At 34.9% G+C, this 243,793-nt stretch overlaps 5 protein-coding genes across 6 annotated transcripts; 2 read left to right on the forward strand and 3 right to left on the reverse strand.

Moving 5' to 3' along the window:
• Nucleotides 1-15,283: 15,283 nt before the first annotated feature.
• MED7 (mediator complex subunit 7) lies at nucleotides 15,284-21,637 on the reverse strand. Its single transcript, XM_089240539.1, has 2 exons — nucleotides 21,314-21,637; nucleotides 15,284-16,371 (listed from the first exon to the last, which is right to left on the reverse strand). The coding sequence occupies exon 2, from the start codon at nucleotides 16,271-16,273 to the stop codon at nucleotides 15,617-15,619; it is 657 nt and encodes a 218-aa protein (XP_089096665.1). The 5' UTR covers nucleotides 16,274-16,371; nucleotides 21,314-21,637; the 3' UTR covers nucleotides 15,284-15,616.
• Nucleotides 21,638-21,721: 84 nt separating this feature from the next.
• On the forward strand, nucleotides 21,722-49,946 carry LOC149078441 (putative polypeptide N-acetylgalactosaminyltransferase 10). Its single transcript, XM_089240540.1, has 10 exons — nucleotides 21,722-22,009; nucleotides 25,695-25,921; nucleotides 27,314-27,480; nucleotides 27,875-28,063; nucleotides 34,648-34,825; nucleotides 35,170-35,398; nucleotides 35,941-36,162; nucleotides 39,358-39,468; nucleotides 43,208-43,351; nucleotides 46,110-49,946. The coding sequence occupies exons 1-10, from the start codon at nucleotides 21,848-21,850 to the stop codon at nucleotides 46,260-46,262; spliced, it is 1,782 nt and encodes a 593-aa protein (XP_089096666.1). The 5' UTR covers nucleotides 21,722-21,847; the 3' UTR covers nucleotides 46,263-49,946.
• A 9,227-nt stretch (nucleotides 49,947-59,173) lies between these two features.
• Nucleotides 59,174-97,237, reverse strand: Etf-QO (electron transfer flavoprotein-ubiquinone oxidoreductase). The gene is made up of 13 exons (XM_089240541.1): nucleotides 97,186-97,237; nucleotides 85,710-85,808; nucleotides 83,817-83,969; nucleotides 83,388-83,464; nucleotides 83,189-83,270; nucleotides 81,001-81,119; nucleotides 79,182-79,259; nucleotides 69,375-69,587; nucleotides 68,490-68,708; nucleotides 63,083-63,251; nucleotides 62,175-62,357; nucleotides 61,707-61,928; nucleotides 59,174-59,423 (listed from the first exon to the last, which is right to left on the reverse strand). The coding sequence occupies exons 1-13, from the start codon at nucleotides 97,220-97,222 to the stop codon at nucleotides 59,260-59,262; spliced, it is 1,815 nt and encodes a 604-aa protein (XP_089096667.1). The 5' UTR covers nucleotides 97,223-97,237; the 3' UTR covers nucleotides 59,174-59,259.
• A 477-nt stretch (nucleotides 97,238-97,714) lies between these two features.
• FANCI (Fanconi anemia complementation group I) lies at nucleotides 97,715-102,915 on the forward strand. The gene has a single exon (XM_089240545.1). The coding sequence runs from the start codon at nucleotides 97,849-97,851 to the stop codon at nucleotides 101,830-101,832; it is 3,984 nt and encodes a 1,327-aa protein (XP_089096671.1). The 5' UTR covers nucleotides 97,715-97,848; the 3' UTR covers nucleotides 101,833-102,915.
• A 9,842-nt stretch (nucleotides 102,916-112,757) lies between these two features.
• Nucleotides 112,758-240,037, reverse strand: Ubr3 (Ubr3 ubiquitin ligase). Of its 2 annotated transcripts, none has more exons than XM_089240544.1 (36): nucleotides 239,658-240,037; nucleotides 233,500-233,713; nucleotides 231,264-231,400; nucleotides 229,343-229,495; nucleotides 228,727-228,900; nucleotides 227,412-227,539; nucleotides 222,304-222,532; nucleotides 219,029-219,208; nucleotides 218,749-218,882; nucleotides 217,538-217,630; nucleotides 214,652-214,807; nucleotides 213,354-213,535; nucleotides 198,776-198,909; nucleotides 194,344-194,492; nucleotides 193,762-193,928; nucleotides 190,177-190,324; nucleotides 189,953-190,048; nucleotides 183,172-183,409; nucleotides 182,876-182,986; nucleotides 178,561-179,239; nucleotides 170,397-170,485; nucleotides 169,739-169,885; nucleotides 168,853-168,995; nucleotides 166,096-166,206; nucleotides 165,492-165,692; nucleotides 148,749-148,882; nucleotides 145,944-146,008; nucleotides 139,295-139,400; nucleotides 136,468-136,565; nucleotides 136,238-136,356; nucleotides 135,916-136,023; nucleotides 127,573-127,698; nucleotides 126,873-127,058; nucleotides 125,916-126,125; nucleotides 124,025-124,164; nucleotides 112,758-119,025 (listed from the first exon to the last, which is right to left on the reverse strand). In XM_089240544.1, exons 1-36 carry the CDS (start codon nucleotides 239,863-239,865, stop codon nucleotides 118,908-118,910), a joined length of 5,811 nt encoding a protein of 1,936 aa, XP_089096670.1. In that variant the 5' UTR covers nucleotides 239,866-240,037; the 3' UTR covers nucleotides 112,758-118,907. The 2 variants fall into 2 exon arrangements, with proteins under 2 accessions (XP_089096670.1, XP_089096669.1); XM_089240543.1 differs by having other exon boundaries at nucleotides 136,223-136,356; nucleotides 239,658-240,036.
• Between the last annotated feature and the right edge of the window lie 3,756 nt (nucleotides 240,038-243,793).

Below are 243,793 nucleotides of genomic sequence, written 5' to 3' on the forward strand. Positions count from 1 at the left end.
TTACTAGGGAAACAACGTAAGTATACCCAAAATGAGAAACGAACAACAGCTAGACGCGTTTCGGAACTGTATGAAGTTCCTTCTTTCAGTAGCAAAGGAAAATTAAAAGATAAGCATTCCTTATAGCGGGAGTTACACGCTGTTCAAGACAGAGTCGAAAAATGATGTTTATCCTAAATATTTATATTTTTCTTTGCTACTGAAGGAACTTTATACAGTTCCAAAACGCGTCTAGCTGTTCGCTTCTCATTTTGGGTAAAGTTACGTTGCTTCCCTAGTATATTACTGCAATAAAATAAATTTTCGACAATTATTTACAATGATACTAAATTCTAATGTTTCTTATACAATCCCCAAAGCAGAATATGCCGAAATCTGCGAAGTACGCGCAGAAGAATTAGTGCTACTTCCAGGGAAGCCGGAACATATTTGCTCGAGTTGCTAAAGCAATACCAATCATTTTTATGGTATTGCTCAGCAATACCAATCATTTAGAGCCTGAAAGTTCAGGCAAAATGCCCTTTTTTTGTCTATTTTCAAACTTTTTTTGGTAAAAATTCCTTTTTTGACATAATGTCATATGTGCCATAAATGCCTATTTCAACATAGTTTCTAGTTTGTTAGCGAATTTCAGAGGCCATAATCTGTAAAACTTGGGTATTTTGGGTATTAAAAACTTCACAAAAAAATCGTTATTTTTAAAATTTTCCAACTTTCAGTATAAATTATTATCAGAAAGTCCCATTAGGTACCGCTAGCGCTGGACTAGAGGGTGCGCCAATTTCACCCTTTAACCTCTCCTTCAACATTGTAAAGGGGGCATAAAAGTTCCTGTGCTTGTCCCGGCCGACAATGCATCTAGTTGCGGCCCTGTATAAAACTGTCGTTCATAAATTTTTCAAGTTTGAAATAATTTCACAGCAAGATCTTAAGTGCAGTGTTTTTCTGTCAGATTTTAGCAACACCTTTCAAAGTTGAGAAATACCTCAGGTATGCGTGATCATATATTCTGTTTTCATGGGCGCGTTAGCCCAGGTTGATAAGATACTCGCCTGAAGCACCAAAGGATGTTTAGAGGTGTCGCGAGTTCGATACCCGCTTCGTCCTTGTCAGAAAACTTTCCTGACACAGGGGTACAACAAAAATGGTGGCATGACAGCAGAAAAAATTGCTACCACAGGGAGTCCCCCATCGAGGGGTTAGCGCACCAACCTCTCGATGAGTATAAAAAACAAGCCTGCTGTTCGAAATTGGCAATAAATTGAAGGCCCCTGTCTAATTAGCCCTCGTGTGCAGAAAATGACCTTAGTGAGACAAAAATGATCAAATGATATTCTGTTTTGAACATTGTCCCGTAACTCAGTGGTTCTCCGCATTTTGTTACCAGCGGCCCAGTCTTGCCCAATTCATGGTTCATTTGCAGCTCCCAAGAATAGTTTGGTAGAAACTTTTACTTATAAAAGAGCCACTTCGAAAAATAAAAAAATAAGCATGCAAATCATTATCTCCAGCTTGTCGCGACGCTCCTGACCAAGGACGGAACTGGAGGGGGGGGGGGAACAGAGGGGACAACTGCCCCGGGCGGCAAAGTTTAAGGGGTGGAAAATTTCAGGGGGAAACAAAGAACACTATTTAAACATTATCGAATTTTAAAATGGCGGCAAAAATCCTAGTTACAGCCTTGCCCCTGACCATGGCCCCCACAAGGGGTGGACTGACAAGGCCCCAGCCTTGGGGTCCGGGACGATTTTTACCTTTTTTGTTTTTTCACGCTGTAAATTCATCATAAGGGGGGCCCGTGAAAATCTGATCGGGGGCCCGCATAAAATCCTGGCCTGGGGGCCCAGCTCCAGGATGTGGGGGCCATGCCCCTGACAAAATAGCTACGCCCCAGGATCCACGGCGCACACTTTGAGGAAACACTGCCGTAATTCATAGTTATTGTTCCACTCGTTTTCATCTCAGCAGAATATAGTTTAGGGGGAGGGTAAGACAAAAATTGATGGAAGAAATTCACGTAAAAAAAAATTCAAACACTCTTAAAAGCACTTGAAAATGATTATAATGTTTTCAAGGACTGCTCCGATTTTTTAAGGACTTTTAAAGACTTGAAAATGAACTTTTTCCCAAGGATTTTCTAAGGGGATACGAACTCTGTCCCTATACGCCAAAGCTTGACAAATTCCAGACTCCAGGCCATCATGGCGACTAGAAAATCGATATTGGCACCAAACATTCTCTACATGTGATTGCTAGATTGGAAAATTACAGGATGACAAAAAGAATTTCCTATTTCACTGCAGTGTGCCTTTCGACATGAGAAGGAGGTGGGTAACACTCCAGTTTTCCAAACTTTTTCTTCCATCCCCACCTTCTGAAAAAAAATTTCTCTCATCGCCCCCCAAGGGGCGATATTGCCCACTTTGGGAAACACTGATCTAACTGATCATAATAATATATTCATAACAATAACTTCAATAATAATATTCTGTTCTCATTTTTCTAATCGCCATCACCGAATAATATTACCCCAACTACTTGACTTGTCTGAGCAATAATTTCATGCTCGGCTCTCTTTTCATAGTTCCATATTTTCACCTTCCGTAATTTTGTAATTTTCGAACTCCGGATAATCCACCCTCGGATAATCGAGGTCCTACTGTACTTTGGATTTCGATAACAATTCTTGTTCCAAACAATGTTTGTCATAAAAGCTTTTGGCATCAGGAATATCTGTATAAGCCTTTAACGTACTCGCGAAATGCCCCCAAAATTAGAGAAACTGTTAATGAGCTATAGTACTTACCAAGAGATACTGTCTGATACAAGTTGAGCCTTGTATCCGACTTTGAAAGTTGAGTCTTTTTCAGAAATTATTGTTGGGCTTACAAAATTTCTTGCGGAGGATTAAATGGCGTCAGCCCCTAGGTTCCGGGGCCTATCCTGTACAGAGTGTAATTTTTTCTTATCTTGGTTTCAATATTATTTACCTTCCGATTCTCACCACCACCACACATAGGAGCTGGAACCTATTGGATGAGGACATTTGAGCCCCCCCCCCCCCACAATAAATTTTGAAATTTAATAATTTCCGAAAAAACAATGCAATGTGCCTTCTCTCTCCTGCGTACTCACCTAGTCCTGTATATACGGGACAACCAGCATCTTTCAGTCCCCAATGTTCTTTGTGCCAGTGCCTTTTGAACCACACATCTTTGGGCTTCCTTTCATGTTGGTATCATGCCCCCCCCCTTCCCTTGGTCACAGTGAACAAAAGAAGATACACTTTTGAGTTTTTCCAGGCAAACAAGAAAAGAAAGTTCCTATTAATTCCTATTTTTTTATCTAATTTACCTAATTTACCTAATAGTTCCTATTAGAGCAATTAATTTTTTACTATTGGGAATTGGGAAGCCACAGGCTCACCATATTTCACCAAAAAAATACTGGAAATACAGGTCATACATAAGGAAAATCACTGAATTGCTAATTATAGCTAAAAACTGCTGAAAAATTGTAAATTGTCCCCACTCAAAGAAAGTTCTTTGAGTCAGTCGTGCCTTTGGCTGTAAAAGCACGGCAGACTAGACATTCATTGTTTAGTGGGCTATGGTAAAAGGGGGAAGGAGTGAAACTGGGGGAACTGGGCGGCAAGAAAGAAATGAGAGAGAATTATTTTGGCATGAACAAGAAAGCCAAAGACCATCGGGAGTATTTAAAAGAAATAAATTTTTGAGCAGATTGTTTCCATTATCTAATTCATAATTAGGACAATTTTTGGTTAAAATTTTTTTTTTTGGTCATAACAAAATGAGGAAACCATTCACACGAATTTTTGGGGGGAGGCCGAGCCGGCTCTTCAAAAAGATTGGGGGGGGGGGGCTCGGGCCCATGGGCCAGATACAAGTTTACGCCTATGGCTGGGAATGCTGCCAGTGTATACTGATATATGTATATTACCAGCAGAGAGAATCGAGACTCGAGAATCGAATCGTGTTCATACTCAACTGCGATGTAAATAGTAAAGTTTTACCAATAGTAATTTTAATAGTGATAAATTTATATAATAAAGTACATTAAGTCAACATGTACAATATAGTGAATCCTTACACTATGTTTATGGTGACCCTTGTTTGAAAACGCACGAAGAAAATGTTCTTCATGGAGTTTTCCATACTTAAAGTCTTCCATTGCTAACCGGAACGGGGTCTAGGTCAATTTGTCGCGCTCAACTTGTCGCGGGACAATTCGTCGCATTCAATTTGTCGCAGCGTCAATTCGTTGTGCTACAAACTCGTCGCTGTACAAATTTCAAATTTGTACAGCAAAATGATATTTGTCGCCGACTCATTTCGTCGCGGTAAAAATTTGTCGCAGGCTCATTTCGTCTTGGTACAAATTTGTCGTGTTTGTTGCATTGGTTGATGGCTGTCTTCCTGGGGAGAACGACGCGAGTAATTCGAAACTTGCGAGCACGGGGCAAGGTGGGCCACCACTATAAATCTTTGCTAACTTTTCCGACAAAACTCTGCCTCTTTTGAGGGAACGGAAGTAAGGTGCTTTGCATCAGTCCGGGGTTGTGAGCGGTTCTATCTACCTATCTACAAATTTGTCGCAGATTCATTTAGTCCTGTATTGTCAATCCACCGCGACAAATTTGAATTGCTTTAAAATTCATATGTTTGTTGTGATCTTATAAATAGGGTAGTTGCTTTAGGCGTAAAAAATTGAACTAATTTTTTTTTCTCATTTATTGGAAATGTTCCCCCTTCCCATCTGTTTTACTTTAATTTTTAACAAATGAAGGAAAGTATTCATTGAAGTCATCGAGGGACATTGGAACGTTCACCAAGATAATAAATTGGGATCCAATAATTTTTTTTAATTTAATTTTTACCATATAAGCCGCATTTTTGTCGGGATTTCCATTTATCGCAGTTAGAGGCGTTGAAGAGCTCACCCAAATAATAAATTGAGATCAAATAAATTTTTAAATTCTAATTTCCACCGTAGAAGCCGCATTTCCCACTTTTTGTCGGGATTTCCATTTCTCGCAGTGAGGAGCATTGGGAGCTCACCCAAATAATAAATTGGGATCAAATAAATTTTGAAAATTTAGTTCCCATCGTATAGGCCGCGCTTCCAGCTTTCTGTAGGGATTTCTTGCAGGAGGGGCGTTGGGATGTGCACATCGAGATAATAAATTTCGATCAATGTGGCCCCCCTAGCACGATTTCCGTAATTCACTATTAAATTTATCCATGCAGAGAATATATCTTTAAGGAATTTTTTATGACAATGTATATCTAAGTTTTATGTGTGACATCTGCGAAAAGTATTGTTTTCAAATTATTTTTTTGCAATGCAATGTACATTTCGAATCACTTTGTATTATCACACCGAAATAATATCACTGGTAAACAAGGTTTTTGTTTCTTGAACGCTGAGTACTGTTCCTTACGTATTTTTCTATGCTGATTCTGAATCCGTCATCAGAAATCGTCCATCAGGCACCAGTTTTCCGCAATTGCATTTTCCATTGTTGGGGGTTAGCCTAGCAACAACTAGCCTTAATACTCTATACTTAGAAGATCAACATTTTTAGCCTAATAATGGGTATTATGAATATTAAAACTTACCTCATCTGACTAAATACTATGGAATAGTACATCAAGATTTTTTTGAGATACCTCTGATCATGTGCTAGCCATGGGGTTAAGGGAATTACGAGTCCCTTTCACCCTTTCTAGTGAATTCCTGACCAAACTGTCCAAGCTTTGCTCCTCGACCAAAGCAATTTGAGCACCTTTTTTTCGAAGGAAGACGACTTAGTCTATTGCAATGATGTCGATGCTCTGTACATTGCATTGGGGCATCAGTATAATCTCCTAGAGTGGAGGTTATCCATAGATTCCTTTAAAACCAGCTTGAAAGCAGTACTTTTGCACAATGGTAACGAAAACCCCTCCATTCGCATCGCTTACGGCGTCCACATGAAGGACACATATGAAAACATGAAAGTTTTATTACGGATGGTTCAGTATGAAAGACATTCCTGGCACTTTTGCGGAGATTTGAAAGTCATTGCCCTTGTACTCGGTCTTCAACTAGGATATACCAAATTTTGCGGTTTCTTGTGCTTGTGGGACAGCAGAGATAGACAAAACCATTATGTAAAAAAACAATGGACACCAAGAAGACAGCTCGTTCCGGGAACCAAAAATGTCATCAGTCAGCCCCTATTGGATCCCCAGAAAGTCTACCTGCCAGCTCTACACATTACACTGGGATTGATGAAAAATTTTCTTAAAGGAATGAATATATATACAGAAATGGCGACGGTTTTAGCTTTCTAAAGAACAAAATTTCCACGGGTCAGTGACACTAAAATCAAGGAAGGCATAATCGTTACCCCTGAAATTCGAGAATTAATGAACGATGCTGAGTTCAATGCCACCCTAAATGAGCAAGAAACACCAGCATGGGAGTCATTCAAGAAAGTAGTCCAGAACTTTCTTGGAAATAACAAGACGGACAAATATAAGGAACTTGTGGAGGAATTACTTCAGAACTATAAAGCTCTTGGTTGCACTATGTCACTGAAGATACATTTACTTCATTCACATTTGGATTTTTTTCCCGTAACCCAGGTGACGGCAGCGATGAGCACGGTGAGCGATTCCATCAGGACATATCCATCGCGTTATCAAGGCAAGTGGAGCCCAAACATGCTGGCCGATTACTGTGTGTGTGTGTTGGACATTAAAAAAAGATATTCCTGCTGCAAAATTCAGAAGAAAATCATGTAAAAATACCTTTTGAACGGCCATTAATATTAGAATTTAAGCTATTTGAAGTTATAAGCAAATGCGAAAAATATACGCTTTTTAAAATTTTAAACGCGTGTTACTCAAAAACTGTGCCTGACACACTAATTCTGAAAGCAGGTTCGGAATCAGTGGGGAAAATACTATAAGAATGATCCTATTTGATCAAAGAAACACGAAAAAAATTAAATTTTGTTTACCAGTGTATTCAAACACTCCGACCATAGGCACCAGAGACTGGAAGCTGATGCCATTTGACCCCCCCCCCCAACTCCAATAACTCATGAATATACAATGCAATGCACCATTTCGTCTCCTGAGTACGGGTTTGAGTCCCTTATAAACGGAATGAATGGCGACTTTTAGCCCTCCCCCCCCCCTCCTCAATGTTTCCTTCATGTCGGCACCAAGGATGCCGGAAGTTTTGGAACTTGTGGGTTCTTGTCTTGATCTTGAAATAGGAAATTTTGATTTCTGAATCATTTCTCTGGGTGCTGATACCATAAAGTACTCATTCCATAAAGTACCCTGGGCACCAACAGCATCTCTGTCTCTGACACCACTGCAAATGTCAATCGATTTTTGATTTTTTTTTCAACTCTAAAGTAACAACTCTCGAGTAAAAAGAATGAAATCAGACTTTTAATTAGCCCATTGTGTGTAACTTCATGTACATGAATGACACTCATACGGCTCCAGTCAACGATTAGTAAAAATTTCTTCTTACAATACAAGTGAATTAACATTAACAGACAATGTAAGATTATGTTCAGAGGTACATTTTAAAAACAATTCGTATCGTACATATAAAAATACTCCACAATATCTAAACCTTTATTTATTTTCAGTGCTATGAGTACCATTTTATTTAAACACTTATATAACGTGAATATCGCAGTAAAAACCCGATGATGATTTATAGAATAATAAGTGATGGTATTTTGAACTACCATAATTTTTTTCCTTTTTTTTAAAGATACGTAGAAGATTTCAATTTATTGCAATTTAAATTGAATTCAAACAATTTAATTTTAAAAAGTACTACATTATTTTTTGTCATCCGTATCTGTATCTGTATCTCTACTTTAAGATACAACAAAAAACTCGAATAAGGAAAATTAATAATAGGCTAATTCATTCAATTGCAAAAAATTTTTTTCTAATTTCGGAACATGAATTATGGGGGAAAAACTTTTAAACACACACGCAAACCAACATATCATTTCCACGCTTGTCCGGAAAATTCACCGCTAGGAAAATTCACCGACAACAGTTCGATACGAGTCAGTTAGCGTGGGAGTGAGCGATTGAGTTACTGAGTCAGTGACCGAGGAGTGAGTATGTGAGTGAGTGAGTGGGTGACCTAGTGAGTAGGTGAGTGAGTGAGTGATTAAGTGATTGAGCAAGTGACCTAGTGAGTAAGTGAGTGAGGGAGTGAGTGAATTAGTTTTAACCTAGTATTGTCACAAATGATTAAAAAATCTGATTGTTCTATGTTATATTGCATATACAGGGTGATTATAAAAAACTATCCCGACATATGGGCCCCTAACTATCATACCATTCACAGAAACTGAATGAAATTTTGGCATAAGGTATTTTGAGGTATGCGCTCAAGAATGATATGGAAAACAACAGTGTCACTCTAACAGTTACGGTTACAGTGAGAAAATATCAAATGGCAACACCAAGTTTTTTGTATTGGAATGTGATCTCCATTGTGAAAAACCCTAAATAGCGTTCGAACGGCAACTGTAGCATGAAAATCACCGGCGGTAGATAGGCTAAAAGTGAGGACAACCAATAAGGACAGAGAAGCAGCATAAAATAAAGCATTTTATTGTGTTTTCCACACGACCTTGTGGAGGACTAATCAGGCTGGGATCTCAGCCGAAGAAACGGTGTGACGAATGGAACGAACATTAATGCTCTGGTGCACGGCAAAGTCCTTTTTCCTTGCCTAGCTCCGGGGATTTTCGTGCTACAGGTGCCATTCCAACGCTATTTAGTGTTTTTCAGTATGGTGATCGCATTCCAATACAAAAAACTTGGTGTTGCCATTTGATATTTTCGAAATTTTCTCACTGTAACCGTAACTGTTAAGAGTGACACTGTTGTTTTCCATATCATTCTTGAGCGCATACCTCAAAATACCTTATGCCAAAATTTCATTCAGTTTCTGTGAATGGTATGATAGTTAGGGGCCCATATGTCGGGATAGTTTTTTTATAATCACCCCGTATTACAATATCGACCTAATGACATATTTATAGCTTCAGCGGTTTTGGCTCGGCGAGGATGAATCAGTCAGGACATGTTATTTTATATACCATGTTATTTTAGTATAGGTGTAGATACGCACTAATAAGACGGGATTTCTGAAAGTTCATCACCCATGGGGATCATGAGGTGTTAAAGTAGTTTAGGGGGAATCACTGCTGAGTAAATCTGAGATTGCAGAATCCACACCAATGAAGTCGCTGGTAACAGCTAGTTCATCATGAAAAAATAATCCATTGCTTACTGATGATCAACAATGTTTTTTATAATATCAAAGTGATAGCAGGAGATGATTTTAAGCATTTTAAGGGAGTTAGTTAACCTTCACTGGGTCACTCATCCACTCACTCACTCACTGGGTCACTCATCCACTCACTCACTCACTGGGTCACTCATCCACTCACTCACTCACTGGGTCACTCATCCACTCAGTAGCTCACTCACTCACGGATTCAGTAGCTCACTCGCTCACTCAATTACTCACTCAGTAACTCAATCGCTCACTCCCTCGCTTTCTTACTCTCATCGAACTGTTGTCGGTGAGAATTGTTAGTCGGTGAATTTTCCTAGGAGTGAATTTTCCGGCGGTGAATTTTGCTCGCGGTGAATTTTGCTCGCGGTGAATTTTGCTCGCGGTGAATTGCATGGCGGTGAATTTTCCGGTGGTGCATCTTCCTAGCGGTGAATTTTCCTAGTGGTGAATTGCAAGGCGGTGAATTGTTGTCGGTGAATTTTCCGGCGGTGAATTTTCCGTAAACCATTTCCACGTTCGGTTTTGCAATATTCCACGTTTTTGCCAACAGAAATATGTAGACCAAGCACACCAACCTTGTACCAAAAGCTTAGACGCTAATTAAAACCATGTGAAAATATTCAAACAAGCCAGCCAAAGATATACGACTGATTATAAACATAAGATTAGTGGTTATATTATATCTATGCGACTGACCCAGTCATTTTTCTTATTGGTGATTATATTGCCTTTGTCGGTGCTCATCCTGTGGGCATTATGAAAACTTCATCGAATCGTCATTCATAAGCACTGTTCATTTCTACCCTCCATCTACGCCCAACTCCCTAAGCGGGAAGTGCGGCTTATACGATGGAAATTAAATATTAATTTAATTATTAATAAATTAAATATTTCAGGTTCTTATGGAGATACCGTAATGGTAAATGTTGGTGACTCTCGAGACCATAGGGCAGATAGAAATTTACCGTTAACCTTCAAATAAACAGAAATTGTTTAATAACATGTATATAAAAATTAATTTTCTTTCGATATTTTAATTTTTTGTACAAAAATATTTTCCTAATTTTTTAAAATGGTGTAGCAGTAGTAGGTAGGGGCTCGGGGATCCATGATGCAGCCACCTCGTTGGGCAATTTGCCTGTTGTGGCGTTGTATTTGGTCTAATGAAATATTCTTAATGGTACCTTATTCGGTGCGCCAAAAACGAAAAAAAACCTTTCGATAGTTATTGGGCACCTGAACTAACATTTTACCTATTAATAAATCCCTACAAAGCCACTTTAATGATCTCTAAATGTTTCACGGTTCCTTCAATTGCTCTGTAAATGTTTCCGGGCCGCTTAAGTGCTCTGGAACTGTGCCACAAGACACTCAAGGGATCACTAAATGTGCCACGGATCGTTTAAGTGTTCTGTAACTGTGTCGGATTACTTAGGTTATCTTTGAATGTGAAAGTGATCCGAAAAAGTGTGCTGTAAATGTGCCGCTTAGTTCATTTTTACAAAATTAGGTTTGGGGAAAGCCACATCAGATAAACTTCAGGGCCACATTTCGTCTGTGGGTGACGGTTAATCATATATGGCTTAAAGGGTGGGTCGCAATGAATTTTTTAAAGAGAAATTTTTTGAGTTCTTACCCTTCAAATAGCATTGAAATTAACAGAAATCGATTATAACAACATATAAAGGTATTCTCTTTGGAAATTTTAATTTTTTTTTCGACCGGGGGGAGGCGCACGAGCCCCCATGCCCCCTCGTACGTTTCTGATCCCACCAATATGCGTTAGGAGGTAGGGGGCAGTGATGAAATTTTGCTGACGGGGGTTAGAGTTTTGCTGACAAGGGAGGGGGGGGGGGTAAAAATGGCTAAAAATTTGCTTATGAAATCCATTCATTTTACAAAAATGAAATGTTAAAACACAGTATCGCTAAATTCTGAGCCATATTCGGTCTCCCTCGCCTATTCCTCTCCTGAACTACAAATGGAAATTATCTACATTTTTCTAAGAAACAGAAGTGTCTCATTACCATTTCTATTGTAAATAAAATGCTATACGGGCTTTACTAAATTTTGAATGCTAAATACCCAAGCCAGACCCCGACCTCTTCCAGAACCAGATAGATATAATAAGCATTTTTCCAAGTAGTAAAAGAATTCCGTAACAAAGTGGGAGGGGGATCAGTAAGACAACTCCCTCTCATTCAAAAGACAGAACTTGCACTTGGCCAAATTCTTTCCGTTTCAAGTTTTCATCAATAAATAGACAAAATATTCCGTTTCCACGTTAGACAGTTTCCATGATTAAAAAAGCATTAATTATCCGCAAGACTAATGTCACGAAAAATATCGATAGCGTAATTTGTTGACAACCCCTCAAGTTAACAAAGCCATGAGGAAAAGAAAGATCATTCTATTGGTTGAGAACATTCCGGCAAAAGTCTGCCCCCCCCTCATGAAGCACCTCTCTTTGAGAACAACGAGTGATGCTGGAATCTTCTATTTCTCGAACGTTCGACGAATCTGTAAAAATGATGCGATCAAGAGATCAGTGAGAGTCAGTGTTGTTGGACTTAGTGTTGTCAAGCTGAGTGCGAGATTCTTATTTATCCATCGCGTTCTGTCTGCTTGTAAATACGTGTAAAGTAGCTATTTTCTATGAATAAATCTGTGACGTCCTGAAAACTGCTTCATCTCCTCTGATCATTTCAATGACTTGTGCGCGAGACATTATATCCAGAACACCATTTTCATATTCCTGTCAAGACAGGTTTATCTCATACAATGTCAGTCTTAGACAGGTTTATCTCATACAATGTCAGTCTTAGACATGTTTCACTGTATTATATTTATCCCCTTATCCTTCTGAAGACGGCACCCATAGTGTGTCAACATGCATTGCGTATAATTTCATATTTTTTTTTATATTTCCCTCTTTTTGTAGTTCTTTTGTGTTCATACCAGGCGCGCTGTCAAGACAGGTTTATCTCATACAATGTCAGTCTTAGACAGGTTTCACTGTATTATATTTATCCCCTTATCCTTCTGAAGACGGCACCCATAGTGTGTCAACATGCATTGCGTATAATTTCATATTTTTTTTTATATTTCCCTCTTTTTGTAGTTCTTTTGTGTTCATACCAGGCGCAAAGGATTATTTACTCTTCCATGTTTATATCTTTGTGAATAAGCTACTTTCACGAAAATGCATAAAAACATTAAAAATAATGAGTGAAATATTCTGTGAAAGTTACAAATCATTTGCATCTTTTAATGATGATCGATCAAAAACATTTTTTTCTATTAAATTTTTTGCCGGTCCCCTAAAAACATTCATAACCTAATCTGCACTAGGAATTGTTGCATTTTTGAAAAAGATATTTTTTTCCTCCCTGCTAAATTTGTGAAGCAATCAAGAGGCTCTAATGTTTTCATCGCAGAGAGTAAACATTGAATGGTAGCCTTTTCACATGTTTTCAGCCTCACCAGTTGTTTACAGGTCTTTACCAGTGAGTTTTCAATTTTGACTTGGTAGAATAGGAGTTTTTTTGATAGTCTACAAAAGTGTCTCGCCCTGCCAATTCATTCCAAACGTAAGTAAAAATTACTTGTTTTACTTGATACAGCATACAATCTTGTCAGAGTCACTTTTAATCATGCAATTTTTTTTAGAGGTCATTCAGATGCCATGATGCATTGATACCAAGTTGGGATGCTGCAGTTATCAAAATTATGGTAATACACTGCAGTCAGAGTCCGAAGAAGATGAAGAATTGATGTAGCACGAGGAGAAGCCGCTAGCCCACTGCACTTGACGTCGAAGGAGCAATTCGTTTCAAGTATCTCTACAATGAATCAGATTGGGGAGACTCATCAAAGGAAAAACCGCCAGAGGAATGACAGTCACAGCAGCGATAAATCTGATTGTGCACACTTTCTTTACATGGCACATCAAAATCAAAACCAGAGCATGATGCAGAACCTACTGAAGAGCTTGCACGGGGAATCAGTCGCTTCTGGTGTTCCCCTTCTTCCCCGTGAAGATGGACATGATTCAAACGTAGAAAAACATGATTTTTCCACTGGTTTCAACTCAGTTACCAAAGCTGCTCTGTTTCCAGGGTAACTCTGCAAACATTGTTTATTTATTTTTTTAACATATAAATGTTCACTAAAGTTGTCCTGTTCCCAGATTATAGGTCTAGAGATCAAGACCAATGAAATTGACTAAAAACGTTTTAAAGCATTTCCATATATTATCAGTTGACAAAGCAGTTGAAAGGGGGAAAAAATATGGCGAAGTTGTCCCAGTTGACAGTATGTTAAACATTATGTTTACATGCTCAAAATTACAGACAGCATGACATCATAGATTAAAACTGTCAGGTAATCATAAAAAAGTGGCCACTATGACTTCTATTTTATATGGAGTGTGTGCATATTCATCTTACACTTGACATCTTTATACATTTAAACAATTCCAGGGTTGGCAAGTTTTCGCCATAGTGGAAAAACCACCCTGGCAAAAATAGTTTTTTCCATATTTTTTCCAATGGCAAAAATTAAAAGAATTCGAAATCTGAATGTTTACTTTACTTTCATGAAGTTAGTTCTGAGAATCTTAATGTAAAGATGAAATATTTAAAACTATTTTTTTTTACCTCTGGAATCGGCTGTTTTCCATTTGTTTAGACAAAAGGGCTAGATATAAATACAAATAAAACCCATTTTTGCCAGGCAAGTTGCTTGTAAACAAGTTCTTAATAAAGAACACATTTTTTCTTAATGAAGCCCAACAATATGAATAGTATCACAGAAGTAAGAGTAGAAAATTCCTTCTCATTTCATTAGTTTTAATAAATGGCAGTGAGGTTAGTACCACGAAGTTGCATACCTAAGTATTAGATAGGTATTACTACTTGGTATTATACGCCAAGGATTATAAAAAGTGATGGCAAAATGTGGGAAGTTTAGTCATATGCACTGTACTAAAGCTATTATAACCAGGATGAAAGCACATAAAAGAGTAACACAATTATAAACCTTGTATTCTGGGGTTTTTTTTTTTTTTTTTTTTTTGTAGTACTATGATCTTTTCTCTATTTGCTCAAGTTTATAATTGTAAAAATCAAAATTTAATTAGAATTTTGCTTAAAAAGTTTTCAGGTTTATTGGACGACGTGAAGTGCAGTTTTTGTCTTTCGACGTTTCGTTTGCACAAGTGGCGAACATTTTGAAGAAATAATTATGTAACAGCGGGCAAAAGGCTACTAGTTACACCTTCTCTCTGCTTGAGTCACACTGCCTCGTCGGGATTGGTCTGTTGAGAAAGTCTGTTTTCCCCATTAGCCGAAGTTGTTCCTAAGGGCTCTGGATAAAATGCTTGGGTTTAGCATCATCATTTTTATCTCATTTATAAATGGGTTGTTTTAATCTAAATTTAAGTTTGCCCCTTCATATAAGTTCAACAGACTTTGAATAGGTTTCACACTAAAAGACAACTGAGAATGAAAAGAGGTTTTTTTGGCTAATAGCATTTCTTCATTATCGTTGTTAAGAGAAATGAGCTTGTTAAAAATCAGTTTTGCTGGAAATACACACCACTTGCATGAAAAGCTCCCATAATTGAAACTATTAATATTATACAAGTCAATCAACAATATTAATAGAAATATGGAAAAAGATAAATTGTGGAAAACTGCATCCATCAAAATTACAGGTCTAATGATTAATATTTACACAACATTCATAATGTATTATGAATGTTCCTCTTACTTTTTTTTTCACTTTTACCTGGTTTTTTTTCACTTTTTGCCACTTTCCTGGCAAAATTTTTGCCCGCAAAAACCCAACCCTAAACAATTCCAATTTCATCAAAACAAATGATCAAACCCAAAAATGTCACAAAATTAAAATGACAAGCACTAGGTTTGTACTCTGTTGGTATTTATTACTATGTCGTCACATTCCATTGTTTCCACTTTCGTAGAGGAGGGGAAAGGCATAGGCTTTATCAACGAGTTATTCTCTCACGCATTTTATTAAAGAAAAATCTCAATTGCTAATTAATACTTAAATTATTGTTTGAGTAAGGCAAATCGCATTTTATATCCAAAAAAACACACGCACATGTTAACCATTCGAATATCTACAAATATGTACAACATTCCATTTTCTAGGCAGTGAAACATTATTGTATCAAATACGTGTACAAAAATATATGAAACAGCAATCTGCTCAGGCAATAATTATTATATTCTCACATGGCATCGATTATCTCACACATCACTTTATCAGGTAGATAACAGTATTTGTCTTCGTCAGTGGGCTGCTTCTCTTCCTCAGCAGTATCAACGGATTCTGTCGGGGCGAGAAGCCTGCAGTCTGTTTCAGCAGAATCAGGTGGACTCGCGAGTGTAGTTCTCAGCACCTCCATCACTTTCTCAAGCTGTTTCTGAAAGCGATCCGTCGTTTCGATTCGTTGCCTCTTTTGTACTTCTAGCATCACTCGCAGCGTTTCCCTAGCTTGGTGAGGTCTGAATTCGTTGATGAGGTGATGGATATGAATGAACAGGAGGTTGATATCATCTTTTTTCTCTTCCCTTTTAGGCGTATCCGGGCAATGGATCAGTATGTCTAACAAATCGAGAAAGTTCACTAAGATGGAATGGTTGAGTTTTTTCAATTCCCGCTTGTGGTCATAATTCTGCGGATAAAGTCTCCGTATGTTTTGGCTCTCCAGAGGTCTGATGATTTGGTCATCTGAATGAAACGGTACACCAAACATGGTGTATGAATCCGTGATGGGTTTCGGTGGAGATGGAGCTCTCCCCTTTTGGATGTTTTCGTCACTGAATAAGTTGACATACTGCAGTGGTGGAAGGGGCAATGAACTCACGTGAGAAACTTCGGACATATTGCCCTGCTTACCAAAATTATTTTTTCTCAACTAACCAAAGTCATAACTATACCAATGATATAGATCACGAACTTGTTCATCACCAATAAGGTTGACTGCAATGAGAAGAAAAACAAAAACTTGAGTAATTTCAGATAAAAAATAATCTTGATAAAATGAAACTTCATATAATGCAATCTTACACACGGTTTTCTACAGAGTACACAAAAGCATAGTTAGGCCAATGAACAGATTTTAAAGTGAACAGAAGAAGTTAACCCTCGCCAAAAACAAAGCTTGACAAATCCAAGATGCAGAGCTGACTAAACAATTAGAACTGATACTGAAAATTTTCAATATGCTGAATTGGAATCTGAAAACAACGCAACAAAAAATCTACCAAATTCATGTCAGCGAGTCTACTAACATTCGTTTCCTTCAAATGAAGCACAACTCTGGTCTATTACCATGGGCAATTTACTACCAACCAAAATGTGCTGGAGATGTGTGCATGTATAATGTTGTGTGTGAATTTTTGGAGGCACCATCTATATTTCAAAATTGTGAGTGAAAAGTCAATTGCCATGGACAATTTAATACTGACTCAGTTGCACCAGAAATGTGAATGCGTGTATAGAGTTGTGCATAGGGTTACCAGACGGCCTCCTTTAGGAAAATATGTCCTGTGTTTTAATACCATTTCGTCCTACGTTTTAGAAAATTTTCCCTTTTATCCTTCTTTTTCAGGTTTCCAGAATTCTTGTTTTCCACCTGAACAGATTTTTTTTAAACTCTAAATCATATATATCTCTTGTCTCCCGCACCCCCCACACACACATTTTTACACACTTTGACCAATCACTGTTGGAATTCCAAGAATACAAGAACCAAAGTTGCTTCCAAGAAGGTCAGACACTATTTCAACAACAGCTCAGCTTGCTACTCCAGGATAATATGAAAAGACAGTCCGAAAACCAGCTTCTGGAACAAAACCCCAACAACCATTTTAACCATTTTAAAAGAATACCATTATTTGCTCACCAACAAGTGCCATCTGAAATGCGGGGGGGGGGGGGGGGGGTAGCTCTGCCATTTAGAAATAAAGAAAATAGGATGCAAACAACACTTAGTAACGATTCATATAATAATTTATAAATTGCCTCTGGCAAAAAAAGCAACACATATGGGGGGGGGGGCACCCTTCTGAAGCTAGAGCTTGTACAAGACGATGAAAGCTTTCACAAATAAAATGCTAATAAATTTTATAAAAGACAATGTTAGCCAAATAGCCAAAGAAAATCCCTCGCCATGCTGCAGGCAAAGTAATAAAACTGACCAAACGGAAGTAACAATTCAAGTGAAGGGAGGTCTTATTTGTTTTTTGCTTTTTTACGACAGTTCCATTTTAGTTGGGAAAAACTATTGAAGTGGTATTTTTTGCCATTATAGCAGTGCCATCTGTAGTGAAAATGGTGTTACCAAGTATAAGCATGTGCAGGCATCATCCTTTTTTAATTCTCCAACCTGGTAACCCTAGTTGTGTGTGAATTTTTAAGGCTACCATATATATTTCAAAATTATAAAGCGAAAAGATTATCAACGTGGCTAATTTAGCACCAATTGTGTTATGTCGAAAGTGTGAGTACACGTGTAGTTTTGTGTGAATTTTTGGTACTGCAATTTATATTTCAAAATTATGAGTGAGAGTCTACTAACATTTAATGCGGGCTACAGAGCTTTAAAACAAGCTCAAGGGAAGAACAAAATACGTTTGAAATATCAAATTAATCTATACTGGATCTGTAAAATTAATACAAATCGCAACTAAATCATCTACATTCACATAGGAATGCATTCCAACCTCGTCTGGGGGGGGCACTCTACATCCCCAGCCCGTCATGACTATTTAAAAATTCAAATAAATTTTCTTATTCTCTACAACTTGACCATATTGGACATTTACTCGCCTCTGATGAACATTACCTAGAGTAGCCTTTTGTTTAAATTTGGGCCTGCTTGCCATGAATATTCCTCCAGAAATCATTGATTCTTTGATTTTTTTACAACAAGAAGTTGTCGTCATTGACATCCCTCTTCTGCTTTCATTGTTGAAACTTATACAGTCAAATCCCGTTATAACAAAAATGGAGAAATCCCTTCGTTGAAACGAAATTTTGTTGTAAAGGAATTCCAGGTCTTTGCATTGTTCCTATGTAAACTTATCTAGAGGACTAAAGAGTGTTCATTAAAATGAGATTTTTACTATAACAGTATTCGTTAAAACGAGACTTGACTATGCATGAAAAATGTTATGAAAGAACTTGATAAATTGCTAAACGTTTGCTCATTCATTATTTGTTTTCTTCTTTTTTTAAATTCAGCAATTAAAATGTTTTTGGTATAAGGGATTCAACTTGCACATGTGCAGACAGCCAAACAAAGTAAACCTTTAGAGCGACTATGTACAACAAGGTTGCTTCACCTCAATATTCATTTTTTGGAAATGCTGTCTTTGAGTGACATCATTTTGTCATCTCAATAGAATAATAGAATTAAGAGAAATCTCCAATCCAAAACGAATACTTCTGAAGAAAAAAAAAACTTTTGTAGTTTTCAGGATTTACTGTTATTCTGTAGTCTATGGTGGAAACACATAGGAAACTACAGACATTCCGCAGTAGTTGATAAGGATGCATAACGTCAATAAATTTTGTTTCAGTTGCTACACTATTCCCCCATTCTGGAATCGCCACAGAATTTCTTGACCCATGCTTAAAGCTTGATTTACAGAAATAGTTATTGATAATCAGTTGCAGAACTGTTCCCTAAATTTTGCTAATCATTTGTATATTATTAAGGAAAATCTATATTTGTTAGAATTTGCTAGAAAAAAACTGTTCTGAATAGATCTGTTTCTAGAGGTTGAACAACACAGTTCTTATCAAGTGGCACACAATTTTGATGTATTCCAGCTGAACAGTGTTAAAACTTACAACTAAGCATTTAAGAATCAGCATTTTAAATTCAATATGGAGTCATTTCTGTGACGAGACTTTTTAAAGGGGAGATCGGCTCATATTCATGCCTCGAAGTTGGGAACCACGGAAAATCAACCCTACTGTCGCCACAGTGGTGGTAGGCTGAAGTTTGTTTTTTCGCAGGAACACGAACTGATATCTTCTTTAAAAAAAGTCTCACCACAGAGAGCAACAAGCCTACAATAATACAACTATTCAATCATTGCACTTCATTCATAGAAAATTTGTGGCAGATGGCAGCACCACGCATAAGAACCCCTGACAGATCAGCGAAGCACTAGAGCGACACAGCACACATTTTGAGAATTCCCTTGACTTTTTTCTGACAATAAATCGCCAAGGCCGACATAATACCTATGGGTAACCGAATTTTATTTCTAGATCGTTCTATCCAGATGGCACTAGTTACTATTTTCTCTCCGACATATCCGATTTAGTTCAATATTCATTCTGTTCATCTGTTCTGCAGGTGTTACTTGTTCTGTGGGGGTTTTCAAATGGGTTCCTCCTTTGTTCGACCTCATCTTTTGAAATTTTCACATTCCGTTTCGTCATTTTTTTTTCCAGCACGTCAATTGCTGTGGAACCTTCCCCCATCCGCATGTTAGGTTGTATCGTTCTATTTGTATTTATCATTTGTTGTTATGCATTGTCTTTACCCAAAGACTTTTATGACCTGATCAATTTATTATTGACTAAACAGACTTTTTTTGGTCTTTTTCACCAGTCAAGTGGTTACAACAGCAATTGCTGTCGCTGCCATACGTAATGGTGGTGCCTACGACGGCATTTGCCGGCGCACAGACTTTTCTGTCTTTTTCACATAGATATGACAAAATAATTTGTCATACATGTGCTGCCATCTGTACAGCCATCATTATACTTTATTATCTCATCACTATATGGAGTTAAACAATTGTATTTCAAGGTCTGAGATTATTATTACTATCATCTTTGTCATGGTTTGCAAAGCTGCATCCCCATCGCTTTTTTTCGATTTCTGATCCCCTTGCGAAGATGCATCTGTTTTATTACTCATATATCTTTTAGCAAAGGTTCAACTACTATGTTCCACATAAATCCATCAACAGCACATTTCTTTTAGTCACAGGACATTATGACCCCCCCCCCCCTTTTGGGGTGTCATATTACATCTCAACACATTCGAGCTATAAAAAAATATTTTAATATTTCAAACTTCGAAGAAAAGGGAAAAAGCGTGCGCATCTTCAAAAAAAAAAAGTGGGCACTGCGGGTAACGCTCGGAGAAATTAATTGAACAGTTGACTGGTTAAGATAGGATCTTTGGCAGGCCCCTTTAAGTGAATTAATAGTGTGAAAAGAAAAGAAAATAATGAGAATCGTTCCGGGCTACCATGCAGGAGCCCTATCAGCTCCCACCCTTGTGGGTGGGGGGGGGGGGGAATGAGATTGACCACCAAAGATTGTTCAAGCATGTGAGTATCCAGAAGAGTGACATAGAGGCGTATCAATGGGGGGGGGAAGAGGCTAAGCAGATTTGTGTAGCCCATATGCCTCAGAACAATGAAACCTATTCTAGCTGTTACAATAAACACAGTGCCGTCTTAAACCATGGGCCCACCCGAGCACAGCCCAGGGGATTCAAGAGTAAAGATAGAGCCTCACAAAAAAAATGTTCTGATAAAAAAAAAAATTTTTTTTGGAAGTAAGCTTGTAAATTTGTAAGCAAGAATTTTTAACTAGGTAGGGCGTCAGAAAATACACTTGGCCCGGGGGGTCAATGATGCTCTTAAGACGGCCCTGCATAAACATATGAATGGTAACAACTCATTTAGTGTTACTTAAATAAATGTAATTAAATTTTGTGTCATTATAATTCGATATTAAAAGTAATATAGCAGTAAACATTGATAAAACTACAACCAGTGGTTAGTGATATTGATAGCAACCACAATGTGTACCGGATAAACACGGCCCCGATATAACTTTACTAGATAATTAATGCTGAGAAAAATTGAACAATATGAAATGAACATACCGTTCAAGGTGACTTCTGTCTTTCTGAAAAAACAAACTCATAAGAATCGTACAGAAGCTGGTTACGAAAAATCTAAAAATCGCAGACGACATGTCCACCGCAAAGTTTACCTTTTCAGTACACAAAACGGAAATCGAAGTTGTGGTAAAGGCGAGTGAAGCGTTTTTATCTTCTAAGAAATTTAAAATATTTATATGGCAGATAATATTTTGAGACATTTTTTTTCTCATCGATTTAGTGTAATATTGAGTATAATTTTTCAATCATCTAAGAAAAACAACAATAATAATTTGAGTTTTTCCAGAAAAGAAAAAATCCCCTCCCCCCCCCGGTAGCACACTAATTTCAACTTGATTAAAAAAGTTTGGCTTATCAAACCAGATTTCTCAAGAACCCTTCTTTTACATTGAGAATAGACATTGGCAACACAAATTTTGTGTTGTGGCAACTGGTTGCTGAGATAGGGGGGCGAAATTGATGCTTTTTTTTTGTTTTCTAGTTTAGGAGCCAATTTACCGATTATTAATTATTATTATGTTGCGAAGAAATGGTCGGAAAATAGTGAAATATCTGTTAATTGCCTTTTCGCTTCTGGCATGTGGTTTGGTGTTGTTCAAATCGATTGTTACTGTTCAGAATATTGATTCAGATTATTTGAAAGGTAGCCTACCGAAATCGCCGGATAAGCTTAAAGAGGTATTAATTTTTTCTAACTTGTATTGAATTAGTCGATCCATCGGTAGGACAGTATATCCAGATTACACCCCCCCCCCAGTTATAACCCTGCGATATTTTAAGGGGCCCATGGGCAGAGGGCCTATTCCTCATAATTTCGCGCAAATATGAATTTTTCGGGCCTTATATATTTATATATATAGTGTTCTTTGACTCAGAAGAAGGAGGGCACGTGGGCTGCGCCTTAAATAAAAAAACAACTAATTTTAAGGCCCTGAAAATTTGTAGAGCCTGGGCAGTATATAGGAAATGCTGACGCCAGCACATTACAAGACAGCCCTTACTGTATGGTCTTGGGCACGTCCCCCATTTGCCAAGCGAGAAACAGGCCCTGGCTATGGGTGGAAAGCAAAAAGAATGCCATGGCAAGTTATTAAGGGGACCAAGGTGATCCTTGGAGGGAAAAATACTGATATGAACCATTGGAGGGACTTGTGGTGGCTGAAATACAGTTGAGACTCGCTCATTATAGTGACCATTCCATTAAAACGACAGCCAGGATAAGTCTCAAATGGTTGTATGTAACGAATATCTTGTATGTTTTCCTTTCTATACAACGCCCACCGTCTATAACATTCATTTTCGACAAAACAATGAGGGATCGTTATAATGAGCTTCAACAATACTTTGAAAATCCAACAAAACTGCCCTGTGTAAAGCATCAACAAGGAGGCGGATGTTTATCTAGACGGGAGTCCGAGATTTCCCAAAATTCTTTTTTATTAACCACCAACTTTTCAACCCAGGGCACAGGAAAGACTGCAGTGGAGAGGTTAATGCCATGGCTCTTTCAGGAGCCATGATAGGGGCCTGTCCAGCTGGAATTTGGATCAGTTTTTATATGCACCCTTCACTAATTCTGTCTTTGAAAAATGGACTATTCACAAAATATAAGTCAACGATACCATAAATTTGAAATTTAATTTCTCTTATACACAATTATGTATATCTAGATTGCTATACTTCCGAAAAAATTATGGATCATTTTCACAAAAACAGGACCCTATAAAAATGGGGACAGACCCCTTTGTATAGGCTGAAAAATACTAAAGAAATACTACTACTACTACTTCCCCTCCGCAGAATTTCTAAAGAATTGGTGCATGCGTGAATGTGTGTTCTAGGTACATATATGTGTGCCCTCCCCATGTAAACATTTCAGGGTAAATTCTCAGTAAGTAGCCTATATGGTATACTGTTCTGTGACTTTAGCTATTTGCCAGGGTTACAGGGAATGATGGAAACACCCAAAACATCTATATTTTAATGTCATTAGGGATGATGTTGGCAACATATCACTGTCTTGTGTGACGATCCACATGTCACACAACCAGGATCTTATCATGAGACAATACAACAAGAGTTGAGAATTTGAGAACTCAAAAAATTAATTTGAATTGACAGAATTAGTTTAAACATTTGAATCAATTTATAATTTTGATTGAAATATAACACCATCGCAAGTCGTCGAATTGCTAATCGTTTCTACTCCTGGAGATAGGTACACCCTCATCCAGTAGACAGTCAACCAATTCTTTCTGTCCTGTAGCCATATGATCTGGAAATGACTGGAGTGAACGTCAGGAAAGAGAGGCAACTACAGAGTTAGTTCATGGTTGGAGGTTCACTCACTGGCAGATGAACGAAGAAGTGTACAAGACTGACTGATCAAGACTGCGGATAAACTTGGAATGTGCTCAGACAATCTTGGTGTTGCCTTATATATACGATCAGCTGCTGATGAAACTATGAATCACTGTCTACCGCATCTCATTAGCATATTCTCAAGAGCAGTGTTTCTCAACCGCCAGGCTGCGGCCTGATACGGGGCCTCATTTATTTTCTCATTAATCGCGTGTATGACCAGGCCTTTTGTCCACAAAAAAGGAATCAACCCGGCCGTGGGTTTCTCAAGGTTGAGAACCACTGCTCTAGAGCTTCTCTGTCACCACGACACCATGTTGTTTAACTTTAACAACAAGAATGAGGTGGTTGTGTCCCAATGACGATGTGACTTCCGCCCAATAACCGCTGATCGATCTCGGATGATGTGACTTGGGATTACATGTGAATTTATTTATCAATGAAAAATATCAAATTTATTAGTGCAAAAGCACTTATTTGAATAGAGTGGTCCCTTTCTACTTACTGCAGGTCAGATGCATTACACTTGGTTTAATCAAAAACCCTGGGGACAAACCTGAACAACTTAGAATGTTTTTTGAGCTTTACTAATAGCTCAAAATTTCTTTCACAAAGATTCCTTGTTCCCCCCCCAAACCTTGTGTGCCCTCTTCAAATCAGTTCTGTTCACACTCTTGTTATTACATACTGTTTTTACTGCATACTAACTCTGTCATATATCGCCATATAGCAATTTCCAACCAGCGGAGTTGAGTGAGATATGAAGGTACCATATATATTGGTGATCACCCCAGGCTCAGTACATAAAGAACTTGTCTCTGATGTTCTCTTTGTCAGGATTCAAACCTGTGGACCAGGGTTTAAGCTGGATAAAAAATTCCTTTTGCGAAAATGGGGGGAAAAGCTTTAGCAAAATGCTACAATGCTAATAATTGATGGTTGGATGTCTACTCCTTGCGTACCTCCTGTACGCATTTTTGCGAAAGTGGCTACTACTTTTTTCACATTCTATGATTTTCTTTCACATTTTGCGAAAAATGCGACCATAGCTTAAACCCTGCTGTGGACCGTAATGGTAACCTTCTTAGTGGAATACGAGCATCTTACCACTACGCCACTCAGGTGCCTGGTATTACATACTGGATTTTATTCTCAAGAGAGGTCAATGGCATTCATTGTATTTAAATAATGGGTCAATGGAACACAAAAGGTTAAGTACCACTGCCATATAGAGCAATGATTCCCAACCTGTGGTACACATACCCAAAGTGGTTTTACAGAAAATGTTCAGTAATGGTCGGAAAACGAGTAAAGTAGTCAAAAAATATTGCTGCTTTACAGTCAAGTAGCTAACAGAAAATAAATTTTGTCTATACAGTTGGGTTTGAAACCCAGCAGGATCATCAAGACATGCTCTGCAATGAGCATGCAGCCAATTGAAAATATTCTGTGGTAAATTTCCCATTATTGTGTTTTCTGTGTAGAAAAACTATTATGGGAGTTCTTTCCTCAAAATTTCTTCCAGAGATTGTTGTGTACGTTTTTGGCTTATTCTGCTTTTTGATTGATCATTGATTTTGATCGTCTCTAATCTAATAGGCTGTTTCAGCAAAAGATAACGGTATTATGATAGCCATGAGCATGGTCTCATAGCAAGGGCGGGTGACAATGTTTCTAAGTCTGGGGATAGATTTTTGTATCTTTCAAACTATAAATTTACCAGAAAGCAGTGATCTCAAAGAGTGCTGTGGATGCTATAGAACCTATAGTACGACTCAACCAGAATTGATTCAGATATCAAAATCCCCTTCATTAAGCTCAAGATAAGATACTTGATGGCCGAGATGCAAGGAACTCTTTTTTCCATGCCAAATTATATAATTTCTGGTTTTTTTTTAGTTTCCTCAGTTATGTTAAAAATTTTGTATTGTTCTCGGATGTCAGTTTAATTATCACACCCCATTGTTAATTTTCTTGTATGTCATTTACTGTTTCTTTCAAGAATTCACTGAAGGTAGTTGTGAAAGATGGGAAAAAAGATTGGCACGATTATGCAGCTATAGCTGAAGATGCAAAAAGATCAGGACCTGGAGAACATGGAATGGCATATCGCCTACCGCCTGGGAATGACATAAAAAAAGAAGATTTGTATAAAGTGAATGGCTTCAATGCTTTGGCAAGCGATTTCATCGCCCTGAATCGATCAGTGAATGATATAAGGCATAAAGAGTAAGTTAGAAAAATAATATAAGTAGTGTCATCATTTACAGCTTCATAATTTCAAGGACAGTCAATTGATCTCTTAAACAATGTTTTTATAACAACTATGGTAAAACAAAACATTTGTTATCATTACAAATGGTGAATTTCAATGAAATAAAGGAGGTAGGTCTAAGTATTTTAATTGGGTAAAGGATTTCAAAAGAGTATAAAACGACTTGAAAAGTTGGGGGAAAAAATCAGGCACCAGAGCTAAATTTCCAAAGAGCCAAGCATGTTTTGTTTGTCCCGAGAAGTGTTCCAAGATAATTAATTTAATAATCTGGATTTTTTCCAGGATTCAATGACCCCTTTCCATGAAGGTGGACATGCTGAGTTGAACCCCTGCTTTAGGGATTAACAAATCCTGGGTGATTAAAAAATATGTACTGGCATTAAAAAATCTGTGTGATTATTAAATTGTAGTGAGGGGTTCTCAATCTTTCTTTACTTGTGGCCCCCCCTTGCCTTTATTATCACTTATCCGCAGCTGCCCAGAGCAGTTTAACGAAGAAGCTCTTTGAAAAACCTTATCGGGCTGCCACTCTGCGGAACCCCTGACAAAGGCTAGTGCAAAAAAAAGAGAGATTTTTCAGAACATTATGTATCATCTGGATATTGTTTATGCTATTTTTTGTTGAAATGCTAAAAAAAAAACTTCACTAAGGCAGGATGTGTTTTTCCCCACTCAGTTGTAGAACCTGTGCGATTCACCATTAATTGTACAGGATACCATGATGTTCAAATCTATTAAATCATTTCTAATTACAAAAGAACCAGTTTCTTCTCATTAGTCCGCCATAGTCCAGCCCCATTAGGGAAATTGCTGAAATTGTCTGACAGCGATATAGCATGGACTGTGTTCAGTTTGAAAAGAGAAAGTTTTCTCATGGATTGAAATTTTGCAGTAAATATCCTTGATATTAATGGTTAGACAAAGGTAGGAAAATTTATTGTTTGCACTAACGAGATAAAATGCTTTAACCCAAGACTCAGTAACAGGTGTTCACTATATTAAAATCTCTTCGCTTTTTCTTTTCTTCTAGAACTTATAGTTTGGAATTCCCAAGCCCAATGTTTTGCATTGCTCTGCAATGAGCCCTCAGCTGAGTGAAATTTTCTGCAGTAAAAATTCCCCATAAAAAAACAGTGTTTTTTATACTTTTTCTTAAAATTTTTCCAGATTGTTCTGCAGTGACAGATTGTTTTGCAGACATATGTCGCAGATTTCGGCATATTCTGCCTTCGGGGGGTTTGGAATATTATGATATTTTAAGATATTTAAAAAAATTTACCAGTCAAAGGATTTTTTGATAATATATATATCCAGGAACTAATAATTTATTACAATATTTTTCATAGTTGCCATAAGAAGAAATATTTGAGTAAACTACCAGTAGCGAGTGTGATTGTGCCTTTCCATAATGAACATTTGTCTACCTTGCTTCGTACGGCTATTAGTGTTTTGATCAGATCACCCCCGGAGCTAATAAAAGAGGTCATTTTAGTTGATGATTTCAGCAACAAAGGTTAGTTCTTTGCATTATATGTCTTGACTCTTCATGTTTTAAGCTTCCTTTTGCTTGAAGTCTGTTTGTTTTTTTTTCTGTCCCTCTCTCCCAACCAAATTTACTCAATTTAAATGCATTAAAACCCCTCTTAAGACATTTTTTTTTGTCCCGCATGTGTTTGCAAAAAAGATTGGTTTTCATATTGCATGAACACTAAAAATTTTGTAATGAGCCTCTTGTGCCCCTTCCTCCTGCTTGCACTTCAAGCTTCATAACAATGTGTAGTATGGTAATTGGAATGTATGAAGAAAGAGCATGTAATTAATTTTATATCATAAAAATAGCAATTATCTTGTGTATTTCTTTTTTTTTAAAAAACCTTAAAACAGTATATATCTTTTCATTCTCAAAGTGGAATTGAGGGGAGACTTGGATGAGTATGTAAAAGAGCATTTGCCAAAAGTCCGTGTAATTCGAGCTGTCAGACGGGAAGGTCTGATCCGAACAAGATTGATTGGAGCTAGGGCAGCCACTGGTGATGTTCTTATATTTTTGGACTCTCATTCTGAAGCTAATGTGAATTGGCTACCACCTTTATTAGGTAAGGTATGAAATGATATTTTAAGGAATTTTTCAATTTGCATTATTTTGTATGCAAATTATACACCACTCCCACTGGTGAAATAAATTAAGAGAATTTTCATATTTTATCGAATTTCATGAAAAGAACTGAACTGAATGTAAAACCACTGCTTCTAGACAAAAATGCAAATCTTGTATGTCAAATACGTAAGCGTACACGTGTGTGTAGGCGGAGCCAGTAGAGAAACAGGCTTTATAAGCGCAGACACATTTCGATTGCTAGCACACCTCGGCGAATTTCTTGGTGTTATTTTGCAGCAATCGGTTAATTTCAAATTGTAACAGTAAAAATTAGTAACCACCAACGTTTAGATGATGGAATGAGGTGGCAAATTGTGGGGAGGCTAGAAGCAGGCCAATCTCAAGTTCAGATTTGTAGAGAGTTCAATTTAACGCCCAGCGTCGCCGTAACTTATGGAAACTTCCAGGATACCGGATCCATCAAGAGAAAGCGTGGGCAAGGTCGTCCAAGAGCCATGATGGCCAGAGAAGATCGCCATTTGTCGATTATAGCGAGGCGTAACAGGAGTGCTACAGCTTCTCAGCTCTTTCGTGACTTGTATGCAGCCACAGGAACCTGTGCATCAAGGGTGACTGTTTCCAAAAGACTTCATGAGAGAGGGTTGTTTGCAAAAAGACCTACTGTTTGCGTCCCGCTCACTTCTACAGACAGGAGAATCTGTTTATCATGGTGCAGAGAGCATAGAGATTGGAGTATGGATCAATAGGCGACCGTTCTCTTCACTGATGAGTCCTGGTTCAGCCTAAGCACCGATTCTCACCGTACATTCATATGGAGAGTGTAACGTATTGTAATCGTTACCTCCCGGTTCTTTAATATTTTTCCCCCAGTAACCATTGAGTGGATGACAACAATGAAATAGACAAAGGTTTTGATTGAACTATAAACATTTATTCAGTTATATATTAAACTATTAATGTTACGTTTTATCAACAATTATCACAGTTAGGCTTTTCTCTCAATGTTACAATGAAACAATAAAAGGGATCGATCTCACCACCATGTCCAGGTTTTCACGTGTTAGTTCTCATCGTCCGATAGACACTCCCAGGTGTCTACCTCACAGTCAAAGACCCCCCGGTACCAGCTTCAGTAGGGGTTGATGTCTTCAAACACTCGTTGAGACCAGAGCTCAGCCGCTGCACATGGAACTGGAGGCGAAAGTTCACGGGTAGCCGGTCTGGCCACTAACCAATCCACTGGATCACGACGACGTTGAAACCTCACGTGAAGTCAAGCGATGAGACGGGTTAAGTGCCAAGGCACACTTCTACAATTATAACCTCATTGCATTTATGAGACGATCTAGCTCACACCATAACAGGGCGTGAAGCCTTAGTGATTAAGTAGCAGAATCGGTCATAAGTAAGGTAGTAAGCAGTGAAGCACATCTCTAACTGGCTGTTATATAGTAGCATTCCCATAATGCCTCACGAAAGAACCAATCACATCATTGAAGGTACAGCATTAGCTTGTATCTAATTTACATAATTTCATGAGAGAAAAGAAAATATTGTAAACATTATAATATTGAATCTGGCAAACAAACATAACAAATTGGAGATCTGGCCAGGATCCACAACTTTTAGGCGTATTGCACATTGTATAAACTCATGACATTATAAACCGTGAGGTGGTCCCCTAGGAACCACCGACGGCATGGAGGTAAAATATATTGTACATTTATATAACACTTTGCTGAACATTTATATTATATTGCACAATTAAAGTAGAGTTTGACGACTCGACGTGGCTCCCACCGACGAACTACGGGAACCCCCCCCCCCAGAGGGAAAGAGAAGGTAACTAGATGAGCTATTGGGATCTCTGACATGGATGTAAAGTGGAATTTGTATGGGACGTTGGCAGCCCGACCTCTGGCCCCGTTCTCGCTCGACGGCTAGGAGACCCCACTCCCCGACCGTCAGACTAAGCGAACTAACTGACCCGAACCGGAATGTCAGCGGAAGCCTCGGGTGGTTTCCGGTAACCAACGAACCCTGGGGCCTAAACAAGATTAATTGAACAACAGGATTATAAGAGATCCCACGTCGTCATGTTACAAGAGAACCAGGGACCCTCCAATGTCCGCGAAATCAACCATTATGGCGGAGGAGATTTAATGGTCTGGGCAGGCATCATGTTGGATGGCCGCAAACCTCTCCATGTCTTTGAAAGAGGCACTGTGACTGGTGTGAGGTATAGGGATGAGGTCTTGGAGCCCAATGTTCACCTTTTCAGGGGTGCAGTTGGCCGTGAGTTCATTTTAATGGACGATAACGCGAAGCCACATAGAGCTCTTCTGCTCGACGATTTTCTAGAGAGTGAGGATATTCGCCGGATGGATTGGCCAGCCAGATCTTCAGACCTTAACCCTATAGAGCATGTCTGGGACGCTCTGGGGAGGGCAACCCCCCCTCCGAGAACCATCCAGGGAATGAAAACAGCGTTGCTGAACGAGTGAGACCAATTGCCACAGGAAATGATGAACTGCCTTATTTCAAGTATGAAATCACGCTGCGAGACCTGTATATCTGTAAGAGGGGGCCATACCCCCTATTAACCCTTTTTTTTTTGTTTATTCTGCAACCGCTGTTTCATACCTTCCAACTCCAACGAGTGTTACGCACGATCATGCGTGTGTATTACAATTATTGAATGGTTATTTGTTTTGTATTCTATCAATGTATGTACATATCAAATTTTACCAAAATTGGTACAATAGTTCTAGAGATAATCGACCAAGTCTGCAAATTCTGTTAATTTCTTACACCAGTGTATTACAAAGGTACGACAGTAGGTTTTCCAACTTTGAGGCACGAATTCAAGCAGTCCCCCATTTGAATAAGTATCTGCACCAAGAGCAAGCAGACCTTTGATATGGTACTTCAGGGCTTGACAAATCGCAGACACCAGGTGCCATGATGCATACTTGCCAACTATTATGGAATGTCTGTAGTTTCTACAGATTCCTACCCTAAAATACGGAATTGTGGTAAATTGTGAAAACTACTAAAGTTTTTTTTCTCTCAAAACTATTTTTTTTTTATTGGAGATTTCTCTGAATTCTATTATCCTATCAATTACAAAATGATATAAGACAAAGACCACATCTCCAAAGATCGAATATCGAGTTGAGTTAGGAATGAAGTGAAGTAACCATGTTGTTGATAGTTGTTGTAAAGGTTTGCTTTGTTTGGCTGTATCCACACATTCGCAAGTTGAATCCCTGTAATACTGAAAACATTTTAATTGCTAAATTGAGGGGGGGGGAATGAATAAACAGAAGTTTAACATCATAACATTTTTCATGGATAAGTTTCTACAAAGAAAGCGAAAGAATGATGTTGACGAGGCAGTGACAGCATCCTGTTCCAAAAGCACTGAGACTTTTCATTGATTTCATGAGGAACATTCACAACAAACGAGCCCAAGCTTAAACAAAAGGCTACTTTGAATGTTCCTAAGAGCCAGATAAATGCCTGATATGGTCAAGATTATTCAAAATTGATTTGAATTTTTAAATTAGTCATAAGAAGGGGAAATTTTAAGGGGGGGGGGAAGGGTTCCTCCCTTCTCCCATAGGCGGACAGGAACATTTCCACTGCGGAGAGGCTTGGTCCTGAGATTGTCATGTATGCATAGTGACTATGAAATCTGTATTGACACCTGAAATTTTCTACATTTAATTTTTAAATCATTCTAAAAATGACAAAGTTTTGTGATTTATGTCATAAACACATCAAGTCCCCGAAAAGTGGGGTTGGCAAAAAAAAAGTTTTTTTAAATACCAAAAAACCAGTTTTTTGGTTTAAACACATTTTTTTTTTTTTTTTCTGTTAGCATTCACATAAAAAACAATAAAATTTCTAAAAAATCATTCAAACGTCTAATATTTAATTTAAATAAAATGTTCATTAATGTAATTAACACAATTCCAATATGTGTTAATCTGTAATAATTATCTATAAATATTTCTTACTAAAAACCAACTTTTGCAATTTAATTATTTTATAGCTCAACTCAATGAATTACTTTGTATTTGAAAATTGTTAATTTTATTATTAACCATATAATATGGAGGTGTTTTCTCCAGTTGCTTTCAGTATGCTTAATTGTGAAGGCTATTGTACAAAAACTGTGATGCAAACTAGGTGAATACAATGCGTTTAATGAAGCACAATTAATGTAGATTGATAGGCAATGGTTTATGATGTACAGGGTGATTATAACGAAAGTTCCGATTTCAAAACACTGTAAAATAAGAACCACTGGTTAGAATGACTTGAAAATTTGCATGAATATTCCTGAAGCAATAGAATTTTGTATGGCAAAGGGGGAAAAATACTTTAAAATGTAAAATAGAAGACGCTGTACTGTACTCATGCAGCACATGGGAAATTCGCTCAAAGAGTGGAACCGATAGCCATTCAGGGCAAAATGATAACTTAGTTAGCATCGCATGATTTCATATGAAGTCATTTAAACAAACAACTACAACTTAACGAGAAATGTTTAATATGTGGTCCATTGTGTTCTGGCTGTGAGGTGGAAGCACAAAAATGCTTGTTCAACAACGTACCAAAGTATGTCATGATAATGATGTACTTTCAATTCACCAAAGTTTGTAATCTGACCACTACACATAACATTTTGGGGTAGCCCCAAAGCCAAAAGTTGCAAGGATTGTAGTAGCATTCACCTGTGGTGAACATGGCAGCCAGGTATCGTGTTACCTTGTTATGGTCAAAATGGTTCTTCAGTAGCTGCTTCACTGGTGCTGCAATGTGCATCTTGATGAACATTGTGCTATCCATCAGGGCTGTACAAATCGGGAAAAAAAAGTTAGGTGCTAGCCAAATTCATTAGGAGCAAAGCATGTTTTTCTCCAAGAAAAACAACCCTGAGTTTTTGTTTTGTTTTTTTTACTTTTCCGGGACTTTATGACCCATTCTTATGTTGGAAGATATTATGAAATCAAAAAAAAAAGTCTCTTACTTACACTTAATTTTAGCAATGATGTATATAAAATTTTAGGTGCCAAAACCAATTTTCTAGTCGCCCTGGCATCTGGGATTTGTCCAGCCCTGCTATTCACATACTGATGCTGTTGAAGTGCTGAAATGATGTGGTTGCACAAAATAGGTTATACCGCTGGCCAAGTGTACAGCATTATCTACTTGTATATTTTGAAGGGTTTCTTTTTTTTCTTTCGCCAGAGAAAATTTCATTTCTTCAATGAGAATGCAATAGATCTATGCAAATTTTCAAGCCATTCTGACCCACAGTTCTTATTTGTGTTGTGGAATAATCACCCTGCATATAACTGATTATTTTTCATAAATCACTTACTGCTGTACATCCTAACCAAATGGTCACTTAGTCCATATATTCCAAGGAATTTCTAACTAAAAATTATTTGGATTGGGATCACCGGCCACTCCGCGAACTGGCCAATTTAGAGCTTTTGCTACTGTACCGTAAGTAGTGAGGTAACTAGAACCTTGATTAACAGAGTGATTAACACAGCGAGAAACATGAAAATTGGTGCCTGCATGAACGTGTTAATGAACAATGATGCTAATTAATCAATTTTTATAGTTATTTAGTATACCTTTATTAAAAACTTTTATTGTTCGCACAGTAAATTAATTTACTTCAAAAAGTATGAACTTTTAATCAATTAATTACTCACAAAGCTAGCATCGGAAATTGATAATTTCTTAATGGTTCATTAATTTATTAGATAATTGTCAATTGTAATTATTAAATACTTATAATTATCAACAAATTAATAGTTATAATTAATTTGACATTTAATTCCTGAAAAATAAGCATCAGGAACTAAGTTCATGATGATTAATTCATTCATTGAAAACGGGCTTTGATTTGACTTGGTAAAAGCCAAAATAAAAATGTTTACAAGCATGTTTTGGGCTTTTACCAACTCGCCTTGGTAAAACCTAGGTCTTACAGGAAAATCCTATGTTTCACCTAGTGACCTTAAAGACTGGTGCCTTCTGGCTTTTACCATAACATATACATTTAATGCCTAGGTGACTGGTTAAAGAACTGCAAATATTAACAAAAAAAAACTAAGTTGTGCTATTGTAGCTTGCATACAAATATTCAATCTGATATAGAAACTGTATACTGCATTATGTGCAATGAAAATACGGTGACTCCTAGTTATATTGTGCCTGTCAGGAGACGAAGAATGATGCACTGAAAGTGTGATACGATAAGAACGTGGTCTAGGTTCTAATGTTAGTTAAATTTTTAACAGACTATTCTAATCAAAGGCATGAAATTTACAAATGCATGGTATAAAAATAGATTGCTATATTACAACTTAATATTTTGTATGTGTTTTCAAGTATTGGCTCTAAAAAATGATTGAAATTTCTGAAATAATTTGGATTCTTGAATTTAAAAACTGCATAGCTTAAAAATGATTATTTGATCTTATGGTAAAACAAGTTTGCAAACTGTTGCTGAAATTGGGAACCATATTTTTATAGAACCTATTGCATTGAACAGAAAGACAGTTGTTTGTCCTTTCATTGATGTAATCGATTATGAAACATTTGAATACCGAGCTCAAGATGAAGGTGCCAGAGGTTCATTTGATTGGCAGATGTTTTATAAGCGCCTACCCCTGTTGCCGGAAGACAAAAAGAAACCTGCTGAACCCTTCAAGTAAGTAAGAGGTATGATTTTCTTTAATACATTTGTATAGTTTTACAGTGGGTGGATTTTAATAGTGGTTCAAATGTCTTGAAATTTTTCAACTATATTGTCCACCCTGGAAATAAAAAAAAAGTTCATGTTTAAGTGATTCATTAACTGACATCTGTAAATGACCATATCAAGTATTCAAAACATTTCCAAGATGATTGTAAAATTATTATAACTATGACACAAAGTTCTAAAAAAATCCTCAAAATTTGTTCATTTCTTTTATGCAGAAAATAAATTTTCACCATAAGAAATATGTTATAAATATATATGTATGTATAATATGCTATAATTTTTTTTTTCAGGAGCCCTGTCATGGCAGGAGGTTTATTTGCCATCGATCGATCCTTCTTTTGGGAGTTGGGAGGTTATGATGAAGGTCTTGACATCTGGGGTGGAGAACAATACGAGTTGTCTTTCAAAATATGGCAGTGCTGGGGTGAAATGGTTGATGCTCCTTGTTCTCGAATTGGTCACATTTATAGAAAGTTTGCACCATTTCCAAATCCCGGAATCGGAGATTTTGTTGGACGAGTAAGTTTGTAAAATAAATTAACAACTTTGCGTAAAGATTTTTCTGTAGCTTCACACCTATCATGGTGATTTGTTTTTTCACCAACAAGGTTAAGTTTTCAACAACAAAAAAAAACCCACCAATAAAGGCAGGATGCATGCAATCAAAATTAGACAAAACTTAGCCTGGAAATATAATCTTCATTTGGGGAAATTCTAACTTTTAGACACAGAAAAACTGCAGATTATTAGTAGAAAATTATGGTGTTATGTATTCAGGCACAATTTTCTGAGATTATGATCATCATAGATCACTTTAAAAAGCATATACGAGTAACTGCACACATTTTGAAAGAAGCCTGTCTGCATAATATATTATTTGAAGTTCACATATATTCTACATTAAGTACCTTTCAAAAAAAAAGGTGTGAAAAGCTCCATTAACAGTTGCCCTCATCGATAAATTACAAATTTCATCTCTCAAGTAAATTTGTTTAGCATTTTCATTCAAATATGATTTATGCATAAAAAAATTATCAAAAATTTGTCTATTTCTCTATTAGAATTATAGACGTGTTGCTGAGGTTTGGATGGATGAGTATAAAGAGTTCCTGTATTCAAGACGCCCTCATTATCGCTCCATTGACCCTGGTGATTTAAAAAAACAGAAAGATTTGAGGAAAAAGTTAAACTGTAGGCCATTCAAGTGGTTCATGGAAAAAGTTGCTTTTGACCAGCCACTGAAATATCCTGCAGTTGAGCCGCAGGATTATGCATGGGGAGAGGTAATGTATCAATTATTTTACATCTTAGTCATTCATTTTTTTAGATTTGTAAGTTCTTTGTTTTTTTTTAATTAATTAGCAGTAAAGCTCAATTTAGGATTATACACTGTTTTAAAAAGTCGGAATCTTGTTACAATACTACAGTAGGACCTCTCACACACACAAATCCAAATTTCTTTTCTGGAGGTTATTCTGGATTAGGGAATCTTCCTGATTATGGATGAACTTCTGTTCATTTCTCAGGTTTTCATACTTAAAGCAGTAATATACATTTTTGAACACTTTGATTCATATTTTCCATTGAAGAAAAATTAATGAAGCAATGCATATGCATATTGTAATAGATAATTTAATTAAAACCATAATTTATAACTTATAGACCATTACTAGTTATCCATATAAAAAAAATTGTTTACATTTTTTGTGGTGATTGCTCCGATCCAGAAAAAAAAATTTTTTTTTGTTTCTGAAGATCATAAACTGTAGCTTTCTGATTCCGTGTTCTCCACACAATATTTGTATTGGTGTTCCGCATTCTAGCTTTTTCAAAAGTTCAACTTTCTCATGTATTACATAAAGCGTCATGTTTCTTTTTGCAGCTTGTACATGCTATATCACTTGAAATTTTTAGCATGTTTGGAAATTCACGTAGATAATCACAGAAAATAATATGGTGCTGAACAAAGTCTAAAACACTAAAGGTCAACTGTGCAGTGCGAAGAAATTAAATTAAGAAAGAAAAGGGAGTTCTTTTGATCAAAGATGACTTTCTGACCAATCACATTCATTGAGATGCACAGTTGCCATCATTGTCTCCCAGAAGTCCGAAAATTGTAGTGGACACCAACAATATGTGAAACATAAGCAAAATAAAATGGCTAATAAATTAGAAAAAGCCAAAACGAAATTTGGGGAAAGAAAACATCAAATTTCCCCAGATGAAAAAAAAATTTCAGCCGAAGTGTCCATGATTTGGGAGGGCCCACTGCATATAATCAATAAGATTTCACTGTAAAGATGAGGAATTGAATTGCAATGGTAACCTTGATGTACGAGCAATCCATGTTACAAGCAGCAAAAAGATTAAAATGTTCTAACTTGTGAGTTTATGAATGCCTGGGAGCAAAAACAAATAAAAGCACAGCATGCCATGAACTAATTAAGTCAACAGCGATGTTATGTATGATATACTGTGTACTGCAAAAATCTTTTATGTAGTACATCCTTTTATTTTGTATAGAATACACTGTAATATGCCTGTGAGAAGTATTGATGATTCCGAGTTGTTCAGAAGGAAAATTTAATTTTAATTGGATTAAAGGTGTTTAATTAAATTCTAAGATAATTAGAATTGGGACACAGACACACATCGCCTCTGGTGTGCCAAGATAATAATAACAATAATGTGTAACCATTTAGTAACCACACTTCATACCAAAAAAGGAAAAATATACTATGGAGATGGGAGTATACCTTGGTATGGCGATGCCATCTAACTAGTGAAAAATGAACCGTGAACATTTGCTGAGGGCTTCGGCACACTACATGCCTTACTGACTATCATATGATTGCTAACATTTTTGTCAAATAGAGTATGGGGGAAGGTGGGGCACAGTGAACCGCTTTTGAAGTTTTTCCCCTGAAATTTATGAACTAATCTATTTGAAAAAAATCATGAATATCCCTTATCCTTCTATTAGTTATATTTACCTATGAATTTTACCAAAGCATGAATCTTGAGAATATTTGTATGAAACATTATTTTGTGTAAACTAAAAAATGTGTCCCACTGTGCCCCCGACGTGGGGTACAATGGACCATGTAATGGGCTGCAGTGGAAATAGATTAATTTCAATTTAACTGCAGGTTTGAAGTGTAAATTAATGTTCTAAAAATGAGTGCTGTGTTAAATGAAATGAATTTTAGTTAGAATCATTCGAGAAAACTACAAATGAGTACATTATCAAAAGTTGAAGCTCAGCAAGAGAATGTTGAAATGCATATGAGAGAGAAAACGTCATTCTAAAATGAATTGCCTTCCATTTGCATTTTTGTTCCTTAGTTTTGAGAAAATTAAATAACCTTAGTTTATATGTGTGTGGGTATATAGGAAGAATAATATTTTTGAATGCACAACTTCTAAATAAATTATTTCAATTTTTTCAACTCATCACATAAGAACACAATAAATGATTGAACTATTTCTTAAAGACATATAGGGGAAAATGTTGCATTTTACTGATTTTTATTTTAAATTAGCAAATTGAAATAATGTTTAAAGGTTTAAACTAGTGATTCAGAGTAATTACTATTTGACTATCAAACTATATTTTAATAAATAGTTCAAGGGTTTTTTTTAATTTCCAAATAACACAGCATTTTACTTATTGTGTATAACTTGTTCTTGAAGTAGCATTCATTTCAGAACAATTTTTTTAACAGTTTGCATTTTGTATCTGTTGCCAGGTTTTAATAATTGAAATAGATAATTTTTAAGAATAAATTGATATAATGCTTCAGGGTAGTAGCATAACATATAGTCCACTGTGCCCTGTTTTTGGGTGATCCACTGTACCCATTAGACTATCAGTAAGAAACCTTTCCAAGGTATTTTATTTACTATTAATACACACATTTCATATAGGTTCACTAGTAAATGAGTATCATACCTTTCAACTTTAATTAAGTTTTCTTGCATTCTTCCTGTCTTTGTTGTGAAGAAATCTCAGATATGAATGGAGAAATATTTTACTTTATGCAGCTAAAAACAGTTATGATATGCTTTAACCATATCTTTTTTTGGTTGTGAACCTTTATTACTTTATAGTCTAACATGAATAAAAATATCAAACTAAAAAAATGAAAACTAAATAAATTTTTTAGGGCTGGTCCACTGTGCCCCATCTTCCCCTATCAATGCTATATTAATTTTTATGGAAAAATATTTTTTGAGATACAAGTACTTCAAAATGCTTTAGAATTACTCCTGAAATATCTTTCAGAAATGAATTAATTTCTTAAGTCATCACTGTATTTATACTTTTTTATTGGTGTTTTATATAGGGTGAGAAGTGTAGTAGTTTATTTCTTAAATTTTACTGCATTTTTGCATAAAATATAATCATTGAAAAAGTAATATTTGAATAACAGTCCTCCTGTATTAATAACTTGTGCAATGTTTTATCTGTGCATTAGATTCGTAATGAGGCAACCAACTTGTGCATAGACACAAAATTCAAAGAACAGAATGAAAGATTTGGTTTGGACAAATGTGTTAAGGAGAATCCTACAGAGAATGGTGAACAGGTAGATAAAAATTTATTCTTTTTTTGTTTCTGTTGTTATGCTTGTTTATGCATATTTTAAGATTTTAAAAATTTTGTTAGTTTTTTACTTTAATATATTTCTTATATGGCAAAATTTCCTGTGACTAGAGGTTATTAAATTCTTTTTCAAAATGCTGAGTCTTTTCTATTCATTTCAGGGATGGATTAAATAAAATGCATCTGTGTGGCAAATAATAAATTTTTGATATTTTATTTTTTCATTCATATATTTTCGACTATGTTAAGATTTACACCTTTGTAAGGTGTGTTGTTAAAAAACCTGTTACATTGTGAGTGTTAGATTAGATGTTTTGAAATGGCGTATCCTATCTGTGGTACAATAGATCTTAATTTTAAACAAGTGTAAATTGATCACAGTACCGTAGATTGACTTTGGATTGTTTGCAATTAATATATTTTTGGCTTTACTAAAATTAATACAATATTTATATATTTTTCACAGAACAGGCACTCTGTTTAATTGAGGGATCTGATTCTTTGTGAAGAGTACCATTTCTCAACCTGTGGCTTTTGAAAAATGGAAAAACCAGACCAGTCCTGTCCATAATCCAGACTGGAAAAAGTAGCTCTAATGAAAATTAAATGAAAGAAAAATCATTCAATCCTATGTCACAAATATTTGTAGTATCATTCACATAGGCTTGGATGGAAGACTAGGCTCATATTCTTCAAATTAGTGATAAATCAAACTAACTGTTTCAGAAATTTTATTGGCCCTTGCTTCAGGAAGGTTGAGAAACTCTCTCTGGTTTAGATAAAGCATATTTTTTAGTGGCAACAAGATGCATGAGATAAATCCATTGATAATATGATTGATGGTCTTTCTTCCCATAATTCCACTTATTTCCTCTTTCATTTCAACTATCACTTTTGGCTCAGGAAGAATTCAGTTCATCAGCATCATATTTTGTATTCATCATGATATTTATTGTACATCATTGTAGTGTCACCACTTGATTTTATGAACCCCCAATTTATGAACTGGCACGTTCTTGTGAAATAATCTTTGGCCCCAAACAATATGATTACAGTATTAAATGAAGAACCGCATCTTTAACCCTAAATAACTAAACATTCATCTAATAGACTACCTAATAGATTAGTTACTGAGTAACACTGATTTAAGTTTAGTTATCTAAGGTTAAAAAAAGAGCAATGACTGTATCTCCACAGTCAGATATGTGTATGTATCCCCTACTTACAAAATTAAAATATTTAGATGCCTCATAACAATCTATAGAAGGCGAGATTGTTTGATTGCCTAAAAATCAGAGCTGGACAAATCTATTATCCGGCATGCCTGGGGCATCTAAAAATGCTGCTTGGGCATGTATTTTTTCGTCCACGTGCCTGACGCGGGCATGTAAAAAATAAAAAGAAATATGGGGAAAATCTTTTAGGGTTTATGGGAAATTTTGAGTTCAAACAAATGAGAAGTGATAATATATATATATATATGTACAGTAAAAGTCTGTTATAATGAGTATGGCTTAGAACAAGAATCTTGATATAACGAGTGATATGCGGGTGATTGTCAAAGAGCTACTGTTACAGAAAACATTCGCTTATATAACAAGAAGTTCGTTATAACAACAAATTTTCCAGTGATTGTGAGCTGTTGTTAAATGGACTTCTACTGCATTTCTCATTATTTGAATTCTTCAATAAGTATTTTCATCAATAGATGGCAACACATTTTGAATGTGTGGAGAAAATATTATGAAAAGGGAAATTTCTTTAGGCCACACTATAAAAGTTTTATAAAAGTTCTTTTGCAAACTTTACAAATGCAACCAATGAGATTATCGTTTGTATTTGCTGGAGTGTAACAGATATGCTCATTGTTTGCATGTTTCAAGGTCAGTATAATACCAGCCTGGGTGACCATTACTGATCAAAACTTGAGGGGGAAATTGTCAAAAAGTGGTATGTGTGGAAAATTTCTTAGTGTTGTAGAGAATATTGAGATTTCATCAAATAAAGGAATCATTAAAAAAAATTTTAATACCGTGAAATGCTCTTAATTTTTTCTATATTATCTGTTTATTTTTATCAATAGATAGCAGCACATTCATTTTGAATGTGTAGGAAAAATTTGCTCAAAAGGAAAACTAAGTACTTCTTTTTGGACATGTATTTCTTCAATTTTTTTTAGATTTGTCCAGCCCTACTAAAAATCCCTCCAGTTATAGCAGTACCAAGAGAATGGTGCCAGCAAATGGATATCCTCAACCATACATGAGGAATCCTGTCAAATACTTACAACATCTAAAGAAATAGTGGGGGAGGAATTAAAAAATGTATTTTCAGATAAAAATTCTTGAATTTATAGGGGGGTATGATGATACCGATAATTACCAGATTCCATGGTGCATCAATTCGGTTTTCAAAGTCGGTATGTCAATGCATGGTATAAGGATTCTGCTGCACTGACATAGATATATACAGTAAAACCTGTCTTTAACAGAACCTATATTATGCGGAAACCTGTCTTTAACAGAACCTGTATTATGCGGAAACCTGTCTTTAACAGAACCTGTATTATGCGGAAACCTGTCTTTAACAGAACCTGTATTATGCGGAAACCTGTCTTTAACAGGAAAAAATCGTGGTCCCGTGATTTCAATGTCAAAATACACATAAAAACCTGGATTAAACTGAACCTGTCTAACACGAAAATGGAAAGGAAAATTGTACTCTTTAACGGAAAATTTCACACAAATACTGTGAGTATTCATTGACCAATAGACCAAAGGATCTGGTCAAATGTTAAAGTGCTCCAACAAAATTTTTTATGCAATCCATGCTTGAAAATGGGAGTTGTACATCATCCACCCGTAGATTAGCAAAAATCTGTTTCTGTACGTTATGCTGTGGTTTCGATAAGCTATATGTAGCAAAGCAGTTGCTTTCTGAAATTGCAAAAAAAAACATTTCAGAAAAGCATTCTTTTCCCACGGGAGAAATCAGTGTGAGGGTTGAATTTCCAAATGATATGCAAGACACAAAATTGTATGCAAGCCGTGGCATTCCATGATCGCAATGTTGAAGCAGGGCCGGAATTGATCAGAGAAGCAAAAGGAGCAACTGTCCTGACGGCAAATTTTAGGTGGAAAGAAAAACACTGTTATAAAATAATCAAATTTTACAGTGGTAGGGGCTTAAAATCATGTTGCTCTTTTCCTCACAAAATGCCTAGTTATGGCCCTGATGCAATGGATCACATAAACATAGACCAGAATGTACAAACTGAATCTGACATGACAGATATTGACACCCTAATTGGAAAATTTTGATGAAGTTTAAAAGGATGTAAATGTCATTAAAAAATTCAGAAGAAAAACAATGTAGGACAGAATTTTATACAGATGCTGTTAAACCCTAAATACAGTATTTAGTAATTATAGAATAATTAATTATTTATTACATATATTTTTTAATTATATTTATTTTATTTCAATTACACACGAGATTGTTACACAATTTTACACATTATATCAATTGAACCTTTATTAAGTGGAAACCTGTGTTCAATGGAAAAAATCTCAGCCCACTTGCGATTCTGTTGAAGACAGGTTTTACTGTATTTCAAAGACTAAGAAATCATTTTTATGTTGGCTATATTTTTTTTCTAAAATTTTTAATCTTCATAAAAATTAATCAAATTTATTTTATATGAGTTGCTTTTATATTTCCAGCAATTTCAACTAACTTGGCATAAAGATATAAGACCACATAAAAGAGATGTGTGTTTCGATGTCTCCTCATCTGCAGACAAAGCTCCCGTTGTTCTTTGGAGCTGCCATGGTCTCCTTGGAAATCAGCAATGGAAATATAATGTCGTGAGTGCATGTGTTCACGTGTCATATATGTATTACTATATTTGTTTTTGTTACTTTTGTATTTGTAATTTGACATATACTTCCAAAATGGAACTTACCTGGGTACAATATAAAGTAAAGTGACAATATTGGGATATGAGAGTTATGCATTTTCGCAGGTGAAAAATAAGTTGTTGGATTCAAGTAAATGCAGTGGAACCTCACTACAATGATACTCAATATACTAACAAATCCATCTAAAACTATATTTTTAGCTCATGTTCGGAATTTCCTATAATCCAGTGTCAAACTTCCCTCAGTACAACAATATCCTTTACCGCAATAATTTTCTCTTTGACGATATCTTTTGAAGAGATTTCAAAACTGTTGAAATGATATTTTCTATTTGTCGCTCAAAATCTCCTACATGTTTTAAAAACCCATCACCAGATTTTGTTCTTCCAATCCAAAGGAGTCTGATGACATTGATGTTTTCTACCTTCTGATCACAGGAAACATGGATTATATTCTTGGAGTACACAAATCTTAAAGCAATAAACCTTTTTTTTTCATTCTTTTTCGCAGCGGATAAATATTTATAGGTGCATTTTTTAGTGGTACTGGTAACATTGCTTTAAAAGAGATGTTAACAGCAGCATAAATTTCGTGGCATAAGGCTGCCTCTCGATACAACAGTAATTCCTATATGACAGCTTCCGATACAACAATAATCCCTTTTTGTCTAGGATACTTTTTATTGGTCTATAGAGCATCGTTTTATCAGAATTTCAATTGCCATGAAGGAAAGTTTGATTTTTTTTTTTTGGGGTATATTTACATTATTAATATAATTAAACATTATTACATCTGAATCATTGATAGAATCATTTTAAAACAATATTTTTTCACTCAACACTTTTAAATAATTATAATAGTTGGTTCTTGGACAAGGAATTTTGAGTCTTTTCTGTGATAAGTCCCTCTGCTGAGAGCAGGCAGACCTTCAACATGATACTTATATAACATGAAAAGTCTGGCATCTGCTATTTTCACTTCAAAATATAGAAGGCAGATGGCGGCACCACTACAACACGAAACACATGTAACTGACAACTTAAGTATGTTAGAGCCACGCATGCTTCCACTCAGAGTGGGCATTCTGGTATGCAACAATTTGATAGACATTCCTCAGAGGATGTTTACAAGGTTCTCTTGATATGGTAGTCTATGGCTTTTTTTCTTATGGCTCTTTAACCTTTCAGACATTGCGAGCCAAATTAAAACTTTCCATGGAGCTTGCTGGTCACCAATTCATACCATGGCATTTCCGGTTATCAAACAGGGCTCCCCAAATTATTGAAAACTTTCATTTACTCTAAAACTATTTCTTTCATTAAATTTGAATTTATATTTATCTTGGAATAATTTCTTTAACAGATTTTGATATTTTTTATTATTTCGTTCATTAATTCCAAAATTTCTCCCGATAATTCTGTAAATTATATTTTCATCAGGGAGAATATTGTATGTATATACATATTGTATTTTTCTTTTCTCTCTTGTTCCTGAATAAATTATTATTAATTCTGAAATTTGTGGCAATAATTCTGAAATAATTTCTCTATTAAAAGAGAAAAATATTTCAGAAAAATATTTCTCTTTTAATATAAAATTATTTCTTTCACAAAAATTCTTAATTTTTTTCCAGAACTAGTATTACTCTCAATAATTCTGAAATTCTTTCCATAAGTAGTTCTGTAGATATTTTTTCATAAATTTTCATCAATTATGAGATTTTTTTTTCAATAATTCTAAAATTATTTCTTTCGTTTGAGGTGTTTCTTTCATTAAATTTGAATTGGATGCTGAATTTTGCATCTCGAAATATGAAATCATAGGTCTCAAAAAGTGTGTTGATTCCAAGTTCCCCGAATTCATTATTACTGCTCTTTCAATTCTACCAAATGCACAGCATTACTATTGAATCTAAAAAGTATCGCCGTTCTAAATACAGCAGTAAAGATTTCAGTGGCCAGAACTCTTGAATGATTTTTTTTTTTTTTGTAATTTAATAGCTTTTCAATCTTAAATACATATTTTCTCAAAATGGTCGGTGACCACAGCAAAAAGCTCAGAGGGCCATGGGTTGAAGATGGTCTATGGTAAGACAGCTCCAAAGAGTAGAGTCACATGAGTAGAAAAACATGAAGTAAATAAATGTGTAGGAATGCCCAAAAATCACAATAGAACTAAAGCTATTCCTAATAACTAAGCACTTGAGATAAATCACAGATTATTTTGATGCTTGTATACAGTTACAAGTCTATGAGACTATGAACGTGCAAAAGAAAAAAAATCTTTGTAAAATTATATAACACTTATCACAGAACTTTTCAAATGTGGAAGTGTCATCATAAAATGTAAAGAAATTTATCCTCCGAACATATTATTTAGTTCAGAGTGAAATATTATGTTCTCATTTGATATGATATGTCTATATCTCTATATATTCTCAAATGATATGATATGTCTATATCTCTATATATTCTCAAATGATATGATATGTCTATATCTCTATATATTCTCAAATGATATGTTCACGTTATTATTATTTACATTAAAAAAGTAGTAATAATGTGAAGAAAGAAAGTATCTGTCATTTTACAACTTGTTTTATGGTAGATTTTCTTGCATAGAAATTTGCCTTTTATGCATGAATTGATATAAAATTCCCTTTTATAACATAATTATATAAAGCTTATTTATTTAATATTTAAAGGAACTACTTCAGCTAAAACATGTGATAAGTCGGAATTGCTTGGACTGTGATAAAGACAGACAAGACATCTTCATGAGCTCTTGTGATTCATCTTTGGCGACACAAAGATGGCGATTTGAACATGTGAATTCCACTGGTCTTTATAAATTGTGATGACTCTTAAAAAAAATTATATTTCTTGTTCCAATTTTATACACTGTACTATTTTCCAAAAAGAAGTTGTTGGGGGAAGGGGAGGGCTTCTGGTGCCATATGATGGGAAAATGTATTCAGTAGTCTTTAATTCATTTCTCTGTATGTTGTGATGAACATTGTTGCCTAGTGGTTCAATCAAAACTTGTGATAAAAAAATCCTTGCTGGGCTAGGGTGATGACTGATTGTGCTCGTGTTTGTTGGTTCATGTTTTTTCATTAAGTTTGGTTTTGTTGTCAAATAGTTTTTTTAAACTTAGAAGTATCATTTTGAAAATACTTTTATTGTTTTTAATCATGTTTCTTTACATATAAACTATTGCAAGCTCTCGAAGAACTATATACTTTTTTCCATTTTTGGGTGTTATTATGCTTAATATGAATTAGAGTGGAACTTTGGTTAATGAGCTTAATTTGTTCTGCCAACGTGCTCGTTATTCGAATCAAACTTCCCAATAGGAAATAATGGAAACTCGGATAATTCGTTCCACAATTATTCATTCATATAAAAATGACTAATAAAAATGGCATTCAATCAATAATTAAACACAATAATAATTATACATAATGCAATAAAATATAATGTAAAGAACACCATAAACAATAACCATAAACATGATAATGTTTACAAATTAACTTACTTTAAACCATGAGAAGAAGAGGAGTACCATCGTTTAGGACGATTTACAGGCTCACTGTTGTTTGCAAACTTATTCTTTTTGGGTGACTTTCAAAAAAAAAAACCTTATCCAATGACACTTGCTTTTGCCTCTGTTTTAGGATTTCTGGGAAATGGTAAATTGCAGTGTTCATTGGAGAGATTCATTGCTCGCACACTGCTACAGCTTCATTTGGGTGGTTCTTTTCTACAGAGGTTTGCACTGATTCACACACTCTACACATCTCTCTAATCCAATTTTATGTGAGTGACTTCTCCTTGCTTCTCTCTTCCTTATCCGCGATACCGTCCATAAACTCTTGCTTGTGTGCAAAAGACATCCATCACTTCACCTACAGTTAACTTCTAGACATTTTTCACCACTAGTTCTTGAATGCTATCCTCATGCACCTCCAGCATGAGGAACATATAGTCTTCCCCAAGCACAAAATCTCGTCGACAAGTAGTGGCTCTTGTTTATGAGGTAGATCTCCCCCCCCCCCACCCCCAAAATCACATTGAATAATGCAGTCAACCCACAGTTTTTACCAAGTAGAACTTTAAAGTGCACATACGCATCGCTGCTATGCTACATCTAGTTTCGTATGGTAAATATTCACACTCGCACATATGTTGAATTTCCAACTCAGGCACACTTACCGGAGATAGTAGGGGAAAATATTACCCGAAATTCCATAACACATGTGTGGGCAAAAGCAAAAAACCATCGGCTTAGTTGTGATAACGTAAAAATAAATAGAAAAAGTGCGAAATTTTTGCTCATAATGGGAACCATTGCTCGTTAACCGAGTCAAAATTTGTTTACAATTTTTGCTCGTTATGCAAATTGCTCGTTAACAAAAGTTCCACTGTATTTATGTTTTTTTATGCATTCAATTTCTTTTCTAAGAAGTTACAGTGATTAGTTTGTGTTATGAAAAAAGTCTGATCGAAATAAGGAATCTTCTATGCAATTTTTCATTCAAATATGAAATAATTATGCAGCAGTACCTTGAGTTACGAAGGTAATTTGTCGCTGAAAATTGTGTGTCTGAAAGAAAACTTTCACCTATGAAAAAAATATAGATTGATTCATTCATTTCTCCACAGTATTAATACCCATATAAATGGGCACAATACTGCACTGTCATTTTTTTTGTGCAGTATAAAAATACTCTCCTTCAAAAAAAAAAATCAGTGCAAAATTGAAAATAGAACAAATCAGGAGCAGCTGTAGCAATTCATTCAAAAGTAGCAGAGAGTAGAATGGTTATTATTTAAATTTTAAAAAAAAAGCATTATAGCATTACATATACTGACTTGAAAATTGAAATAAAATTGCAGAAAAATCAGGTCATAATTACAAATGTAAAATGTCACCCACACACAGAATAGGAATATGACATCCTCTTCCACGAATGTAAACTGACATGGTAATGACAATATTTATGCTACCAGTCGTTCTTGATATGGTTGGAAGGCAGTTGGAAGGCAGTGATTTTATGACAGTGTGTTGGAGCTGTTGGGTAGTTGTTTGAGAAGATTCATTTGGAGAAGCTACAGAATATACCAAAAACTGTGAGGTATGTTGCAGAGAACAATCTCAGGAAGACTTTCTAGAAAAGCAGTGTAGAAAAACACTATTATGGAACTTACTGAAGAACATTCTCAGTCAGTTTAAGGCTCATTGCAGAATAAGGCCAAAACATTTTGGGTCTTGCTTGTTGCATCTGGCCATAACATGAATGGCAACACTGTGCCACCTCTGCCTGTTGTACCTGTCACTAAGTAGCAGTCATTGAAAGATATAAATGAATGCTCAAGGGCATCCCAATACTGATCTTCTATACTAATTGTTCTTCTGATTTGGAATTGGCTACATAAGGGAAATCACAGTATGGAGAACTGAGGAATTTTGAGCAACTTCTCCTATAAAGTGGCTGGATTCTAACCTGTATACTTCTTATCATTGCTGATCATCATTTAAACGCCTTCTTTGCGACATGGGAATGGAATGGCTATTATGGATTTTCACCTTGATGTCCTTAGTAGAAAGAAATGTCTGTTCTCACCACTATGTTTATTTGCGTACTTGGTAAGAAGCAAATGGCTATTTGCTTGTGTTTTAATATATGTATATTATGTTCAAAGTATATAGCTAATTTTAAACCATAATATTTGTGTTTATAATATGAGAATTTTTTATTTTTGCTTATTTTTTGGAGAAAGGGAGTGTAGTTTCTCTTATAAAGCAAAAACAGAGTAGGCTGATAATTGCTGTAGGTTTTGTTTAAAATAACATAACTTTCTGGTGTTGATTCAGCATTTTTCTTTCATTTGAGCAAATATTTTGTATTGGATTATACCTTTCCACACTCAAGACATTCGTAATTCAAGATACTACTGTATGTAATACATAAATGTACATAAATATGTTCAAGTTAAAATTTGAAGACTAATAATGGAGACAATCATCATAAACACTATTAGTATGAATCTGTTCAAGAAAATATATATGTGAGTGTGTGCATTGTGTGTGATATATTCTGATTATGCTGAAATATCAAACTGAAATGATCAAACTTTTTTTTGAATGAAGTCTTTATTCATAGAATCATATTGGCTCTCTATAAACTTTGAAGGAGTGTGATATATTGATGGTTATCTTTTGTCTTCAAGGATTATACCCTTTAAATTGTGAAGACTATTCGATGAAATTTTACAATTTTCATGAATTGAAGTGATTGGTAGCCACTGGCGATTTAGGTTTGAATTGTCTTTTGTCTATTTAAAAAATTGAAATTTTGTTACCACATTGCTACTGGAGACAGGGAAGGACGTTATTTATTTCTTAGTCACAGAAGAAATGGATGGGCAGAGACGGGTTTATTCCCCCCTCCTCTTTTTTATAACATAATTGAAATCTGGAAATATATAAAAATGTTCTTTTTTATGAATTCAATAAAGGAAATGAAGGACCATGGTGACAGATGGGATGAAACTGATTTTTAAATATGGAGTTTTTATTATTATCTACCAAAAATATGTAGGAACAATTGATTTTTTTTCTTGTTTCGCAGTATTCCATCCCCAATGTGTTATCTATTATAATGTGTTAACTAATCATTGTGTTCAGCTACAATGGTCCTTGTAATTTGATACTTACCTGTTGCTTAACTGGACAATATTTTCCATATAATTTCATGGAAGACTGTCAGATAGGATCCAACAGATCTAATCTAGCAGACATCATAGCATCCATGAGATTTTCCGAGCTGTCAAAAATTTGCTGTGGTTAAAAGAAAGTCATACTTTTGAGCTAGCTACCATATTACCTCATATTAGCGGGCATACCAGAAAAATCATGAGACACCAGCTTTTTTACTGTTGGAGTCTGTTTGATTATAGACTCCAACAGTGGGCAACATTATGGTTCATGCTGAGAAAAATGAAATTCGATAAGGATCATGTAATGCATTCAAAAGACTGATATCAATCCACACTGGCAGAAAATACAATCCCAACACCAAAAAGAAATGAAATTTATGCAAAGCAATTGTCTAGGTAACATATTTATTTGATTAAATTTTCAAGGTCACAGGTGAAAGAAAGCGTGAGAGGAGTAATTTCAAATGTGAAATGGTGGTACATTAATAACCACTGTATTAGCCACGATTGTGCTCAATGGGAGAAAGAACTGGTGATCTCGGGCCAAGGCAACATGTCGACACTGTAGAGCACGTTGGGTGATAGCAACGGTATAAGCAGCTATGGTGGTCGAGTGATCATAGTGACGGACTCGCATTGCAAGGACCCGGGTTGGAACCTCACCGTCGCCATAGTGGTAGTCGGCTGAAGTTGGTTTTCTGTGGTTCCCAACTTCAAGGCATGAATGCGAGCTGATCTCTTCTTTAAAAAGTCTCGCCACAGAGAGCAACAGAGCTACAAACTGTACAAATGTAATTCAATCATAACATATCACTCACTTCCTTTCTGAAATATAGATGGCAGCGGCCAAGAGCCTTATCTTGTTGGGAATCACCTCCCTTGAATACTGCTCATGAATGGCAGTACAACAGGTTCAATCACGTTTGACGTAAATTTTCTGTCAAGGTGCTCCTCCTATCATAGGAAATCACTCCCCAGACCATAACTCCTGGTGTAGGTCCAGTGTGTCTACGCTGCAGATAGCTTGGTTTCAAGCGCTTACCTGGCCTCCTCCTTACGACCTCCTTCAACGTACAACCATCACTGGCACCAAGACAGAAATGGCTCTCATCTGAGAACACAACAGATCTCCACTCCACTCTCCAATAAGCCGTAATTTGGCATGACTGATGTCGCAGATGGCAGTGATTTGGAGTTAGTGGAATGAACGCTCTGGGTCTTCTTGAGACAGTGCCTTCCTATGACTACTGCTTACCAACAATTATGCACAGTGGATACATCCTTGCCAAGTTTCTCTGCAATATCACTGGAAGAAACCACCTTCTTGTAGCCCTGTTACACGCCCTCGTTCAGACTCAGTAAGCTGATGATACTGCCTTCCTCATCTCCTTAAAGGCATTCTTGGCTCAACTAAAATCGATTTGTTACAGTTCGCTGTATTACTCTGGGGGGCAACAGAAGCTCTAATTTCTGTTGCAGATGCAGTACGATGTGCCACAGCCATGCTATGAATATGGCAGTCTTCCTTCTCAGTAGTGGCCTGTGTGCGGCTGGACTCTGGTCTTCTTAAGACAGTGCCTTCCTGTGACCACTGCTACCAACAATTATGCACAGTGGATACATCCCTGCCAAGTTTCTTCGCAATATCACAGGAAGAAACCACCTTCTTGTATCCCTATTACAGGCCCTCATTCAAACTTAGTAAGCTGATGATACTGCCTTCCTCATCTCCTTAAAGGCATTCTCAGATGTTCCAACTTTTGGAATCCAGAAATCCAGAGAGTCTCCCGAAGGGGTTCCCATCCCCCCCCCCAACCTAACTCAGACTTGATCAAACGAAATTCACAACAAAAAATTTTTTTGAAAACAATTTTTTCCCTCAACTAAAAAAAAGGGCCATTCCTCCCCCCCCCTTCCAAGGCAGGTTCAGCATTGTCCCTGAGCAGAATATAATTCCATGTCAAGTCTTTCCATGCAGAATAGAGAAATCACATCTACATATACTGTTCATAAAGCATAAGTTTTCTTTCGTGGATGCTATCAATGATAGATAATCTTGGGTATATGAACTCTTAAAAGCTTTATATTTAGCATTATATAGATTAAAGTTTTATATTTTCTTTCTGAAGACATTTAATCAGAGGAAACAATTAAAAACTCCAAAATAGAAAGCTGCTGACGAAAAAACGTATGTTTACTGCACGGCTTTTAATGAAATACAATAACGATTATACAGGAATTTTGGCAACCAAGGGCTTACCCCCGATAAACGCCACGTAAACAAAGGCACGTCTTTGCCATTTGCTTAAATGCGGTCACCAAGACTTTTTTTCTGTTGATCGATGGAAATGAGCACGATTGTCCTCTATGGGTGTTTTTCCTAACGACGACAGCAGTCATTGACGTCACAACAATGTGAAAGCTCGCGTGAAATCTGGATAAATTTTAACAAATCTAGAGAGCAAGGATGAAAAATCCGGAGTCTCCCGCCTAAATCCTGAGAGTTGGCAGGTCTGCATTCTTGACTCAAAAGTAGCTCACAATATCCCATCCAGGCGATAACACTCACAAAGTTTGCATCGTATATTTAAAGCAAACCTGAGTTGCATGATCATAGCGGCATTAGCACCACTCTTATTCGTCTAGTGCAAAGTTTGAATAGGCATCACCTTTCAGATGTGCAAACCCTCCCAAATTTCATCTATCACAACTCCTTGTTGTTAGGATTTTATTTTCTGAAAGTGTATATTAATTACTGAAATACACAAATTAGAATTAACAATAGTTTTCACTGTAGCAAATTCTTTTGCCCAGGAATTCCATAAAATTGAGAATTAAGCATATACTTATCGCTCTAGGCTCATTATCATCAGCCTAATGTGAAATACATACAGATACTGTGTTTTTCACTTTTTTTAACATGTTCAGAGATGGAAGAAATATGCTGTTACTTTTGTATTACAACATGTTTTGCACTACAATTCTTTAATTTTTTTACTCTGCTCATTCCAATTTAACACATATGATCAAAGAGTACAAAAATATTTTAGTCTACTAGTTTTTTCCATTTAGCTCATCAAATCTACGAGAACAAATATGCTTAGGATATCCGACATTTGCAGTAAACCCAGATTTATGGTAGCAAAAGCAAGATTGAAATTATCTCCAGCATAGTTTGTCAAACACAAAGGGTCCTAAAATGCAGACAATCCTCAAATCAGCCAATTCAATCAATTCTTTTAGTTTTGATATTTGACAATTTTCAAAAATTTGTGACTTAAATTTCCCGCATGCCAGAAAGTATGGGTGTTCCCAATATGCTGGTCTTCCTTGTTGTCTCCTGATATGCTGGCTAATATGGGGAAATACAGTATATGATAACTACTGTAACATTTTTTTTTTTTCTTTATGCTCCAACCAGGTGGACTTCTTTCCTCCATTGTCTTTTTTTTTGTGTATTCATTGTACTCCATTTAAATCTTTTAATTGGCAAGTATTGAGACATTTAGAGGGGAAAATGTTTTTGAGGGATCATATTGAGCAAATGAGGAATCCTGAATACTATTACATGGGGAAAAAAATGTATTGTCAATATTTAAAAAATATATAGTTTCACTTCAGGGAACATATTTATATGATTTACATAGATTTGAATAGTTTAAAAATGTCATTTAATGTTTGTCCACTTAATTTTCTACCATTGTTGAAGAATGCACAGTAATATGTGTCCCCCACACGTTATTTTCCTTCAAAGTGCAAAGGTAAAAAATTGTTCTTGCTTGGCTTGTCAAAGAATAGGAGATATGCATTCCTTTGGGCTATTCTGCTGGTAATTATAGAACCTTTATAAACAGCTTACAAGTAAAAATTGAATGTTTAGGAGTTGCTTAGAAGCATCGATGCCAAAATAAGCTCAAAATATCAAAAGGCTTTTCTTGAAAAAATTTAAGGGAAAAACACACACACACACACACACACACACACACGTTACTTTGAGATCAACAAAATAAAGGGTTCAACTTTGATGAAAAAAAAGGTAATCTCACACACTACAGATATTTTGATATTTTTTTATTTTTGAAAGGCAGAATTAAAAATAAACGTATGAATTGCAATACAGCTTAACAAAAAATAATAAAAAATGACATTAAACATTGTAGAAATATGTTACATCCATATTAAATATGGATGTAATATATTTCTACAATGTTTAATCTCATTTTTTATAAAATGTCAAGAGATTTTGTTATGGGCATCTTTTTCTCAGCCACCTTGTTGGACATTTTGCCAGTTGTGGCCTTGTATTTGTAATTAAATTGCTTGTGCAGTCTTGAAATTCAAGTATCGAGTTACAAGGTACCACTGTGTCCGGTTTCAATTGCTTACAGAGAGAGGAGATATTAGCTCTTGTATTGACTTCTCTACTTACTGGATATTGCTATTTATATGGGTTTTTTTTTTTTTCTCACCCCAGAAGTGAGCATGTTCACCATTTAGTTCTATTAATTATTCTAAAGCAAGTTGATAGTTACAGCAAAAACTGCTCAGAATTGAATACATTGCATCAAATATGTTTTCTGTTTCCCATTCAGCTGTGGAATATTACATATCAGTATTATATTTATTCCATTGAATATGGATTCATCTTTGCTGAATCATGATGGTGTGTATATAAAAAAAAATTAAATAAGAATTTTGTGTGACGACCTGTTTTTGTTTCTTCATCAGCATTCGATTTAGTGATGCTTTGTCTGCTAAACACTGATTATTCATGTGCTATGTTACATTTTGTTTATACAATGCCCATTTCAAAAGTACAGGCAATTTGGTTATACATAAAAAGAAGTGAACAAATTTGATCTAGTATTGCACAGGTATGCAATAACTATAACTAGTTCTTTGGGCAGGTAAATGAAAAACTTTGAATTGAATACAGTAGTATTCAGCTAAAGTTTGTTTTGTGTGATTCCCAGTTTCAAGGAATAAATGCAACTGTGTAAAAAATAGTACAAATATTTTAATCGTTATACTTCACTCACAATTCGAAATATACATCACAGCACTATATATTCACACACAACACAGATACAGATTTAGTTAGCTACATATACATAACTCTTTTGGTAGTGAATTTCTCATGGCAATAGACTTGAGTTGTACTCTGTTTAAAATAAAGATAAGTGGATACAGAGGAGGGGATTCCCCTCTCCTTCAGTAAAATATTGTTTTCTTGGCATAGGTTGGAAGGCAAGGTGAAAATCTCCCCCTCCCCTATACACACCCTCTGTAATCCTTCTTTCCTTCTCCCCCTTCAAGGAGCCTATATCTGCTTATGTGTGAGCGCAAAAATGAATATTCCCCCTCAATTGAGAGGTCTGCTCAGCAATTAGATTTGTGATAAAATTTGAGTGAATCAATTTAATCTCACATAATAAATTATATATATTGTAACTATATTTCCAGGCCAAGATTGCGGGATTTCTATAAACTTTGTAGAACCTGGAAGAAGTCTCGCTATCATTAGTTCACTGTAAAACACTTAAAACATTGTGGCAGCATAAAAAAGGTGGTAGGAGATTTTATGCTGAGAGTTTGCAGGGAAGGAAAAAAAACTTTTAACGATATACATTTTCGTATACAATTGATACATTTTTATTTCTTTTTTTTTTATGACCAATCCACCATTTCTTTTAAAATGACTATCACATTTGTTGAACTTTTATCATTTTCCTCTTTTTATTTTTTTTTTAAATATGATAAAACAGTATTGAAAAAATGGTTTAAATTCATGTTGATGTTTTTGCATATAATCTTTCACGTTCTAAGTCTGTCAAACTTCAAGGAAATTTTCATTGAAATACTTTGCTTTAAAATATTTTTCTTTATTACATGTCCATTCTTTTGTTGACAACTATTTCATTGCTTTAAGCCAGGTCTTTGGACCTTTTTTTGGCTGCAAGCACTATGACTATTGACATCATCGAAAAAGAGTACCCATATAGAAACTCTCATTCCCTAAACAAAATTTTTGAGGGAGTAAAATGTAATTTGTATAGGTTCCATCATTAATATCATATTCTCGCATTACTTATGCCTTGTGAATATGAAATTATGCATTAGCATTAGGCAGTCTGATGTTTAAGTGCTTGCAAGCAATATGTGAAGATGTTAAGCCATACACGCTCAACCCATGGACAGCATGCCTAATTTTGCCCTCAGAGTCCTCTGATTTGGCACGCAATGTTTCACACTTAATTTTAATAAAGATTAACCAAATTATTGTTCACACTAGTATCTTTTAGGTTTTTTTTAATATGCTGGTAATCAAACAGTGGGGCCTTCTACTGAATGAACTCTGCTGCCATACTTATCGCATTGCAGAGATCTCTTCCAGCCCAGCTTCGTGGCAAAGTCCATCACTCCCTTCCACTGTAACTTTCAGTATGTATTCGAATGGGGACTATGATTAAAATTGTGCCACAATCTAGCCTCGATAGGTTCTGAAAATTACGTTGGTTTTGATTCTAAAATTTTCAGTAAGCAATATAAAATGTAATCTTGGATGTAAAAAACATCCAAAATCATGAAAAATTTCATTTGATTGCGGCCCACAACTGTTTATGAAGCCCATGCAAGATCGCCAAATCACTGAAGTGTCCCGCATTCTCCAAGAGGTTGAGCATCCCTGCTTTAAGCCATCTTCATCCATTAAATTCACTTTTGCTCTTTCATAAGCTTCAAGATACAAGCAGAGGCTGATGAAATAGCGGTATGGTTTTTTTTCTTTGAGAAATTAATACAGTGGAAATTCTATATAATGATACCCTCCTGTAATGTGATAATCGCCTATATAACATTACTCTCTTGTCCCTTTTTTTCTTTTCCCCCATACACCAATTCGGGTTATATTGCCATAAGTGTCTATGAAATTCTTGTGTTTAAGTTAACAAAATACTGTCTCTAAATTTGATGAGAACTTATTTATATAAATATACATTAGAATCGATGAAAAAATATATGCACTTTTACTGCTGAAAAATGAGGTGTATATTAGATTCACATAAACATGGTATCATTATAATATCACATCTTATTAATGGAGATTTTCCCATTGAAAAATTTCAAAGAACAGAAAAGTGCATTTCTACAGTATTGCTAACTTATATTTGTGACATTAATTTTTATCGCTGCTTTGTTATTAAATCCCATTGCTTCTGGAAACTTTTTTCCCCATCATGTACATATATACTGTTGAAAACAAATATTTTCGAGAGAACGTTCTTCATGATGTAAATATTTGTACAAAATGTATTTTTGACTAACAACATTCCTCTGATGAAATGAAGCGATTCCGAAGTGATTTTGCACTATTTTCATAATATTGTACTCCTTAAAAACGTGTGATGTGTTTGAAAGAAAATGTTTTTCAAGTTTTCTTTTCTTAATGGAATAAAATTTCTCAATTTTTTGATTCCTCCGTATATATATATATATGTCTCACTGATGGTTTTATTTTTCTTAAGTTCTACTATTGAACATACAAACATCTTGTAAATTTTCCTTTGAAGAATTTTTAACTAAGTGGCGCATGGCAGAAAGTGCTACTTGCTTACATTTCGTTCCCCTCATGCCAGAAACATGAATGCGCAATGTCCATGGGAAAAAAATATTAGGGAAATGATGTTTGAATGCTTACTTTACCCATGTTACTCTATGGAAGTTATTTTCATAAAATATTTGGTAAGGTGTTTCAGGCACTACTTAGCAAAATAAGGTACCCAACATGGATGATAATAAGTAACTTAGAAAGTCAAGGTGTTTTAGATTTACATGCTGTTTGTTTATTTATTTATTCAGGTTGCAAAAGGGAAATCTATTTTACGAGTTTAAATTTTGGAAAATTTTTGTGTGCCACCCCCCCCCCCCCCAATTTATTTGCATGGTTCACAGTTTGGAAATCACTGGTTTACATGAAAGTTTGAGGTGTGCATGTTACGTATTCGACATGCTGTTAAATACCGTGAGAATCAGCAACTGCCCGAGTTTTTGTGTTTGAAATTAGTCTTGCACAGGTATGCCATCAGTGAAGATACTTTTTTTTTTGGATTGGAGAGTTAATAACTAACTTATGTAGGACAGTAGAACCCCTCTTTAATTCTGACTCCTCTGGACTTTCAAATTTTCCAGATTATGGATCTAGTTTTATTTCTAATTTTTCATGTTTAAAGCATTAATGTGCCTCTTTTCTTTTTGAGCATTTTGATTCATATTTTCCTTTGAAAGAAAATAAAGCAATCTATATGCATATAATTGATAATTTAATTTTGAACTATAATTTCTAAATTACATGTTTCTAGTAAAAATATATCCCTTTACTTGTTCTTTAAACATACTTTGCATAGGCATTGCATGGATCCTGAAAAAATATTTTTTTTTCTTCTGAAGATTGCAAATGATAGATTTTTCTGATTCCATATTCTTCACACAATATTTGTACTGGTTTTCTGCATTATAGCTCTCTCTCTTTTTCATAAGTTCAACTTCCTTATATATACTTGAAGTGTTATGCTGCCATTAGCAGCATAATCCTGCCACATCTATGACATGACGTTTTCGACAAGTTTGGAAGTTCACTTCTCTGATAATCACAGAAAAAAAGTTCTAAAACACTATAGGGTTAACTTTACAGCACGGAAAAATCAAATGAAAGAAAAGTTCTTTTGACCAAAGCTGACTGATCACATTCATTGAGACATGCAGGTGCCATCATTGTTTCCACTTTCCCAGAAGCCCGAAAACTGCATCAGACATTAGCAATACATCGGGAAAATGTGGTACAAGATAGGAAATGGGAGCGATGTGTAATAGAAGCCGAAACAGAATTCAGGTAAAGGAAGAACGTAAAAAATTCTCTGTGGAAGCATCCAGATTTTCTATTGTATAATGGTACAACTAATGAGTAACAACCCCCCCCCCCCCCAACACATAAAAATGTGGTTGAACTGTAGAGATATTTGTGGAGGCCATTAAGCAAAAAACTCAAACATAGAAAAATATAAATAATTTTATTTAAAATATTTTGATACTGAATGTCTTTTACAAAATATTACAGAAATATATTCCATTAAAATATCACATGCCATTATATGCTGGCCCGCCGCCACCTTCTGGACTAACCCAGTTGATATTTTGACTTGGATCTTTGATATCACAGGTTTTACAGTGAATACAGTTTTGAGCATTAATCTGTAGTCTCATTCCCTCTGCATTTTCATTTGGTACATATTCATAAACACCTATGAATGTGATAAATAATTTGATTTAGAAGTAGAATCGAAAATAAAATTAAAAATTATTCCCTTCTTTCAGTTAGAAAAAAAATGAGGTGGAGCTAGTTTTAACCCCTCTATAAAGAAGAAATGGTCAGGACTCATCTATGAAATCACAATCCTTTTCTGTTATGCTTATGGCTTTATTTTAATTACGTGCAGTAAAACATTGAATTATGAATACATAGGTGCCAAGCTTCCAATTTTTTAACCTTGATAAAATCTTCCGGCCGGAAACTGATTTCTTGTAGCTTTATAGAAAAGTTTGAAAATCCTCAAATTACTGCTTTACAAAAATGAAAAATCCCTTAAAGAAAATTTCTCAGTTCTTGTAATCCTAGGCTCACCATGTTTCTTTGATTAAAATATGGGGAATTGTTGCCAAAAATGAGTGAAGTTGCCAATTGCTAAATATATAGCAAAACAATAATGAAAATAAACATATTTATAACCATAATTATCATAATATAAATTATAAGTTGAAAAATAATTTTAATCCTTGATTTTAGTGAAGAATAAAAGTTCAAGTGGGTTTCATTGAAAATAAGAGAAAAAACGGGACACCATGAAAAAAGTCGAAGGGCCAAGTATTTATTTTTGGGGGTCAAATCCATATATTAATGAAAACCTTCCACAGTTTAGAAGCCCTTTTTTTGATTTGTGCCCCCATTCATTAAGATGTCAGGGCATCCCTAACTAGGGGAAAATATGGGAATATGTGTGTGTACTAGGAAAATGGGCTATGTGATCACCCTATATATATGCAGTCCCTTGAAAAATTCCCATTTTTCCCTTTTATTTGTATGAGATTTTTTTTTAGCAGCGAAATATTTCGTCACCTGACAAACTAGATTTTTCAAGTCTGGGAATTGGCACCCTTCTCAGACTTGATTTTAATTACATATGACAAAACTAAATTTTACGAATGCAGTGATAACTACGCTTAGATTTTTTTCCGTGATATTTCTACCTTGGCTAACAAGTATTCCAGTTGATATGGATACACCTGCTTATGTAACACTACAGTGTTGTCAGCTGAATTTTTGTGGGCAATCTGAATTACTATCATTAGAGCCTGATCCATTCATATCTGTCTCTGAATAACTTTTCATTCATGTCTGCCTTCCAAAAAGCTTTTGAACCATTTCATGTAAAATATATGATTTAAGCAAAAGGAAAAATGCATTAAAGAAGAGCCTAGACGTGAATTTTTTCATTGCACATGCCCTTTTGGTACAAAAGTCTTGGCATCAAAATGAATGGTCTGGACATTCTAGAAAATTACATTTTCTATCTGCATGTATGAGAAACAGAGCTAACCACATCAAATATGAGGATGCCTATGAACTTGACTGGTAAGAAAACAGTCCCAAGGTGACATCTTGAAAAAATTACCACTGATTCTACTCATTCAAATATGCACAAAAATAAACTTGTCATTTTTGTTGTTTATAGGGTCTAAGAATATTTCATCCCCAACATATCTCACGTCACTATAGTAAGCGCAGTTCCAGGGGGGAGGGGGGCGATCGCCCCGTCCAAGAGCTTAATAATATTAACAAAATTTATCTTTTCCAAAAAAATATGGGATGATCCGATGCAGCTACACAATAAGTCGCTTCTCTCACACATCATGGTGGATTCGCCTGCCTCTGCTCCAGTCACCCCTGAAGATGTCTGCCTCCACTCTATTTGCAGCTGAAGATGTCTTTCTTTGCTCTATTTGAAGCTGGAGATGTCTACCTTTGCTTCATTCGTAGCTGAAGATGGCTGCCTCCATTCCATTCATAGCTGAAAATGTCTGCCCTTACCCCATTTGAAGCTGAAAATATTTGCTTTGGCTTCATTCGTATCCTGAGATGTTTATCTAGGCTTCATCCACAGCTGAAGATGTTGAAGATGATTGCTTCTACTCTGTTCACAGCTGAAGACATCAGCCTTCACTCATGCATGGATCCAGAAGGGGGTGATGGGAACTACCACCCCTCTCAATATGTGGAAATTTTTTGTCCCATAAAATATACAGGACTATCAAACTAACTCTCCCAATTTCTCCCCCCCCCCCCCACCACATTATCCTGTATCCACACTTGCACTATAAGATAGACTAAACTTATATTGAAAATGAAAGTCACACCTCGTAGCCTTTGATTTTTCAACATCTATTTAGCAAAAAAAAAAATATGTTCAAAAATTTAATAACTTCTTAAACTTACTAATTTTTTTAAAGGGAAATCAAAAATATCATACCCGCTGGGCAGAACCTCTGCTCTGGTCCATCATAAATTGAAAGATTTTTTTCAACAGGCACAGAGTCATCCATGAGTGTTAGATGTGGTGGTTGATCTGCTTCATGATTTGTCCCAGTCAGAGCTACAGAAGACAGCAAATCAAACGTTACCAGATTATCAGGCTTCGGATATTCTATAGGTTTGCATTTGCTCGCTTCCTTTAACTTTGAATGGTCTGGACCTAAAGAATGTGATGCAAACCATAATTCTGATTTGATTTACATTTTGAAGAAACAATGTATAAAAATATCATGTAACAGAATCCAATAAAAATTGTTTAAAAATTTTCTATATGGCATATAGTCATGTAACAAATAATAACCACCCAATAACTCATTGATAATGACTGTCAAGATTACAAGGCGATATGAATAACACAATATTTGATCAAATTCAACATAACATAATTTGACCATCATAATCTCACCACCATGCTTGAATGTCCATGGCTCCTTTCCTCTGAATAAAAAGTAAAACACTCCTGTGTATGCCAAGGATCCGTACAAACCGAGGGGTGTATGAAACGAAGGACGAACATTTCGCACAGCCTTCAGCTCCTTCCACACTGAACTTGAACGTATTGCATCTTCGTATTCTTTAGGCTCAATACCTAGAACCATGAAAAAAGAATGGTAATTTCTGAGATCTTAAATGGGGTTCATATAGCCATTGTGTTCATAGGAAAAGTTTGAACACTACCAGATGTTGCTGCATAGCATGAAGAAACTTCAGCATTTCGTAGAAATATTATAATTTTTCAATGGTAACTATTCAGTAAAGACAATAATACTGTCTGAGTTTCCTTGCTACTTGCTGCTTCTAAATTTTCTCAGTGTAATAACTTTGTCTAATAAATTTGTCACTCGTTCTGCTCGTGTGCATAAATTTCAAAAGGGTGGGCTACTTTTCTTTCTGGTTGCTTTAACTCACAGCAAAAGACAAAGACAACATTAAAAAAGGGGAAAAAAATAAGATACTCATGCATCTGATAAATGACTTCACTAGCCATGTGTCATTGAAACTCGTTGTGCTAGATGGAATTGGCTGGCTGTTTACCAGCCCGCTACTTTACTTGCAAGAAAATAGCTAGTAAATTCGCCCAATGTAATTAAGCCTTAAGAATAATTAGATTTCAGAGGATATCAAGACTGAAATTTGATATTTATCCTATAAATTATCAATATTGAAGGACAGGACACACCCAGCTCCACATCTCAGAGATATCAAAGCATCGAGGGTATCTGGAAATATAAATTATCAGCAGGTATACATGCAAAATGACAAATACCATGGAAACAATACCATGAAAGTAAGTGACTTTAGCTATCAACTCACCAGATGTTTCAGATGTTTGTGTCTCAGATGTCACTGCTTTGAAAACACAGTCAGCTGCAATCATGCCACTCCTTAAAGCATTATGGGTTCCTTTAATTTTTGGGACATTCAAAAACCCTGGACTACAACCCACAAGGCAACCACCAGGGAAAGTAAGCTTCGGTATACTCTAAAAGGCAAAATAAAATAATTAAAAATTCAATCTCATAATATTAATAGAAAACCTTGATAGTTTAGAGCAGTCATTCTCAAAGTGTGTGTCATATCTCTTAAGCCTTGTTCACATGTGCAAATATTGTAGTAGCATTGGGAGTTCTAGCACCTGCTTAACGACTTTTTTGCTTTGCAAGGAAAGAAATGAAGAACAGTCATTCTTGAAAGAACGATTGATTTGAAATATAAAAAATTGTTTTTTCTATTTCCAATGTGATCAGGGCTTTAGGGGGCATCTGCAACTTTTATCAGGGGCCATGGCTCCACATCCTGCAGAAGTCCTCTATGGGGGGGGGGGGGGGGGCTGGGATTTTTTCTGGGTCCCTCCATAGTGAATTTATTTTTTATATTGCGATCCTCACATATTCCCAAGAGATCTGTACAAGGAATTTGTTAGTGATATCTATGCCTGAACCGGGATTCGAACCCAGACCTGCACAGTCAGAGGCTAGCTCCTTAACCACTGGACTACAAGGAAGAAAATTTAGAACATGCAAAAACAAAACAAAAAAAGATAAAAATTGTCCTGGGCTCCCAGGCTGATACTCTGTCAGCCCACTCTTTGGGGGGACATGTCAGGAACATTGCAGTGCACTGCCGCTATACTAATGTGTGCATTGTTGTACATGTTGACTAAGGAAAATGAGCTGCAAGTGATAAAAGTTTTAGAACCACTGGTTTAGAGGAAAAATTACACATAGGTACAAGGTAATAATTTTTATCCTGGATGCATCATAATGGGAGGGGGAATGATCAAAGTATAGCTTAACTTTGTGGCCAGGTCACTCCATCATAAAATAGAAAACTCTCTTCTGTCCACAATAGCACATCCCCTTGAAATTCATTATGCAATCCTAAGTGAGATTACGTTCTGTTACACAGCAGACTTTCTCTGTTCAGTCGAATTGACAGCTTTTCTCATGTTATATTTTTGTTCCTATTGGTGTTTCAGTTCTGTGTACAAGTTGCTGTCAAAGTCTGGGTACTTCATGAAAAGGCCAGCCACTTACATATTGGTCAGGCTTCAGACTAGGATGAGAAGTAGAGGGGAAACTCGCGCAAGTGGGCATAAAATAATTTTTCTGATATACAAGCCCCTGAAGGCCATAAAAATCATTGAATGCTAATGAAATTTGAGATATAAATGTTTCAGAGTATGCACTCAAGAATGAGTTGCGAAGCAAAAACCTAGATCTTGGGGTTACGGTAAAAAAAAAATTATAAAAATTCAAATGGCAACAATTTCATGCATTGCAAAGTGATTGAAATTTATTACACACACACATGCAACACAGCATAAATAGTATACACAAAAACAAAATACACATACAATACAAAAACATATATTACCATTTACGTATTAGCCCAAGGGATTACATAATCCGTCCAGGGCATATTGATACTATGTTACATATATTGGGGGTTGACAACAGACCAATGATGAATGCATCTTGATTAATTCAAGATATAATATATTATACTGTGCAGTATATTATACAGTAAAAGACCATAAATGGCATTAAAACGGTACTGCATTACCATAACGCCAGCACTAGATGCAGACAAAGAGACATGTAAACAAGTAAACAACCAATGCAGATCACATTTCTACCACCAAAAGTTCCCTACAGAAAGGTTAGCGCACCAAGCCCTTGGTGAAATATTTATTTGTATGCATCAGTATTTATCGTGCTACAGGTTTCAACACCATTCAGTTTTTTTGCTGCACTGATCACTTAGTAATGAATAAAAGTGTGTCACTATTTGAATTTTCTCGAATTTTGTTTCTGTGACCATAAGCACAAGAGCTAGTGTTACTGGTTTACGGAAGAGTAGATGACTTTGCTTAATAATACTCAAAAAATCGTCAATGAATAAGGCAAATACCAGGAAATACTGAAAGATTATAATATAATTGATTAATTATAAAAAATATCACCATTCCTGTAATCAACTTAAAAATACATGTGAATACATACTGTACATAAATCCTGTGATCGTCAACTGACTAATTTTATATGTTTAGACTTAAATATATATATGTATATTTTCTTTGTTCAGACTAAAAGTATCTAAAAATATATATATGACTTTATAAATTATTAACAATTATTACTGTAACAAGGCTGTTGCATAATTCAATTACTCTCTAATTTAACTTACATTGACTCACTGGAAGGACTATCAGTCCCTTAGGGTCACAGAGTGTGTATCATCATAATGTTACAGTTTGTGGAGTTTTATTGTTTTGTGTTTTTCTCAGTTTAATTGTATGTTTTATGTGTTGTGTTCAGTCCAATAAAAAAAAAAAGATTCCTAATGCATTTCGACACGCTATGGGTGTTGTCTTCAGAGGATAAGAGTATCACGCTGACCGAGTTTCCTACTTGGATTGAGTAGGCCTACCAAATCTTCAATCTCGGTTCAAGTCAAACGTCGCTGCAAGAATGAAACAAAGCGCCTGTGTGTGTCTTTTTGCAACAACCTGATCAGAGGATAAGAGTATCGCGCTGACAGAGTTTCCCACTTGGATTGAGTACCAAATCTTCAATCTCGGTTGCTTAGCAGAAGGGAAAAACAATACGTCTGTTCAAGTCAAACGTCATGGCAGGAATGAAGCAAAGCGCCTGCGTGTAAGTCTTATTGCAACAACTTGATTGGCTGCTTGCAAAATGGAGCTATCCGATTGGTCTATTCGAATTTTCGTTCGTAATGAATTTAGGCGATGTGATCAGTATTGATTTACTGTTGTTTACTAATTCATTTTTGAAGGCCCGGATGTATGTGCCTTCATGGAAGACTAAATCGGATGTGGATTTCACTTTGTGAAAAACTCTCACTTCCTGAAATTTAAATCTATGGCCCTCTTGCCAGCAGTGAGCGGTAATGGTCAATTTTTCACATTCTTGATTTTTAACATTGCGAGCATGTTCATTTAATCTAGTTTGTGTGGGTCTTCGTGTTTGTCTTATGTAGCCAAGCGAGCAATCACCACATAGAATATAATAAATGCCCCATTGTTTATTCTGTGGTATAGCATCTTTAGGGGGTTTGAAACAAAAGTTTTTAGCAGACACATCTATGGCTGTAAGGTTGAACTTTTTGAGAATCGGCTTGATCTTAAGTGAGACTATTGGATCACATATGGTACATATATAACTACACTTTCATTGAGTGGCTTCTCAGTAATATTTTCCAAAGTGGTTTCTCTTGCTGGTGTATCATTGGTGGTGATTTTCCTTTTATAGGAGATATGTTGATGATAATTTTGCGCTTTGGGATGGTTCCAAAGATGACTTGGAGCAATTGCTACTCATTATGAATGATATAGACCCTCATGTTCAATTCACAGCTGAATTTGAAACAAATAATGAACTGCCTTTCTTGGACGTACTAGTAACTAAACAAAAATCACACCTTTCCAAACTTCAGTCTATTGTAAGTCTTTAACTCACTACCACCTCATTTTAGATCTTGCCATCCCATGCAACAAAAACTCTCAGCGTTTCGTACTTATATCGCAAGAGCATTTAACATTTGCTCAGATCGAAACACATTCGACCACAAATTTGAAACCATCAAAGCAATTGCTAAAGACAGTGGGGTCAACACCAAGATTGTTGACGAAATGAGAAAATTCATGAAACCTACGAGAGAAACCACTTTGGAAAATATTACTGAGAAGCCACTCAATGAAAATGTAGTTATATATATACCATATGTGATCCAATAGTCTCACTTAAGATCAAGCCGATTCTCAAAAAGTTCAACCTTACAGCCATAGATGTGCCTACTAAAAACTTTTGTTTCAAACCCCCTAAAGATGCTATACCACAGAATAAACAATGGGGCATTTATTATATTCTATGTGGTGATTGCTCGCTTGGCTACATAGGACAAACACGAAGACCCACAAAAACTAGATTAAATGAACATGCTCGCAGTGTTAAAAATCAAGAATGTGAAAAATCGACCATTGCCGCTCACTGCTGGCAAGAGGGCCATAGATTTAAATTTCAGGAAGTGAGAGTTTTTCACAAAGTGAAATCCACATCCGATTTAGTCTTCCATGAAGGCACATACATCCGGGCCTTCAAAAATGAATTAGTAAATAACAGTAAATCAACACTGATCACATCGCCTAAATTCATTACGAACGAGAATTTGAAAAAAATTCGAATAGACCAATCGGATAGCTCCATTTCGCAAGCAGCCAATCAAGTTGTTGTAATAAGACTTACACGCAGGCGCTTTGCTTCATTCCTGCCATGACGTTTGACTTGAACAGACGTATTGTTTTTTCCTTCCGCTAAGCAACCGAGATTGAAGATTTGGTACTCAATCCAAGTGGGAAACTCCGTCAGCGCGATACTCTTATCCTCTGAAGACGACACCCATAGAGTCTCGAAATGCATTAGGAGTTTTTTAGTACTTCCTCGTATTTGACTTATTCATTGACGATTTTTTGAGTGTTATTGGTTTGTTTTTTTCTGCATCCTCGAGCACATATTTTGAAAAACACTTTTCTCAAATTTCATTTGTATTACTTGATTTTTGTGGCCACTAGAAGCTCATGTATCAGCAAAGATATTTTATGGCCAACCTGTATATTAGGAAAGCCTACAAACAGGAGCGAGGATAAAAAATGTGACTTTATCTGTGCCTTGGCTCTGGGAGAAGAACCCGAAAATTAAGTTTACGAGGAGCATGTGCAATGATGAGTGGTAATAATCCATCCTTTGTACAATTCTTGAAGAGAGTGAAAGAAATAATGGTGTTTTAAAGTTGCTGTTTTTTCTTTTTTTTTGACATTATAGATAAAGTTTCCTTATTTGCAACTTGTTATAAATATTTTTTGTAACTCTAACACTGATTCTTTGACAGTAACTAACAGATCACTCATAACGGCAAGATATTCAATATAAGCCATACTTGTTATATCAGACTTTCACTGTACAACAGTGGTATATGCAAAGAAGCATTTTTTTCCTTTTAGTTTGAGATTATGGGTTTTTTGCATCAAAACCTGAGTAGAAAATGAAGTAACAACCCCCACCTCACCCCAAGAAAAAACTATTACCTTCCCCTTTGAAACTCCGGCATGCACACATAGAACTTGTTTTCTTGAATCTTTCATTTTGAACAGATTGTCAAAATTTTGAGGAATGTTTTATTTAAATTCTGCTGACCTGACCTGGAAACCACCTTCATTGAGAGCTCTTGCGCCATAAGCGATCCGAGTTCCGCCTTGAAACAATGGTTTTACAGAAGGATGTAGCTTGAACCTTTGAAATTCCTTGAAAGGATTGAGGTAGGGGTTATCATAATCCAGAGCAACTACAAATCCAACAGCTATCAAAGGTGTTTCTTCATCAAGATGATACAAAAAAGAACCTCCATATGTTTTTCTATTCTGAAAAGTAAACCAACAAAATCGAAATTTATTAAAATGAAAAATTTTGTCAACAATATATTTATTTTTTGATTCGCTGTGGTATTTGAATTTTAAATCACAATCATAATCAGCCAAACACTTAGTAGGTAACGCTAAAACCATGTTGAGGCTCAATGACTGAAAATTTTCAAAAATTGTGGAAAGGGAAGAAAAACGTCATTTTCCAAATGTTGACTAACGGGAAATGGAGAAAGGGGAAGTTCCCATTTCTCAACCATAGAAGATGGTAAGCACAGTGAGAGTCCCATTATAACCTAACCACAATATAACAGGTATATAAAAATGGATTTCCATTAATTCACTAAAAAACAGGGAACAACACATGATGATGGTTGCAATATACCGAAAATATACTGGAACTAAGAATTTATCAATTTTTTGCATACAATGTGTGTGTGTGTGTGTGTTAGAGTAAAAGCATTAAAAAAATAAACATTTAATACGGAAGCCAGAATCATGCCAAGTGTATTTTGTCATGTTATGGAATAAGATTTCAGTGGCTTTCAAAAATGATGGCGGTACAACATAGAGAATTATTCGCCGTATTCCCTATTGCCACATTATCATTGTATCCAAACTGTATATGGTTTGCCAAAAATTAATAAGCAAAATAGAAATGATTACCAACGGCCAACCGATAGTATGCTCAACTGTCCCAGGCTTGTGTTTTGTAGAATCAATTTCCCAAAGTTCTTTCAAGCCTATTGCATATGTCTGTGGCTCGCATTTAGATCGAAGATTGAACTTTTTGTAGAGCTGTTTCGCTAAATGACCGTGGCAGCCTTCAGCAAAAATGGTGCATTTTGCGTGCAGCTCCATACCTCTCTCAAAAGAATCCTGCAAGTGGAACATATCACTAAAATAAATCAAGGACACAAAATACAATATGTGGTTATTTACATAAAGCATTACCCACATGACATAATAAATACTTTTTACTTGATTAAAAAAAACTTTATCCATCAAATATATTTTACATAATACCTCACGAGGAACCAGAAAAATGCACCAATTGCAGTCTCATAAACTGAAGAGCCAAAAAAACTGGTACAGACATGCGTATGCAAATAAAGAGATATGGAACCATTCAGAGTACGGCGCTGCTGTCGGCAACGCCTATATAACACAACAAGTGTCTGGCATAGTTGTTAGATCGGTTACTGCTGCCACAACGGCAGGTTATCGAGATTTAAGTGAGTTTGAACGCAGTGTTATAGTCGGCGCATGAGAGATGGGACATAGCATCTCCGAGGTAGCGATGAAATTTGGATTTTCACGTACTGCCATTTCACGAGTGTACCGTGAATATCGGGAATCCGGTAAAAAATTAAATCTCCGACATCGCTGCGGCCAGAAAAAGATCATGCAAGAACGGGACCAATGACGACTGACGAGAATCATTAAACGTGACAGACGTGCAACCCTTCCGCAAATTGCTGCAGATTTCAATGCTGGGCCATCAACAAGTGTCAGAGCCAAATTCAACGAAACATCATCGATATGGGCTTTTGGAGCCGAAGGCCCACTCGTGTACCCTTGATGACTGCACGACACAAAGCTTTACGCCTCGCCTGGGCTTGACAACACCGGCATTGGACTATTGAGGACTGGAAACACGCTGCCTGGTCTGACGAGTCTCGGTTCCAATTGCTTCGAGCTGATGGACGTGTACGGGTATGGAGACAACCTCATGAATCCATGGACCCTACATGTCAACAGGGGACTGTTCAAGCTGGTGGAGGCTCTGTGATGGTATGGGGCGTGTGCAGTTGGCGTGATATGGGACCCCTGATACGTCTAGATACGATTCTGACAGGGGACAGGTAAGTAAGCATCCTGTCTGATCACCTGCCCCCATTCATGTCCATAGTGCATTCTGACGGACTTGGACAATTTCAGTAGGACAATGCGACACCCCACACGTCCAGAATTGCTACAAAGTGGCTCCAGGAACACTCTTCTGACTTTAGACACTTCCGCTGGCCACCTAAATCTCCAGACATGAACATTATTGAACATATCTGGGATGCCTTGCAACGTGCTGTTCAGAAGAGATCTCCACCCCCTCTTACTCCTACGGATTTATGGACAGCCCTGCAGGATTCACGGTGTCAATTACCTCCAGCACTACTTCAGACATTAGTAGAGTTCATGCCGCGTCGTGTTGCGGCACTTCTGTGGGCTCGCTGGGGCCCTACACGATATTAGGCAGGTGTACCAGTTTTTTTGGCTCTTCAGTGTATATAGGAACCCCACATAAGGACAGATATAGTTTCATTAATAACGATTCAGTTATAGTTAGGCATTATCCTTGAATGTAATCCTCATCTGGGAAAGCCTAATGGATACCAGAAATTATTTTAATCAACAGGGACTAAAACTGTTTTGTGTATGTTTTTAGAGCCCCCCAGAAAAAAGTGCCATCCGAGTCAGAAAAAGTTTTACTCTATGGCATAGCTGCCAACTTTTGAAAATGAAAATTCTGGAGATTTTCGCGCAAACCCGTATTTTATGCTAAAACCACTCCCTAAGAAATACAATATGGATTTTTCCAAATAAAATAGGGATTTTCCAAACATTAAAGTTAAAGCGTAAGGAATAAAATCCCTACTCAAAAACTGAAGTCAAATTAAAATAGTGATTTTACACACATGGAAGTTAAACCCTTGGGAATAAAATTACTACTCAAAAAACAAGTGAAATTGGAGGCCAAAACTTCAATGATGTAAAAATAAATATTGTGTTCAATATTGTGTGCGCAAACCCGTATTTTATGCTAAAACCACTCCCTAAGAAATACAATATGGATTTTTCCAAATAAAATAGGGATTTTCCAAACATTAAAGTTAAAGCGTAAGGAATAAAATCCCTACTCAAAAACTGAAGTCAAATTAAAATAGTGATTTTACACACATGGAAGTTAAACCCTTGGGAATAAAATTACTACTCAAAAAACAAGTGAAATTGGAGGCCAAAACTTCAATGATGTAAAAATAAATATTGTGTTCAATCAGAGACGCTGTGAACAAATATTCTGCGCGAATGATCCCAAAATCATCGGAAGATGAAGGAAAACACCATCAATTTTTGAAGAACACTGACTTTTTGTGACACTTGCTTGATGTTTTTTTTTTCATTTCACGAGTGATGATGGCAGTCTTTCCACCATGACCGATGTTTGTGTCCGTAACACAACTTGTACAAAAAGGAAAAGTCGGCCCTCTTCTGGAACGTTTGATGAAAGGAAATTCATCGGGGAATAAGTATCTTTAAAATTGATTAAATATGTTTTTGCTTATCAGTATTCGTGCTTTGTTATATTGCACGTACGTAACTTCAACAAAAGAAATTTTGACCATATGTGCGTGACTATAATCTTCAATTATTATCCAGGACTATTGGCTGCTAAGCCATTTCCCTGCACGATAAGACAAACAACTTTCTTGTCACCATCAGAGGGTTTGTAAAACCTTTTTAAAAAGGGGAATTTCCCCATTTACGACGTGTGACGTCATTTCGAAAGGGAAAAAAAAGAGGCTTCATGCCCCACAAGAAATTCCTTAGGGATTGTTTTCATAAGCGGGGATTTTTTTTAATGAAGTAGGGAATTTTTAGGAACAATTAGGGATTTTTGTGATTTTCGTAAAAATTTGGGAGATTCAAGAAATTTTCAGGAGGTCGAGCGATGAAGCTAAAATTCGGGAGATTCCCGAAAAATTCGGGAGACTTGGTAGCTATGCTATGGTATACAAAATATTGAATAGTTTTGAAATATGGAGGGAAAAACTCTTCCAATTGTGTTTTAAAACCTAAAGAAACTGCCTTGAAGTCAACAAAATGATAAAATGATTTCCTGAGAACACATGACTAAAAACCAGATAGAGGTTCTGCTTAATTTTTTTGTTTTTAAACTTTTGCACAGTCTGAAAAGTTGCAAGTACAGTAGAACCTCAATTAACCATACTACGAAAATTTCAAGTTCAGCTCTTCCCTGTTCAAATGTTGTTGTCGGTTTTTTTTATTGGTTATGTATGATTTTGTGAAGGTTTGTGATGAAAACAAACATTTACATTTCTAGGAAACAGTTATTTTCCGGCTATTATAAGGTGAACTCAGAAAGAAAAGTCATCACGTCTCCGCCGGGACATGAGCAATACAGTTTCTGCTGTTTTGTAAAACTGTATTTCTTCATTCTTTTGCAGAACTGCCCTCCCCTATTCTCAGAGCTTAACTCCTATGATAACACCTTGAAATGGCACCCCCTCCACTATGCACAAATTGAACTGGAACACAGAACTAGACATTGTCATGGAGCAATTGGCAGTTGAAAATTTACAGCCAATTACAGGAAATAAGTTAGTCAGAATGTATTGTTTTTTTCTTCTGAAATTGAAAGATAAGAATGGTGTAACTTGGGATGGGGTCATGTGACCGCACCAACATGGCTTATCAGCTGGACCAGTGCTATTCCTAGTTTGTGTCATTCTTTTAGTACATTTTATAACTATGCTGAATGTCTGACAGAAAAAGGATAACCATGCTTTTTGGTTATCTATGATCACCTTCCCTAACATTAGACCAGATAATCAAGGTTGTACTGTATTTTCTGCCATCAATGAAACCCAGTATATTAGGAGTGTGACTATGATTCAATTAGTGTAATTTTTTATTAGATTTTTTTGCATGGATAATATGCCAAATAATATAATATGCCAATATCCCAAAATCATGGTCGGTCTGGCTCGCAAAAGAAAATAAAGATGCAATAATCTGTCCTAACCATAATATAATACCAATTTTAATTGAGACCCTTAATCACACTGTCGCTGTTAAAATTTCTTTAGACAACAAGCCTCTTACTCTGATCTCAGCCTACGTCCCACCCCATGGTGACCTAAAAGAAACACTCGCTGAAATTGCAATTATCCTCGACGCAATCAAACCAGAACGAGCACTGATCGGATCTGATTTAAATGGGCAAAATCCGCTATGGAACTATCTGAGGCTTAACGATAGAGGCAAAGAGATAGAGCAATTCGTTGGCGGACATGATATTTTTCTCCATCACTCAAACTCTGATCCAACATCATATGTTCACGACAACAAAAAAGGCCGGCCAGACGTAACTCTCTCAACAAATACGGAAATAGAGTAATATCTAAATAGAAGTATAATAGACTTCTCTCAGCCAGCTTTCATAAATACATTCGGATAGAGCTTAACATCTCTGCTAACGCTATCTCACTCACAAGGTTCAAAAGTAACTTTAGTCTTTCTAAACTTAATAAGCATCTCAGGGACATCTCCAAATTAATTACTTTAATTAATAACTGCCACATCTCAGAGAATCTTAACCCCCAAACTGAAGTGTTGGAAAATGTAATTTTCCAGGCTTGCCATAAATCTCTAAAAAAAAAACCACCCAAACTCAATATCAAAACCTCCTGGTGGACCCCCCCCCCCCCACCCCAAGTAAATGCAGTGCAAAAAACTCAAAGCCCTACAGCCTTAGAACACAAAAAGTCTCTCCAGATAAAAAACCCAGACTTTTTTAATAATTAAACGTGAAAGAGCAAATTTTTATAAACTAATGCGTAAATCAAAAAGAGAAACCTACAGAGACTTCTGTAACAAAGGTTCTAATCCTTATGGTAAACAATATAAAACAGTAAAATCCAAAAGCACCGTCCCCTCCCAGCTTTTCAAACTTTTTGGAGAAGATGCACAAGGAACCCAAAGAGATTTCGCTAATATAATTCTGGAAAAACTCTTTCCCACACCACTAAACACGTCCTCCGCACAGAGCATGAACACTACGACATCATCAAACAATGACCCTTCATTCAGTCTGGCCAAGGTGGATAAGATTATAAAACTTATCCCCATTAACAAAGCCCCCACTCCTGATAGTATTGATGGTTCGATAACCAAACATGTACGCAAACAATACCAAACTCTTTTCCACACGCTTTTCAACAAATGCCTCGAACTAGAAACATTCCCCAACATCTTTAAGATAGGGCAAGTAATACTCTTTCAAAAACCAGATATAATCTACTCATATCGCCCAATAACCTTTTTGCCGGTAGGAGGTAAATGTCTAGAAAAACTTTTGACTCAAAGACTCAACTTCAACTTGGAATCCCAAAACTATAACTCTAACCTTCAATTCGGCTTTAGGTCAGGCAATTGTATAGACAATGCCCTCAACCTAATACTCTCTAAAATTAACAAATTCAAGAGCAAAGAACAGGATGTTGCTTTTATAAGTATCAATATTAAAGGAGCGTTTAACAACCTGACCTATTCCTCAATCAACCGAGAACTGTCCAAAGCTCCTCTTTCTAACATTAAATCAATGTTTTTGGACCTCCTAGACAAAAGACATGTCTTAATCACAACTCCAGAAGGCCTGGCGGTTAAAAAACAGGACAACACAGGGTTCGTGTAGCAGGTCGGCTGTGTGGGATCTTGTGGCCAAAATCAAGCCTTAAAAATCCCCCTCCCGGAAGACGCCCATATCCAGGCCTTCACTGATGACTTTGCCTTTGTGATAGGGTCAGTTAATGTATCACAGCTAATGACAAAGTCAACTAAAACCCTTAACGATTTTTCGAATTGGCTTAATGAACATAACCTCAAAATCTCAACAGAAAAAAGTTTTTTAACAGAAATTTCTCTGTTTCACAAAAAATAAATATCCCCTAGGATTAAAATGAATGATAAAAATATTAAATGCGTAAACAATCTCAAATATTTAGGCGTAACCATCCAAAAAGACTTCGGCTGGGAGTCACATATCAATGAACGAAAATTAAAAGCGACTGGCTTCCATTTTAAACTAAAATAGCAGGCAAATCCTGGAGCATCTCACAAAGCATTAGGAACACCATCTACAAGACGGTAGTCGAGAAATTCATAGCCCATGATTCATAGCCCATACCAAGTGACAGCACGTCAGCTTGGTATAAGCATCCTACCAAAAAAAAAAAAAAAAAAACAGGCCCAACATAGCTCACAGAGGAAATTACTTTTAATGATAACTGGGGCACTACAACACAACAGCCACACTTCAGGTGGTCACGGGCAACTGCCCACTAAACCTAAAGCTCCAAATGGAAGCAGTCTACACAAAAATGCAGTTAGGGTTAGGAAAAACATTCAACCAGAACTTCTATACTTCGACCCCAATAACTTTGAAGCACGGGAGCACCACCCCTCCTGCTCAACTATCCCCAATAAAATTTCAATCGACGGCCACGATATAAAACTAGCAAACACCCATATATGCAGATGGCTCCAAAACCTATGAAGGCGTCAGGGCAGCTTATTGTGTATAAACAAACACTACAGAAAAGCAAACATGGCAAGCAGCGCTAGATAAAAACAATAGTAACTTTCAAGCAGAATTGATAGTGATAGAAGCAGATACACAATATACAACGGGAACAGAAAAACGAGTTTTAATAATAACTGATAGTCGTTCTTCCCTTTAAGCACTTCTAGATCCAACAAATAGAAACACAATAGTATGTGTATTGAGGTAGCATTTATTAGATAACCCAAAATTTTCCCTAGGTTAGACCAAGGCTTATGTAGGTAATATTGGGAACGAGAGAGCAGACTCTCTAGCCAAGGCTGACATCTATTGTGACAATAAATTTGATAACCCTTTCCCACTAACGCTCCTGAAGCGACAACTTAAACAAGCAACCCCCCAGAAATGGCAGCAAATTTGGGACCAAAGAACAACAGCTAGGAAAGTGCACGAAATTGTCCCCTGAGTCACATACAACACACTAAACTGAAATAGGGAGGTGACTACCTTCATAACAGGACACAGCCCATTCCCTATATATCTATACGAACGGAAATGCCGCCAAACAGACAAGTGTGCCTGCGGTATGGTGGGTACTCCAGTTCACTATGCCACAGAGTGTAAATTTACAAAGCATCTGCACATGTACAAATATTCCAAAAACAATAGAAAACAATGGTTCACTCAAATAATCAAAAACGCAGCAGCAATGATTACAAGCCTTGTCAAATATATACACACCAACGAAAAACAAAAAATCTGTCCACCAGATTTATAAAATAATTTTTTTTTTAAGTTTTGCAAAAATAAGGGAAAAACCGAAATAGATAAAAACAACAACACAAATCATATCCACATGACTGCCACTACTATTACATAGCTGCCAACTTTTGAAAATGAAAATTCGGGAGATTTTCGCGCAAACCCGTATTTTATGCTAAAACCACTCCCTAATAAATACAATAGGGATTTTCCAAACATAAAAGTTAAAACGTAGGGAATAAAATTCCTACGCAAAAAAGAAGTGAAATTGGAGGCCAAAACTTAATGATGTAAAAATAAATATTGTGTTCAATCAGAAACGCTGTGAACAAACATTCTGCGCGAATGACCCCAAAATCATCGGAAGATGAAGGAAAACACCGTCAATTTTTGAAGAACACTGACTTTTTGTGACACTTGCTTGTCTTTTTTTTCATTTCACATGAGTGATGATGTCACTCTTTCCACCATGACTGATGTTTATGTCCGTAACACAACTTGTACAAAAAGGAAAAGTCGGCCCTCTTCTGGAACGTTTGATGAAAGGAAATTCATCGGGGTATAAGTATCTTTAAAATTGATTAAATATGTTTTTGCTTATCAGTATTCATGCTTTGTTATATCGCACGTACGTAACTTCAACAAAAGAAATTTTGACCATATGCGCGTCACTATAATCTTATCCAATTATTATCCAGGACTATTGGCTGCTAAGCCATTTCCCTGCACGATAAGACAAACAACTTTCTTGTTACCATCAGAGGGTTTGTAAAACTTCCTTAAAAAAGGGAATTTCCCCATTTACGACGTATGACGTGATTTCGAAAGGGGAAAAAAAGAGGCTTCATGCCCCACAAGAAATTCCTTAGGGATTGTTTTCATAAGCGGGGATTTTTTTTAATGAAGTAGGAAATTTTTAGGGACAATTAGGGATTTTTGTGACTTTCATAAAAATTCGGGAGATTTAAGAACTTTTCGGGAGGTCGAGCGATGAAGCTAAAATTCGGGAGACTTGGCAGCTATGCTATTAAATAACCATTACATGTACAAGACACAGCATGTACTAACGGGACCTGAACAAGAATTTTTATGACATTCCCATAACAATCATGTAAATGTGATAACCACAAGTGTCCTTCATTCAGCTCTTCTAGCGACGGTGCTAGGCGGGTGGACACGAATGGTTTCATAATATATAACCATTACACATAGTTTTTATTTTATATATATATTTTTCCTTTAATAAATATAACTAGCCAGAGCGATTCAACCCACACAACAAGACTGAAGCTAATCCAGACAATCCCCCATTTAAACTAATCCCACTTTGCTCACCAAAATAGGTTTAGAGCTCGACGACTCAGCCTGGCAGTTATACATATGTATATGAATGTATGTGTATTTCTCTTTCTTCTATTCAAGTCTTCATGCATTTCATGTCCACATCACAAGTGTGTACTCATATTGTCATATTCATGTTGCTCACCGAATGAGGTGCTAAGCACGATGGCACGGGTAATTCCTAATTGTATATATTCCCCCACACAATATTTCTATTTTGTATATTTTCATCAAATCCACCGGAGCGAGTGAACTCAACCGAATAAAACTGATACTGGCTTCTAGTCCACAAGTTATCAAACCCATTTGCTTACCAATAAGGTGTTAAGCGAGATGACTCTCTCCGATAGATATTTTATATTTCGCAATAAGATTCACATATTTTTTTGTATCCTGTGTATATAATATGGTAAGTGTAAGATAACAGATGAGATGGCAGGGGAGGCCCTCCTCCAATTGCTTTTAAAATATACCTCCATCCTAATATGTGTACATTCATCCATCTTAAACGAAACCCCAGAACTTTTCTCCAACTCCCAACCCCATCTCGTGTGTAATCACCACAAAATTTTTTAATCGCGACAGTACCCAATTGTCCAGGTAAAATATGTTATAAAAATTTTGTATGTTATTTTCTTTTATTTTCGACACAAAATAAAGTGTTCCAGACTCTGCCACGAAGCTGGGCTGGAAGAGATCTCGGCAGCAGGATAAGTCCAGTGGCAAAGTTCTGGTGTTCATTCATTTATGCATGCATAATATGAATATATATATAGTATATAATCATTTCAAAAAGATATAATATATAAATACTTCTTTGTTTTTTAAATTCTATTATTTTGAAACATTTTTTTTACTCCCAGCGGTTTAATCATGTGTTCACCTTCCCCACCATTAGTCTGGATAATCAAGGTTCTATTGTACTACGATTTGCCAACATAGAATGGAACTTGAAATATTATTTGAAAACATATGTATAAAACTCATTTTTAAACAAATAAGTTAATAACCTTCGGTGATCCATCCTTCTTTATACCAACATCATTTGTTGCAATTCCTTTCACACTTCCATCTTCATGAAACAGAACCTATGATAATTTAAATACTTTAATTCAAAATAGTACATCACAATATAAACCAATGTCACAAAATGTTAATTCAATAATTGAATAATGTAATAATGCAAGTGATTCTGGCAAAGACCAATAAGTCAAAGTTATCACATGGCCCCAGAACCTTCAATGTTGTTTTAGTGCCAGGACGTTTTCGTTAAATCAAAGTTTTTCCTTCATATGAGTTGAATAAAACAAAATTTGTATAAACACTCTCATCAAAGAGGTGAATAAAGAAATACTTTTCTCCCACTTGAGTTTGCTATATGACCAATGAGAAAGAACTTTCAATAAATTAACTTTTAATTTTATAATTTTGGAATAAATGAAAGATATAATTATAGAATTGATCAAAATGCAGCATTTTGAAACAAATAATTTAAAAATTGGTAAAAAATAATAATAATTTATAAGCCAATGGGAAATAATTTCGGAATTTCTAACAGAAATTATTTCACAATTAATAAAAGAATAACTGCATAATTATTGAAAGAAATGATTTTAAGATACTGTATACTGAGAAGGAAATTTCAAAATTACCAAATAAATAATTTCAGAGAATCCCCAAAATAAGTAATTCCAAATTACAAAAATAAATAATTACAGAATTATTTAAGGTATTTCAGATTAAAAGCAGTAATTTATCAGAAATATTCAAAATTCGCCCCAAAGCAGAATGTTTCGCATTGTTCTGCGATAAGACCTTGGTGACTGGAAATATTCTGCAGTAAAAATTTATATAATAGTGTTTTCCACATTTTTCTAAAAATTCTTCCAGATTGTTCTGCAGTAGCACTGATTGTTCTGCACCATATGTCACAGATTTCGGCATATTCTGCTTTGGGGAGAATTGGTGAAAAAAATTGTTTCAGAACTAATCAAAATTGTTAATTTACAAAATAAATAATTTCAGAAAAAATAAAATTTTCAATTATTTTTGCCAATGTTCAACTCAGGCCTTACTGGCCCTTCTATTAGGAGATATAAATTACATGATAAAGTCCATGTAAATCTGTATTCGTCTTGCAATTGCATGTATCTCGGTATGAGTTGGTGGGCTCGGTTGGCTTCGTGGACAATTTCAATTCAGCCCACGGTGTCTGACATGTTGAAAAGTGAAAACCCCTGCTTCAAATGAAAGAGAAAATTCTCCCCCTTCTCACATCGAAAGTTATCAAGAAACTACTGAAGCAGCCTATTAAGCTCTTCTTCTATGGGTGATGATAGCAGTTTAAGGATAAAAAAGTATTTTCCTCCGCATAATCCACGGATTATCTGTTAAAAAAGGTTGAACATTAAAAAATGTGGATTATCTACTGCTGTGGCCAATCTGCAGAAAATGATGTTATCAGCCTGATGAATCTGAATTTGGAAGTTTTTGATTTCGAACTGTAGCCTAAATTTTGTTTCATGCATATATAAATAACACAATTTTTTTGTAAATAAATTTCATTAGTGTATCAATGACACAGTGTATCAGTGATTATTGAAACTCAAAGTTTTTATTTATTATTTTTAAATTGTGTGGATTATAAACCACCATGGATTATACGCAGAAAAATATGGTACTCCTTAGCAAAACTAAATGATTACACAGACATAGGACAACAAAAGGCTAGCAATATTAAGTGCTGTAGATGCACCACAGACAAAAATGCATCGTGAACAATCACAATTGAGCTCATCGAACCAAAATTTAAAGTATATGAAAACATACCTCACTTGCTGCACAGCCAGGATAGATTTCTACACCCAAATCTTCAGCATGCTGGCCGAGCCACCTTACTACATTTCCCAGTCTCACTATATAATTTCCGTGATTGTAAAGTGGTAAACCTAAGCACACATCAAGTACTCATGAAATAAACAATTATATCAATGATAAATCAAAAACTGAATAAAACTCAAATTATCCAACTAAGGGTGTCACATGCTGTACACGATTAATTAATTCTGCAAAATGATCGCGTAAAGCAGGGATCTTCAACAAATGACCCTTCTAGCTTTTTGCTGCAGCCCGCCCACCATTTTGGGGAAAAAACTTCACACAGAAAAAACATAGAAAAAGATTAAATAGCAACAAAAAAAAGTTAAAAGAACATTGGCGCTGGAATCTGTACACTGCTTTATTTAAAACTGTGTGATATTTCCAAATCTCATAGCAATGCTGTGCATTTGATGCATTAAAAGGGTCATCGTAACAAATTTGGGGACCAGGGGCCAAACAACTTTTTAAAATTTACGATTTTATATATTTCAAAAGGCAAAGTTTGGCATACAAAAGGCATACATAATTTAAAAAAATTAAAAAATGCTGAAAAACACCTTAGTTCAAGTATTACGTAAGAAACTTTTTAGCCATTTTTGACCTCCCCCCCCCCCCCTTGTCAGCAAAATTTTGTCATCAGCTCTGCCCCTCTGAATCCTAACACATATTGGTGGGATCAGAGACGTACACGGGCGGGGGGAGCATAAAGGGGCTCGTGCCCCCTCCCAAGATCAAAAATTTATTTTTTAATTGAAATTTCGGAAGAAAATACCTTTATATGTTATTATAATCAATTTCTGTTAATTTCAATGTTATTTGAAGGATATGAACGCAAAAAATTCATCTTTAATAAATTCATTGCGACCAGCCTCTAAGCCATATGACAAATTTCATAAAGACCCTTGGCGCGCAGACCAAATATGGTCCTGGGAGTTATCTAATACGGCCTGCCCTTCTCAAATCTAATTTTGTAAAAATGAACTAAGCAGCACATTTATAGATCGCTTGTGTCCCATGGTACAATTCCAGAGCATTTAAGCAGCCCGTGGCACATTTTCAGATCATTTAAATGACCCGGGACAGTTCCAGAACATTTAAGCGATCCGTAACACATTTAGAGATCCCTTGAGTGACATGTGATGTAGTTTTAGAGCACTTAAGTGGCCCCCCAGTGCGGCTCTAAATCACTCAAGTTACCCCCCAAGTTGTCGCCTGATGTCAATAAAAACGTTTTTTGGAAGTCGTAAAATGTCTCAAACATGACCTGATAAAATAGTCATTATGTCCATTTTGGAAACTTCAAAAATTCAAGAAAACTGACTAAAAAAACGGGTAAAACCAGGACATTTTTCAAAGTCAGCATGGAGAAAAAACAGAAAAATAGAACTGTCACGGAAAACATGGGACATATGGTCACCTCATGATAAGACTAATTTTTTAGTGATTTGAAAAATCGCCCTTCCCAACAGCAAGCTCTAGGTCACCTCATGCCGAGACTAATTTTTTAGTGATTTGAAAAATTGCCCTTCCTAACAACAAGCTCTAGATCCACCCCTGCATCTGCATCCTCAAATCTAACAGATTTCCTTATATCTTTTAATTTACAAGCTCTTTTTCAGATTTAAAATTGAACCCCTTGTCTCAATTTCTCAAGTTGAGATTGCTGAAGTTAACTTTTCAAAATCTTGTCATAGCAAAAATGCCTAAAGTAAGATCACATAAAGGGATGGGATATCTATTGAAATTTTTAATATATAGACAATTTACATAACTACAGTTCCATCTATTCTGATAGTTTCCTTACCAAAATCACAGGTGTACCAGCAAAATTATTTTGACCTCGATTTAAATAATATCTATATTATATATAGATAATATATATCTGCATTGGTTGGTTCCATCTATCACATAATTTTGTGGTGTAATGGTGTGATAATTTTATTACTTTGAAAGATACAATATTATTTAGTAATAAAATTTTTAGCCCATTAATCTGGCTTGAAAGCAAGATTGTGTATTGTAATAATAATGGTAAAAAAAAAATAAAACACAAAATTCTTTTAACGTCCATTCAAGAAAGTGATAATTGCACAAAACAGAACTTTTAAAGTCACTCAACAAAAGAAAATATATAGACCTTTGAAAATCGGAATCGGTATGCGCTGTTTCTCAGTCAGAAAGGCAAACTTGTCCGCTTTCACCGGAGTTTTCAAGGGATTCTGAAAATTCAGAAGGAAAGAATCTGCATCAAAAATCACAGAAAATATCGTAAATACACACCCAACAAATTAATAAAGCATATTTGCTTATTTATATCATTGATATGAACAAATTACCTCAGTTTCTCTCCAGTTTGGCAACAATTCATCAAGAGGACCAGGTTCTATACACGCCCCAGAGAGGGTATGCCCACCTTGATTGAAATTAATTAAATTGCAGATGTATATTATAATACGTATAGGGCAAATAATGGTTAATAAAGTATTTACTAATGATGCAAGCAAAAACACGTCTTCGTAGTTTGAACCAGTGATCTTCAATGGTCAGTCCGCGAGGATTTCCTACAGGTCTGCAAAACATTTCACCCAATCCACATAGCAGCTACATAATGCTAGATTTAATAAGTGAAATGTCATTTTTATTTTCCTCAGCCATCAGAAGGTTTGCAAATTAGTTATCCCACTTTTGTTAGCCAGTGAAATTGTTAAACTGTATTTACTGGTGCACAATTGAAAAAAGTTTGAACACTGGTTTAAACTACTTACCAATTTCAGATGCTTTCTCCACCAAGCACACCCTAATTTCTTTTTCGTTTTCAGCAGCCAACTGTCTCAACCTGATTGCGGCAGCCATGCCAGCAGGTCCACCACCAACGATGACCACATCCACTTCATCACTGACCCTTTCCATCGGAATATCTTCATAAAAGAACATTAGCATTTTTCAGTGGTTGATGAAAAAACAATTCTTTCTGATCTGAAGTATTTTTTATCATCACCAGGTGCACATGCATTTGCATATTTTGGTATTTTTTTTAGTATTAATGCATACAAATTCATAAAATTGGGAATTTTTTGAATAAGTGCATTTTTGTAAAACTGCAAAAAATATGCTATCACATTTTTATACCTTTTCGAATGAGTATTGCTCACAATGTATGCATAACATTGGTTTTTCCCCCACTCGTGAACAATGATCAGTAAGAATGTTTGTATCTTACAAAAAAGATTAGCAACATTTTGAGAGATTTTCTAGTGAATTACTAAAGATTTATGTAATCTGTGCTCAAGCCAGGAACCTACAGAGATCGGGTTGAAAATTAACAAAAAGTCCTTTAATTTAAGATGAAGCAATTACTCAATCACTTTATATCAATTATATATGTTACTGCCAAAGCCCAATGTTGGTCTGCCTAGTTGATCCAGCCAATGTTCAAAATTTGGGCTTTCGCCAGCCTCTACATGTCAATCCCTATACATCCATATAGGCCTATATGGATGACAAAGATATCAATATTCGGATTCCTTTATTTATTTCAGATTTATTATTTATTTATTTCTCTTATTTATTTTTGATCATTAGGGTTGCCATAGTGAATGATAACAATTATGGTTAGCTATGGCAAATTATAAATGGCCATAATTATCACACAAAAAATACGGCTATGCAGCGATGACCCTGAATCATAGGGATCAATGTATGTTTATATATAGGGGCTGGCCAAAGTCTGGTGAAAGCCTGAATTTCAGACATTGGCCAGGTCAACTGGGTTGGCCAGTCTGAGAAGTAGCCAACTTCAGGCTTTGGCAGTAACATATATATATAGTGAACATCAACCACTACTTATGGAAACCAACTCAACAATGTTTTTTGGGAAAGATTTTGGCACCAGCGTAACACTAATGCTATCAAAATTTAAATATCATAATTATGAGATTGAATTATTTAATATATAAGTATGTGGAAGTAGCTGATGATATGATGTTGAGTTGAAGTATGGCTGACTCAATTCTCAGTGAATTGTTTTTACTACAATGGGCCGTAACTGAAGGACAGGTGCTTTATCTGCTTGCCCCTTGTTATTTTTCTATTTTTGAGTCAGATGTTAAATCTCAAGTGAAAAACTTGTTGTTTTTGGCACTGTTTCTGTTTTTCTACTGATGTGCAAGTATACTTCATTTTGCTTTAGAGCAAAATTTTCTTCGAGCCACTATAGTACTAGCAACTAGAAGTTCCTAAATAAAAAAAGATATAGAAATCATTTGCATGAGATTTTCTTTTGTAAATGAATAAGCACTGAGAAATACAAAATATATATTTTACAAACATGGTTTTTTTTGGGGGGGGGGGGGCATTTAGTTTCTAAATGAAAATTTTCTGTTTTAGCACATATTTTGGAATTTTTCAACAGCTTTTTTGGGAATTCTCTAGTTTATATTTTAGGATTTTTAGTGCACATTTTGGCATTTTTTAGTGCACATTTTGGCATTTTTTAGTGCACATTTTGGCATTTTTTTAGTGCATATTTTGGCATTTTTAGTGCACATTTGAAACTTTTTAAGTGCATATAATCCGGGCTCAAGAATCATCACTCTTTAAAAATAAATATATATATAAATGTGTATAAGCACAGATGTAAACAAATTAAAATTTTATACCTTTCCATCTCTTATCGGTTTCTCGCGGTACAACTGTGTAATGTGATGTGATTCTTGGTGTAACCGTGCCATAACTTCGCTGCACAGCTGAAAATTTCCCTACAGTAAAACCAGACAAACTTATGAAATAACGTACCAATTCTTTCATTATCTATTAATATAATTATTATTTATTATCAGCAGGAATGTGTAAAAAAATCGGCAGACTCACTGGCATGAATGTTATCTCTGAGTTTACTAAATATATGATCGGTACAATACACTCTGCCTGCAAATTCACAGTTACCATGGAAATGGATTTACACATTTCAGAAGGAATTTCATTAAAACCTGATGGATCAAAACCATGAATGAAATTTTCAAGCAGTGTGGAAAGTCAATTTACCCCTCTGCCAATCCAAACATAGCAACCATCAAGCTATGTAAATTCACCACACAACTTCCCCCCCCCCCCCCCCGGATGGCTTTCAGGTCTCTAGTCCAAGGGAATCAGGTTCCTTAAAAAATTATTTACAAGGTTGTATCATGGATGGAGATATGGGGAGGGGGACGACATTTCCTCTCCCCGCCAGCATCAAGGTAGAGCCTACTGATCTAATGTATATGAGTATATATGAACTGACATCATCCTCACGTCCCCCAGTAATCATCATCATGCCCCCCCCCCCCAGACTTTCAAATCTATCTCCACCTATGGGTTGTATGTGCAGTTTAGTAATAGTAGTGAACCAAAGTGCACCATATTTCTCTGCTTTTATTGAGGAGTAGTCAGCTTTAAGATATAGGTCGGAGTCCTGTTGCAAGGTTTAATAGTGCATTGGCATTGATATACTTTATTGCAGTGTTTCTCAACCCTTTTCAGCTCATGGACTCATTTGGACCATATTTACTTCTCATGGCGTCCCACTGTCTATCCAGGCCCTCTTACTCTAATCTATGAATAAGACCCTTTCTATTAATCAAATCAAAACTAAATAAGATTGATCTCTGGAACCCTCAGCCAGGCACCGTCCCAGAAGGTAGGGGATCATCTCTTCTGAGAGCTGAATTATATGAGAAAATTAGGTCTGTAAAATAAGGGATGGTACAACGGACCTACTCCATAATTCAACCCCTCCAGACACATCACTCTAGGTCCAGCCTACTGTAGGCTAGTTCATTGAGTTTCCTTCTTGTGTTGTTATAGAGGGCCAATTTTGAATACATGACTTTGATACATGCGTTGGCATTAATTTACCAGTCTATCAGTTATGTGTGGTTTCGTAGAAGTAGTGCACTTGCTGTGTGTTGAGGTATTTTAGTGCACTGGTGAAGAGAAGAAAACTCCTCACATCTCTGAGCTAAGGTTATAATCATTTTCTACACACAAATAATACCTCCTCACCCCCATTAAGTTGCTTTAAGGATGATTTTTTTGCATCAAATCACTTTACCTTGGGGGCCGTTCAAGTATTACGTAAGAAAATTTTCTTGTCATCAGCTCTGCCCATAGGCGTAAACAAACTTCTATAGGGCCCATGGGCCCGAGCCCCCCCAACATTTTTGAAGACGCGGCTCAGCCCCCCCAAAAATTCGTATGAATATGGCTTATTCATTTTGCAATGATGAAAAATTTTTTTTTAACCAAAAGTTGTCCTAATTATGAATTAGTTAATGGAAACAATCTGCTCAAAATTTTAGTTCTTTTAAAAAATCTGGATGGTCTTTGGCTTTCTTGTTCCATGACAATACGTTTATCTCATTTCTTCCCTGCCGTTCAATCCCCAATTGCACCCTCCATCGGTTCCAATCCTTACTGCCAGAAGGCACGGCTGAGAGGAAGATTCTTTGAGGTGTTGAGGGGGCTCTTTCTTCTTTGCCTGTGGCAAAAACTGAGTGTCTCTTCTTTTGTTCACTGCGACCGGAGGACGGCCATGGCGCCAACATGAAAATAAGCCCAAAGATGCATGGTGGGGGGAGGGGGAAGGTTGAAAATTGGGAAGCAATGATATTGAAACCGAAATAAATTACACTCTATAAAGAATAGGTGCCAGAACCTAGAGGCTGAGGCCATTTGAGCCCCCCCCCCCGCAATAAATTTTGTAAGGGGACTGAGCCTCCCAGTAATTACTGAAAAAAACCATTGTGCAATGCATTCTCCCTCTCCTTCGTACACGCATGAGTTCCGTATATGCGGGAGGACCAATAACAGTTAGGCCCCCCCCCCCAATGTTTTTTTGAAAAATATTGGGGAAAAAAGCACATTCTAAATGCCCATTCATAACAGATCTTGAGGATCGATGCCGAAACATTTTTCGAGCCCCTTTACAACAAAATTTGATTGGGGGTGGGGGTAGAACATAGGCGTAAACTTGTATCCGGCCCGTGGGCCCGAGCCGAGCCCCCCCCCCCCCAACATTTTAGAAGAGCCGGCTCGGCCCCCCCAAAAATTCGCGTGGATATGTTTCTCACACTTGGCTCAGAAAAAACTTTTTGACAAAAAATTTCTTTAAATAGTAGAAATCCATCTGCTCGAAATTTTATTTTTTTACTTTTCTTCAGAATCTCAACGCACTTGTTCTGTGACAATAGTAGTCTTATCTCCCAATCAATCCAGCATCCATTCATCCTAAATTGCGTCCTCCCAGAGTGGTGCCTGAAGGCACCAGTGTAGATAACTTGGGGGGGGGGGGTCCTTTCTCTTGCTTGCACTGAAATGAAGCACATACGCAGGAAACAGAGGACGCACTGCATTGTTCTTCTGAAAACTATTGGGGGGGGGGGCTCAACCACCTTACAAAATTTTTTGGGCTCAAATATCCTCCACTCCTAGGTTCCGGTGCCTTTGAGGGGAATCAAATAAATAATAGTAAAATAAAATTAACACACAAAAAAAAAAGAAAATAAGAAATGAATGGAAAATTTCAAAGCCCCCTGAGCCGGGTACCATTGCATTCTAATACTAGGAATATGAAATTTCCTCCTTATAAATCAGGGATTCTCAAACTATCTACGTTAGCAGCACTCTTATATAGAAATTTTAAATACGGTATTTCAATAAATGTTGAAGAGAGGTTAAAAGGTGAAATTTGCGTCCCCCCTCTGGTCCGGCACCCTAGACATTTGACCCCTCCCCCCAGCCCTGTTTCCAGTACTCCAACACTTAGGTAGCCAGGGCCGGAACTAGGGAAAAGGCAGTTTTCACAGGCGGAATTCTTGTGGGGACTGCTAATTCTGGGGGGGGGGGGTGGAAGAACGAAAAATATCGTTTCGATCGTTTTTTTTAGTGGGGAGAGGGTGAAAAAATTACATACTCTTCCCTCCCTCCACGACTAAAATGATCCTGTCTCCGTTGGACCGGGCTTTTGGACAGATCTTTCGCGAGGACCCCGATTTTTCACAGGGAAGTGCTTGGACCTGTCGTAAGCGTAACTTGTATTAAGTCGTATGTTAAGTGCATTAAATCGTAACTTGTTTTAAGCCAATGGGATCGAGACTCCCCCACCCCCCTCTTATTAATTTTGGAGAGCTGGCTCAATCTTCCCCTCTTCCCCACAAAAAAATCGCATGGATACGTTTTCCACACCTAGACTCGGAATAATCACGTCACGTCAGTACAGTGAGTTTCGGCCTTACACGAAGCTGTGACATGTAAAAAAAAAAGTGGCGATTTTTCCACAAACACTTTTTTCCGGCCATTTTACAGGATGCGACCTCTATTTATCGGAAAATACTGTAATTTTTTCTATGTTCCATTGCAAATTAAATTGGGGAATTTTTCTAAAAAGGATGTAGTATTTCTTACTTATGTTATTCAAAAAATTGTGTTTATTTCAAAATGAAGAATTATTCTCAAGGTTTTAATAGGGTTCCTCCTTTCCCGATCAATTCTTTTTTACGGACGAATTTCTATTTGTCCAGCCGGTGACCGCAAAGAGGGGGTTTTAAATACCCTGTTTACGTTCGCAGCACTGTTAGAAATTTTAAATATCTTGCGGCATCACAGTCGATCTCAAGGAGGCATTTCGATGCTTCCCCCCCACCCCTTCCCGACAATAAAATGATCTTCACTCCTAGTTACAGCCCGTCCGTGGCATCTAGTGCCGTGTTTCCCGGGGGGGGGGGGGCACTCAGCGAGCTATAAGCACGGCCATGGACTCCCACATACTGGAGAAGGGCTTCTAGCCTGGGATCTTTGGCAGGCTTTTTATTCCATGTATTTTTTTTTTTTTTTCATGATCAAGGGGCCGCACCTTCTGCAGCTGACAAAGAGCATTTCAATAGGGTTCAGTTTCGGCTGCTTCAATGCAGGTTTACTGAATACAATCACCATTTCCTAATTAGAAGGACAGGGAGTGTATAGCGTGTCGCTTATGTGGGGAATATGTCACCTGGAGGCATCCGTCCATATGGGGACCCCCCTTCTGATCCTGAAAACTACATTCTTCTTGACGCCGCCGGTCAAGGCTTTAAAAGCTTTTGTGCTTAATGGATGGCCATCCGTGAAGGACGCCGACATAGATGATCCTAATTGGAATATAAAGAAATTACGGTGGTGAAGAAAAATCTAGACGAAGTTTGTGATTCTGCAAAATAAGAATATAAGAATAGCTGTGTTTGGAGCCACTTGAAGTAAACTCCTTGTTTTTCCACTGAACCCCCCCCCCCCCCACAAATGTTGAGATGGACAGTTCCACAGTATTTGATGGTTTGTGTGGACCACATTCGGTTGTGCACGTACAGTATAACCTTCTGTTAGTAAAACATGTTGTATTACAAGAAAACGGAAAAGTTCCTCGTGATTCCGCGCAGTTTCCTGACAGAAAAAGTAAGCAATATTAAATATAGCTACACATTTTTGATAAATCCATGCATTTTAAACATTTTCTTTAATGATAATTTATTCAGAATCTTCAAAAACAATCTAGATTTTGCAGCCCTCTAATACTTATAATCAATAAAGCGTAGTATAAAATATTTTTTTTCTGTTAGACATATCAATAAATTAATAAAACTTACCATGTTTTATTTTTTTCAATCATATTTAAAATTTATTTAAGAAAAATTTAAACTCCATTTGGCTTGCATACTTGTAAAAGTGACAATATTTGAATCGAGTTTTTAATAAGAAATTTATGCAACTAAAAAAATTATTATTTTTCTAATTTAAAACCTGATATATGACTCAATATATGAGAGTAAAATAAATCTTAAATAAGTGACATGTAATTTGATTTTGGGGGAAATATACACTGTATCATAAAATATAAATAAATACAGGGCTCGACAAAAATCATTAAAAAATTTAGGCACCAGCCAAATTTTGTAAGAGCCAAGCATGGTTTTTTCACGAGAAAAGTATCTTAAATAATCTTTTTTCAACCTTTCTGGGAATTGATGACCCCCTTCCCAGGGCCGCAACTAGATACTTTGTCATCTGGGGCAATTCGGAATTTTGGCGCCCCTTGCATGTAGAAGAAGCAGTTAAAGGGTGAATTCGACTCACATTCTGGTCCAGCGTCCGGAGCACCAGACCTACCTGCTTTCTCTAGTTGTGGCTCTGCTCCTTTCTATGTTGGAAGACAATTATGAAATCGGAAAATTTTGAGCCATCACTAGATTCTGATTTAGCAATCACATATACAAAATTTTAGGCGCGAATACAGATTTTCCAGTCACCATGGTGACCTGGCACTTGGGGTTTGTCCAACCTTGGAATAAATAAAGATGCATATACTGTTCTGAATATATTTTTTGTATATAGTCATTTTCATGACCCCGCCCAGGGGATTTCGGGATTCATGAGATCTGGGGGATCCTGGGAGGATATACACAGATTTACGGCATGACTAGATCTGAATAAATTGCCTATGGCGATAGACCGGAGTTGTGCTCGTTTCAATGAGAGAGAGAGAATGAAAGTATATTTTTACTTGGACCGTGATCAAACTAGAATGGGGCTCAAGGGCAAAGGCTACGCCCCCAACAATCAAATAAATTTTTGTTAATTAAATGCTTTTGGAAAATTGGCACCAACTCAAAAATTCTCTGGAAGAAATTCCGTGCCCCCCCCCCCCCCAATAGATTGGTTTTCTTGGGTACGCTCATGCTCAGGGGTAGTCCCATTCCAAGGGCGTAGCGAAGAGGAAGACTTGGGGGGTCTGGTCCCCTCGTCCGAAATGTGAGAAAATGACCGAAAAAAGGGGAAAAGATGACCAAATCTATTGTTCTATCACTTTGGTCCCCCCTGCCGAACGAAATTTCTGGCTACGCCCTTGTCACATTCACTTTGGTAACAATACATTAAATGATTGTTATACAGTCGAATATCCTGTTATAACGAAGTCCAAGAAACCGGAGAAAACACTTCGTTATAAAGAAATTTCAGATTGTTTGCATTGTTCCTATGTATACTTATTAGAGGGATTAGAAAACCATTCGTTAAAACGATATTTTCGCTGTAACGGTATTCGTTAAAACGGGATTCGCCTGTAATTAGAGCCCGAATTTTCCACTTAAAAAAAATGCCTAAATATGAACTAAAACTGAGAAAATATGTGCTAAAGAACAAATAACCAAGCAAAAAACGGAAATGCGTTTTTAAATGCATCTTTTCTATTTATCTCGGTGCATATTCATTTGCAAAAACATTCCCATGCAAATGATTTCTACATGTATTTTATTTAGGAATTTCTAGTTATTAGTACCGTAGCTGCTCACTAATAGAAAGAAAAAGTTGCTCGAAAAAGAAGCAAACTACACGTGCACACAAGTAACAAAACATGAATAATGTCAAAAATGGGCGGATTTTTCTCCTGAGATTTTACTTCTTTTTACTTGAAAAAAAAGAAATGACAAGCAAATAAAGCACCCGGGCTTCGGGTATGGTCCATTGCAGCTAGAAGGTCCTTGGAGTTGAACAACCAAACTATTTGAAAATGTCGAATTTCCGATTCGATAGACGATGTTGACTGATCCATAAATCCATGGAAGTGAGCATGAATGTAATAAGTTCAGACTTTTAATTGTTCAGTTGGTCATCTAAACCGCTTTGATGATACGAAATTCTATGGAAAACGTCTTATACTCTTAGAGAATCAACTGATTTGAGATCAAAAATCAATTTCACATGACTAGAGTTCCGTTCAATCGTTAATATTAGAACGAAATGATCTCAAAGACGTCCCAATGCAGATAAAGCAGCAATTTTCAATAATTTTATGTTCTTACAGAGCGAAACGTGAAAATTCGTTTATAATGAGAACTACGTTACAGCGAAAACTTTTCTTGTGGTTGTGAGCTGTTGTTATAACGAACTTTTATTGTATTTATGAGCAATATTAATTTGAAAAATTACAAAAATTTAATTAATCTTCCGCACAACTTGAAAATTTGCACTTATTCTGAAAATTCTTCAATTACATACATTTATACACATATTAATGCTAAAAAGAGGTTAATTTATATAAATGCTACAAACAGGACTAATCATAACAAATTTATAAATAGTGCAAAAAAAAAAAAAAATGAATAAATCAAAAATAAAAAGGTCAATTTCCCGTGACCTTTCATTAAATTAAGTTGTATAATAACCAAGAATGGCCACTGAAGCTGTGCTTTCCAAAGTGTGAAATATCGACCCCTGGGGAAAGGGGTCGATGCAATTGTCCAAAGGGTCGATAGAAGCTATGGGTTTAGTATAGGATCCTATGGGTGGGCTTGAGTTGGGAGAAATGAGAAAGAAATTTTTTTTAAAGAAGAGCTATGGAACACAAAAAGTTTGGGAAGCTTTTCACTGAAGCAGCGGTTCTCAACCGGTGCTCCGTGTACACTTCCCGGGGGCTCCGCACCCACTCGAAGAAAATAAATCAGTAAATTCGATAAATGAATATAAGAGGAGAGCGTACGGGGCTCCACTATAGAAATTTTACGCCGAATAGAGGCGGCCACTGATGCATATTTGTGTTTGAGTACAGGTGATCATTTGTGGAGATTTTACTGTATTTAGGAAAATGTAATGGAACCCTTTGTCTCCCTATTTATCTTTTTCCTTTATCTCCCTATTACGTTTCTGACCTTACTTATTTGTACGAGGTTTTGCTTCAGTTGCTATACATTTCTATACATTATCCCTGTATACAGGGCCTAATTTCTTCATGGGCAAATGAAGCCTTTATAACTTTGACCCCCGAAATTCAAACAACATACATTCACTGACCAATTAACATCTTTGACTCTTATCGCAAGAGCCTCCTAATTCCTGCTTTACCCAGGGCCCTGCCTGTATACACTTCAATTAATCGACGTTTTCACTTCGATTCGAACTCCCAAGTCTTTGGAAAACACCTTTTCTATCAATCGAATCACATAATTTTTCAATTGGTGAAAACGTGTCACTGAAATACAGTGTTTTACGGTTTTCAAAAACCCATCATGAAGAAACGTTGTAAGCGGAAAAACTAAGCGGGATCGACTGTAGTTTCTCATGCATATTTTTTACTGAAAAAGTAATAAAATTTAAGATGATTGACTGGTTCAATCAGGGCTGCAACTAGATGCTTGGTTACCCGGGGTAACCCCCCTTGTAATGTTGAAGGAGAGGTTTTAGAATGAAATTTACACCCCATCCGGTCTAGCGCCCGGGGCACGAGACCCGCCTGCTCCTCCCTAGTTGTGGCCCTGTGTTCAATGGCTTTTGACATGTACTGAAATAATTATTGAACGGGCTACGGTATGCTGATAGCCAGGGCTGTAACTGGGATTTTTGTCGCCCCCACATTCGATAATTTTGTAACGGTGTTCTCTGTCAAGTAAAGGACGTTTTATATAACGTTTAAATAACACTTTTTTTTTCGGTTAAATCTTGAAATGAATACCGTAAAATTGCTTGAGACTTATTGAATTGAAGAATTGCTTGAGCAACAGTAATGTTATGATAGTATTATAAGTATATTTCTTCTCAAGCATAAGATTTTGAATCAAAACGACAGATTTTCACAAATTTTTTTTTCGGAAACGTCTGTAAAAAAAAGGTGGGGGGGGGGGTAATTTTCGGAAAAAGTTCGTTTTGCAGTACTGCTTTCGCATTTATACGACGCGTCGTATAAACGAGGTTCCATTAGAGCCTGAGCCCCCCCAACATTTTCAATAAGTTTACGCCTATGGCTCTGCCCCTCTGAATCCAACTCATATTTTCATAAAGGGTGGTTGATGACGTAAGCATTATCCAACCCCACCCCTTGTCATCAAAAGTCAGCAAATCGAAACCACACCCCCCCCCCCATCAATGATGAACAAATACTTGAACGGCCCCTTGTGGGAGTGATCATTGTTTCTGTTGTCCCCAGCTCAGTTACAGCGCTGAAAGGTGGTTGGTAAGAGTTGGACACAAAGCACACGAAGGAAGAGAAGTAAACTTCTCCTTACGGGATTGATAGCTAATATAGGTCCGAATGGTTCCCAAACTATCTGATCACTAATGCTTCAGTTAGGCTCTTTGTGTGAAGTCATCCTTCATCCCTTTTTTTCCCAGAGAATCTGTGGAGTAAGGCAGGCAGAACCATCTCTTAAAATTTACAAGCCCAACTTAAAATAATTCATTCTCAAATCAATATTTTGCATACTAGTGTCAAGCATCTGATTGAAAAAAATTCATGCCTGGCCAAAATTTTTACATGGCCCCACACGCTAGGCCCTGTTGTGGACACAGTTTGGAAACTACTGAAAGGAATAATTCATTTTAGTCATCATGATCAGGTGACAAACCATCACTTAAAGGCCTGTTTCCGCACATTGAACAGTTTAGTAGTTAAATGAATTTTAAATTGTCAAGTACTTTAGAATGTATGCCACCATTAAGGCCTGTTTATACAGGTTTAGTAGGTAAGTTATTAAGTGATTTGCCAGTGTGTGTGGTTTCACATTATCTACTAAATACTTATAATTTCATTATTTAGGTTAGGACAGATTCAGGCCGTCATTCGGGGGACAACTTTAGAAAATACACTAGTATGTATACATACATTGAGTACATGTTCTTTGTCGTCGTCGTCGTCCCCCCCCCCCCCCCCACGGAAAAATTGAAATGATGGCCCTGGACAGATTTTAGAGAATTTGACAACTTAAAAATGTAAACTGCTGAATCACTTAAGCCAGATTTTACTACAATTAGGTTTTCTGCACCTGATGCAACATGAACACTCTCAGAGTGATATGTCGTCCACTTACTAATAGGAAAACCAGTATTACTGTTTTCCTTCAGATCGCAACATGCCTCACGGCAGCGCTTTACACCGTGCGTGATTGGCCGATTGCTCCTGGAGAAGTGAAAATATGTCATGTTTTTGGCTCATCTTCTGTTCACTTTTGTTTTCTTTCCCTTCCTTTCTGTCCCCCCCCCCTCTTTTTTATTATGCAAAAAGGCAAAAATATGTGGATATGCAAACAAACAGATGATGTGCCATGGTAGGAAAAAGAACATACATAGCGTGATAAAGTTACATGTTTCTACCAAAACGAAATGGTCCTATTCGGTTTACGCGCCACAGAAAAACCTGGCTTTAAAGAATGCAAAAAGACCTTAAGTGGTTTATATAGAAATGTCCTCTCAACTTGTTAATACAAGATTCATTGAAAGACTGGTTATTTGTGGAGATGAAGATTACAAGGAAGAAAATTCATCACTGCCCCCACGGGGACTCGAACCTCGGTCTCTCGCTTGCTGGATGAGTGCTCTGTCATCTAAGCTATGGAAGCAGATAGAATATTTCAACCTTGGAGAGTATATATATATATATATATATAATGAAAGGCACCGTACATAGACGGCGTTAACAATCAACTAATAGCTCATGAATGGCATAGGCCACATGCATATAGAAATATCCTCTCCACTTGCCAATACAAGATTCATTATTAAGCAGGCGAGAGACAGGGGTTTGAGTCCCCGGGGGGCAGTGATGAATTTTCTTCCTTGTAATCTTCATCTCCACAAATAACCAGTCTTTCAATGAATCTTGTACTTGAGTTGTTTACTTGTCAAGTAGACTGGTTGATAAATCCGTTCCTGCTTTTATGGTTAAGTAGGCCCTGTACACATGCGCCAGCGGCTTCGGCGACGTATAATCCAATGAGCATTGACTAATTGATCTCTTATGGTGGGAGAGTTTTTTTTTTTTTTTGAGTACTTGATGTGTGTGACTTGAAATTTAGTTAACTACTAAACTACTTCACGCGTGTAAGCAGGCCTTTAGGTGGAATTTTTTACATGTTTTTTATCAAGTGTTCAACCGAATAACACAAAATTTATAAAATGGACAAAGCATTATTTCTATACTACAATTCTGATATTAAAATAAAGCTTTATTTTTTTATAAAATATTTAAGATGCCTATAACATTAAAAATAAAAATTTCAAGCCGGAAAAAACTTTGAAAAAAAGCGAAATTTTTGAATAAAATCTTAATCAAACATATATGAGAGTTTACGATTTTTTTACCTAAAAGAGGCAGAACTTGTCTTTTGATCAAAAACATCTTGATAACGGGGAAAAATGTAAATAATGTAAGGTGTTGCCAAATTATGATAACAAAATTTCTTTTACATAATGGAAAATTCCATATTTTCATTTTGTTAATTTTTTGTTATCAGTAATCAAGATACAATATGTAGAGAATTGTATTTTATCACAATTATTTTTATAAAACTTTCCTATTTTTTCAAATATTTCTTGACGCACCTAATGTGACCATGCATCCCGTTATTATGGATCCGAATCATTTTTTTTTTTCAAGATGTTCAGTCATTTATTCTCCTAGTTAAAACGCTCATTGTGCCAAGTTCTATTAAGCTAGATCACTTTAAAATTATTTGGCCGTCAACTTGTTATTTTATGTCAATTGTGCATCAATGTGTCCCTTGGTTTTTTCACATATGGTCACCTTCATTCTGACTGGCTTTGAGTGGAAAGACCGAAGTAACTGATAATTACGTAAAATGTTTTTCTTTTTTCCCGCCTTTCGCCTCAATTTGATAACGTTTCGTAATGTATAAAGTACTTTAATTGAGGGCTTTACGGTGTGATGATTGTGGTAAGGTTTTAATTTTAAGGATATTTGAATATAAGTTTAAAAACAAATAACATCCATTTCTTGGAGTAGCAATGGAGGAATCTTCGGAGGAAGAAAAGAACATTGTCGAGTGCTTGAACAGTTGTAACATCACTCAGATATTCGATGTGGTCCGTCAAAAAGCTTCGACCGGTAGCAAAGACGTTGTGCCTCTATTGAAGGCGATGTTCAAAACGAGTCCACCAGTCAACGACCAGTGTCTCAACCGGCGGTTGGAAATATTCAAGTTTGTCATCAAGATCTTGGAAACAACCGAGTTCCCGGCTATGTATTTCACTAACATCATTACACTGTTGATGAACGAGATCGAAAGATTCCCAACGACCATGCTCATGAAGATTGCCAACTTCATTGCATTCGAATTGAGGGAGTGTCGCAGCTGCGATGGTAAATGGCTGGAAGTTCTCCCGAAGTTGCTGTCGGTGATATCCATGAGAGACACGATTGTGTATCAAGGTATTGATAGTTCGGGCTCGGAGCTGAAGCGCTTGGCCCTGAAATGGTTGTGTAACAATGCGTCTAATTCGAAAGCTGCTACGCAGTTGGCTTCGGCCCTGAGAGATGTCAAGCTGACGAAAGAAGAGTCTGAATTTGTAGTCGAAGAAATGTTGACCATCTTACCGGAACTGAAATACCAAGACATGCCTACATATGTCTATCAGCTTTTAAAATTCCACGTGAAGGATTTGCATCGAAAGATAATGCAGTGTATTGTGATGTATTTCGTGGCAGAGGATAAGCGTATACGGGAAGAATCTGAGAAAGACAGTCCTGCTGAGTTTGCCGATGCTGGTTCGCTGCACCAGGTTGAAGGATCTATCATACTTATGATTCAGTGTACTTGCAGATCTAACCATAGCCTAAGTAAAATTTTCATCTCTATGTTGAAAGAAATGCAGCCGATCCCAGAGGTAGCAATGTCGCCATTTGTGTTTGCCTGTGCTATGTCTCTGTCTCAGATTCATCAATTTCAAGATCAAATTCTCGATATCTTGAAAGGTGCTGTGCTGCAGTATTATCATCAACGGGAAAAGATTGAACAGTCGTTCTGGATCAGAGATGTTTTACCAGTTGAAGCCAACATAAATAAACTTGTCAAAGAAGCAATACAGAATAGTAAACAGGGGTGGGATCATGTTGGACTTGGTCTTGTTAGGTTTGGATTTGTATTATTAGATGCGTTTGGCCCAAAGCTAGTTTGTGGGAAACTGCCTACTGCAAAGAAACCTCACATACCAACAGCTTCTGAACGTGCCTGTGCATTAGGTAATCTGATCTTGCGACAAACGTTCAAATCGCATGTTCACATACGAGAAGAAATATTTGATGAAATTTTGAAAAGAATTGTGACAAATTCTGTGAGTCCCGTTACGCATTACATTGACGTGCTCTCCAGAACAGTGCAAGGTGATCCCCAACTGCTTCTACAAGCACTAGCCAAAGTGATCGGAATGATAGATTTTCTGCCGAGTATGCCATATCAAAATGCTGTGGGAATGCTTAAAGCACTATCTCTTCTGCTAAAAATCAATATGCCACTTAAGGATGCGTTGATGATCGTTCTACGGAAAGCTTTATTTCATCGAGATCTTGAGTCCAGAAAAATTGGTATCAGTGGTTATCTGGCGATTCTCAAGAAGCTCACAGCTGTTGGTAAAGTTACCCTGAGTGAAAGTCAGACATTCAGTAGTCAGTCTGGTTCATTATCGTCAAGCGAAAAGGGTAACCCCGGTAATCACATTGAAAGGTCTAGAGTCATGTGTCTTGAAATCATGAGCATTTTGCAACGAGTATTGATGCAACAACGAGAAGTCAAGCAGATGTTGTACGAAGGTCTCTATGATGTAGTAATTAATAATTCATCATTAGCTGATATTGTGTTGGAATTATTGTTGTCCCGATTTCTGAAGTTTTTTGAAGCAACAGATGAGTCAAAACCTCCCCTTGACCTCGCATCCTGTGTTGAAAGTTCTGAGAAGATCAGATTTGGAGGAGACGAACCAATAGCTCATCTAATAACTGCAATGCATTTAATATTATGGGAAGTGCGTAACGTTGAGGATGCTGATGATGATGAACTTGACGATGATGATTTTGATATCGAACATCAGCCTCAAAGGATGACCAAAAAAATTTTAGAAACTTTGGCGACCAAGATGGCTGAAGTTGAACTGAAATTGTATCATTTGGACAAATCACAAGATGAAGATTCCACTTCAGAAAAGAAAGATATTGGTTCTCTTTTACTGGCTGCTTATGATTCTCTAATTGAACACATTCTCACAAGAAATAAAAACTTCCATCTAAGTGACTGCGAGCTCGCTTTAGAACTTTATCAAAAACGTAGGAATGTGTCAAAAAACATACGAGACAATACTGAAAAGAAAAAAACAGCATCGAAGGCCAAAAGTGTTGGTAAAAGTATATCTGATTCACACTTCACTCTAAGATTCTTGGCAAAAATCGTCGAAGCCATTTTCTGTGACAGTAACGCCACACATAAAGAAGGGTTGGAAGTACTTCGGGCCAAGAATAGCTTTGTGAAATATATTTTAGAGTCGTTCAATGGCAAGCTAAGTTGGTACCTAGAGACTGGCAAACACGATGGTTTTTCAGAATGCATGCCGAAGATCAATGATTACCTCCATGGTGCTGCAAGAGTTTTTTTGAAAGTCTACAATCAGGGTCTTGGCACAAGTTTTACTGCATTAGATCAAAGTACAGTGATGTTTTACATAATTGACAATCTCCGATTGATATTCTCGTTGATGTTCTCGCAAGATAGTGATACTTATACCATATTTATCGAAGATCTTGCAAAGGGTTCACCATCTACTTTCAGCGATCCCGCTATTCGTGTGATGAAAAAGTTCGAAAAACTCCTTGTCAGGGTTCTATCTGATACATCTGACAACGAAAATCTGGAACAAGTTGTTCCACTTCTGTCTATAATATCCCATCTTGCTCTGGTCCCTTCAAATCGGGATCGGACAGAGGTTTATGATTTTATAAAGCAGTTGTGCTTGGAGCAGTCGTTCGAAGATATAACTATCACGAAAAAACTTTTTGCACTGTGTTTGAATTTGAGTCGGCAGCACAAAGACCATGTGAAATTCTTTCAGGAAATTGCTTCTGATTTACACAAGGAGTTGGGCGACAGTGACCCTTCTGTTGAGGTGTCTGGAAACGTGAATTATGCCATAGTGAATGCAAGAAGCACGATTGGATTGATATCCTTGCTACTGGGTGATATAGAGCAAGTTTTGGAGGAAGTTGAGTGGATGCTGGGCATAGTGAAAGGACAGACAACGTATGTTACCTCAGAGAAAAGAACCGATAGTCAGTGTGACAAGGCGACGATGGAAGACGAGTTATTCCAGTTGGTTTTCGATCTCATTAAAGTTATACATAGGATTCTGGAAACTGCGATTCCTCTCGGAAATTCTTCAGGCAATGTATTGAAAGTTGCATCGAGTGCTTACAAGTGCCTTACTGTTATTTGCAAATATTTCATCGCTCAGTATTCAGATAAAAACTCAAGCGGACTGCATCCGTCCTTCGAAAACATCGCCAAGTTTTCAGTTTCCCACTTCACTTCAAAAGTTTATTCCTTCATCACGTACCTACAGAGCATTGATGCTCCCAACGATGGCTCGAAGAAGAAAAAGAAGAAGCCAACTCTTATAGGAGATGTGAGACTCCCGCCACTGGTGTTCGCCATAGAAAAATTCGAACAGCACTTGATAATGTTGGCTAAAAAATCTAAGAAAAATCTCATGGCTAATGCGAAACACACAATATCGAGAGACTTCCGTATCGATCCTCGAGCTCTTGAAGAGCTGAAAGAACAGGAGAACGAAGAAAATAACGAAGATGAAGCCAATGAGTCAGCTAATGTATCCGGAGTCCAAAATGTGCCTTCAGCATCTAAAAACGTACGTGGACAGTTGAAAAAACGAAATCGCACAACTCAAAAGGGACCGGAAACCAAAAAGAAAAAGCCTGTAAAAGCTTGATTGTGTGATTGACTTTATCATATTCTTGTATGCTGACACTTCAGTGCCTGTCATGTTATTTGTACACATGTAATACGTATATAAACAAGACTCTATAGCGACTAAAAATTGTTGACACAGAAAATTTTTATATGTGATGAATCATGATAAAAATCAGTCTGGGGACAGAAACAATTTTCAAAATTTATAGCAATGTCTACTAACATAAAAAAGGAAGGAAGGAGGGGTCACTGATTCATGGCGAAGTTGGAAAAATGATAATTTTTGATAGGTTTTTCTGGGGGGGGGGGGGGAAATGTTTGGCTTTCGGCTAGACCAGTGTTTCTCAACTTGCGGACAGGATTTGATTCTAACCTAATGAAAAATGATTCAATTGTAATTTATGTTATTAATATCCATACAAGTTCAAGTAAAAATTGTACCTTCGTACTTAGGTTCACCGTACCTAATCAAGGAAAACATGGGGGGAAAATTTATATCCTATATATACGGGATATCACTGATTGTTGCCGCAAGATATAATTTATAACAAATTTACTAATTATTGTAAAAATGGAGGGGGGGGGGAGAAATAAAGGGCTGGTACAAATCACAGTTAATAAAAATGTATTTGTCAAAAAATGAATGGATGGCCATATTTCATTGAAAAAATAAGGGGAATTGGAATCTCTCATAATGTGTAAAATACAAGACATCACCAACTGTCATCAAAAACATCGCCATAGGGTCAGAGTTTTGGCTGGGGGGGGGGGGGAAGTTAAAAATGGCCAAAAATCTACAAACATATTTAAATGGCCCCCCTTAGTCTGGGAAGAATATGGAAATTGACAAAAAGTAATGATATCAATTATTTTTGCAATGAGATTTTAAAATGTATAATTCTAACCTGTAGCTAGCGATTTCTACTTGGAACCATTTCTTGACACTGTCCAAGTAACCCTATTTCTAGTTTATCAGTTCATTATTCATAAATTTCACTGTTCTAAGTGATTTTTCTGTCTAGCTAAAATTATTTTACTAATCTATACTATTTGACTATATATCAAATGTGAATTTCTCTTTATCTCGCGTGTGACAAAAAGTGATGGTTGCAACGTCCCTTATGGGAGTTGCTTGCCCGGTTCGAAATATCCAGCAATAAAGTGGCAAACGACAAGTGGAAAATAATTAGAAACAAACTTTCGCATGAAATATTATTATTTATTCAATTAATTATATGGGTTAGTTAATTTTAACAATGGATTAGTATGTCTTGGAGCCCTCTATTGGACGTTAGCAGTAAAGATACTGGCTCACCAATTGATGATCAACAACAGTCAACCTGTGCAGCGATCGGACATCCGATGTTGTTAGCTTTTCCGTAAATACCACAGGAGTTTTCTCAGTTGAGAACCGGAACACCTTGATCAGTTCCTGGAGACCTCTCGGTTGAGGGCCGGACCACCTTGATCAGCTCCAGGGGGCCTCTCGGTTAAGGGCCGAACCACCTTGACCAGCTCCAGGGGGCCTCTCGGTTAAGGGCCGAACCACCTTGATCAGCTCCGGGGGCCTCTCGGTTGAGGGCCGAACCACCTTGATCAGCTCCGGGGGCCTCTCGGTTGAGGGCCGGACCACCTCGATCAGCAATGAAGAACTTTGACTGTGAAGATTGTTTTATATTTTGATTCCGGACCTGCCGGAAAACGGATTCAAATAATGTAGATTATTGCATTTTAATAATTCAGCCTAAGGCCAATAGATACGGTAGTAAGACGGTGAACCGTCCTACTAGAGGGCTTCAGTTGAACAGAACAAGATTAGACGAACGCAATGTGAGAGACAAAGAGGGAGGAATTTATACTCCCCTTTTACAAGAAGTTTGGGACCACATGTCCTCGCATGGCCTTTTCGCCTCAACAAATTTATCGAATTTGCATATTCATGCGTCACTATTATAAACATTACAATTTAATTACATTGGAATCTGGCAACATGACATAATCCGGAGAGCTGATCAGACTCTCCCGATTATGTAAACATTACTAACATAACAATATGAAATGAATTGTTCCGACGGAGGTCTGCAGCCCCCCGCCGAAAATAAGTGAGTACAACACTATTTTCGTATCCGCACAACGAGACTTGCAACAACTCCCCCGGGAGGTTCTTCGATAAAAATAATTAAAACTGGGCTAAGCCTCGCCCAACTATACATATATTGGATCAAACCCCTCCACGAAAATAGCGGCATCGTCGTCATGAGGGAAATTAATTTATGTGGGACATCAGTAGCCCGACCTCTGGCCCGTTCTCGTTCGACAGCCGAAAGACCCCACCCGCCGACTGCCGAACTAATCGAACACTCTGGCCCTTACCGGTTCGCCAGTGGGTCCTCGGGTGGTTTCCGGTAACTGAGAGGTCCCTGGGGTCTAAAATAAGAAGGAATTTCCCACATAACGACAAGATCACCATTAACGTAGAGGGATCGGATCCCGATACGTTACATTCCCCCTCACCACGGAAGAATTTTTCCCAAAAAAAAAAATTCTATAGGTTAAAAAAAAGTTAATTTACAGAAATACATGCAAAAACTATGTTAACATATCACCTGGTATATTAAACTTCCCACTAAAGGAAAAGTTATCGACAGCCAAATCAGTATCCCGATCTTGTAAGTATCGCGAAATTTCAACACTGCTTCTGAATTTTGTCCCTTCGGGAGAGTAATAATAGACGTCAATACGAGGTTCTTTTTTCCTCTTAACGAGAACCCTCTGCCACCCTCTCTGAATCGGAACCAAAAACTTAGAGTAACCTACGGAAGATTTAATGAAATTCGTTTTCACCATCTTAGGAGTGGTGTCCTCCTCGGGATTTTGCCGGTTAAAGGACGTACTAGAGTTAGTGCAATTAGCACTATTTAAGGGCGTTTGTGAAACATGATGTCGACTCGGATTACTGGAAGTGTGTTGTACAAGGACCTCTCTACTCTCAGGTGACTGCGGAACAGCCTCAAGAATGATTTGGTCACTACTAACGAATTTTTTCAAGTCACAAGCATTGACTTTATAGACATTATCATTGGATAAATCCACTATCAGGTAGACAATAGGTGAAATTTTTTCCAGGACTCTACACGGGCCGTCCCATCGTGGTTTCAACTTCGCCATAACATTGCCTTGCGCACTAGAACGGAAATGCGTTCTCCTTAATACCAAATCATCCTGATTAAAGGTGTGCAATAATCTTTTTTTGTCATAATATCTTTTTTGTCTCCTTTGTTGTTTTTTGACATTTTCCTTAACTTGCTTAAGTAAGTTTTCGGGCAAACTCACCCTTTCCCAAACCGGTATGTCCATAGCCCAGTCAAATGGTAAAACTAATTCTCTACCAAGAAACAATTTAGCTGGCGACTGACCCGTAGTTTCCGAGGGAACCGACCTAATAGCAAGACCAAAAAAGGTTAAATTTTTGTCCCAGTCTTTATGTTTATCACCAACATAACAGGAGATCATCTGTTTAATTGTCTTATTAAATCTCTCGGTAAGGTTTGATTGAGGATGATAGGGGGTTGTGAACCTTTGCTTGACCTGGAGAACTTTACAAGTTTCCCTCATAAGGTTTGATATAAAACAAGAACCATTATCGGAAACTAATCTTTTTGGAAAGCCATATCTCATACAGTACTCATGAACAAACTTTTTAGCAACTGCACTTGTCGTAATTCGTCTTAGTGGAAATAACTCTACCCACTTTGTGAAATAATCGACGACGACTAACAGATGCACGTTCCCTCTGGAAGAAACGGGAAAGGGACCCATGGTGTCAATCCCAACCATTTCTCCTGGATGATCAACAGAGGTTGACACCATGCCTCCCCATCGCCTCGTATTGTCGAATTTGCATGTTTGGCATTTTTTACAGGACAGGACAAATTTTTTTATATCTTTACGCATACCGGGCCAGAACGCGCGTTGTCGGCATCGCTGAAGAGTTTTATTGACTCCCATGTGACCTGAAATGGGATGCATGTGCATTTCAGTCAAAAATTTCTCTCTACATGGTGGAGGAATTACTAGCAATTTTTTATTCCTGAATCTAAAAAACAATTTTTGATTTTCGAAAAGGTAATACTTTTCAATTTTTTCATCAATTTTTTGTCTTCCGACAGATTTATCATTAAAATACTGTATAATATCTTGGTAATTTTTTTTCTGTTGAACAATTAACTCAGGTAAATCCAAAAACGAGAACAAATATAATTTATTATCAATTTTTTCCTCGAAATCAGTTTCACCGGTGACAACAGCGGGCATTCTGGACAGGGCATCAGGGGCCTGCATGGTCGAACCTTTTCTATATTCAAACTTTAAAGGATATTCCTGTAGTAATTGAGCCCATCGGCTTAACCTCCCCTTCAATTGTTTAGCCTCAAAATACCAGGCGACTGCCCTGTGATCTGTTACTATAGTAACAGGTTCTCCTGAAAACCAGGCTCGAAATTTATTACACGCCCATATAACAGCGAGTCCCTCCTGTTCTGTTACCGAATAATTTTTTTCTGCTGAATTCAAGGTACGACTGGCATAGGCTAACGGCTTTTCCCCGTCAGGCTCAACTTGCTGCAAAATGGCTCCAAGCCCAATTCCTGAGGCATCTGTGTAAATTTTTAAGGCACAATCTTTTTTTCTTGTGGTTAGAACGGGGGCACAAGACAAGAGATGTTTCAATTTTTCGAACGCCTGTTGGTGTATTTTGTCCCATTTGAACCTTTGCCCTTTTTTTGTAAGGCCGTAAAGGGGGTTAGCGACATCACCAAAATGGGGAACAAATTGCCGGTACCACCCGCAGAGTCCCAGAAAACGTTGCACCTGTTTTACTGTTTTAGGCCTAGAAAAACTCAAAATGGCGTCGGTTTGGTCCTGTTTTACGTGCCATCCTTCTTTGGTCAAACAAAGACCTAGATATTCCAAATTTTTTTTATAGAGATTACATTTGTCTGGTTTAAGAGTTAAGCCTGCTTTTTCCAAACACGAAAATACTGTTTTCAAGTTTTGTAAATGTTCCTCAAAATTCGAACTGTAAACGACAATGTCGTCCAAATAAAAATCGGCACACTTACCGACTAAGTGGCCCAGGATTGTAGTCATCATGCGTTGGAACGTGGCCGGGGCATTGTTGAGTCCAAAGGGCATTACCTTAAATCGGTACATTCCAGAATCGGTTATGAATGCCGTTTTGTCCCGATCCTCTAGCCGCACTGGAACTTGCCAATACCCCGAGGCCAGATCGAACGTAGAGACGAATCGTGCGTCACCCACTCGTTGTAGAATTTGATCGATGAAAGGCAAAGGGTACCGATCGGGTGCCGTAATTTTATTCACCTTTTTATAGTCGACGACAAATCGCCAATCACCAGTTTTCTTTTTGATTAAAAAACACGGGGAAGCCCAGTTTGTGGAGGCAGGCTCAATGACGTCATCACAGAGCATCTGTTGCACCTGCTCTTCTACTAATTGTTTTTTCCATCGCGGGAGAGAAAAAGGGGATCGAAAAACCGGTTTTCCGTCAGTCACGATCTTATGCTCAGCAACGTGAGTTCTACCGGGAGTGTTTCTGAACAAATTCGGAAATTGTTTTAACAATTCAAACAACCTTTTTTTCTGATCGGAATCAAATTCCGATTTACTTACTAAATTTTGCATTTTTACCTGATCGACATCTCCTTTATACGACAACAATCCTCCTTTAAGTTCAAAGTTTTTGAAGTCAACTATAATTTCAGTTTTACTCAAAATATCACTGCCGATCAAGATCCCAAATGGGACCCTGGCGAGCACTATCAGATCTGTGTGCACGACACTGTTTCGTATCTCCACTTGGGCCCGAAGAATCCCCACAGGCTGACAGTACTCACCGGATGCCAACTGAAATCTATCACCGTGATAGGGTCTAACTTGATTAGTGGGTGAACCAACCTGCCGAGCCAGATCGAAACTGATCGCTGAACAATCGGCACCGGTATCAATTTTTGCTGTCAAAATCTTGTTGTTAACTCTCACAACTGGATTAAGAAAACTAAATTTTTTACTAGGGGTCTTTTTACCCATGGATACACTACCCCTTCTCATGTATCCCAGGTCTAGTTTCCCTGATTCCCATTTGATTTACAATTTTTTACAATATGGCCGATTTGACCACAACCAAAACAGGTAACTTGTCGAAAAAATTTATTTGTCTTGAAGGTTGTACTACATTTTGTGTAGGTCCCACATAATTTTTTCTAACTTCAGGTTGAAATTTCTCAACACAATTTTCACAAGATTCAAAATTTTTACGAGATTCAATTTGAACATTTTCACGCGTTGCAAGAAATTGATCTAACATTACAAATAATTGTTGCAAAGAATTAGGCTTCCTAACTTCCAAAAATGTTCTCACATTATAGGGTAATTGTGACATTATAAGTTCAATTTTGTCCGACTCCGGAACGGTTAAATCGAACGACTGAAAAAGATCTAACTTATGTAATACGAAATCAAGGTACGAGCCCGTCGAAAACTTTTCAGAGAATAAAGCACGAGCTAATTCAACCCTGGTATGATACCTTGAAAAGGTTTGTAATAACAAGCCCTTGAAACTTTCCCACGATTTATGGGGGCCCCATTTTTCCCATTCGTGCCTGCCTATCGTTTGCCACCAGGCCTGAGCACGACCTTCAAACGTGCTTACAACTAACTCGATCTTATTAGGAACACTGTAAAGATTAAAATACGATTCACATTTTAATAAAAAGCTTCTAACGTCTTCTCCACTACCTGAAAATATAAGACTACCAACACTGCGTTGGGTCAATGGAACCAAAGCATTTGCGGGATTTAAAGGTAATGCCGGGGGAAGTATTACATGCGTCTCGTTATAAGGATTTGACATTGTTGGATAAGTAAAGTTCATTTGTGAACCATTATTCGATTGTGAACCACTTGGTTCCGGTTCAATTTGTACACGAACATCATCACCTAAATTTCTAGGCGTACTATGATTATTAGGATTCATCTCTAAAATCAATGTTAAATATCAAAAAAATTTTTTTTTTTTTTTTAGCGAAAGTACTTTCCACCCGCGGTTTGCCACACTTACTGAGAACCGGTCGATCCCCCAAAATTGCAACGTCCCTTATGGGAGTTGCTTGCCCGGTTCGAAATATCCAGCAATAAAGTGGCAAACGACAAGTGGAAAATAATTAGAAACAAACTTTCGCATGAAATATTATTATTTATTCAATTAATTATATGGGTTAGTTAATTTTAACAATGGATTAGTATGTCTTGGAGCCCTCTATTGGACGTTAGCAGTAAAGATACTGGCTCACCAATTGATGATCAACAACAGTCAACCTGTGCAGCGATCGGACATCCGATGTTGTTAGCTTTTCCGTAAATACCACAGGAGTTTTCTCAGTTGAGAACCGGAACACCTTGATCAGTTCCTGGAGACCTCTCGGTTGAGGGCCGGACCACCTTGATCAGCTCCAGGGGGCCTCTCGGTTAAGGGCCGAACCACCTTGACCAGCTCCAGGGGGCCTCTCGGTTAAGGGCCGAACCACCTTGATCAGCTCCGGGGGCCTCTCGGTTGAGGGCCGAACCACCTTGATCAGCTCCGGGGGCCTCTCGGTTGAGGGCCGGACCACCTCGATCAGCAATGAAGAACTTTGACTGTGAAGATTGTTTTATATTTTGATTCCGGACCTGCCGGAAAACGGATTCTAATAATGTAGATTATTGCATTTTAATAATTCAGCCTAAGGCCAATAGATACGGTAGTAAGACGGTGAACCGTCCTACTAGAGGGCTTCAGTTGAACAGAACAAGATTAGACGAACGCAATGTGAGAGACAAAGAGGGAGGAATTTATACTCCCCTTTTACAAGAAGTTTGGGACCACATGTCCTCGCATGGCCTTTTCGCCTCAACAAATTTATCGAATTTGCATATTCATGCGTCACTATTATAAACATTACAATTTAATTACATTGGAATCTGGCAACATGACATAATCCGGAGAGCTGATCAGACTCTCCCGATTATGTAAACATTACTAACATAACAATATGAAATGAATTGTTCCGACGGAGGTCTGCAGCCCCCCGCCGAAAATAAGTGAGTACAACACTATTTTCGTATCCGCACAACGAGACTTGCAACAACTCCCCCGGGAGGTTCTTCGATAAAAATAATTAAAACTGGGCTAAGCCTCGCCCAACTATACATATATTGGATCAAACCCCTCCACGAAAATAGCGGCATCGTCGTCATGAGGGAAATTAATTTATGTGGGACATCAGTAGCCCGACCTCTGGCCCGTTCTCGTTCGACAGCCGAAAGACCCCACCCGCCGACTGCCGAACTAATCGAACACTCTGGCCCTTACCGGTTCGCCAGTGGGTCCTCGGGTGGTTTCCGGTAACTGAGAGGTCCCTGGGGTCTAAAATAAGAAGGAATTTCCCACATAACGACAAGATCACCATTAACGTAGAGGGATCGGATCCCGATACGTTACATGGTGATAGTTATCGGGTCGAAAAAATTTGTGTTTTTATCACAAAACAACATTAGATGAACTAGGAAGAATGGGGATGTAGTTTAGTGCCTCAGGTACTAAGCTAGTGTTACTACGTGTTAGAGAGACGGAATTGTGTCCATATTTTTGTGACAGTAGACCCACAAGAGTGAGTTAAAACATTCTTTTTTGTTTAGAGTTCAAGTAGCCAAAAATTTAGAAATATGGCCAACTTTGAGAAATGCCAATAAATGTAACGAAAGTCAAGGTACTATGCCAAGGAAAACCTCTTGCCATGCTCTGAGAAAAGCAATAAAACTGACCAGGCAGTAGAAACAATTCATTATAGATGGAGACATTGTTATTCATACTTTCCTTTAGCCGTTCGTAGTTGGGGGAAATATCGTGGTGGCAGGTTTTTTTTGTCAGTACAGTAGTGCCATAGGCGTATGCAGAATTTTCTGAACGGGGTTTTCAATTTTTCTTTTTCTCGGGGGGGGCGGGGGGGTTAAGTTTTTCCTGCAAAATAACACTATAATCTCAGTTTGAGAGAGGGGGTTAGAACCCCAACCCCCTTGCATACGCCAATGAGTAGTGCCAATCTGTTGTGAAAATCAAGTGGTTATATCAAGAGTGCATGCATCCTCTTTTCTCGGTATTCAAATCATCTGGTAACCGTAGAGTTTGGTTTTCTGTGGTTCCGAACTTCTGTGTGAATGTGAGCCAATCTCCCTGTTATAAAGTCTCACCACAGAGAGCAACAGGCCTACAATTATTGAATTATTACACTTCATTCAGTTTGAAAATTGATGGCAGCACTATAACAAGCATTACACAGAATCAAACTCCATGCTAGATTCACACGCATTTTCCAGCACGTGGCCCAGGTCTTCTTCAACCACCTGTTAAAATCTCCTCACCGGCACAGAGCGGCAGGCCATGATCTGGGTAAGAGGAGGTAACCCTAGAGGGGGGAACTAGTATTTTGGGGAGGCAAGGTGATGGAACAATAGATTTAACTGTTATTTCTTAAAAATCTGTCATTTTCTAATATTTTGGAGAGGACAGAGCCCTCCCTTCTGCTACACCATTGGCTCCAGGCCCCATACAAACTACACAGAAGATCAGATTAACTTTAATTGACTTAGGAGATTAAAACCGAAACAGGCAGATTTATATTGTAGACATCAAAGAGTATTTCCTTATGTATGTATTTATACTTTTTTATTTGTGCCTAATTATTTGTAGTGTAAAATGGGAATATGTATTTTGAAATGCAAAACATAAAAGGCAGTAGAGTATTCATGCCGTGAGGTGACTTGCGTACAGGGTTGTTGATTTTATTAACAAAAATATATTCTAACATACTAGCCATTACTCTATATTTTCTTAGTATATACAATTAAATTTTAATTTATAAAAACTATTTAAAAAAGTATTTGAAAACTAAATCATATCACATAAAAAAAAAATACTTGTGAAATATATCAGAACATTTTATTAAGGAAAAAAAGAAAAACCTTACATTTCTCTTGAACAGATATCTTATGTATATCGTATTGAATTATTTTACCCTAAATACTTCTATGGTGTTTGGTCAGAATATGATAACTCCAAAATCATTTGAAATATAAGCACTTTCATTGCCACTTAAAAATCAAAGATAAAGCATACACACAAATACAAATATCATGCATCAGCATGTTGTTTAGCCCCATGCTTGTATTTGTGCATTTATCTCACTTCTAATTAGTTATAATTAGCGAGACTTACTTTTAGATCGAGAAGCTGTTCGTTTGGAGATATCATGTTCTGACCAAACACCACAGAATTGTTCATTTTAAACTAGTTTTGATGCTTTTGTCAAGTCCTAATCTATTTCGCTATTTAGAATGAACTACAGCAGGCAGTTGATGCTAAATATTTACATCAGCTAAATCGGTATGACTATGGTATCTCTGATACTTAATATACATGTTAACAAATTATAATACTATAAATAATATTTAAAAATATAAAGTAATTTAACAAAAAGTTAAATCACTTTTTAAAGTTACATGAATAATTTTATTGGATTAAAACATTTTTTTTTTTGTGTCTGAAATAATTTGATTTAAATCTTGGATATACTCTGTACCCAAGTATCCCACCATTATCCTCACATTAACAAATACCTAAAAACTTCTTTCTGGTGCTGCAACTTTTATTTACAAAAAAGTTAATTTATAAGGGAGTTAATACAAAAAATCTCAAAAATTTAAACCCAAGTCACCCCCCCCCCCCAAGTTTACAGTGTAAGTGATTTCAAATAATTTTCTCCATCTTTTTCCGACGGCATAAATGACAGCTCTTTATAAATGGATAAAAGAAGACTGAGTTTAAAAAATTTATTCCATAATTGCTTAACTCTCTCAAATATTACAGAGCTCTTGTAAAAAGCTGAAAATTTACAATAGCAGTTTATACATAAAAATTTTGATAAAGAACTGAAAGCGATAACGTCTATTTACACATCATAAATAATACAGGTATCAACTTTAGAGATGGTTTCATTTTCCTTCAAGCATAATTCAACCTACAAAGACAGATTTTCAAACAGCGACAAAAGAAAACTGTGGATTTTATAATTCATGAAAATAGTTTCTTCAGAGCTACACACAAGACAACTGAATTAATTTTTTTTTCTCTTATAAATCAGATCCTGAAATTGTTTATATTATGGTTTTTTCAACAAATTTTGTAGAGAAAGATTCCCCCTGACACTTGTTTGATTCGATACTCTAATATCTTGCAAAAGATGTGTGATGGGTGAATCTGGTCATGTCATGTTAATATAAGATGTATGGAAAAACTGACTGCATGTAGAGATGCTGATTGTTTTGGGGAAAAAATGTCTGCCTCCACAGGGACTTGAACCCCAGTCTTTTGTATGCAGACGACTCATCTGGCATGAGACACCAGGGTTAGAGTCCCTGTAGAGGCAGAAATGAATTTTTCTGTATATATTGTATTAACAAATTTTATAATGTGGAAACACATGCTCATGTTTTTGTGTATATATAAAAGCTATGTTAAATGGCAACATACATCATGAGAGCACTATCAACAATAATATATGTAAACAGAGCTAACACACTTTCCCCAAAACAGAATAGTTTTTTTTTTTTTTTTTTTTGGCGTAATTTGAAACTTTATTTATATAATTGCATTAAAATATTCTTTTAAATATTCTATTCCTCTCGATTTTGTCTGCACGATTCTTTTGTGTTTAAATGTACTAAATAAACATTATGTGGGACTCGATCAAGCCCACGGGCAGAACGAAGGTGAGACAGTGTCGGGATCCCCGCCGGGCTAAGCTCGCGGCGGGACGCACCGACAGCCTGGGTCGCCCATAATTCGTTGGGGACCCGGTGCCAGAGCGTACACGTTGGGACCCGAAAGATGGTGAACTATGCCGGGCAGGTCAAAGCTAGAGGAAACTCTAGTGGAGGACCGCAGCAGTTCTGACGTGCAAATCGATCGTCGAACCTAGGTATAGGGGCGAAAGTCATATAGAATAATTTTAATATGAAATTGTATTTAAGGAGGAATTGGTCAAACAATATGGTCTTGGGCAGCAGTTTCTGTAATGTTGTCTGTCAGAGATTGTTAAGAATTTCATAGAACTTGTTTTAGAACAAAGCAAAAATTAAAGAGTACAGTGTGTCCATAAACTGTTAAGAAAAAGTTGGAGGGGTGATATTATCCATCCAAACGAACAATATTCGTGATGGAACCTATGGTCTCAGTCCACCCAGAGTGTCAGAAAAACATTAAGCAATATGTGTATGTTCAGTTTAAACAGTAAAAATAGAAAATAAAATTAAAAGTTACATAATCCTGGGAGATCAGCGAAAGAAGGGCACCCTCTCATAGATTCGTGGTATCATATATTGATCTTGTCAGCTACAACAAGTGCTGTAAACTGTACAAAAACACCCTTAGATGTCACTTTGAGTATCTCCTTTGCGTTGCAATTGTGCAATTTATGATTTTATGTTTCTTATTTACACTGTTGGAACTTCAATGTGTAAAATTTAGTTCATACTTTTCTAAGAATCTCAGTAGATTGCGGCCATACGTTCGATTGCAAATATTGTTCATCTTGAGATGGGTGTTATAACCCCTCCAATTTTTTCTAAACAGTTTATGAATGAATACCCTGTACAGCTAGTGGCTATGGCTCCAAGGGTTCTCAGATAAGTGCTGATTGAGAAGTCGAGGCCATAAGCAGCTTCTATCGATGAATGTAAGTACTGCTGTATTCTCTAAACCAGATTCCCAAGGTGGGCATTAACGCCCCCTTGGGGGAGATGGAAAATTCCAGCGGGGCGGTAGAAGCTATGGGTATAACATGGTATCTTATGAGTTAGATTGCGATGGGAGAAAAAATTTTCTGAAGAAGAGGGTGATGAGACAAAAAAAAAGGTTGGGAAACTATGCTCTAAACCAAGCAATGATTGTGATGCTTGGCTGTCCATTAATCATACTCCAAATGTATTTGCAGCTGTGACATCTCATTTTCCAAAACAGTTCTCTCTTAACAGTATTCATTGCATTTAACAACACATTTTTTTTTTTAAATTTATCTCAGAGGTTCTCTACAGGGTGTTCATATACTATTCAGAAAAAATTAAAGGGCTGACAGCACCCATCACGAGGAACAATATTTACAATGAAACTTATGGTTGCAATCCATTCAAAGTGTCAGAAAAAAGAAAAGAAAACAAACATTCAACAAGCACAAGTTGTTATTTCTTACATCATTTCTGCTCTGCCGGAGAAGCAGCACTTCTCCATGTTGGTAAAACCATTTGTTGGTACTTGTGGAGCTAAAAACATGTTTTTAGAAATATGACATCCATATTTCTTATGGGCATCTTTTGCTCAGCCACCTATTTGGGCATTTTGCCTGTTGTGGCCTTGTATTTGTGTATAAAAGAAAATGTAAAGGTATTAGTAATGCAGAACATAACCATCAATCATTCACCAGTGAACTGAGCAATGACACCCTTGGAACATCTTTCACTGATTTATATAGGATGTTTTACACCTTTGTTTTTGTCTTTTTTTTTTCCATGTTGGAGTTTCAACATAGGCAAAAATTAGAGGGTGATAGTACTCATCAATATGAACAATATTTACATGGAACCTATGGTCGCATATTGATGAGCACCATTGCCCTCTAATTTTTTTATAAACAGTTTATAGAAGCGGCGCAATAAAAATTGCAATTCAAAATTTTTCTCTACATAATTCAGTTATCCCATTTTTTATTTCCCAATCATTTTCTAAATTTACTTTCCTTAGGTCAGCAGCCTTGCCTTTGCAACGCATTTTTGGGATGGTTGAATCAGTAAAGCATTCTCATTCGGAGGGAATTGATGGTTTATTTTTTCTGAACTGGAATTTCTTGGGAGAATTTTTTTGAGTAGGCAATAACATTGCCTAACATCTAATACTTTCCACTTTGACATTCCATTTATTATGAAAAAGTTTCTTTCATCAACCTTTAAATTAGAACCACACACATATGCTTGCATATTAGATTTCATAAAAACCAATATTTTAAGATATGATCAAATTTTAATGCTCCAAATAACACTGTTTGACATGCATTTTTTGTTTTCAGCCTTAAAATATTTTTTTTTTTAATTTGGAAGCATTTGTTGGTATTTGTGGAGCTAAAAACATGTTTTTAGAAATATGACATCCATATTTCTTATGGGCATCTTTTGCTCAGCCACCTATTTGGGCATTTTGCCTGTTGTGGCCTTGTATTTGTGTATAAAAGAAAATGTAAAGGTATTAGTAATGCAGAAATGTCCAGTTAAATATGTTTATTTGAAACTTTTGATTGAGAACAACAAACTGTAAAAAATGAAGCAGACAGTTGAACCAGACTCTAATGAATCAGCAGGAACCAAACTTTTTACTTGTTGAAAACAAGGAAAATCAGGGTTGAGATTAACACAAACACATAAACAGAGAATTCTAAAAAAATTCTTTGAATTGAGAATTTGTTAAATCAGGATCCAACTGTATTTCAATAGTCAGTCTGACTCCTAGGTTAAATCTTAATGTGAACTTTTACCTTTTTCAGTGCAGCATTTATCACCAAAATTCTTTTTCTTTGAAGATTATGGAAAAATGTTTTCCTTTCTACCACAACATTTAAAAAAATAAAATTTTATAAACTATGCAGAATTCTTTTTTTGATAATGATAAATTGCTAATAAATAGAAAATTATCAAATTCCTATATTAAAGACAATAAAATATAACCGATACAATTTCTCTTGTCGAATCAAATAATAATTCTTTCAAAAACAGCAATTATGTAACTACATAATATCCACATTAATCTGCTAAACTTTTAATTATTTTACACTTGCAAAATAAAATTGAAAGAGAATTAAGAGATGCAGTGGGACCTCCAAAATTTCATGCATGTGTGTTATGGACACTCCTCCTTAATGGACACCTTGCATTGACAGACATATTTTTGGACACCAGTAGTGTGGAATGAAGCTACAATGTATTTAGGCATGCACCAGGAAGCAACATTATTTTTCTTTCCTCAAATTATTTTTCCCATTTATTTGTTTTTTTTTCTAGAACACAATTTCTCATATTTTTTGCCAATTCACAAATTTTTTCTTGATTCCCCCCCCCCCTCCCCTCTCAAATTGTTTCTCATATTTATTGTATTTTTTTTTGCCAGTTTGCAAACTACTTTCCCTATTCATTTATTTTTGCCATTCCTTAAATTATTTATATTTATTCTACTCCCCCTTTCTCTGCCAGTCCGCAAAATTGTCAATAACTTTCATTGGTCCACTGCTGTAAAAACATTGAAGAACACTGATACAAACTATTATGAACGTCATGAAATTGAAAATTCACAAGTAATAAATTATTGCAACTAATAAAAGGTTAAAAAAACAAAAACCTCAGAGAATTTTTCAAAATAATTTTTGTTGTGTATGCAATGGACATCAAGGTTTGATTTAGCAGCTGTGTATTCCTGTTCTGGGTGAATTTGTTTTATGCATGAATTAAAACTCGAATTTTGTAATTTTTATACTGTAGAGCAGTGGTTTCTAATTGCGCTCTTTTTGCAGAAAGATGGGGAAAGTGGGTATCTTCAGTATATTCAGGTTCTATAAGTGGTGGTTGGTTAGAGCATTAACCCTTTAAGCAGCAATGACGAGATATATCTCCTCTATAAAAGCCTCTTACTTCAGCATTGACAAGCTGATATTTTATAAAAATTATTTTCTCAATGGAAAACTTCTCCCTATTCCCTTTAGTTTGCACCTACTGAAAATCGGAAGGAAATCTACTTAATTAAGAGATATGACATTTTGCAAGGGGATTTAGTGATTCCTAATTGCCGCTTAAAGGGTCAAGTGGTCATTGACCTGGAATATTTAGAAATCACTGCCTTAACAATACTTAAACTTTACATTAACAACATCTGATAAGGGTGATAAATTCAGAATTTTTTTATAATACCCCTAGCTGATTTTGAGGGAATTTAGCACCATCCTTAAATGCCACAATACACTTTTTTTGGTAGTCTGATTTATTAGTAGCTCTGAAAAATAAATAACATTTGTTCTGCTGATGAAACACCTACTAGTAATTAATTTATTCTGTTTATATTCATAAGATGTGGGCTCATCTCTCTAATATGTCCTTCTATGCAATAACTCCCCAATAATAGACCTTATTTGGCATTAAATTCATCCAATCCATTGTAGAATAAAAACTGAACACCGGTAGAATTTGTCATTCAACGAAAGATAGTATTTTTTCCTAAAATGGAAGTGATAGATACATTTAATGCCATAATAAAATCAAATTCATACAAACAATCAAATCAAAGTTGTTGAAACCGAAAAGGCATGAAAGTTATCCGTGCAAATCTAAAAATAACCTTTGTACACTCATGATTACATATCCACAAGTTTCAGTTCATTAAAAATCAAATGAGTAAAAAACAAGGTGGCGTGATAGGATATTTGAGCATTAAGAAAAATATTTTTCAAGTCCTAAAGAAAAAACTTAAAGCTCTTGAATCAACCAACAGATCTACTTACAAATTTATAACTTAATAATAATTTTGATAAATGCATCAACAATGCTGAATATTTTAACAATTCATAATTTGATGAGTATAAATTGGCAGAGTAAATTGAATGCGTAACTGCTGCTGCACATCAAAAACCATCTTCTCTGCTTAATAAAAACCAAAGAAAAAAAATATTCTTACATGATAATAATCATTGCCACAAAAAAAAGGTCTCTAATACCAACAGAATAAAAACAAAATTCATTCGGAAATTATTATTGATATATATATTATATTTACATATATATCACTATATAATTTTTTTTTACAACTTTTTTTTACACGCACTCACAAAACAGTTTTGTTTCTTCGAAGTTCGCTGAAAACCATTAGAACATTAGTTAATGTGAGACCAGTCGTTATAAATTATCTTTATGCCACACCCATCGCTTGTTAGTGTGGTTGAAACTGTGACTTAGCCATTGGCACTGCAAAAGGTTGTACCTATCTTCACTCAGATAAAGAGGCTTGCCGCGCCTGAAAATTAGAAAAGAAAAGATATGTATCAAACAAGAACGAAATAAGGTATGGTAAAGTCTCTAAGCCAGATGTGACTTGAAAGAGCAATTTTAAAAATGGTGGACCCTCCCCACACACACATGCGCGCGCAGGCTTACTATGTCTAACAGGTTAACCAATAATTTGCATATAGTTCCCAATTTCAAGGCCTGGATGTGAGCCGATCTCATTAAAAAGTTTCACCACAGAAAGCAATCAGCCCTACAACATTTAAAAGTGCACGCACGATATGACAAGTAAGAAAACATATATACCCACCAAGTTGTCTGCTTTCAAATTCAGAAGACCGATAGACGGCAGCACTATCTGAACACATATTCCACATGTACTCATTCATTGGAAATTCCACAGAGGAATATGGATAAGGTGCATGAGTGGTTAAATAGTAGTAGTAATTTCCATATTTAAATGCTCAAAGAGTGGGACCCCATGGTGGATATTTAAAGTAATAATATTATAATATTTATTATTAGAGGGGAGTGGGACTCCAGATTGGGGTCTCCAATGGGGAAGTTGACAGGTTTCATATTGGGAGCCCTGGATGAATATCATTGTTTTTGTAGCTTTAGTAGTACAAGTTTGCTATGAATCCATGTATCAGGCCCATAAAAAAATCTGCATACTGGCTTCCCGCTCCTTGGTTGGGGGCCCTTGGATTTTAGTCGTTGGTAAAATGAATACGAATTAAAAATTTTTGTGGTCCTCATGGGGCAGGGGTACAACAGGGCTCCAGCCTGGGTACCCTCATGGGGGAAGTTGAATCATTTTAGAAGTGTGCTTGATGATGAATCTCATTGGTTTTTTGTTGCTTGTAAGATTGTAAAATTCGTCAGTAAGCTGGTGCTTTCACATGTCCCTTTTTATATCACTGACGAAGTGGGACGAAATAAGCAAGATGATGTGAAGAGAAAAAGGGTGTTGCTACCTAAGGGTGCAGGAAGGCTCTGCCCCCCCCCCCCCCAAGTATAGCTATGTTCATAAACTTTTCCCTGATATTTAATTTATAATAAAAAAATTTTGACTCATTCACAAATGTAGATCATGTGAAGCTGTCGTGACTTGTAGAAGAAAAAAAAATGGACAAGTTTCCTTAAAAATACATTTTGTGGCTTTTTTGAAGCAAAAAAAACAAAACAATGTATATGAAAGGATTTGAATGAAAGATGAAGTCGTTAGTTATTTTGTAGCTTATGAGCATTTTTGTTTTTAGTCTAGTGGTGCAATTTTTTTTCGAGGGGGGGGGGGTGACTCCTTATAAACTCCTTACTTTTTATTTTGAAAATTTTGTATGAACCCTGCTACAGTCAATGTTCGTTATTATGACCCCCATCATTCTACAGAAAACGGATGTTATATCAAACATTTGGAAAAAAAAATTAGCTTCCTAAAAAGCATATTTGAATGGAATAAAAAATTATAGCCTATTATGAATTGTATAAATTTTGAATAATAAAATTGTAATAATTTAAATTACATGCTCTCACTTATTTAGAGTTCTCCAAAATTAAGTTCAAACACAATTTTGGCAAATGAAAAAACACTCTGATTTTGTTCATTTCTTTGCAAAAAACATTAGGGGCAGAGCTGAGTGGATGTTGGACTGGATTAAATAGTCTTTGTAGGTGTCTATACTGGATGCAAAATAACATGGGTATGAACAGCAAAAAGTTAGGACTTATCTTACTGGTCGTTATACAAATGCCACAACATACAAAATGCCCAACAAGGTGGCTTAAAAAAGATTACCATAAAAATATGGTCGTCAAATTAATATCTAAACTATATCAAAAATACAGCAACCCAATAACAGTAATAAAAAAACAATAATTATGATAAAATATAAATATGCATACTGCCCATAAAAAATTAGGGTTGTCTCATCTAACGACGGCATTACACTGTAAAAGTTTGGTAAAAGTGTTTTCATAAAACTTAAAAAATACAACCCATGAACTGATTGGTTATATTCGAGCAAATGCAACCAACCAGCTTATTGGTTGTATTTTTCAAGTTTCATAAAAGCACTTTTATAGTGTAATCCCTGCCTTAGTATGGATAGCTTCCCGATTTATCCCAATATGTTTATTGTATTTCTTTTAAAACATGTCAATCGTGTTAGAATTCATGACCCCTTGAGGTAAGCTATTCCATTCATTCACAACCCTATTAAAGAAAAACTGCCTACAACACCACAATCTAGAATTATTCCTTTCCGATCGATACTACTGTCAACTTATCGAAGCAGTTGATTGATGATGTAGTAATAACTCGCGGTCCATTATCTCCATCCCATTGAAAATTTTGAACACTTCTATCATGCATATAGAAATGTCCTCTCCACTTGTTAATACAAGATTTATTGAAAGACTGGTTATTTGTGGAGATGAAGATTACAAGGAAAAAAATTCATCACTGCCCCCACAGGGACTCGAACCCCGGTCTCTCGCTTGCCGGATGAGTGCTTTACCATCTAAGCTATGGAAGCAGATAGAATATTTCAACCTCTGCCACCATCCATGTACGGAGTCTTTCAACATATATATATATATATATATATATACGCTATTATGATATATCTGGATTATGCAGAAGTGAACTTCTGAAAAAGTGTTGTTCTCTCCACCGAGAATCAAACCCCAGAACTTCTTGCATAACGGGCAAGCAAACTGACCATTATACCACAGTGAGGTGATTTTGTTTTCCTTAAAACATGCACAGTAACTTGACTTGCTGAATAAAGACATTGCAGCCTCTCTTAACTTCAGCTAATGGCCTCCAGGTGGCACTATTAAAGATGGATGGTGGAAAGATCCATCTTTCTTAGTGTGATTGTTTAATGTATGGGAGTACATTTTAAAAATTTAAGAACTGCATAACAATAGAAATAAACAATCATTTTGTGTGCACCTTTATAAAATGAAAACCTGTCTAAAATAGAGAAAAATTTCGCGGCCCCCCCTTGATTCTCTATTCTATACAAGTATTTACAGTAGAACATCGATTATCCGAACATCAATTTTCCGAACAACTCGATCAACCAAACACCTTTTCAACCTAACTCATTTTCAGTTTTTTATATTCAATGATGCTGAACACAGTTGGTATTTTCTTGGAACTTGAATTCTCTTATCTCCCAACTTGATAGCCTCGTTCTATTGTACAATAATCCACTTCCAAACAATTGCACATACCGTACCTGTGAGCTATAGATGTAAACAATGGCGTACCTGGGTACAGTGTATGCAGTTACAAACAATTGACAAGCAAACAAACGCGTGAATAGGAGCAGATTTAACTGTCATCTTTTTTTCTCATCTACAAATTCATCTTAATCCTGTGGGTGTGCCTTAATGAAAGGGACGCAAGGGTCTTCTTGACAACAAAACAGTTCTTATCACGGTTTTGGCGGGGTATCTTTCCTAGCTTTGCTTAAAACAGATATTTTTCAATCTTTCTTTAGCTTTGCAATACTTTTCGTCTCTCAAGTGCAGGATGGCAACAAAACAAAAACGTGTTGTTTTAAACATAAAAAAAAGTGGGAATAGTGAAAAAGAGATTGAAAGCGGTTGATGGTGGAAATTTGCAGCTGAATACGGACTAGGTGTGGCAACCCTCAGTGATTAAAAAAATTGTGATAAAATAGAAAATTTTGCAGCCAGTTTGAACACAGCAGATGGACTAAACTCTCTGGCTAAAGTCTCGCAAAGGTTCAGAAAGTTATGCCCGTATTTTTATGGTTTTAACGTAACCATTGAAGACGATTGAAATCTTCCAGATTTGAAAGAATACTTGGATATGCATCAGGAACTCCCTGTATTCCAGTCCTGTCATGAAAGGATGTGTTGCAGTGGTTGAAAATTAATAGTAATGATCTGGGATATTTTTTTTTTTTTTGGATGATGGAGAAAAAATTTACGAAAGTGAACGGTCAAGTTGATCAGGACTGTGATGAAGATTAACCAACGGCAGATGTAATAATGCACAGTGAGGCAAAATAGTGTTTCACAAAATGTCTCGCGTGGTTAGAATCGCAGCCTAACACTGATACGCTTCAATTTTTAATGTTGAAACTATTATGGGATGGGACGGCAAAATGTCAAAGAAAGTTTTGAAGCAAACAAACACGTGAATAGGAGCAGATTTAACTGTCATCTTTTTTTTTCGTCTACAAATTCATCTTAATCCTGTGGGTGTGCTTTAATGATTAATGTTGTAAGATAGATTTATTTTTTTCTTTTGTGATGCACTGTTTTTTTTTTTTTTTTTCATTTACTTTTCAGAATAAGTTGGTTAATTTCAATTATTTTAAGGTTCTTGTCACTGAATTTCAATTTATTCTTTTGTGTTATTGAATCAGTTTCGAAATCAATTTTACAAACTTTACACTTTTCCGAACGCCCTTCAGTCCACATGTGTTCGGATAATCGATGTTCTACTACTGTATTCCATTCTTTCTTTCTTTTTTCTTTTTGGACAGACGTACAGATTAGTTTATTTAATGTACAATTTAATATCAGAATATAAGTTCACAGATGATAATGCTTGAAAAATATCCACACTTTTCTTATCATTATAGCATGCATTTTTAATTTTATTGCTAGAATTGTATGACATGAATGTCGCTCTCCACTTGTTAATACAAGATATACGGAAGACTGGATGTTGTAAAGATATTTATTATTTGAGATGTTAATTTTTTTTTTTTTAAGTAAGGAAGAAACTCATCTCTGCCTCTACCGGGAGTCGAACCCGGGTCCCTCGATTGCCGTTTGAGTTTTTTCATGAGATGAGTTTTTTCCTTCCTTAAAAAAAAAAAAATTAACACCTCAAATAATAAATGTCTTCACAACATCCAGTCTTCCGTATATCTTGGTAGAATTATACTTGTGATGTACACCTGTTTGTTCTGTTTTTATTTTTTAAGCTGAAACAAATATAATGGGGCTTTTAAACTTACTTCAAGTCTCTGTCTTCTTCTCCAAAACTGTCTAAATACACTGATCCCCAAAGGCATGCTCGCTTCCCTCTAATCACAATTATTGTGGACGAGTTTACAGCGAGATACAAAGCAGTGCCAGCCCCACAAGCCACAGAATGCTGCAAGAAAAAATTATATGGTGGTAAAAATATGTGCAGGTTTTGCAAATGCCAGATTGTAAAAAATGTTAAATATAGTGACGTGTACAATACAGTGGGAAAAAGAGCTAGATAATGGTGTGCATCACTGGGTCAGTCTCAAGTTACAACTGGAAGATTTTTCTTGAAATAAGAAAAATTAAATATGATTAAGCATTCAAGGTGTATGTTTATATACTATTATATATACTAGGGCTGGACAAATCTCCAAAAATCTACATGTCTAAAAGAGATAACAAAATGTAATTACTGGATTCACTTATTTCACTATGAAAATCATTTGATTGTTAAATCAATGCACGAAATAATTTCATGTAATAGTTATTCAACATAATCCTCTTAAAAAAATAATAAATACAAAATCTTTTTAATATAAATTGTCACCTGCCCTTACCACTACTGTGATTGCTGATAAGATGAAAACTATTACCAAGTTTCACAATCTTATTTGTCTTACCACCCCTGGTCAGAAATTTCATTTCTCATCCCCACCCCACCAAAGTATCCTAATAATGTGCTCATTTTACATGTCTTTTATTTTATTAGGGGTTTTTTCCCCTAGTAAACTTTCTGGATACACTGCATTTTTTGCCCATTATAAGAACCCATATTAGCCTTATATGCACCTATGTAGTTTTTGTGCTGAGTAGCAAAATGACTGATCTCGGTCTTGTGGTAAGTTCAGAAACATAAAAATTATTCTTTCAAGTCCTTTATTTCAAATGCCACAAAGAAGAGATAATGAAAAAACACTTGCATTGCTGCCGATAATAATCAAAATACATGAGTGTTTTAATTTTTCAGGGGTGTTTTTATGTGCCCGGGTTGGGAATGTGGTTGAAAAAAATACATTCCTGGTAAGAATTCTTACATGCCCCAGGCAAGAGATTTGTTCTGACCTGCATCATATTTATTACAAAAGATGCACACAGGGTTATGCAACTGTAAAATTTTGAAAAATATGATTTGAAATTAGAGGGAAGGATTATTTTTTAATTTTTGTTCTCGAGGACAACCATTTCTCTATAATTTATACAAAAATTGCCACGTTTAAAAGACAAATAAAATTTAATTGGTCAAATGGTCGATACATTTTTGTTCTTTTTGTGATATTTCTCAATAGTCCAGATATGATTATTGATTAAGTCAACATACTTTCCAAGAAAAGCTTCAGAAAAGGCAATTAGATGATTTGAGAAGCTTTCACACCCATAGAACTGTTTTTGTTGACTTCTGTGAAAACTGAAGCTCATCTTTCAAAGATGCATTAAAACAAAAGTGCAAGCCTTATACACAAAAAATTGTTGAATCTTTATTAAAAACTCAAATGCATCAAATAATAACATGTACAACTTGGATAAAAATTAATATATATACCTAAACACAGGAGACAAAATTAAATCATTCTAAAGTTTTCACATTCAATTTATCTATCATTTTACATCTCTTGTCAGAGGAGTTATTATCCAGATATGAGCTTGATTAATTATTAATTGTAATTTTTACACTTGCAGGCAATTAAGAAAAAAAATCCCATAACATAGAATAAAATTGATCTTATGCTTGGCATCAACACTGCAAAAACTTTAGAATTTTCAGTTCTTTCCTGCCCAGGGCATGAACATCCTTTGCCTTTGGCTAGTTTCAGCCCTTGATATTAATTTTCTAGACTAAAAATTAATTTGTGTACACCTGCTGATATTCATACTTACCATGACTGCTTCGTATTTGCCTTGCTGCCTACAACAGCTTTCTCTGAGGCACACCATTGCACCACAAACCAGACATAAGGACGGGTCTTTTGGCATGCTGTGACACACCAAACAAGGTCTCCTGTGGTAATATTGAAAAATCTGGTCATAATTCCTAGGGAGCTTCAAAAGTGCTGGGGGATACCAAACTAGAGGTTTCTGCAGTAAATTCTGAATAAAAAAAGTAATTTGAAAAAAATCAGAAAATCAAAATAGTTTATACACACTTAATAACACTCATAAATACTAAGCTTATATCTTTATTAAAATTATTGTAAAAAAATCTATTCTAAGGACAAAAAAAAAGGTTTAGAAGAGTTGATCAACTTTGCCCAAGAATATTAAGAAGACACAACGAATAAGGCAAATAAACGAAAATAAAAAGTCCTAATGCATTTCAACACCAATGGGTGGCGTCTTCAGAGGAAAATTTAACCACTAGTCATGCTGACCGAGTTTCCCACTTGGGTTGAATACCAAATCTTAATGCTCGGTTGCTCAGCGGAAGAAGTAAGTCTGTTCACTTCAAATGATGATGAATCATCATCATTTGAATCATCATCATCGTCGTGGTGATTCTGACCACGACGTTTGAAGTGAACAGACGTATTTCTTCCGCTGAGCAACCAAGCGTTAAGATTTGGTATTCAACCCAAGTGGGAAACTCCGTCAGCGTGACTAGTGGTAAAATTTTCCTCTGAAGAAGGCACCCATTGGTGTTGAAATGCATTAGGACTTTTTATTTTCGTGTATTTGCCTTATTCGTTGGTGTCTTCTTAATAAAAAAAAAAAAAAAAGATTTCCATATAAATAACACATTAGTTATTTTAAAAGACATTTACAATTAATGAATCAGTCTTCCAAAAAATCATTTTCTTATACTTACTTATTATTCTACAGAATATCACTCGTACTTACCCTAGCAGCACAGACAGACTTATTGATAAAAAAGTTGACGAAATCATGACACCAGGTATTTATCAGCAGACAAGGGTCTGAGCAAACCCAATGAAGTGCATGGGAGGATGTGATTGTTGATGCTTCTACAGTAGCCGAAGATAAACCCAAATATTTACATAGGCTGCCAAATTCTTCTTCAGAGTCCTGTAGTTGTAAAAGATTATTTACCTTGAAAATTTATCTGTATTTTTTCACATAGCATTAAGTGCCTCTATTTTCAACATAAATTTAAATACATGTGGAAAAAATATCAATCACCAAAAAAAAAGTCCTCCAAACTGATAAAACTTTGAACATTGAAAAAACAAAAATTGTATATTGGACAGTGTTTTCAAGACTTGATGAGCAAATCAATAATATAATTATATGCTTGGATATAAGTGTAACATAATTATGAGTACAATAGTTGGCTTTACACCAACCATTTAGCTCCTAGAACTTATATTTTCACGACAGAAAATATTATAATTTGACAGGAGTCTACACATCAAGGCCAATTCTAAATATTTTAAATATGTCTTGGACATCATCACATGAACAATTTGTTAAATTTTCTTAACCTATGAAATGTTGCTCAATGTTTTGAAACCCAAGAAAGCATTTGAAATTTTATGGTATTCAAATAGGTGTGCCTTATATTTATAAACGTAATACAAACCTTGAGATCCAATGGAGATGGCTCACTATATAGGTGACTTTGTAATAATGAAGCTATCCTCAGAAAATGAAGACATATGCCCTGTACATAATAATCCATAGATTCTTCTGTCCACACCATAGTCCGCTGAAAAAAAAAACAAGTCAAATATATGTGTTCCATCTATATTTTCCAGAAAAAAAAATATGCATAAAGAAAGTAATATATAAAAGGCGTCTAAATGAAATATTTCAACGGACTGGCTATAGAGGGCTACAACCAGATACTTATTCCGAACACAGTCACGCGACCATGAGGTACAGGAGTGCATAATAGTAGGGCTCCCACTCAAAAAATGAGAAAAAGTAAGAAGTAAGAAAACGCAGGACTAAAAAGTAGGATGGGGGAGGGTAACCCCCTTAGACAACATAATCATAGCATAATGGGAAAAAAATCCCTAAAAAAATGTTTTTTTTGCAAAAAAAAAAAATTATTTTGAATTAACTTTTTTTTTCATACCACTATTTCAATTTCCTATAAGATTGACTCAAGCCAAAGCAATGATAAATGACTTGGTTACAAAACCAATTTTTGGCCAAAACAGTGTACTAGCAACCACAGATAATTCTTTGCTGTCTCTCCTCATATGTATTACATTCTTTTTTTAGAGTCTTCCAAAGTGCAGAGCTTGTCAACTCTCTTTGACAAGGCACAGCAAATTTTGAAGACTTACGTTTTTTAAGAATGACGCTCCTTCGAGACCACTTTCAAAAGCACAGTGTAAAATGTGTAGATTGCAAGATCCGATGTAAATAAGGCAAGGTGAACCTGTTTTACTGCGTTGTCCATCATTTTTTAAAGGGATTTGTTCACATTTTACTGTTCAATGCCAGTGTAATCATTTTCATTTCTAGCTCTTTGCTGAGCATTGTAAATATTGTTTATGCCTCTTCATGCCTTAAAAATACAGAAGACAACTGAATGCTATTGGGTAGCATCAGAATCACCAAACCTAGAATAGGCCTATGTACCCAACTGCTTTGAAATGCAAACTGTTGTTCCACCTATTTCAACTGTAATTTTTAATGATTAATGTTAGTTAGTGTCCAAGACTACGAAGTAATAAATACAAAATTATTTTTCCCATCCAGACAGAAGTTTTTAATGACTACTATACTTGTTGAACCCTCAAACTAAGCAAATGAAAAATTAATCAACCAACTGGTCCACATACACCCCCCCCCCCCAAATAACCTTAAAAATGATAAAATTTCTGCTTTGGCAGAATCATTAATTGCATTCTTCAACATTTGTAATATTTGGCAATATATCAATGATTTTCTGCTCAATTAAAATAAATTACACAAATTTTGTCGATAGGATTTGGTAAAAAAGTAGGACAAAACCGAGAAAGTAGGACAAAAGTAGGAAAAGTAGGACGAGTGGGAGCCCTGTAATAGAGATGAGCAACAAAAACAATAGCACTGTTTTGTTGCACACCTCGCATACTCAAGCAGCGAGACAAAAAAGAGAAAGAGTTTGCTCAACAAGATGACCGACTTGAACAATCCGGTTTGTTTTTACTGCGAGGTGAAAAATTTCAATATCTACTAATTGGTTTGTTTCTCCCCTTTTTTCTCTCCCTCTTCTGCAAAGGCATCGTCATCATCACACCCTTACATTTCAGAACCAATTTGGTCGTTTTCGCTTTCCTCCGCCTAGTTTACTATGTGCAGACATCTCTTCCCCCACTCTTATGCATTTCCTCTTTCCTAGTAGGAATTCTTTTAACTTTTATCTCTTCACTGAACTATAATTGCAGCCTTAGTCAGCCAGCAAGCACACATTTTGGCACTCCTTTTCTAATGTAGAAGTAATAAAAGAGAATTCTGCATGCCCATGCATAAATTTCAGTCTGATGATAAATTTGATGGGTAATGTTGGTTGTTTCAAGTAGATGCATGTGAAGAAAGTCAACATTACAAGACTGATAATAAGCTTTATGTTTGTCTTTTTCAAACCTATTTTCATCTAATGAACTTTCAAAGCAAAATACAATATAATACTTATATGTGTGGTGTATGTATCTATGTATCTCTTATGGGCAAAACTAATAAACTGATTAAATGAAAAGAAGAGAGGTGATATTTTTTTCTATATTTATCAAACTTACCAACTTCATTTGGGAATTATGCAGAATCACTGGTAAAATGTGATAAATGTACTAAAATTTATCAAACTTACCAAAACAATAGGTGATTATGCATGATAACTGGTGATCATACATGATTGCCAATCTATGACATTTACCGCATAATATATATACACACAGTGAAAACTTCTAACAATAGTCACCAATGGGACCATGAAAATGTGGCTGTTATTTAGAGGTTACAGTTGTTAAAAGATTCAGTATTTCAGAAAAAATAAATTAAATTTTGCATCACATGTAAAAGTACAATTAATTAATTAAAAATCACAAGCAGCAATTTTGTAACACATATAACATTGATTTCGCATTGTAGAGATCTGTAATTTATGATTGTGCAGTTTTTCAATAGTTTAAAAAAAAATTGTTTTTCATTCCGAAATCAATCTGTGTCACTCTTTTGATGCTTTGTTTTACACTTGAAATTAACAATTTTGACTGTGCTAAATAAACTCAGATGTTCTTCAAAATCATTTAATTTTTTTGCATCAATGCTATAACTATTCTTGATAATTTTATCTCTTTAGAACTTGGAAATTTTTATTTTGAACCCATTGGAATAAATAGACAATGCTAACTAATTTATTTGATTTATTTTAATGATCTATTTGATCATTTCTCTGACAGACTCCTTAATCCTTTAGGCAGCATTGACGAGATATCTCGTTTCACTAAAAGCCTCTTCTGTCAACATTGACAAGCCTAAATATTTTTTTTAATTGATCTGGAAAACTTTTCCCTATGCCCCTTAGCTGAAAATTGGGGGAAAAGCCTACTTCATTAAAAAAATATGACATTTTGAAGGGGTTTTGGCAATTTCTAACTGCTACTTAAAGGGTTAAAAAAGAAACATAATTTAAAATCTTAACATTCTTTGTTATTTGAGTTTGTTTTCTCTTCACAGAATTTTTCCCTGACTTTTATCAAATATTTTCATCATTCCCTAACTTTTATCAAATATTTTCTTGTTTCCCTGACTAACTAAATATTTAACATTTTAACCTGACTTTATAGGTCACTAGGAACCCTGTATATTATCACTAATTTTATCTGATTATTTTTCTGATGCATGATTAATGTACATCTTAGCAACATCTTGAGATACTGAACATTTTGAAAACTACTGACATAGGGAAAGAAACAATACTAGGGCTACTCTTATTTTTGAAGAGTTCAAGAAAAAAAGACGACATTGTGAGGGCTATTTTTCTGATGATATGCATGATTTTAATTTTCTTTCTATGTCAAAAAATGATCATTGTTTGAAGGTTAACCTCAATGTTAATCCAAAAGGATATAGGTTATTCCATTTCAAATCACCCGGCAAAATGCCAAAATGACACCCATAGTCTCAGATTTCAATGATTTTTTATTTATTTGTTGCCTTTACCATCTTTATTAACTGTGTGAAATATTATTTGCATATCTCTAAAACTTTTTGAGAAAAAAAATGTTGAAATTTATCGAAAAATGATGCAGATGACTTTTCCGAGGCTCAATTTTTAAGCAGCATTGTTTAAGAAAAAATGAATCATAACTTCTTCAATTTTCAATATATTCAAGTGAAATTTTCACTAAAGTGTTCACAAAAACATACAGAATGTGAATAAAAGTAATTCACACACTTACATTTGAAATTTACATGCAAAAAAAATTATGTAATATTAAATAATATAAAAATTATGTTTAAATTATGTTATTAAAACATAATATTAAAATTATGTTTTTGTGGAATTTTTCTAACGTATTTTCAGACCAGAGGCACAGTAGTTACCAAAACAACTTTTATTTTACATTACTCCTAAATATATGAAGCAAGACTGGAGAAAAAAAAATGGTTTTTTGACTGTTAATATATTTATTCTGGCTCACAACACAAAATTCATCAAAATAAGACTGGATCGCTCCGATTTCAAATCATTCAACTAGATACTAAAGTGCAATCCATCATCCAAGATTCCAATTATTATTTTTTGTTTATTACTTCTACCATCCTTGTTGACCATGCAAAATTTCAAATTTCATGTACATATCTCAAAACCTTTTTGAGAAAAAAAGAAATGTCTTCTAACCCCACGAATGACGTCTCTAAGACTAACACCATTCAAGCAATATTATTTATGAAAATATATCGTAACGTTGCAGATTTTCAATACATTCAAATGAAATTTTCAATAAAATACTCATAAAGAAATGCCTACGAAAGAAAATTTAAACCTTTGAATTACAAAATTAGATTGCAAAAAAAAAATCATTGAAATTTAAAATTTTTGATTTTTTTAATAATAAAAACACAATAACTCACCTTTGCTTTTTATTTACAAGAGCTCTCCTGCTTTTCGCACAGCATATTCAGTGACATTGAACTCTTAAAGCAGGGGCCAGAGTTGAAATTTGCTGTTGTGATCGAGTCTCATTTCGAATTAACTCTATCAAAATAATCATATCAGATATATGCTTTCTGTTTAATATCTTCATTAAGTGTGCTTTGAGATTCATTTTCTGGTAATTCTTCTTCAAAAACTTTACAAACCTTTGATTTTCAAGTGTTACAGGAAGATTCAACTTTTCTTTTGGCATAGTTTGACTTGCACTGTGGAGCTACCCTATGAAGTTTAACTGATGACTCTTCTATGTTCTGTAGAGATGAATTTATTTCTTCAAGTGTTTTTGTTTAGAAATTGACATTTCCAAGTTACTTATCTCTACATCAATATCACTGTTAATCTCTTCACAGTATTCAGTTTCTTCACCTAATTTATTGATGTGTTTATTCACTTTGTCCCTACAAGCATGGAATATTTTTTGCCCTAGAATTGATTTTGTACAACCATCTATTTCATTTATATGTGAAAAATACGAGTTTACTATCCTTAAACATTTTGTTATTTTTTTCTTATGACATTTAAGAGGATTAAAGCATGCTTTCAGGATGTTTCATACTTTTTGAGAAAAAAGCTTTATGATGCAGCAGATCACACACAGCAGATAAATGTTCAGAACTCGCTCCACTCCTCAAGATCAGAAGATTGATGTCCGATGGATCCAATGATGTAATGGGTAACAGATTTTTCACCTCTGCATAACACTTTTTATGACAGTCAGAGCCAGTTTCTTTTCCAACACTATAAATTTCAAGTGTCTTATCTGACATTTTACTTTGAATTCCAAAATGATGTTATAAAATGGAAATTGTGTTATCATAATAAAAATTTACTAACCCCAGAGTAGACTACTCTACGGAGCATATTCTCTGTCTTCAGCAAGATCAAAATTGAGACTTGCATCATTTGTATGTGGGGACAGTTTAGTTCTAACACTTTTGATTTAGTTTTCTCAACGAAGCAGTGCCTTTATCATCACCTGCTGAGATGATAAAGTCTTATAATCAAATAAGACACCAGCTACCCTCTGAAGGACAAAGACCAGTGTGCCATAGTTTATATCTTCACAGAAGCTATTATTACTTTTTAAAATTCATCATTATAACAAGAAACATCACATCTAATATATCACCACCAGGCATTATATACATTAGGTTTTAATTCTACTCTCTTCCATCTGCCTCAGCTACAATCAGGTTTTATATGATTATTATTTCATTCTTTCTGATTTGATGCCTAATATTCCGGCTTTTTATCAGCAATTTTAAATTATTTCTTGGGAAAAATCTATAGGCTTGCATCATTTGTATGTGGTGACAGTTTAGTTCTAACACTTTTGATTTAGTTTTCTCAACGAAGCAGTGCCTTTATCATCACCTGTATTAAATATTATAATGTAGAATTTTTTTCACACAAGTATAACCATTTCATATTTATCATATATATTAAATATATGTTTACTAAAATATATGCTGTAAAAATCGAAGTAATTTAAAAAAAAAATTTAACATTGTTTTGGTAAAATATTTTTATAATTAAGCATGTTAAAAAAAAAAACTTCAAAATACATCTATATATATATGATTAATAATATTATCTGGATTTATCAAATACAAAATAATTCTTTATGCAAAAATATAATACCAGGTTGCGAAAGTTCGCCTTTGTTGCATCATAAAAAATATTGATAGATCAATTAAAAGTGAAATTAATTATTCTTTTAATTATTTGGAATTTGGACACTTTTCTAAGAATCTGAACATGAAGGTTTAATTTAAAAAATTATTTTATTCAACAATAAATGAATTTATTGTAAGTATGAATTTAAACCAAAACCTTTTTTTTTCACCAACTCTGATTTGACACATTACATTAACATTTCTAATTATTTCAAGAATTCATTTAATCCTAGAATTTTAAAATTTATTAAATGTTTTGAATTATTGCATTAACTACTCATGAAACTTAATTTAGTGAATACTGTAATGAATGTGTAAGCGTACATGAAAAATAAAATATAAATTTCTTTTTATTAAGCATGAATCATTATATGCCGCTGTGGTGGTCGAGTGGTTATAGTGCCGGACTCGTGATGCGAGAATCCGGGTTCGAACCCCACAGTGGTGGTCGGCTGAAGTTGGTTTTCTGTGGTTCCCAACTTCAAGGCGCAAATGCGAGCCGATCTCCCCGTTAAAAAGTCTCGCCACAGAGAGCAACAGTCCTACAACGGTAAATCATTCAACCATAACACTTCATTCATAGTTAGTAAAACTGGGGGCAGATGACAGCACTACACATAACAAGCATTATACAGAAACAAACTTTACGTCAGGTTGCACTACACGTACACACACATTCCCGCATGTACCGATTCGTTGGGGGGGTTCCGCGTGGGGGGGGTGCATGTGTGGTGTAGCAGTATTAGGTAGGGGCTCAGGGATCCATGATGTCTTAAGTCAGCCACCTCGTTGGGCAATTTGCCTGTTGTGGCGTTGTATTTGTATTTGTATTAAGTCAAAATGTACAAATATAATTAATGTAGTCACATAAGTACAATTGTGTTTTGTTACCGAAATGTATTAACTGTCAAAATAATGTTTACTCTTCATAATATATTAATAGGATTAAATTTTTAAAAAAAAATTTCAATTCATGCTGTGCATCCAAAAAAAGTTTAAAACATTGTTTTTTACAAAAAAAATTAAAAAATTAAATTTAAATGACTTTTTTGCTCTAAGGTTTAAATTTTCTTTCCTATTCATAATCTGCATTTTTTTGTGAGTATTTTAGTGAAAAATTCTTTTGGAATTATTGAAAATCTGCAAAGTTATGATATATTTTCATAAATAATATTGCTTGAATGGTGTTAGCCTTAGAGACATCATTCATGGGGTTAGAAGACTTTTTTTTTTTTTCTCAAAAAGTTTTTGAGATATGTACATGAAATTTGAAATTTTGCATGGTCAACAAGGATGGTAGAAGTAATAAACAAAAAATAATAATTGGAATCTTGGATGATGAATTGCACTTCAGTATCTAGTTGAATGATTTGAAATCGGAGCGATCCAGTCTTATTTTAATGAATTTTGTGTTGTGAGCCAGAATAAATATAATAACGGTCAAAAATCATTTTTTTTTCTCCAGTCTTGCTTTATATATTTAGGAGAAATTTAAAATAAAAGTTGTTTTGGTTTATAACTGCTGTGCCTCTGGTCTGCAAATACATTAGAAAAATTTTATTTTTTCTAATGAAAAATTCCACAAAAACAAAGTTTACATAATTTTTTTTAACATAACATAACATAATTTAAAAATAATTTTTATATTATTTAATATTACATAATTTTTTTTTCATGTAAATTTCAAATGTAAGTGTGTGAATTACTTTTATTCACATTCTGTATGTTTTTGTGAACACTTTAGTGAAAATTTCACTTGAATATATTGAAAATTGAAAAAGTTATGATTTATTGTTCTCAAACAATGCAGCTTAAAAATTGAGCCTCAGAAAAATCTATCAGTTTTTGATAAATTTCAACATTTTTTTTTCTCAAAAAGTTTGAAATATGCAAATAATATTTCACACAGTTAATAAGGATCATTTGTAAAAGCAACAAATAAAAAAAATATCAAAATCTATGACCATGGGTTTCATGGCTGGGTGATTTGTCATGGAATAACCCCTATGTTTCGTTCCACGGAAATGTGACTACAGTTCTGAGGTTACTGTTCGTGTGAGTTGACCAAGGTTTCATTTAGAGGAGCACTCACCTCTGCTGGTTCCATATCTTCATCTTCCAAAAAGAGTGAACTGGGTTCCAAATGATCTATAACTTGTCCAAGTATAGTTGAAAAATTGTTCATAGCTTGTTCTTCACACTAAAATGAAATTATTAAGTTCATCAAGCATTGGGATGTGACTATTCTTAAAAACTGGCAACACACACATCTACACACCATATTTTTTGCACTAATTATGGATGAGTTGAACAAAAATGTCGAAATAAAACTTAATTTAGAATCAATAAATCTTTACATAATATAGTATAGCTTCTAAAAACACCTAGCTCAAACCAACCTCTGAGTTTGATACCTGCTCTGATACTTGTCTCCAATGAGTCCTTTGTCTGACATTCAGAGAACAGGTCAGCTGAGCAATTGCTTGAACAAAAACTATATTGTACAGGACTTGAACAACGCAACTGAAATATACTGGAAGGAAATTGAAACAATGCTTTGTAGTAGACTATATACACCATTTTTATTTTCACAAAATGGCATAAAATTTTCAATTTTATACAAAATGGTATAAAATATAATTACCTTTGTCAATATTGAGAGGTAATGTCAGTATGATTTGTAACAAAACTGCAATACAGTCTCGTAGAAGAATTGGGACCTCTGCCTCAAGTACAGCAATGCTGTTGAAAATATAAAAATAGGCGAATATGAAGTTATGAAGAGTTATAAATTTCATACCTGTATATAAAACCGAGGATTATGTTTCAGAAAAAAATCTGAATTTTTAGTGGAAATTATATGCCACAGTGTCATTCTATTTTTTTTTATATTCGAATAAGCAATTTATTTATTTCGCAAGTATTTTTAAAATTAATCCAAAAAAAAATTGTTTTAAAGATACTTTCTACAGGAGCAAGTACAAATACTAAGGCCACAACAGGCAAATTGCCCAATGAAGTGGCTGAGAAAAGATCCCCATAAAAAATATGGACGTCAAATACACTCATTGCCATAAAACTTTGCGCACCAAGAAATAATTGTGGGATCGAAACGAAAGTTGGCCTGAAGGTACATGTCGGGCAGATATGCAAATGATTAGAAATGCAGCGCGATTTCGCATTGCGTAATGCCACTAGAGGGCGTTGAACTTCGTTCTCCTTGGAGTATAAAACAGGTAAGCAGAGCTTGCTGGAGTGTATTTAATTGTTTGCAAAGGAAATGCTGAGGTAGACATGCCGTTACGCTGCCGTCGAAGACCATATGAGCAGTTGTCAGAGTTCGATAGGGAAAAAATCATCGGGATGATGGAAGCTGGGTGGTCAGCTCGGCGAGTAGCTCATCAACTAGGCCGTTCTGATTTTACTGTGAGGAGGTGTTGGGACCAGTGGACAGAAGAGACGTCATTTACACGGCGACCAGGTTCAGGATGCCATCGACAGACCAGTCGTCGAGAAGACCGTCACATCATCCGAAACGCACGCGTAGTGCCAACTGCCTCATTGGCCGCTATCCAGACACAGGCAGCAGCTTCACTACGGGCCCCTGTGTCTTCCCGAACCATCACAAGGCGCCTGGCTGAAGGACATCTGCTATCGCGGTGCCCATTACGTGTGCTGCCAATGACACCCACCCACCAACGCCTCTGTTTGGAGTGGTGTCGAGCACGACGGGATTGGACTGCAACGGAATGGAACCAGGTCGTCTTCAGCGACGAATCGAGATTCAACTTGAGCAGTGATGACAATCGTGTTCGTGTGTGGAGGCCCCGTGGTGAACGCTTCAATCCTGCCTTCGCTTTACAGCGACACACCGCTCCCACAGCTGGTGTCATGGTATGGGGTGCCATTGTTTACGATACACGGTCACCCCTAATATTGATCCATGGCACAATGACAGCCCAGCGGTACGTCCATAACATTCTTCAGCCACATGTGTTGCCACTCATGGCAGGGTTCCCAGGAGCCATTTTTCAACAAGACAATGCTAGGCCACACACAGCAAGGATGTCACAAGACTGCCTCCGCCACATTACCACCCTTCCCTGGCCTGCTCTATCCCCAGATTTGTCACCAATCAAGCATATCTGGGATCATTTGGGACGGCAAGTTGGACACCCTACGAGGTTGGTCGAACTAGAGGCGCATTTACAGCAACTGTGGAACGAGATGTCTCAGGACATCATACGGAACTTGTATGCCTCAATGCCCGCTCGTATTGCATCGTGCATTCGTGCTAGAGCACACAGCAACCCAATATAAAAGCATATATATCATGAAAGAAAAAAACTAATAATTAATACTATATAATACAATGCCCATAAAAAATATTATGGCTGTCTTACCTAAATATGGTTAGCTGCTCGATTTACCCCACTAATCACCCCTCCACGATCGTGTGAATTCTGACCACGAGGTCCTGATGACGGCTCTCCATTGAAGAGCCAAAACGCGTCGACCATTCGACCAATTGAATTTATTTGTCTTGAAAACGTGGCAATTTTTGTATAAATTACCCCACTATGTTAGTCATACTTCTTTTTAAAAACATTTCATTGTGTTAGAATTCATGACCCCGGAGGTAAGCTATTCCATTTATTGACAATCCTATTGGAGAAAAACCCCTGGCAATACCACAACCTGGAATTGTCCCTCACTAAATAATATAGAAGGATGGGGAAATTTTTGACAAGGCCGAAGTTTGCTGCAGTCCTTGTGGCTGCAATGCCCACTTTGAGAACCTTTGGCTAAACCCCAAGATCTAGCAAAGATTGTGTTCATTCAAATTAAGAGGTTAGCATTGCTTTTGTTTAATATAACACAAGAATTCAGGCACTTTCTGTTTTCACTTTGAATTATGGAAGACTCATGACAGCACCACTGAAACAGAAAACAAGCATACCTCAGACAATGTAAATATATTAGGGCCATGCATACAGTCAAAAAACATGCACTTTGGGCATGTACGAATTCATTAGAAATTCCCAAGGAAAGTTTACAAAGTGCATGTACAGGGTTAAGCAGTAATAGTTGTTGTAGTAGAGTTTTTATTCAAGACTTCTCATTAGTTCATGAAACGTTGAACACACATTTTAATAATTTATTCATGTTTTAAGCACAGCTGCAGATTGCAGAAGACATTCATCCTTTCAAATTCAGCTAACTGTTCAGCTGCAGATTGTATGTGAACAATATTTTTGCTTCTCAAAGTGGAAAAATTTGCAAATACTGATTATACACTGATGTGGATTATATGCAGAAAGTTACTGTAATTTATTTCACTTTGTTTATAAATTTTATTTGAATACAGATACATAAAACTTGGTTCTTTTTAACAAGAACTAAAATTAAGGATGAGCTGGATGTATGTTAATGCACTGATCAGAATAACACTGAAAATTGGATATATCTACCTAGAATTATTTTCTGATGTTTGACCAGTAAGCTGAGTCCACATTTGAGTTGGAACTGCTTGGGAGAGAAACCTTGAATGCAAGGATAACACATGGAGAAGTGGCACTTCAATAAGAAAAAAATTAAACAAATTTAGAAAATAATCTATTAAACCACAAGCATATAACAATTATTAAAATAAATTCAAATAAGAAATATCAAATACAACAATAATAAATCAAAAGCAAGATCTGCTATTAATACACACTTAAATAAATAGAATAATAAAATATTTCAGAACAACAATATATACTATCATTGCTCGATTTTATGAACCTCTAACTTAAAAATACACATTTTCATGGAATAGCAGAATAGTCCTCTAGTCCAAAACCATATGGCATTTCTTTGAACAACTTTCCCATTTACAGATTTCTGATTTTACTAACTAATTTTTCCAAGTTTGTACAAGTTCATAAAAATGAGCTCAGACTATTTTTCATCTATCACCAATATTTGTTATTCATAGTTTCTCCAGGGCAAATCAAAATTTATTGCAAAAAAATTAATTTAGAGATCAATTAAATGAAATATCACATCCTATTATTTAAATATCTCAATTGCAAGACAAAGCATGTGAACTTAAACAAAATTAAAAATACAGTAGACTGTCCTTTGACACAAACACACCATTACATGCCTCTGCTAACTAATGTTTCAGCTTATGAATTTTTCAGCTAAAAAAATTTTTTTTTCATGATCTTTCAGCCTTGGCTAACAAATACAGATTTGGCAAACAAAGGTTTTTTTTTTTAGATGCACACGGTTAACATGACACAGCCACATGGTGAACTGAATTTTCATGCCAATCATTCCCAGAGTCGACAGTGAATTCTAGTCACTGGAGCCAGATTAATTCATATCGACATAAGAATATTTTTTCCCAGATGTACAGGTGTATAAATAGGAGGAGCTTATTTTCATAGGTAACATTATTTAACATTAACATTTACCTTATTTTCAAAAGGTAACATTTCCACTATTTTCTGAAATGCACTTTGAACAATTTATGAACCATTAGGATAAGCTGTCAGATTATGTAACTGGGATTGTTCAAACAGGAATATTTTTTGGAGAAATTAAAATGTAAAATTAGTTGTTTCTATCAGAAGGACACATATCCACCTTTCATACACTTCAATTTTTCATCTTCCTCAATAACAGACACCCATGGGACCAAAATTCTCAACCACTAATGAGGAGTGTCTGTTAATGGGTAGTAAAATACATCAAGTCCTGTCAATAAAGTTCATAATTGTGTCCATCAGTGGAGGTGTCCACTACTGGGAGTGTCCATTACTGGAGGTTCCACTGTAGAATGATTGTGTTTCTTATGTTAATGATGAGAGGGCAGTAAGGGTACCTTCCTGGGCTAGTTAAAACCTCCTGGAATCAACAGATGATGTAGAAATTTCCAATTTTTCAGACTTGACCAGCTCAAATTTCAGTAATTTTCTTTCAAAGTGGAACATTGCCAAAATTCAAATAAGGATAACTCTCTCAAATGTTGATCAAGAAACATGGTATTTAAATATCCTCTCCACCATTCCTACATGCTACCTGTTCTGCTATTTTCTACTTTTGCAAAGTAAATGTATTTCGGAAGACTGTGTTTTTTTACTTGGCAAAATGAAATGTTCCCTTTTGGAAATAAGCTCATAAACTTTTATGTATTATTTTTTAAATGTTCTCTTTCAAAAAGATTTTGAACCATTTTTAAAATAGATCAAGCTAGGAGTAAATACATTAGGGGGTGGGGGGAGAGCTTAGATCTGAACATTTAAAGGGCATGCATTCTTTCAGTGCAAAGACTCTGAACATCAAACTGAACAGAGTCAAGGCATTCTAGGAGCTTACCTAAAGCCAGTGAAATGAGGAGACCACATAACATAGGGGAACACCTACAAACCCGACTGGATTGTACACAATATAAAATAAAAAGTTCTCAAGTTTCTAAAGTTCCTTTGAATTCTTTTTTACCCAATTGTAAAGCTGTTCACTTCAGTCTTTGGTCAGTTTTTGTCTTTTTTTATAGTGCTTCTTAGTATTTTATAAAACTTGTATTCAAAGTTTTGTCAGAAGCTTGAACGAATTAAATAACTTTCCATGCGAAATCACACATTTTGGCTAGTAATATGATTCTGGAATGAATTATCTTCATTAGCCGAAGTATCACTGTACACTGGTGTGCAAAATTAAAGAATAAATAACAAAATCAGACATATCTGAAAATATACTCTGATTATTTTCTTAAATATGATTTGCAGTCTAACCCCAAAAAATCACCACTAATCTTCTTAGGGGAAAGATTAGGGATGCTCGAGACGTTTTCGTAGACAAAAGCTCCCTGGGAGGGTAATCATGTGGGCGGAAACAAATCAGGTAGAACCAAATATTAGTGAGTCTTTGTCAGATTACTGGGACTTACTACTATCCATTCTGGGGGTGGTGGTTCAGATGTGGCAGTGATTCCAGTACTGCCAAGGGCTAGTAGGGGTATAAGAGTTACGATCCGACACTCCAACTTAGGCCTGAAGGACATTCGCTCCTCACTTAGGGTCATGTTTTTGGAGCTTTCCACATGCACTGATAGCTGGCTTCATTGAGATGGGATTCACCTGAATAGGAGAGAAGTCTGTGAAGTTTATGATAGGCTTAGGTCAGGTTTTTTCCTCCCAGACCACATAGTTAGGAATGTGGGTGAGTAAATCATGGAGCAAATTAAAATGTGTTCTAATAAGTGCCAGGAGCTTCGGTAATAAGACTGATTTTTTAGAAACTATGATAGCTGTGGAGGGCCTAGATCTTATAGCCATTACAAAATCTTGGGCAAGGCAAATGATAAGGGTGAATCATTTTTACACATCTTGGGATACAATATTTTTTTAAGAAATAGATCTTATAGGAAAGGGGGTGGAGTCTTGATTTACGTGAAATTCATGTTTGAAGGCTAGAGAGTGTAATAAGAAAAGAAGTGATATTGAAACTATATGGGCTGAGCTTGAAAACAAAAGGTGTCATAAGCTTATTGTAGGGATTTGTTATAATACACCAAATAGGAATCAAAACTTCATGATGAAATTTCCTACATGTGTAAGCATAAGAGGGTTCTTATATTAAGGGGATTTCAAATATTCGAGTATCGATCTCAGAACCTTTAAACTAGAGATTAACATGGACGAAACTTTCTTAAGTTGGTGCTTGATAACTTTTTGAATCAGTATGTATCAGAAGCCGCTAGGGGGTACTGCTATTTTGGATTTTGTTCTCATTAGTTCTGAGGATTTTCATGAACATGTTTTGGTGGAGGATGAATTTTTTTTCTAGTGATCATTGTGTCATTGTGTTGTTAGTTTTCTCTGTAACTTTTCATCGAGCAAGGTTTATAACAAGAGAGTGGTTTCTTGTTTTTGCAGAACCAACTTTGATCTTTTGAGAGAAAGGATAGTGGGAATTTTCAAGGACTGGTTCGAATCAGTTGGGGGTGGTAAGTCAATGAGAAGAATATAGTATGAAGCTGTCCTCTGTTTTACACAATGCCATACTCCTTGTTCATAAAAAGCGTGTCTGTACCTCATGCCTCCTCTGGTTCACAGATAGCGTGCTTAATATTTATATTGGAAAGAAAAGAGCATTCAGAGAATATAAGAAGTGGATAAGGTGACCTGTCATTGCTTCCTGATAAAAGAAGGCTGTTGGAGAAAGGGATAAAGAATAGCAAAATGGAAGTTGAATCTAGGTTGGTAGGTAATATTGTCTGACCAAAAATCATTTTTCAGAAATGTCAATAATGGAAGTAAGGGGACAGTTGCCCCCCCCCCTCCCCCCAGTAAGGTAGAGAGTAATGCAAGCATGTGCAGTGAATTCAATGATTTTTTCATGTCAGTTTTTAATAGAGAAAACAATATTCAATGTACAGGTGTTGCACGGCGTAATAAAATCCTCAATGATATTCAAGCAGTATATAAGGTCCTAATTTTCTTCTAAAAATGTATGTGTAAACAGAGCATCAGGACCGGATGACATCTGTCCTCAGGGAATGTGCTAATGAATTGTTGCGGCCAGTTGCACAGATTTACAGGAGTAGTGTTGCTGAGGGCACTGCTCCAAGGGATTGGAAGGTTGCTAAGGTGGTTCCAATATTAAAAAAAGGTAGTAGAGAAGCTGTGTCCAATTATCATCCAGTAAATTTGACGAGTTCCCTCTGGAAAATTTTGCAAATTATTATCAAAAGGCAATTAAAAAAGTGGATAGACGAGAATAATGTACTGTTTGATAATCAGCATGGGTTAAGAAAGGGGACAGTCATGTGTAACCAACCTCCTTTGCTTCTATGGTCACAGGAGTAAGACTTTGGGTAAGGGCAAAAATGTTGATGATGTTTATCTTCACTTAGAAAGCATTTGATTTGGTCCAACATGGTAAACCCCTTAAAGCATGTTCATATGAGATTGGGATTGGGGGCAACTTGCTGAATTGGATAGAATCGTGGTTGTGAGATAGATCACAATAAGTAATGATGAATGGGTGATTCTCTGATTGGATAGGTGCCACAAGTGGAGTCCCTCAAGGGCCTTGGGCCCCATACTTTTTTTTCACTTCTTATCGATGAACTTGATCAGGGTATAGATAAGATTGTTAGCATATTTGCAGGGAGTTTCACCAGCCCAACAACAAGATTGCAGCATCAAAAAACCCACGTTTCTCTTACAAGTTGAATATTTTCACTATCTAGATGAATTTTCATTGAAGAGTGGCTTCAGTTTTCTGAACATTGTTTAGCGGTGGTCAAAAAATTAAATAGAATGCTTGGTATCATTCTCGAAAAAGTCTATTCACTTTCTCATGCTTCTGCTTTTCCGAGGCTTAATTAATCTTTGACTGGACTGGACTCTAAGGTTTCAGACACCATACCTACAGATGGACATAGACTTGGTTGAGGGGGTGCAGAGAAAAGCTATGCATGACCTTGTTGGCACATGGGGCTTGTGTTATGAGAGACACCTAATATTTTGAATATATTTACATTGGAAGAATGCAGTTGTAAAGGGGATATGATCAAGTTTTCAAAATTTTCAACAGAATGAACCACTAATCATTAATACATCAGCAATCAACTGCCTGACAAAAAGACACAGTACCGATTTGTAAGGGACAATTCTAGGCTGTGGTGTCGCAGGGAGTTTTTCTCTAATATGGTGGTGAATAAATGGAATAGCTTATCCTCTGGGGTAGTAAAGTTAGCACAATTGACAGGTTTAAAAAGAAGTGTGATAAATCAAGAAGTTATCCATACTTAGATAAGACAACCATAAATATTTTTTCATGGGCACATTGCATTCATTATATTTTAACATGCACATATATAGTTTTTAACCTTTATGATTGCATTTTCAATTGGGTTGCTGTATTTTTGAAATATATGACATCCATATTTGTAATGGGCATCTTTTTCCTTAGCCACCTCATTGGACCTGTTGTGGTCTTATATTTGAAAAATAAATTTTAGCCCCTTCCCATTAGGAATTTCTCAAAATGTTTGCAGTCACTGACTGATGAAGTCAGAAGAAAAACTACTAGAATTATTGTTGCTCAGTTTGGGCATCCAAATGGGCGTTTTTTTTTTTTTTTTTTTTTGAATGACACTATATTCACTATGTTTGAAATTTTAACTAAAAAACAACTTTAAAACCACAAATGTCAAGACAGTTTTTTTCTTCTTTAAAAACTTTCCAGGTTCTATTTGATTCTGCGAAACCACAGAAAACTATGGTCTACTATACATCTTCAAACATAATACAGTGGTGCTTTGACAATTGATACCCATAATTTTCCGGGCTGGGCATGCATATGCATGAAATAGCCGGATAGACATGTGTGGTAAGCATTGTCAAGCAATTCAATTGTTACATAATTTGGCATCGGTTAAGTGAAGGATAAGTATTGAATTGCAAGGTTTTTTGCATTGTACAACATAAAAATGTGAAAGTATACACGGGAATCCCAAGTGTATATGAATTGTGTATTGCATAAAAATAATAATTTTATCCTTCAACCCTTAAATTGCTCCCAATGTGAATAGATGAGGTAGGCTACTGAATTGCTTATTGAAGATTCACAATACAGGATTATTTTTTCCTTGCACATGTAGAGAGGTTTTATGTTTAGCTAACATCTGTATTTTTGTCTCTAATACAGCTACCATTGAAAATAAAGTTTTGCTAATACTGAATAAGATCTAGAGTATATGAGAAGCTATAATATTGAAAGAGGGAACACAAAAGTTTTATGTATTGCTAGGGTAACAAATGCTGAAAAGGTTGAAAAACACAGGTGTGTACACAAACAGTGTCATTTGCTCTAAATTTTAACTATTCTTAACACTGCATCTTTGGTAATGTTGCATGATTATACACATTTCACACCACAACAATGAAGTATGATTAGTATGGATTTATTTTTCATTACATTGATAAGAACTTTTATCTCCTCCAATAGAATGAGCACGTAATTGTGAGTATAGTTAATGTTCACTTCTTTTAGTGCTGATACAGAGAAATCTATTATTTTTGATGAAGTAACAATTTACATAGATGAACCAAGACATACCAAAGCAAGCTTTCTGTTTGTTTGATGTTTTATCAGTTTGAAGCAACTCTATCTCCAAATTTGTTCTGAAAGACAATACATGAAAGTTATGGAGATAAAATATAAAACTTTAAACTGATTCAAACAATTAGAGAAATAAAGTATTTCCGAACCTATGTCACAAAAACTTGCAATACAGTTCAGGCCTTGTGTGTAAGAATGCAATAAGTTCAAATTTTCAGATGTGAAAAAGATGGATTTGAAACAAAATTAAAGTGACAAAATTGATATTCAATCTAATCATTAAATAAATAGGGAAAAAAAGTAATATATTACATACAAAACTGAAAATATCAATCTGTATTATTAATAAATGATATACAGGGTGGTCCAGAAGTGCTAACATAATTTGAAAAAATCATTGGAAAAAAAACTATTGAAGGTAAGAACAAATTATTTAATGCATTAGAAACAAAGGGTTTCAAAGTTTTTTCTTTTTCTATTTACTACAAAATTTCTACTTGCAGTGTACCTTTAGTGAAGCGGAAAATGTCAACTTATATAGGATTTCTTGTCATGTTATTTGTAACATGAATGTTATAAAGAATGGAGGTAAAATGAATGAAAATAAAAAGAAAACCTTTTCTTACTGCTGTTGCAACTAGAATGATTAATTAAATTTGTGATTTTTTTTTCATTTTTTCAAATCTGCACTTGCACAAAATTCTGGGTGATAAGGAAATTCTGACTGTTTTGAAAAAAATAAATATTAAAAAAAAGAAAACGTAACTATAGAGACAGTTCAAAAAATTGAAAAGAAAAAAAATTTCAAAGTTTTTTTACTTCTATTTATTTTATTTTCGTCCCTATTTGTAACTCCCATGTTACAAATATTATGGCAAAGAAATGCTATATAGGCTTGTGACATGCTCTGCATCACTAAAGATGCAAATGTAAGAATTTTGTAGTAAATGAAAAAAAACTTTGAAACCTTGCCTTTCAAATGCTAAAAATGTTTCTTTGTATCTTTAATAGCTTTTTTTAATGATTTTTTTCAAATCATGTCAGGACTTCTGGACCACCTTGTGTATATCTCAATGCTGAGGTTAAAGATCAAAGCTCTTGAATCCAATTCAGAAGGTTTATGGGGGAAGATCTAATGAGATAACGTCCTGATTTCATTTTTTTAAGATTCTTCCAAATTTAAATTTCATAAGTTTTATTTCTCATTATTTGAAAGAGACTTTTTATGATTTTTGCATATTTTCTTCGAAGAGCATTATATTAATTTGAAAGAGGTTTCAAAGTTTTTTTTAAATTGTAAAATTTTTGCCGGCACACACACCTTTAGTGATGCTGAGAATGTCAAGCCTATATAGCACATTTTTTGTCATGTTATTTGTAACATGGGTGTTACGAAAAATGAAAGTAAAAAAAACATTTTTGAAGCATTCTCTTCCAAATACTTTAAGCCATTTGTCTCCATCTTGTTGAGATAATTAATTTGAATCGATGTTATTAACAATCTAATTCAAGACTTGACACTTCAGTTTTTTTTAATACATATTTTTCAAACAGGTCCAAACTTCTGAACCACCCAGAATTCAATACAAGTACACATATGAAAAAATAAAAAATTCATAAATTTAATTAAAAAGGTTTAGTGGAAAAAAAGCCCAACAAAAAATAAATTCAATAAGCTATTTTTAAAAAAAAATGATTTTTTTTCTTTTACTTTCTTCCCATTTTACTTCCGTTCTTTGTAACACCAGTGCCACAAATAACATGGCAAGAAATACTATATAAGCTTGACATCTTCTGGGTCACTAAAGGTGTGTGTGCATGTAGAAATTTTGTAGTGAGTGAAAGAAACCTTTTCTTTCAAACTCTTCAAGCTGTTCGTCTCTATCTTTAAAAGAATTTTTTAAATATTTTTTTCAAAATAGGTCAGCACTTCTGGACCCAGCCTGTATATACAAGGTGAAAACTCAAGTTATTTTCAGCTTAAATAACTTGTGAACCATTGATTATGGAAACAAATTTCTAACTAGGGGTATTTAAATACAGTGTTTATTTCAGACACACATCATTTTTTTTACTATGGGCCATAATATGTGTCAAAATATAAAACTTAATTTTTGTACTTTGAAGCATGGGTTAAGCTAGATAAAAAATTCCTTTTGCAGAAAAGCAAAAATGGGAAGAAAAGCTTTAGCAAAATGCTACAATGCTAATGTAATGATTGATGGTTGGATGTCTAGTCGTTCCGTACCTCCTGTATGCATTTTTGCAAAAAAAGTCTACCATTTCTTTTGTATTCTAAGATCTTCTTTCCCATTTTGTGAAAAATGTAACTGCAGCTGAAAAAAACCTGCTTTGAAGATTAGTGAATACTTAGATTTACCTTAGAATTTTCAAAATTTTGAGGAGAGTGGAGGAGGGGAAAACATTCTTTGCATACAGCCACCTAGCTGGACCAATCGTTTATTGTGACTGTTGAATATTGTATTGCATTGTATAAGCATTAGCAAATTTGGAAAAACATAAGATTATTATAATTATATTTTTTTTTAATTTGTTATTTTTAAAACTAAAAAGTCAGGAGGTAATCAATCACTAAAAGTCAGGTTTCAAATGGTAATGAAAGTCAACACAAATCTTAATTAAGCATGTAAAAATATAATTGGCTGCAGAACATTCCGTTCAATATCATCCATGAAATGAAGTCAATCCAAGAATCCAAAGTGATTCTGAAGTCAATTAGAACAAATGCAGAAAGCTTAACATTGCAAAGCTTATAAATAAAATATGCCATGTGATCATTACCTGGCTACAGAACATACAAAAAGGAAGACACTGCTGGAGTTTGGTGAGCAAACTGAACGATACTGGGGGTATGTTGAATTTGTCAGATCCTCCATTATGCTGTACATATGTGCTTTCAATAGGTTTGATTCCCACTGAAATAAACATTATTGTTTTATAGAGTGTAAAAATACATTTTTTTTAGAGGATAAATTCCATAAAAAATAAAATTATATTGATAAAACATAATGTAAACTGACTTGCACTCAAACTAAATAAATAATTGAATAACACACATGATAACTTGATTACTTTTATCAATCCAATGAACTAAATCCAATTACTACTACTACTACTAAGCCACACATGTACCTTGTCCATATTCCTATGCGAAACTTCTAACAAATTGGTACATGCTGGAATGTGTGTGTCCGTATTGTGAACCTAACATTAAGGTTGTTTCTGTGTAATGCTTGTTATAGTGCTGCCATCTACCACATATTTTTCAAACTATGAGTGCAGTGTAATGTTTGAATATTTTACTATTGTAGGCCTGTTGCTCTTTGCAGCGAGCCTTTTTAATGGGGAGATCGCTTGCATTCATGCCTCAAGTTGGGAACCGCAGAACACCAACTTCAGTCAACCACCACTGCAACGAAGGTGGGGTTCGAACCTGGGACCCCGCGATGCGAGTCCGTCACTATGACCACTAGACCATCACAGCAGCATCAAATCAAATTGCTTGATACCTTTGAAAAATTTGCCATTGCTAATTAAAATATTTTCTTGATTGGACCATAGGATATGGTCTATATATATATATGGTCAATCCAGGACATAGTTACTGTGCTAGCTGGCATGGCTTAAAATTTAGAAGGCACCAGCTTTTTCAATGTTGGAGTCTGGTCTATTGGTAGCATGCCAGGAAAAGCAAGGTCTAATAAGAATTGGTAAATACCTTCAGAAGATAGATATAAATTTATTTTAAGTGCTGAATAACTTTACGATTGAGCAATATGAATGAGCCAATAACAATAAAAACTGAGCATTTACTTTATGTGCCAATTTAATTATAACCTAATACAAAATACCGATACTGTAGTTTTCAGATAGACTCAAATTTCCCAGCATGTTAGGGGAAAAAAAGGGGTTTCAGCATGCTGGTCTACCTTGCAGTTTCCTGGCATACTTATTAATGCGGGGGAAGTACAGTAGCGAAAAAGAAATTATGCCAAGTATTTGCTTACTAAACATAATCAATTTTGTTATTAATATAATCTCATTTCAGATGTGCATGACAATTGTATCATGTAAAACCAAAGCATCCTTAATTGTACGATAGGACCTTCTTTTATAACAAGCCTGCAATCAGCAAGGAGGTAAATACATTTTGTTAGGTGCAATGTTAATTGCATGTTGCAATTCTAATGATTTTAAAGTAAATGTTAATAGAACTGCAATGGCTGTATAAATTTCTTCTACTAGTCTCACATTAAGAATATAATACACTCTTTAGACGTCAAATTTAACTTCAAAAAAGTCTGGTTCTATTCACAATAGCTATTTCAATGCAAATAAAATGAAACCATATTAAAAAGGGGGGGGGGGGGATTTTCATGCACAAATTAGGGGAATGCAAAAATTAGCTAACACTAGTTTGATACTGATAAAATTATTGTGTTTTCTTACAATTTAAAAAAAGCAGTGCAATTACACAATTTACAATACTATTAACAAATGAGCACTGTTAGTGCCTGCTTCAACTTAAAAAATATAAAAGTTCTCAATTCCAATGAAATACACAGCTCATCAGAATTGTACGGCAGAGATCTTAAGGATATAATATTAGACACTTTTCAGTTTCAGCACATTGTCAATTGGAAACTGTGAAAGGTGTTTTTCAATTTTTAAGTGCACCACACAGTATGAAATGATAGGGGTATCTCCACATTATAACCTAACCACAATACAATGGGATATGTAAAATAGTTTTATCTATTAAATAAAATAATGAGCGATGTGATGGTGAAAACAATATATTCGGCTCTGAAATATTAAAGTTCTATCTTAAAGTGAAAAGGTACGGGAACTGAGAATCGATTCATTTTGCAGCATACCATATACAATGTGTTAACTTAGAAAGTTATACAAAAAATAAATAAAAAGACATTTTACACTAGAAATATTGGAAAGTACAGTAAAACCATTGATATAACGATACTTTGTGGACCTTAAAAATATTGCTATAGAGGGATTATTGTTATATCAAGAGACTGTAGTTGAACATTAGACTAGACATAGCTGAACAAGTCTTGAAAAGATATCATTGTAGAGATATTTATCCTTATATCGACTATCCTTGTAATGAGATTTCACAGTATATCAAAAGAATAGAACACAATTGACTCAATCACTTTGATATGCAATAAATATTATATACATATATTCAGTATTATAAGGTTAGTTTTTTTGATATATTATAAAGTTAAAATAGTTTTATTAAAGCTATATTTCAAATGCTTTCATCATTCATTTTTTTACAAAATAACATATGTAAGAATATATGTTATTTTATAAAAAAAAATTTAAAAATAAGTTAGACTAAATATAAATTTTGAGAGTTTGCAATTAGATCATAGTACAAGATATACATAAATACATAGTACAGTTGACACTCATTTTTACAAACTAATATGGATGTGAAAATTAGTTTGTGAAATCGAAAGTTTGTAAATGGGAAAGATGTTTAAAGGAACAGTATGTTGTTTAGGACCAGAAAATTATTCGTGAAAACAAGCAGTTCATAAAATCAATAGTGAACTGTATTACAATGTGCATGCCATGCGCCAAAGACAAAAAACTTATCTAATCACCGACCGACCAGAAAAAAAAAAATTCTCATTGTTCCGCTAGCAAAATAAACCTATAGGATACTATGTTGTACCTATACTTCCACCACTGACCATTTCATTGCCCTCCCCTTCCCCCCCCCCTTACCCCCAAAGAAAAATTACACATTTTGGGGAAACACTTATAAAATATGCGTATGCAGTGAAATCTTGATAGGCCAAATGTGCAGATGCTAACAATAAACTGAGTTATCTTTAGTTCGATTTATCGGAAATGTTGATTTCAAAATGGGGAAAGATATTCATTAAAACAACAGCATTATTTATGAGTAGAGCCGGGCAGTTCAGATACTACAAATGGTCAAAATAGGCAGGCAAAAAAAGCACTGAAAATGCCTAAAATAGGCACTAAAAAAAGGCATTTATTATTTTTGGAAGGAAAAAAATAACAAAAAACAAAAATATTAAGGGTCTAAAAACTAGCTTAAAAAATGTATGCCACTTAATCTATCTACTGTTTTGATTATGGTTCATAACAACTACATTATTATCCAAGTTAGATTGATTTCAAACTGAAAATAAAATGTTAATAGACCCTCGGGATTATGCCAATTCCAGAGCCACTATTACCAGACGTGAAGCCGGTACAGAAAATGATCTGTGGGGCTCTCTCGAGTTGTGTAATAATTCTGATTTATTTGTTGTATTATTTGAAATAATCATTATCATTTCTATAGTTAAAACATAGCCATCTTGTTATATTTTTGTAAAAAATTAACTTTTTTGTATTACCACATATGCGAGACTCCTTCAAGCATGGGGCCCAGTGTGGCCGCATCTGTCACACCCTTGAGGGCAACTCGAGTCAATTTAATCAAAAACTCATTATGTATGTTTATTAAATATCCATGGCTGTTTGCAGTGCATTTATGGTGCAAAAAACAAGATCAAAACCAACATGGGCTCCAGAGCTGTCTGCTCCTACCCTGCCTTGTATGAATAAGCCATAACGTCATTTTATGACCTCTTGGGACAGTCATCGGTTCATTATACACATACAATGCAGTCCAATGCCTGCGCGAGACATGTTATGTAAAGCATGTGGAGAAACAAAAAAATTTTATTTCCCTCTGCTTTTCTAACTCGAGCAGCATTCACGTCTAATAGCATCCAGTCAATGCAAAGTTAATACATGGTAACACCAATCTTTCACCAAAGAGGGGGGGGGGGGCTTTCTGATAACAAATACTGAGAGTTGGAAAGAGCAATCCTTTTGAAATTCTCAAGGCTCAAAATATCCAAATTTTAAAGATTATGGCCTCTGAAATTCACTAATGAACTTAATGTGTTAAAATAGGCATTTATGGCACAAAAATTTCAAAAAAGATATTTTTACCAAAAAAGTTTGAAAATATATGCCTGAATTTCCGGGCTCTATAAATGAGCATCGTATTGGTAAACATGTGAAATTACTGGAGGTGATGTTCGAAAAGATAATCTATTCTAATTTAATCAAATTCAATTATTGAATGAAATGTAGAAATAAAACTATATGTACATACTGTATTATAGAAATGGAAGCATAAACGATACTGGCCTATAAATGAAACAAATTATAAATAAAATGTATACAAGATTGTCTGTTAAAAAATTGCAGTGATTTTTGAGTCTCTTTTCTTTCTTTTTTTTTTTGTCCTTTCGTGAGAAATCTATTGAAGAATCTATCTCAAGAATCTATTGATAAATAATATTTTATCTTAAATTTCTCTCGTTCCTAAAAACTTTGACTTAAAGGAAGAACTTTGAGTAGAAAGAAAATTTTAGCCCCAAAAAACTGGAAAAATTTCTGGGGCTGCGTGAAAACTTTGACTTAAACAGTAGTTGAGATATTGGAGAGAGTTAGACTTATTACAAATTCATTGTATTAGCATACACATAAAATAGAGTTTGAATAATAGTTAATCTATTAAAATTTTAATTATATTTTTAACAACATTAGAAACCAGTTTTCACAAATCACCAAAAAAACAATCAGGCATTCTATAAAAAATACTGAATTTTAAATATTTTTCCAGTAACATAAATATTTATATCATGGTTTTCAAAGAAAAAAATCAAAATCATTATGAAAAGTAACAAAATTACATTTCTGAATGCTCCAATCAATTTTTTTTAATAAAAAAAAAGAAAATGATTAAAATAAATATTTGTTTCTTTTAGTTCTCCTTGCTTTTATTTATATTGATAATAAGAAATGAGCATTTAGATTTCGCATGCATAATTAAGAATCCTATAACTAATAATTTCTCATAAGTTTCATGGAAATATAATTCTACAAAGCTATATTTTGAAGGTTATTAAAGTATGAGGTACAGTGAAACCTCCAAACAACGGCCACCAATGGGACTATACAAATGTGCCTGTTATTGGGAGGTGACCATTGTTGAGAGGTTTAGTAAATTTTAAAAAAATTAGTTGAAAATTAAAACAACCCATACTATAATTGATTAAAAGAAGCATTTTTCGGTAATACATTTGAACCTATAAAATTTATTTTTTGCTGAAGAGATTTTGTAATTGGGATTTTTTTTTTTTTTTTTTTTTTTTTTTTGACTCAACAAGCTATCAAGCTGTTCATCAGATGCTTTCGTTTTGTACTTGAAACTAAACACTTTAGAAGGATTGTGTTAAATAAACTGTTTGTTCTTCGAAACCTTTTTTATCTGTGTGTGCATATATCCACTTTAGTGAGTTTCAGTTAATTTTTCAGCACCAATGTCATCCCTATTCTTGATAACTTTCAGATTTTAATCAGATTGTTACCAGGTTAACTTCTCAGATTTTAATCTTTAAAACCTGAAAATTTTATTTCCAATTCATCATAATGAATAGAGTTAAGCAAGCAGATACAAAATACAAATGGTTTGGTGTTGACAAGAAAGTAACTATTTAATGAACAAAAATGTCTAGTGCTGTACTACTGCTAATTTACCACACACCAACTCCAGTCATGTATCGCCAAACAGCAATTTCTAATCAGTTGATTTGGGTGGTAACTGAAGGCGCCATCTATCGGTGGTTGCCTCATGTTTAATAAATAAAGTACTTGTTTCTAATGTTTTTACCCAGATTCGAACCTGTGAACCTTGATGAACTTTCATGGTGGAAGAAGAACATTTTACCACTGTGCCACTCGGGCGATTCTGGTGCTGTACTGTAGCCTTTGTCTTCACTGACATGCAAATTCAACTGACTGGAATCATACTCTGATACACCCAGCTACTTACTGTTACCTAGGGCAGTGTTTTTCCATTAGTGATTGCTCAAGGACCCCTTGGGCAAACAGCAAAGGAATTAAGGACTGCCTGAACTATGCCATGTGACTGCTTTTTATATTATTTAATATAGTTGGTGCTTTGTTTTTCTCTCAAACAAATCTAGCGTACCCCTTGACAACTAACTGGGGGAGGGGTTGATGGACCTAATATTCGATATTTGAGAACCAATGACTCATGGAAAGAAGCCATGCTTATTCTTATTTTTGTAGGATTCAGGGAGGGAGGGGAATTAATTCAGAAAAAATCTTATAGGATGTTTTTCGTAGGAAATGCATAATTTTATTTTGTTTGCATGTATAAAAGTGGTTGTTATTTGAAAATGCTTGTTTGGAGGTTAAGAATCTTAATTCAAAGGGATGCGTTACATTTCACAAAAAATGGGCCGTTGTTCAGAGATGGCCGCTACAGGAGGATTCACTGTATTTAATACATATAAATATTCGTACAAGGAAAAACTTTTAATGGTCACAGACTCTACAGATTTAGTAAGTTAAAAGAATTCTCATGGATTGTTTAACATTGCTGTATCATTATGCTGAAATTGCTGCTTATTGAGTTGAAATATAATTTCATGTTCGGTTTCGTCTATATTACACAAAAAATTTTACTAGATCTAGTCAAAATTTTTCAAAAAAAATGTTTTCGGCTAGAAGTTGACTTCATAAGAACAGATAAACTAAATAAATTATCAATGGAATAAAAACTTATACGAAAAAAAGACATTATTTGGAAGGTTGACGGCCATATCATGCCTAGGATCACTTGTGAATCACCTAAGAGTAGAATTACTTCTTCAAGAGCCGAGTATGACTACTACTATTACTATTAAACCAGACATGCACCTTGTCCATATTCCTCTGTGGAACTTCTAACAAATTGGTACATGTTGGAATGTGTGTGTACGTATAGTGAACCTTTCATGAAGTTTGTTTCTATATAATGCTTTCTATGTGTAGTGCTGCCATCTGCAATCAATTTTTTTAACTATAGGTTTTTTCTCAACTCATAGCAAATGAAGTGTAATGAATGTACAATTATACCGTTGTAGGCCTGTTGGTCTCTGTGGCAAGACTTTTTAACAGGGAGATCGGCTCGCATTCACACCTCAAAGTTGGAAACTGCAGAAAACCAACTATATTTTTATGGGCATCTTTTTATCAGCCACCTCGTTGGGCATTTTGCCTGTTGTGGCGTTGTATTTGTATTTGTATTCAGCCGACCACCACTGCAGCGACGGTGGGGTTTGAACCCGGATCCTCGCGATGCAAGTCTGTCACTATGACCACTCAACCACCACAGTTGCAGCCAAATATGACTGTAAAACACTGATGAAATCATTATGATCATACCCATTTTTATTGGTGCAGAGGTTACTTTCTACCTTATAGATATATATATATATCACATACACCCAGAAACACATTCCAGAATTTATCAAGAAATTCTGTAGAGAAATGTGTTTGAGGTGTATGTATGGTTAGATAGTAGATTATGTTAGATTAAGTTATCAGATATTTTAGAGATTATTTTTCTACATAATTATCATCAATTCATATTCAATTACATTTAATTATACACTCACATATATCTTTTATCATATTTTAAAGTAATAAAATATTTTTAAAATTGCTTTGACCACCTATGATGCAAATGTTTCTAGATCCAAAGACATGGCCGAAAATTAGGTTGTGAGGGAAAATTCAATTAAATACAGCCGAATCCTGTTATAACGAACTCCAAGTAACCAGAGAAATCACTTTATAATAACAAAATTTCTTTATAAAGGAATTCCATATTTTTACATTGTTTCTATGTAAACTTATATAAGTTTGTTAAAATAAGATTTTCTCTATAATGGTATTCATTTAATCGGGTATTCACTATACTAGAAGATGGTTATGTGAAGACTAGTGTTTGTGTTATGCTCAATTTCTGAAGTTCAGGCACTTCATGAACTGGCTAAGCAGTTTGTGCTGCATTTCACAGAGTTGCTGGACTTCTGATTTTGGCATAAAAAAAATATAGGTTTCACCATCATTTTTGAAACTACACATGGTTTCTACACAGAGTTTTAAACTCCCCCAACTAAGAAAGTTCTAAGAAACTTATTAATTCTAGCACAACCGATCTGACAAAGCAAAGGAAAAAAAAAAGTAATCTAATTTGAAGAAAAAAAAATCCAAATTCTTATTCTGTTCAGAAGAATCAGAGAATTCATTTGATTCCCTAAACTTTTGATTCTGTTCTTGATAATCTGATAAGGACCAGCCATAAAATAAACATTGGTTAACACTAGAATGGCCGGAGCAGTCATTTTGACAGTTTTTGATGTTGAAAACACTATAATCTTGGCAATACTCGACGTATACACTCCATTTTTGGTGACTTTTCATTATTTCTGTACTTAGCTCTGTGTTAAAAAGTTTGAAGACATTGAAGGTTTTGTTCGAGATGTATCAACGTTTATAACTAGAATGGTCAAGAACAGTCATTTTGACTGCTATATGTAAATTTTATATGTTTCCTCCTTGTGGTGGGCATTGATGTATACTTTTGCTTTTAGGTTGATTCCTTATCATTCCCTGATGGCACACACAACACAACATATTCGTGAGTAACATGTGAATAAGAAAAAATAAATAAAATAATGCTATTCATTGCATCATGTTACTGGGCAATTTCAAAAGTCTATTGGCAGAGACAGTATGTATTCCCATTTCTTATTGAGCTATAATATAGCCTCTGTTATGAAAGTCGAGGAAACTATTTTTTTCTGATCTTCACATAGCAAGCTGAGTTTTTGTTTTGGTTTGACATTTCATAACTCTTTATGCCACCATCTGTTTTGAAAGCTTCCAAAGAAACATAAGTTCATTCACAGTGTGTAGAAATGGCTCTTAGAAAAAAGATCTATAAGAACATGAATGAATGAACGCCAGGCTCTGCCACCGGACTTATCCTGTTGCCGAGATCTCTCCCAGCCCAGCTTCGTGGCAGAGTCTGGAACAGATCTATAAAACAAAATAGTCTAATTTTATCAGTGCTGAATAATATTTTGGACCATAAATCTGAGGCTGAGGAGACTTACGATGCAAATGCTGATAATGAAAATCATGATTTTCTGCTATTTCTACCCGAAAGAGAAAGTAATGATTCCAGAAGCGATTTGTCTGAATCAGATAATAGTGACAAAAAAAGAAAAAGACATATTTTGTATTTATAAAGATGTCAGTATTATCTCTGACGAAAAAGAAAGACAAAGATGTGTATTTTTTTAAATTGTATATTCTTCATAAGATAATTTGTAGAATGGAATTTTAATAGCATTCCCGGTATTTCCTCAACCGTGCAAATTTACAGTGGCATATTAGTGTATATGTTATCTATAGCATGCATGAACAACTAAATAAAGTGAATAAAAAAAAAGACTGATATACATATAAAAATGTGTACATCATCAAAATGGAGAAATGTAGTATGTGATGTAAATGCAATGTTTATCTATCGTTTTTGTCGTCGTGGTAAATCTTGTCCACAGCTGCCCTCTAATTTTTCATATTTATAGTTGAAAAGCCATTTTATGTACACCCTATATGCTTAAGAAAAAAGCAAATTTCTTCAAAATTAACAAATTAGCCATGTGTAATAATGCTTGTTATTATTTATTGTAAAAATTTAATGTAATTAAATATTGCACTAAAAAGAAGCAGCAGTCAAAATGACTATCAACGGCTCTTTTAGGTATAATGTATAGTACAGCCCTTCTAGTGTTAATTGCTATTTATAAGCTGCAGTGATAAAAAGTATGAGAAAAATATTAGCAAAGCAACTGCTACAGAGAATGTGTCACACAACCATGTAAGTCTTTCAACTTACTGAACCCAGAGCTAAACATGTGCAATTACAATTAAACACACCTAACAATCAATATTCTATAACTATGCCAAGTCCCGGAGGTAGGAGCTCTTACCGTAGTGTTTACAAAAACAGAACTAACAGCTGGGAACTTGGCTTGAAGATTATAACTGATCTTTTCTAGTTGATGTTTGGATCTGGCAACAGTACATTGCAACTTATGGACCATGGCTCCAGCAGTGGAATTAATGACACTGCCAACTGTGCTGTTACTGCTGCTGCATTCACTTTTGAACATGGTCTGCAATGATTTTTTTTCTGTACATATATAACAAGAGACTCCCAAAAAATATGTTTTTTTCGATGTTGATATAAAAGAGGTAGAAGATTTACAGTTGTTCTACACTGATTGACAAGCAAAGCATTGTATTCAAGCTTGATCTTGATCACAGCTGGTGATAATGATCAACAATTATACCTTTCAACCTAACACAATTTTGCCAAATATTTGGGAATATTCTTCCCACAAAAAAAATTAAATTAAACAACATTGAATAGTCAGGCCCACTAAAAATGAACAAAGACAATGAAATTTCAGGAATTCAAAAGTCTTTCTACACTATATGAATTTAGTATTATTTGTTCATGCAATTTTGGTCACTTATAAAAAATAACTATAATTTATAAGAAATTATCATAATTATCACCATAAATGACTTCAATCTATTTTCAGTTAAGCATAATTTTTTTTATAGAGATCTTAATAATCTTATCCATAACTTTAACTTATTAATATCCTGCTATGATGCATAGGTACAATTAAAACTATAAGTAATCCCTCCCCCATGACAGGCAATATAATTTGTGCTTTCAAGTTGATCATAAGTCTCTTAAAGCAGGTTTATGTTAGACTCTTTCCTGCCCCACCTTCACGTTTTCCTTCTACCTTTTAAACTAATGGTTCTTAATCCCTTGGACTGTAGAATATGTTTCGAAAAAATGCATCAAAAGTGGAAATCTTTTTCCGTTTCATTTTGTGTATTATATCAATAAAAAAGGTTAACTGAATTTGGTCTTTAAGGTGAAAAGAAAAAACAATTTTTCTCGACAACAAAGAAAAACTGTCTATAATCAATATTATATTTTTCAGTTGCTCGAACCCAGTTCAAGTGAAACGGGTAACAGATTAAACAACAGTCCACAGCAACTTTCCTAGGGAATCAGCAAAAGTCTGGAATTAAATATTTTAAGCAATATCAATAATGTCAAACTTAAATCATAGAAATCAGGTGCGTGAATTTGTGGAAGGAGGGAAAAGTTGGCTGGATTTTCCAGGCATGTCCGACCCTCAGGAACACTCTGTATCGGATGGGGAGCGGGGCGCATCTGGTAGTAAAAGTAAAAAAAAATGTAACTGTAAGTAAGAGATTGAGAACCACTGTGTTGAACAAATTCTTCTTAGGGCCTCCTTACACAAGGAAACTAAAATTGAACTCAAGTTGCCTCAACTTGAGAGTTCAGTTGACTTGAATGAGTCGAGTTACCCATTCTCCCTTACATGGCACTATTAAAAACAATTCTTAAAGCCTGGGAAAATGAAAAAAATGGAGTGATACAGTGTTTAGTTCACATTCTTATCTTCCCATACATTATGAACCTAGGTAGGAAAAATAATATTAGAGATTCGAGCAGCGATAAAGTGGATATTTTAATAATTATAAATAATTATCATTCTACACTATTATTTCTGCTAAAAAAGGATAAATAGAGAAGCAAAATAAGGGTACATGCATGGCTCCCTACATCCTTTAGCAGGAAATTTTTAGAGAGCCTCCCAAACTAGACTTCTCACAGGCTCTTCTATAGTGAATTTATAGCATGAAAAACAAAAAATGATAGTAATTTTTGGCCCCAGGCACCAAGGTTGAAACTCTGTTAGCCCCACCCTTGTGGGAACTATGGGTACATCCATCTATTGACGTACAATAATTATTTGTTACAGCCAACAGGACTTTGTCTTCTACAGAATTAGAAAAGAGACCATGAATTAATAATTGATTACCTGCGAGTTCTTTTTTGTAACCTTAGGGAGTTAAGCCCTAACTTAAAGGATTGTGTACATTTTGAGCTAAAAATATGATGAATATGAACTTTGGGAGCTTTCATACGAAGGCAATACTTAAAGTTGAACTTTCGGGGGTATTTAAGATGGCATTCAGAAGAAAATGCTTCCAGGAAAAGTGATTTATTACATAAAATGTATCAATAAAATTTTATAAAAAAATTGTTTGTGAATATATCCTACATCATTTTGGCTGAAAAAATGAATTTTCAAACAAATAAAATAGAAAAACCGAAAATATAACTAAGCTATCTCATATACAGCTGAGGAACCAATGTTAACTAATTTAGTTATTTCCCCTTCCATATTGTTAATGAGAAATATTACAAACATAATATCCAAAATACACTCGCTGCATGTTAAAATCTAAATGAGGAAACAGAGAAGTGGGGAAGGAAAATGACATTTCAAGTTAAACACATAAGTTGCAGATAGGTTTTGCTCAAATAAAAATCTTTCCTAAAACCCCTTGAGATCGACATAAAAAATTAGCTCTGCACTTCAAAGCGGACACAGGACCAAATGTGTCATCATCATCATTCGCAGATGTTCCAGAGAGAAGAGATTAGACAATTTTACCCATTACTCGAACAGAAAAAGAGTTGCAGACTATGAACATGTGAGGAAGTGCACCTCTGGAGGGAATTTCCCAAGTGTTTCTAAAACAGTATTAGAAAAGAAAGGCATAGTAACTGTTACTATTCTGCTGAATACTGGGACCTGTAATTGGGGCATTAAGAGATACCTGCAAATGATATCAGCCATATATAAGTAAATGAGGCTGCTCTCATTTGTGATAACCTTTTAAGAAAAGGAAGCAGAGGAGAGCTCCCAGGAATACGGTCGGAAACAACATTCTAGGTGGGTCTTGATCAAACATGTTAAAAAGAAATGGATAAGAACATAAAATAGATACAATTTCATTTTATCTCACAATTTTATATTTCTTCTTAACAACTATTTTTCCTCAGCAAATTTACTCTTTTTTCTGACTGTTGTGATACTCTTTTACTCTTCTCAAGAGAAAGATGAGAACTTTTTGTTTCTTCACAAAAGCAATAATAAGTAACCCCTTGTTATATAAAACCTCATTATAAAGTGGTACATTTTGATATTTTGTGTCTTGCATTGCAACAGCTATTAAAATTTTAATACCATTAGACAAAGAAACACAGTCACAAATTATAACATCCCTTTTTTTACCTCCTGATATGCAATATAATGTGAGGGAGGTTACTGTACTAAAATATACTAAGAAATATCTATATATAAGGACATGCATTTTTTTTTTTTTAAATATTGCAAGAAATTTCTTATCTGATGAGTAAGAATTAGGAAAAAAAACACACACACACAAACAAACAAACCCCTCTAGAACTCGCTACTTCCCTGGTATAAAAAAATAAGATTGCAAGATCAAACCTGCATACAAATGTGTAATCAATTTCATAAATGTTCATGAAAACCACAAATATAGGAGTCTCCAGATAAGTCACTTCATTTCAAAAAAAAAAATTATAAGAAATTCATTCTACATACATAACTTTCAATGTAGAATGAAAATTAGTATTTAAGAAGAGATTCTGCCATGTATTCAAAAATTATTTTATAGAAGTTTGTTATGTAGAGACTACTATATATGATGAAAACTTTCACAACAGAAGAATTCCCAATAGCCAGCTAGAAGAAATGTGAAAAAAAGAAACTGATCCTCGCAGCATGTGCAAAATCAACAACTGCATTAGTACTAAAACACTACAATGCTGTTATATACTAACTTACCTCATCCAATGTGTGCTAATAAGATTGGTTTTATATGTGTATACATACATACAGTCAAGCTGTATTAAGGCAAATTTTCATGATACGGGTTAAATATTTTTCACATGGGATTAATATTGGGAAGTAATAGCAACATCTTGGTTTACTATGAAAACGTAAATGCTGACACCCATTTAAGATGAAAAAGCAATTATACTTCACATGAAAAACAAACCCAATTTTTCTTTTTAGGATTTCTCCCTGAAAACCAATACAGAAGGATACAGGGCTTCTCAATGACTGGTGACAGACTTATTGACAATTCCTAATAATTCAATAATGTGCTACAACTTTACTTTTATTTTCTACCTTATTAATTTACCAAATTAAAGCCATTCTTTCCTTATTTCACTACATGACATTGCAATTGTTTTTGATAAATTGATTGTGTCCATGTTAGTGTAGGCAAACTAAACATTTTTAGTTAAGGATCCTTCCTTTTTACCTGTAAAATGGTGGATAGACTTTTTATAGGCCTCACACAACATTGACAGTTTTCTATCATTATTATGTGAATTTTCAATAATTCAAAATTCAAAAATAATGTAATACACATTTGTTTTATTACCGTTTTTCCTTTTTTGTTATGAAAAAGTTCATTAACTTAAATACAGCTAAATACACTATGAACATCATTTAGCCTCATACTGTTTCAAATCTCTCTCTGCAATCAAATCACTGTTTTGCAACTGATAAAAAATTTGGTTAGGAAGAAATATTTTCAGTGTTTCTTTGACTTCCATCTTAGCAAGGTTTGACTGTACACGAGAAAAATAATAGGTAATATTTCATAATAGAATTTAGAGGTATCAGAAATTTATATATCAAATTTTTTGAAAAACTAAGGGCTGCAATCATCAATTTGTAAAAAATTATACATTTTAACATTTTTTTCTCACGTTCCAAACTTTAAAAGATTGTATCCTTAATTAAAGATTTCTATTTTTTTACCATGAGCATTTATTATTTTTTTTATTTGTTTAATAAGATATGAAAAAAAATTGAGTAGCAATTTTCCCCCTTTTTTTTGAAGAATTAATTCTTCAATATGCATGATTTTCTATTATATCTATTTCTATTATAACATTTTCTATAATTTTCTATATGTTAACAAAAAACTTGTGGAATGCATATTAAACTTTCATTAAGTTACAGAAATTCACAGGTGTTTTTAAAACCATACCGATAGCTCAGGTAAAAAAAACAACTTGAAATTTCTTGCTTTGAGATATAAATATTCACTCTGTATGGAACTCAATGGGTGTCAGCTCAGATTATATTCCACTAGAGGGCATATACGCAGAGTTGGCAATTGATGTCATTTTGTAACATATAGAGGCATTTTTCACCATTTTCATGGCATGCATAACTCAAAAAATTGTGTATTTTTCAAGTTGTTGCCTTTTTGAACATCAATATTTTAAATCTAACCATGGTAATAATTATTATAATCATTTAAAATTTTTAATATATTTTTATTATTATATATTTTGTAAAAATTTAAAATATTCATTAAATATGAAATAAAATCTCCAGTGAGATAACTTGTATTTACACTTTGGGTGCAATGAAATAAATGTGATAAGCAAGTCCTATGAACTGGAAAAATTTGAGAAAAAAACATATATTTAATTGAAGTTTAGTTTAGTAAGAGGAATATTTTTAATATGTAATTCATTATTTCTAATCCTGTATGTTAAAAAAAACATGGTTTAAAAATTATTTTATTTCCATATGAGAATCAAGAATTACAATCTTTTCATGGTAAAACAATGTAAATTGTTCTCAGTGGGTGCATCAAAGCTTCAAGGGGCAATATCAAAAATTATCAAAAACTTCACTGTGAACCAAGAAAATTGATTTTCTGCCTACCAAAGGATTACAAGTAACTAAAATTTATCATACTTATATAACAATTAATTGACATGAGAGTGTATGAGTATAAGATTACTTTGACAAGGGAGTGGAGTATACATATGGTGTACCATGACAAAAAAATAATGTTTTATGTGAAATTAAATTTTTTTCCCATTATTAAAACTACACAAATCCCCTCCCCAATTTCAACTGATGGAAGATATTTTAGCAAAGAGGAAATTTCACCTAGCGTGGTCAATAAAATAAACTTGAAACAACATTTAAGTGAAAAGTTTGCAAATAAATAATAGTCACCTATTACAGAATTAAAGTACATAATTCACCATATTTTACATATATGTACTTGAATTTGTAATAAAATAAATTTATGACATCACTGTCATTATTATTCAGGAAGAGTTATAGTTGTTCATAATTGAAGTAAAATATTAAATATTGCACATTGTCCACACTAATTAGAGTTCATAGCAATTTTATGATATATATATACAACTAACACAATATTTTCACTTAAAACTAAAAGTCACATACATTAATAAAAAATGAAGAAAATCACACTAATTTTCCCAAGTGTTGGAAGAAATCTCAAGTTAATGACATGGGTTTGCTGGAATTTCTACAGCAAAGCTGGATGTATATTCAGTGAAATGTGATTGAATCATGCAAAACCAAAATATTAGATCAAATATAATGCTTGATTTTCTGAATTTAATAAAATTTCACTTTTATGCAATTTGTTGAGGGAAAAAATGAATCTATTAAAAAAGTTTTTTTTTTTTTTTTTAAATTGTCTTGGAAAAAAAGTTGAACATTTAAAGCAGGATGAAAACTAATAAAACGAGGAGAGTTGAAACAGGCACCAACAAAAATGTTATTGTAAAATGCACTAAAAAGTACTTACTTCAGATAAAGATGATGCCATCATCTGAGATAACTCGGCAGCTACTTCAGACAAAGTGTTGTTTCTAGAACAAACCACAGTACCCATCTGACCGATGGTGGGATTCAGCGGGATCACAGAGTTTGCCAACTGGCGACATAATGGACATGCATACTCTCCCCGTTCAACATTTAAATTTTGGTGTCGAGTAATTTGTAAATTCTGTAACATAATGCACACTTATTAAACATAGGTTGTTTTAAATATATTTTAAATAGAGTATAGCATCATTATGGTACAATTCTATTACTCATTTATTATTTATTGGAATGAACACAACACATAAAACATACAACCAAACTAAGAAATCATAAGAAAACACAAAATAATAAAACTCTACAAAAAGTAACATTACGACCGCACAGACACTGTGACCCCAAGGGACTGATCATCTTTCCAGTAGGTCAATATATATAAGTTAAATTAAAGAGTTAATTGAATTATGTAGCAGCCTTGTAAATAATTTGCAATACAAAAAACCAGTTCATTGTTAAGTTTTAGTTAACTCCATAAAATTATCTTATCAAATTAAAAATGAAATACTTAATATTAAAGCAAACTTTACCTTCAATGTCTGAATATATGATTTGTGGCAGTCCAAATGAAGGTAATGACCACAAGATTGAACCTGAACTCCTCCTTCCCAGCCAATGTTAACAGCTAACTGCCAATACTTCTGCAAAAACCAAAAGTTTAAATATGTATGCATATTAGTTTAAATATATGTATATATTAATTTAAATATATATGTATATATTAATTTAAATATATATGTATATATTAATTTAAATATATATGTATTAATTTAAATATATATGTATTAATTTAAATATATATGTATATTAATTTAAATATATATGTATATTAATTTAAATATATATGTCACTGCCAAAGCCTGAAGTTGGCCACTTTGAGAAGTGGCTAGCCCAGTTGACCTGGCCAATGTCTGAAATTCAGGCTTTAGCCAGTCTGTATATATCGATCCCTACGATTCAGGATTATTGCCACATTGTCATATTTTTATGATAATTATGGCTATTTATAATTAGCCATATTACAACCCTGATGATAAAATGAATCTGAATATCGATATTTTAGTGATACATATATAGGGAAATATGGGAGTCAGCATATAGGAGCCCAGCGAAAGCCCGAATTTCAGACATTTGCCAGGAGGTCAAGTGGGCTGGCTACTTCGCGAAGTGGTCAACTTCGGGCTTTGGATGTAACATATACAAAGAGCATTTACACACTTGAAACAACTTTCGTTTTAAATGTAAAAAAAAAATATAGAAATGAACTAGAAAAAAAAAAGTCTTAACAAATTAATACAGTCAATGTTCATCTCAAATGACTCCCATAGTTCTATCCAAAACTAAAGTTATACCAGATAGTCATTACATTGATAGTAAAACATATAGGATAGTTGTTACATGAAAACATTTGGTACTGGTCATTGAAACAAAATGGTTTTTATAAAACATGGTTTTTTAACAAGTGCTGACTGTACACAAAAAAGTGAAAAATTGTCTACTACTTGAAATTTAGTTTGTGCTCTGAAATTATTTACAAAAGAAAGTGGTGGCTCGAAAGTTATATTTTTGCTCTTTATGATGAGAAGTATTCATATTAAATAATTTAAAAACACAGTGAGAGGAATACTTTGGAAGTTTTGAAGTATGAAATAAGTGATAGTTCATCCATTTTCAAGGTAAAAATCGTCAGACAGTTATTTTAACTGGAAAAAACACCACAAAATAAAATACCCAAAAAAGATACTCCAATTAGCTGGCCTAACATGGAGAGGACCCTACCTCAGATAATACATACCTTGCAGTATTTCAAGGTTAAATGAAATAAAAAAGTGTAAATGGTGGAAATTTGTTTACAAAAAGCCTGCCCTATATGCAGATGTAATATTATAGCCAAATAGAATGGCTATCAAATATAAACTATTAGGCAAAAATAATTATAATTATATTAATTTGTTTACATTTTATTTGCTCTGTCAAAATCATTGATCATGCCTGTATTTAAACTCATTCAACATGTGCATCTGCACAGTGACAAGCAAATTTTTGGATAAATAATAATTCAACTCTGTTACACTTAAATTTCTTTGAAGTTGGATTGGTGGTGGAAAACGTAAAATATTTCACTGCACAAGGGTGTAAGAGACCTAAAAAACTGGCCTGACCTTGATTACCTGGGGTTATTTTGATTGGAAAGAACACAATGGATAAGAAAAACCCTGATCAAGGATGTGGAATCTTAATCAGGAACTTTTTTTTTTTTTTTAAATTGGGAAAAAAAACCAGCGTACATAGTGTACCAAGATAGTACATTTACACATTTTATTGTTAGGATCACTGACTTTTTTTTTTTCGCACCACTGTCATTTTCTGCACACGAGGGCTAATTATTAGTTATTTGTTAAGAATGAACATCTAGTTGGCCAAATTCGTAATTGAATAATTTAAGAAATATTAATTGTAAGATGGCAGATGAGTATAGCAGTAGTAATGTATCCTAATTTTTTGATACATGGTGAATTGTCAGTGGTGAAGCTGTTTTGATTTGAGTAGCAAAGTGGATAGACATAATGTCAGGATTCAGGGATCAGCAAATCCTCATACAGCCAACTTCTAGGACCTTCAACTGTTAACACAGTGCAGACCAAATTTGACATCTTTATGAGGTTTGTAGGCCACTAAGCCATACTACATATGTACCACAAACCTTGGCTGGCCATGAGTGGTCCACAAATCATGCATTTAAGGTCCCTAATCTAGGTAGCATGAGGGTTTGCAAATTCCAGAATCCTGACATTATGTGTACTCATTTTGCTACTTAAATGTGAAGTTTCTTTGTTACTGGAAATTGTCACCTATCAAAACCTAAGGATACATTACTACTCATCTACAACTGTATGGGTACCTCACAATTAATATTTCACAAATTTTTCAGTTACAAAATTAAGCAAACTAATTTGTGTGCACCCTGTATATGTGTCCATGCTATTTATGTATTAATGCTTCTGACTTATGCAGAGACCACCCTCCTGAGCTAAGATCAGTTATCTTCTTTTTTTCGGCGGGGGGAGGAGGTAAAAAATGAGCCCCCCCCCCCCCCCACAGAAAATTCTGCATATGCTAAAAATTCATGCCAAACATTGGAAAATAAGAAATATTTTTGTTTCAAATAAAATATAAAAAATAAACAAATTACAAAGCAATAAATAATAGATAAAAAGTCCTAAGTGTAAATATGAAATATAATGAAAGGAAGCATCTAAAAAAATAAAACATTTAAATTCACATACATTATCAAAATGTTGGGTCAACTGATCGATTCTGTTCTCCATGTAAAAGGCCAAAGTCTTTTCCTTTTGCAAATTGAATCTTTCTTCATCAGAACAAGGCAAACGACGAGCAGATGAAGGTTCTCTATGACTATGGCCCAAAACTAATAACAAGAAAAGTTGATAATATAGATTGAAATAGAATATCAATATCATTATACAATTCATTACCTGCAAAAACCTCTTTTACAGCATTTGTCTTACACTCATTCTTTGTGAATATACAGATGTTTTCATATTAGTTCAACTTTATTCTCAATGAAATAAAATGCATTAACCACTTTGCAATCAAAGGATGTAATATTGCGTCCAAACGGCAGTGGAATGAATTTAAACAAGTTCACTCAGTTTTCTTCCCTCTCTCTTGATCATCCTGAAGCTTTGTTGCAACCTTACAATTTTTTTTCCTTTTGGTTTTTTGTATACCCCGATAGTAATTCATTTCCTCACATATGATGTATCTTTCATATGAGTGAAAGAGAACATGTAGGGTGAGGATGAAAAGAAATTAACTTTTTACTTACATTCTTAATCAAATTTCTATTGCACTATTTTACACCAATTCTATTATACTGTGTCTTACTCTTTCATTTTTCTTCTTTTTTTCTAACGTGCGTTCAGGTTAGGACAAGATTACTATATTTATTGCAGATTCGTCAAATAGAGAGCATCCGTATTTCTTGCCAATTTGCTTGTAAGCGAAGGGGTTCAACCATGAATTAGCTTTTCTCATCTAATGGTAAATTGTTATTTCATTTCCGAACATAGAACTGAGCAAAAACAAATTGAAAAGATGTTTGGATGGTTTAAAAAATTTGTAAAATAAATTTTTAGAATCTCTACCTACCACTGCTGGCTTGAAGCAAGACAACAATTCCAATGGGTCTTTCTTCATCTGAAACACCGGACTGGCTACATATCACACATTCATACTCCTTGTTCATTTTTGGAGTTTCTTCTTGGGAAGCAGTGGATGATGCAGACTCATCAAGATCTTTGTAAATAAATTGTAGTCAATGTCAAAAAGAATAGAAAAATATCTGATGTGAAATGTTAAAACCACAATTCACTCAAAAATGACTATTACTGACAAACTCAATTACTTAACACGACAGGAAACTAGAACAATAACTGTATACCATGAGTTTTTAAGAGGGGAGAAGAGGGGAGAGTTTTTTACTTTAAGAGGGGAGAAATGAATGTTAGTTATCAAATACAAGCATTATATGAATTCCATTTTTTTCCCTCAAATTTGCATAAAATGAAAATATTTACCTTCATGCTTTAAATATTTTGTCATAATTTTTCAAAAAAATTCTCACTCTATCAGAAGAGATTTGTCAAACAAATATTGTCAGATTTGTTTTCAGAAATTATTTTTAACGCAGCAGTTTTACTGCACAACAGAACATCCTTGCAATTTGAAAAAATACCTTGATTGTACAAACAAAATAAATGAACTTTTATAATTCATTCATGAATTATATATATATAAACTGTATTACCTGTCTCCATTGTTTTCTGCATGAAAGCCTTTTGCTTGGATGCAAATTCAGCCATTAGTTTCTGCTGCCTTTCTCTGGCACGTCTCCGCCTACAAAAAAATTAATTCAAAGGAACTGGATCAAACTGAAATTATCCCAGCAAAACTAATAATATTAATATTAAATCGAAACTTAATTTGTCAAAACTTTTTCTTCAAACACTTGAAATATAAATTCTACTTCACTACACACCAACTTTGGCCATATCACTATATTGCAGTTCGCCGCCATTGAGTTGGATTGGAAATGAAGGTGACATCCATAGCTGCCAACTTTTGAAAATGAAAATTAGGGAGATTTTTGCTCGGACCCGTATTTTATACTAAAACCACACCCTAACCACAAAAGGGATTTTTCCAAATAAAATAGGAATTTTCTACACATAAAAGTTGAAGTGTAGGGCATGAAATCCCTACTAAAAAAATAAAGTCAAATAAAATAGGGATTTTACACACATGGAAGTTAAACACTTGGGAATAAAATCCCTATGCAAAAAGCAAGTGAAATTGGGGCCAAAACTTCAATGGTGATCTAAAAAAACTGTGTTCAATTAGAAACAATGTGAACGAACATTCTGCGTGAATGGCCCCAAAATCATCGGAAGATGAAGGAGAAGGAATTTTTGAAGAAGACACCTTTTGTGACACGTGTTTTTTTTTATTTCACATGGGTGATGATGTCAGTCTTTCCACCATGACCGATGTTTGTCCTTAACACAACTTTTACAAAAAGAAAAAGTCAGCTTTTTTCTGGAACGTTTGATGAAAGGAAACTCATCAGAATAAGTATCTTTAAAATTCATTGAATATTTTTTTTTGCTTATCAGTATTCATGTTTTTTTATCGCACATGCGTAACTTCAACAAAAGAGGAAGTTTTGACCACATGCGTGTCACTATAATCTTCAATTATTATCCAGGCTAACTTTTCGGGAGGTCGAGAGATGAAGCTAAAATTCGGGAGACTTGGCAGCTATGTGCCATCTATCAGTGGTTGCCTCAAGTTTGTTAGGAAAATATCTTATCCATATTTTCTCTTGGGTTTGAACCTGGGACCATGACAGCAACCTTCACGGTGGTAGAGACGAGCATCTTACCACCACGCCACTCGGGTGCTGAGATATAAATTCTGGCAATTCAAATTTTTACAGTTTATAACATTTTGAAATATTCATATATTGTAACACAGCATATGATTCTTGGGAAATGGTGGCAAAATATAACAATTAAATTCATAGAGCTGCCTGGAAGGGGGCATTGTGTTCCTTAGGGCTCGACATGGTTATATGTGTGTTCGTGTCTTGTCTTTTATACATGATTTTTGTTTTGTCTTTAAAGTGTATTTTGAGGTTTTTTTGCAAGCCAAAAAAACTGATGTAATATTTATCAGTTAAACTCACTTGTAACAAAATTGAAGGGAATGACAAAAAATCATACTATTTGAATATGTTAATTTATTTTGATAACAAACTTCAATAATGGTTAACGTAATCAGTACTGATGAATGTTGGATTACCATAGGGGAATTCCTCCCCCCCCCCCCCGGACAACATAACCACAGACAAATAAAAATCACTTGAAAAATTATCTATTTTAAAAAAAATTAATTGAAAGTTCATTTCAATACAGCACTCCATAAGCACTAGAACCTAGGAGCTTAACCCTTAGATGGCGTGATGTGGTCATTTTGACCCGAAGCATTGGCCATCTTGCCACTCGAGAATGAAATGCATCTGGTCGATAATGTTACAAGTACCTTTCACGTTGGTTGTTTACACATGTTTGACAAGTTTATGATGTTCTTCATCGGTCAAAGTTTATGTGGAGTACGAAATGACCCCACCTCACCACTTACGTACGGCTTCTGTATGCCTGGTGGCCAAAATGTTCAGATCGGAAGGGCATCTCGGAAGATTGTCAGTTATTTCGATAACAATTTCAAATTAATCGTAAAAAATCAGATATCCAAGGTTGAGAGCAAGGACAGTGCTGTTAGTCAATCGTACATAAGATCTGCGTGATCAACTTGTTGTGATGATGTTTACAAGCTGTGTTGCCGACTTTAAATAATACTAACTTTGATGCTTTGAAAACATAGTAAATATTAGTTGAATTGCAAAATTTAATTTTCTAAGTATATTTTAAACATGTCTGCTTATTTTTTAGTCATAAAAATTCTGTTCAAAAACTTTTATATTAAATTTAAAAAATTACAAAAGTCACGTATTCCTCCATTTCTTTCAAATGTTTGTTTATTTATGTATTTACACATCAACAGGCTGAGCCCAATTACAGAGATGGGAAACCACCACAGACATAAAAATACAAGAAATACAAATAATGAAAATTAATAGAAAAGTAAAATAATAATTCATAAAATTTACACGTAAAAAATAAAATCAACAAACATATAATACAAAAATATATACGTGCAACGGAAGCACACATTGAGGATTCAATATAAGGAAGACAGAATGCCTACCCAAAATAAAAAAAATGAAAAACCTAAAACCGATGAGAAAACAAGAGGAAAAAAAAATCATGATGCCATAGCATCAGACATAAAAGTTCAATTACTTAATGAGAAATATATACAAATTCATATAGTACATAGCGGAATAAGGAATCTTTATGAAAAATATCTGGGAATTCACCTGTACTGTAATTTTTGTGCATGCTCACAAAATTGAAGTATTTAAAATGTTCGAGTGTGCATGAGGTAAATAAAAAACATTTTGAAAACTATGAGCCAGTCTCTCCCGAGATGGCACAGAGATGATAATTAGGCTCGTCAGATAATAATAATCGATTCTGCCATGAATGATTGTCATGTCATTGAGATGTCATCTTTAAAAAAATAGAGAAGATCCGAAGTAGGCGCATCTGGGACATACACACCAAAAAAAGTCTTCTGTAAAAATAACCTCAAAAAATTTTTCTGTACATGTTCAATATGCACGCTCATCACTGTAGGAATGTGGCCCCATATCACTGCGCCATACTTAAGTGAGAGTAAGACATATGCGAAATACAGTCGTACCATCACTGGTACTGAGGTGAATGGTCCAGACGACCTAATGAGAAAGCCAAGTGACTTGTTGGACTTCGACAAGACACTTTCCGCATGAGAGCTGAAGTTCAAATCACTTTTTAAAATTACACCTAAATCCATTACCATGCTCTTTCTTGCTATAGCTGCTGTATCTACTGTATAATTGTAAAGCAATGTTGTAATTTTCAAGTGAATGAAACGACAATGCACTTTGAAACATTCAGACCCAGATTGTTGTCACGACACCAATCATTCAGATGGAATATATCATTTCGAAGAGCCAAGCAGTCTTCTATGGATTGAATTTATAGATGAAATTTTAGGTCATCATCAAACATGTGGTAACAGCTATTTTGAGGATATAACACTAAGTCATTCACAAAAATGAGTAAGAGTAATGGACCAAGATGGGACCCCTGAGGAACACTAGACGTGCTTGTATATGATTTAGAAAGATTTCCTGATGGCAGCCTAACGATGTTTGTTCTATCATTCGAATAGAAAGCAAGCCAAGCTACAGATTTATTAAGCAAACAAAGTTGTGAGCATAATTTTATTAAGCGTACATGATGATCTGCTCGATCGAAAGCCTTTTCAAAATCTGTGTATATGGTTTCTATCTGTTTCCCATTGTCAAGAGCAACTGACAAATCCTGAGTGAAGTTCACAAGGTTGAGCATTTGCGAACAAAACCGTGCTGAAATGGACTCAATGAAGGTGCAAAGTGACTATACAGTTTTTCATAAATCAATGATTCTAGAATTTTGACGAAAGAACTTAGAATCGAAACTAATCTTTAGTTACATTAGATGGGGTCACCCTTTTTATGAATGGAAATTATGCTTGCCAATTTCCACAACAAAGGAAAGAAAACTGTTCTCAATGATTTATTGAATATAATTGTTAACGGAGACGTGCCAATAATTTGCCACAACCTTTGACACATAAGCTGGAATACCATCTGGACCGATGGCCCTAGATGACTTGAGCTTCCGTATAGCACATAAGATCTCAGCTTCCTTAAACTGTATGTGCGCGAGATGGAAGACGTCAGTTTCAGCCAAAAACAACCCTTGTGAAATTGACTGCAAAGAAATATTGCTATTCGTAAACACAGATTCAAAGTAATCCACGAAGGCATTAGAGGTTTCTTGGCTAGTTGAAGTAGAGCCATTAAATTGCATTGTGCTTGGAATAATGTCACTTTTTTGTTTGGATTTTATGAATTGCCAAAACAATGAAGGATCCCGATGAAGACCATCTTCAGTATGTTTTAAATAGTTCCTAAATGCAGTTTGAATATTTTCTTTGCATAAGCATCTGGCAAAATAGAAGAGAAGTTTAGACTCCCCGCACCCGGTACAAAGATGTTTTTCCTAGCTTGATGTTTCATTGATATGCTGTGCATGATTTCAGTGTTGAACTATGGGGGGAACTTACGTCGATGCGCTTTCTTCTGTGGAACACAAGAGCCAAGTACCCGATGCAGATTTTCGTAGAATAGACTCACCGCAAAGTCAGTGTCATAAATGTGAAGGAAACTGTGCCAATTCAAATCTCCTAGCAAGTGGTACAGCTTAATAAAGTCAGCCTTACTGAACTGATAGAAAGTTATTTCACATGGCTTTATATATTTCACATGGCTTTATATATTTCACATGGCTTTCAACTTGAAGAAAAATTTCAAGTGACGGAAGGTGTCTATCTTCTATAATTAGAGGACATTCACAGTGTTCAAGACGGTAAGATATCTCATTGTAGCAAAAAAGAAAAATATTTGAGAAGCCGCAAATTGGCATTGGGCACTGTGTTTACTTGCTTCAGCCCATGATAACCCAGGTTATGTCAAAATATTTACAATTTCACAAGCTGAGCTAGGTTGAGGTGAATCCACTGACCTATCAATACTGGGTATATTAAAATCACTAATGATCATCAGCTCATGCATTTTCGAAACAGGGAATGCTTCTTCAACAGCTTGAAAGAATTCAACGTAATCACCATTTACCGATTTAGGTGGAAAATAAACATTGCAAATAGTGACTATGATGATTGGAAGGCCTGACCTGAATGCATATGTGTCTTAGTAAAAGATCATTTTGAGAAAATAATTGAAGAAAATTGAAAAAATTATTTAGTGACTTGATTGATAGATGAATGAAGTAATACAGAGTGATCCAAAAGTCAAGTAACCTATTACAAAATAATAAATTTCTCAAATTATACTGATTGTAAATGCTCAGTTTTTCATTCACAGTATTACTATACCGCTCAAAATGGGGGTGGGGGGGTCTTCCCCTCCACCCCCGCTCACTGATACTCTCAGTGGCTCTTTGTTCGTGGTAAGATAAAGATGGTTTTTTGCCAGAAGCAAAGAATTTATGATTGAACAATATTTTTCAACTCATTCGTTTGAGGCCATTGTTGAGGTATTCAAAAATAAATTCCCAAATGTTTCTGTGCCCAACAATCTTTCAAATGGTGTCCCGTTTTCAAATAACTGAAAATGTTGAAAACTGAAGGTGATGTAAGTGTCTGTTTCTACTGATCCAACCGACACGACCCAGCCTCCTAGGAGGTAAAGAGAGGAAGTTGTCTTGCACAACAGCTCTGGTCGTGAGCAGTCATCAATCAATCAATCTGCTGATCCAACATGGAATGCGTGAACTAAAAGACAGAATGAGGCACTCACCTTGAAAGAGTGTAAGAAAGATCAGACCTTTCATTAATAAAAATAGTATTGATAATGTTCTTGATTCTGTGTTCTTTACAAATGAAGTCTGATTCCATCTAACAGGTTATGTTGACAACCAAAACAATTTTCTGCACTGAAAATCTGAACGTCTATCAAAAAATCCTCTGCATTTGATCAAAATCGGTGCACAGTTTCATGCTGTAGAATAGTGTAGATGGCAAATTGTACAGGGATATTATCTTCCAATTCATTGCGCTGTTGGATGAAAATGCACGTTTTCGCTTTTTGCAACAGGATGGAGCAACCTTCATTATTTTGTCTAACGAAACAATAACATTTCTTCAAAAATGTTTTGAAGATCACCTTATTTCAAAAAGATTGTGGCCACGAGTATCACTGGATCTGACACTACCTGATTTTTTTCCTTTAAGGACACCTGAAGGCAAATGTATACAAGAATCATCTCCATTCCATTGATGAACTAAAAAGAAACATTCAATCAGAGATTGAAATGATGCGCTCTCTGAGAAAAGTGGCCAGAAACCTGGCGAAAAAAGCTTGTATTTTAAACACATGCTTTGATGTTTTGAAACAAACCTTGTTTCTGTATCTATAAATGTTGTTTTCATTCGAACTAATATAAATTTTGATTTATTTCTTGATATTTTAAAAATGAAATGTTTTAAACTGGGCTATGTGACTTTTGGATTACCCTGTATAAAAATACACTCCTTTTATGAAAACTCTTTTGATGTTTTTCTAAATGCATTAATACTTGCTGGGGCGATGCCAGCTACGCACAGATTTTTCACAACGGCAGTTAAGAGTTAAGCTGTAAGCTACTTGAGCCCTTTCTCCCAATCAACTCTGGAAGGTCACTGAATTTCATAATGTTTCATGAATATTCACTACACTCCCTCCCATCATATTTCTTTGGGGGTTGTATATACACTACTAGTAAGATCGATGTCTATATATGTGTGAGACATCTACTAGACATCCATATGAATGTCTGGCAAACCTAGACCTAAGGCATCCATGACAAAAAAAATTTCTTTAAGCTGTGCTCGAGCATGGTCACTTGCATTAAAAATGCGTTCTGTGCATGCAAAACCACTAAATACACTATTAGTGCAAATGACAGATTACCTTACAGCGCACAGACAAATAGATAGGCGCAGGTATAAAAAAAAAGATGGAACATTGCTGCCAAAGCCATAGTAAGATTGCCATTCTGTGTTGCTTTTTCATCATTTCCCTTCAATGGAGTGACAACTTTCTGTGCTTTGGTCACAGTATATAAGGCAGATGAACAAAGGGAAAACATGAAACTCAAAATTTGCCCTCACTCATCTAGATTCTCTGTTGATTGGCCATGAAACCAGTCATAGATTTTGTATACGCAGAACAGCATTTACCAGACAGTGAAAAAATAACCACTAGCCTCTTTTGCAAGATGAATTTCATACTTTCTAATTTTTCAAAGTCCCAATATTAGATACTTGTTAGGTGTTCTATCGTCATTCTCTGGTGTTGACTTAAATCAGAGATCAACCTTGTTTCTGGTTGCAAGCACTGCCTGTACCAATCATCAAAAGAAGAGCACCCTTACGACAAGTTTAACATACAAATGCATGTAACGACAATGATTTCAATACTTGAGAGAGAGAATGCAATTTCTTTAAGGTATATAATTGGAATGTTGATCAAGTACTTGTGAGCAAGAAATCCGACACAAGCATTGAGCACTCTGGATACTTCAGGGAGCACCTTGGTGCTCACCAGCAATGGTTTGAAGACGCTTGGCCTAGATCATGAGCTAATCACAGACAGACGTGACCGCCCTGAGAGACCATCTTGGGATGATTTGCGTTCTTTCATAAAGGGATGGATGTCTCGGAGAGGAGTAGTGAGCTAGCCTCAGTATTCCTTTTAATGAGGGCCAAACTTTACTTTGCAACACTCTTGATGGCAAACACTCATCCTTTTCTAGTTTGATGTGTGTGTGTGTGTGTGTTTGTCTTCTCACAAACTCTCTCCTGTCATAAGTGTACACAAATTTATTGTCACGACAGAGCTAGTCTTCAAAGATTGACAGGATTTAAAAATAATAAAAATAAGTAAATAATGCAAGACCTGATTTTTTTTTAAAAGCTATATAAGAAAAAAATGATTTAGGTAACATTGAAATTATGTCCCATGACTGTAGGGACAATCAGTAACAGTTGGTAATTTTGATCATTTAATAGTTAAGAACTTCAGAAAGTCATAATAGCAAGAAAATTTCAGAAAGTATACTCAAGTTCAAAATTTAAAAGAAATCTTTATGCTTTAAAAAAAGTAATAAATAAATTGAATTTGAAATGGAAAGCTTTTTTACCTCTCTTCTTTGCTGAGACCATCACTACTTTTGCGAGAAGGTTTTTCCACATTAGGCACATTTGGATATAATGCTCTTCTTATTCTTTTTATTTCCAGTTCTTTGTCTGGTGAGGATAAAGCAATTCTATCTAAAAGTCTACCGATGAAATCAACACCATTACCAATCCTACACTCATCGGGTGCTGAAGGAGCATCTTTCTCATCAAATGACTTATATGAATCTGGAGATCCTGAAAGTTTTGAATGAAGACTGATTAGAAGGGAAAGAATGCTTTCATTGACATCAATTGTCCTTTTCCCACAAAAAGGCAATGTTTTGACATGCCCACTGCATGAACTGGCACATTCATCTTCATCATGAAGACGGGGAGGTAAACCTTCATCTGTGAGAAGCATCTTGTGCTTCCCAAATATATGTTTGAGTTTCAGACATCTTGGTCTAAGAGTAGTTACACCTACTGATGTGGGAACAATAGCCATATTGGCAGGCATTGGGAGAAGAGAAAGAGGAGGTTCGACTGAGCTACTTGCACCATTGTTGCTGCTACTGCTTCCACCACTATTATTGCTGTCATTGTCAGTTGAAGTTGAAGAGGTAGCTGTCAAAGAAGTTGCAGCTGCTGTCACCTGATTTATGAAAGTTGGAACATCAGTATAACTGGTCACATCAAGCTCCCCTGAAGTAAAAAGACAAAAAAAAAATTCTAAATAAGAAAAAAATTTATTCTTGCAATGTTCACCAACCACCATAAAAAGTTAATTTTTCTTTTAATTTCACTGTCAAAAGCAAATAAACTGAGCTTAAAGAAACAACTTATTCTAGAAAGTCTAATTTTACAACTACCCCAATTTTATGTTGGATATGGTTTACCATTGCTTCAACAAATAATTTTTTACATCACTGATATATATCATATACAGGTTGTCTCAAAAATTAGTAAATAGTTTAAAAATTAGGTAGCTGAGACCACCTTGTTGTCATACAGAAGGAATATGTATATTCATATGTGATTTGCAAAAAAGTTACTCTCAGGAAGGGGGATTTTTCTTGTATGAAAAAAAATTAGTTCAAATTTTTGTTGATAGAGGATGTGTGGAAATCATACAGGCAAAAATGATTGGACCTGTCATCTTTCTTCAATCTCTTCTGAGTCTGAAAGGTTTGTAAATTGACAAATTTAAAAAGAAGTCTGATAAACATAGTGGGATAAATCGAGAAGTTATCCATACTTAAGATTAAGACAACCATAATCTTTTTTATGGGCAGTGTATTATATAGTATTAATTATTAGTTTTTTCTTTCATGATATATGCTTTTATATTACTTTGCTGTACGTTGGTTATATTTGACATCCATATTTTTATGAACATATTTTTTTAAGCAACCTCGCTAGGCAATGTGCCTGTTGTGGCTTTTGGGTTTGTAAAGCTTCAGCCAGTGATTCATGGCTGAGGCAAAACACAACTTCGCCAATAGTGCTTTATCCACCAATATCAACACATCACAACGAAAACCTAGTAAGCGCCAGTAACAGGAAAATTCAAAAATGAGGCAGTAATCGTACACCCTGCATTTTATAGGATCTGATTTGCATATTCCCAGTGATTTTCTTTGCACAGCACCCTCTATGGACAAAAAATTTTCCTGCACTAAAATTCCTCTTCATGAGAATAACTTTTTCTCAAACTGCATCCAAAAATACCAATTCCTTCACTTTTTTATGAATCTTTAAACTACTTTTAAATTTATGAGACATCCTGTACAAAATGATAATGCAATGGAACTTTTGTTTACAAGTATAATTTGTTCAGTTGATGTGCTTGTAATCTGAATCACTTGTATATTAAAACAAATTTTCAATAGAATATAGTGGAAATGATTTTTTCGGCACTTATTTGTATAAAAATCATTAATAAGAAATTTAATCAATAATACAAAAAACACAATAACAGTAAAATTTAATAATACAATAACAGTAAAATTTAATAATACAATAACAGTAAAATTTAATAATACAATGACAGTAAAATTTAATAATACAATGACAGTAAAATTTAATAATACAATAACAGTAAAATTTAATAATACAATAACAGTAAAATTTAATAATACAATAACGCCATAAAATAAACATACAGTATGATAGTGTTTACAAACCGACTTACTCTAAACCAGTTTATCCCAACCTTTTTGATGTCGCAGATCCCCTGTAGTGAAGACCAGCGACTTCTTTTCATGAGCTAACCCCTAAAAGTCACACTCAATAATGAAATCAGCCCAGTTTCCTTCAAGCAGAATTGAGAGTTTTCTTTGTGATCCCCCCCCCCCTCCTTCCAGACTATAACAATAATCTTGAGAATAAGCAAAATGTGGAAAGGGTTTTCCGCAAATGTTTTCTGGATAAGTCTCAGAGGGTAAAGTTTATTCTGTTTTGCACACTGACTGGAGATCATATGGGAAAAGATTACTCATAATCCTACAACATAGCTGCTAACTTTGGAGAGTTAGAATTAGGGAGGTTTTTACACAGATCCAAATTCTGAATAAAAATCAATTTAAAAGGAACTTTTTAGAAAACAATTTAGGGATGCAGGGGTGGGAAGTGACGAAATTCATTTCGAAGCAGTTTTGGAGCAGATATTTACAAATTGGAGCAGCAAAATTAACTTACAAGTATATTTTCGTTACCCCCACCTTTTTCCAAAATAAAACAACTGCACTGTCTTTTGTCATCAAACATCTTTTTATCAGCTTGATTTTTGTTTTTGGTGTTTCAGGCTTTTGGCATGTTGTTTGAAAGAGCATCTGTAATAAAATTTTTCACACCAGTCTATTTAATATGGCACACTTTTTGCATACTGAGGGCACTATTTGCTGTCTGGAACAGCAGCGGTTCAAATAGGCTAAAAATTTTCTATAACTTTTCAATTTTTTTATACTGTGAAAGAAATTTGTTGCAAAATGGGAGAGAATTTCAGAACATTTCAACATGATGTTTGGTGATTCAGCACTCGTTATTTGGCGACATTGGCGGTTTAATACGTTATTTGGCAACATTGGTGATTTAACACATTATTTGGCAACATTAGTGATTTAACACTCGTTATTCAGCGAAGTTGCTCTCTAAATTAGCATTTGTAATTCAGCGAAGTTGCTCTCTAAATTAGCATTTGTAATTCAGCGAAGTTGCTCTCTAAATTAGCATTTGTAATTCAGCGAAGTTGCTCTCTAAATTAGCATTTGTAATTCAGCGAAGTTGCTCTCTAAATTAGCATTTGTAATTCAGCGAAGTTGCTCTCTAAATTAGCATTTGTAATTCAGCGAAGTTGCTCTCTAAATTAGCATTTGTAATTCAGCGAAGTTGCTCTCTAAATTAGCATTTGTAATTCACCAAACTTGCTCCTTTACTCAGGGAGTGAACTTTTTTTTTCACAAAACATCAGGATTTGACATAATGACGATCATTTTTGCAGCTTGCAGGTGGTGAATTTTTTTTATATTTTTTTTTTTAAACAGAAGCTGACTAGAATTTGCGCTTTAAAGCTGAAAGACCATTGCTAACCATCTTCAGCTGCACGATTACAGTTATTATCAGGGTTTCACGATGGAAAGCCAGATGTGAGGGGCCAATAGTTTAAATAAGGGGCCGCAGTTATCCCAATACAATTTTCAGGGTCAAAGTCAAAGGCGGGAACTTGCTGGGAAAATTTAGAAATTGATTTTAAAAAAAAATCTGTTACCTTCTCTCTGATTTTGCAAACTTTTCTGGACTTCTGGCAAATCCTTTAACAAGAGACCAGATGGATTATCGGTTCAACATGCTTGTATCACTTTAAGAAAAAAAACTGTCTTGGGGTAAAGCTGCGGAGGGTAAATAAAATACAGTCTCTCATAATATCGATGATAGGGCCCCCATGTGGCCACAATACAGAGATATATTTTTTCTCAGCTTAGAACACTTTATTTATGTATTTTAAGTTTGTCTCTGCATTAATATCCAGAAAGTCTCTTTCCCTGAGGGCTACTAAAACACACATGAACCTTGTCTATATTCTTCTGTGGAATTTCTAACAAACTGATACATGTTGGAATGTGCGTGTCCTGAACCAAACCTGAAATTTTCTTCTATGCAATGCTTGTTATTATAGTGCTGAGGTCTGAGGATAAAACACTCCAATGAAAAAAATTGAGTTTTGAAAATTTTTGCACATATCCTACTGTATTATTAAAAGAATTTAGGATTGTTACATGAATTTAGGATTGTTTGCACCACTCTTTCAGAAGTATTTCAAATATTGCATGCACACAATACCTGAAGGCATAAGCATTGGCACCATAGATGATACATTTGCAGGTGGTAAAGCCAAATGAAACTGAGGTTGAGGGAGAGATGGGTTGTCATTAGAAGACTCTGCTCCTGCATCTAAACATTAGAAAAAGGCATTTATTTGGCATTTTATAGCACACTAACTATTTTAACAATATTCAAAATAGTTAATAACAATAAAATGCCAAAATATTTATTTTTTACATTAAAAAATATAAAATACCCAGTATTAAATGAATAATTCAATTAAATAGCACAAAAAAGTAATATCATAGGAATACCTTCTTCCACTATAGGGCTTTGGACCTGGTAGCCAGACTGATTGCCATCCGTATCCATATCATCTTCCTCTTCTTCTTCCACCTCCATCTCTTCTACCATACCCATAGACATAACCACTCTTTCCAGTATGATGATTTTCTTGATTGGAACAGCTATATTTATCATAGTTTCATTGCTACAGAACCAATCAGAATATTGCAAATCAGAAACAGCATCTTTTGGAGAAGTGGCTGGATCCTTCAAGGGGCGAGGTGATAAAAAAACACAATCGAAATATATATAACATGAAGGAGAGAAAAATATATACAGTGAAATTTTCATACGTGATAGAATGATAAATCTCTTGACAATGACATTTTGCCTTGTTTTGTTAGGAAATGTCTATACTCTAACAGGGTTCGCGCTGCCGATCGCAATTGCGCCAAATCGCGACAAAATATTTCATTTAGCGAATAAAGCAAAGATCGAGTTCGCCAAATCGCAAGTGTCCATTCGGCCTCTTGATAGTCAAATCGGCCATTTGACGTATATGTGCGAAAATTTGTAAGTGGAAATTTTTGTTGGCCCATCACGAACAATGTTCAGCTACTTTAGGTATGGTTCCAGAGTGGGGGGGGGGGGTGACAGGGACGATGAACCTCATCTAGAAGCGTTAATAGTTGAGCGCACCCCCAAGAGCCTGCATGCAAAAAACAACCTGTTGTTTGTGAACCCTTTACTCGATGATAATCCTTCCCTCAGCAGAGATGCCGCCGACGCGCTATTGCGCGTCAAATACCCGGAATTTTGGGAAAAGATGCATAAAAAATTTTGTTCACGCTTTCTGTGGGACGCGCACTTTCCGAGTTTTAAGAAAAAAGAAAATACGGAGGGGGGAAAACCCATGAACCAATTTATTTTATTTTTCCTTCTCCGTCTATCATGATAGCGATGATGTGTCGTGCCGTTAAAAACGAATGAGGCCGACAAAATATCAAGTTGCGTCCCGAAATGAGAGCGGCTATTATACCGAATTTTCCAATTTTTGAGGGTTTTCCTCCTGTTGGTTATATATCGGAAATTACGGTACGTTCGCGGCTACCCACCCACGTCAGAGACAGCGTATTTACCGCGTAAATTTGCTTCATGTTCACGAGATTGCATATGCGATTTTTTGAAGAATCACCCGTTCGAATCGTAATACAATTTTTCCGAGATTGTTGGAGGAAAAAAACGGAATCTGTAAAAACTCTATCATACATATCCAGTCATCAAGCCACTATGCGGTCGTGAGTTTCACGTCACGAAAATCCGGGTTTTGGACCCGCTAGGCCGCTAATGCGCAGTGGTGGTAGACTAAATTTGATTTTCTGAAGTTTTACAACTTTCAGTTGGCTATCCTTTGAAAGAAAATTCTGTTGCTACGACGCAGAAGCGGCACTTGGGATACGTTACTCACACGGGGTGCCACAAAATCCGAGATGAAAGTGCGCAAAATATTATTTTTTAGGAATTTCAGTGCTAATGCAAATCTGAAATAGCTTCCATATTAAAATGTGAAATATGTGGAAGTTAAATGGTGGTAGACCACAGTTGTGGACTATCGGGGGAGGGGGGGGGCAAAAAATCATTCCAACTAGGAATTGCTCAAAAAGGATTTATATGAATCAGAAGATGATCATCGAATCATTTGCTTTAAATTTGTTATTGGAACTAAGGTTTTCTGAAATGAAAAATCAATCGGAGAAATTATAGACTCATTTATTTATTAGTAAATACTTTATATATAATGTGCTTAACTTAATTATATGTTTTAAATTTGTTACACATGCTAATTCCTCAATGTCGATGGGTTTTTTTGCAGCTCTTGTACCAATAGAATATTTAGCAATGAATGTAAAAAAAACTAAAGCTAGTTATACTTAGTAAATTAAATGTTTTTGTTAGTAAGGGAAAGTGCCCAAATACCCCCCCTCCCCCCTCCAAGCAAAATTGTTGATTCTGAAAATTTAGAGTAAAAATAATTTGAGAACTGATTTAAGTAATTGAACTCCATACCTAATCATGCTGCAAGTGTGATTGTACAGAATGAATTTTTCCTAACCAAAAAAATAAAATAAAAACAATGCAAATTTTGGATTTTCATCAAAGGTACCCTAATTCCCCCTCCAGTTATTATGTTCACATTTATTTTAGTTGCTTATATTTATTAGCTCTATTATGTATAATAATTAGTTAATACTATATATATATATATATATAATTAGTTATATTGCTTATAATTCTTACTTTATTATATTTATATAATTAGCTTTTCTTCATGAATAAGACATAGAAGTGTTAAACACAGTATAAAAATGTTGACAAGTGATCATACATCAATCAAAATAGGTGAATATGTATGTAGAGTATCATGAATCTCATTGAAACACAGAATGCGGAACAGAATAAATATAAAAAAATATAAATAACAGTATTTCTGTTAATGGTCCCAGTAGGCAACAATTGAATTTTGAAAATGATTTTGAATTGTGGACAGCAAAAAAAAAAAATCTCTGCACAAATTCTGGAGAACTAAAATATTTTTTGTACTTTTAAAAAATTTACATTTTATATTAAACAATTTTTATTTACACATGATTTGCATTTTGATTTATATTTTCATCTTGAACTTGATACGAGTTGTTTTGGAATCCACATTTTACAACGCGTCAATTTGGCTAAGTTTCTCTTTCATTTGGCTACAACTTTTTTCATCTGATTAGCCAAATTGCTACAATTGATAAAAAGTCAGGGTGAACCCTGTACTCTAATGTTAAACTGCTATATTTTGGTACAACAATAAACCCTCTACAATGATATTTTCTTTTGGTCCATAAAGTATCATTATAATCAGGTTTCACTGTATTACTGTATAAATCAAAAACTGAGGCATGAGTACAGTAATTCCTGTAAATTTGTGTTTTTGTTAAACTTCTGATAGACTAATCATTCATGCCATTCTATTCTTATTATTTACCATCCTGCATCGGTTTCATAACTCAGTCCTGTGACTCAGAATATATTTCCAGAGTTGGTAAAAATACTGGGTTTTTTCAAAGAAACTGAAGGTTTAAATAACGATTTTGGTTTAAATAACATTTACATTAAAAACAATAAAATTTCTGAAAACTCATTTAAACTTCTAATAATTAATTGAAACAAAATGTTTATTAGTGTAATCAGCACTATTTCAATATCAATTAATTTATAAATACTTCTTACATTTTAATGAAAACCAACTTTTGTAATTTAATTAGTTTATAGCCTAACTCACGGAATTATTTTTTGTTTGAAAATTCTTTGTTATTATTAACCATATAATAAAGATTTTTTCTCCAATCACTTTCAATATACTTAATTAGGAAGCTATTTTGAAAACTGATAAACACAATGCATTTAATTAAGTGTAACTAATGCAGTTTAATTAGCATATGCAGGGTGATTATAACTAAAGCTCCGATTTCAAAACACTGTAAAAAAGAACCACTGGTCAGAATGATGAAAATTTACATGAATATTCCTAAAGCAATGGAATTTTGTATGGCAAAACGGGATGATGTAAACTAGACTGTGCTGTACTCATTACAACACATGGGAAATTCGCTCTCAGAATAGAAACGATAGCCACTCAGAGCAAAATGATAACTTAATTAGTGTATCTCACGATTTCATAATTCTGAGAAACATCACAAAAATGAAGTAGTCAAACAAGCAACTACAACTTACACAAGAAATGTTAAATATATTGTCCACTGTGTTCTGGCTATGAGGTGGAAGTGAAAAAATGCTTGTTTAGCAACAGATCAGGGATGATGTTGCACTTTCAATTTGCCAACATTGCATTATGTTGTTCAATCTTAAAATGGCTTAGTTGTAAACTTTAAAATTTAACATTGTTAATAAATAATTTAAGTGGAAAATTGTTGTTATTCATTATTGCTGTCTGCTGATGATTTAGTGTTGGAGAAAAAAATTTTAACTGGGAATGTGCTTTAACAGTATAATATATAGTATGAGATGTGCTGCCTCTGATGAAAATGAAAATGTCTGAGGTAATGTAACTGGTCTTTGTCCTTTAAGAGCAGCTGGTGTATTTATTGCATTATAAGACCGCCTACCCCTTATCAGGTGGTGGTGATGAAGCCACTGTTGTTGCTTCTTTGAGAAAAAACAGTGCATGAGATAATGCACCACTACATATAAAATATGTGATAAAATTCTCATTCATGAACTTACTAAAGATAAAACATCAGGAACGTAGCTCAAGGTTAAAAGATGTGGTAAGAATGATAAATTTTGGTACTGTATATAACTTTACGTAACGAAGATACTTTTATATGAAAAATATATATTCAGGCCACTTTTATGCGATTTGTTTTTGAAAAAAAAACTCTACCATCTTACACAATTCAAATTTAAAGGTATACCATCAGAATGTACCCCCGAAAATATAAAATATGATAAGAATGAAAAATTTTGGCTAACATATTAATATATAAACTAATATGTTTTTCAAGGGAAAAAATATATATTTAGGCCACTTTTGTGTGATTTTTTGAAAAAAATCGGACTGATTCTTTTTAAAAAAACCACTTAGTTCAAACCAAACAGCCCTGTATACTTCACATCCGAATAAAGAAATTATGTCAATAAACAATAGAAAAATGCATTCTGTCAATCACTGCACAGTCATGGGTGTCAAACCTGTACTCACTTGAGATGAGAGATACCTGTTGTTCTTTTCATAATGTTTATTGTTTTCTGTTGGTGCTACTGTTATTCTGAATATGTTGAAAAGATGGCGTACCTTTGAATTTTTATATACTGAATATACATTATTTGTGCAATGTATACACCAGAGGTTTCTAACAAAGAAGTTCTCTCAGAACTCTTAATGATTATGAAGCTGTTCCACAGAACCCAACCAAATTTTGAATATTTCTTTAAACAGGGCATCCCTACAGACATCCCAAACAATGGCAAGTGCTGATTTGGCAACAAAAGAATCCACGTGTTATCTGGGCTGTGGAGTCAAAATTTTCAGTATGCTCATTTGCTTGATAAAGTGATAGTCACTTGTGGAGAATTTCCCCTCTGCTTTGCTTTTGGCATTAAACAAAAGAACTAGATCAAAAAAAAACCTCACAATTTGTTTTTTTTTTTCAAAACAAAAATATTTTTTAATCAATTAAGAAAAAGTTCCATTCCCCCAATGCAGGTTCGGCATTGCCCCTGAGCAAAATATAATTCCATGTCAGTCTTTCCATGCAGAATAGAGAAATCACATCTACATACTATTCATAAAACATGTTTTTCTCTTCCTGGATGCTATCAGTGATTGATAATCTTGGGTATATGAACTCTTAAAAGCTTTATATAGCTTTATAAAGTTTCATATTTTCTTTCTGAAGACATATTTAATGGGAGGAAACAATTTAGAAAACTTCAAAATACAAAGCTGGTGACGAAAAAACTTGTGTTTACCCTGCGGCTGATAATGGAATACCATAACAATTATACAGGAATTTCGGCAACCAAGGTCATGCCCTGATAAATGATTACCAACTCTATGTAAACAGTCATGTCTTTGCCAGTTGCTTGAACGCAGTCACCATAATTTTTTTTTACAGCTGCTTGATATAAATAAGCACTGCTGTCCTATATAGGTGTTTTCCCCTAATGACGACGGCAGTCATTGACATCACGACAACGTGAAAGCTCGTGTAAAATCTAATTTTCTGCAAAAATCTGGAGAAATTTTAACAAATCCAGAGAGCGGGAGGAAGCATGAAAAATCCAGAGTCTCCTGCTTAAATCCAGAGAGTTGGCAGATCTGATTGTGTAATAATGTCTTCCTCAAATTCTTTACATAGTTCAGATGTCTGTAGGCTCTGATCAATGATATAAAGGGAGAAAACAACTGGAATTACTGTTTTTCAGTTGTTAAGTCATTCAAATTGTCTGAATTTTTTAAATTAAATATACAAGTTCATTAAAATTAAAAATAAAGGATAGCTTTACAATATCAGTAACAAGAAAGTTTTTTTTTCTCTGAAAGCTCTCCAGGCTGGATTTTTTAAGGTTTCTGTGACATTTGATTCTGCACAACTTCAAACTCTTATGAAACTCTGGTTGATAACTTATGGTATACACTGTCATGATAAGCATTGTATACATGGTAAAATTAAATTTTATATTTATTCTTTAAAAATACATAATTCTGCAATTAAATTGGGGGAATAGCAGACAAACAGGTCTAATCAAAAGTTCAGACTTGTTTTGGAAAATGTTGCCAAGAAAGGCAAATATTTTGATTTATAACTTAAAACCTCTGCATGTTGATATCATTTGTAAGTCAGAGAGTGGCTGTATCCCGCTATTTTATGTAAATGCATATACAAGTTCAGTCTAAAATATAAACCTACACATTTAAAATTCAAATGTTCACAAGAACATTCTCAGAGATTCGATTGAAGTTAGAAATATAAAGAAATAAAAATTTCAACACACCATAAAATACAGCAACAAAAAACCAAAATATTGAGAAACACCCTTAGATAGTGAAAATCCCATACAACGATACCCTCTATAATGATAACTGCCAATATAATGATATCACTTTCTTGTTGCGAAGCACTTTCTATAGTGTTAACATATTCTGCCAATGATATAACTCCTTTATAACTAAGTTTCTCCTGTCTCTTAAGTATTATTATATAGGTATTCACTATATAGGAAAATGTTTAAAAAAAAACTCACAGTGACAACTTCAGGATTTGGAAACTGAACAGCCATATCAAGTAGATAAATACATAAAGACAAAACTTGCTCTGGAATATCTGGATCATATAAAGCCTTTAAAAAAATTGTAATTGATGTAAATTTCCAATCATTCTCATAACATATCAGAAACATATACGAATAACACTCTTAGTATCTCATACAATAGAAAGCACTAACAATTTTTTTCTACTTTTACTTACTCGAAAAAGTATTGTAAAAATAATAGCATGCATAGTTTTGCAGTGCAATATCCTTCTGGGGTCCCGAAACTTCTCATGGCAGCTTTTGGGTATGTGATACGGTGGCCAAGGTGTACCTTGGCCAGTGTACTTTCCAGTCTTGCGAAGACTGTCAAAAAAATAACCATAATTTAAATGAATTTAAAATGCAGATTTTTATAAATAAAATAGGTGAAATTGTTATACCATAGAAGGCCTTGAAACAGTTTTAATAATATTCTAGCTGATGTTTTTGGAGTGCAAGAGATTAGAAATACATAACCACACACAACTGAGTATTGTTTCAGCTCTTTGTATGTAACCTTGACAGAGATTTTGCAAGTAGGCACATTTTAGTAAAAAAACAGAGTTTGATTTTGCCGGATTTCTTCTCAACATTGTAAGTTTAGTGAATTATATTTACTAATTATAATCTACGCATTCACTTGATGAACCATACCAAGTATTGCAAATAAAGTTATCAATATTTATCACAAATGGTGAAACATCTTATACATTGAAACAAAATAAACCTATTTTTGCTTCCACTGACTGTTTTACATACAAGTTCTTTTCTCATACCATTGGTGAATGGAACAAACTTCCAAGATCTATTGTCGAATCCCCCACTATCACTAGCTTTTTGTCAAATATCAAAAATATATTTGTCATTTTCAATCGCATCCTCTTGTACAGACCCCAGGGCCAACAATATTGTATAAATGAATAAACAGATCCATGTACATTAGGGACCAGTATAAAACTTGAAATTTTCCTAGTTTACCTTGAAATATTCACAAATTACTAAATTATGAATTAAAAATACTCAATTTACTCAATTTTTAATACTTCATCTTCTACTTCAAATCCAATTCTTCTAATCCAATTTATATTTAAAATTTTAGTTCTATACTTTGCTTCTACAAAATCTTCATCTACCCAAATTGCTTCTCTTCCATCCACATTTGGTTATTTCCTGGTCAAACTTGTTGGAAAAAACAGTCTACAGGGTGGGAGGATGTGTAAAATAAAAGCCTTTATCAACTGAATTTCCTTAGGAGAAGAGGAATAATTATGTATTACATCTACATAAATACATTTCTACTGCTACTATTACTGCTTTTGTGTGTATATATATTAATAATCATATTTGTGTCATTTTTTTGATATTTTTTATTTCAATATATGATTCATATTGAAAATACTCATTTTATTATTTTTCCAGTAATATTAGTATTTTTTGTCTTTGTAATTTTATCGTGTTTCAAGACACAACAGTGCATGTTTCAATGTACAAGACCCTCCTCTCTTCCTTGGAACATTTTTGCTTTTCAAAAATCTGTATTTAATGAGTACAATAAGAAGTAAAAATATTTTAAATTCACATGATGTTTCATACAGTATACAGATATTAAAAATGAATTTAGTGAAATTTTATGGTAAAAATTTACTGAGAAAAATAATCTTCTAAGGGAACAGTCTCCCCAATATACAGTAGACTCTGTAACTCGACACCCCAAAAGTATCGACAAATATGTCGACGTAAGCGGATGTCAAGTTAGCTGGGTTCCACTTTAAATTTTTGTCCTATCGTTTTTTGTGTACGTAATTATATGCATTAGAACAATTCCATTAAATAAAATGTTAATTCACATTAATTTTAATTCTGGGTTGTTTCAAAATAGAATCAAAAAAATTTACCTCATGAAAAATAATCAAGTATATTTGCTTATTTTTCTTTCCAAAGAGAAAACGAAAATTCTTCTACACTGTTCAGTTCATCCCGCAATTGTTTGGCTTTTTCCTGACTGCGCAGGAAGCGGCGTGTCACATCTAGAGTTTTTAATGCATCATCGGGAGATAGTGCAGATACTTCATCTCAACATACTGATTTTATTTCTTCGAAACATTAGCACTTGCTTTGGTTTATTAATTCTAGAATATCGTCTTCTAAAAGCCCTGAAGTTACAAGATCAGAGTCAATATTCACAAATTCATCGTCGATACAATCACCAATAGTGTTATTTATTCTTTCTCCACACTTGATCTGGGAGGAATCTTCGGATAAATAATCATTTTCCAAAGACTCAGAACAAAAGCCAGCATGACGGAAGCAGTTATGAATCGTGGCACTTGTGCCAGAGTTCCATGCAGAATCAATCATTTTAACTGCATCTAAACCAGAAAGTTTTGCGTCCATTCTAACATCCACAAATTCACAAAGTTTTTGCCTAATTTTCTGTAAAAAGTGTTCATACTTTGGATAATTCCCAATTTCCTTGATTGAGAAGTTTTGCAAAATATTTTGCTTTCTCTTTAATTATTGATCCTGATAATGGGATTGAGTGAGATCGAGGAATTTGAACCACAAAAGAGTTGTTTCCTTTACATCGATAAATTCTGATTTCTCGTGTTTTCTGCTTGGTGCATAAGATGATTCAAATGCTGAAAAAAAATTTCTCTCATTTTTAGCAAATGTTGAAATGGTGTTCCATCCAACTCCATATTCTTCGGCGAGCTCACTCTGGGTTTTTACTGATTCTAGTTTTTGAAAATTTAAACTTTTGATTTCAAAGTTAAAGTATGAAGTTCACGTGGAGCCATTGCATTCACGGCCATTGATACTCACAATGACAACCAAATGACATATTCAGTGTCTAACCAGGCTTTAGCTCTTTTTCTTTTACTCTTTTCCAAGAAATGATAAAACCGAGTTCCGCCAAAAATATTCTCCACAACAGACAATATCAGAACTCACAATAGATAAGATTTTTATCCCTATTGGATGTTGACAATTTCAACATCCAATAAGGATCCCACCACACTTTAGGGATCATCCACACTTCTTTTAACCATGAAAAGAATGAAAGACCTGTTCTGGAAATGCCACTAAAATGATAGGCTGGCCAAGAGGCTTCAAACATTCATTCTTCACATGCACAAGCACATAAAAGGGACCCATCACATAGAACAAAGAAACAAAGGATTATCGAAGTACCCACTGACTTTGAAAAATTCTTCTTAGAATGGTAACACACGGGAAATTGTAAAAACCAATCGTGGTAAAGGGACAAAAATCGTAATCAACATAAGAGGAGTTAAGCCGAACATGTGTCGAGTTAGAGAGTTTCCCCTCCATTGAAATTAGTATTGGGCCAACCAAGGGAATAATAGATGTTGAGTTAGAGATTCTACTGTACTTAAAAAAATCTTCTCAATGTGCCATAAGCTTAAGATTCATTAAATCTTTACAGAACTTCAAAATTACAGCTATTGAATAAAAATGAGAAATTTTATAACAAAAATCATACTCATCCATGGATAACATCACTCTTTGCTATCCATACGAAGGTTTTTAACAGCAGGCTGATGCTTTCTTTCCTAAATTCTTCTCCACATCAGCCAGCTGTTGAAAATCTTAGTAAAAACTGTACTTTTTAGGATCATGCATATATGATTTTTTACCAATCAATAACTTTTTCTTCATAAACTATTATATAAATCAATATAAAGACTTCAAAATCATAATATAAAACTAAAAACAAAATCAATGGATAAAAGTCTCACTGTTCAGCATAACGATCAAGCGAAGCTTGGTAGTCCCTTCTTTGTACTGATCTCAGTAGTACATGTATTGGATCAAATTCTTGTTCCCAAATGTTTGGCTTTGGGACATATGTACCTTGTAACATGGTACCACTCACTTGAAAGTTGGGAGCTTTGTACATGGCCACCTGTACACAGAACATGAGAGTAAAAAAAAATCAATACATAAGAATTAAAAATAGAGTAAAATTTTTCAAAGCATATGGATATAATATGTATATTCACATGCATTTATTCTTACACAATTCAGATGCCCTATACAACATTCAAAACATTGCAGAAAAATAATAAAATTTAAAGAAAAAAATGTACTGCAGCAATCAAAAAATCCTTAGACCATTACTATCAAGTTCTTTACTTGACTTGTAAATACAATCTCATTCGTTTTTTTACATCAATAACAATATTTTGAGTACTTAATAGACATATTTGAAAATAAGAATAAAAAATATGATTTTCAGATGAGTAATTTTTGTCATTTCTTGAGATTAGCTCTATTAGCTCTACAATATTGTTTATGAAAATCTACAGAACAAAACTCACTTCCTCCAGAATATTTTCCAAATCTTTAGTTGGGCATGGAGGAGAACCACATTTATCAGGTACAAGGTCCATCAACTGCGAATGAGTTCGATCACTCATGCATAGCAATGAAACCATTTCTTTCCTTGTCACTTCTGATTCAGATGGTCCTGTATTCATAAATAAAAGAAATTGGGCATCAATATAAAGTATACAATGATTACAAGGAAAAAATTTGCTTTCATAAGTGAGCACAATGGTCATTTCTTGTGCATTCAAATAATTCCTAAACTGAGAATAGCATACAGAAACACATACATACATAAGGCATTGTTTTATTGTATGCACCCAAAAGAAGAAAGTATCAAATAGTTGCCCTATGTTAAGAAAATTCAAAATTGATATACCGAGTTAATTTGCTTTGTATGTATTCATCTTTTATTTTCTAGTAAAATTTTGTATGAAATTTTACAATGTCAATATAAGGAAGAGAATGAGCATCACACAAGGGAAAGAAGAAAAGTATGAACAGGATTTATATCCAGCAGTAGATCAAAAACGGTTCACCAAAACCTCATACCAAATCTGATCATGATTAAACCTTTAAATAAATTTACTTGGATCTGTATTTATGATATAGGCCTACACTAGTAATTCCCAATTGTTTTTCCTCCAGCAGTGCTGTCTTGCCATGACTGCATTTATCTGCAGCTTCCGACAATAGTAAGAAAATGAACCACTCAAACTCCCAAAATAGATACTGAATCTCGCCAGCTGGCCACAAAGCCCTTGACAGAGGCTGGTGATCCACACACTTTGAGAACCATTAGCCTAGGCTATGTTTTGAATATGCCACGCACAATATGTGCTGTTGGTGGCTTTGATAATTTTCGAAATACTCACACAGAGCTACAAGATTTCAACATGCATTGAAACAGGTTATAATGATGACATTGGAGATTCTGTAAAATTAAGTGATCATAACTGAGGTTGACGTTTTCAAGTACAATAAACGTGATCAGTTGTAACAAAGTTATTTGACTGTGATTGAGATGACCATAATCCAGAAAGATATAGGCAATTGAAATTTGCCACCCCCTCCACATAAAAGATCCTGAGTCCTAGTCAATAGTTTTGGATATCAATAGAACAACAGAGGAACATTCTCTGATTATGCCAACTCTAATTCCAGGAATTTCTTGTGAAAACGGCATGGGAAACAGAAGCTATATAGAGACAAAAATGTGCTGTTACAATATAAATCAGAGGTCATAGTCATCAGCCCAATAAGCACAATTCATTGACATTACTCTCTATAGGAATCAGGCATGACTGCTAATCATTGACATTATAGCTGAAGTGGCATTATAACTGAGTATGACTATATTTTTCCCTAATCTGTATTTCAGTTACCTGAAACAAGTCAAGGCGATTGTAACTACTACTAAAACACACATACACCTCATCCACATTTCTCTGCAGAATTTCTAACAAACTGATACATGATGAATTGTGATCAATCAAAGAAGCTAAAAAGCTTTGCCAAGAAAACCGATATTTTCTGTCTGTGTATTGACTATATGGCTAATGTATCCTTACCTTGAATTCCAGTGCAAGATATCTGCTATTTTAGGCAGCTGAGTGTTAACACCTTCGGTATTCGTAACCCAAGAGATGGTAAAATGAAATGTTTTGTTTATGACGAAACAAATGGGGGCAAAGGGCCTAAAGAAGTTATGTTCTTTTTGAAAAAATATATCGATGCAGCTGAAGATGGGAAGATCTTGTACTTTTTCATGGACAACTGTGGAGGGCAGAATAAAAATCACACATTGATGAAGTTTTTGATGTTCTTAGTGGAGTCTGAAAGTTTTGAGGAAATTACACTTTATTTCTCCATCACAAGGCATTCTTTTTTACCCTGTGATAGGGATTTTGCCCTGATAAAAAGACTTATCAAGAAGAATGAGAGATTGTATACAGTGGGCCAAATGCAGATTTGATCAACCAGAATGCATCAAAAAGTTTACTGCAGTAAAACTTGAAAGTAAAGACATTATCGATTTCAAGACGTGGTGGCCTAATCTGTACAAGAAGAAAATCTCAAGTTTGGAAATCAAGGGAAAGAATGTCCCAAAAAAACAAAAGGTTTTTTTTTCTATTGCCAAATACCATCAATTTTCTCTTCACAAAGATTCATTCCATACAGTGAAATGTACACAATACATCAATAGTATGAGCTCATGAATCTTCCCACTAAGAAAACCTCTCTAGTGTACCACTAACAATACTCCAAAGCAAGGCTTATTCATAGACAAAACTTCCAATAACCAAAGAAAAAATGGACTTGAATAAAACAAAAAAAATACATCCCAATGGAGCATAATGATTTTTGGGACCAGATTTTTAGTGCACCAACCATTAGCTCATTAGAAAGGCAACCAGAAGAGTAGTATTTTTGATCCCTGTCTAATAGAAAGTTTGTATAGTATAAAAAGCTAAATAAAGTTTGTTTAATTGCGTACTTTTGTTTATTTATGTGTTTTCTTGAGACTTTTCATTGGGGGGATTGGGGGCTCTAAAATGTTTAATAGTAAAAAGGGGTCATGTCGGTATCAGAGTTTACTCTCTCGTGGCTATTCTTAAGCAATTAAAATTTAAAATCCCCTCTCAGGGCATCATTAAATGTATTACACACACACACACACACTGCAATTAAACACAAACAATTAAATTTTTTACTAAAAACAAATTATTGGAAAAGATATACGTTTTTTGCCTCTCCTGAAAACTTGAGAAAATGAGACATGACCCCTTTTTACATTTAGCGATTCATCTATAGTAGAGGAGAACTGGTTTATTTTTTGCCCAATCAAAGTACTGCTGGCTTTCTTCACATGAAGAAATTGATGCCGTCATTCAATAGATTTGTATATGGACATGTGGCATGAATCATTTTTTGAACACTTACATTTCTGGTGGCAACAGTCTCAACAAGATGGAGGAAGTTGATCAGGCTTCTCCAAGATGTTTACATGGCTATTTCAATTCGAGATCATGGAATTATTATTACAAAACAGAAGCCTGTGGGTACTTCCACCCATAAGAAAAGTTATTTAATAACCATATGATTGTTTTTATCACATATATATTTCAACACAATATTATACATAAACAAAAAAAATATGTGTTCATAAATTCCATGACTCAACCAGGTCTTCTGAAGGGGATTAATTAATGTTAGTTACTAGGGGTTTCAGTGGTGACATGACATTGGTGGTTAATGGAATATGAGCCCATAAGGACAATATATTACACTGCCTTCAGTACTTTTGTTGGTTAAAGTAGTGTGGATGTTTACTTCCTGAAAAGCCTGGTGGGATAACTGGCTGATAACTTTTTAACCTTTTACCAACCAAATTAAAATTGAAATTGATTTCCATAATTTTTTCTTGTCTTTCTCCCTTTTCTGATCCTTTAATTTAGAGATAGCAACCATACAATTCATGAAAAAAAATTCCCTACATGTTTTCTAAATTTGTCCATTTCCATAGAAACATTAAAACTGAAAGAAAAAATTAAATTTTATTCTTCCTTAAAAAGTGATTTTAAAATTTAAATTTATGTGATAAGTGCTGAAATGAATGAAATTTCTGAAATCTCACATGTTCAGGAAAAAAAATCAAGTGCTTTTATGAACAAAAAATACTTTAAATTATAATATTATAATTAAAAGGTCATTAAAAGGTTAATAAAACATAGATTCAAATAACAAGCAGCATTTTTCATTTTTTTATGAAACTCAAGAGAATTGTCAAAGAATTCTGATTATCCTTAGCAAAACATGACTATTCTAGTTTCATCAGGAATTTTTTCTTTGATTATTATTCCAAAAGCATTGTAAATGCTACTAAAAGATGCTGATTAGTGAGATCTGGCAAACTGGATTTGAATGTTTGGACCACATTTGTCTCATCTAAATTATAAAATCCAACAGATTTTGTCATATCAACCATGTCATAAATTAAATTAATTTGTAATCCCATTTCAAGGATTAACATAAAACTTCAAGCCAAATTTCAAAGGTTATGATTTCTAATATCTACCTTTCAAAATTGTGTTATAGCAAAATGCTATAGAGTGAGACTGCATAAAGCGAGAAATACCTTTAAGGTAAAAGATTTATGAAAGTAAGAAATCACTTGCAGCTTTTTTATGACACAGGTGTTGATCAAACACATCTTTCTTATTTAATTTCTGTTTGGTTACTAAAATTGCACTAGTGACTTTCTTCACTGGAAAGTGTGTGAATTCAAGTATGTTAACATGCTCGAAATTTAAGAACAATTCATTAAGTGTTTTTCTATAACTTTAGAAAAAAATGTCTGAACTCCAATGTGAACTTGACTTATGGCTATATAGTATACATAAGCTCCAAGAGTTGTATACTCACCTATGTTGGTATGTGTAGCTAGCAAAGTAGTGAGAAAAATAAGGCAACCTTCAAGCATAGGCATAACATGATCAGGCTCATGAAATGTATTTATACGATCTGGATGAAAAGTGAACCACTCGTGCACATGAAATCTGAAGCAAAGTTTATGTAATGTATCTTAAATTGTTTTCATGCTTAATTCTAAAACAAATTTCAAATAAATGTAAGGTATATGTTACAAATTCAAAAGAATTCTTATAAGATTTTGCTGCACAATAAAAAGATGCAGAGATCTGTTCCAGACTCTGCCACAAAGCTGGGCTGGAAGAGATCTCTGCATTCATTCAGAGGATCATGGAATTTTATCTTTTCATTTTTCATTCATGAAACTTTATCCTTCATGTAAATATAAATTCATATAAAATCAAATAATAAAGTCAAATAGTTCTATTTATAAATCTTTTATAATAAATAACCAAGAAACAAAGAAAAAAATATTTCATGAATTTTTTTACAACATAAATAAAACTGCAGTACTTTGATAAAAGCTATTAACATATTTTTTGTAAAAAAATTCATTAAACTCAAGCCATTGTAATAAGTGTGACATCATGCAGACAACTGTTGAAGCTACAGTTCATGTGAATATGTTGTATATTTACATGTATTTGGAAAATATTTTTATACTTCATATTACATATGTGAAAATATTAGTTTGAGTATTTCCTGAAGCTTTGTGAAAAGTAAAAAAAATTCTGGTTGATTTTAAATTTAAAACAGAATATGAAAAATAATCAGCAAAAATAACAAGGTTGAGGTATGATATGAGCACTCCTGTGGAATAACAATTGGGGAAAATGTGTGCAAAAAATTCAGGATATCAGTGATTAAAAATCTTGATTTTTGTCATTTTCCGCTGTCTTTGAAAACTCAAAACTTTTCTAGACTAATTTAAAGCATGTAGCTTACTTAAAACTTATTTTAGCATGTAAAAAGAGATGAAAACCAAGAACTCCAATCACATATCTCAGTAAATTTTTATCCAAATGTTATACAAATACAAGTCCACAACAGGCAAAATGCCCAACAAGGTGGCTGAGAAAAAGATGCCCATAACAAGTACAGGGCTCAGCACGAATCATGACCTCAAAACTAGCGAAAATAGTGACAAAAATATTTTTAGAAACAGACCAAATAAACAATGAATTTTGATTATCATCAAATTGAATGAATTTAGTTTTTACTAAACTTTACATTTCAATGGAACTCTTCGAAATTCCTTTTTTTACAAAATAAGTGTGAAATAATTAAATCAAGCTCAAACCCATTCCGCTAATACGAAAAGTTTTGAATAACTTATCAAATTTATCAATAACTATGTGTGAGAGTAATTGCATTATGTCATTTATAAGTAGCATTTGCAATGCCTTTCCCCAACCTATCTTAGAATCAATTTAAGCAGGGAAAAATTTCAAAACAGGAAAAAGTTTTCATTCAAAGAAAAAAATGAAATAACACAAAGTTTTATGTGAAAGAATTTGTCCCATTGTAGTGGATTTTTCATTCATATTATGTTATGAATGACAGACAAAATATACTCAAACTTTTTTTAACTAGTAGGCTACAAATTTTATTCACATACCTAGGTTTGTATAATATGTTCTGATCTTTAAAACATCTTTTTTTAAAAAAAAAAGATTTTTTTTTTGAGCCATTACAGCCCAATTAAGAGAGAAACAAGAGCAGCAAATATTTCTTATATTTACTGTTTGATCATCTCCGATTCTATATCCCAAATTGGCTGTACATTCAACAATGGCATTAGAATCTTTTAATGAACTGTTCAAACGTAATCCACAAAAAATATTTCATGATTTAAAGTGACCAGTTTTCACTCCAGACTATCACTGCTAAACCATCTCTTGAAAATGCAGAAATTTGAAGTAAATGTTCAAGACAAAGTGGTAGAAATACATTGATTTTGTCAAGCAAAGTTCATTGTTAAGCATTCAAAAAGTAACGAAGATTGATAATATCAGCAAAACATATATTCAACACTTATTAGCCATCTTCTGCTGAACACCAAGAATATTTTCATAAGAGCTGCATGTATGACAACAATCCCATTATTTTCTTTATTGACCCAATCCATATACAAATATACATTAGAAAAGTCCTTTTGACCTGAAATAAACTGCAAGTGGGAGGAGCTACACAGAGGGTGTTCTGCTAATAGACTGACAAACTCAGAGGGTTGTTAGTAGACATCAAGAGGAACAAGAATTGCAATGGAACATGGTGTCGCAAACCACGTAGAGAGAGTGAAAATCATGAAAAACACATGCAGGAGGAGAGAATAGGTGGATGTCAGTTGATCGCTGAATGCGTTCGTGGGTTCCTATGGGGTTATCTTAAATCACTCGTTTATGCGATGCTTGTGGACACACCGGAGGATCTCATAGCGCCGATTGTTGTCTCTACGACAGACATCAAAAGCATACCTGGTATCTTCGAGCGCATTAAGGAAGCATTTTTACATTGTTGTAGACTGTGCTATGATGTTAGTGGCTGCCACTTCGAACAACTCTTGTAATAATTAATCAAATAAATCTTTTTGTAGTTATTATTGTGCTTTTTTTTTGTCATTCCAGCATGATGTCTAATTCTGCATGCATTTTTTGCGATTTTGACCCACTCAACATGGTTTGCGACACCATGTTCCATTGCAATTTTTGTTCCTCTTGATGTCTACTAACAACCCCGAGTTTGACGGTCCATTAACGGAACACCCTGTATATGCAACTTAGATAACACTGGAGTAATATGAGGAGATCGAAAAAATTCTCAATTCAGAAATTAAAGATTCTAAAAAATACTTCGTTTTGGTTGGATTTTAAAGAGAATGAGTGAAATGCTTCACTACACAAATGTCTAATTTCGAACATAAAATTAAGAACAGCTTAATACTTTATGGCAGTGGTTCTTAACCTTTTCTGGCTCGTGGAGCCCTTTTCAGTGTATAATTTTTATGGGGGAGAACAGTTTAACTCGAGGAGTCCTTTTTAGTATATTATTTATATGGCGGTACCATTTAGGCCTCTTTTTTTGTTTATCAAATTTATTGATTTATTTTATTATTCTCGAGTGGCCGTGGAGCCCCTGCGAAGTGCCCCGTAGAGCACCGGTTGAGAACTGCTGCTTTATGGCAATCAATTTTGGGCAAGATTATATTATAAATTGCTGAAGCCTTTCATTCGTAGACAAAAAAGTACACGACTTGCAAGGGTGGAAAATGAAAATTTGATTTTTGTAGGAGGAAAAATTTTGTTTTTGTAACAGCATTTATCAGTTTTGTAGCACTTTAAAAATTTGGCAGTAAATAAAATGCACAGTGTTTACATACATATATACAGTATATAGCGTCCAACACAGTATTACTTTTTACTCCAAAAAAACTGTTATCTCAGCTCAGAAGAAGGAGTGTCCCCCCCCCCCCAAGGCACAAAATAGATAAAACTTTCTAGAAAAATTTAAATTTTTTTAAAATTTTTATATCATACAAAAAATTTAGACACTTCTTAATAGACCTATTTATATTTTTACATTCTCTATAATAATGAACCAATGTAAACATAAATGCTAAGATATGACATTTCAGATTTCAAAAATAGCTACAATAACAAAGTGACTGTTTTTAGATTAAGCTTGGAGATTTGATAATCACTAATTTAAAAAAATCATCACTACAGGAGAGACTTGAAACACTCATTAGAAAAGTAATAATATTTGTTGTTTTTACCACTGTTGCAAGTCTAAGTTGTGCTTTTGTTTTCTTCAGTTTCAAGCATTTTTGAATGTTTGATCTTGCTTCTTTTACCCATTTCATATTTAGCAGCAGTGTTTTTCTGTTGTGAATTTCTAATTTAGCATAAGTGTTTCTTTTTGAGTTTGCTCTTGATCATTATTACCTCGGTTTGATTCAACATACTTTGAGATGACTTCTTTTGCTGGGTCATTCTTAGAATATTTATTAGAAATTTCAAGAAATTTAATACAATGATTAAAAACTATAAAATTAAATTTTTAACAATATTATTTTAAATTATTAAATTAAAAAATTACTTAACTTATTGAATTAAATAATCTAAATTATTAAATTATATAAAGTATTTAAATTATTAAATTAAATAAAGTATTTAAATTATTAAATTAAATAAAGTATTTAAATTATTAAATTAAATAAAGTATTTAAATTATTAAATTAAATAAATTATTTAATTATTATACGTTGAGGGAGGGGCAATCCACCTTCCCCCCAGTGTCAATGGCAGAGCATATTGATGTATAAGCAGTATATGAATTGACATACATTATCATCAGGCCGCACCCCGCAAAGACTTTCAAGTCTATCTCCACCTATGGCTGGACTGGGAAGGGTGGCGAGTCTGTGAGTCTACTGTTTTCCTGTTAAAAATTACGGGGGGGGGGGGGGGGGGCACCAAAATAATACTGCCCTAGGGTGAGAGAGAGAAAATAAACCAGTTTTGAAATTGTTTTGATTTTTCAAATTTGCAAATACATATTTTTCTACATACAACATACACGCCTGAAAAAAACACATTTATTCCATCACCCAGAACCAGTATAATTTTGCAGCGACCCTCTGTAATTTTTAACAGAAAAAGACTCCATGGCCTTCCCCAGTAAATTTTCCATGAACCTTGTAAGCGGAAACGTGGCAGCGTTTTCTCCTGCCAAGGAATCACCATTTTGCGGTGAAATCAAAATGGCTGACGAAGGACACATAAAAAATTACAAAAAAATATATAATTTATAATATGAATCAACTTAATATCGCAGCAATGTGCAAAAATCAATAGAAATATGGCGGGAAATACAAAAAATTAGGATAAAATGAACACAAAAGCTGAATAAACAATATGGGGTTTATAAATGCGGTTGATACAGAATTTACAGATGCTGCTGTCAGGGTTACCAATTTTAGGGTGAAAAAAAGTCGCCATGTTAGCACTGACTCCCCCTGTAATTTTGAATGAACAAAAACCCGATTAATCAAGGCCATAATAAGATTTTTTTTCTACAGGGAAACAATTTCACTGCCGCTTGACTGTGAAATTTGATAATTTTACAAAGGAATTTATTGACTTTTCTTAAATATACCATTCCATCAAAAATGTTGTCCGGGGCACTACCACCCGGTTTTGGATCTGATAACGACCCGGACCACAAGTATGAAAGAAAATTTACTATCACTCAGGCCTGTATCCATTTTTTTAAGCAGAAAAAGAGTAAACTCTGCACCCTCGTTCAGCGCCCGTGGAACCAGACCCCCGCCCTCTCCCATGGTGGCCATAGCAGCGACTACTGCGAGACAAAAACGATTTAATACGCTTCCGAGGTCTAAAAGGAGGATTTTTTATGCAACACCAAGAATAGAGCACAAGATGTTGATATTGGTCACCAAGTATCGTGAATTGCTCTAAATAAAGTTACGGCCAGAAGCGGATAAATGTCAGTTGATGGCCCTGGGAATATATATATATATATATATTAGGCCCCTTAAATTAGAAAAAAAGTGTAAAGCAGGGGCCAAGGGCACGCTCGTCATGCCTACCGGTAAATCATCCTCTATTTATGGCTCGAATGCACGTTAACTGATCATCCTGATGACCAATTTTCATCTGATTTGAAAACCATTGTGTTAAACACCAGGCCTGTCATTTAGGGACCCCTCCCCCCCGGGTTTTGAAAATACACTAAAAATGGTATATAAATACATACATTGAGTACATGTGCTTTGCCGCCGCCCGCCCCCCCGGAAAAAGTTGAAATGACGGCCCTGTGTTAAACTAAATGTTGATCATATTTGGGGCTTCAGTTTCTTGCTGAGATTTAAATCCAGTTAGAAAATATAGCACAAGTTTTATTTCTAGATAGTGATTTTCAACTGGTTTTTTTTTCAAAATATTTTTTTTTTTATTCTAAGTAAATTCAAAAACCTCAGCACTTCTTTAACCTAGGCCAGCTATATATATACACAAGAGTATTCTCCAGCTGCTGCACGCAAGTTAGTTTCTACACGGGCCCCCTTAGGCCCCTTTCACATGGAGCGGATGCGGATGCGGGTCCGCATACCCTTTCAAACGAGCGCTGAAGATGCGGACGAATCGCCCGCATCTTTAGTTCGAAATTCGTGCATAAAAACTGTTTTTTCGCAATTTTTGTAATCATTTTTCTCCTTCACCCCTGATTCAGCGCCCATAGGCAGCCTAGAGGCATTCTTTGGTGGTTTAATGTAGAGCCACATAGCATATGGGAATAAAGATGTCTTCATTCCGATCCTCACAAGTAGTCGATGGGAGAAAATGTCTTCAAATATTTTCAAAATATTTTGAAAAAAAAAAAATCCGTCTTTTCGGAAAAATATGGAAGAAAAATTCCAAAAACATCCAAAACATTCGATGTTCCAAAAAAAAAGAAAAAAAAATTCAGGAGATATCAAAGAATTTGCAAGTAGTAAAAAAGGGAAGGGGTAGAGACTTTCAAAATGCCTGTGTTTAGAAATATTCACATCACAATTCTGTCTTAGGCCGGGATTACACTATAAAAGTTCGTTTATAAAACTTGAAAAATGCAACCAATAGGCGGATCAGTTAAGTTCTCTCGAATGTAACAGATGTGTTTATTGGTTACATTTTTCAAGTTTTATAAAATAACTTTCATGAACCTTTTAGAGTGAAATCCCATCCTTAGATTAGTCTCACTTCTGAAATATAAAATTTCATTTTTTTAAGTTTATAGACTGAATATCGAGTAAAATATACATTGCATAGCTGCCAACTTTTGAAAATGAAAATTCGGGAGATTTTCGCGCAAACCCGTATTTTATGCTAAAACCATTCCCTAATAAATACAATAGGGATTTTTCCAAATAAAATAGGGATTTTCCAAACATAAAAGTTAAAGCGTAGGGAATAAAATCCCTACTGAAGTCAAATTAAAATAGGGATTTTACACACATGGAAGTTAAACCCTTGGGAATAAAATTCCTAGGCAAAAAACAAGTGAAATTGGAGGCCAAAACTTCAATGATGTAAAAATAAATATTGTGTTCAATCAGAAACGCTGTGAACAAACATTCTGCGCGAATGACCCCAAAATCATCGGAAGATGAAGGAAAACACCGTCAATTTTTGAAGAACACTGACTTTTTGTGACACTTGCTTGTCTTTTTTTTCATTTCACATGAGTGATGATGTCACTCTTTCCACCATGACTGATGTTTATGTCCGTAACACAACTTGTACAAAAAGGAAAAGTCGGCCCTCTTCTGGAACGTTTGATGAAAGGAAATTCATCGGAATAAGTATCTTTAAAATTGATTAAGTATGTTTTTGCTTATCAGTATTCGTGTTTTGTTATATCGCACGTTATAACAAAAGAAATTTTGACCACATGCGCGTGACTATAATCTTCAATTATTATCCAGGACTATTGGCTGCTAAGCCATTTCCCTGCACGATAAGACAAACAACTTTCTTGTTACCATCAGAGGGTTTGTAAAACTTCCTTAAAAAGGGAATTTCCCCATTTACGACGTGTGACGTCATTTCGAAAGGGGAAAAAAAAGAGGCTTCATGCCCCACAAGAAATTCCTTAGGGATTGTTTTTATAAGCGGGGATTTTTTTTAATGAAGTAGGGAATTTTAAGGGACAATTAGGGATTTTTGTGATTTTCGTAAAAATTCGGGAGATTTAAGAACTTTTCGGGAGGTCGAGCGATGAAGCTAAAATTCGGGAGATTCCCGAAAAATTCGGAAGACTTGGCAGCTATGACATTGTAAGTATCGGGCGAACCACCAAAAATATTCAAGTGCTAGGGTCTTCAAACGACTTAATCCGGCCCTGAGTGAACACCGTACGTGGATAACGTTGTTTATGAAAAGTATTTTTTTTAAAGTTTAAAAAAATTAACAGTTAAAAAATTTAAAAAAATAACAAATATTTAAAATAATATTTCAGATATTCATATTTTTAAATAATTTTAAAAATTTAAAAAGAAAAAAATTAAAATTTTTAAATTAAATTTAAAAGTTATTAAAGTATGTAGTCAATTAAATATTCGTAATGAACAGAACGGCTTATAACTTTGGTCCCGTCAGTGGCCGTTGTTGGCAGGTTTTATTGTATAAAATTGTAACGTATGGACAAAAGGCAGTTAAAGTTGCTATATCTCAATCTCCGAACGAAACAAAGGGATAGACGTATGTAGGTACATTATATTAATGAGCAGGGACCATCATATGGTGTTTTTAAGGGTATTTATGGCAAATAATTAAAAAAATTCCGTGAAAAATCACCTTCAAAAAGTAGCCAAAGATGCGGACGAATTCGCTCCGCATCCGCATCGTCTGAATAGCCCCAAATAAACCTATTGTCAAAACTTCTATGTGCGGATGCGGAGGCCGCACTTAGGTTTTGACACATGCGGACGACGTCTGGACCCGCATGAACATTTCCTAGGTGCGGAGATTTTTCGGCTCGTCTGAAAGGCGCAGTATATTCCAATTGTTAAAACTTCTTCCGGACCCGCATCCGCTCCGTGTGAAAGGGGCCTTAGATCGTCATTTCAGATAACATTTAAAAAAATTAACAAAAGTAATGATAAAAAATAATCAACAAATCAACAAAAGTAACGATAGAACAAACAACAAATGTAACATGAGCAATACTCTGAGAAAGGAATTTGGCCCTTGGGACTAAAACTTTTGAAAATAAAATAAAGGATGAATTTTAAAATAAGATGAAAATGAAAGAACGAATGAGCACGTGGGGAAATAAGAAAGAATAGTAGAAGAGGAGGGGGAAAAATTCTTTGTTATAGTACGCCTTTCATGCTAGTTTGTTTACGACTGGCTTTTCCATAAAATGACGACTCTTTAACCACGGAGCTTTCATTTCAAGCACATTGAAATCGAATTATGCTGACGTCACATGGTATGCTCAGGCCTAGAAGTGAAAATTTGAAGAAAAAAAAAGTAGGAAAAATAGGAACACACCACTGACAAAAAATAGAAAAAAATAGGAGGGAAAAAATGTAATTCCCAAATTATCATGGCATTTAAAAATGTTGTGTCATGGAGATTCACACCTTATATATTTCAATTATAGTATTATCTATTGATATTTCAAGAAACTCAAGTTATCTCTCTATCTCTCTAACGAATTTAAAAAAATCAGAATGTGGCATCAAAAACAATGCAAATGGCAAAACTGAACAGAAATTAATCAAACTTCTACTGTTACTTGAAAGTCCACTAAATGATCTTGATCCATCCCCCCCCCCCCCCGTGTTTGTCGAAGAAAGAAAAAACTGTCTATAGTTTGTTTCAGGTTAACTTTGCAGTGGAGAGAAAGGTAGAGAGTGTATTCCTTCGCCGCAAAATATAGTTCCCATACATCGGAGGTTTATGATGATCATTTATATAGAATATTTCAAATTTTTTTATGATTTTGAAAAAGATACTGAAAAAATACCGTTTTGAACCAATGTATATTCGTTTAAAATTTTTAAATTAGAAAAATATTGGTTACCATTATCAAAAATCCATGGCGAGCTCAAGAACATTTTGGCGCGATTTCCAAGAAATTTTCCCCGCCAATATTACTATCGTGCTTTTTTTTCTTGATTGCACAGTTATATATATTATATCATCATTTTGTTGAATTTTTTCCGATACAATTTTTCATTCAGTTTTGCATGTAGTTATAGGCCTACACACCCAGACGAATATTCAATCAGGTTTTTTTTTCTCGCGAAAATAACCTCCAACGAATTCAGATATTCACTCATAGATTACAGCAAGTGTCCCTCTTTCACGACAGCGCCAATACCGTTGTGAGAGGCTCTCTTTATGGGGGTAGGTTACGGTTCCAGACCCCCCCCCTTTTTTTTATATCTATTTCTTGCCTTGTTCGTAGGATAGGGGTGGTTTCTGAATTCCAATAGCCGATAGCGGAGGGTGTTGACATTAGTAATGTCTCTTTTCACGCACACCAACTTCCTCCCCCACATCAGAGGCTGTTCCTCCAGATGCCCCTTCAGTGTCTCTCCAGATAAATATAAATAAGCAAGAGAGAGAGAGACCCACAATGGTTTAGGCTTGCAGTGTATTTTTTTCTTCTGTGACAGTTGTATCTTTCTTTTCACCAGAGATAGACACGATAAAACGTTCTAACGTTCACTGTTCTTTTTGGCAATAATGCATAAAGCACGTTATTGAAGAAGAAGAGGAATTTTGGATTGCAGGTGGCTTGATGGAGCAACAATTAATAAGTAATAGAGAATCAGATAGATCTACAACGTCAAGTGAGGATTCCATAGAATGGGAATCCGTGAAAAATGACAAACTGTAGTGATAATAAGTGAAATCGACGTATACCGTGCGTTTGGGTGGGTGAGCCACGGAAATTTCGGCAAGAAAAGTGAGTAAAAGAATTCTAAATTTTTCCGTATCATTTTTATTATTTGGGGCTATTCCCAAATTCAAACGTGAAAACCGAGCTAATAGGGGTTACTAAGATACTTTTCAATAAAAAAAAAATGATTTCAAAAACCGCCCTTTAATTTCTGAAAGTATCGACAATGATTTTTTTTTTCATTAGCTAATTTTTTGTTACTAACTGATTGCAATTTTTTCTACAAGCATTACGTTACACATAAAAAATATTTTTTTTCTGCGCGATTGGCGAGAATCAGCCATACCTTACCGAGGCCGCGCATCGATACATAGGTTAAGGGGCTTTCGTTGTCATAGCAACGAGTGATGCGGTTCCCTCGTAGCTTCCTCTTCACTGCAAAGTTAACCTGAAACGGACTATAGGTGTCATAGAAATTTAGTGCATGCATGCTTAACCCATTGCCCACGGGCTGAATGTGGCCCCACAGTCATCTGTTGTGGCCCACATTTTCAAACCTAATTTTGTAAAAATGAACTAAGCGATACACTTCCAGATCGTTCAAGAGACCCTGCGGCACAGTTTCAAGTCATTCAAGTAGCATCACATGTATAGATCACCACAGCACAGTTCCAGATTACTCAAGTTAGACGAACTGCTGTTCCACCTCACTTAAGTGAGCTGTGGAACATTCCTAAATCACTCATGTGAACTGCGACGCTGTTCACCAACACTTAAGTGACTCACGCCAGAGTTCCAGACCACTCCAAGTGACCCGAGGTACATTCACATGTCATTCAAGTGACCCACAGCACATTTACATGTCATTCAAGTGACCCACAGCACATTTACACATCATTCAAGTGACCCATGACCCCCCCCCCAACCCCATCAAAAGTAAGCAAATTGGAACCCCCACCGATGCTGACATAATACTTGAATGACCTTGAACATAAAGGCACCCGATAGTTATTTTCTGAGGGTTTAAAAAAAAGCTGGGTTCATTTAAAGGCTAATCGGCTCGTCTCTCCCCACTCCCTCCTGTAAACCCAGACGAGCTCTATCCTGTTAAGCCGGGTTTTCCTAGGAGGAGCAGGTTTTCTGTGCCGCGCACATCGTGAATCGCCCAGCGCGACACGCTGTCCACTCACCAATAAGAAAAGCAGCATGACTGTTTTCCTACAGAGTGCAATACGGCTCACGACAGAGCTTTAATCGGACGTGATTGGTGGACTGCTTCTCGAGGAGTTAAATGCGTCGTGTGTCGCGCGTTTCACAGATCTTCTCATTTTTTATGTGTTCTCTTTCCCTTCCCTTCAAACAGGAGCATGCAACCGACAGAGTAGCTGACGCCAGGGTCATATAATATATAGCCATCCTGAGATGATGCGCCACGCTTGCAAAACACAAATGCGTAGCGTGATTATGTAACACATTTCTGCCAAAGCAAAATGATCCAGTTCGGTTCACGTGGCACAAAAAACCTACTCCTAGGAAAACCCGGCTATTGGGATGAATGCTTGTTACGGGATCCCGGGAGAGAAACATATACTGAAAAACCTAACCTTTTTTTTCTCTCTCATGGAATATCTCTTGTGTGTGGACAGAACCTGCCCCCCTCCCCCGCTTTTTTTGTGCCTTCTTATTTACGGCAACCAATCTCCGAAACGGATTCGCTTTTCCCACTTGACTTCAGTTTTTAGCACTTTGACTAAGGCCAACACCTTCTAGAGCTTTCTGCAACACTTTCTAGTTTAGAAGGTATTACTAAGGCACAGGGGCGAAAAGATATGCTTGTCGTCGTCCCCCTACTTCAGTGGAACTGAAAATTTTTTTCTTTTTTTTTCCTTTTTCAGTAGCAAGTGATGTGAATAAAATACGCCAAATAGGGAGGGAAAGCAGTGACATTTTGCGGTTTCTCGGAATTTTCGTAGTGAGATATTGGGTGTAAACAAAAGGAGGGAGTGATAAAGTAGGAATAGTAGGAGAGAACTGGGGTAAAAAAGGACGATTGCGGCAAAGTAGGAAAATAGGAGGACATTTCTAGAAAAGTAGGAAAAATAGGAGCGCTACGAGGTCTGCTCCCAAGAAAGGAGCTAAGAATAGTAGTTCAATGAAGGGAAGGAGAAAATTAGCGACTTTGAACTGGCAAAATTCTTCCTTAAAGAGAAGAGAAAAACAGACAGCAAGAAAGCGCAAGAGACAGAGGTTGAGTTTCTTTGTGTGGAAAAAGTGACCTGTTCCTGAAAATATGTAATAAAAGTGACCAGTTTGTAAAAAACGGGACTTTTAGTGAAAAAGTGCCCCATGCCAAGCCCTGGAAGTATGGATGTCATATCACTAAAATGCAGCAACCCAATTGAAAATGCAATCACACAGATTATAAACAAGTAGCTATAATACCCGGCGCTGCCCGGGTTTTCTTCAATGAGGCTGTTTGGATCACATGATATCTCCCTCTTTCTTTGAGGGACATGTAAACCGTGTCTAAGTTAACCAATATGACGACTTCCTGTGTGACTTCATGAAATAAACAAATCTAGATTTAAAGAAACATAGAAACGAATATATTTTTTTCCCTTTTTTTAAGGGGCGCTAGGTATTTTGATCCCCCCCCCCCCCGAACTTTAAGTTATCCATCTGCCTGTTTCAGCTTTCAAAAATGCTTAATTGAAGCTGTGGAATTTCTTCGATGTACTTTACGGGCCCATAATTAATTTTAAAACATCCTAAACTATGAATTTATGAAGTTGAATATTAAAAGACAATACAGAGACATTAATATTCATGCTTGAGAAGATATAAATAAAATGTTGAAATCAATGTTATTGCATGAATGTCCAACTCAAAAGTAGGTCCAGCTAATTACTTGATATTTAATCTCCCGGGCTTCATATACCTCTAATCGAACTCAATATTTCAGAAATCTAGAATTCAATACAATTTTTAAAATTATTGATGTGACAGAAAACTCCACAAAATTTCAGCATTTCTACAGTAAAATCGGAAATTTTAACACTGATTTCTATGAGGATCACCCTTTTCTTGACCCTCAAAGCGATGCTGATGATGATTATGACGTCTATTCAAAAAGCCTCGTTACTGGCAGGATTGAAAATGTATCAAATCATTATAAAGGCATAAACTATTATACATATGCATATACTAACAGAATTAAAGAAGTGACAAACCGTTGTAAAGGCATACACACGTCTGAAACACATTGCTAGGGAACCACGGTAACCAAAGTAAACGTTCCAAAAGTGATTGTTGAGGCCCAAAAACCATTGTTGTCCGACAGTTTTTTGCCCGTTTGGGGCATTTGCTCTGCTCTGACGAAATTTTAAAGTAGCCTATCATTCAAGTCGGGTCCCATTTGGTATATATGCAAAACTTGGCGACTATCGATCCAAAATTGCAGATTTGTATAGAGAACATACATACATACACACACACACACAGACAGACAGAAAATCAATTTTATATATATAGGTATAAATGTATATACACATTTGATAAAATATTATACAATGCCCATAAAATACATTTATGGTTTTCTTATTTTAAGAATGGATACCTTCTTGATTTACCCCAATATGTTTATCATACTTCTTTTTAAATGTGTCAATTGTGTTAGAATTTACTACCTCCGGGGTCCGGGGGGGGGGGGGGGGTAAGCTATTCCATTTACTAACAACCCTATTAGAGAAAAATTCCCTGCGAGGAACTGTTTACCCCACTATAGAAACAGACATAAATTTTACTGATTGACATTTTTTTATTGAAAAGACAAAAATTTTAATTTAATTTTTAAATTGGTGCATACTAATTATTATTTTACAAAGGTAGCACTATTACAGCTGAATTCTTCGTTTCTGATAATGATTTTTCATCTTTTAATTTCAATTTTAGAATCAATTTTTGAACTTGAATTCCGTACAACCACTTTGTGAAATCCTCCTTAAAATCATAGAAACATCTTGTTATAAAGTAGTTGTCGTAGTAGATGGAATATACACTACAAAAAGCGCACTGGATTTGAGAATAGTATCATTACATAAGCGATTATTGTTATATAAGATATTTATTTTATTAATATATATATTTATTTTTTTACCTGCTGAGAACAGTTTTCAAGAACCAATCTGGATCTAAATACGTGGAGCACAACTGAAGAAGAAACAAATCTGCATCGACTATGGAGTTACAGAAATGACACTGCACATACGTCATTGCTTGGCCTTTTATTTGAATGCCACTTCTAACCCACATACCACTCAAAATCTCATGAAACGCAACCTGAAAGATAAAAAATAATAATTTAAACAATTCATATGGATGCTTTTTTTATCCACATACATGGTAAAAGAAGTGTTCAGATGTAATTCTCAGTAAAATTGATCTACCAAAATACACTACTGTTACATAGGATCTGAAAACTATGCTGCAGAAAAATGACTAAGATCCTTGTTACTGAAATCCTTCTACGTGAATGCTTTCTTAGCCATGAATGTGCAGGCCATAAAATATTATACAGTGAAATGTTGATATAACAACACTCAGCAGACCAAGAAAAAATACTGTTATAGAGAGGTTATTGTTATATTGAGAGGTAGTATTATGATAAGGCATAGTCAAATTTATGCTGTTGTTGCCATCTCTTCTGCACTAGCAAGTTTAGTACAACCATAAAATGCATTGAGTTTTTAATTGATTAGTTGAAGAAAATTCAGCTGGTTGTCCGCCTCCTTGGGTAAAGTAATTTACTACACAAAAAAGTAGCTTCACTGCAACTTCATTAATATTTTTTAAGGGCAGATAGTACGAAATACTGTTGCTATTAGACAACCTGAGAAAAAAAAAAGTGAGAGGAATTTAAAAATATATCAAAGATGATTTTTTGAGGTAAATATAAAAAATATCATTGCAGCAGTTTTAAAATCTCAAAAAATATAGCTTTAGAGAAATACAGTCAAACCTCGTTAATGAGTCACTATTGGGAGAGCAAAAATATGACTTAGTAAGCGGAGTGACTCGTTAAATGGAGTAAGCCATGTCTGAGCCAATTCCTGTCTGAGGACAATTGTGACTTCCGAAAAGTGACCCATTAAGCGGAGTGACGTGTTAACCGGGTGACGCACTAATGAGGTTTGACTGTATATTGCAACAATTATATTGTTGTATCGAGTATCGTTTTACAGCATAACTATATTCCAAGGTGAGCCACAGATTTTTAGAAATTTATAAGATGAAAAATGTAGTAACTCAGTAACACAATAAAACAGAGCTCTATACAGTGACTACTGCACACTCACCAATCTGATTCAATGAAGTTTCTCTAGAATTTTCTAATGTAGAGATTTTGATGAGGTTGTAACTTTTAAAGTTATAATTCTTGATAAATTGGGTTCTTACTTGAGCTTGCAGTGGATGCATCATGATAAGCTTCAATAAATCTTCTGGAGGGATCAAATTATCTAATGTTGCTTCTTGATGACGCACAGCATGGCACAAAAACGCAGCAAAACATCGATGCAAGGGAATATGAAATGACACTTGATATGGGTTAATCTAGAAAAATTAGATTAAAAATTTTCAAAATATTTAGTCTTGCTATTGGAGGAACACTGCAGCAGAGAATTTATCCATGAATATAACAAATACCAAGAAAAATTAATGCTAAAATTATTGTCTTAATGTACTAAAAACAAGACAAACACACACACACACAGTGATTCATTTATTACACATAAATAGAGCCCAGAAGTTTAGGCACTACAAATGATGAAAATAGGCAAGCAAAAAGGCACTAAAAATGCCTAAAATAAGCATTAAAAAAAGGCATTTATTATTTTTGGAAGGAAGAAAAAAATTACTAAAAACACAGGGGTCCAAAAACTAGCTGAAAAATTGGTTGCACTTAATTTGTCTGTTTTAATCATAGTTTATAATAACTGCATTATTATGTGTTAAATTGATTGCAAGTTAAAAATAAAATGTTAGTAGACCCTCAGGATTAGGCCAGTTCCAGAACCACCATTACCAGACACGGAGCTAGTAGAGAAAATTATCTGTGGGGCTCCTTCGAGTTACAAATAATCTTCATGTATTTTTTGTATGATAATTAATAATCATTATCATTTCTATAATTCAAACATGGCTATCTTGTTCTAAGGACCATCGGGTCCTTCTATTCTGTGAGTATAGAATGTTTGTGAATTCACAAGTGCATGTATTTTTACGCCATACTTTGCAGGCTTGTCTGGAGTGAACATGCACCTACCTCTAAATGGCTCTAATTTTTCATCAATAATGATGTATTGCGTCCCACTGTGCATGATTTCTTGCAGTTTCTGATGAATCTTATAAAAAAATTCAGAATTGGTGCCAGTTTATATACTTCTTTTCCAGTCTGTCTAGTTCGCACATCATCAAATCTGAGGCACAGCATGATGATAAGAAAATGCTTGTAAGACATCACTTGGGCGATTTGAAATGCAGTTCCATCATTTGCTCAGAAATCATGTAAATCTTTGACATTTTTTTGTACGATGACATAAATACAACCTAAGAAAAGTAATTAACGTATCCTTCAAATTATTTTGTTATAAATTTGGAATCTCTTTCACAACCAAAGTTTTCTCTGATGGTTTCCATATGTATTTTCGTTGATTCTAGAATGATTTCTATCATAGTTTCATAAAGCAGTTAGGATATATTTTCTGTGTACTTGGTGTTTTCAGGAATTTCATAATGATGTTTTTTCAGGAACTCTTTAATTGGGAATTTTTTTTTTTTCATCCACTTGATTTTGCTATCTTTTCGATGAAAAGTCCTTTTCTTCGATATGGTGATTTATTTCATTATTCTCCAATGCTTCATGATTTTCAGGAGCAGAATCGTGACCACTGCCATAAAGCAAAATATCATCCAAGTTTTCATGTCTCATCTAGCAATTTTTCATCCATAGAAATGAAACCATGCAAACCAACCAAGAATTTTTTGTAAGCTTTCAATCTCATCTTCATAACAAATTGTGAAACATTTTCACAAAAGTAAATAACACCCCAGTAGCTACATTCAAGTAAACATAAGAAAGAATTTTGCGTTTGACACATTCCTCCTACTGTAAGATGAAACTGGAAGCAGCTACACTGGATTATACCCATTTTAAGAATAGGAAAATTAGAAAATTTGTGACATATCTCCATTGGGGTGTGAACCACCCCCTTGTGTGTGCTCATGGATTAAAAAAAATTGTGAGCAATTTGGAACTTTATTACCAGTAGAACTAAGGCATTATCAAGTACGCAACAGTGTATTTAATATTGAATGCCCCTCTCACCACCCTTTATAAATACAAAATGTTAAAACTAGAGTATAATAAAAATTTAATCTAAAAGCACCTAATTTTAGATGATAAATGTTTTTCATTTTATATATCTTTTGATGTTATAATTGAAAAAGGCTACTAACACATTCACCCATATACAGCCTCTCTATGTGTTTCAGTAAACTCCAATGTCATTTTGTAGACACTGAAAGCGACCTTCAATTTCAAATATATTAAGCGCAGACCACTAATATACTGAGCATAGTTCTACTGGTGCAAAGGGGTTTATAGTTTTCTCAAAAGGTTTTTTTTTATTCACATCTCTGTAAATTCGATTTTTTGCTGCCGATCTGGTGAAGAAGAGCCTACCCATTATTTTCTACTCAGAATAACCTCTCCTGTTCGTCAAAAAATTGTTATTCACTATCATAGACTTGTTAATATTCTTCTGAAGTACCTTTCCTTTTAAAGCACGGATTATACCTTGGATCTGAAAGCCTTGTGCTATCTTAAAAATTTGAACTTCATAGGAAACATCCACATTGAATGATTCACAAAGCACCTAAATAAAGCACCTGAGCCAAGGCATCAAAATGCACCAAAAAAAAAGTAAAAACATAAAAAAGGACTGGCTTTGACATTTTTTCTGTACAATGATAACTGAATAAACAAAAAATTATTTATTAAAATATCATAGTGAATGATTTTTCAAGAAACTTTCTCCTCATATTTATCTTTTTTAAAAAGAATTATGAAAAATTCTGTGATTTACTTTTCTTTTTAAGGGTCATTTCTCATTCATCAAACCTTAATTTTTCTCCCCCATTGTACTTGTATTTATATTTGTCACCATGAAAAAATTTTCTCAATCGGAAATTTCAGGTAGAACACTAATATCTGCACATTATTATTTTATTATCATAATTTTTTTTAATGCAAGGAAAAAAAATGAAAAATAAGAAACACACCTCTGATCCAGCACTGTATCCTATATCAGTGAGCCATTGTTTCAAAGCATTTAGTGCTTCTTGTAGCATAAGCTTTGACAATTCCAATGTTTTCTGAAATAAATAAAAGCTGAATAACTACATACTTTTACCATTTATATGAATTAAAAACATTTATTTTAATAAAGTTTTATTAATAATCATTTTGAAAAAAGCAGGTGAATTCACAAATAAATTTTTAAAATTATTCCGCAAAATAAAAAAATATTGCTAGGTTTAAGATTAGCTTCTAGATATTTTGATGTTAATATTTTTTCGTTCATGCATTTCCCAAACTTACTTAAGCAGGGCTGTCAGCAAATTTGAGTGCTAAGACACAATTTTTTTTAATGAAAGCCTTCAACAATTTAGGAGCCCTTATTTTTTCCAGCGAGTCTTCCTACACAGGGATGCACACAAACTATATTTTCTGAATCAGAAAACAACATAACTGAGAGAAGCTCTCTTGGATCTGATGATAGATAAAAGCAAGCAATCTGACAGATGCCAACCAAAAAAAACTCTGCAGTTTCATTAAATTGGGTGGCCTTGATAAAGATTAAAAGACTAAAAACCCTGATCTGTGGGGTAGAACATACAATACTATGAATACCATGTTTGCTATGAATACCAGAAAAAAAAATGCATCAACAGAGGTCTGTAGTTTCTAGGAGTACTGGCAATGCCCATGTCTAATGAATGAAAACTAAACAATGGGCAAGTCATAGCATCATCAGACATATAGTAAATTTTTTGTGTCCTTAAGCATCCACAGTACAACAAACAAACACTCCCTTACTATGCTGAACTCTAAGTTTAGGAATTTCTTGGGAAAACCTAGAGCTCAGTAATACTGTAATGTTTTAATTAAATAAAAAAAATTAATAGTAATTTATAAATTTATTAAAATATTTGACATTTTTCATATTTTCAAAAACATCATTTGCCTCTTTCTATGTGGGTAGGCAAACTGGCGTAAATTTCAAAATTTTTGTGGTGAACTCAGACTCAAATTTACGGATCGCACATAAAAAAAATTTAGGAGCCAATGTCTATTTTTTATTTGCCATGTTGACCTGGCACCTGGGTTTTGTCAAGTCCTGATATAAACACATATATAAAACAGTGAATAGATTTAAAAACCATCGTACTTCTATAAGAAAATTTCAAAAAACAAGAGAAAGAAGACGTACAGGTTCCTTTAAATGCGAAATTAAAGACCACATAGGCGTTGCAGAAGCTTCAAGTTCAGCAGAAAAAGCAGCATAATATGCATTAGATTCAAACTCTACGTGTGCCTGTAGTTCTCGTTGATTTACATTCATGCCTAATAAAGTAAAACAGACACACACATAAAAATAATATGAAGCATGACATTTCAATGGCATCGTATGGATCATAGAACTTTAGAAATGAAGGGAAGCATTAAAGAAAAATGTGTGCAAGCAAAACTTACATCAACTTTATACAAACCTTGGAAAAGTGACAGAAATTGAAACCATGTTTTGACTAGCTCTGGGTCACTCAGAAACTCTAAAGCAACTGGTTTATGAGTTAGAACATTATTCATATCACTAACTAGCGGCCAATGGCTATGCTCTTTCATAATGCGGTGACTGCAATCAACAACCAGATGAGTGTTCTTGTCGGGACCTTGTTAGAAGAAAATATTTACATATTTCTATCAATAAAAGGTTTGTGCATTAATCATTCACACAATATATAAGATAGAAAACTTAAACGAAATTTCAGAGGCTGTACTAACTTATAAATGGAAATGAATCCAACCCATGAAAAACAAACCAAAACTCTTTCTCTGAAGACATACGTGTCTCCCCAATTATTCCTTTCACTACCAATTTTAGAACCTATAATGGGATATATATATCCTGATGGGAGTGAAGGGTTAAAATATATATCACTAAAGAGGTGAATATATTATTTCACTGGACTTAAATTGATGAAAACCATAAAAAAATATGTAGGAAATATAAGTTTTACGGGATATCGTTTTTTCTCTCCCTTTAATTATTACTATTCCAATTCAAAAGATGACAGGAACCTGAAAGAAACATTATAGAATTTGGATTCTTGCCATTGCACTGACCAATGTATGGAATCAAAAAATAGATGTCTTAGAAATACTTTTTTGTATTTGAAAAAAAATATTATCAGGAGGATAATATAAAATAGTTGAGTATACTATATGTATTAGTAATATGGAATAGGAGATTCAAAATGAAGAAAAGTAACTAAAATTGATTAAAGAAAAAGATTTAATAAGTCTGACAATAAAAAATAAAAGTTTCATGGTTTCTTTCGATAATTGAAGATGAGAGTGTAGTTCATTTACCAATATCAAAGATGCAATCTTCTTTCAATGCCCTAGAACAGTTGAGATGGGCACACATTATTCCTCCATTTTTTTGTCTTCCAAAAATTTTCTGTCTTCAAGAGATATTCTAGTCGAACTCAGATGATACTAATAGTATTCCATGTGTAACCCGACACACCATCTTTGAAAAAAATAGCGTCCCATCTGACCAGAAAGAATAGCTAGCTCAAAAATGAGCACAGCATAATAAAATGTAATTCTTTGATGCACATTGTTCTTAGTCTCAAATCTCAAAGTATTAGGTACTCTTCCAATAATTAAGAATTTTGAGAACTTGTCTGAATAAATTTCTGGAAGTCAAAAGAACAAATCTTTTTCTAAAGCAGCCATGATGATAGCGACAATTGAGCAACACCAAGTTGTAGAATGTTACAAAATTTGTTCAGCCACTATGATGGGCGAGATAATGTTGGTAACAATTGAGTAAGTACGCGTTTCTCAAGAAGTGATGAGAAGTCATCAATGGAGACTGCACTTTCCTTCATGGCTTACATTTCGTCTATCACAATTATTGCTTTTTTGATTGGTTGCTCTATATTTCCTGGTTGAGCAAAGGAATGATTTTAATTTTATGTAATAATGTAGAATCCCTGTATTTATTTTCATGTGTTCTTTTGTATTTGAGCAATTATGGTGAAATGTATTTTGAAATTTTGAATTTAACTATTATGCAGGGCTCCCACTCAAAAAATGAGAAAAAGTAAGAAAACGCAGGAATAAAAAGTAGGATGGGGGAGGGTAACCCCCTTAGACAACATAATCATAGCATAATGGAAAAAAATCCCTAAAAAAATGGTTTTTTTGCAAAAAAAAAAATTAATTTTGAATTAACTTTTTTTTTCATAGCACTATTTCAATTTCCTATAAGATTGACTCAAGCCAAAGCAATGATAAATGACTTGGTTACATAACCAATTTTTGGCCAAAACAGTGTACTAGCAACCACAGATAATTCTTTGCTGTCTCTCCTCATATGTATCACATTCTTCTTTTGGAGTCTTCCAAAGTGCAGAGCTTGTCAACTCTCTTTGACAAGGCAAAGCAAATTTTTAAGACTTACGTTTTTTAAGAATGACGCTCCTTCGAGACCACTTTCAAAAGCACAGTGCAAAATGTGTAGATTGCAAGATCCGATGTAAATAAGGCAAGGTGAACCTGTTTTATTGTGTTGTCCATCATTTTTTAAAGGGATTTGTTCACATTTTACTGTTCAATGCCAGTGTAATCATTTTTGACAAATGAAGCACTTTCATTTCTAGCTCTTTGCTGAGCATTGTAAATATTGTTTATGCCTCTTCATGCCTTAAAAATACAGAAGACAACTGAATGCTATTGGGTAGCACCAGAATCACCAAACCTAGAATAGGCCTATGTATCCAACTGCTTTGAAATGCAAACTGTTGTTTCACCTATTTGCACCGTAATTTTTAATGATGAATGTTAGTTAGTGTCCAAGACTAGGAAGTAATAAATACAAAATTATTTTTCCCATCCAGACAGAAGTTTTTAATGACTACTATACTTGTTGAACCCTCAAACTAAGCAAATGAAAAATTAATCAACCAACTGGTCCACATACACCCTCCCCCCCCCCCCCAAATAACCTTAAAAATAAAATTTCTGCTTCAATGATTTTCTGCTCAATTAAAATCAATTACACAAATTTTATCGATAGGATTTGGTAGGAAAAGTATGACAAAAACTAGAAAGTAGGGCATTTTACCAAAAAGTAGGAAAAATAGGACGAGTGGGAGCCCGGATTATGTAACTGCTATTTCTACATAGAAATTGCATGCTGCTGAAAAGAATTTTGTGGTCTTAACAAGTGGATTCCAGCACTTTGGAAAAAAAAAATCATCTTGGCTCAGCCAGGAAATGAACAACACAAGCAGCCACCCATCAGAAAATAACAAATTTTATCAATTGAGAGCAGTGTAAGAAAATCAGGGAAGAAGTGTAAATACAGGCTCTGTCAATGACTTTGCGCCACTTCTGCAGATTTTTGTCACTCAGATGGGTAAAACATCAATAAAAACCTGGTCCATTATGTTGGTTCAATTGCCATTTGCAACATAGCATTTTGATATAAACTATTCTAATTCACAAAGACCAATACTGTGAAATTAGTGTATTTGAAGAAAGTGTATGTGATGTAGAAAGTATGAGGTAATCAATTTCAGTTGCTTGGGATAATTGATAGCAATGAAGAATTTCAATAACTACGGTATCATGAATAGTTAATTAAAAGAAGTTTTGTAAAAAATTCCAACTATCAAAATATGGATCATGAATTGAAATAGGAAGATATAGGAATAGAAACATTTAAGCTATACGTTATCTGAAAGATCCTTACATTGTAAAGTACTTAGTTTGGATATGCCGGACAACATGTTGATCAAACTCTTCACCATAACGTGAAGAAGGGCATATTCTTTTGTCATTCTATAAGCCAGCTGCTCATTGCTGAACAGCTGAACACTCACGTGAACAACTCTGTTTGCTAATAAGTCTGTATCAGTTGACTGAGCTAACATTTTACCAATTTTGCTGTAATGGTGTACAAAGGTTTTTGTGAATGCCTCCTGAAATTAGAAGAAAAAAAATCAGTAGGCTACAATCACGAATCAGCAAATAAACTTCATATAATATCCAATATGTATATAGACAATTAACCAAGGTTAATTATTCTGCAATCAATCCAAATGAGATCTTTGGTATGATCCCTAAAAATGTACAAAATGAAAGTCTGCAATGAGTCTGCATATATATATATAAAATTTAGCTTATATTTGAAAGTAATTTTGGTGAAATCAGATTTTATATATTCTGAATAAAATACAGTCGAACCCTAACATAATGAAGTTCTAGTTAACAAATTCTTCAATTTAATGATTTTTTCAGAAGTTCTTGTAAGTATATTCATATTATCTCAACCCGATATGTTTTTACTCTATTTAATTAATAAAAATGTTGTATTATCTGATGTAGACATCTGGAATAGAAACATCGTTACATATGTGGCAGAGTTTCACCTATGCTTTGGCGTTAAAAATCAATTACACAGATTATGAGCACCAAGCTACCGGAAAAAGAAAAATATACAGTTGTTGCATGTCAGTGTATATAACATGTTCACGTCTTTTCATGTGTGTGTGAATTTTTGTAAATAAATTCATGTTTTGATTGTTGACAAGTTGTCTTATAATTAGAGTGGAGTCAGATATGTATATATATATATATATATATATATGCGTCATCAAACTAACTCAGTAAGCATTCCAAATGTGGTGGTTTGGCGTGGAATGATGTAAGAACATTATTTGGCATGTAGCTGAGTAAAGGTAGGCCAGATTCTTATGTTCACTTTCTCACGTGTCTTCTCTGTATTCTCTGGGGTGTTAACAGTGCAATTCCGTTCGTATTGGTATTGAAGTTTGCACGCTCATAATGACGGATCCGAAACCTGGAAATTCAGGAGATGAGAAAGTTTAATCACAATGTGGTTGTGTGCCTGTCAAAGTACCAAATTTTTGGCCGAACAATGTGAACTTTTGTACAACTTGAGTCCAGTTTCAGGGTGTATGGTATTACTTTTGAGCAGACAAAACTCGAACATTAGTTGCTTTGTTAGACCCTGAAACGCTGTCACATGTTACAGACGTAATTTGCGACCCCCCCCCCCCATTAGATCGGCCTTACTCTCGCCTAAAAGCCTGTTTGCTTTCAGAATTTGAAATTTTTCACACGAAAAAAATTCAAGCATTACTTGAGGATGTTGAGTTAGGGGATTGCTCACCTTCAATGTTGTTAAGGAAAATGAGAGATCTCAGCGAAGGTCACATTGATGATAATTTTTTGAAAAATTTATGGTTGCGTAGATTGCCGTCAGTGCAAACCGTCCAAGCTATTAGTTCTGAAAATTTGGACAAATTGGCACAGATGGCAGATAAAATTTGCATATGCACTGCTGTCTCGGTTGCTTCTGTAAATGCCTCGCATTTGACCACTGGTAAAAGAGATGAAAGTGCAACACTAGTTGATCTCAAACACCAGGTAAATGAATTAAAAAACAAGTAGAAAATTTGACACAATTGAATCACTGACGATCTAACAATAATCAAGGTCAATATAGCTCTAATTCTAGAAATCGTAATGCAGTATAAAAAGGAAAATTGGCTTTGTTGGTACCATTTTCGATTTGGAGAAAAGGTAACTAAGTGCATTTCGCGCTGTTCCTGTGGGTCAAAAAACGAATCAAGCCATTAGAAGTAGCAGCGGCTTCTAGGAATTTGGTTTGAAGTTGCAGGCTTTATGGGAAAGATCGCTTAAATAACACTGAATATTTGATAGATACAGGTAGCGATGTTTTATGCTATTCCAGATCATTTACGAGTAAAGAAACTACTGCCAACACATATAATCTCTATGCTGCGAATGGGACATGCATAAAAACATATGGTGTCAAATTGCTCACTTTAGATTTGGGATTACGCCGTACATTGCAGTGGCCATTTATCATTGCCGATGTCAGCAAACCTATTATAGGGGCTGATTTTTTGCAGCATTTTGGTTTGCTTGTAGACATTAAAATACACAACTTAATTGACCCCTTGACAAATCTCTCTCATGTTCATGCAGTTTATGTGACATTCAGGCAGTAAAAACAATCTCGGACAAATCTGTGTATGCCGATCTTTTGCTCAAGTATAAAGAGATCACACAGTTAAATAATGCACATCAAAATATTGTAAAGCATAACACATTACATTTTATACCAACCATAGGCCCTCCTGTTTCAGCCAAAGCACGCAGATTAAATCCTGTGCAGTGGAATATAGCCAAGCAAGAATTTGATTATATGCTAGATAAGGATATTTGCAGGCTTCCAAAAAGTAATTGGGCCAGCCCTTTACACATGGTTCCCAAGGGTTCGTGGGTGGTGACCCTCGGGTGACTACAGAGCTCTGAACCGCATTACTGAACTGGATAAGTACCCTGTACCTCACATTCACGATTTCTTGCAAATGCTAAATGGAAAGTGCATATTTTCTAAAATTGATTTAGTTTGCACCTACCACCAAAAATTCCAGTTAATCCATCTGATATAAACAAGACTGCCATAATAACACCATTTGGGTTATTTGAATTTCCATTTCTAAATTTTGGCCTCTGTTCAGCAGCACAAACTTTCCAAAGATTTATCAATGAGGTTATGTGTGGCTAAGACTATTTTTTCATACATTGACGATATTTTGGTTGCTAGTGAGAATCCGAAGCAGCATAGGCAGCATTTGGAAGAATTTTTTGGAATATGGTATTGTCATTAATTTGAATTTGGCAAAGAGGAAATTGAAGTTTTAGGTCATACAATCAATCAAAATGGTTGTTGTCCTACTAAAGAAAAGGTTGATGCAATCTTGAATATTCCCAAATCTAGTGATATTAGCCAACTTGATTTTTGAGGATGATAAATTTCTATCACCATTGCATTCCAGACAGTGCAGTTATTCTTACACCTTTAAATAAGTTGCTGGTTGAGGCAAAAAAAATGACGAGCGGGAAATCGAATGGAATTTGGACTTACAAACAAGTTTCGAAAAGGCAAAAAATGCCATGGCTGAGGCAACTTTATTGTATCATCCTTCAGCGAATGCTAAAATGGCTTTGGTCACTGATTGCAGTGGTTTTGCGATGGATGCTGTATTACATAAAGTAACACCTGATGGCCCAAAACCTCTTGGATATTTTTCAAAAAAGCTGTCACCAGCACAATGCAATTATTCAGCTTATGATAGGGAATAGCTTGCTGCATATTCAGCAATTCAGTATTTTAGGTATTTGTTAGAGGCTAGGCCCTTTACTTTATTTGTGGACCATAAACCCCTCATATTTGCGTTTCAGCAAAAACAGGATAAATGTTCACCTCGTAGGCTTAGGCAGCTTGACGTCATTTCACAGTTTACCACAGATATTCAGTATTTACCAGGTAAAAGTAATATTGTAGCGGATAGTTTATCCCACATTTGTGAAATTCAATTCTCCTCATTGGCAGACATATAGTTATGGAGCAAAATGCAATCTGAAGATAAGGAAATGAAAAATATCCTGGAACGTAATATTGAATATAGTGTAGAATTAATGAAACTGAGAATGTGCCAGCTTCTGATATTCACCTCTATTGTGATAATTCTGCTGGGTAAATAGATTTTATGTCCCTCAAACCTTAAGAAAAAAGGTTTCGAACAGGTGCATGGCTTATCCCATGCTGGCATTAAGGCCACTACGCAATTAATCAATAGCCATTATTTTTGGCCTAATCAAAACAAAGACATAACTGTTTGGGTGTAGAACATGTTTGCTGTGTCAGAAAACCAAGGTGCATAAGCATACCAAGTCACCTTTGACATAATGTTTAGTCCCGATGAACGTTTTTCACATGTTCATATAGACTTGATAGGACCACTTTCTCCATGTCATGGTTTCCGTTACTGTCTAACGATGGTAGATAAATTCACGAGATGGCCAAAGTGTCGCCAGAGCATTGTTACATGGGTGGATTACATGATTTGGTACACCTTAGAGGGTAACATGCGATGGGATGGACAGTTTGAATCTGGTCATTTTCAAGCTTTTTCCCGAATGCTTGGCATCCAAATTGCAAGGACAGCTGCATATACTCCACAGTGCAATGCAATGGTGGAAAGGTTCCATAGGCCACTCAAGCAAGCTTTGATATGGCAGATGCTAAAACAAGTCCTGGAAGGCCTTGACTCAGACTGGTATGAAGCTTTCTCATTGGTTCTTCTTGGATTAAGGTCAGCATACAGGAGTGACCTTGATGCCTCAACAACCCAGCTGACTTATGGCTCCTCACTTCATCTTCCTGGTCAACTGTATGACGATGAGTAATTGTCCAACCCTCTCGACTACATTGACCTATTGCAGAGGATCATCAGCTCTCTGAAACTAACGAATCCTGTGCGGCATGGACTTAAAAAAAAGTTCTGAAGGAGCTCACCACCTGCACTCATGTCTTCATGCTGCTGTACATGAAATCAAAACCAGATAATTTGCACTTAAAAAATTTCCAACTTCTAAACCCCAAATTATACATAAAAAATTATCATATCAAAATGGTATTCATTGTTATGCCCAGAATGCTTCTTAAAGCAGAATATATTTTGATAACTGAATGTTTTAACTGAATAATTATGATAAGTGTTTTTGACAAACTTGATCATAATGGTACAATTATATGATAAATGAAAACTTTTTTTAATAGGCTGCACTATTATTCTAAATACTTTATTACAATTTCAATCACCCCATCTCCCAATGTAAAGAATAAAGAAAACAGAACTAAAAAGATTCAGAAGAAAAAGTATATGGGAACTTAAGCTGCAGTCCCTTGACCAATCTTATTGGTGACTGTAATAAAAATAAGTGTTTTCTAATAAATACCTTATAATTCTGATCAGTCATCATATTGAGAAGAAGGCAAACCAGTTTCTGAGGAAATTCATATTTTATAGTCCAGTAAACAAGTTCATCTAAAAATGTTCGATGTTCTAATTCTTCATTTGGTTTGTCTGAAACAAGAAAGGCATTTGTATAGTAAAATGAATTGGGAAATATATACAGGGGAAAAAATATATTAATGTTTAAAAAAATTATTTCTGATCATGGAACATAAAATTTTATGTATGAATTTGTACATACAGTTATTGATAGATAACAAGGCAATACATTTTGTTGTATTAACTACACATATGGCTGAGGCGAATTGCCACAAAGCAAATAACTAACACTTCACCCCTAGAGGCACAGCTGTAACTGGAATTTTTGTGAGAAGGAGCAAACATGATTTTGTGCCCCCACCACTGAAATTTAATGATATGTAATGTTATTTTTGTTCTATTTACCACCTGCAAAACTTTGTTTCCTAGGGCAGTTGCGCCCCCCCCCCGCCCTAAAGTTCCAACCCTGTCAAGAAGATTGATAGAAAGTCTGATTGAAAAGAAATAAGAGTTTTTGAAATAGTGTGGCACTGAGTTGATGTTCACCCGCAAGCTCACTAGGACACACACAATGTACTATTTCATCCAGTTTGTCCAACAGTGTTGTGAATGCACAGAAACAGCTCTTTTTCTGTTGTAATAAATTTCACCACAATAGAATAAAAATTTGTATAAGTTATGCCAAAACTTGTCATAATTTTGGCAATATTAAAAAATATATATGCACAGACATAATAGCCTAATACATACATAGACTTTTATAATAATCCAGCTGAGCCTTTCCAGTAATCCAGCATTTTTAAATGGGTTTTCTTCAAGCGTAGAAGAGGAAAACATGGCACTTCATTTCTGTGCGCAGAAGTTTTTTATTTAAATGGGCTTTTTCAATTAACCTCAAGTAACACTGGTGGTGCCTGAGTGGTGCAGCGTGAGATGTTCATCTTCCACCATGAAGGTTACTGTCAAGGTCCATGAGTTTGAATCCAGGCAAGAATATTAGAAACAATTTCTTCACCTACTGAGTCTGGGGCAACCACCAATAGAAGGTGCCTTTATTTCCCACCCAACTACATTGGTTTGAAAGTACTGTATGGCGATATATAACTGAAGTAGGTGTGCAGTATAGTAGTTAGCACTGGTGATTTCAGACCTGGTCTGATAAGTGCTGGATTAGCAAGAGTCTACTATAATTGAATCATTAATATGTGACCTATTATATTTACTTATCTTTTTACAAACAGCCAAGAGATGCCACTCACCAGCATCTGTATCATCATCATCATCAGGAGAACCTGTAGAAGATGCATCAGAAAATGGAAGTGGCAAAAGAGGAGGTGGTGGTGGAAGTAGAGATTGTTCATGGTCTGCTTCGCTGTCAATATCAAGACCAACGACCATCTGCGCAACAGTTTCTGGTTTCACTGAATCTCTATCTGAAAATTTATAAAACAAAATTTTTTATTGAAAAATTTAGTTTCATAAGCCTGACAATTCATAAATATAATGCTAACCTGTTGTGTCTACACTGAAATTTTTAAGTGAAAATCATGTCACTTTGTCATTGCATAGAATAAAATAAAAAGCTTCTGTTTAAAAATATTCCATTTCAATTTTTCCTTTTGCAAATACCTCACAGGACTAAAACAAACAAAAGATTAACATATTCTTTAGGGATTAAATTGTTAAGCACCAGTGACCAAAGCTGCTCTAAGCAAAAGTTTATCGTCAGGACTGATTCCATGTACTAACATAACAATGTTATGTTATGCATTCATACGTGTATGTATGTTATATTATAAAAGCTGAAGCCAAAAACCCACTTAAGTAACTGTAAACCTATAACAAAATATCTGAAAAAATATGGGTATAAATTACCTTCAGTTGGATTAGGAGTGATTAGCGGATTAGGCTGAATGAGAGCTTTTGTCATGACATCTCGCATGGCAGCTCCCATCTCACTGTGCTGGTGCAGCATGGTCAAAATGCCATCAGCTTCTTGAATTGTAGTTAAATGCCTATCAGGACCATCTAAAATAGAATTGTAAAACAATAAGAAATGATAGAAGACCAAGAAATAAAAATGAATTAGATGAAAATGTTTTAATAAGATCAATAAATATTCACTTTTTTTTTTTTTTTCAGGCTACAAGACAATGATTTCCTCGCATTGATCAAATAAAGTTTCAGGATGCAAAAAAAAAACCACTGAAAATTTCTAAGAAATATCATCTTTGCATATTTAGGTAACTAGGGTTTCCAAATTCCCAACATTTAGAAAAACCTAGCAATATACTATCAAATGAGTTGTGGCAGAAGTGTGCATGTATACCTAATAATCTGTGTCTGTATCTAGTGTTGTGCACAAATTTTATTACAGCCATCTATTTTTTAAGCAATGAATAGCTTAAAAAGTAGAATTTAAAAAATCCATAATGGTACAAATATTGAACCAATACATTTCATGAATGAATGAAATGTACATGAACATTTCATTTGATATTTGTACTGTTATGAATCTGTTGCTCTCTTGTGGCCACATCTATTAATGGAGAGATTAGCTCACATTCATGCCTCAAAGTTGGTAACCAAAAGAAACCAACTTCAGCTGACCATCATTGCATTGTCTGTGGGGTTAAAACCTGGATCCTTGTGATGCAAATCTGTCTTTATGACCACACAGCAACTAACCTTCCAAGAGCCAAGTAAACTTGGGAAAAATTGGTGTCCTATAAAATACAAATGCCACAACAGACAAAATGCTCAATGAGGTAGCTGGAAAAAGATGCCCATGACATGATATTTTTTAAATATGGATGTCGAATAATGTATCTAAACTACATAAAAAATACAGCAACCCAATAGGAGCAATAAAAAACCAATAATTATGATAAAATATAAATATACTGCCCATAAAAATTATATGTGTGTGGTTGTCTAAAAAAACTGTGATTTAATCAATCAAGATTTGAACCTTAGACCTCTAGGTTCACAGTCAGATGTCCTACTACCTACACCAACATGACCAAAATATAGAATGACCCAATGGAGCTCCATACAATAAGTCGTTCCACCTGATACATTATCCTGGATCTGGACTATAGTAATACCCTTGTAAATGTGAAGGAGTCATCAACGGCTAATTTTTATATTGTGTTCGTGTATTTCTGGTGAAACTTTTCAGCCAAATGAAAAAAAAAATTTTAATTAAATATTTAATTTCTGTGAACTGAATTTCACAAAATATTTTACAAAAAAATATATGCATAGCCTGTGGTACACATACTACTGAGTAGCATGTCATTTTTGGGGCATGTGTACAGGCCTCAACAATTGAAGAAATATGCTGTCACTTTTTTATTACAATATTATGTTTTACAGTGCAATTCTTTAGCTCTGTTTACCAAAATCTTGAACATATAATGAATGAAGTCAAAAATACTTCACAGTCTAATAGGTTTTCTAGCAAGCTAATCTAATCTGTGGGAAAACACCAACTTAGTGTATGACATTTGAAATAAACCAAGATTTACGGTAGCAAAAACCAATTCAAACTATTTAAACTTGGCTAGTAAAACAAAGGTTTCCAAAATGCAGAGAATAGACAAGGTTCAAATCAGCTAATTCATTGAATCCAGATTTTCTTTAGAATTTCCCAGAATGTTACTCAAATTTTTCAGCGCACTGGTATTCTCAGCATGCTGGTCTCCCTTGCAATTTCCTGGCATGATAGCTAATATAGGAGGAATACGTGATACATTGAAAATATATGAATTCAATATAAAAATCTAAAATTTACCTAATTTATAGCCTTTCCTCAGATGCTGGATTAACCTGAGAAACACTCTTGGAAGAAATGCTTCAGCTACACAGAGCAGCTCATGTGGAGGTTGAACTATATCATGATTGTCCCTTGGACCATGCCTGTGACAAAACCTATAAGTGTTAACACTATAAATGATATGATCCTTTTTTATAGCTTCCATTTTTTTCCTGATGGAAATATGTGTTGTTTAAAGGAAAAAAAATTACAACTCAAATCACAAGCAGGAATAGATGTGGCAGGCAGAGTTGTCTTAAGAGCATTATAGGCCCCCTGAGCTAAATAAGCTTTCTTAGACCCCTGTCCAGGCCGCAAATATCTTTATACTAGTTTACATACTTACTAGGGATGGGACAAATAGTGATTTGGCCAAATAGCCAAATATTCGGCTGATGGTTTGGCCGAATACCGAATATTCTGCGGCGGAATATTAATTTTCTTAAAATTCATCAAAATTATAAATAAAATTGGTGTTTTTAATTGAAAATTAAATTATTGGTAATTTTAAATTATATTGAGTTTTAATTATGCAATTCATCATTTAAATAAATATTAAAAACTGTGGTAATTGAAAGATTTTCATTATCATGATACTGACAATCAAATTTAATGATAATTGATGATATACGGTCAAACTTGGTTAATTCAAAGTCCAAAGTTTGATTTATCCAAAATTAGAATTATCCACTTAATCTACCCTAGACCTTCAAAAAGGCTAAAAATTTCAACTTATTCCTCAACATTCAATGGGAAGATAGGATAAAGAAAAAAAAGGGATAATAGTTATGAATTATTAAAACTTTATCTCAGTTGCAAAACTTTCCCAAATTTGAATTAGTTATAATTATAATAATTGATCTTTGCTACTGTTCTGGAACCAAAATCACTGCAGAATTTCCTTACCATGCTTAAAGCCTTATTTAAGGGAGACAGTTCATGATTATCAGTTATGGACGTTTCCAAATTTTGCTTGTCATTCTTATGCTATCAATGCAATATACTTTCATTAACACATAATTTGTACTTTGACTATAAAAAGATTCAGATTTAGAATGGTACACCTTGATCCATAGGTTCAACATAATCGATATCGAGTAATACACGTTTTTGATGTACTCCAGCTGATCAATATCGAAATGGGCATTAAATCATCAAAAAAAGAATAGAGGAAAACAAAATATACAGAACTTTTGTTTTGAAAATTTGTTGTGCGTTTAACAACTTGGTCAAATAAAACCAAGTGTGTGACTTCCTTTAGAAGTTTTCCAAACGAAATTTGCGGATAAAAAAATCTTAATTTTTTCCTTTCCAACTTTTGAATTATGCAAAACATTTGAATTAAACAAGAAATTTCATTATTAACTTAGACAACTCAAGGGGAGTTTGCTTGAATTATCCAAACTTCAACTATAGGTATTTGATAATTCCTGTATATTGTATTTTAATATTATTTAAAGAATCAATTTTTTTCAACACTTGTCACAGTTTTGCATCTAATCAAGAAAATGTTAACCATTATTTACTCTCAATTAGTAATGAATTATAAAATTTACAACTTATTTTTCATCTTTAAATGTTCTTTGCCCCTTTTGCCCCTTTCATTAGATTAATATATTTCCTGTGTAGATAAATCCTTCAGTTAGGAATTTGTGTAATTCATGCTCACTTCCACCTCATTGCAGAAAGATTATATTTTCAGTTTCAGGTTTTCTTTATCCTAGAAATTCATCCTGCCATAGCTTCTCTTCAAAGAGGTACACAAATTCATTTTTTACATCACAATAAAATATAATCAGCAAATTTTTAATTTATGTGAAAAATTCCAGTTAATACAGTTTTTAAAACTAGTTTTTATGTGCTTGGATTTACACAGATATTCAGCCGAATACCTAAGCATTATTTGGTCAAACCAAATATTCAGCAAAAGGGCCAAATTACTGAATAGTGGCTGAATATTCGTCCATCTCTGATACTTACTATATATATTTCAACCTTGCCTTATTTTTATGAGGCCCACTCTGCACTTGAGAGCCACACTCAAGTGGGTTCATGCATTATGACAGCACTGGTGCCAGGTTGCCATTGATAAAATGAAAATGCTATAATCAAAGTTCAAGCTTTCCTGATAACCAACCAGTACTAAATTTTCATACAAGTCTTCATAGAAGATGTAATTTCAAATGTATCTTAATTACAAAAGAAAGTATATTACCCGGATTCTTTCATGACGCTTTTATCTCCACAATCACAAGCTCCTCCAGCTTGACTTCGAAACATATTGAAGTCATGTCCCTCATGGTTTCCTCGTTGAAAGCAATCAGAGCATAAAGACATGCAAGGCGATATTCCACACGTACGACATCGGTATGCAACGAAATTAGCTGTCCAAACAAGCCCACAAGTAATGGAAGTATCATATTTTCTTACTGTTAATAAAATAAATAGAAACAGTTGAAATAAGTTATAAAAATAATATATTTTGTACTTATTAATCACTCCTGGTCACATTCATAATGATAGGTCTTTGGCATTTATTTGTCAGCAGCTTTTATGTTAATTTTTGCTGTTTTTCGTCATCAACAGAATGTTTCAGTACAAAATCAGGGCTTCTCTATTCACGTCCATCACTAACAGACTCTGATTTTTCATTGCCAAGAGAACACGATCAATGTTATAGCTTATTGTTGTTGATATTTAGGCTATTTGTCAGCAGTTTCATAGTGTTTGTTTTCTTTAATTTTCTTTCTCCACGAGAATACAACCCAAGGATTCTTAACCTATGGGTCGCAACCAAAACTTGTGTCACAGGGACGCCTGCGATGGGTTATACAACTCTACTGACAATCCGGTTATAAATCAATTTGTTGCATCATGGCCCCTATATCTTTGATCCGGGTACCTAGGCGGAAATCTTTGAAGGCCCCCTCCCTTAGTGAATTCACAGCATAATACTGGTACATACAGTACCTTGGGTTAAATTATAGTTCCTAAAAATAATGAGATTTGTTTCAGGCTAGAACCACACCTACCCTTGTAGGGGGGGGGGCATGTGTTGCACCACCGGTTTCAGAAGTGTCTTAAAGATTTCAGTGGCCTGGGCTTGGACAGTGAAGTTTTAGGGGCCCCTTGAGCCATAATTTTATGAACAGTATATTTGGGGAAAGAGTTCTGTATCCTCCAAGATACAAAATTATTACAGAATGATTTGTTTGATTTAGGTTCTTGGGTGGCTCACCTGTTAAAACGTCATGAACTGGCTCCATCTATTTCAAAAACTGAATATTTTACCAATCAGATTTGATAAGAATTTTTAAATTAAAAAATATACCGATGGGTTGCAAAGTTGTATGGGGCGTTGATTTTGGGTCGTGGCTGAAAAAGGTTAAGAACCCCTGATATAGCCATAAGATAACCAATAAGTACAGAAAATTCATAAAAACCATTCCTAAAGTTAATGAAATTCATGTAAAAACCGAATAATAAGAATAGCATTTGAGAGTAATGTTATCTACCACCCAATGTTATTAAATTATTTTCTTGTAAATTTTCAAAGTTTTTGAGAGTAAAACATCATCTGTTTAAAAAGCTCCTTTGTTTGCCTAGAAATGCAGCTATTTGCAGGGCGATAAAAGAAAAGAAAAAGCCATAATTTCTACTGTTGCAACTTCTTGAATGTTTGAGTATTCAGAAAAAAAATAAAAAGCGCACTAAAGCTTTAGAATCAGACAAAATCAAGAGTGGAAAATAAGAGAAGCAAGTCAAAAGAAAAATGGAATCAATGATGGAATCAATGGAATCAATCAAATTTGACACAAAATGGTTCAATGATTTTGTGTCACTTTTAGGTCATCAAACTCAAAAAGTGCTCAAAAATACATTAAGTAATAAAAGTTTACATTAAGTAATAAAAGTTTAGTTTGAGTATAAAATGTGTTTTCAAAGTAACATTTCCAGATATTATTACATCGTAACCACGGCTAAAATAAAAAGTTCATCACCTTGTTTAATTTTTCCCTGAAAAAAGTAGTAGCACAGAAAAGTGCAAACTAAATAGAGTTTTCAATGGAAAGTGCTATTACCGACATCTCTATTAAACATATTTTTCCCCCTTAATATAGTGGGGTTTTTTCACAGTTACGATCATAATTATAAAGCATATTTTTGTCCTTTTTATTCATTTTTGAGTGACCCACTACTGCTACATACACAAAGTGCACACATTATTTTTTAAAACATTTTGAACTGGGTCTTCAAATTTTTATTAAATAATAATGATAGATAAGAGTTTAGATAATGATTAAAAATAATTGCATTAAATATATATTACTTCAAGTTTTAAATATAATGAATTAAATGTTCTTAAGTAGCCCACTACTGGTGCATTTACATACAAGATTGCGAGTTTTTGACAGAAATGAATCAGTAATTCTAAATTGGAAAAGCAAACTCTGCAGTATTTTGCATTTGATCGACTTTTACGTGGGAATGCAAAAATTATATTGATGTCTTAATCAGAGGTATTTCTTGACAAACTTGGCATAAACTCTGAAACCAAATTTTGTAGGGTTTGACAAATCAAAAAGAAATTAGGCACGAGCCGAAATTTTTAGGAGGATAGTTTTTTTTAGGGAAAAACCATCTTAAGTAATTTTTTTTTTATTTTCACTCTCCAGGGAACTGGCATTTCAATCAATATGGGTGTGGTTTACAAATTTCGAAAACTTTATGTTCTTCTCAGACTTCAGTTTCATAATCACAAATTAACTCTGAAGTTAACCAATCTCTTTGGTTAAATCCCAGGAGCTTAGCGTAGTTAGGAGTTAAATCTCCAGCAGCATTATAGTTATATTTATCCTCTGAAGACGGTACCCATAACATAGCTACCAACTTTGCAAAATAAAAATTAAAAAGATTTTTGTGCAAATCCAAATTTACACATAAAAATCAATACAGAAGGGATTTTTGAAAAACCATATAGGGATTTTCTATGGGTAAAAGTAGAATGGGGGGATTTCCCCCTTTCAAAAACGTGACTTGGTAGAACTTGGAAAAGTGTATAAAACACTATTATGGTTTTTAAACTACAGAGCATTTCCAGTCAGCAGAGGACTGGTTGCGGAACAACGAAAAATATTCTACTTTGGTGAGGGAATTTGTTTGCCCCTCCCCTTGAAATAGGGATTTTTAACAATTACTGTCAAAATTCTGAAGACAAGAATTTTTCAGGTAGACCAGGGATGGAGTAGAAATTTGGGAGTCTTGGCAGCTATGCCACAGTGTGTCAAAATGGGTTACGAATTTATGGGTTTTCCTTGTTATTCGCTTTACCATTTGTTTCTTATATGAAAACATAAGTTATAACATTAGCATTTAGTGCACAGGACATATAGAAGTATCAAACATTTTCCACATTGTAGAAGATAGAGTGAAAACCACAATAAACGAGAGTCTGTTTTACGAGTAGATGCCAGATTATATGCTGCCAAAAATTGGCAGATTATACACTAAAAATCCTTGAAATAAGCACTAAAAATATAAACCTGCACTTAAAAATGCCGAGATATGTCATGAAATCAAAAATATGTGCAAAAAAATAAAAACAAATTAATCTAATAATACTGAAGTACGGCACTAAAACAAAAAATATACGTAAAAAATGAAAAAAAAAAACATTTAAAGTGCACTTTTGGACAATACTCGGTGGGGAAATATTTCCTTGAAAAAATTAAATATGCTTAAATTTGAATAAAAAAGAAATAATATTGAATTTATAAGAATAATGAGATTAACAGAAAAATGCTAAAAATATGCACTTATTCAAAAATTTTGGTGATGTTATGCATTTGTATGCATCAACTTTAAAAAGTGCTAAACTATGCAAATGCATTTGCATATAATCCGAGCTCTAGTTATGAGTGCCCAGACTTACAAGTAATTCAAGTTACAAGCAAAACAGAAGTAATGATCGGAGAATAGCATCATCACTCCTAATTTGGAAACACGTGTTGTCAACAGCTATGATTAATACATTCACTGCGGATGATGTTACGGTAGTGTCAATACAACATGTAAATAAACACATTTCACAGTGAACATATTAAGCACTCATAATCACCATAACTTTGTCTTTTGCCAAGCAAAGCTTGAAAATGGCTAATCATACCACATGAGTGAGAACTGTTTCTCTATTGTGTTTATATTTTGAATCAGTAAAATCTCAATTAACCAATGGCAAATAATCAGTAAAAAGATTTCAAAATCTCACCAAAGGTAAAGTAGATCCTAGCATGAAAATATTGTCCCAGGCCATTGACTTAATCATTTCAGCAGTATTGATGAGATATCTCGCCTCTTTTTTAAACGTCTCTTATTTAAGCATTTCACAAACCAGATATACCTAGTAGATTTTGCAAAATGCAACACTTTTCCCTATACCCCGCTCACTTTACACCTGCTGAAAATCATAAGGAAGCCTGCTTAATTAAAAAATATGTGTCATTTTATAAGGGGGCGGGGGGTGCAATTTTTACTATACCACACAAAAAGGCCCTGGAAAATGCCGGCATTCAGGATACTATCATGAACTTCAACGATGATGTATAGATCAATTAGTGAACATACACAGTTCAGATTAAGGGAGTAAGATTATATAAAGGCTCGGGTAAATGCCCCACTTAGTACAGCAACTATATTTTGAAACACGCAATTGTGTTTGAATACTCTTTTTATGCATATTTTTGCTTCCTTTAATTTGCATCGTAACTTGTTTAAAATGAATATAACATTATATATATACACACCACATCATTTCTCAAACAGGTAAAATGTATATTTGATTTAAACCATTTTATAATTACTAGTATGAATAGTCACATGCTGGAATATGGGTTCTCGTTTGTGTGGTCCCTAACATACTTATGTTGGAGAGTTGTGTTTAGTGTTCTTGCTGGTGCTGTCATCTGTCCATATTTTAAAGTGAGGATTGTAAACACTCAAATTTTCATGTTTATGTTAATTCTCATGCATGTTACATTAATTCTCATGTTTTATGTAAGTATGTTGAGTCTGCCTGCTGCCTGTGGGAAATTTCTATGCTGCCCATCTATTTTTAGAACCATGAGTGAGAGAAGTGTAATGATTGAATATTTCTACCGCTGTAGATCTGTTACACTGTGACAAGACATTTTAACAGGGTGATAGGCTCGCATCCACTTGAAGTTGGACATTTCTTTTTGATCAATTTTTTTCACACCAGGGTCATTTTCTGCACACGAGAGCTCAGGGACTTACTGTTTATTGCCGATTCCAAACGTGAGCTTTTTTTATTCTCCCAGAGAGATTGATGCACTAACCCCTCTGTGTGGGGCTTCCTGCAGTAGCAATTTCTTTTATGTAGTCAAAGTTGAACTTTATCTACAGTAGTTAAAGTTGGAAACCACGACTATGCCAATCACGACTATGCTCCTGGTATGGTTCAAATCTAGGCCCTCATACTGCAAGTCAGACACTATAACGTTACAGTGGCATTTTGAATAACTGCAAGCTGACAACAATCGCTGGAGTGTAATAAGTATCATATTTGCCTTGTAAGCAAAAAAGCATGTCCAACATATAAACACAATGCATTTCACGAATACCACCTCCTCCCAACCAGATCATGGCCAGTCACTCTATCTCAATGAAGAGATATAAACAGGTGGTCAAAGACCTGGGCCATCGCTAGGTGTGCGTGTGTATATTTGTTGTGAACCCAAAGTGAAGTTTGTTTCTATTATGTGTAATGCTGCCATCTGCCATCAATTCTTCTAACTATGAGTGAAGTGTAATGATTGAATAATCACACCATTGTGGGTCTGTTGGTCTCTGCGGCAAGACAACTGGAGATCAGCTTGCAACGAAGTTGGGTATAACAGAATACCAACTTTAGAATTTTATGAGTAGCAGGATAATGAAGAAAATTAGAGATCTTCAGTATACTACAGGGGGAAACTTTCGAGTTTTTTAATGTACGGGTAACACTGGAGCGAGTTAAACCTATAACTCAAGGTAGAACCGTATTTGGTAAACTCGAACATGTAATGGAATTCCATCGACATACTCATGAGATTTCAAAATCATTGACATTTCAACATAGATATACGTGCAGACTTTAGCTTACAAGGAAACAAACAATTAGTGATCAAGACAAATCAGATTAGGATGAATAATGGGGGAAATTGGACCCTTTCCAAATGCCCACTGAACCATCCCTTTAAATCGGGCCATCGTCGTCGCATGTTTACATTCTCTCGGGAATCGGCGGTGCGATTGCGAAATACTGGACATGATCCATCGAAATGATGGGTCCGACTGAGTAAGGATACAACTGACCTAGCTGGGCATATTCATCTGGCGATTTGCCCCCAGCGATCAACCATCGGCACCAATCGGTCGTGTCCCAGTCGTCGATGGGCTTGGATGGGTGTAAAATGACATCGAACAGTTCGTAAACATCGTTCAAATTGCTACGCGATATGCAAGCAGTTTGTACAAAAGAAGCCGTCCCCCTTTTAGTCCGCATATTTGCTTCTGCAGCCATGTTTGATGATGATTTGAGATGATGACTGCAGCACTCGGTTGTAGGAATTTAGAGGCTCGAAGAGGCCCGATCTTCAGAAGACGAACTCCGTGTTGCAGCTGCTACATATTCTTCTTCTTCTCCTACAGCCAGGCCAAATGATAATAATAAATAGAGTGGTATCGTTTTCGGCTGCTTTTTCTCGGATGTTTTGACGTCCGACGTCAAGCAGCGCCCTCACGCGAGCGCCTACGGCAAATCTACCGACTTTGCTGCTCAATGTTGTTTTTCTTCCTGAAAGATTCTTGTGTGCTGTCCAAGGATTGGTCAAGTAATGACGTCGCGTCAGGGTACAAAAAAAAAAAACTACTCTCGGAGTCAGTGACCATATTTTTTTCGATAAAAGGTGGTAAAATATTCTTATATTGCTAATTATTGCCAAAAACAGAGCCAAAATGTTATACCCTTACGGCCGTATTCACCAACACAGTTTCAACTGCAATCGCAGGTGGAAGGATTGAAGATCGAAACGGATTGGTTAAATTAAGGATTTTAACCAATCCGTGTCGATCACTGATCGTTTAACCTGCGATCGCAGTTGAAACTGTGTTGGTGAATACGGCCGTTAGAGGATAAATATTTCTTCTCAATGGTTATACCATATGGCATTCACTGGTGCAATATTACGCTGTATTGCAATTTTTGTTTCTTGAACCGTACATGTTTGTTGTTGTTACTTACGTTTGTAAGCCTCGTCCCAAGTTGTCGCCTGACGTCAATGAAAACGTTTTTTGGAAGTCATAAAATGTCTCAAACATGACGTGATAAAATGGTCATTATGTCCATTTTGGAAACGTCAAAAATGACCATTTGCAAATAGTAAGACTTTCAGAAGATAGATGGCGCTATTTGAAGAGACGGTGGAAAAAAAAGTATCACTTTCTGGCGCAGGTCGGGTCGAACCATCGTAGCAGTAATCAACTGGTGTTATTTAATGAAGACTTTAACGGCCGTATTCACCAACACAGTTTCAACTGCGATCGCAGGTTAAACGATCAGCGATCGACACGGATTGGTTAAAATCCTTAATTTAACCAATCCGTTTCGATCTTCAATCCTTCCACCTGCGATTGCAGTTGAAACTGTGTTGGTGAATACGGCCGTTAAAGTATTGATTAGTTATATTACAATTACCGTTTAATCTCTTGCTGAGTTTAGCCGATGGCAGTTATTTTTTCGTTTTATTTTATTTTTTTATCCATGAAAAATATAGTAATATAATTATAAATATAATTATTTGTATTATTTACAATTATCGAAAAAAAAGTTTTTAAAAAATTCATTTTTTTAGATCAATGAATTCGTTGCATCTTTTTGAATTTTTGACAGATTTCACAGATCTTCTGATCGTCCGTAAAAAACATGATATGGATGCAATTATAATTTATATAACGTACGTTGATAAATTTATATGAACAATTACTCATTGAAAATTTTTGCATTTCCATTCAAAACAAAATCGCAATTAAAAGTACTTCATTTATCTTGTGACAACCAGTAACGAATAGGCCTACGGTAATTTTGAAACACCCTCTGAAGGTTCATTAACAAACATTTTGGATAATTTTGATATTTTCATCCGGAACAGAATTTTTCAGTTGGAAAGAAATTCGTGATTTTTATGACGCAAAATCGTTTACGCCATAAAAAATCACGTCATTTCATGACCTTCATGGCTAATAAGGTCATGAAATGACCTGGTATTTCATTAAGGTCATCAAGAATCACGTTATTTCCTGACGTTTATTGTTCGTGGTCATTAAATGACTTTGAAATGACGTGATTTTTTTTTGACTGACGTCATTCAGAGAAAATGACCAAATTTTCACGTCATATTTGACGTCAGGCGACTACTTGGGGTACCATACTCTGTAGAACAGGAGTTGTTTCTGAAGGACTCAAATAATAAAAAAACGTGAGCAAAGCTGCCAACTATTGCTAAGATGCAGTAATATCGCTAGCATAGTTGGACGCATGGCCCCCACAAGGGGTGAGCTGATAAGGTCCCAGCCCTAGAGCCCGGTGTGATTTTAATCATTTTTTTGTTTTTTCACGCTATAAATTCATCATAAAGAGGTCCCGTGAATATCTGGTCGGGGCTGTTTCAGGATGTGGGGGCCATGGTTGGACGTCGCGGGCACGATTTTTGGGAAGGGGCATGATGTCAATTCAATTCACATATACGCAAATGCATTTTATCAGTTGTCTTTACCTTCGACGCAGGGGGACATTGACCGTCGTAATCGCTAGTGGTGGTAAAGGAAGGACCACTGCAAATTGCAATGGATTAAAACGAATTCCACGAAATAAAACATTAACGCATGTAATCAAGTTATTTGTCCTCGATTTCAATAAAAAACAAAAATTTAAGACACTTCATTGAAAATTATTTAACGAGACATTTCTACAAAGTCAAGATGACCAAAACTATGCAAAAACGCGGGACGTATGGTCAGGGTGTGTATCAGTGAAATTTTACAGGATATCTTTCATCTTAATGCCCTTTTGTTTCTGCGATTCTTTTGCACGGAAACTCATTTTAATTATTATTAGCTCATTTCGTAAAAACGCGAAAGCTTAGGTTTAAATCGTGCTACTGGCACAGACTTGGTCCACTGACATGATTTTTTTTTGTGCTTTTCGGACTTGGGGGGCGCATGTGCGAAGTCAGTCTTTCCTTTGGAAATATATATTTCTCCAGCAAATAACAAGCCTCACAACACTTGACATATTATCCGTCTCAAAACATTAAGCACAAAAAATAAATATGGCAAATATGAAGAGAAATCAAATGTACCCTTGTTATTTTTGCTAATTAGGTGCCTCAATAAGGGAAAGTGCCCATACACCCCCCCTCCTAAACGACTACAACTACATGACTATGCAATGCAATATCCAAGTAGCGATCTACAATTATCAATCGGTAACAGATAAAAAAAACTTTTTATAATGCGCAAATATGTTTAAAATTGATTTCGCACTGTAACAAGTTATAAGAAAAACTATTTAAAAAAAAATTAAAGTGTAAATGAAGAGAGCAAAGCAACTCTGTCACTGCAAATAGTCAACTGAATGGTTCTGAAGAGTTTCCTGCCACTTTCACAAGATAGCAGCTCTGTACATGCAAATTAGAGAGGGGGACGAATTTATGGGAGTGGAAGGATTTTGAGCACTTCCTCCACCAGGTCTAAAATTCACATGAAAAATCACAAGTAATAATTCAATCAAGACTTTTGATATAAAATGGAAAATTGGACATTTAAATATTTCTCAAAAGTTTAAGTATAACACAAAAAAAATCTTGGTACAATAAACACAATTTCAAAATAAAGTCAACGACATTTTCCTCTATCCCTGTATAGATTTTTAAAAAAAGTTCCGATTGACAGAATCATATTTTGAAGGATTCTTGGCTTCAGGGGAATATCAGCATCCTCAATAGCAATATTGAGTTATTCTGAAATCTTTTATCGCTTTCTGTGATTATAAACCTAACGGATAAGAATCCCACAAAGATGATCAGGTTTAGACCCTGGTTGGTTAGTCCAAAACTAAGAAACTTTATTGTGAGATTTTGCATGCTAAAGTAAAAGAGAAAGTATTTTCACATGCTGAAACTCCCACTCGAATCCCTAAGAAGCTTGTCAAATGGTAGGAAATATTACTTAAGTGTTTCCTGATTCTTCTTCAAGTCTTGTCTTCCTTCAAGAATCAACAGAGTGGTCTGATCATTCAAACCAAATCCTCTCCAAATCATCAGTAATTTGCCACCCTTTCATTGGTTGAAAACATTCCTTGGCGTTTCCGTAAAGTTATGTCAGTAAGCAGATGCATCAGAAGTCTTTTGAACCTGTGGTTGCTCATCTTGAGTATCGTGTAAGAAATTTTG

This window comes from Pholcus phalangioides, unplaced genomic scaffold (assembly GCF_987345545.1).
Source record: "Pholcus phalangioides strain wild (caught in Gottingen) unplaced genomic scaffold, Ppha-v1.0 ptg000013l_1, whole genome shotgun sequence".
NCBI lineage: Eukaryota > Metazoa > Arthropoda > Arachnida > Araneae > Pholcidae > Pholcus > Pholcus phalangioides.

Coding starts and splice junctions, on each gene's coding strand:
- LOC149078441 (XM_089240540.1), top strand. CDS start 21,848: ATGTTGCGAAGAAATGGTCGGAAAATAGTGAAATATCTGTTAATTGCC. Junction 25,922..27,313: donor AATGATATAAGGCATAAAGA/GTAAGTTAGAAA, acceptor TATTTTTCATAG/TTGCCATAAGAAGAAATATT. Junction 39,469..43,207: donor CTACAGAGAATGGTGAACAG/GTAGATAAAAAT, acceptor TTATATTTCCAG/CAATTTCAACTAACTTGGCA.
- Etf-QO (XM_089240541.1), bottom strand. CDS start 97,222: ATGTTTTTGATCAAAAGACAAGTTCTGCCTCTTTTAG. Junction 81,120..83,188: donor ACCGATTCCGATTTTCAAAG/GTCTATATATTT, acceptor ATGTGTGCTTAG/GTTTACCACTTTACAATCAC. Junction 69,588..79,181: donor AGAAGGATGGATCACCGAAG/GTTATTAACTTA, acceptor TTCCACTTGCAG/GATTCTTTTGAGAGAGGTAT.
- MED7 (XM_089240539.1), bottom strand. CDS start 16,273: ATGTCCGAAGTTTCTCACGTGAGTTCATTGCCCCTTCCACCACTGCAG.
- FANCI (XM_089240545.1), top strand. CDS start 97,849: ATGGAGGAATCTTCGGAGGAAGAAAAGAACATTGTCGAGTGCTTGAAC.
- Ubr3 (XM_089240543.1), bottom strand. CDS start 239,865: ATGGCTGCAGAAGCAAATATGCGGACTAAAAGGGGGACGGCTTCTTTT. Junction 136,566..139,294: donor ACATCAGAAAATAATTCTAG/GTAGATATATCC, acceptor TATTTTCAACAG/CATTGCTGTACTTGAGGCAG. Junction 126,126..126,872: donor AGTCTGTCTGTGCTGCTAGG/GTAAGTACGAGT, acceptor TTTTTTATTCAG/AATTTACTGCAGAAACCTCT.